Source organism: Pseudonaja textilis, chromosome 3 (assembly GCF_049901715.1).
Source record: "Pseudonaja textilis isolate UNSWEBS1 chromosome 3, rPseTex1.2, whole genome shotgun sequence".
NCBI classification, from domain to species: domain Eukaryota; kingdom Metazoa; phylum Chordata; class Lepidosauria; order Squamata; family Elapidae; genus Pseudonaja; species Pseudonaja textilis.
In genome coordinates this window covers 95,126,397-95,347,354 of record NC_141992.1, presented here as the reverse complement: position 1 = coordinate 95,347,354, position 220,958 = coordinate 95,126,397, and the positions used below count along the sequence as shown (strand labels likewise).

The 220,958-nt window shown below is 37.3% G+C and overlaps 5 protein-coding genes and 1 long non-coding RNA gene across 10 annotated transcripts; 2 read left to right on the top strand and 4 right to left on the bottom strand.

Annotated features, from left to right (window-relative positions):
• Positions 1-5,871: 5,871 nt before the first annotated feature.
• Positions 5,872-41,252, bottom strand: EDEM3 (ER degradation enhancing alpha-mannosidase like protein 3). Of its 2 annotated transcripts, XM_087930431.1 has the most exons (21): positions 40,967-41,252; positions 38,443-38,488; positions 33,831-33,931; positions 33,052-33,091; positions 31,989-32,101; positions 31,399-31,552; positions 30,729-30,863; positions 28,069-28,174; positions 27,720-27,817; positions 26,420-26,545; positions 25,521-25,604; positions 24,314-24,397; positions 23,354-23,478; positions 22,605-22,770; positions 21,992-22,146; positions 20,721-20,874; positions 20,002-20,196; positions 17,340-17,505; positions 15,816-16,001; positions 11,014-11,061; positions 5,872-9,648 (listed from the first exon to the last, which is right to left on the bottom strand). In XM_087930431.1, exons 1-21 carry the CDS (start codon positions 41,128-41,130, stop codon positions 9,272-9,274), a joined length of 2,823 nt encoding a protein of 940 aa, XP_087786557.1. In that variant the 5' UTR covers positions 41,131-41,252; the 3' UTR covers positions 5,872-9,271. The 2 variants fall into 2 exon arrangements, with proteins under 2 accessions (XP_087786557.1, XP_026559043.1); XM_026703258.2 differs by lacking the exon at positions 11,014-11,061.
• Positions 41,253-48,949: 7,697 nt separating this feature from the next.
• NIBAN1 (niban apoptosis regulator 1) lies at positions 48,950-128,145 on the bottom strand. Of its 2 annotated transcripts, none has more exons than XM_087930428.1 (14): positions 128,050-128,145; positions 87,020-87,150; positions 84,648-84,779; positions 81,563-81,677; positions 80,752-80,919; positions 66,680-66,795; positions 66,387-66,491; positions 65,278-65,440; positions 62,482-62,669; positions 61,631-61,792; positions 60,952-61,062; positions 53,744-53,851; positions 52,543-52,654; positions 48,950-52,150 (listed from the first exon to the last, which is right to left on the bottom strand). In XM_087930428.1, the coding sequence occupies exons 1-14, from the start codon at positions 128,099-128,101 to the stop codon at positions 50,928-50,930; spliced, it is 2,886 nt and encodes a 961-aa protein (XP_087786554.1). In that variant the 5' UTR covers positions 128,102-128,145; the 3' UTR covers positions 48,950-50,927. The 2 variants fall into 2 exon arrangements, with proteins under 2 accessions (XP_087786554.1, XP_026559042.1); XM_026703257.2 differs by lacking the exon at positions 128,050-128,145 and adding an exon at positions 113,404-113,654.
• A 2,325-nt stretch (positions 128,146-130,470) lies between these two features.
• On the bottom strand, positions 130,471-132,317 carry LOC148126219 (uncharacterized). Its single transcript, XR_015742997.1, has 3 exons — positions 132,196-132,317; positions 130,934-131,011; positions 130,471-130,577 (listed from the first exon to the last, which is right to left on the bottom strand). It is a non-coding gene; the product is annotated as an uncharacterized LOC148126219 (long non-coding RNA).
• Positions 132,318-134,243: 1,926 nt separating this feature from the next.
• Positions 134,244-154,182, top strand: RNF2 (ring finger protein 2). The gene is made up of 7 exons (XM_087930430.1): positions 134,244-134,470; positions 142,457-142,545; positions 142,768-142,928; positions 144,260-144,475; positions 148,124-148,396; positions 148,618-148,789; positions 152,299-154,182. Exons 2-7 carry the CDS (start codon positions 142,459-142,461, stop codon positions 152,398-152,400), a joined length of 1,011 nt encoding a protein of 336 aa, XP_087786556.1. The 5' UTR covers positions 134,244-134,470; positions 142,457-142,458; the 3' UTR covers positions 152,401-154,182.
• A 3,442-nt stretch (positions 154,183-157,624) lies between these two features.
• On the bottom strand, positions 157,625-181,534 carry TRMT1L (tRNA methyltransferase 1L). 2 transcript variants are annotated; one of them, XM_026703255.2, is made up of 16 exons: positions 181,132-181,534; positions 174,516-174,668; positions 172,812-172,922; positions 171,432-171,545; positions 169,377-169,441; positions 167,918-168,047; positions 166,588-166,705; positions 165,624-165,703; positions 164,835-165,081; positions 163,717-163,929; positions 162,810-163,000; positions 161,833-161,911; positions 160,190-160,356; positions 158,986-159,045; positions 158,364-158,490; positions 157,625-158,179 (listed from the first exon to the last, which is right to left on the bottom strand). In XM_026703255.2, the coding sequence occupies exons 1-16, from the start codon at positions 181,247-181,249 to the stop codon at positions 157,954-157,956; spliced, it is 2,199 nt and encodes a 732-aa protein (XP_026559040.1). In that variant the 5' UTR covers positions 181,250-181,534; the 3' UTR covers positions 157,625-157,953. The 2 variants fall into 2 exon arrangements, with proteins under 2 accessions (XP_026559040.1, XP_087786555.1); XM_087930429.1 differs by lacking the exon at positions 174,516-174,668 and having other exon boundaries at positions 181,132-181,388.
• A 16-nt stretch (positions 181,535-181,550) lies between these two features.
• Positions 181,551-214,223, top strand: SWT1 (SWT1 RNA endoribonuclease homolog). Of its 2 annotated transcripts, XR_015742996.1 has the most exons (19): positions 181,668-181,919; positions 184,481-184,553; positions 187,034-187,089; positions 187,929-188,682; positions 189,239-189,298; positions 190,304-190,433; positions 190,554-190,652; positions 192,357-192,545; positions 194,072-194,165; positions 195,001-195,143; positions 196,164-196,306; positions 198,500-198,638; positions 200,881-201,026; positions 203,055-203,263; positions 204,591-204,722; positions 206,623-206,689; positions 207,805-207,869; positions 211,230-211,304; positions 213,078-213,345. XR_015742996.1 is itself a non-coding variant. In XM_026703253.2 (18 exons), the coding sequence occupies exons 2-18, from the start codon at positions 184,497-184,499 to the stop codon at positions 213,181-213,183; spliced, it is 2,589 nt and encodes an 862-aa protein (XP_026559038.1). In that variant the 5' UTR covers positions 181,551-181,919; positions 184,481-184,496; the 3' UTR covers positions 213,184-214,223. The 2 variants fall into 2 exon arrangements, 1 of the variants encoding a protein (XP_026559038.1); XM_026703253.2 differs by lacking the exon at positions 211,230-211,304 and having other exon boundaries at positions 181,551-181,919; positions 213,078-214,223.
• Positions 214,224-220,958: the final 6,735 nt, after the last annotated feature.

Below are 220,958 nucleotides of genomic sequence, written 5' to 3'. Positions count from 1 at the left end.
GTGGGCAAAAATATCAGCAGACATAGAATCAGTTCTATGTCTGCTGCTCTTCAGAGCTACCGGTTCTACAGAGGTGGACAGAACCAGTAGGTACCCACCCCTGAATACAGTGTAATAAAACAACAGAAGGCTGGCAAGAAAAAGCATTACAAGGTCAATTTCTACAGAAGATTGAGGGGGAAGTGGTTAAAGATAAAACCTAACAATGGTTTACAACTAGAACATTTTAAAAAAGGAAACTGAAAGCATGATTTGGGCTGCTCAAGAAAAGACTATTTGAACTAATGCAATCCAGACCAGAACGGAAAAAATCTTCAAATGCTGATTGTACAAAAGGCGGAAATAGTAGATCATATCAGCTTGTGAAAGAAGATCACAGAAATTGATTGCGCAATTGAAGACAAAAAATTGGAGATCACAAACAACTGAAAACAGAAGTTGACATAAACCGGTTGTGATGGTGCTACAGCGGTTACCAGCACACTGAGTGTCATACCAAAGAATCTTGGATGCCACTTAGAAAATTTGTATATTGATAAAATTGCCGTCTTTCAATTACAAAAGGCCACAATGCTTTGATCTGCACATTTACTATGCCTATACATTATGATATCCAAGGTTCTTGGGAAGAACTTGATGCATATGAAGGCCAACAACAACTAAAGAACTTGCAGTTGTGATTTCATATTGTTGAGTACATAATGACCACTAATCTGGCAGATCGTGACCAACCATAATTGTAAAATCTGTATTGTTACTAAACAACATCTGCCTATTCCAAGTCCAGGGGAAGAGTGGACAAAAGAGTCAGTCCCGTTTAAATATCTGGCTGACAGTGTGACCAATCATAATAGATTACATTTATATGCTTCCCAACTCTCAATAATGTTGGGCTGCTTGCAACAATAAAAGAAAAAGCACAGATGACCACTGAAATTATCAGTTGCAAATAAGCATCAAGCTGTCCTATCTTTGCATGTTGGTTCTAAAAATCCAAAGTTTATAAAAATTTGAATGTCATCTGAGTTGTCAGTAATTGAGCAGGAAAAGGGAGACATAATATGAAGCAGCGTGCATTTGTTTGCTTTAAAAAAAAACTGGCAAAAATAAAACTGCCAATATACAAATGCCATCCTATAAATCTATGACAGAACCCCACTTAGAATGCCAGGCTGCTTCGAAAAGTATATTTCAGATCTAAAGAAGGTGTGGAAAGAGGGCAGTGAAAATGAAAAGCAATTACTGCTGCTTCCTTACAGGGAACAATTGCAATAGTGGAAGATCGGTATATATAAATTCACACATGATAGAGGTATGTAAAATTAGGCATAGTAAACAGAATGAGGATATAACAACTTTTCTTACCACATTAGAAATCTAGAAATTAGGGCGAATGAAAGGAATTTATTTTTTAAAAAATGTTTGGCTAAACTGCAGTTTGCTGCCATTACTGCAATTATCATCAGATTAGAAAGTTTTCAAAGAAGACTAGACATATCAATGGAAGAATGAAGGAATAGCAGGAGGTAAGATATTGTTCCCTAAATCACAGCTGGTTTCTGCTTCAAATAAGGGCACTTTGGTCCATGAGTTTCCTGGTGCAAATGGTTTGGCTATCACAAGGTTCTGGAATAAATAGGTCCTTGGCTTGATCAAGCAAGGGTTCCCCATCTTCCAGTTTTTAAGAGGCCTTTGTAGTTGTTATTGTGCTATATTCTTACAAGAGTTTTATTCACTTGGTAGGCCATAATATTTCAACCTTAAAAATGCTGGAATTAGTTTAATTTTCCTTCATTCTTAGTTTGGGCATCTTGATTCCCATTCATATTTTCTTTTGTTTTTGTTCCATAACTCCCTGCTTGTCCCGTGTATCTCAGATTGCAGGTTGCAGATTCCTTTTTGTTGGATAATGATAGACAAGGTACATGACTACAGCTTTCTTTCTGTGAAAAGCATTAACTATCCTCTCTGAAGGCTAGCCTTCACCTTCTGTAACACTTCTCCTTTCAAATTTGGAGACTTGAATATATGGTGTGAAATAATAATACGTTAACAATAATAAACTGGTGTACTAGTGATGTATTTACTCTATTTGTAGGATTAAAAATTAGCAGTAAATGTCTAGAAATGCTACTTGTGCTGCACAAATTGACATGCAGGTCAAGTTATCATTCTTTCCTATCTCTCATTTGAGAGTTTTTAAAGAGAGTAAAGCAAGGTTCATAAGTCTGGGCTGTATAGATGTTAGTCCCAAACTCTATAAACAGAGGAATTCTGGGAGTAGCACTCCAACAACATCTGGAGCAGAGGTGGTATTCAACCGGTTTGCACCTACTCGGGCGAACCAGTAGCGGTTATTTGGCGTGGGTCGCCAAACCGGTGGTGATCCCTGGTTGGCCATGCCCCCAACCCGGTCGCCCAGTCGCTCACTTGCGATTGTTCTCCTAGCTTTCCGTTCCCCACGTCCTCTTTCTCCCTGGGGGAAAGGAAGAAAGGCACGGACACTGTAAGTATTGCTTTCCCCATGTGAGTTAAAGGGTCTGTAGTGAGAAGGAGTGTGGTCTGACAGAGGGGGTGGGGGAATCCACTCCAGCCTTGGAGAAATTTAAAGGAGCTGCCAAATCAGAGCCAAATGCCTCATAAAGCAAAGCCAGGAGCAGTCCCCATATCCTAATCTGATCCTTGCAAAGGCATATATAATCTATACACTAAAGTGAAAAAAGTTTTCTAAACTTGGATTTTCTACATGAAAAAAGAGGGCTTCTTTTGTCTCCTGTCTGTGGGCTTCTTAGATGCATCTGGAAGGCCACTGTGTGATGACTGTTTACCAGATGTGCCTAGACTTGACACAGCCAGGCTGTTCCCATATTCTACCAACCCAAAGCAACTCCTTTTTGCCTGAAGTGTTCACTTCTAGAATGCAACGAAGGTTTCAGTGATTTCCTGGAGCCCAAATAGAAAGGAGAAACCATTTGAGATTTCTCCCCGTTTTTCTAATACCCTGCAATGCATTCTTCTACATGGACAAGGAATAGAATATGGGTGTTTCATTGATCTACCGATAAAATATCTCCTCTTGAAGTTCATCAATTGTAAATATGTTTTATGTTACTCCTTTGAAGCTTCAATATTTCTGCATAAATATAATCTAAAATGTGATCTGTTCCACACAAGTTCCAAATCCAGATAAAGAAAGCAAAATTCAAAAAATTGCACTTGTTCATTTATTCTTTGAGGAAAATGATCCAAAGCTAAAATATTTTTAATTTCATAAAAGGAAAAAACTTGTCCAAGGTCCAAACAAGTTTTACTTTGATGATTAATGCAAGCAATTATGTAATAGCCACCTCCTGATCTTACAGGAAATAACCTATAATTCTGAAACTCCCCATATATTCAACATAATTTAGCCTCCGTAGCACGAATCTGAGGATAACTGATCAAAGAATACTTCAAAATCATAAATGTACTGAAGAGAAGAGGAACTAATACCCTGTTTACTACCTTTTCATGAACTTCCATAAATAATTAGATGGAAATGAAATTCTAGACTAGGGGAATTTGGGTCTTATCCAAGTCTAAATATAAATCAGATTCCTGTTTTTGGTCTTAATCTTTAGTGCCATCTATCGCTCCAGTGTGGAAACTTCATCAACCAGAAAAATAATTGGTTAAAATGCATTGCTTACCTAACTCACAGCTGCTGCGGTAGTTTTTTAAAATGTACCTGATCTTCAGCTTATTAAAACGAATTCCAAAAGCCAAGAAATACATTGAATGGCTCAAAAAAGGCTGCATAATTTTTTGCCCCCATGATTTACTGTCTAGTTAAAGGCCAGACAGTTTTATTGGGACTGTTTTTATAATACAGACTAATTTACAGTCTAGACCAGGGGTGTCAAACTCATGGTCTGGGGGCCACGTGCATCATGTGCTGGCCATGCCAACCCCTGGTTTAGCAAAGGTGGAGGGGGGGGGGAATTGCAATACTTCACATGACCACAACATGTTATTGTGAGTTTGACACCCCTGGTCTAGACCATGGATGGTGGAGACTTAAGACTCCTATTCACAGGAATCTTTTTCCTGTAGAATTTGTATTTTTCTTTGAAATAGTAGTGTTTACTATAACTGCATTCCACCTCAATTTTGCAAATTCCTTAAGTACTTTTCCTGGGAAAAATGATGATGATTTAAAAGATAATTATGGATATAGAGGAGGTATCAGAAGGTATTCAGGTTCAACTACCCAACAAAATGTACTATTACCAAGGTAGCAAACTATACATAGCACAATAAAATTACAAAAACCAGATGACTGTTATTTTTGAATGAAGGCATGAAGCTGAATTTGCTGTATGTTTTCCAGTTGCCAGACTTCATTGGCTCTTGCTAAGTTTTATGACATAGATTCATAGTACTTTTAGGGGGAAATATCAAATGTGTTGTATAGGTTGATGGATTGGATTATGCCTTTCAAGGAGTGTGTGTGTGGGGGGTCCTCTTCATTAGGGGGTCCTCCCTCACCCAACTAAAGAAGCTTGAGCTGCTGCAGGACTTCATTTGTTCACTGATACCTTCTTCATTCTTCTACTCCACCAGGATGTCAAAAGCCAGGCCAAAGGAAGATGGCTTGCTCTTTCTGCTGATAGAAAGAACACCATTAGGTTCAGTGTTTGGTAATCAGTCTGAGCAGCCCTAACTTTCGGAAGCATGTTACCAGAAATTAGATCCCCAAACATCTACTGCATCTTTAAAGAAGAACAAAGTGCTTTTTAGCTCAAGTAAAGCAAAGATTCAAAGCAGGAAATGATAGCAAAGAAATGCTGGATTGGATCACAAGAGGTTGATGGGTCCTCTGAGAGAATTAGCTTTGAAGGGAGCCTTGAGCACATGCAAAAATAAAATATTGTCTTTATTTCATCCTAGATTCTAATTTGAATACCTGATGCTTATGTTGCCTCAATATAGGGAGCCCATATAGTTATGCATAGTTGGGACATACTTGCATTGGAGGATGTATGACTTTTAATTCCTTCAGGAGGAGGCCTCTACAGGCCCTTAGAGCATTGCATGGCTGCTAAGAATCCTTCCAAAGTATTGTGAATCAGGTCTTAGTATATTGCTTTTCACTCCTCTCAGAGACATGTCTTTTAAAAGAAACATGTACATGTATAATTTGGATTAATGCGTGTTCTGACCCAAGCCTCAGTTCCCAGCAAACAAAAACCAACTAGAGAGATAAAAGCAAAACTTTTTAATGCTTCTCTGTGAATTCCATTCATTCACAGTAAAAACGTTATTAAAACTAATTGTCCCAGATAAGAACAAGCCTTGCCAAGGTTGTGCAAGGCTGCCAAAACCACTAGATTAAATTGCAAGGAAATATTCAAAACCAAGTCTCCAAACACAAACCACGATAGCCTGAACTTCCACAAGACTTGAAGTGCAAGAACTTCTTTGCTTCCGCCAAAAAATCCCACCTCTGAGAGCTGGTTTTTATCCCTTGAGGGAGGGGCCATCACTTTGCAGCCTTACTCCCAAGTCGCCTGTGCTGCTGCAGTTGCGCTTTCCTTCGAGCAGCCCTGCGCACATGCACACTGGGCACAGGCTCCTCGGGGTCCTCTTCATCACTGCTGCCAGCTTCCTTAAACTCCGAAGGCAGCACTCCACTCTTTGACAATCCTGGCCCAATCCCTGCATCACACGCAGGCCCCTCATCCAAGTCCTCGCTTTCCGAGACCTCAGCCATCGGCACCTGCTGCCAGCGAACCACAACAACCTGTACACATTTGATGGAATATGCACTTATGGAGAGCAGAGATTATTCTGAGGAGCGTCAACTTGGTTTAAATCATTAAGTCTCAATGCTTAACAATTCATTCCAGCACTTTGACCAGAATATTTACATGTTTTATTAAATCTTTACAATCAGCAATTATAATCAAGTAGACAATTTTATATACAAAGATTATGTACACTTTAAGCTCAGACTTCTATATCACAGTACACATTTGCCCTTAGGGATATTGTATATGCTTAAAATCGCCAGACTGAAAAATCCAACAGTAGTGTTAACAAGCACCCCTTTAGACTTTTTCATAAATTACATCATAAGAAAATATATGGCTGTAAATTGGGCTGGTAAAAAGTCTTACAAAAATGTGGATGTATGGTATGCATTCATAGAATGTTCTCTTCTTTATTGTACTGACTGTTGGGTATAATATCATCCCTCCGATCTCTTTGTTACCTGCACTAAGTAACCACACAGGAAAAAAGATGGAGACAAAACAAGCAGGTTAAGGAAGAGCCCATGAGAGATAAACTAGTATTATGCCAACTTCTGCACGACTTCCCTTTAGGTTAGACTCATGCAAGTGGCTGACTTTCGTGCTTCTCATAAAACGTGCCAGAATAGTAGTCTGAAAAGGCTGATATGAAGATCTTAAATTAGGTAACTTCTCTCCAAAAAGCTGTTAATGTAGTTGAAATGTAAACCCTTTTTTACTGTGGAGCAGGCTTATGGCTATGATGAACTAGCTATATAAAAAGGACAAGCTGTATCTGAGGTAGACTACCACCTTTCAGATGTTCCTTTCTCATGGCAAGCAAGTATCTCAATAATCCCTGAATCAATGAGGAAAACTCAAAGCATTTGCAGATATTTAATGGCAGGCGTAACCTAACATTCATGGTATGAACTACGTATAGGGAACAGCAGGTGGGCAAACTCTTAATAAAGAGCTACATTAATTGTTAATTAAGAGGTGGTGAAAATGCAGTTGCTGTTGTGCAGAAAGATATGAATCTGTCCAAAATGCTTTGTGAAGACACTACTAGTAAATGATCTTATCAGAAATAAAATGAGCAAGTTCTGCTTACAAGATTAAAGAAAACAGCAGCTTGGTAAATTATTCTAAAACAGAAGAAAGATTTTTAAAGCCTTTACTAAGGGTAAAGTTCCTATTCTGGACATGCAGTACATTCCAGGTGTTTTTAATGTATTTTACAAGCTCCAAACTCATTCTCTACCATAGGGCGCTAAACTATCAAAGGGCACCTTAAGGAATCCAGTGCTGATGTTCACTGAAGGAATATCCTAGTGCATAAAAACCAAGCTTCACATCTAAACACAATTTGGGGTTCATTATTGTATCACAATTTGGGATGCAAATAAAATCTTTTAAAAAGTTAAAGGACACTTGTTTTATTAATTCACTAAAACTCACGACCATTTGCATCCAATTCCTGCAAAAGTCTGACCTAGGTATCAAATTCCTAAAAACATTCTGATCTATACATTTAAAAGGCTGCTTTACACACTGTTATTTTTTTTTTTTTTGAAGGACTTTTCAGCAGTTTGCTCTACCTACCTACTGTACATACATAACTGCAAGTGATTTTTTTAAAATCGTTTACTGTGTATCAATCTTTTGTGACCAAGAAACAACTCCGACATACAAGAGCAAAAGAATAATTAGTTCCATCTTCAGTTCCTGGCTCAATTGGAATATAAAGGAGAGGTGGTTTAACTCTCATGCCATAGAAGTTGACCTTTTCCTGATACAGAACCCACTCCTATCACTCAGTTCTATGGGGAAATAAAATGCTGTGTTAGAAGGAAGCCACTCCCTAAATCTGCTATCCAGTGCAATATTGGATAGTCTGATTTCAGTAATAAGGAGCCTGCAGGGAGATGCAATGTAAGCGTACTTACAGTATGACAGGCCTTCCTATACTACATATTGCATTTGATCATATGATCTTTGCCAATTTTTGAAACAAATCAGCTATACATGAAAAGGCAAGTATAGGGCGGAGTGCAATACGGCTGTGTCAAATTATTTGACTTTTTGCTTTCTAAATGTAAAAAGAAATATGAAAAAAAAAATGAAATTCTGTTAGGCAGTCTTATTTGCTTTGTTTGCTACACTAAGTTTTTTTTTTTTAAAGGAAACTAAATTTAAACTTAAGACATCTGTGAAACATGATTGCTGTGAAATATTTCTGCTACACTTGAAAAAGAATCTATACTAGCAACATGCAAAATGTTCTGAATTCAAAACATGCTGAGTTCAAAGTGCTCTGTACCAAGTTTGAACAGGATTTTTCCAGAGTGCTCGAAGTGCAAAGCGCCAAATATCTGCTATGGACCTGGATCAGGAAGGCATTTCAATAAGCGCAGATCCACCCATTTTGAAGTTGAAAGGTTTCAAATTCAACATGTTTCGCATACCCCTCAACTATACATGATACTAGTTTTTGCTTGCCTTTCTATTATGCTAAGGATGCATTATTTCTTGTTGAGATACTGACCACTTTTTACAGAAGGAAAACGCACAAATGTTAAGATACGCACAGAATAGGGTGATTTTGATGTAAGGCCTACTTAATTATAAAAAAAATACAGATCAAAATAAATTAAATCCTAATACAAGATGATTTCGTACCTTTCCCAGAGACTGGCAAGGATACTGAGTTTGGCTCATTTTGAACTTGCCATTTAATGCACAACATTCAAAACCAAAGTGATGGGAGTGCAGAGAGCTTTTGTCCCATTATCCATAAACAAGTTTAAGAATTATCCAGTTTTTCTTCTTCGTTTTTTGTTAACAGAACACATTGCCTTTGGTTTATAAACTATCTTGTCTTGAATTAAGAACAAAGAATAACATCCAAGTGAATTGGTTCATTCTTCAAAGTGATAAAATGGAAGAAGTGATAAGGAGATACAGCACATTAAGTGGCACAAAACAATCACAGCTGCCCACTGCTTCACCTTCATCATAAAGGCACAACAAACTATTTTCCACCAAGTCTCCAAAAAGACTTTGAGATACAATATTGACTCTCAAAAACAGTACTGTCACACCTGCCATTCGTGGCCTTTATGGACCAAGATGTAACGCTACAGCTGGCCATTCAGGCTCACTGGTGCATTAATCCCACTGCAGTCATTTCTTTGCCTCCCGAACACTATGCTAAGCTAACCCACAACAACCTGGAACACAGGAAGAATTCATGTCATTCCCTGAATGAACCTTCTGTATTACAGAACCATGCAAAGGAACTCTGCAAATGGGTTGATTGCACATTCCCATTTTTAAAAACAAGATAAAAAAAAACCCCAACAGTTCAAATTATAACACATGCTGGCTTTTGCCAATAAAAACCTGGCTGCTTGTCACAATACTGAACAATTCTTCTTGAATTTTAGATATCAGGGCCATTATCTCCTTGGTAAAGTTCACAAGCACGGTATTTGAAGTTATAGTTCATCTTTTTCCATCATTTCAAATGCTTCTATGTCTTCATTCCAATCAGCTAATATTGATTCCATAGATTGGTCTTTATTACTCCAGTTATTATTGGGACTGGAATCTGTCTCAATGTTTGACTGTTCCTGAGGATGATTATCCTGTTCTGCTGCTTGACTGCTACTGCTAGTTTCCTGGAATTCAGGGGTACAAGAATCTTGGTTTGTTTGAGAAAAATCATTGCTGTTTGACTGTGCAAATGAGCTCATATCAACTTCTCCTTCAGATTCTTGAGAGACCAAGTTCAAATCTGCTGAAATCTCTTCTATTTTCTGATTATGAGAATCATTATCAGATGACATCTGATCCACGGTTTCCATTTCCAAATCTTAAAAGGAAAAAAAATACACAATTCTTTAAAACATTTCTAGTTTACTTCCAGCTAGAAGTACCATATGACCATAAGCAATATCAATTGACTTTTTCTTAACTATGATTAATAGTGCCAAAGTTAAACTCCCAAATGCACACCTTTGGAATTCTTCAGATTTAAATCTGTTAGATAAGTATTGTAAATAAATCAGTATAAATTACTTACTTGATTGCTAAAACAAGGATAATTTTCTCCTCAGGAAACTGATCAACCTAAGTGTCAGCCTTCAAGATTTTCTCCCCTTGCTTTGCATCTTTCGGCTGTCATAAGTAACAAGGGGAGGAGTGGGGAATGGTTATGGGATGTGAGCTTGAGATGTTACAAATCAGAACTGTGTAAGCTGGGGGGCGGGATAGATTCTTGCTTAGGTTTCTATCCTATGCTATGCGCAGCTGCAACTCTATCAAAATATGTCAAGGTCAACGGACAGAGGCCTCATCACCACCTGGAGATGCCCACATGAAGATGTACACAACTTTTAACTGGATGAGCCAATTGAACTATTGGGGGTGGGAATGTTGCCATTGCTTTGTATAGGTGATTTATGCGCCCATTTTCTCAGATTCAGAATTCTTTTGTTGCTTCCACTTGATTTCCAGTAAAAGATATTTTTTCTCTGATTAAAGGAATCTAAGTATTTCTTTCTTGGATTTTGAATGGAGCACCAGCTGACACTAAGTTTCCATGGGACCAAATTTTTCCCCTTGTCCCAAGCAGCTGTTTCTGATTATATAAGCATTAAAATAAACAGCCTAGTAGAATTTGTCCAAAACCCATTTACCTATTTTGAGTCTAAATTTCCAAAGCATTCTAATATTAGGATGCACTTTGAATCCTAATCTTCAGCATTACTTGAAAATAAATCTTTGATCACTAGATTCCTGAAGCTGGAATTAAGAAACTAGTCATTATCTCCCATAACTTATTTGCATGTAAAATATTAATCCAATTTTTGAGCTAATGATGATTTTTTGACAAAGCAGTGATGATACTGAAGAAAATACCTCAAATGCTCTCTCGGTCATCATAGTTTTCTTAATGAGAGCACCCAACCTAGGCATATTTCTACTACTTTTCTTGTTGGATCAACATGTCAGCAGCATCCCAATAACTTTTAAGCTATCAAACTATCCATAAATTAAGGCCTAGATCTTGCTGACTATTTTACGCTTCACTTAGTTGTAGCATCAGGAAACATCTCAAAGTATCTATATCTATCTATCTATCTATCTATCTATCTATCTATCTATCTATCTATCTATCTATCTATCTATCTATGTCTCTCTTGGTAAAATATGTACAGATATTTTTAATACTTACTGCTATCAATAATGTAGTTTGGAATCGTTTTATCTTTAAATATAGTTGCTGACATTCCAACGGTAGCACAAGGAGAAGGGAAAAAATACATGTGCATAAATCCACAAACCCACTAAGTTTCAATTAAGTTCATTTATTTACTTAGCAGCTACTTTAAAAAAAAACTCTTTAAATAAGATCTCAAACAACAACTATTTATATGTCTATATTTAGTTGTTATCTAGATTTATAAAGCCATCCAACTCAAATAGTGTGACTCTGGGCAGCATACAGCATGAAAACAACAACCCCTCCCACCATAGAACATGAAAACATGTACAGAATATAAATATAAAATACAAAATATAGAAATGGCAATGAACCATAATAGAAGAGGGGGAAAGAGGATTCCACTCAACTGGCCATTAGTGGCAGGGGGAGGTGGGGGAGCCTGTTCTAACGGCTTTCCTAAAAACAAGAGTTGGGCCTGTTGCATATACGTGGGGTATGGTGTGGTGTGGAATGATGATGTTCCAAAGAGGTGCAACCACAGAAAAGGCATGTTTCTGACAACCTTCTGACAAGATTTAAAAGTAAAGACTTGGGTGTATCCTCCCTGTGGGAGCATGTGGGGTGGGAAGACATTCTTTGGATATGGTAGTCCCTCAGATAAGCCAAGTCTATGCCATACTGGGTTTTTAAGCTGACAACTATCATTCTGAATCGCATCCAGAAGCCTACTGAAAGTAGTAGTGTTACATAGCATAATGAGATGCCCTCATAACTACCAACATCGCTGCATTCTGGACTAACTGGAGCTTCTGCATGGTCTTCAAGCTTCTAGGTGGTCTCTACACACTCTAACTGAAGTTCCTGGACGGCTTCCATATTGCAGAAGTCCATTTGGAAGGTGACTAAGGAGTGATTGATCATGAGCAGGGCATCTCAGTACAGGTATAGGTGCAACTAGCACACAAGCTGCAATTGTGTAAACTAAGGCCTCATTCGCCAGAGCTGCCGCTTGTTTTCTGAGTAGGACCTATGAGTTCAGGATAAGTTCCAGATTGTGTGCTTAGTATGAATAGGGTAGTGCCACCCTATTCAAAATTATGGAAACCTTCCAACTCTGAATGAGTGGATCCCCAAACCATAACTATTCAATTTTGGCAGAATTGAGGGCAACTTGTTCTTCCATATGCAGGCCCTCACAAACACCATACATGGGAAAGAACCTCAACAACTTCACTTGGACAGCCAGGGACAGAGCTGCATCACTGGATATCATCCGCATATTGATGATACCTCACTCCATGTCACAAATGACCTTCCCCAGTTGTTTCATGTAGACATAAACAAGGAGGATGGAGAGTACAGAGTATTGAGGCACGCCACAAGTAGCAGACTAGGGCTCAACCATTCCCTTCCACCAACACTGAGTGGAACTGGCCGTGGAGCAAGGAAAACCACTCCAAAACAGTGCCACACACTTCTTATACTCTAATCCTGAATTGGAGATGACAAGGCTTTAATTGGATAGCAAACATATTCCCCATAGAATACAGCAGGAGAAAGTTAGGATCTATTGAACATTTACATAACAGAGAGAGAATTCAGAATAACTGAATTTAGTTTGTCAAAATTTATTTTATCCTTAATGATTAAATCTAATATTTCCTACTGCATTAGCTTAAATAGGAGTGAGGGTGAAGTTTATCGCGAGTCTTCTTTAAAGTAGTGTTTTATTGTTACTTCTGATTAAATGCCTGTTATATACCTACACAATCAAACTCATAGCTCCAACTGTCAGAATTTTTCATTGCTCTTGTGACTTTGTGATAACCAATCTTCAATGTGATCAATTCTCAGAACCTTAAAGATTGCAAAATTTCTAGTGAATTATACGTAGCCCCTGATACTTTTTTCATATTATTTTTTTTTTCCTATGCATTTTTTCCTATATTCATTACATTTGCTATATTTTTCTTTTATGACTTAAAGGTTGTAAATAAATACAAAGTATCATTTATTCTTTTCTAATTCCTCTGGGAGGGTACCAGATTTTAATATAATCAATATTCTTACATTATGGAAACTTACTTTAATATAATTATTGAAATATATTTAAATAATAAAATATTTATTTCTTATTTAAATATATTTTAATAATTAAAATATATTTTATAATGTAAAACACTGATTATATTTATTTTACATTTATTTTCTTATTATGAAGAAATGTGATATATATAAGCTACAAATTGCCTACAGTTTAAAGATAAACACTTTATTTACAATATATGAAATAATTCCAATTTGCCCCATATGTCTCCATTATCAACAGAGCATGAATTAATTGGTTTTCATCTTTTCTGTTATCACTATTCTCGTGATATCAGTTCAGTGTTCTGCCTTTCGGAGGTATCCAAATTAGTTTAGTAACAAGAAAATAAAATTTTCTGAAGTATTATATCAATAGGTACCATCCCAAGCTGGTGGGATGCAAGTAATAGTATGTTAGCTGGCCATATAGTTTCTATCTTAAAATAATTTCTGATTAGTTAAAGGAGATACATCCTAGCTCTTTCTCAATATTAAACTTTTCTTTAAATTTGAGCAAACAAAAGTATACTTTGAACCGTTTTCTTACTTTAACAGAAAGGAAAACAAAAGTTACCACAGATAAGAGCTAGCATCAGAGAACCTTGATGTATGTACAGAAGCTACAGACATAAATTTGTATTGTTTTTAATTTCAGGTAATGAAATAATTAATTTAAAATATCTGCAATTCAATATACCAATGGGATAATATGGGCAAAGGAATACACTAATACTCTTTTAAATGCCTTGGCCTGATGGTATGAAGTGAAGATTCAATCATCCAAGCCAAAAGTATCTAAAAATGTTAAATCATGGCAACTGGACCAAAGTTTATTAAACTGAGATGTTTTGTTACTCGTCCTAGTAATTTTTTCAGACAAAAAGAAAGCTTTTTGACTGAAGAAATTACTTGGGTAATTCTGAGACACAACGTCTCAGTTTAATAAATTTTAAAAAAACTTTTGATGGAAGAAGTAACTTCGATGAGCAATGAAATGTCTCAGTTTAATAAACTTCAGTCCAGTTGCCATGATTTAACCTTTTGAGATACTTGATCTGACAGAAATTATAATTTGAAATAGCAGTCATTTCCAGGCAAAAGTATGAATGCCTAATAGAGACAATTCTTGATAGTTTATAAAAACAAAACATATAGTAAAATTTGGAATTTGATGTATAGCTTGCTATAATCTCCAAAACCCATTTTCTATTTCAGAATTTCCTTTAGCATTTTTTTAGAATCTGGAAATATTCAGTAGACTTTGTAAAACCAAAGTCTTTCAATGGAAATTGCTGTGTTAAACATGTATTTTATGTTCTCCCAAATTCCCAAATGAACATTCCCAATGTTCTCCAGACTTAGGGGGGAAAAAACAGTGAAATTATGCTGTTTCTCTACTTCTACACTATCCCAAAAGTTCAGCATTGCAATACTTTGCATGAAATATTCTTTAAAAAATTAACATAACAAAAAACAATCTTCGTGAAGTTGCAGTTTGTTAATTCAGAATTTGCAGTTTGTTAAATGAGAATTTTTTACAAGAAAGACTATGTGGTCCTCTGGCACTGAAAGTTTCTTAGTCTGTTACATGATGTTGGGAAAGGTACATCAGCAGCAAGAAAGCTTGTTTGTATTGCAAGTTATGATCATCTGATCTTTCTAGTATGCTTAAAAGGTGTACTGATTTATTTTGCTGTGTAGGACAGAAGCCCACTAAGTAAATTCATTTTTAATATTTAACACTTTTTAAAATGCTATTTTCAAGATTGTGGAATGAACATTCACTGATAACCTTTACCAGGTTCACATTCATATCAAGATGCAGCAATACATTTTTCTTCTCTAAACCTATATTATGTACATCTGTGAGTTTGAGCTGGAAAGCAGAAAAGTTGATTGCTGTGCAAGTGTTATCATGGAGGGCCATAAAATCAGAAAACAGTTCATTGTATCCTTACATACACAGCTTGGGAGCTAGTGTTTTAATATCCCTGGAGTTGCAAAGGTAAAACTACAACAGGCATTTCCCTACACTTCCTCAATGAATTACCATGGGTAAGGCACTGGGCCTTACACATTTTTTTTCTAAAATGTTTTGTTCAAAATATACTTTTATTTTGTGATGCAGAGTAAGGATTCACTTATACAAATTCAGTCAGAGTATTTAATAAATAATGCTTTTTCAGAAAATCTTGGATAGATTCCCATTTATTAGCTTCAAAAGCTTCACTTTCAATCTGATTAAATTTTCCTTCTCACTCTCTCTTCCTATGTTCTCCACAACAGAAATGTAAGACTAGAGGTAATCTTCAATTAATGGTGGGGACTGGAATTGCCATCGCTAAGCGATGTAGACATAAATTGTGTCACATGACTATGTTGTTTAGTGATGGCAATTCCAGCAGTCCCGACTGCTGACATTGTGAGGTCTGCACACATCGTTAAGCAAAGATCTCCCGTGACTGCAACTCACTTCCTGACAGTTTTCCCATTGACTTTGCTTGTGAGAAGCCAGCAGGGGGGAACATATGTCCATGGGGACACTGCAAAACCGGGAACTACAAGGCCCGGCTGTAACTACCACTCATTCAGTGTTGTTGTAAATATGAACAGTCACTGGTGATTAAATAAGTACCATTGTATTTTTGGGACTGCTTATAATCTTAACAAAAATGTTCTCTTACCGCCTTTTCTTTATCAGAAAGCAGCAATTTTGTCCTTACCTCTGTCTTTTGCTTTATCTGAAAGTAGCACTTCTACACCTTCATACGACTGAATGGCATCAAGAATAATATTTCCTTCCTTGTTGAAAAGAAACAGCATGGGGATAGTGATATCGTCTGTATTCTTGCCATCACCCGCCATTTGAAAAAGGGGAGCTGTATCACTGCTACTTCCTTCATTATCATCTAGGTAGAAACATAATTTTTCCATTAAAATTTCCAGTGGAAATTTCCATAATTTCTACCAAACCGACATTTTTATTGAGAATTTTATTGAGCAACCAAGTAATAGACCTAGATGATGTATTTTTTTTCATGGCAGCAATAACCTTTGGAAAATTATTTTAACAGAAATAGGGACAGCACATCTTGTGTAATCTATGAAGTACAAATACCCATAAGGTTTTTAAAGGCATTTTAGGTGTATCTTTATGGACAGGTGCTGATTTTATACAATGGGCAATATTAACTGCTTAATACTGCAAGCTGTCATGAAGAGAATCCAAATCCTGGATGCACTAAAATTACAGTGAGCAATAAAGAACTTCTACTGATATACTTTGAACACGCATATATGTATATCTGCATACATCTCTAAGCAACAAGACCTAAAACAATGTGTTTTACCTCAGTTTCTCCTACAGCTTCTGTGCCACTACCCAAATGGTTAATACATGTTTAGAAAGGGAATACAATGAAGTACAATATGAAACATCACACTCTGAAAAGGAAAGGCCAAGATTCACTAAGCTAGCACAAGACCCCACAAAGAACCTAGGCAACTGTTTGGACTTCCCTTCTTATATCTACTTATTGCATCCGTGCCACTTGTCATTTGGCTTTCTTTGCCAATGGAAAGTACATGTGTAAGTAAAGTAAACTTGTGGCAGGCCAATCTATTTCTCCACTCTGCTTGGAGTACATTTCAGATATCAATACAGGAAGTCCTCAACTTCCAGCAGTTCATTTAATGACCTTTCAAAGTTACAACGGCATCAAAATAAGTGACTTATGACCATTTTTCACAATTGCAACGTTTGTAAGCATGCCCATGATCATGTAATCAAAATTCAGAAGTTTGGCAACTGGTTCATAGTTATGACCCTTGCTTGTCCCAAGGTCATGTGATCACCCGTTACAACCTTTTGACAAGCAAAATCAATGTGGAAGCCAGAGTCACTGAACAGCTGTGTGATTCAGTGTGATTCAACTTAACAACTGCAGTGATTCACTAAACAGTGGCAAGAAAAGTCGTAAATGGGGCAAAATTCATTTAACAAATGTCTCACTTAAGAAACTGAAATTTCGGGCTTCATTGTCATCACAAGTCGAAGACTATCTGTAAGTCTTAAGACAGCTAGTGCTGAAGTTGTTCAAGGAATCCTATCTGTTTTGATGTTAAACAGGGGTCATTATATAACCCATTCAGATAATATCCTAGAGTGCAAGTTTCATACTTGCCTGTGACAATTCAGAAAATATACATTGAGTTATAATATCTTTGCATAACTTTGAATAATTTACCAATAACGATGCCGCCTATGGCCCCAGCTTTTTGGATGTTCCGTGCCTTTTCAGCAAACATGCACTGCCCTCTTTGCATCAGAGCAATTTTTTCCTTCAGTGCTTCCGGATTGATAATCTCAGAGCATCCATTATATGGTTTGCTGACTGCAACAAATCCTCTTGTCTATGGAAGAGATTAAAAGCTTTAGTATACAATATTCAAGCCTGTTGAATATTTGCATTCCACCAGCAAAACATAAGAACGGCTTCCAAGCAAATATATCTATCAAGTCTTAACACAAAATTCAGTATGTATAAATCCACTGAAATCAATTAACTTAAACCGCACTGGAACATAGCCAGTAATTTTAAAACTCAGACATTTAATACAAAATGTTTTTCTTTATTTAGATTTGTTATGCTAAATAATAATAAGATTCTTAGGCTAAACAAGAATAATTATATCAACCTTAGGAACATTTTGAAGCTGCTTTATTAATTTATCATATAACAAAATGGGGTATAAAATATTTTAAATTGAGCATATAATATGGGGTTACATAACACAGCGCTGGTCCAAATTGGTACATTTGTTATATTTTTGAGTTCCTACATGAATTTTAAATAACCAACAAAAATCTGCTTCTCATGATAGATTAACAATTAGCTAGCTCATTATGGAACTGAGATAATCATATTCAACATAAGAGTAGAAGAAATGGAAGGCACAGTTATAATCATTTGCTGACTATCGCCATTATGTTCAGTATAAAATATGGACAGACTGTAGCCCCCATATGTTGGACTTTCAGCCAATATGGGCAGTGGTGGAAGATATTGGGATTTGTAGCTCAACAGCAAGGTGACCATCTCTGCTAAATACAGTTGAACATAATATTCTTCTGGAAAAGAACACTCCTGCATTGAAATAGCTTCCAACCTATTTTGCATATTAGCTAACTGAGAAAGTACAACAACATAAATGCAATGTACATCTTTATATAAAAATATACACAGCCAAAAGGCAAGGAGCATATTGATCAAATTTGGTCCGAAGTGTTTTGTAGCATCTGGTACTTTAGAATGCAAAGGTTTGAATCAAATGACACCAAAATTAACCCCTAATTTTAGCTTTCACAATTAATATGAAAGCATATAAGACAAGCCCAGAGTCAAACTAATCCAACCAAAAAAGTTGCACGCTAGGTTTTAAATTGTATGTGCATTCAAGTTGTATATCTTGCAGCAGTTAATCATTGAACTACTTACTGAAGTTGAAAGCATTTTTTTAGTTTTTATATTGTAAATCGGATTGAATTTTCTATGTGCATCAGTGCTACAATGGTCCAATCTGATCTCTGGAGTTGCAAAGCCAAACATAAAACAGAATTGTTGCCAAGCAGTTATTCAACTGGGACTCGTAACTTATTCTATTCCCCTGATTCTGTACTAAAAAAATCACACTAAGATTCAAAGGTTCCCTCTAAGTTATAATCAAATCAAAAAGGCAAACAGCAGATATTTGGAACATTTATTATATTGCACATCAACCAAAAGTGCATGATTAACAACAGAACTGCGTAAATTGTTTCAAGCTCAAAACATTATGTCTTCACAGGAGGTGTTCCAAACTGAAAACAAAAGCATTTCAATATTCCATTGCAAAATTGAAGCATTTTGCACACTTTAACAACAGCAAATGAGATTCCAAATAGTATCTCTAAGAATTTGCCAGTGGAGAAGAGGGAGAACAATGCCAAAAAGAAAAAGGAAAAAGAAAATGTACTTGCGTTTAATAGAGGAAAGGATTTCAAGTAACTTGGACAAATCTTCTTTGTGATACTATTTTCCAGACTGTTGAATTCCTTATAGATGCACCGTATTTTGTTTATACTAATTGAAATCATTTTGTTTAATACTTGTATAATATGAAAAGAAGTGGGGGGGGGCTTCCATTATCTCACTAATTTGGGTAGTGGGCATATCATGTTACAAGCATGTGTGATCGCTTCATGAGCTGTACTAGTTGCACTTTGCTTCCGGTTACAATTCAGGGTGCTGGTTAGGACTTTTAATATTAATGGGGCCCAGTTATTTAAGAGACTGTCTTTCTTCAATAGTTTTTGTCAGCCCAGTAAGATTAGGCAGAGTGGTCATTAATTAAAGAATGTGATCTATTGAGACCTGGGTAGTGTGCCTCTTCTATCATAGTTCTTACCCCTGGAACAGCATATCTTTGCAGTTTCATATGACTCCCATCTTAAAACGGCTTCTAACTTGTCAAAAATCCACATGAGGTTTGAATAGATGCCAAGCCTTTGTTAATTTTTAAATTGGTTTCAGGCATATTTGGTCATTCGACTTCCCTGGTGGTACTTTTTATTGTTTAGGGTTTTTTTGTGTGAATTGTAAGCTTCTCAGAGCCTTTTTGAAATCAGGTGATCTCCAAATCAAATAAATAAATAAAATGCCCCTTTTACATTAACTGATTATTCGCTAGCTACTAAAAAATGGAAATATCTTATGGGCTCCTTTTATGCAAGTTAATAAGTTTCTCTTTTAAATAAAACACTTCGTAGCAAATTCTAAGATATTCTGAATACATGTCAATAATTTCAGATTCTGCATTTACACATACCACAAAATATAAGATGTAAGTTAAGTAAAAGACAACACATACCCCAGATTGGTGCTTAGACAAATCCATTCCAAACTGTGCAGGTCCTGCTGTCAAAACTACCCGGCCGAAGAATGGATGAGAAATAATTTGAACTGCACGTGGAGGTAGCTGCTGCTCTTTTTGTTGTTGGCTGGATAACTCAATCATTTCTTGCATGAACCGTAAGCCATCTTCAGCATCTAATGAACTTGCTGCCTAATATTAGTAAAAAAAAAGTTAATATTTTAATTAGCATTTTCCAGAGCCTTCTACTAAATCCAAAATAACCAAGAGATATTTGGAGAGAGATCTTTATAACTGAGTGAGCTGGCCTAATAGTTGGTTGAAAGAGTTTTAGAACAATTATTCTTTATGAAGGAATTACGAAGTCATTGCTGCCATCATAAAGATGATTCAGGTACTAGTCTCAAATATATACATATACATATATTACATACATACATACATACATACATACATACACATACATGCATACATACATACATATAATTAACTTTAATTTTCCTACGATTTCAACTTGTCTCTCATGAAACTATCAGCACCATGATACCCAAGCATGAATAAGTAGATTATAATATATCTATTATCTGTAGGATAAACAGCATGAAGAAATATGTATTGCCCAAATAGTTCACAGAAGTTAGAGCAAGCATTTCAAAAAGTATTTTATAAGAATTATGATACATAAATGAAAAGATTAAGGCAAAGTGAGATCTTACTTGGATAGCATGCTGCACCAATTGTACTCGTCCATCTTTGAGATGAATCAAGCTGACTCCCATCTTTTTCAGTATCTCTAAATGTTCAGGATTACTGGCCATGAAATCCCTGGCTCTCAGCGGAGGCTTTGGTCCAGTGCCTAAACCCTCGTCCCTGAAAAAAAGGCAAGCAAAGCAAGCGCTAATCAACATTTTAAGATACGGACAGATTGGGTCCCAAAATAAAGCAGGCATGCATGCCTTGAAAGTATCATGGTTTTCCATTAATGAGTGTCTGAGTAGTAAGCTAATTAAAAGTTTCCTGAGTGGGTGATTTTGGGTCAGTCATGTCTCCAACTAGAAAGAAGGCAAGAAAATAACTACCAAAAATGTTTACAAGACTGTGTCAATCTTAACTTAAAAGCACCCAATTTCCCCCCCCCCCAAAAAAAAACCAAAAACACCACCGCTTTGCAGAAGCTGATAGGTTAAAAAAGTACGTGAGAAATTGTCAGCGTCTTCCAGGCAGCTGTAAAATCTCATTTTCTCTCATTACTGACTTTTATGCTATTATATAAACAAGCTTTTAAATACTCTTTTTTTCGCCTGTTTTGTCCCACCATTCCTTGTTATGGTGATTGCTCCTTCCCTAAAGGCATGGAAGGGAAGCTTTTCCTAATCCTGAAGGGGGAGTGACGTGCCTACTAATGTCCATATGCATGGGCTCTAAAATTCTATCCTTAAGCCACTGCAAATACATTGGAAAAGACATGCCAAGGAAGACCAGAGCACACTTGCTAATCACATGGCAAATGGCCAGCAAACTATCGGAAGCCCAACTGCACAGGAGATGTACGAAGTCATTTTCTTGTCTACTTTCCTAAGATAACAGCAGCATCAGCAGGCAGGGAAGGAGAACCAACATGCACAACCATTGTAAATTGTTCCAAGATTGTTTCTTTTTTGCCCTTTTTATTTTCTGGTTTCTTCCCACTTCTTACTCTGTTGAGTAATTAATTTGTGCATATATTTCAAAGGGTTATGTACTGAAAAAAAAATTATAGGGATTTGGCAATAAAAATTCTGCTTGTGAAAATTAGATCTTAGGGAAGCAACCTCTACAAGATAATTATATTTATATAATTGCATTTATACAATTTGTTAGCCTAGCAAAAATTAGTAATTAAACATTAATAGGACTTAATTTAGCAAAACAAACATGTGGATTAACACAATCATTTTTCTATTTATCTTCCTTTAAAACCCCAATGGAAAATTAAAACAACTCTTACATTCTTGATATACTCCTAGGGCAGCTCTTGTCCACCACATTTTTCAGGGGTTCCCTTATACTCTGAGCATACATTGGATCATTGGGAAACAGGATTTGGGTGTTGGGACAAGTCCAATCAAAATTACTATCATCCAGCTCCATGTATTCTGTAGTCTGTAGGAAAAAAGGCATACACACTCCGCTAAATTTAGAGCTACTTTTTAATGCCTATAAACCTGAGGTGGTATTCAGCAGGTTCTGACCAATTCTGGAGAACCAGTTGTGGAAATTTTGAGTAGTTCAGAGAACTGGAAAATACCACCTCTGACTGGAGGTTTAGCAGTATCCTTCCCCTGTCATGCCCACCAAGCCACACTCACAAAACTGGTAGTAACATTTTTTGAATCCCACCACTGCTATAAACTATCATATTATTTTAGGAAATAGACCGTACAAATGCATAAAAATGATATGTGGACAGAGGCAGACTCTTCTTCCAACGGATCAAGATTTTATGTCCAAATTTCATAATCATATTCTGCATATTCTCTGCACATTGTAAGAACAGAACGAATACTGAACAGGAAATGCTTAATTTCATTAGACCGAAAGATTTACAATGCAGAACTCACAATATTTTTTACCAGGGCTGTTTGGTTTGCAGTAGATAGCCAAAGAGGCAGCAAATGAGCCTCTGTAGTAAAAACATAGTCTTCAATATCAAAAGTTAGGTCTTCTTTATCAGCGAACAGCAGGTATAAATATTTGAACATTTCAGCTAGGAAGAAAGAATCCATCCTACAAAAAGAAAAAAGAGAACATGCATTTGCATATATATTACTTCTTTTTGATGTTTTTATTTTCCTACAGTTCTAACAGTTCTAAATCTTTCTTTAATGAACTAGCTAAAGAACAATTACTAATCCCAACTTTCAACTAGACTGTGTTAGCCACAATTTCAAAATTGTACATACGAATATATTTAATTGAGCAATGGAATATTTAAACAAAGTATGTAGTGCAAAAAAAAAAAAGTCCACTCTGCAAAAATGTTTACAGAACTGCACATGCATCTCCTCTCTTGGTGTTATACACTCTAGCTATGCAGTTATTTTTCCAGTTTCTATTATAAAGTCTTAATTATGTTTATTTTAAAATTTTCATTAGCTATCTTGGAGGTTTCTCTATATTTTCCTAAGATAATAATTGAATATTATTTTACAGAAGCTTAAATAATAAAATAGTAACCTTAAAATGAAAAAAATCCTACTAGCATCAAATCCTATTTTTCCCAATGTTTTTCGACAGGCAAATGAGCATCAACATTTTTAAATTGAATTTTACACACTTTTGTTTCAAGATGTTTGAAAAATTCAGTTACCTGTCTTCATGGCTTCCAGTGCGAACATCCTTCATAGCAGCAAATCCACAAGGTACTCGTGCATATTTATTTAAATTTTCGATTAGAGTTTTCCCTACTTCTAGATAATAGGGATCTCCAGTAGCCTATTTTCAGGGAAATAATTTGGAATAATATATTGCATTGATTAAAACCCAAACTATATTACTCTGATATTTGGTCTCTGATGCATTTTAAGATTTTGATCTGAAGTCATAAATGTCTAAAACATATTAGGACTTTTAAGCCTGTTAAAGATCATAGTTAGAGGCTGCTTCTGTAACTTTTAAAAAAATTCTCAAGTATTTTTCTTGTGGAAATATCACAATATCTCAATAGAAGCGCATGCTAATTGTCTTAATTCCAGTTTGCTTTAAAATATAGTTTTAGTCTTACAAGAAAAACTCAAAATACACCCCAGAATTATTTTATTGAGTCAGTCAAATCAAATCTATTTAAACTTTATTTTAATAGCAGGCTGGTCACAAATGTCCCAACTTTCTCAGACTCAAATCATGTGCCACTTTATGTAGGCTAAAATTAAAGATTCCAAAAATCCAGAACTTCCACCAAAAAGTCACCCCCAGTGCCTAAGTTATGCTGAAATAAAGATAACCACTCCTCCTGCTGTCCTAGCATGTTAAAATTGAGAAAGGTTTTCTTTTCCAGTGCAGCAGTTACATTTAGCTTACACACCTCATAATCATCAAGCTGTTTTTCCCCTCTGAACCATCTAGCTATTGCCATCTCTCAGCATAACAAATTTCACAGAAATATTTTTCATCAGTCAGACTTGAACAACAAAGCATATCTAGCTCTCCTAGATAACAGGAGGCAAAATGAGTTTTGCAAAGAGAAGATATTCCATATATTTCATTTCAATTTTAATGCGTTTCTTGCTATTTTCTAGAATGTAACGTAGCTTGAATTTGAAGAACTTACTTTATACAAGAAATATGTGCTTTCTGCAAATTCTGGCCGTAAAGGATGCTGAGCCCAATGAACCCGGAAGTCTGTTGTGAATGCCTGAACACGACAAGAGGAAAGGTAAAAATATTGAATTATTCTTTCTTGAGGAATAACTTACAGTATAGCATACTGGGATTCCTGGAGAAATTTAATTAAAAGATTAAAATGGTCCAAATTTCCATATTGTCCTGCAAAGAAACAGAAATCTTCTCAAACTTAGCTTATCTTTTAAAACTCTGACCGCTAAATATCTTTTTAAAAATTGACCAACAGATGTCATCAAGTCATGCATATGCTACAATGATGATATGATCCCTGTCTTAACTCTGCTTCTACTGGACCAACCCACAAATGAATGAAACAGAATGCAGAGACATTTTTGACACAACACATTAAAAGAGGCTTAAAACACATTTGCAGCATAAACAGCAAATTCAGAATAGACAATTTTATTTATGAAAAGAGTAACAAGCTCACATTTTCATTTTCATTCAAAAACCTCTTCCAATTTAAATGTAATAAACACACAGCAATCCACAAACAGTAAGAATAACACTGATTTTGATCATTGAATGAGCTTACTGTTTTCATACTTTTATCATGTATACTGACAGCATTTGCACCAAGACAAATTCCTTGTGTGTCCAATCACACTTGGCCAATAAAGAATTCTAATTCTAAAAATTCTAATTCATGATTATTACATTACTTGAATGGGTCTTTTTATGGGAGGCCATCCAAATATTTTATTATCCACTTCAAAATAAGGCAAAGTGGTAAAAATGAAAAGAATAAATTTATAGAAATAAACAAAGCAACCAAAATACCAAAATACCATGTTAAATATTATATATGTATAAATATAATTTATTTTCACATACATTCATGCGTATTTTAAGGGTTTAGTTATGTAGTCAAAATTAGAAGTTTCTTTTCATTTAGAACAGTCAGTATATAATTGGCCCTTTGAGAAAGGATAATGTTATTAATGCAAAATCTCAAAAAGTAAAAGCTGACTAAAAGTACTAGGTGAATAAAGTTAAATATTCCTAATTCTCATGGACTTACTATTAAGCTAAATTCACCAAGTCTGAAAATATTTCCCCCCCAAACCTGAAATGTATACTTCATATTTACACTGCCTAAATATTGAATTCATAAGACATAGTCATTACTTTACCTCAGGAAGGAAATTATGCTTTTTTATGACCTGATATAGCATTTCATGAGTTTCTATAGCAGGTCGAATATCACCTTTCAGTACCTAGAATTCAAGCAAAAAAGGTACATCACATTATATTTAAATAAAAGAGTATTCTTTTGCAATGCATAGCACAGGGCATTACAGTAAGACTGCAAGTTAGTGATAATCTAATAGAAACAATTTTACATTTATTTTTAAAATGTAAGTTGTTCATTAAAATCAATGGACTTGACAACATTATTTAGGTCCTCGAACTAAAAACATACATTTGCTTTGAGAATGTAGTGGTTAGTGATACACAGAAAGTATCAAATTTGAACCATTTAAAATTCAGATTAGTCTGTAGCAAGTTTGAAATATTGTTCTGGGTTTGCCAGAGTTTTCTTGTATTTAATATAGGCTGTTTTGAACATTTTGGAAGTTCAGATTTGAAAAAGTCAAAATGGAACATTTCGAATTTGCACATCCTTTGTGGCAATCAAAGTACAAAATACCCTGCCTATAAAATTATTGTTTATAATAAATACATATTATTAAAGGATGCTGAAGTGCATCAGTTGAAATTGCTTAAGAAATACAGTGTTAACAAATACAAGATAAATGTGGAGCATCTAATAATTTTGCACACATTCTTAATGACTAACAAAATTTAAATTTAAGGAGAAAGATGACCCTGCGCATAAAGAACCTTGTGAAAATTAATTATATTGAGGACTAATATTAATTGAGGGAGATGTGGTTAGAAACTATGTTGTCTCTTGAATGTTGGTTGTTTTTAAATATTGTTGCAATTCTACCATCTAGAGATGCTTTGAAATCAAGTAGCTTAGAAATTCAGTATCATTGGATGACAATGTTTTGCACGTGCAACTTACTTGCAAACCAGGAAAAAATGCTAGTAGCGAGTCCATCCACGTGCGAGCATTGAGCATTGGCTTGTGTATGTGCACATCAAGCAAGAGAGGTGGCTGGCTGATGTATCTCATTATGGCATCATAATGCTAGAAAATATCAAAGTTTGATGTATTTATTCATTTGGAATACTGAACCTGTTTGCCAAAGTTGACCTAAAGCAGATAAGCACACTAAAAAATTATGCTTAGGTTTAGAGGCTGTAAGCCAAATATCAGCCATCTACAGCTTTTATTTAAAAATGAAATCAGCCACACTCAACTATTTTACTTAAAACATAAATAATAGTTAGAAATACGATTTACATAATTTTTATTGTCCTGATTAAAAGGAAGTATTCAATTAATCTATGTTCCATACACAAGCAGAAAATGCAATTAAAGGACTACCTTCTGTTCCCAGGATCAGCTTTTCTTTCCCATATTCACAGGTAGTCTTCGACTTATAACCACTCATTTAGCAACCATTTCAATTTATAATGGCACTAAAAAAATGACCTACAACCAGTCACAGCAATTCCATGGTCGCGTAATCAAGATTTGGTGCTTGGCAACTGGCATCTATTTATCACAGTTGCAGCATCCCAGGGTCAGGTGATCATCATTTGTGACCTTCCCAGACAGCTTCCAAGAAGTGAAGTTGGTCGGGGAAACAAGATTAATAATTGTGTGGTTGTAAAATCTGGCATGGTTCGCTTAACAACCATCTTACTTAGCAATGGAAAATGTGCTTGTAGGTCAAGGACTATCTGTATTTTCCTCAACTGTACTTTAAATCTCAATAAAGCTCTAGCCTTGGATACATAGCATTGGAATAAACTTGCTTCGGGATACAATATGCTACATTCAAGATGAGTTGTACTGAACAGTTTAGCTGTCCATTTTTTTGTCAACACGACAGAAAGACCTCTAAATCCAACAACATATAAACATTAGCAAATATTTTGATCCACTTATTTATTGCCCATTTTATTTCCAACACCTAAGAATTCTAAACATGGGTGATGCCTCACTAATAGGCAACTTTAAAATGAGTTGTATATTTATTACAGCTATACCAATATTTGGAAGTACATGAATTTTATGCTAAATAGAACAGTGGAATAAAACAACTTGTGCTGAAGTGGAAGAACCGTAATTATTTCTGACAGTATAATACACTAATTTTAGAAGAACAGATCCACAATATCTAACGTACAGTAATACATCACAAACATAGTACAGAGTTCTATAGTTCAAGGAGAGAAATTCCATCTGTACCTACCGTATTAAATCTTTCTAAAAAACTGTCATCTCCAAGCAAGACATAGGCCTTTAATAAATACTCATAATACGAATCTATTCCTGCTCCAACTCCACTATCTAGAATAAGATAAAAATGTTAATACAATTAATTTCATTACTAGTTTTCAGTTCCATAAAGTTTCCTATTACTATAATATAATTAAGTGCAACCAAGAAACAGATAAAAAGGACCATGGGATGAAAGTAAGCATAATGCAATATATTTTTTTAGTCCAAAGTAAGACACTGACATACAGTTTAAGTCATAAAACACCTCTAACTTCTAATATCATTCTTATCTGTAATTAAGAGGGAACATAGCTACATACCTTTACGGACCCAGTCGCCCGTATGAATGTTAATAGTAACTCCTACTAAATTGCTGCTACGTTGCCTTTTCTCCCAAAGGAAATCAAGTGCCTTCCGGGCATATTCCTATAAAAAAATAAAATTAACATTTTATAATTAAATACAGCTTTACATGTAATGAAGTAGTCAGAAAATTGATGCAAGCAATAAAGTTGGTACAACAATAAATTCTGTTTTGTATGTACTGGATATCTCAGAGAAGGCTTTAAAAAGGTTGGATGCAAATGCAGTGTTCCCAAAGATGCATCAGAAAAATTGAAAATAAGTCATATAGTTTGGACTTGTCATTTTATTGCTGCAGTTTGGATACAGAGGGATCGTTAATATAACTTTAGATTGATTAGAGTTGCTAAGAATGCAAATTACCTGTTTGGCTGTAAGCCCCAGCCGTTTAAAATGTAAGATCAATAATTATACATGGGGAATATTCCTTAAGAATTGTCATACAATATTGGAAGGATAACTCTACGTAGGACTCATACCACAGATGGCAAATGTGAACTTCTGAATTAAGACAATAGGCAACAAGGATGACTTTTGAATAAGCTTGTCAAATTTGGGGAGCTGTTTTGAAGATGAGATATATTCCCATATATATCTTTTGGGGAGAGAAGTAGAATTAATACCATTTTGTAGTAAACCTCCACTTAATGAACTAAAAAAAAAGAAAGAAATTTCTATTAAAGCTAGATGCCTATTAAATAACAAATGGTATTCTTCAGACCCCCAAAGATAGCAATAGCACTTATATACCGCTTTATAGTGCTTTACAGCCCTCTCTAAGCGGTTTACAGAGTCAGCATATTGCCCCCAACAATCTGGGTCCTCATTATATATTGACACACCAATATCAAAAAACTTTCCTCACTAATAATACCTATTTTGAGGAGACGCAACAAATACTGTTCAGACTGAGTCAGACTTGAACCAGCATTTGGGGCAAAGCCTCATTGCCTGACATTCAAACAAAAGAATTCAGATCCAATAAACATTGTATATTAAATCCAAGTCCACAGTCTGTCAAAATAAATCCCTCAAATCAAACATTTGTCATCATTTTCTTTTTTTTTCTTTTTATTAGACACAATAAAATAAGTCAGGAAACAATATTATGTACCAATACCTTTACCAATCCATTAATCTGCATTATTATTCAAAGTAGTTTTTAGAAACTTTACAGTTAGAAGTGGAGCCAGCAGTTAATCTTTAATTACAAAGTTACAGAAGCTGTGTCCTTTTGAAACTTGCCATGCTATTTGAGGCTGTTGGAAATTGAGTTCTAGAAGAATAATGTGATAACAATAAAATTATTATTTTTAATAAACAAAAATAGCCCATTCATTTAAAAACCCCACCCTATTCTTTGCTTCAAGTCATAGATGTTTGGTAATTTAGGACAACATATACAAAAATTCAATTTCCAACAGCCTCAAATAGCATGGCAAGTTTCAAAAGGACACAGCTTCTGTAACTTTGTAATTAAAGATTAACTGCTGGCTCCACTTCTATCTGTAAAAAGTTTCTAAAAACTACTTTGAATAATAATGCAGATTAATGGATTGGTAAAGGGAAATGTTACCCATTAAAACTGAAACTGCAGGTTTATGTATTCAATAATTGTGATATAACTTCAAGAAAAGATGACAACTAAAATGTAGATACTGTAAAAATCGAAGTATCTGGAATTATAGGAAGAATTGGACTGAGAACATGGAATGATGCAGAAACTAATTTAACAGAGTTTTAAGAAAATAAATTATTTGTTTACTGACAATCCCAAATATAAATGCAGACTTCATTCTAGATGTCACTAAAAATGCAGCTTCAAAATCAAATTGACTGTTATACAAAATTGAATTTGAGATGCTGTCTGGTCAGCCAAAATCTTTCTGTGTAGATTGTGTAACAGACCATAAATTATTGATGTCAAATAAGCAAGTCTTTCAGCATAATTAAAGCAAGTACTTGTCCCAAAAAGATTTGTGTTAAAGGACATACAATCCAGAAATTGTATAACATATAAAGACAAAATCAGCATGCTTTCCTTGTACATAAGATATTCTAAGGAGTTCTAGAATAGGCATGGCCAATACTGTAGTTATAATAGTGTCCAATTGGTAAGGCACCAGACACAAATAAAATTCCTAATGAACTACTTAATTTATTGAGGGAATATCATATGTATGTTCATGTTGTTCTAACTTACTCTTTTAAATTTTGTGGTATTTTATGTTCACATATTGTAATGATTTTTATTTATTAAACCATTATACTGCCCATTTCTCAACATCTCTGAGTGACTCACAACAATCAAAGAAAATACAATAAACTCAATTTTAAAAATAAAGATAAAAGATTGCAGCATTATGACATAAAGGGTCTCTCTCTCTCTCTCTCCCAAACACAGCACAGACTTCAGTCCCTGGGACAGAACGCTGATGGCTATTTTAAGCAGTACCTCATAATATAAATAGAAACACAATCTCTGGTATGAGAGATACAGTGACCAGTTCAGCAACAGAACATAGCTGAAATTTATACTATCAATTAATGATACAATTAAAAAAATCAAAAGTTAGCAGTTGCAGAAAAATAATTCATCACTTATCATTAAGCAAACCTCAAATATTGATGCCCCAGTGAAACGACTCAGAGCAGCAAATTCTAAAATGAGTGTTCCTGCACAGGCTGTACAAGTTTCCGTCTCTGTTCCTGTCCGGGCTTCTGGACTTCTTAAACCAAATTTTAAATTAATCTAGAAGAAAAAGAAATGCTAAATTCTCTTATTGTGATAATGCTATTTCTTAAAAAATTATAAAAATAAAATAGATTTGTTTTTTCAAACAAGACACAGTAAGCATTAAGTTTGTACTATACCGCAGAAAAACTGGAATAATTAAGTAAACTGCTGCAGAGTTAGAAGCAGAAATAGTGCTCAGCAACATTTGAGTGTGGCAAACTATACAAACTAACTTAGTATATGGGTTTAGATGTCAATACTAAAGTCTCTGGTATCTGAGTATATCACCTGCTATAGAGAGAACAGTCCTCATTTTCATAATCAAATCATATGGCTTAAGTCCATTGCATTTCAAAATGTAGTAAATATAAACATATATCTTCATAAACCATGCTATTAGCTGAAGAGTTAAGATTCTAAGAGTTATAAAAACCAGATGTTTTCATCAATATCACTAATAACTCTCTCTCTGACTCAACATATAATTCTATTATACTAGAAGAACAAATAATATGTAGCATACATTAGTCTTAGCTCACAGATTACTTACTCTTGGATATGGGAGACCACTTGTGGTATTAAAAGCTGGCAACAGTTTGTAGCCTAACTGTTTTGCCATGTGCAGAAGTTCTTCATTGTACCACTGCATGACTTCACCTTTCTCTTTCAGCATGATTGCTACTGAGTGCCCACCTAAAAGACCTCTAGATAAAATGAAAGGGAGAAATCAGGAAGTTTATTAACTTCATGTATATGCTGATCTAGAAGAGAACCAAAGACTGGAAAAGCAGAGGAGAAGAGGATGTCATTCTCCAAACTGCTTCCAATCTCTAAGGTTTAATCATTACTGTTATACTAGCCTTAAGCATCGGATAAATGTTGAAAAACTGAAAATAGTTTGTAGAACGTTTAAATACTACTTATTTCTAAAAAGTGTATACAAATGAAGATGTGTAAACCCTTTTGACAGTAATGCAGAAAATGCACTTTACAAACAAGAATAGGTTTGCAAACTATGAATTCTATTACGCTTAAAAATTTAAGAAATAAGTACTTAATTTCAGATCACAACATGTATAAAGGTTATCATTGGCAAATTTACAAATCTGATCCCCTTTTTTCCCCCAGTATAAAACTTACCCAAGCACTCTTATGTTTGTTTCAAACACTGATACCACTATGTCGTTGTCTAAATTAACATCTCTAATTACTTTTTTAACAGCATCTTCAAACTCTTTGGTTTTATTTAACACCTGCAAAACAAGAGTAAACGGGCTGATTATCTCTCAAGAAGCTTTGTTAAGGAGAAACTTGAAGTTTCATTTTAAATAAAAAATAAAGAATATCAGATTCTGTCATCTTTGGTCAGAACAAGCTAAAAATCCTATTACAAAGGCAAACTCTGAATGTAGGTTGTCAGGTTTGCTTAATTTATCCTGTCTTGCGCTAGCCCTCCCAAGCCAGTGCATTAAGGGTGTGGAGGTCTCCTCAGACACACTGCGCTGTCAGCCCTCTTACTTGAAGGAGATTTTCCCTCAGCCGATCTGTCCCCGTCGCTCCGGGCCAAAGCCCCGAACGATCGCTCTTTTGACAGCCACTCACTTGGTAGACCAGGAGCCGGGTGTCACTTCAATATCATTCAGAATTGGATTTGTCTAATTTTAACCTATTTAAAGTCAAATTTGAAGAGCACTGAGAAACACGTTGTCCTAGCTGCTTGACTGAGCCAATTTCTGGGGACCCTGGGTAACAGGGGAATGTCCTCACAGATCTGACAGATTCAGTCCAATCAGCTAGCAGCAACTGACAACCCAATCCTGGATGCTATCTCCACCACACTGGAGAAAGGTATAGTTGAGCAATACATACTGAAGAAATCTGAAAACTTATTACATTCTCAATCCATTTAGGATATAAGTGCTGGTCTAGGAGCAGGGAGATCCAGATGTTAGTTCACTCTCAAAAGCTGATGGATGACTTTGGATTAATCTCGATCTCTCTATGCACTCCACTGGGTAGTTGCTCTGAGAAAAATGGGAGGGGGAGCACTGTGCATGCCACCTTATATCACTAATCCATCTTCTAAAGGTAGATAATAATTTAAATAAATGAAGTATTTGGTTAAGGACAATTATTACAATCCGCTTAATATTGTAAAATGAGAATTTAGATTTAATACATGGTAGAAAAAAATCAAACCTACCACAAGAGTGTCCAAAGTATCTATTAATGTCAGTGAAAACCTAGGTGAGAAAGGAGGAGAGATGAAAAATAGGATTTAATCAAATGCAATAATTTATTATTAAATGTTCATATAAGAACTTGTAACAGGCTGCCTATTACTAAAAATGATGGACAGTGTTCTCCTTCCTCAAGTTGATGAACTGTTGAAGACACACAATGTTTTCATGAACTACTGAAACTTCTTAAAACAGACTATATTAAAAATATGCAGCTTCAGCTATTCATAAAAAACATGAATGACTTCAGCAGTTTGTCAGCTGGAGAAAGTTCAACACCATCTGCCACGACAACCAACACCTGTTTGCAATGGTAATAGCAAAGTCAACGGAAGAAGTGAAATTCGCTATTCAAGTGCAGCAAAAAAGACCGCAAAAATGGACATGAATCATTTAACAACTGTATGGGAAGTTCCGGTCCCAATTGTGGTAATATTTCAAATTAATATTTATTTTACTTACTTTAATTGTTTTATGTTATTAAAACACTGTAACCTGCTACAACATTCTCCAGATAATGCACAAAATAAAAATACTTTAAAGAAATTAATAATATTCATCTATGATGTGATTAGTCAGATATGATTTTTGTTTCTCTTCATTTTGGTAAATATTCCTGTTCTTTTTATGGCTATTTATTCAGAATTTAGATTTAGTTTTATTGGATTTGTAATAATGGATCCACAGAATTTCAGTTAAAACTAAATAGTGAATCTTCAAATAATTATTCAAAAATACTAACTTTCCCAAGGCATCATCCACATCTCCACGACTTGGTTCTTGACCCCGAATTCTTCCACGGCAAGTTAAAGGCATGAGCTCATCAGCTGGGTAAGCATGTTCCTGTTGGAAAAAAAAGGAAATGAAAAACAAAACAGAATAATAACCTAGTGAAGTTGAAATGCTTAGTACAATAGCAGTTAGATCAAGTTTCACTGTTTACTCTTACAAATGCAGAAAATAAAAAGGAACGCTATTTCTATATTCATGGGAGTATGCTTTTACAAAATTAAACAATGCAGAAAGCTCCAAATGGAACACACATCTCTTACACTGGACTCAATATTTTTCATGAACTGCAATACAGGTAGTCCTCAACTTACTACTACAATGAGCCCAGAATTGCAGCTGTATGTCATGTGATCATACGCTGAGTCACCATCTGACTGGATTCAATTTTTTTAATGGTAATTTTTATAACAGTCATAAAGGGAGTCACCATGGTTGTTAAGCAAATCCAGCATATCCAATGGGTGGTTTCTCCTGGAAAATGCCCCAAAAGTGGCAAACATGATTATGTGACCATGCAATGCTGCAACTGGTCATAAATGCAAGCCAGTTGCCAAGTGCTCAAACTATAACATCACTGCAGAGGGGAGGGGTGGACTGTAGAAAGTATTTTTTGTTTACTTTATGGTTCCGGGCTGGATCCTTATTTGCTCACTATACAGTCTGGAAAAATATTTCTTGGCTCAGAAATTATTTCTCATAATAAGATGCATCACAAACATAAGCAGCTCTTTACCCTCAAGTTGGCTTTTCACAGAAATTTTTATTAAACCCTGAAAAATGTACCATCCCAAGCCCTTATTTGCTTACGCCAAATTGGCTGAAACAATAGTCTAGAGGCCTAATGTCCTGAAAAATCTCCTCAAAAAACTTTCAACACTATAAATTTCTTTTTTCAACTTTCAAGATACAAAAAGTAAATGGTTACATATTTGGAGCAAAAATTTTTGTACTTGCAAGATTTGCCTTGAAAAGTTTCTTATTCAGCACATCTCAAGTTGCTAAACTAAGGGTTCATTACACCATTAATGCACATGAATAAGAATTTTTTTGTCAGCAGCTTGTTTTAAAGAGATAATTAATGAAATTCAGGAATATAAATAAAATATTCACAATGGTTTTGCCATCTGGAACTAGTTACACCTGAAAGTCTCTTCTTATGTTGTTTTCATTTAAAGAAAATTGGGAAGACATCCTTGCAATTTGAACACTGCCCCTTCTGCCTCCATCCTTAGGAAAGATAGAATCTAACTTAATACTTAAATAAGATTGAATAATCCCTTTGGAATAAGGAAGCTATTTACATTCAAAGTAATGTATTTAAGAAAATCATTACATTGACAAGTAGTGGTCAGCGGTTTTTTCAAGCCAAGGTCCTTAACATCAGGGGTCCCCAACCACCGGGCCGCGGACCGGTACCAGTCCATGGAACATTTCCTACTGGGCCGCCGGTTTGCTGGGCGCCGCCACCTTGTTTGACGAGAAAGTGCTTCTGGGTGAGCTTTTCCGGTTGGAAAGTGGCGTTTGGGTCCTGAAGGAATCCTCACGCCTTAGTTTCATCGAAGGGGGGGGGGCTTCGAACAAAACTAAGGGCCGAGGCTTCTTTCAGCACCCAAGGCAAGGTGAGCCGAGCGACCGTCCCGAAGCCATCCCGAAGCAAAGCCCATCGACAAAGGTACAAAGGAGGAGTTGAAGGTGGCGGGGAGAAGCGGGGGACAGCTGGCTGGCCGGTCGCTCAGCTCGCCTTGCCTTGTCATGCGTGCTGATGCCGGTACCGGGCCGCGGATCATTTTGTGATGCCAGTACCGGGCTGTGGCACAAAAAAGGTTGGGGGCCACTGCTTAATATGGTGTGTTACATTCTCACAAATGTCCCTAAAAGGGGTTAGGGTTAGGGAAAGTATCTAATTCAGTTTGTTTCAGAATATTTTGATACATACCACTAGTTCTTAATAAAAATATACACCATAATAAGATAGCAGAAATTCATTTCCAAACCAAAATTCAAACTTTGCCTTCAGAGAAAGTGCTAGCAGATAGATTTTCATCTTTGGGTATATGTATATGTACAAACCATTTTTGTACCATTTTTGCTGTATGTATGTCCATATATAAATAAAATCAAATGACTTATTCCTTTAGCTATTCCAAAATACTGAAAAAGCATTCTGCAAGTTACCTTTTAATGTCACCATTTGCTTTGTTGAATGGTAAATTTAGCAATAACCTTTTTAAAAAACACATTTAATCTTATGTGGCATATTGGATGACCACATTCTCGCATTTATAAAGATGATGATTCTGCTCTTTTACTAGCTCTAAAGATAATCCTTATATTTCTTTGACCTTGATTTGCTTATTATTTGCAATGCTGATGGAAAAGACATAAATGACAATAACGTAAGGATTCTATATTTCTTTGAAATGTCAGTAGCCTCAAGATAAGAAGTTGCACTAGATGTCCCTTAAAAGGATTTTACAAAATATGCAGGATTTCAGATTCGTCAACAAGTTATCTGGTATAGAAGTGTCACACTAGATTTTTATGGGTATAGGCAAGAGGGTTTAGGGCAAGTCATGAGCTGGATTGTATTTTTAAATCAATCTAAACATCCTTCTCTCCTTATCACTAAGTGAACAATATCAAAACTGAAGGAATAGAATTTGTAACAATGAGCATTATGTAATTCTTTACAAAGTCAGTGGAAAAAAATGGAATTTTCAGTTGAAATGTGTGATACATAAAGCAAGACCTAATGAATGTTCCCTTTTTAAAAGTAGAAAACCACTTCTTCAAGTAACTTTATATAGTAATAAAGTCTATTTCTAGCACAGAATTTTGCTACATTATTGTCAAAAAAAAACAACAACAACTAAAAAAAGTCTTACAAGATTGGAAAACGAGGAAATAACTGATCCATAGAATCAAGACAAGCATCACTGTAAAAAAAAAAAGTTTAAATCCTTGATCTTGTTTGCCAAATTCAATACACTCACAAATTCTATTTGCTTAAGGCCCATACTAAATAAATATCCTTTTGACATATAAGCTTACAGGATGTGCCAAGTCATATACTTCCTTAAGTGTAATACAAATAATTCATGCTACACCGCATATAAATCCTTTGCCACCTCACCAAGGATAAAAAGGCCTTTTAACAACAGAGTGCAAACGAATCACAGCTTGCCCTAGGTTTTCTCCAACACAATGTATGTGTGTGTGTGTGTATACACACACACACACAATTTTATGTATATTTTATTTGCAGTTGAATGTACCATAAATACAGTAGGGGATAAATATGCCAACTCTGTCCTATGAAATAGATAAAACAGGTTGAAAACCAAGAAAACAGTGAGTCCCACTTGAATATTTTAGCAGTCAAAAATCAGTATCATATTCAGAGTTTCAATGTTATTCTCTGCAGGAAATTAATGTTACCTGTAATCACTAAAACTCTTGATAAAAATGTTTACCATGAAATTATGCAACAATAGTTCATTTTAGCTAATTATGATCGGCTAAAGCTTTTACCAAGCAACTTGTAGATCTGTGATTAGTGGGATTTTAATAAAACACTTCTTGGTTTCCATCTTGGATCTTAACATGAAAGCTTCACCTAAATTGTATTATAGTTTAAGCATTTTTATTAGACTGGTAAGTATTTTTATCTGAATTGTTTTAAGGAAACAATTATAGAATTTCTAGCATAACAAAGATTCTACCATTTATTTGAGTGTAGGCTTTATTTCATTTTATAATTTAAAAAAGAGTTTTAAAATGTGCAAGTAATTCTGAACAGCCCTAGCTGATCTAAGTAGAATTGTTTCACTGGATTGTAGTCTCTGATCCTGGAATGTTTTTGTCATGCTCATAATCTGCAACTCCCATATTATAGATTATGCTTTTTAATTCAACAAATTAAAGGACTGAAAAAAAGGACTCATACCTAGGACAAAAAAGCCAGTTTTAAATATACTAAATCTCAAGATGTAAACAGCCTAACAATTAAACAAGTAAGAACTGCAGTGTAATTCAATGTAAATAATACATCAGGCCAAACCATCCATTAACACAATCCACTTTGAACCAGTTTGTCAGTTGATGATAGCAAGATTCAGCATATTATACCAAACAATAATTATGACCCTTAATTGTATATTAGTACAAGAATGAGCATCCAATAGCCTACCAATCATCTGTGGACCCCAAATTCCTTTTTGGAAACTTGCCACTGAATTTTGTTAAACTATCAGATAATGGAAGTATGATCTCTCCCCATTGTTTGCAGGGAAAAAGAATATTAGGATGTATGAGGTTTCTTTTAGGCTTAATACACTAAGGAAAGAAACAAAAACCAGATTCCAAAAATCTTATTATTATGTATCAATATGAAAGCAAAGCACTGCTTATTTACTGCTATCTTCAGGTGATGGGCTAGCCAACCTTGGATTAAATGGTTAATTAAAAATACATTAAAAAGAGTTCATCACATATAGTTTATGAAAAAACAGCTTTAAAAAGACTGTTATTTAACATTAAAATAATGTAAACATTGCACTTACCATGTAATTACTATAGGCATGATCAAACATTTCCTGTACTTGATTTCTGAAAAAGAGATAAAACCAGATTAAATCTGCAGATTTTGCAAACATTTTGAAGAATTGTTGGGAATTTTGCAAAAAGATGCAACAAACAGTACAACTGAGCACTTATATAAAGCCAAAATCTACACACCATTTCAATTTTATAAACATTTATTTTAACAATCCTAAGTTATGTAGCCATTTGTTATCATAAGAGAGCAATGATTCCTTGTGAAATTATTTTTAAAAACAAATGCCTTTTTTAACTTAAGAATTCAAATGATTATATGAATGTAGATGTTCCAAACCCAGATATTATCTGTTGGGCTTTCCAAGCAGATAAGATTCAATGCTAATGTGATTTTTTTTAAATGCTCAGTTAGGTGATAGTACTTAATTCACTTTAGCTGCCCTAAAAAAAGCAAAAAATCTGATTAGCATTTAGAAGAACGATTATAGTAAAAGAAGATTTCAGGATAGTATGATACAGAATTCAAAAATATCTTGGAAGGGAGCAATTAATTCTGTATGGCTGCCAATAAAATTACATGGTCATTTTCATGAAATCATGAGTTCAGATTCAAACGTGCATTGCTAACTCTGCTTAAGTTTAAAAAATGTGCCAATGGAATATAGTTGTCACTGAGTTTGTCATAACACTCCCTGACCCTATATGGATATATAGGGTATAACAATACATCAATCAATTTATATTCTATGGGTAACACATGATTATTCAAGAAAACATCAGAGTGTAATCTTATACATACTTACATAGGTATCTCAATAAAAAAAAAAATCTGCTTTTAAGTAAATAGGTACAAAATTATATATGATTAAATAGTCCCTAGAAAAAGAAGTAGCATTAAATAAAATAAGTTTATTTAAATTTTATGAAATCAGATGCATTTTCGAATCATTTAAAATCTTATAATGAACACACGTTTACCAAATATTGATTTTATTAGAATACTGCAGTTAATACTCAAGCAACCATGAACTATGAAATTATTTAGATCCCCAGAATTAATCAGAGTTCTAGTTTTCATAAAGGTCAGAGGACTCCAGAAAATCATATGTTCTCCTACTGCTCTCAAACATGAAATTGTTTTCTGCCATAAGATAAATTAATATTACAACAGTTTAAAAAAGTGAAATGTGCAAATATTATAAATGCATGTGTAGATGTATCCTTGATTATTAGTAGACACAGACACTGAAAATATTGCTATAGTCAGGTTTTTCAGATGTACATTTCTGTGAAACAAGTCCACTTTTTGGTTTTATTCTATGAAACATCAACATCTGATTTGCCTTATAAGTAAGCTAACTATTTGCCATCATTTTAAAGCATCTGATCTTTCAAAACAAAACACTGTTTGCGCAGCTAACAAGATTATCCCTTAACAGCGAACCTTTACAAGTCAATTATATTATTCACATAGCATTACAGTTTTCAGGGCGTTCAAATGTCCTCAAAGGAGGTCAACAGTGAAGAAATAAATGTATTTCTCTGAGAAGTCCCAACATTACTTTCAACAGTGGGATTCAGTCCTCTTTGCCAATATTTGCTACATCACTTATTATGTATAAAATTCTATATTAAGTACACTTGTGCCTTCTTATTGAAATATTAGAACCACCATCATACTGCATATATAATAAACACTGAATCACACTGCATTACTAAATCAATGAAGAGTTAATCAGCAAAACTCACAATACCAAAATGAACAAAAAAAAGTGTTCCAACCCACGCATAAAAAGCAACAGAGAGATAAGATGAAAAGTTCAGTGAAATTACATAACTGAGCTTTACCTTGTACAAACATCATTTTCTAGAATGACATCCATGCATTTACGATCCTGATAGCATGTTTTAAATTTGGGGAACTATGTCCTTCAGCTAAAACAAAAAACAAAAGCTCCCCATCTTTCTGTTCTCCCTCAATGACAGCATTTGTCCTGAACTGTTATTACTCACTTTTGACTAACTTGTCTCACTTTGACTAACCGAAATTCTTACATCACTGCCTTGACTGTCATCATTTCTAGACAGTGAAGTTTCACACACACACACACACACACACGGTGGGTGAGATTTTGAAAACTACCCAGTAATATATTTATTCTCCAGCTTTATATTTAAAAACTGAAAGAAACAATGAGCTGGGGTATCCTTCTCAGTCTGCCTCGGTGACAAGCTTGAAATCAGCCTGTGTCAGTCAGTTTAAAGACGACTTCAATGTAATTTGCTGGGTCTCCTCAGGCAGCCAAATGCAACCTACAAAGAAGAAAAGTGCCGGAAGGGACCTTAGAGGTCTTCTAGTCCAACCATCACTCCTTCCTCGGGCTACGGCACAATATGTTCCACCCTCGGCTTCACAAAACCACGGTTCGCAACCGGGCCAAGGGCATCCTCGCCAACAGCGAGGTTGGGTGAAGCCAACCGAGGTAAAGGCTCGGCTGCGGCACAGTGGGGGGGGGGGAGCGCTCTTACCCAAGATGACGCTTCTCCTCCCGGCTCATCGCCTGCACAGCCGGCGCTGCTGCCAACACCGAAGAAGCGGAGAGGAGGCCCCAAACCAGCAGTTTCCAGCCGGACCAACGGCCTGCCAGGTGGTTGCCGCTCCTTCCCTCGCCCCCAGCTGCTGCTCCGCTCATAGCGGCAGCTGCCTCGCTAGGCCCGGTTCTGTCCCATCCCTTCAAACAGCGCGGCGGCTGCCACAAGACGAGGGACCAGCCCTTCGTTCGCCTCCTCTCGCTCTCTCCCCCTCCCTTTCACTGGCGTAGCCAAGGAAACCGGAATCTTGCCGCTAGGTTGCTTCCGGGTTCCCTTCCGGTAGCGGGACACGCCGCTACCCGCGGCCCAATGAGAACCAAGGTTTGTATCACCTGACCGGGCGTTACTCCTCCCCCTCCCTCCCGGATGCAGTGATACGTGGAACAAGCGGGCGGGCTGCTTCCTAACCTGGACGTGGCTGTCGCACTTTCAAAAAGATAAGACTTTGCTCTAGCGACCGCTCTCTCGCTCTCGCTCTCTCGCCGTCGAAATACGTCATTTCCGGCTTCATCTCGGACCAATCCAAGTTTGAAAAATTGCGCCCAGGGTTGAATTTAGAAAGCGCCTCCCACCCACCAGTACGTTGAATGTCATACGGAATCCTCCTGCCCCGAGACGTCGGGCATTTTTGTTATATCAGACGTGTTCGTAAATGTCCCGATCAGGCAGGGAAAGAAGGGAGACTTGAGAAGGTCGGAATCGCGGCGATTTCACACTGATGCTCGGAGCAACGACGGCTCGATGGAGGCTACTCGGCCTCGGAAAAGCGAATGCGATCGTAGAGAACCGGCGCGGCTCGGAGCTGGGCTTTTAGAAGCTTCCCCGAGAGGACGTTCTAGGGCTCCCCGACGTCACAATACCAGGGCTGGGATCTTAAGAACGGTCCGTCTCAAGGATCGTACGGTAGCACTGAAGTTGTCGCCAAGACGTAGTGACACACCTCCAATTTTTTTTTTAAAAAAGTAGTTTTTAAAAAACCAAACTCCTGCGTCAAACCGAATTGTTCGCTTTCTGCATTTTCTTTGGCCCATCAGATTGTTTCTTTGTTTTTCCCCTGATCCCCTCTGACGCTTTGCCAATAGGGTAAAGAGACATCTAAATCAGTGGTGGGATTCCATTTTTTTTAAAACTACCGGTTCTGTGGGCGTGGCTTGGCTTGGTGGGCGTGGCATGGAAAGGATACTGTAAAATCCCCATTCCCTCCCAACCCCACTAACCTGCTTTCCAGCTCCCTTCTCCTGTGCAGGGCAACAAAAAAGACTCAGGAGGCAGAGAATAGATGGGGGTGGGGCCAGTCAGGTAGTATTCTGAACTACTTAAAATTTCTGCTACCGTTTCTCCAGAACTGGTCAGAACCTGCTGAATACCACCTCTGATCTAAATGCTGAGATGGTGGTATGGAACATATCCTAAGAATCTTCATTATATTTGTTGCAAACCAACGGGCATGACTTCCACCAGAAATCAGTGGGAAAATGGGTGTTTCCTGTTCTCATGCAAATCTTTAATATTGCTTTTAATTTTTGAGAAAGTTAAGAGTTTTAGTTTCTACCCGGTCCCTCAGTTCACATATTTATTTGTACCCCATCTTTATTATTTTTACAAATAAGGCAGGGAACATATCCAACACAATTTTCTCTTCCTATTTTCCCCAGAACCACAACCTTGAGAGGCTGAGTGACCGGCTCAAAGCCACCCAGCTGTCTTTCATAGCTAAGGCAATGGACTCATGGTCTCTCATTTTCTAGTGCCTTAACCACTAGACCAAACTGGCTCATATTGGAAGCTGCGGAATTACAATTAGAATGGATAGAAGAAAGAGTTGATAGGAGTTTACAGACATTTCTGTCAACCCCATTGTTTTAAATGACTACGAATTCCTGGGATTGGAGAGCAAAATACTTTATACTTAGTCACAACATACACACACACACAAAATCCAATTGACATTCCCCTGTTGCAGTGCTTATAAAGGACTGTTGGGAATTGTAGTTTCTGTAGCCTGAATTATACAAACTTAACCGTTGTGTTGGCAACATGATAGTTCAAATATATCTCTCTCTCCCTCCCTCCAGCCCATTTCAATTCTTTTTCTCCATGATATTGTATGCTTTTGTTTGTTCTCTCATCCATGTGCAGGTCTTTCTATCTTGTCTTGTAATGCTGAGCATGTATCTTTCCATGTATCTATGACCAAGGCAATCATAAAATGGATCCCACTTGATAAAAAGCGTCCACAAAAGAGACCTAAACAAGATGGATGGATGACAGCAGCAAGTATTGTGGGTCCAATTGGAAAAAAAAAAAAGCTCAGGACTGTAATGGTTGGAAACGTGGAACAGCCTTCATCCTGCAGTGATTACACAATGGCTAAAATGATGATGATATGACATATATCTAGTAAAAAGGAATCATGTTCCAAATTTTTAAATATATACCCATAGAGATTACTGTCATAGAAATAAACTGTTTTTATACACAAAGTTTAATCACACTAAATAATTATAATTCGAGTTCTCTCAGTCTTCTGCAAGCAGAAGGAAATACGTTTTGTGTTTCTGAGTTTGCCAGAATTCTAGTATAAACAACAACTTTTAGACAAAAGCATGTTGTAAGAGTTTTCAGTTTGAGCATGAAGAGTATACCAGTATCACAGTAGCAATTTCTGTTGTAAAACAGGACCATGGGAACTTGGGAATCAACCATTTAAGCAGTCTTTGAAAAACCTCCCGAAATTTTCTTATCATTTTCATTGTGGTTTTTAAAAACCCAAATATATGATGGAATACTCTTGTTAAGTTTTAATTAAATGGAAATGAAATCTAATTTAGATTTTTATCTCTGCTATCTATGTGTCCTGTTTCTTATGGTGTTTTGAACAGAACAGACCTGTCCTGGAACCAAGCACTGTTTCTAATTTTGAGGTTTAACTCTGAAAAACCAGCAAACTATTTGCATCATGTATCTAATCAAGGTCTCAGTCCTTCAGGCATGCTAGTTAAAGGCAAAGTTACCATCTTTGCCATCACAGCTACATGCAAATGCAACAAAGCAACCAAAGGAAAATTGACTTTGACTGGGGGCTTTAACGCCATGGTGGCACAGTGGCTAGAATGTAATATTGGAAGCTAATTCTGCCGACTGCCAGCAATTCGATGGCTCAAGATTGACTCAACCTTCCATCCTTCCAAGGTCGGTAAAATGAGAATTCAGATTGTTGGGGGCAACTTACTGACTCTGAAAACTGCTTTGTAGCACTATGAAGTAGTATATAAATCTTAGTGCTATTGCTAGTTTGAGTGGGGGTCGAGGCAAGGGAATGGGGAAAAAACCCTGAAAGTAATAGTCATTTTCTCAGATTTATCTCCAAGATCATCTGGACTTAATTTTCCTTAGGCTTATCCAGGCTTTGGAGAGACAAAGGAACTATTGGCAAAACAAGCAGCTGTAGTCAGAAATTTCTTTTTTAGATTAAAAAAAAATCAACATCACTTGAAAAGTTAGAAAAATTGTTTTCATTTGCATACAGATGTTATTGGAGCCCAGGTACAATAAAAGGAATTAAACCCAGGTACTCTGATCAAAATTGGAAAGGTGGTAATTCTGCTTAAAAGCCAGGTGCTGCCTCTGACACACCAATGTAGTGTTTGATGTGAGGAATAAAGCTTATATTTAACCTAATTATCAGTTTATTACAGCAGCCATAAGCATGCTTTTGCAATAACATGCTGTAGAAAGTGTGAAAAGTGGCTGATTCATATATTGCTTCATCTGTTCATTCCCACATAGGTCATAAGAATTGGTTAGATGTGTGAATTGTAAATCCTAAAAAGTCTATCTATTTTTTTGAGTAAAGCACACTATTTGATAAAGTATGGGAGGACCAATTCAAGTATTAGATTGTCAAAAGATTTACAAAGCAACACAATCCCCCTCACTACACATTTCTTGGCATGGCACAATGAAGCAAATCATTTTTCTTTTGCTTTGTTCCCATGTTGTTTCTTTACCTTAGCAATTCAGAAAGGAGGCAACCTTTAGCCACCCTTATATAAAGTATAAAGTCCATTCCCCCCCACCACCAATATGCTAATATAGAAAGCCCGCCCACCCCTAGAGAATGAAATATTTTGGGGAATATTAAAAGAGGCAGAATATTATATTTTGCCAAAGGAGAATGGAGAAAAATCTTAACAAAGGCAGAAAGCGACCCCAACAGATGAATATTTTGTGCCTATTAAGATGGACCAATCTATTCACAAACAAAACACCTTCAGTTTCAGTTGATGGGATTAAGGACAGGCATGACTTTTAGAACATAATAGGATTAACCCATCACCATTGGAATAGCAAAAGACACAAATTTCACTACATTGCACAACTCCCTGGAGCATTTCAAACACAAAACCCCAAAGAATGTATAAAGGCCCACCTGTCCCAATCCCATTTTGTCAGCATTCCCAGAACTACATACTATTGGTTTCTCTCATCAATAAACAGAATCCTTTCCAATCAGCCTCCATTTTATTTCCAGTGACTTTCTCCCAGATTGGAACCGGACCGGATTTTTCTTCCAACACTAACAACATCCAGGACAGAGTCAAGATACAAGTTCTCTTATGCTTTTATCATGAAGCTAGCCATTACGAAGCTAAATCAGATAACCACACCAGAAAGGTGTGTTGTTTTAATGTTAGAAAGCATGGGTGTACTCCCTCCTCTCATGCTACTAGCCAGCATCCATTCTAGTTATCATTTTTAAACAACCTAAAGAGATTGTTGAATAAATAGGAATCCCTCAACTTTTCTCCAGTTTCAAAGCTAACAGACTAAATTTGTATGTAAGATACATTTCCTAAATTGATATTTTCCCCTTTTGTCTTCCAAATATTTCTACCATTTACTTTCATAGCTTCAGTCCTGCACTGTATTCATTATCTCAAAATTAGTTGTATTTATAATCTGTATATTTGTTCTTATTATGCAATGGGTTGCCATTGTAATAGGTAAATATGACATTCTCTGGGATTTTGTAAATACCTAGCGACCCCCCTCCAATAAGTACCAAACCTCTTTTGAAGAAATGCACAATGTAAGAGATTAATATTTTATTTGTAAACATGCAGTTGAGAAAAGTTAACCATATTACACTGTGGTTTACTCATTACTCAAGTTAATTATTCAAATGAAATATGTACACATAAAGTTAAATGATACCTGGAATATTCTATGCATAGGAAAGAAATCATCTACATATGAAATTAGAGTATATTAGATTTTTAAAAGTCTCGAGAGAAGAAACTCTGAAAGATTACTTCCTATTAAATACTCAAATTTTCAAAATATATTTTTGAAGAAAAAGAATTCACTTATTTTAAGACTACAATCCTAAATATATTCTCTTAAGGCTCAACTGCAAGCAATTGGAGCTATTACAAAATAAAAATAATTCAGATTTAATTGTAAGTAAATATTTAGAACCTTGTTTGAGGAAACAAGTATGTATTATCAATCATAAGCATGATAGTTAATTTTTGAATGAAAATAGTAGACTTGCATTCATTTTATCTCTCTTTTATGAAATCTAATAGAGCTGGGTATGCTTTGAAAATAACAAAGCAAAGATATTTTGGTAGATAGAGGAGCATAAGCATAGCATTGCTCTAGAACAGCTAAATTATTTTTCAGTCTCCTATAGAAACCTGAAAAACAGTTTGCTGCTTGAAAGAGATGTCACTTGTACCAAGTCATTTTTAAAAAAAATATAAAGATCTAACACATCTTTCTTAAGATCTCATCTTATATTCAATAAACAAACACCTTCTTCTACATCAAATACTACAGATAGAAGATTAGGAAACATATGAAAGCATATTGTAAGAATAGGAGCACAACATGGATTATTATTTTCAGTATCAATGCCAAGTTTCTTAGAACATCATAAAGATGCTCTACTTCTGAAATGATATTCATCACTGCTTTAAGAGTCATGAATTGAGTCAAATGAATTGACTCATTAAAGCAGCTGCATCTTTTTTAGGCTTACCTATAAACTTGAAAAAATGAACAGTGGCATAATTAATAGTAGTGGAAGAGCCTTTTCTGAAATCTAAAATTGGTTTATCATGTACAGGCTATGGCTATGCAAACTTTTCAGAAGGAATGTTCATAGTACCGCTACTATTAATTACTGCCACCATTCCCTTTTTCAAGCTCATAGGTGAGCCTTTAAAAAGATGCAGCTGCTTTAATGAGTCAGCTTACATGACTCTTAAAGCAATGGTGTCTTTTTCAGACTTTCAGAAATCTGAAAGTTTTAAGCTGAAACAGAAAGGAATTGTATTTTTACTCACACAAGTCTGAAGTATTTCTTCCAAGCTGTTCTGGCATGCATGATTAATATCGATACAGAATCTATACCTACATAGAATCTTCACATGTTGTAGGCAGTGCTCTTCAAACATTTAGGACAATAACTCCTATAACTTCTGATTAGTCATGGTAATTGTTGTCCAAAATGTTGGCATTTACTTGGGTAACTCTAACTCTAATGCTGTGGTTAAATGGTTACTTCCAACATAGGAATATATTCTGCCTAAGCATCTGTCAGAGTTCCAAGTAATATGCCCATAGCCAGCACGTTGCTAGCATCCTTTTTAAAAACAAACAATTGAAAAAGAGTTGAATATTTAGATGTGAAGATATACAGTATTCCTATTCAAGCACAAATACTAAAACACTGTAATAAATATCATTTATTCTATATATTTTATTGCAAATAGACAGGAGATAGTTTCGTGTATAGATAACAATTCAGCTAGAATATTTTGCTGCATTAGTATCTTTTAATTTTTTTTAACTTATATTGCAAGAATTAAAACGGCAATACCTAAAAATGGCAAGTACAACCAGCCAATGAAAATCTTGCCCTGTTTTCATATGTGTTGCATGCACTGCACACAGGTAGAAAAGGGCAGGGTTTTGATTGCCTAGTTCAGGGGTGTCAAACTGGTGGCCCTCAGGCCGGATGCATCATGCGCAGGCCACGCCCAGCCCAGCTTGTAAATGGGGGAAACGTTGCAAAATATGATGTGACGGTAATGCGATGCAGTGAGTTTGACACCCTTGGCCTAGTTGTACCTCTTCCCCATTTTCAAGCAGTAGCTGTTACTATGAATGTTCCTGATGCTTGACAGACATTTCATTTCAATAATAGCAGGAATTAAATATTTAAAATCTCAAATTAATTCACATTGTAATAGAACTATGACAAAGACTAGCAACTAGAATTAAATCTGCCCTCTTTGCCTTTTCCCAGTTGTCAAATAATGAGAAATCAGTTGACAGTGGGAGATGCTGCCTGTGACAATTATAGAACTAATTGGTAACTAATTGTTTCTATGGTATTATTTTGCTAATCTGCCATCATTCAGTTCCCCCCCCTGCATGCACAATGAAGCTCTATTGTTGTACAGATCAAATCCTAAGTGTATTTTTTTCTGTTGCATGACTAATAGCAAGGGGACATATTTTACTGTTCTGGATCCATAGGAAATAGAGAAATGTAGTCATAAATACTCTTTTCAGTTTATAACACCTCTGGGATGAAGGATGCTAAACACATAATTGACACAGCATGCTATCATTTATTCCAACATGTTAAAAAAAGAGATATGTAATTATGCAAATTTATTTAATGTCTTTTTTTATTTCATGCACTGAACTGAAATAGTAGAACGATGGCTTATTATCAAAATAATCTGATGCCCTATACAATTAAAAAGTATTTGTGCAGTACAGAGTTCAAAGAATTATAATCTAAAAGTATTTTGGTTCTCAGGGTTGTGAAGAGCAGTTAGAAAACGGGATGATGAAATATGAGCAATGAGCTAGTAAATTTAAATAGTAATTTTGTGGGAACATTTTCAAGCAGCCAAAAGCATAGTCGTCATTCTCTGCTCTAGCGGGAGAGTTCTCTTCCTGCCCAAAATGAATGCCAAATTTCTTGCTTTGTGGTTAATACTATCTGCAGCTGCTCTGGAATCTGCTAATGCAACTAATTATAAACTTTAAAAATTGTTTTACAATATATGATCAGTTATTCAGATTGACTACATCTCTGGCCCTTGTTTTAATAAATGAATTAACTTATCTGCTCTTGCTATCAATTTTAAAATACTGTACTTCAGGGATGTCAAACTAGCGGCCTGTGGGTTGGATGCTTTACATGCTGGCCACACCTACCCTTGGTTTAGCGAAGGGGGGAAGTTGCGATACACGTGACAATGCTATGTTGTCATGAGTTTGACATTCCTGCTGTACTTTGTGGCCATCTGCTAACAGTTCAACCAATCTTGCTGCAATAGAATTTCCCTTTCTCCTATTCAAGGACAGGAGTCAGAAAAAAATCATTCTAGTCAGGGAAACAAAAGGTAGCCTTAGACCTTAGAATTCTCCTTTTCAAGTTGAGAGTCAGAAGAGTGGAGTTATAAATGTCCTGTCCTACTCTGGAAGAGTCACTGAATATCTGAAGCCCTCTTCTTTGTAGAGATAAAAGAGAAAATAGGCAGGCATTATTCAACTGCACTGCACATGAACAAATACAGACATTCTGGTTTCCAGTCTTCTAACCAAATTAGTTCAAGGGCTTTAGACTGATCCAGTGGCCTTCTACTACTTCTTGTCTCCTTAATTAGCACATTCAGAATAAATGGTGTCAAATAAATAACAGAGAAATTATTTGTCTTACATTTGCAGAACACGTGCAGGAATAGAATTCAATATTAGGAAAATGGACTGCCACGATACTGAGCTCTGGATTATTAATAAATGGCTGGCTTGCTTCTGTTTCATTTTTGTGTGTGGCACAAGTTACAGTAAAAATTTGTCATTCCCTTTGAAAAAAGCAGGTATAAAGTGCTCCACAGAAGGTATAGAAAAATAGAATAGAAAAAGCTGTGACTGTTTTCTGGTATGATTTGATTGCTTATTGTATTGTACCCTTATGACTATTACTGTATTAAGTGTTGTACCTTATGATTCTTGACGAATGTATCTTTTCTTTTATGTACACTGAGAACATTTGTACCAAGACAAATTCCTTGTGTATCCAATCACACTTGGCCAATAAAGAATTCTATTCTATTCTATTCTATTCTATTCTATTCTATTCTATTCTATTCTATTCTATTCTATTCTATTCTATTCTATTCTTCTGGTAAATTTTAAATATAGCAATAATAACAATGATAAAAGAAGAGGAATTAGCTCTCAACATTCTCAAAATATATGCACAAAGCTTTTAAGTCCAAAAACAACAATCTACCTATGAAAATTCCAAACACAATTGTGTACAAATGTGTTCTATAATATTCCAGTAAGGAAATTTTACGATTACTTCTGTTAAAGATTTGCCTTCTTTTTTTATTATTATTATATATTGTGCAATATTTTTCCCCCTTGCAATACTTCCTTCTAATTCTACTGAGAGTCACTGACATCTCATCCACAAATAGATTGTTCATTGTTACAGGACAATCAATATTCCCAATGAATTTTTCAAAAAATAGGAAAGGCTAAACATCCTGTTATGTTATAACTTACAGTTTGCAACATTCTTTACCACTTGAGTGATGATTCTTTCATTGTTTACTTCTGGATAAGTGACAAGAAGTAGCAAATGGCAGAAGAGTATTATTCAAACAATGCAAATTTTCAGAAAACCACAGGTTCAAATTAAAAGATGGCTCTCAAGTAGGTTATGAATTTGAATAAATCTCTCCATTTCCTCTTGTTTAGGGAAAGTAATCATAACTCGGGCTCAGGCTTTAAATTTTCAAAGTTCTATTTTGCTAGTGGTGAATCAGAACAGTCGCCCTCAGTATTTTTTCAACTTTCATCACTTAATTATATCTGCATCATCCGTCTTCAGCAAGGACTCACCTGCTTGTTCAGAATCACCCCCTTGATCAAAAGTGACATTTTCTGAGTCCATGCTTACCACATCGCTAGCCTCAGTTTCTTTTACTTCTAAGGAAACCAGCAGAGGGGGTGACTCAATGTTTAAAGATTCTGTATGCAACATGCTTTCTTGAGTTTCAACAGAACAGCTCAAGAAGGGTGATATCTCTGTTTCCCTCAGGGCAGATTGCAGAAGTGACAATTCTGCTTCCTGAGAATCTGCTTTAATACATTGTCCCATTTGGGAATGATCTTCCTTTGGAAAAGAATGGTTAGAGGAAAATCCTTCTCTTATCTGGTTAGGTTGTTCACCTTCAGCAGGCTCTCTTTGTGACTTTTGTTCTTCAGACACAACATTATGAGATGAAGGGCCCATTTTACTCTGGTCAGATTGTCCGCTTTCAGTAGATGGCTCTGTCTGAGACTGGTCGTAGGTACTATCATTCTTTTCATCTGGATGCGCAATGTTTGACTCTGTGTTCAGCTCTTCCCTTGAGATATCACTGGGACTCTGTTCTTCAGACTTCTCAGAAGCATCCTGATGAATTATGCTGCTTATTTCCCCAGAGCTACTTACAATATTTGTATCATCTGCTTTCACAATGGGAGAATCACCTGCTTGATAATCCTCTTTGCTCTTTTCTTCTGCTTCTTCCTTTGAGTTTGACATTCCACACTCCTGTAAATCATGTTCTTTGTTCACAGACTGTTCATATTCTTTCAATTCAATAGACAAGGTCAACAAATTTCTAATTTCATTCACATCATCATGAACGGGATGCTCTTCTTCTGCTGTTTCTTTATTTTGTTCTATTGTGATTTCACTGACATTTGTGATTGGAAGGGCTCCCTCTACAACAGTAACTATTTTTGGACAAGATTCACTGCCACCAAAATCTGAAATTATTATCCCCTCTTCTTTTGTCTCCCTAGCTTCATCACCTTCTTCTTCTTGATGGAGTTTTTCTGTTAAGAAAACTTCATTACTTCCAAGGCCAGCATCTGATTCGTCCATTAAATTGGGGGCTGGCACTCTAGCTGGGCTAGCCTGTGCTGATTCTACAGGAGTTTTTAGATCACTCAAACTGGAGACGCTTTCAGAAGGCAGGTTTATTTCCTCATAAAGGTTATGTTTCTTCAGATGGACTGCTTCTTTTATCACTAAGCAGGAGATGGACACAAACAAACAGAGAAAAGATATTCAGCCATATAATAAGAGCACCGAAACATGCTGAGAACAAGGCAATATTAGCTTGGAAGAACTAAATGGAGGGAAGTCTCTTTTCTCAAATCATCCATAAAATTAATAAAGCACCTTCTTCAATCTGGTACCCCCAGATGTATTAGTCTTCAACTCTGACAGTGCCCAGTGAAGGTATAGATAATACATTTTGATTGTTCAACCCTGTTTTAAACTTATTGGTTTATTGGTACAATCCCAAAACTGCTGAATGAAAAAGGTCAAGGTAAAACTTAAAACTGCTTGAAATAATCAGTTCATTTTTATACTTGCCAAGACAGATTGATATGAATCTCATAAGAAGCAAAGTTACCTTTTAGGGATTCATCAAGCAGTGTCTGAAACAGAATCTCTTCATAGACATTTTCAACTTGTATCACACTGTTATATTCAGCAAAGATGTACTGCTCATACTCCTGAAGCATCTGCAGAACAAGATATTATTTAAAGTAATAATGGCTAATTAGAAAACAACACATTTACAGAAAAAATAATAAAGTCTAATAAAAGTGAGGTTTATTAGAATATCTTAGAGTGAAGGTGTCTTAATCTATTTCTGCAATGAGATAAATTTCACTGGGAACTGCCAGAAGTGGGCTCTTCAGACACTGGAAAGAGGATGTGTTTGGCAAAAGTATGAGTACAGATTATCTGCACATTCTTCATTTATTAGGAAAATAGATAGATTTCTTAATTCTTTTGCTGATCACTCTTTGATGCACCAGGAATGTGGCTATCAGTTTTCTAAACTGGTAAAAAATTATCTACATTGATTTAAAAAACATGCAGCCTTTTGCAAACTGCTCTCCTCTTTCTCAAGCTCTGAGAGAAGATGCCACAAATACTATGTACATGTTTATGTCTTTCCAGATATTTTTAAAATATCTCACTCTTATGTATATCTCTTTCATTAACAGAATGTCCATAGGAAGAACTGCATGAATTAATTTTTCAAGTAAACATAACACATGCTTTATACACAGGATCATATAAGTTCTAACTCATTTTTATAGGTATAATATGCAAGGGGTTCTTTGCAACATCTTATCATTTTGCCCAAAATAACTTTAATTATCTTTTACTTTTGCAGAAAAATACAGATTCTCCCCAAGGTCATCTTCAATCCTTATATTTTATTATTTGTTCTAACATGAGGAACTATCCATATTCTGCCCCCAATATATTCCTTAGGCTTTCTAAAAAAAGAAAAGACTAGCTTTTTTACAACAACTTTGGAGTTTTAGGAAGATAGATAGGTTTAAGAAAAACTTGTCATATGTAATCTAAACCACTGAAAATCGGCAGGATTTAAGTTAACCATAAATCCTACATATTTCAATGGCTTGACCCTAAGAATAACTAAGGCTGATTCCAACTCTCTGTTGCTATCTTGTCTCTATAATTTCATTTCCAGTCTTTAAAACTAAAGAACCATTGTCTGCTGACATTATTAGCATTTTAGTTTTGATTTGCAAACCCTATTTTGAGTCATCTATGTCAGTATATTAACCTACCGGTTTATATGTTGAAGCCAATGTCCGCTGCAGTGTGGGCAGAGTGATCTGGACCAAGATATCCTGAAATATTTTCTTCCGGATAGTACTACTGTCATAATCATATTGCTGCCAATTTTGTGGAAAAAGAAGAATCCAGTATGAGATTTTGGAGAGCCAAACACCTACTTCCCAACTTTCTCCCCTGCTAACGTACACTAAAATCAAGGCATAAAGCCAATAACTATCACTATTCCTTCATATTTATCTGTAGGATCACAGCCAAACTCGATGTTACTTTTTTATATAAATATATCACTTTTTACTAAGGAAGTTTTCAATAGAATAAAAACAGTATTGCAATTTGAAAATAACAAGACTAAAGAAAAATAAGTAAAGAAGTAATGAGAGAAAATGAAAAGAAAGATAAGGAAAAAAAGGAAAAGCTTACAAAGATCTTAAGAAGATAAGCAAATTTATTTATTTGTTAATTTATTCATTCATTTATTCTCAATATTAGATCCAACTAGGTATATGGCATTGTATCAACAATAAAACACAGACATGCCTTTTATGTCATCTTTCTAAAATATGCCTCTATGGGTGTCTGGGTTACAGTTCCAGAATCCCAAGCACATCTAAATACATCAGGTTGGGGAACTGTCAGCCCTACAAGGTAGAACTGGAGCAGGCAATAACTCAGTGGAAGATTCACTTTTACTCAGATTGGCTATAGTAACATAACACTGAAAGTCTGATTATGCTCCCTCTATTGTTTATTTTATAACTATATGATTTAGGGAAGTCTCTGAAATGTTTGCACACTGTTGGGTATAACATTGATACACCAACTAAGTTTGGGTGAATAAATATATAAACCAAGGTTTGGGTGTTTGTAACTTGTAGCTTTAAGCACCAAACTGCTTGTAATTAACTAATTAAGGGTGCGGTTACAAACGGCAATAAAAGGCAGTAAGAGAAACGTAACCTCTCTCTGCTTGTTTTTCTGCTTGCTACTGTTTGTTTGCTACTGTTTGCTACAACTGTTTGAATACCTGAACGAAAGGACTATTTCATTGATGTGCTGATATCCTGTGAATACTCAGCGTTGTCTTCAAAAGGAAAGGTATCAGAGGAGAAGATATCTTTACAAGCAGATAAGGATATAGAACTGACTAGTAAATGGACTAAGTTACTGAATGGATATATTTGTGAATGACATATGGACTGATTGACAATGTTTAAACTCTAATTGGATTAAACAACTATTTAAACTACAAAACAGTGTTTGTCATCAGTGTGTGTAAACTCTAGGGCCCTTCCTCTCTCATTTGGCTGCCTGGCTTGACTGCTGCTGCACATTCTGTTTGGGGGTTTGCCCCCAATCACTAACATTGGTTATGGGCCCAGAGCGCACAGTCTAACTAACGAGGATATAGCAGTGAGAGTTGGTGTGAGTTGCACATTACTGTAAAAACAAACTGTTTTTTTTCAGTAGTTTTTTAAATAGTTACATATCTGAAGAGCAATGGCACAAGTAAATTTGCCAAATCTGTCCATGATATCCAGACTAGATGGAACAAACTATGTTTCATGGTCAATGAAATGTAGTTTACTTCTACGAAGAGAAGGTTTGTGGGACATAATAACAAACCCACCAGATGTGACTAACTTAGATCCTAATGTTGAAGAGGATGACAAAAAGATACAAGACTATAAACGAAAGAATGAGCAGGCTTTATGCATCATAGGACTGACTCTCTCTGACCAGCAACTTATCCATATCCGTGGAGAGGAAAATGCTGCAAACTGCTGGGAGAACCTCAGGAAGATATATGTTCGGGACAGTGTAGGAGCTCATATATATCTTACACGCAAACTATTTTGAACACATCTTCAGAAGAATGGAGACATGTTAACTCATTTAAATTGTATGAAGAGCATTTTTCAGGAATTACAAGAAAAAGAGCTTATATTTAATGAGTTGCAACAAGTATACATCATACTGTCTTCATTAGATCAAAGCTATGATGATTATGTGACTGCTTTAGAAGTATTGCCAAAAGATAGTTTATCATTAACCGAGATTACCGGCAGGCTATTAGAAGAAGCCAGAAGAAGATGTGAACGTGACCAGCTCAGAGAGGATAAACCTAATAAAGAAGAGAAATTATCTTCAAAGCTTGAAAGAAACCAACTAAGTAAATTAAAGCACCCGGAAGAAGAGAATTTATCTTCGATGGCATACACAATTAAAAAGTGTTTTAATTGTGGAGGCAGAGGACATTTGGCAAGATTCTGCAGAAAAGAAAAAAGCCAGAATGTAAAAAAGCCAAAGAAATCTTTTGAACTAGCCACGTTTAGCAACTGTGATGTGAAGAATGATTTATGGGTGGTGGACAGTGGTGCATCCCACTGCATCACGAGAGATAAGACAAAATTTATAAAACAAGCTCTCAACATATATCACTTGCTAATGGCTGGAACCTCAAGGCCAAGGGAGAAGGTATTGCATACTGTCCATGCTTAAACCAGGATATAAAAATGTTGTATGTACCACAGTTAAAGGTGAACTTGCTTTCTGTAAGGGTATTAGACAAACTAGGTTATGTAATTACATTTAAGGATAATAATTGCATAATTGAGAAAGATAACAAAAAGGTAACTGCAGCTTTAAATGGAACATTGTATGTATTACATGATAGTAAGAAAGGGGAGGCACAGACTGTATTTAACAATATAAAGCCTCATAATGAATGTATCCATTTATTGCATAGGTGTTTGGGGCATGTAAATTTTAAAATGCTAAAATGTACAGTAGAGTTATCTAATGGAATAAGGTTAAAACCTTGTGATAAATATTTGCGTTGTAATGTCTGCTGTGAAGATAAGAGTAAAATATTGCCTGCAAATAGGCTAAATGGTTTCAAAACTAAAGAACCTTTAGAAGTAGTATTTGCAGACATTATAGGTCCAAAGAAACCCAGTATGGGGGTGCTCAATATATACTGAGCATTATGGACCATTATTCTAGATATGGGTTTTGCTATCTAATGAAAAGCAAAACTGAAACATATCAACATTTCTTCAACTGGTTAAAATTTGCAGAAAGAAAGTCTAAACGGCAACTGATAACCCTGGTGACAGATAATGGTACGAATTTGTTAACAGCAAATTCCAGAATAGATTAAAGGTAGCTGGAATAGAGTACAAGAAATCTGCACCATACAGACCACAACACAACGCATTTATTGAGAGAAGAGGCCAAACACTACAGGCAATGGTTAGAACAATGTTAACTGATTCTGGATTACCTGATTCTTTGTGCGGGGAGGCCACAATGTGTGCTAATAACATATTGAACAACGTTGTTAACACAACTACTGGTGAAATACAATTCACCATGTGGCATGGCAGGAAGCCTGATCTGAGTTACCTGCACACATTTGGTGCACCAGCATGGGTGCATATCCCTACACAACTCAGGCGTAAAGGGCAACACAGAGCTAAACAATTATTCTTCGTTGGTTACCAAGCAAACCATAGGGCGTATAGATTTTGGGAGAAAGGCACATCTAAGGTGTTATGTAGTGCCAATGCCCAATTTCTAGAGCACGTAGGATGGGATAAGTTAGAACAGGATAACAATAAAGAAGTAATTATTGAATCCTATAGAAATCCCATTAATTATCCCTGTAACTTTAAGAATAAAGTAAAGAGACAAATACAGGCAGAGATAGAGCCCATAAAGGAAGAAATAGTACCAATAGCTGAGCAAGCTGAGGAACATGAACAGGTAGTAATTCAAAAAAGTCCTCAAACAAGCCCTGCAATTCCCAGAAGAACTACACGAATATCTAGACCGCCTGATAGATACCAGGCTAACACAGCGTGCCAGATTAATAAAGTTCCATATACTGTAGATGAAATAAACATGTATCCTACTAAAGATAAGGAAAGTTGGTATGCAGCAATGAATAAGGAATTAAAATCCTTAAAGGATATGAAAGTATATGAAAATGCGAGATTACCTGTTGATATAAAACCCATTGGCTGCAAATGGATTTTTAAGATAAAAACTGAAAAAGATGGTAATATAATCCATAAGGCACGATTAGTAGCCCAAGGTTTTAGACAAAATGCCAATGACTATGATGAGGTATTTGCACCTAACCTTAAAGCAGCAACATTAAGGGCAGCTTTAGTGTGGGCAGCAAGTAAGAAATATATAGTCAACCATCTAGATGTAGAAACTGCTTACTTGCACGCTCCACTAAGACATACTGTATACATGAAAAAACCTATCGGATTTAAAGGTGAAAATAATAATGATTATTGGTTGTTAAAAAAGAGCCTCTATGGTCTTAAACAATCAGGCTATGAATGGAACCAGTATATTGTAAAGGAACTAAACAATATAGGGTTTAAAGCCGGTTTAGCCGATCCATGTCTATTTAAAAGGGAGACAAATGGGAAAATATCATTATTACTATTATTCACAGATGATATTGCTTTGATTACAGAAACTAATGATGAAGCCAATAAAATAATAGCATCATTAGCTAAGAAAATAAAAATCAAGCAATTAGGGGAGATAAAGAAATATCTAGGTTTGAATATACTGAAAACACAGAAAGGTTTTAAGATATCTCAGGAGGATAAGATATCTAAATTGCTAATAGATTATAAGATGGAACTTTGTAAGACTACAAAGACTCCAATGAGTCAGGATATTTGCAAAATGGATACTCAAAGTCCCAAGTTTGATAAGGTAATATATCAATCTTTGATTGGTAGCTTATCATACATTAGCAATTGGTCAAGGCCAGATATAGCTTATGGTGTTAATCAACTGGCACGACATAATAATGATCCACTTCAATGTCATTGGAAAGCATTAAAGAGAATTTTAAGGTATCTTAAAGGAACATTACACCATGCACTGTATCTAGAACCAAAAGGTGATCTAATACTGAGTGCTTATGCAGATGCTAGTTTTGCATCAGAAAGAGACACAAGAAAGTCGACTTCAGGAACAGCCATAATGCTGGGTAAGACATTAATAGGTTGGAAGTCAATAAGACAACAGCATATAAGTTTGTCTACCATGGAAGCAGAATTCTCCTGTTTGTCGTTATTATGTACTGAATTAATCATGTATAAGCAGATGATGAATGACATGGGATTAACTGTAAATTATCCTATAATTGTACATGAAGATAATCAGGCAGCAATTCAAATGGCCACAAATATTGCAGTAAAAACTAGGAGCAAACATACAGATTTAAGGTACTTAAACGTTAGACAATCTGTAAAGAGTAAAATGATACAGCTGGAGTACTGCATGTCGGAAGACAATATAGCTGATAACTTTACTAAAGCCCAAGGTGCCATTAAGCACCAAGAGAGTTGTGTAAAGTATGGTTTTAGATTGTAAGGGTATTATATATTTATATCACCCAAAAGGGGAGAATGTTGGGTATAACATTGATACACCAACTAAGTTTGGGTGAATAAATATATAAACCAAGGTTTGGGTGTTTGTAACTTGTAGCTTTAAGCACCAAACTGCTTGTAATTAACTAATTAAGGGTGCGGTTACAAACGGCAATAAAAGGCAGTAAGAGAAACGTAACCTCTCTCTGCTTGTTTTTCTGCTTGCTACTGTTTGTTTGCTACTGTTTGCTACAACTGTTTGAATACCTGAACGAAAGGACTATTTCATTGATGTGCTGATATCCTGTGAATACTCAGCGTTGTCTTCAAAAGGAAAGGTATCAGAGGAGAAGATATCTTTACAAGCAGATAAGGATATAGAACTGACTAGTAAATGGACTAAGTTACTGAATGGATATATTTGTGAATGACATATGGACTGATTGACAATGTTTAAACTCTAATTGGATTAAACAACTATTTAAACTACAAAACAGTGTTTGTCATCAGTGTGTGTAAACTCTAGGGCCCTTCCTCTCTCATTTGGCTGCCTGGCTTGACTGCTGCTGCACATTCTGTTTGGGGGTTTGCCCCCAATCACTAACACACACTTTCTACAAATCCCAAAGATTCTACAAATCTTTGTTGTCTTACTTTCTGTCTTTTGTACCGTAACATTTCCCCCATTTCTTCTTCAAATCCATCCTCTTTATCTACACATCAGTTCAAATTTGACTGATCATGAAAAGCTTAGCAAAGATGGAAATGGCTAAGTACTTCAGTGGAAAGCCATTAACAAATATCAGAATTATAGATTGGGAAGTTTTTTAAAAATGCAAAAAAGCAATGGGAAACTATTTTGGTATTATTGCCAAGAACATTACATGGACCTGTCCATTAAGCCTCCAAGAATCAAGTTTGATTCCAACAAGACTTTACCCTTTTATTTTATACAATGGCTTTCTAAAAAGCTGATTTCTATTTAGTGACTTTGATTTGCTCTGAAACTCATATCCAAAGTTCTGTATCTCATCCAATCTCTATCAGGACACTCTGGAGTGTATTTAATCTTATCAAAAGATATGAAGGGGAATTGGAAAATAGTCATCTGACCTTGCATAGTGTAGCATAGGATGCAAATTCAAAGACATACATATATACATTTTGCTGCTCACTTTATTGTCAATTCTCTTTTTTTTTTTGCAAAAGTCACCTTAGACCCATGTTGCACATATATATATATGATAGTATATGTCCATTCAGAATTGAATTAGAAGTCAGACTTCTAATTATGCAGAAGGCCAACTTCAGATATATTACCTAATGCAACTCAGGCTCCATATAGAAATACATTTAAATAGGATGTAATGCATATTTTGCTACCATGAACAAACCCAAGTTTTCCTTTCCTTCAGTAAGTCCTTAATGATTTCAAAATGTTAGCTGTTTTACTTATTATCTCTCTCAATTTCCAAATTTCAATTTTCAACTTCTTCTCCTTTAGGTGTACCATTAAATTTATTTTCCCATAAAAGCAGCTCTGCTCAAACACACCTTTACTGTGTTTTCAATATATTATCATGATCACCATTGTCTCTTATCAACACAATACAGATTAAAGACATACTATTAAAATATGTAGTATTTTTCATCTAGACAATTCAAATAATTATCTGTACTTTTCATTAACAGAAATATAAATAAAATACCTTATTTGGCATTTGGATTTTATAATGAACATTATAACCCAACATTCCTACTTTGAGAACAAGCAAAAGAAATAAATACTTCACCTTAAGAACACGAAGTTTGACTTTTTCAATGGCTGTTGCCATTTTAGTTATGTCTTTGGAGTGATTTAAACCCAGTAGTTGCTCAAATGTGTATACTGCATTTTCCAGAATCTAAAAACAGATAAAAAAAATAGTTGCCTTATTTATTTTCTTGCAGATGTCCATCTGCCACTCACATCTGTCTCTTTGTCAACATCTAACTACTTTATTTGTAGATAGAAATATTTATTTACAAGGCATGTTGGCAATGTTTTTTCTTCTTATTGCAAATACCTTTGTCTTCATGAATTATTCCATGAATTGGTTTGTACATAAAGTCATCATGCAGGTTTTTTGTTTATTGTTAGTACATTATATGAACCCATGTATTAGAGCTTTTAAATCATGCTCAATAAACTGTGGCTCAGCGTAATCCACAAACCATTTATGTTTATATCATCAGAACCTTGCCAGATGGGAGTGAATCTACCTTCATGACTATGTGATTCAGAGATTTGATTTAAGTGGCCTTGGTTACATCTCTAAAAGGAATTCTAACTTGCATTTGGGATCCCAAATCATTAGAAATCATAAAAGGGGTGACCAACTATTGGTTGGCAAGTAATCCAAAGCTATATTAAACTCAGAAAATTGGCCTGCATATTGCTGATGGTCAAAGTATATATGAATCATATCATACCTCCTGCATTACATTATGTGTCCTCTGGATAACCAAGTCAATGTTGTGGAATTTGAAGCGAGTCTTGAGGTCCTGGTGTTGCTCTTGAAGAAAATTGACTTTTAGATAGCAAGGCTCCATTTTGACAGAGTTGTTTGGCAGGTTCATCAGGTGATTCACATTCTGTCAGAAACACAGATTGGGAAGGAAGTAGATTTTCCAGTAATGGTACATTTACTATCCATTAAAAATTAGAAGGTTGTGTAACCCGGTAGTTATACCATTGCAGCAGCCCTTGGTATCATATGGTAAGGGAGAAAGATTTCTGGAGTTTTGCTGGCCTTCCTCAGTAAAAAGGAATGATTAAGCTATCATGGAAGGAAAGGGAAAGGAAAGAAGGCAATTCCTGAATTGTATCCTCATGTTACATCGTTGACTTGTGTCTTCTGCTCTGCTGCAGTTTATCTATAGTATCTAAATCTATATTATCCATATCTAAAGATTATATTTTTGTAGGATGTATTGTACAATTTTTTCCCTTTCAAACATGTTGTTTCTGAGATTTTCAGGGGAATGATTGTCTAACAATAAACAAAAACATGACAAGTCCAGGTTATGGAAAGTAGTTTACCAACGTTTATAATCCTGTTCTATACATTTCATGTGAGACAGGTTCTTCTTATTTTTCATGTACAGATAGAAACTAAGAGATAGTTATTTGCCAAAGGCAAGGGTATGGGATCTCAGTCAGACTTGGAAACATCTGACCAAGATAAATCTATCATGCCACAGAGAAGAAACTGAAGGCTAATGACCCTAAGTGACTTCCATTCATGCAGAAGGCAAATAATTTATCATCACGGTTTGCTTACCTCATTTAGTGTTGCAACATCATTTGTTGCTTGAAAGGTTTGGCTGATTGCGTTGACTTCCTTTTCAAACACCAGACAGACTTCGGTGAATCCAGAGCTCACTGGCCCCATGAGTTCCTCTAGTACAGAAGCTAAAAAGGGCTGAATACTTTCACTGCAACAGATCTGGATAGGTTCAGCTATGCTCCCTGAAGATTTAAGATAAACCTGAATTGAACTCTAAGAAGGAAGAAGACTTTAAACAAAAATTGCCATCTACACATAGTCCTCCCTGTCTACGCATTCAGCAAACATTTGAATTTGCAACAGCACTCAAAAAATAGATTCAGAACCAGTCTCAGCAACTAGCATGCATTTATAATGGTCGCTGTGTCCCATGGTCATGTGATCATCAATTCTGACTTCACTGCCGGTTTTCAACATTAGAGTAATATAGTACAGTAATATGTAAAACTCTGAAAAGCCTGTTAGCAAATATGTGATTACTTAGCAATAATGGTAACAGGTACATTAAAAAACACCTTCCAGAGCTTCACAGAGCAAGCAAAGAGGTGGGAGAGAGTCAGATGGTTTCTAAATCAAATAAATAAAACTCATTAATTTCTTTTCACTGGGCATGAAACTCAAAAAATTGATTTCTAGATTGCTCCTATTATCTGCTATTGGGTCAATTCAATTTTTATAAGCTTTGCAAGGTTTAAAAGCCTAAATCAATCCCCTAAAACACACACGTCAAACTTGTTATGAAAGCAAAGGATATTCTGGGCCATGTGGTGAATTACAGTTCAAAGGTAGCTTAATAGTTTCCATATTGCCCAAAAAGGAAACAGGTAAGGGAACTATAAGAATGAGGTCACACATAATTTTTATTATCAAAAAGAACAGAACCAACATCTATCACCAGTTGGATTGTAGGACTGGGACTACTTATGCATGCATGTAGACATCATATTGTAGAAATGCAAAATGTATAAGTTGGTGCATTTTACATACCAGCATACCACTTAATTGAAAAACATAATAATGGGCCTTTTTCACTGTAAGTGAATACAAGTACAGTATAAAACCACCAGCATAGTATGCAATGATGCTGCCCTATGATGCAATTACATTTCAGAATTAAGAAAATACAAGATATTTTCTCTTGAAAGCTGAATGCATCTGGTCACTTCAATAGATTCCTGATGCAGAATAATTTGCACCAGGATGAGCCCTGTCTGCATGTCATATTAGAATACAGTATTGGAAAAATGTGGTAGTATCAGAATCTAACCAGTTCTATCATTAAGCAAGCTTTATTTACTTGAATTAGAAATAATTAATTTTTGATTAATTAATTGATTTGATTATGTGTCATTGTTTTCAACTCCCAGTGACCACATAGAGAGTTTTTCTCCATGATGATCTATCCTTAACCTGTTCTTTCAGGTTTCCCAACAGTGTACTCTTTACCACTGTATCCATCTACAGCTAATATTCTTCTATTTCCTTCTACCTTTCCCAGGATTAGAGATTTTTTCCAGAATCTGGGTCTTTGCATAATGTCTCCGAAATATAATAATTAAAGCCTGGTTATTTTTGCTCAAATGGACAAATTGAGTTAATTTGTTCAGTGATCCTTTGGTTTGTTTTCTTGATTGTCCACAGTATTCTCAGGAGTCTTTTCCAATACAAAAGTTCAAAAGCATGTATACTCTTCTATCCTTCTTCTTTAAAGTCGAACTTCCATTTCCATAGAGCAGGGATACCCAACCCCTGGTCCATGGACTGGCAACATATGAGCAATTGGGTCACACAAACAAGCAAAGCCCCAGCCATGGGATGCAATCAGCATACAAAACCACATCCTCTCTGGTCCACGGAAAAATCTCTCTCCCTGGAACCATTCTCTGGTGCCCAAAATATTAGCGCTGCTGCCATAGAGTATCACAGGGAGTATCACAGATTCTGATTTTTACAGTATAGACAAGTTTTTCTCAACCTTGGAAGCTCTCAGATGCATGGACTCAAACTCCCAGAATTTCCCAAGTAGCCTGAGGGTTGGAATTCACCCAAATAAGAACTACAAGGTTGAAAACACTGGTATAGACACATCACAGTATTTGACATTTTTTCCATGACTGCTCCACCAAGTGTTAGTCTGTGGTATATTTCTTGACCATATTGTAATACCAATATCATTAAAACAGCTATAAATGTTGGGTTTCAGTCATCGTGGAGATACTCCATAGCAGGCAACTAAATACTTTTAATAATATTACAATATGATAATTAATTATTTCTAACTCAAGTTAATAAAGTTTCCTCAGTGATGGAACTGATTTGCAGATTCTGTTACTATGAGATTTTCCAATATTCTGACAAGATATGCAACCCAATTTATGCTTTTTAAAGAAAAAAAAGCTGTAATTGCTCAATAAATGTGCACCGAACTGCAGGCCAAAACTGGAAGTGCTATTGATCATCTTCATTTGTACTATACTGTTTATTTTATTTTATTTTATTTGCTTTTTAACAAAATAGAATTACATCATATACACTATTAAGCATGCATTTGCTGCATCCACTTAAACAGGGATTTCCATCTCAAAAGAAATAACATGCAGTATGAACATATTATAAAATATTTGGGCCCATGCCATATAAATGTAGATATCCTCAAAAGAGGCAAACATTAAAAAAGTCTGAATTAATTTTCTTTTAGATATATGCAAATTAGAATTGTCAACTGATACTGTGATTAATAGATGTAAAAAGGAAAAACACAAAAGGCTGATTGTGTGACATTCAACTTACCTTTTATTTTTGTAGCCAGAAAGTCTTTCGAAGTGACAATCTGGTCTATATTTGAACGAATAGTTCCCTCTAGTCCTAGAGTGACCTTTTTGCATTCTTCTTTTAGAGCACGTAAACCATCTGATACCTGATCATGGACCAAATGGTATGTTTCTTCTAGAATCTATAACAAAAAGCATGGAATGAAATTATTTGCTATCCATGCAAACCAGCTCCAAACCAGCTTCATGAATTAACCACGAAGTTAATGAATACTCTTGTAATTAAAATATAACTTTTATATAAGTAGAGTCACATATGTTATTAATACATGTAGGCTTTGACTTCAGACTATAATTGAGCCCAACATTTCTGTTGCATTTGTTAACTGAATTTTGCCCATTTTACAATCTTTTGTACCACAGATATTAAGTGAATAATTGCAGTGGTTAAGTTAGTCACACAGTTATGAATGAATCTGGCTTTCCATTGACTCTGCTTGTCAGATGGTCACAAAAGATAATCACATGACCCCAGGACACTGCAACCATCATAAATATGAGCCAATTGCCAAGCATCTGAATTTTGATCATGTGACCATGGGGATGCTGCAACAGTTGTAAGTCATAAGAGTCATAAGTCAATTTTTTTCAGTGCTGTAATAACATTGAATGGTCACTAAATGAACTATTGTAAGTTGAGGACTACCTGTAACCTTTGCCTCTCAGTGGCTATTTCTAGCTGCAACATCTCTTGAAAGATACTAAGTTCCAGATTAACGAAAGAACAAATGGTTTTGAAATATTTAGTGAAAAGAAGTCTGAGTTTTGCCATTTGCTAGCAAGGAACATTCTAGAGGAGTGATGGTTTGAATGCTAGTTACACTTATAAACAACCTGCTTCTTATTTGAAACATACTATTTTTTTAAAAAAAAAAGGTAACATACATCTCTGAAATATTCTACTTTTCAAAAGCATGAAAATAGTCTACTTTTATTTCAGTTTAAGACTTATTGACTTCATATACACATTCAGGAGATTTTCTTGAACAGAAGTGGTTATCAACTTATGGTTTTGTTTTTTGTTTTTAAAAAGAACTTCCTGATCAGGCAATATAATATAATACTTACACAAAACCATGCCCGCTTTCGGTCGTTTCTTTTTCCTTTCATTTTAGGGAGCACCATGCTCTGAAGGCTAGGTAGGAGCTCCTCCATCACAAGGTTGCTAAGAATCTGGAAAGAGATAAAATTTAATAATTTTGTCTTTTGGTTTGAGGAGAAAAGAAATTGGTTAGACCTGAGAATGGTTGAGATGAACATGCTTTTCAGAAAAATCTTTCCATAAAGAATGGAATTCTGTCAAAAAGAATGGAAGACTTTTCATAAAAGTTTTCTATTCCCATGCTTCCTGATGTAATTACCTGATTTTCATTTCCTATAATCATTTCCGACAGCCCATAATGGCCTTTCTCCTGACGGAAAAACTGGACAGCTTCTAAAAATGCTTGACTTTCAAAGGAAGGCTGCTTGAAAGGATCTGAAAGATACAAGAAACAACTGATTTGAATAAATAAATGTGAAGTTGGTTTTCTTTGACATAGTGTTTTAAGGAAAATAAAACCTTGACTGCTTGTTTAGCTATTCATTCTTGATAGCATTAGCACTTAGATTTATATACCACTTCATAGTGTTTTACAGTCCTGTCTAAGTGGTTTACATATTACATACCCCAACAATTGAGTCCTCATTTTACCGACTTGGGAAGAATGTAAGACTGAATCAACCTTGAGCTGGTCAGGATCAAAGTCCAGGGCAGAGTCAACTGCATTCTAACCACTGCACCACCAGGTCTCTGATACCTGAAGGTTTTTTTTGCAATTACTTGTTTTTTCAGTTGCTAGGTACGAAATAATTTTGATAGGCAAAGCCTATTATGAAACCAACCAGGCAAGTAATGCACCATGCTACATGAAAGCTCAGCCATAACATCTTGTCTTTTGTATGTGAAAGAGCATCCCTCTAGCATCTTCCCTAAGACATTTTTTGTTCTAGGAAAGCCTTATGAGCAAAAGCCTCATAGCAGCCCAGACCAAAAGGATCCTGATATTAATATATAATTTGATCAACTTTCATTATATTTGAAATTTATTATTTTAATTGTACAAAGACAAATTGTCCTGATAAAGTATATGAGGCTTGAGACAACCAGACAGATAAAAATGCCTTTCTGACTACCTAGACTAGAAATCAACATAGATATCTTTAATTTGATCACTATATAGCTGTTAACCTCCAAAAAGTCCTCACCAAAATAATGGAATAATTCTAATAATATAAGAAGAATGCATTCTAGGCAGCAAGTATATTTCAGTGTAAACAAGTGTAAATTGATGCAAGTCGGCAAAGAAATCCAAAATTTCATATATAAGCTGGCACTAAGTGACTAGGAGCTTTTCCACATTGTTTGAATCCTACACATGAACTGGTTGCAAATGAAGTCAAATGAATAAAATCCCTTTCTGGATTTCAACTCCTTCCTCTATTTTGGTCATATTCTTGTGAGGGCTTGCTACTGTCCAGTTTGTGCTTCAGCCAGGAAGTTTCTAATTCTTCCTGGAACTTAGGCTGCTATAGAAGGGGACACTTGATAGAACTCTGGTCAATTTCACCCAGTGCTTTTTTTAAAAAGAAATCATCCTTTCTCTGCTGACCTTTAAAAAAATAATAAATGTGATTTAACTGATCTGCTATTAAACCTATAAAAGGAAAGGAGAGGGGGGAATTCTGCCTTTAAGAACAAATAGTCCAGTACAAATGGCCATCAAATACAGAGAATGGGTTCTGGAAAGCATGCCTGTCAGAATACGCATTGGCCAATTTGAAAGGAGGCCTTTGTTGAGGATGGAATGAGGTTGAGCAGGTGGACTGGACTGTCCCGTTTGAATCATAGAGGAGGAGAAGCATTACTTTTGTTGTAGAACCAGAAAATTCAGATGAGTATCACCTTCCCAGAAGATTAGGGGAAGGCAGAAGATGACATCATCCATCCCTTTGCTCCCCAAACAGTAATGGAGCTCATGATGAGGCAAGTAGGAAATAGAGATCAGCCTCTAGAAAGAGATCTTAGGGTCAAAGTGGACAATTCAATCATTTCATGCTTGGAAGCCTTAAGAAAAGGAGTGAAAATATAATTGCTAATACTGTAAAAATCTATGATAAGAACATGTTTCAGAGTGTTGTGTAGCTGCACTTAAAGCATACATTATAATATATATCAGCATGCATACATGAAAATGATTAAGGAGTTTCAGCTCTCTGCGAAGAAAGATTATTTCACTTAGCATGAAGGAAGATAAGGGAAGATCTGATAAAGGCATATAATGACATAGAAGAGAAAAAAAATGTGGCCAAAGAACATTGGTTATTCTCTGACAGTGTTAGAACTCCGGTTCATGCATTGAAACTTATAGCAGGAACATTTAGAACTAGCACTTTTTTCCTAAAGTGCACAGTTAAACTGAGAATTTGATACTGACAGTTGTGATAATAGAAATTTGGATCATTTAAAAAGGCCCTGGACACAATTGTGAAAAATGAGGCTATAGTAATTACTAATTCTGATACTGGTTATTCATTGGCTCTTCTATCATAGGTAGTGTGCCATGAATACTATAAAAAGAAAGTAGGAAAAGACTATCATATCTGTTGTTGCATCCTGTGAGGCAGAATCACATAGGTTTCCGAAAAGGGCAAAATACAGAAGCTTGACAGACAGCTGGCTTTAGAAATTCTCAGATTAACTCAGTACATGTAGCATAAATAATCTCAAATTTCTTTGTCACATTTCTCTTCTTCCTGGGTTGAGATGTCTTTTTTGCAATGATGCAGTTTCCACCCCCAATTAGCTATGGGATGTCCCACATGGCTCCCACTATATTGCCAGTGGAACTGCTAAGCAAATATGAGATTTAAATTTTATTTCCGGACTCTGCATTTCAACAAACATATAGTAAACACTTGGTGTTTGATGCTGATGAGGAGAATGAAATGGAATGGATACACACACACGCACATATGTACATATAGATAGTCCTTGTTTTACGACCCCAACTAAGCCCAAAATTTCTGTTGTTGAGACTGTTAAATGATTTTTATCCCATTTTATGACTTTTCTTTCCACAGCTGTTAAGTGAATCATTGCAATTGATGTTAGTAACCCAGTTGTTAAGTGAATCTGACTTCCCCCTTGACTTTGCTTGTCAGAAGGTCACAAACGATGATCACATGACTCCGGGATACTGCAACTGTCATAAATACTAGTCACTTGCCAAGCATCTGAATTTAGATCATGTGCCCATGGGGATGCTGCAAAGGTTGTAACTATAGAAAATGATCATAAGTCACATAAATTTACTAAGAGAACTGTTGAAGGTCAAAGACTACCTGCATAAGGTTTGGGGGGAGGGGGGGGAATGGCTGGAAGCTTCCACCAAAAGCAGAAAAGAAGTCAGATGAAGACCCAGAAACTTTCATCATTGTAGTGGTAGGACTAAGTCCCATATTTTCAAATTTAATTGTGATGCTCATTTCTAACCAGGACCATTTGTGGAGTGCTGGTATCTGAATGCAGAGAAGATACAACATGCTCATCCCTTCTGCCTTAGTCACTGTCATTGGTAATGGGTCTTCTCACACATCCACATGCTTTCAGAGATAGGAGTAGCACCCTTCCTGAATCCTAAAATGACAGTGGGCCCGGGTTAAAGAAAAATAGCTTAGTTAGAGGGTATAGTTTTTCACTCGCTGGGTATTACAGCAGATTCTCAAACACTAGAAGAGCCAAAGACTCTTTTTACTTCATAAAAGTTCCAAAGAAAACAGACTGATTTGAAATGTTATAAGGCGCATAGTCTTAAAGGCCAAAAATATCAATTTTAGTCTTAAAGGCCAATAGAATAATCAATTACTAGATTCACTTGATAGTGTAAGTTTGGGTAATCAGAATGAATAAAGGTATTCAAAATGCCTATTATTATATCACTAAAATGAGGGGGGGGGTTGTTTCAGTTTTTCTTTAAAAACAGACTAGCAGGCATTTGGCAATATAGTATTTTTGGAATAATTTTTACCAATTGGGAATTCATTCTGTTACCACTGAATTTAATCCAAACAATCTTCTGTAACATTATGCTATACCTCTTCTGAAAATTGGAATAAGATCCTAAACCTAATCTTTGGAATAACAAAACACGATTATTTATTATTTCTTTAGTTGATTCTAATAACCAGGGAACTACTAAAATTTATTAGATAGCTTTGCCTGCTGTATAGCACAACATGACATCATCATTCCACAGGGATGAGACAATTATTCTTTTTCTTGTTTGGGGAACAAACAAACAATTAGCTTGATACAGTAGAATGCTAGCAAACATGAAACTATTTTCTGGATTGTGTCATCTGAACCAGAACTAAGTGCTCTGCACAGAATACTTTTCTGTTCTAAATAGGAAGTTAATGAAATATAAATATAGATTCTCAAGAACTTATTTTTGTAAACACTTTGTTAATTACTTTTACTCACCTATTCAATTTAAATCTGGGATGGAGGAATAAGAATGGCAATTATTAATGAAAAAATTAGCTGCTGAAGAAAAAAAAAGGATCCTGGTATCAGAGTTTGTTTCAATTTATGGCTTAAGAGATACCAAGATCCTAAACTGTCACTTCAAAGTTTGTTCACCCATGATTTAGTGTGACTCTTTATCTTGCTATAATTAAGTGATAATCCTGTTGCATATTTGAAAGTCTCTACTGAAAAGCAAGAACTTTTAGATAACTTAAAAGGTTCCCAAGGGGATTTTCCTAGGATGGCTCATCAAGCACAGGTAATCAACTGATGCATTAATGAGATTTCTCTCAGAGGTACAGAACTACTTCTATTTGTTTCTGGGAGTAGAATAGTATTTTTCCTGTACAAAATCCCTATGGGTAAGCAAGGGATCTTTATTTATAATGAAAGTTAAGAATTCATGAAGTTTTATTTGGAAGGGGTTTGCCTCCATTTCTATAATTGTTGTTGCTCTACTTTCCAGTCTAGTCTACAACCCTAGCATTTTTTGTTGATATCTCAAGTATTAAGCAGACCCTGCTTGACATATTTTTAATATCAGCCAAAGTATCTAGAGGCTGCTACCTGCTGCAACGAGTGAAGATGCTGTTGAATCAAGGTTAACGTTGGTAACTGCATTTATGAACTTTTCTTGCCAGCTTTGTGGAAGTAATTGCCACTGGATTCTTGGGGACATTTTTAACTTTCCAGCCTTAGCCCACAGCTCTGGAATTTCTGGGCAACTGAATGCCTACATTCAAACATGCATGAATAAATCCCAGGTACCCAAAATAAATCTAATTCTCTCACAGATATGTGAGAAGCAATTATTGTAATATATAAGATGTCGATCATTATGAACAATGCTTTTGTGTTGCAAAATCTTTCTTGGAGACCATTTTCCCAATGTAAATAAACAGATGAGCAGGAGAATCATGAGGTCTTATCTTCAGCATGCAGCCAAGCACTCAAGAAATAATAGATAAATAATGCAAAGTTAAGAAATTTGGTTTCATTCTGCTTTTGGTTCTTTCCAGCTAGGAAAGACAGTAGATTTGAAGATGAAAGTAAAAATCTGAAACTTAAATTCTCATCCTTAAATCCTTAAAGCTACTTATTGTAGCTTTCATGGTAGTTACCTAAGTCACCTTCAGAATTACTCACTCACACATATCAGGGAGGTTTTTTGAAGTAACTATGTTACCATCCTTTTCAGAGGGAGACCAAGATTTCAAAACAATCACCTGTACAGATGACTGCAGAATCTTCAAAAATTATTTTTAAAAAAACCTTTCAGATTTATCAATCTATTGGAAGGGACCACCTTAATATCCTGCATTTCAATAAAGTTTCTAAATTTCAGCAGATCCAAGCCACGCCAGTTACAGATCCTATCTATACCCAAATCTTTGCTCTACCATTTAGTATAAAAACCATACTTAGCATGCACACCGCTGAATGAGTAGAATCAGATAGCAAATAGGAGAATACATTGCATATAAATTTAATTCTCTCCAACGCAAGAAGCCAGGAGAATCCCTTCACTATGCCTAAGATCACTCTGGTTAGTTCAGGAAAGGAAGTATTTGTTTGTGAAGAAGAACAACGATTCTGTCTTTGGGTTCACTTGCTGAATATAAAGACAGATAGAATAACTCTACACATTCTTCCATACAAAGTTTCTTTTATTGGATTATATTAGATATCCTTAAGGTAACTCACAGTTATGTCAAGATGCATCTAATGTCCAATTCTTTGCATAACTGTGAGTTACCTTAAGGATACCTGATATAATCCAATAAAAGAAACTTTGTATGTAACTAGTTTGGGTAAAATAATATATATAAGCTAGGATTGTTAGTTTAAGTGTGTGTCACTTTAAATGCAAAGCATGTAATTTTGGGTGTGGTGTGAAACCACCATAAGAGGGAGCAAGACAACCTGATTGATTGCTGACGATTCCCTGACGGTTTGCTGGCAATTACTGACAATTACTGGATTGGATTACGTTGATGGTTTGTTAGCTGCGTCCTTCCCCTACTGAAGAGTTGCTGAGGGAAGAGAGGAGTTTTTGAGTTCTACATATCTCTCTACTGCGAGGAGATATATCACCGGACTGACATTTGTAAGTTTACTGACCTCTCTTTTTCGACACTGGAATTTGCAACTGAATAATCCCTGGACGGACTGAACTAAGTGAATGATATATGGACTGTTTTGACTATGCTTTAACTCTTGCTGGAATAAAACTATTTAATTAGCACTGTGCCTCTGTTTACTGAGTGTAAGCTACAAAAAAAACGATATCTCACATATTCTGCCTGCCTGCCTGCCTGCCCTGCAGATCTTGCTAGGGTGTATCCCTAACACTTTGTATGGAAGAATTTGTAGTTATTCTATCTGTCTTTATATTCAGCAAGTGAACCAAAAGACAGAATAGTAAATGATAGTAATCTTTCTATCCCATATTTCATCCCATAGTCGTAGAATCAGGGGGTAGAGCTGCTACCATGAGGCTGTGTTGGCAAGAGTGAAGAAATCTCCCCCAACCCACCAAGGGTCAATTCAGTGATCAATCAGGATTACAGATGTGACCACATGACATGTACTACAATTCCCAGGATACCTTAACTACGTTTACCATGATGCATTCCCTTAAGGGGACAGCCTCTCAATTCCTAACTAACTATCCCAAATGCCATTAACTCTAAACTGTCTGGACAGCACAACAACAAAGATTAGGGGACTGGAGACTAATGGTGATATGAAGAGTGATTTCAAGAAGTGGGTAGGTCTAGTTTAATGAAAGTGGGTATGTCTACTTTAATGAAAAGAAGGACTAGAGATGACATGATAGCAGTGGTGTTCTAATATCTAAGGGGCTTGCCACAAAGAAAAGGGAGCCAACATATTCTCCAAAGCACCTGAATGCAGGACAAGAAGCAATGGATGGAAACTAATCAAGAAGAGAACAAACCTAGAACTAAGGAGAAATTCCCTGACCATTAGAACAATTAAACAGTGGAATGACTTGTCTTCAGAAGTTGTGGGTGCTCCAACACTGGAGGATTTTAAGAACATCTGCTTGTCTGAAATGGTATAGGGTTTCCTGTTTGAGCAGGGGATTGGACTAGGAGACTTTCAAGGTCCCTTCCAATTCTGTTATTCTGTTTTTCTGTTAAGTCCCGTATACTCCCCATTTTACCTTGAACAGAGACTGATCATGGAACCCAAGCAAGATCACCTATTGCAATATCAGTTCCCCTTCAAAATCCTGCTCTTTCTCTCTTCTGATCTACAAATCATTCAAAAACTAGATCTTCCTTTTGGTCTTTGTTTCATCTTAGCTCAGTATGATATAGTCAAGTTTACTTTCTTATGTCTTTTTGGTAAACTAATTAATCTTTCAGAGGCTGGGTTTCATTTTTAAGCACTTGATCAGCCAACACTAAAAGCATTAACCTTAAAAATAAATGTCAAAACAGTCATGCAATGCTTTCCAGCTTTACAAATGTCAAAACACAATACAAACATCACAGAGGAAGCAGTGGTGCAACCTGTTGGGCAACTTGCAAGTAAGAAGGAAAACTTTAATCCATGTCTGTGTAACATAAATCCATATGCTTACACATAGAAAACACTGGGCTTTCTGTCTAGGTCTCTCTTCCAAAATGAACCATTGTGTGAAATAATAAGTCTGGGCTTAAAAAAAATAAGCCTTGCTCTGCTCTGCTGTTTATTTATCACGTGGAAATCTGGATGACAGTCTGTGGGTATGCAGATCCATTTTTCCTGCTCTTCAACCTCTCATTTTCCAAAATGCTACAAGAGGAGAAAGCACTGGGTTATCCAATAGATGGGAGTGTCCAATTACCACACTCCTGCAGTAGTGAGAACATTATTTCCTCCATTGTATATAGAAAGACCATTGCAACACTCAGAGTTTCCTGAAACAGAAGAGACAATGTTTTTGGGTTCATGAAACTACTCCCATAATTCTGGAGGAATAAGAGCTATGAGCTGGCATTTAAACAGACAACTGTCTATTAGTCTTCCAATGTTGCAAAGATTTACCGAAAAGCAGTCTTTATTCCTGTTCTTCTCTCTACCCTTCCCTTTTTATTACTAGTTCCCTCTGAATAAGAATTAGGATGTCCAACAAAAAATATGTCAACTTTCCATACTTTTGACCCCAGGAAATCTAGAGAAATAAGATAGTTAACTAGTTATCACTTTTAATATAATAGTCTAAGGGGTCATAGCAATAATTGGAGATAATCTATTTATGTTGGAGCAGATTTGGAAATTTTCAGATGGTAGGAGTGATGATAAAATGGCTTCTGTGTGAATCTTATCAAGTGATGAAATTGCTACTCCAGCCAATTACAGAAAACAAGTCAGCTTCTTATCTCCAGTTCAGAGGCTGGTGCTTTGCTTCCCAGCATCCAATTTAATTTTATGATTAAAGACCATTGAAAAAAAGGTAGTCAGGGACATAGATTCTGACTGGCACCAACAAGCCACATGGACACACGTTGTCTGTTTAGGATAAAGATGACTTTATCAGGCCACTTTCATATTGGGCAACACAAACTGTGCTTTAATTATTCCCCCTCTAATTGCTCTGAAATCAAGGGAAGAAGTGACAAAAGACAAATAAACTCAGTTAAAAGAGACAGAGATGATGAATTGCCAAACTTACGTACTACAGTGTTTTCAGATTACACAGCCCATCTTTGGAGAAACAGTATCAATCGGATTATGATCTATCGATGTACCTTACATAACAAAAAGGAAATGGTGCCCCAACTATACAATAGAACAACAATTTCTTTCTCCCTTAATCAATGTGGCTTGCAGGAGTATCGATGCCCCCCAAATATTAAACAATTTATTATCTTTTAAATACTTTTATAAAGTCCAATGCATTTCCCGTGAACTATCTGGTGATATTTGCAAAAGACACTTAAAATATCTGTTATGATTTCCATACAGTAGATAAAAAGTGGATACAGATTTAGCTGCTTCACAGCACTTAGTAAGTTAAGAGCACAGGCAAAATTTGGATTTCTAATTTGGAGCTTAGTCTCCATGCTATACTTGCTCCTTAAACAGCCCCCCCCCCTTTTTTTATTCAAACTTTAGTAGTCAGCTCATGTTTGTGCTTAAATCATGTAGACTAGAACCATAAGCTATAAAAGAGGAAACAAGAAGACTAATTGTATTTCATAGCTCTGGCCAAGTGGCCTTGTTGCTTACATGTATGATGCCATGAACTTTTCTTGTGCTTCTTAGAGTTCAAGCTATAGGACGGAATCTTTGTAGATAAATTTTGTAAGTTAAAGATGTCATCTAGGTTTCCAAAGAAAAAAAATCAGAAGCCTAATTTGTCCTGTGCAATTAGATTGGGAAGAGAGCACAGTGGCTCCTGTGGTTAGGATGTTGGGTTGGAAATTAGCAGGCCCACATTTGAGACTTGAGTCCTGCTGCGTGGTGGGGTGGACTCCCATCATTCGCTCCAGCTCCTTGCGTTGACATGAAAGGAGCCCCGACAGGTGTTTCTAGGGCAATGGTGATGTCATTGGCTAATCTTTTAACTCGCAAGCACCTTGAACAGTTCCTCTGACATGAATAGGATGGGTGATTAGGAAGAATTATTCAAAATTTCATAATTTTTGTACTTAAAGAGTCCTGTTAGGAAAACTGGGAATCAAGAATACTGTGTTTAAAAAAAAAAATCAATGTTTTACTTTTGTAGAGAGAAGTTTGAAAAAAATAGTAGGAGAAATTATGGAATATTCAGCAAAGGATGCAAGCTCCAGTTATGTACAATCTCATATGTTTACAAAAGATTATTGTAGTTGAGGATCCAGCTGCATTATAGGAAGTCTTGGCTGCAATCATTTCCCCTGCTTTTTACTTTTTTTAATGCAGGAGAATTCTACAGTGTTCTGAGGTTGAATTTTGAATAGCAGCTTTGTGGTTCAGCATTTGACTACAGTTTGTTAACCTGGAAGACTTGAGAGCTTGACTTTTCTTTTTAAAGACGCTTCACTGAGTATCATCTCTTGTTAAGAAGAGCTGACTTGCTTGAGAATGCAAAGAGCCAAGACTCAGAGGTTTCCTTAGCCACATCATGTGATAGAAAAGCTGCTAACCACCAACAGAAATTAGATGAGGTCACTTCCAAACAGGATACAGGCCTGTATCCATATGCTGTATTTATAGCCGTTGAAAAATTGCATAATTCATATGCAGAGTTACACATTATTGAATACAAATGTTGCAGGTTTTGATATTTGTATGAATACTTCCTAATAATTTGCAATAAGTGCTGTGTAATTTCTATCCTGGAATTTTCTGAAACCTGGTGCCCAAAGCAGAAGGACTAGAATGAGGTAATAAATATAAATGTATTTTAGGAATTTAAATCTTTTAGTTCCACAATTTCAAGGACCCAAGGATGATAACAACCAAATGTACCATAGAAATGTTTCCAATAATAAATCTCAAAGTGAAGATTTCAGTGTTTCTTCTTCAGATAAAGCATCTAAAGAATTTTAGACTATCATAGTTTAGACCATAACTATGATAAATATGAATCAGTTGCCAAATGTCTGAATCCTGATCATATGACCATGAGAATGCTGCAACCGTCATGTGAAAAACAATCATAAACTATCACTTTTTTCAATACCATTCATTGTAACTTTGAATGGTCGCTAAATGAACTGTTGCAGATTGAGGACTACCTGTATTTTTTTTTTTTGCAGATAAGAAGTACCAGCATGCCTGAAGAATGATAGCCATGGGTGCTGGAAATTTAAATCGACATTAACCATTCTTCTTTATTATTCAATTTGTATGCTGCCCATTAAGTTCACTCTTGCACATAATATAAGGATTTATAGCCCAACCTGATCTATTGTGAATATGCTACTGCACATGATCTGTTTATTCTTACTTTGTTCCTTCATTCATGCAAGTGGGCAAAATTAATCAAAAATGGAGACCTTTCTCCCACAGCCTTAACAAATTCTGACCTCGTTCTTATCAAATTGCATCAAATTTAATTTTCTTAGACTAATCAGACTGGCATATAAAACTACAATACCTCTCAAGAGAACGCAAGCTATAACAGGAGGGCTGGGGGTATTAGTTGCAGTGTGTCTCTACTTGCTATCGATAACTGTTTAGCTTTTAAATAGACTTAAGATTCTATTGGCGCTAGTTATTTTCATGAGATAGCATATCAGCCTTACTAGGTTCACCAGACAGGAAACACAACTAGATGAGCTAATTCTACTTAATGTTAAGTTACATTAGCAGAATCTTGCAAACCTGAAATACAATTCTCTATCCCACATTCCTGCTGCAGGATCCCTGGCTGCATCTCTTTGTCTTGTCTCCCAAGGTCCACCTCATCACATAAGCATCTGAGGTAATTGATGCCAGATAAGGAAATCAGTCAAGCCACTGCCATCTTGTTGCTAGATCCCATACTAACCTTCAGTTAAAAACATATTGCAATGAACTTCCTTCCTCAAAACAAGATCACATGATTAGGAATGCTGAAATGTCAGTTTGTGCAACAAGTATATCATAAAAAGCAAAACAAAAGGCACCAAAAGCATCTAGCCCAGAAAATCTTTAATTCAATGTATCCAAATGTTTAATAAGTGGAAGAACTTTCTAGAGTATTGTAGTTCTACCCTCCTGACAAGAAGAAGTAAGAGGAGGAAGAGAAGGGGCAAACATTTCAGGAAAAAAAAATCCAAAACTGTTCAAAAATCGAAAACACTACTTTCGTCATTTTGCAAATACCCTATCGTCCTCCAAAGTGATGGTTTGAAATTCAATTTAAAACAGAAACTACCAAGAGGATTGCACGTCTGGAAACAGTTCGGCCTTTTGAGCAAACTAAAGCATTACTGAAGATCTAGAGTCACAGAAGATTCACAGCGTGCCAGGAAAAACTGAGCTCTTCTATTACTTTCCCAGGACAAAACAAAAGGTATAAGACTCCACACAGATGACTTTATTACTGAGGTTTTAAGAAATGAATAAGAAGGGAATTATAAGCCATGAAATGGAAAACTTTCCCTTTAAGAATGCTTTACAGGAAATTGACTTCAGCTGACTGCTTACCAAACATGTTCCCTGAAGCTTACAGATTCAATGGTTTGCAAAATACCAGATCATGTGTTCCTCCTGTGGGATTTGAAGCACCATATGTAGGCTTGGACTTAATCTTCCTTAAACTTTCGGTGCCAAATACACTCTATATTTCACAGTTCTGTTACAGAACTATAGCTTGGAAGGAATGGGCCTCATTCATGAAGAAGGAAGATAAAAATGGTACAGGATATGATAACCACTCCTGAATTTCCAGCTTCGGGGGTTTTTAAAGCGTATTTTGGCCTGCCATGGCCGTTTACATCCTGACACTGACCATGGAGTGAGGGTTACTCCTTACATCACCAGTTTCTTCCACCAATTCTACTAGAATTGTGATGTTTTGAAAATCAGTCAATACTTGATAGGCATTTCAAAATACATATGAAATCATATACTGAGTATGAAATTATCTCAACGCTAAAACTTGAGTCTGTTACATTTTTGCCATATATTGATGATAAAACACACTTTGACTGAGATCATCCCAGTTTTATGTTCCAGTCTGGGTTTCTCACTTGGTTTTTAAAAGGGCTCAGAAAGAACAGTGTTTACCTATTTGCCACCACTTATTCCCCATTTGCCTACACAAACTAACAGAGGCTTCCATAAGCCAAAAAGAAAAAAGTTGAAACAGCTAAATACACATTTCCCCTTTGCTTAGATAAAGGTAACTTTAGCCATTCCAACTTTCTCCCTTTTTCCCTATACTGGCAAAATGGAAGAAATTTAATCAAATGGCTTAATGCATACTGATTATTCTGAAATCTTCCTGATTGAAAAAAGATGGAAAAAACTTTCTTAAGAGCAGAATGGTCAGGGAGCAAATCAATTCAGGAGTTTTGGAGAGATATGGCTAATTACTCTGCATGAGAAAAACAGGGGTCACATATTATCTGTTTCAACAAGTGCAGCAGGCTTTTCCTGGGAAGTCTTAAAATATTGTTATGCAAATTTCAAATGCATATGAAATTGTTAAAGCATAATAGTTGGAATTTTTCCCCTTTCTGCTCTTTTGTGATATTTAGTATATATGTATGTAATTTAGGAAGTTAAAAGCATATCAGGCTTTCTGAATAAGAGTATTCTACATTTCAACATTATGTTCAGAAGCAGCCACAGCATTTGGAGGTCTGATCAGTATGGCAAACCATTGTGAGGTCACAGTGCAAACTCTACCTGCTTCTCTGGTATCACCTCTTTCTGGCAAATCTTATGCTCTGAAGAGCCAATAAGTAAGAAATGAGAAAGTATTTTCTCTAATGGACAAAGATTGGACAAAGTTTGAAGCTACAAACTACATTGTTGGTAGTAACTCTACAACTTTCTTTCCTTGCCAGGGTAAGGAAATAAATAATAGGATTCCCAACCCAGTGTTTGCCTTCGTCATGTTTGACTGAATTACCAGACAAGTTCTCCCCACAATATATAGGATGATTTTGCTACTGTCAACACAGTTGGTTTCTCCATCTGCCACCCACTAGCCAATGCTTAAAGAGTTAAGAGCGTATATACCATGAAACCATATCACTCTCTTTTAAAAGTTGTTGAGTCAACTTTAAGCATGTAATTACTTATCATGGTAATGAAGAGAATAATATATTTTAATTTTGCTACATGGATTGGTTAGCAGCCAATGATCAAACTGATCTTTTCCTGAAAGGCAAAACAATATCAAAATTATCAGATTATGTCTGCTAGACTCACCATGGTTTAAGTGCCTGATGCAATCGTTCAACATGGTGCTGAATTGCTTCTGGGCTTCTGAATCCGGAAAACAGTAATAACTATGTCTAAGGAAAGGCTGCCATAGGTAGACTGGAAATTCCTTTGGAGGGACAACAAAGGCCTGGGTATTCTCCTTTTCACTGGAACCTTAAAAATATGCAAACATTTATGTTTTTAGTCATTCCATCAGGTTTACATATAATTATAGACAAATTCCCAGTAGACAGGTAAACTTGCCTTAACATTTGTGCCACCAATGCTTAGTTTTCACTGTAACTCTGTGTGTTCTAGATACCACCTAAGTTGTAGCATCAGCCTATCTGAGCATTCAGTGAGCAGATTCCTTAGTCTGAATGCACAATTATCCAGATTCAGAGTGTATAAGTTATGTGCATCAGATGAGCAGTTATATAAATTTAATATATGCATACACACATACCATCCCTAATCTGAGTAGTTTGTCTCTGGCATCAGGATTGTGCATCTGTGCCTGTTTTCTTGAATATTAGTGTTTACTTGACTTTGATTATGACTCTGTCCCTTACTTTCTTTGCTTCTATTCAGCTTCTATTATTGCTCTGGATTTTGAGCTTGATATGACTCAAACTATATGTACACTTCAGGACAATCACAGGACAACATTTTATAGTGTAAGATAGAGAAGTTTATTAAATGTATGCCTTTAAAATATGTATATAACTCTTTATAAAGACAATGTAACACTAGAAAGAGAACATCAATTAATACACAAAGTAGTAGAAAATATAAAGAGGAATGGGCTATACCTTACCATTAGGTTCTGGAAAATGCTTATCAGATAGCAAGTTATATTCTTCCCCTGTAATTAGCACTTTGCCTCCAACAGGGAGAACACAAGTTTTTGAACTTACTCCTTTCTGGAATGCCTAGAATTAAGAAAAATTAATAAAGTTTTTCTTTAAAACCAAAAAAATCCAAAAAGGCAACCTCAACTTATAAAGTGGATGCTAAAAATGAATGAGACAATATAAACAACACTTAAATTTCAAAATCCAGAATAGGAGGTAAATAAATTTTTCAAAGAACCAGAAAGCAAGATACAAAATAATGGATGGAAACTAAGCCAGGAGAAAAGTAACCTGGAATTAAGGAGAAACTTCCAAACATGAGAACAATTAACCAATGGAATGGCCTCTCTGATATTATATTGTAAGATCTTCTCCTGATAGTTAATTTAAAAGCTAGATAATGAAGCATCCAGAATGCAACTCTGTTTGATGCTTTGAACAGTGGAAATAGGGTTCATCGAGTTGTGCAAGCATTTCACATGTATAAACATATTTTTGTTTAGCATCATTATCAGCTGGAAAAAGACACTGTCAGTAAATAAGGCAGATTGTCTCTTTAGCCTCTCTAGGGAAAGTGAATCATTAATTGTATCTTTCCAGTCTCACTAAATGAAGTTTCTATTGTTCTTTCCCCCTCCTCCCCTTTAGCCCACAAACCAATCTCAGATTGGTGTCCTAACTGGGCTTCTGCAACATGCTGTACATGGAGCAGCCCTTGAAGAGTGTTCAGAAGCTTCAGTTGGTGCAAAACGCAGTGGTACAGGTGGTCATGGGTGTCTGTCATATAGCACATGTGCCATCTCTGCTCTGCAAGGTGCATTGGTGGCCAGTATGCTTCCAGATTCAATGCAAAGTACTGGTCTTCATGGCTTGGGACTAGGTTATTTATAGGACTTTCTCTCCCTGGTTATATCATCCTGTCTTGTAGATCTGACAGGAGATGAATGCTCCTGGTCCCATCAGGGAAAGAGAGTCTTTTCTGTTGTGTCCCCTCTAGAACATCATTCTCATGGAGATCAAACATACCCTAACCCTACTGACTTTTTGTAAAGTTTGGAAGACTTGGTTTTATCAATGAACCTAGGTCCCTGATGATGCAAGTGAAGCCATTTCTTGGTTGTATTTACTGTTAGGAATTGATTGCCCCCACCCCCTCCGCGCTGCTATTTATATTCTTATATTGTTTTTATTCTGTTTTTAAATATCATTAGCTGCCCAGATTCATGTAGGCTTGAGGTGAAGCCCATGTGCATTAGTATCTTATTTTCAAGATGAAAATCTGGAAAGTAGCCGTTCTGAAATTAAAATATTGTATTCATCATCACTTTAATTATAGAAACAAATAATCAACTCAAGTTTTTTAAATATCTAGGCATTTAATTAGAAGCTTCCACCACAGAAATATCAAATTTATGATCTCTCAGGATGGCACAACAGTCTGCTAATCACCAATGATGACTCTGTGACTTTCAGTAATCTTGCTTACCCTTCAGTTGTCTGACTCTGAAAACATCTACCTCTAATACCATACTGAGAATACATCAAGCTGCAAAGTGGAAAAGAATGCATACAAATCGGATAGTTTTTTGGAAAAGACTGATGTTTTTTGGATATGTTGATTTCTCAAAGGTACAAAGGAAATCCGAGACACAAAAAGGATTGGAAAATGGCAATACTCATATACAGTATATGTTTTTGGGCCAGAATAGTTTGAGGTCTGGATAAAAAGACAACCACTTTAGAATACCAATATCTTCTTAAAACTTTTTTTTTAATGGAAAATAACATATAAACTGGCATCTTGTTTTATCTTCTTTATGTTTAAGGTTGTCTATAAATGTTCTTGAAGAACAGAAATCATGGGTGGCTATAGCCCAAGGCTTTTGAGGGAAGCATGTCCAACTTCCTGGGGAGGGGACATGAATGTGGGTTGATACGGTGGACTTCAGGAATGAGTTGGCAAAGCACCTCAATTCCGATTTTGTCAATGTGTAAATTAGTATTTCATTTTACACATCTGCCTATAATATGCTCTAAGGCAGGGGTCACCAACCTTTTGGGCCTCAGGGACCACCACCAAACTCATAATTTTAAATCCTAGGGACCACTAACTGGTTCTGTGGGCATGGCCTAATTTGTGGGTGTGGCTTGGTGGTCATGTGACTGGCTGGGCATGGTTTGTATGTAAATATTATAAATATTTATATAAATATTGAATTTTTTATAAAAAAAGAGCAACTTTTACCCAAAATCAGGCAAAGCAGGCAGGCAGATTGAGATGCTCAGAATCACAGATTCGTTCAGAAATCTATTTGCCATTGGCTAGCTCAGCCTGTCACATAAAATTTGCTTGCAAGCAAACTCACAAAATCAACTCACAACACATCATGTGTGTAAATGTTGAATTTTTTATTAAAAAAGAGCAACTTTTACCCAAAATCAGGCAAAGCAGGCAGGCAGTTGCTCACAGAATCATTCACTGATGTATCTATCTGCCATTGGCTAGTTCAGCCTCTCAAATTTACCTGCCATGAGTCTGCACTGAATAATAGAACCTTCAGTCCTAAGGGAGGTTTGGCTGTGCTTAAAAGCAGAGCTGAAGATCTAAAGACTAGTTAGAAAGCAAGAAATCCAACCATTTCCTGCTTCCTAGCTAATCTAAATCTCCAGGCACAGCAGAACAGATGATGGTTGGAAAAAGGAAGAATAGCAATTTAGCAGGCAGGTTTGCTGGATAAGGAGTGAGTGGGCGGGGAGGGTTCCTGCATGCCACGTGGGCAGCGCAGCCTTGTGTTTCTGCACAGCCTGGATTAATTGCTTTGGGGAGGTGCTCTGGGGGTGAGATTTCTCTGCAGCCCACCAAAAGTTTCTCACAGCCCACCAGTAGGCCACGGCCCAGCGGTTGGCAACCACTGCTCTAAGGGTTACAAATGTGCCCAATGGCTCAGAAAGTATAGTCATTCATTTTTGCATTTCAGAATAGAACCCAACAGATCAGCAGTGCTAAACCTCATGCTTGCCTCAGCACTTAATAAATCAACTGTTTACCTCTTTGCTTTCAAAGCTTTCCACAGCATAATTATTTTTAATTACTATGTATCTCTCTTTCCATTTCTTCAGGTCTTCAGCAAAATGTGACACTTCTCCTTCATAAAGGACCATGCTGGATGATCCAGGTGGCTGTAGAAAAATGACATCACAAAACAGAATGAGTTTCTTGTAAGCGTTATGTTCCTTTTCTTTTGTAAAATGGGGAAAAGGATCTAGCATCTTGGAAAGATTGGTGTAGAACTTCAAAGTACTGATATGAACGGATGACATTTTCATGCTACTACAAGAGGATTACAGTATACTATGACTGAGGCCTGTATCCTCAAATTCAGCTTTCTAATGAACCCCGAATATTTTGCTTTCAATATTCACTTGAGAGGAAAAGGTCTTGGAAACAAAACCAATTTACAGTATTTGTTTACTTGGCTAGTTAGTTAATTCATTAAATTTATTAGCTGTCTAATTCCAATGAACTCTTGGATTGTTTCACAATGAAGCCTATTTTTAAATGTTTTCATTTTCTCTACCCTACCCATGCTGATAATTTTTGCTTAGGAATTTTCATCATTTGTGGTTCAACAGAGTTCTTGGGAAGACATGTGTCTCAATTTGTGTGTGGAGTAGAACAAAAATAGTACTTTAGGCTCTTGTGAAATAGCTGCAATTCAAAGAGGTTAACTGTGCTATATTGAACCATGGTTTCCTCAATACTGGTTGATTAAACAAACCAAAACTAGATAAATTGGCATCTTGACTAAGGCATAAATCATTCACACATCAAAATCATTTTTGCATAATGCACCAAATGAAATCATATTCTGGCTTAGCTTGATGTGTGATAAAGATAAATGTAAAGGTGGTGTGGTCCGCCAGTGGCCTGCGGAGCTGGCAGCAGAGTCGGACAGTGTGGGGGAACATGGGAATTTTGGGGAGGATTCAGACGAAGGATCTGTGTCTGAAACAGAGATAGGGCCAGGGCCATCTGAGAGTTATGTGCCAACTCAGGAGCCTCCAGAATCTGACATCAGCGAGGCAAAGGAAAAGGGGTAGCCTGTTCCCAGTGTGCGCTTGCACAGAGCTGCCAGAAGGCAAGAAGAAGGCAAGTTAAGACAAAAGGGGCAACTCAGGAGTAAGACTTGGAGATGATTGGGCCCTGCCATAAGACATAAAGGAGGAGCAAAGGGACATAAGCCTTTACAGGAAGCAACTTTGTTCGTTCTGGTCAATTTAAAATCTGAAGCTCCGTGTTGACTTTGTGCTCCATTTGGCCTTGTACAGCTAATTGGCAATTTACTTGTTGGCAGCATTTCAAGGGAGATAAAGGTGGGTGCTTATCAGCTTTATCCCAAAAGACTGGGGCAGATTTCTGTGGGACTATTCATAAACTGTTTGGGACTCATTACGGGCTATGAATGCATATAATTCATAGCCATATAAATAAAAACAAGGATTTTGGGAACAGCATGTGATTGTTACTGTCTCAGGAAGCCTTGGTCACAACAAAAGGTTCCCCTCGCACATACATGCTAGTTGTTTCCAGCTCTAGAGGGTGGTGCTCATCTTTGTTACAAAGCCGAAGAGCCAGAGCTGTCCGAAGACATCTCCATGGTCATGTGGCCGGCATGACTAAATGCCAAAGGCGCACGGAACACTGTTACCTTCCCACCAAAGTGGTCCCTATTTTTCTACTTGCATTTTTACATGTTTTTGAACTGTTAGGTTGGCAGAAGCTGGGACAAGTAATGGGAGCTCATTCCGTTACATGGTGTTAGGGATTTGAACCGCTGAAATGCCGACCTTTCTGACTGACGAACTCAGCATCTTAATCACCGAGCCATTGCACCCCATTTGATGTGTGAACTAGAGCACAAATGAGGGCATGATCAATCAGTAACCCTCATAGTCAACTAGAACCTTCAAACACTATTTGTCAGATTGTGATATAACAACAACTACAAAGAGTCTGGATTACTGAGGGTAGGAAGGATCTAGTGCAGCTGAACTCAGAGAAATAATGGGAACATGCACAACAAAGATATGGCCAATGGTAATGGTATGTGGGGATGATCTTGGGAGATTGAGCAAAGAAATGAAGCCAAGTAAATGGTCAGATAAAAGCTTAGCCTGCAGCAGCAATGTAGCTGGGGCAAATAGTTCAGAAGGGGCTCTCCTGATTTTAATGGGCTGTAAAGAGGGATAAGGAAAGAAGTTTATTTTGACACTTATGAGACTTTGTTTATGTAACTTTACAATAGAGTAGAATTAACTTATCTGACTGTGTTTCTACTAGTCCACCTTGCAAGACTGATACTAGCTGCCTAAAACATGGGATGGAAACATAAAAATATAATAATAATATTTCTTGTTACCTTTATTTTTAAGAATTGAGACTGCAGATCTCTATTTTGTTCCAGTTCATTCTGGATGTGCTTGCAAAAGGATACAGCATATTGGCGCTTATAGTGTGGGCTGAAGTTTTTGATCACTGCTTCAGTCTTTCCTGAAAAGGCATGTTAAATATATCACTTTCAGGCTGCATTTTGCTTATGCTTCACAAGGGCATGAGTCCTATTCCCAAACTACTTTAGAAAACATTTTTTGCAAAAGGACAATAGAACTACATACAGTGGTACTTCAGTACTCATCATTAATCGGTTCTGAGAGGTTCAATGAATAGAAGAATAGAATAGAATACTTTATTGGCCAAGTGTGGTTGGACACACAAGGAATTTGTCTGGGTGTAAATACTCTCAGTATACATAAAAGAAAAGATACATTTGTCAGGAGTCGAGAATCATAAGATATGACACTTAATGATAGTCATAGCGTACAATAAGCAATCAATCATATTAGGAAACAGTCAATATAAATTGTAAGTATACAAGCAATAAAGTTACCGTCATACAGTCACAAGTGGGAGGGGATGATAAGGAGTGACAACAAGATTAACAGTAATAGTAGTGCAGACTTTGTAATAGTTGAACAGGGTTGAGGGAATTATTTGTTTAGCAGAGTGATGGCGTTCTTGTGTCTAGTTGTTCTGGTGCGCAATGCTCTATAGCGTCGTTTTGAGGGAAGGAGTTGAAACAGTTTGTGTCCAGGATGTGAGGATGTGAATACCAAAAACGATAGGTACCAAACTATTTTTTCCCATGAGGAATTAGGTAGTGAGTCACAAAGTAGCCGGCACTGACAAGTTTTAGCTTGTGCGTTGAGTATAAAACAATGAGTACTAGGAGAAAAGTTTTAAGTCAAAATGTGTTGAGTACCAAATTGAATGAGTTTCAGAGCAGATGAGTACCACTTTACATGTATCTATACTGAGAAGCAATGTAAGATTCTATTATGAATGATAATATTCCCTGACCAAATAGCTTTTTGTTTTATCTGACCTAATCTTGGTTCTGGCCTTAAAAACATAATGAGACAAGATATCTTAAAGAAATCTCCTTGTTCTTGTATAATTAGCTCCATAACAATCCTCAAGTATAACACTTTTACTTATCTGATTCCAGGCGACATGCAGAGTTACAAATCTATTTCCCCCCTGCTTCTAAAAAGAGAAAGATTATCGCTATTGAGAATCTGTGTGGTATAGCACTTAATTAGGGACTCAAGTAGGGGAAACCCTGGTTAAAGAAGCTCCATGGGAAACTTTGACCTGTCATGTTCTATGTCCAGTTTTGCTCACAGAAGGATTACTGATTTATTTCAAGCATGTATATAGTTGCTCCATTCAAACAATGCAACTCTAAATAGCATGCAGTAAATTGGTAAACAAAAATACCCTGAACAAATTATCACAAACTAAAAATAAATATAACAATTAATTAATAATCAGGTATTCAAATTTATCATACTGTTCCATGTAAGAATTCTATGCATCTTGACCCAAAGGAAACAGCCTAATTTTCATTGTTTTTCTAAAGGTTTGTGCCATATGTATAATCTGAGATTAAAGTAGTAGGAAATCAGATTTAAAATATCATATACCTAACTCTATATATCTCTCTATAAAAACTGAGTCTTCTTGTTAGGAAATGGAAGTTTGTACAGTGGATGGAGACATCCATATGACTGACCTTCCCTGTTGCAGTTGAAATATTTCCTATTACTGTCATCACTCAGATTTGATTTCCTACTACTATAATCTCTCATATTTTTAATAACATAAAGACACAAAGAAAACATTATTAATACTTCCATGTCTTGAAAATAGGTGCATTTCTATGCATGGACTGACTACTTGTTCTTCACAAATACAGCAGGACACAATAGCCAATTAAGGGCTTGTTACACCAGAATGACATCTCATGCAAAAATGTCTGAGAAGCAAACTTCTAATAAAAACAACTGATAGAAGTAATCTTTTTAACTCCATATATATTTCAAAAGATTGGAGAAATGAACTCTCCCCACCCAACAACCCCAACCCCCTGTGCCCCCTTACTAGCACATTTCCAAATTTGGTCTTGAATCTCCGCCATGCATATTGCAGTTGTTTAAGGTGAACTGCAGCCAAGTTTTTCAATTAATGTGCTTGACTTCTCTCCTTGTCCCCAGCTGGGGAGGGGAAAGGGAAGCCAAGAACTAAAGGAGGCAGAGATCTCCTTGGAAATCTTGGGAGGGGCACGACCAGGTTCCCAAAGACAGGGTCCAGATTGTCATCTCCAGATGCAATTGAATTACACAAGCCATGGTTTTTAATCTCTCAAGCAAGAACCTTCCCAAATGGTAGTGCAATTATTCTTTTACAAAGCACATGCCTATGGAAATATCAAGAGGGTAAGGTTTAAAATGCAGACAGAATTTTATGCTTTTGGTCAAGGGTCAGCTTGCCTCCCCACTTCTGCACATAAGAGCAGTAGTGCTGGTTTTGCAAAAAAACAAAAAAAAAAACAAAAAAACCCCCCCCACACCCCCACACAAAAACCAAAAACCCCCCCCCCCCCCCCCTAAACCCCCCCCCCCCCCCCCCCCCCCCCCCCCCCCCCCCCCCCCCCCCCCCCCCCCCCCCCCCCCCCCCCCCCCCCCCCCCCCCACCCCCCCCCCCCCCCCCCCCCCCCCCCCCCCCCCCCCCCCCCCCCCCCCCCCCCCGTTTGGCTGCAACCCAGTGAGCTGAGCATTCAATATCAATGTGGCCAGCAAAAGGTAGCCAGAAAGTTTCCAAACTTAGAGGAGTGAATTGTAACGGATTATTGCACTGGGTTCATGATACAGGTAGTCCTTGACTTACAACAGTTTATTCAGTAACCATTCAAAGTTACAATGGCAATGAAAAAATGACCGTTTTTCACATGTATGACCATGGCAGCATCCCCACAGTCATATGATCAAAATGTTGTCATTTGACAACTGACTATTTATGACAGTTGCAGTGTCCTAGTTATGCGATCGCAACTTTCGGACAAGCAAAGTCAACGGGGTAGCCAGATTCAATTAACAACTGTGTTACTAAATAACAACTGCTGTGATTTCTTGCCACATCATAAAATGGGGCAAAATTCACTTAACAAATGTTTTGCTTAGCAGCAGAAATTTTGGGCTCAACTGTGGTCGTAAATCAAGGACTATCTGCAGTCTATACATCATGATCCAAATACAGTAACCTTTGATCATTTTCTGAACCAGAGAAAAGTTATCAAGTCCAACTGTAACTGATGCAAATCTTCAGTAAGAGTTCATTAAGATATAAAAGCCTATATATAGTAGTCATACACATACACAAAGTGTCTACTAAATATCTGGTCATTGTGAGGCCCTTCCCAGGATTTACATTTGAACATTTCCATTCCTTTGAAATATCCTAAAGCTAATCCAACTGTTTCCTGCTATTTTTTTCCCTTAATCTTAAAACAATGTATATAAAGTGAGGTACTTTTCTGGCACTGAATGAAATCAATCTGCTCCCCTGGAATAAAACACCCTGCTCATTCAAAGCTATTTTCCTACCTCTTTAAAAAATAGTTATTCGAATGTAAAGGCACACTGTAGCTGCATTTGTACTGTGTGTTAAGCCCTAAACCAGGGACCTGCAACCTTAAACACTCAAAGAGTCATTTGGACTCGTTTCCCACAGAAAAGAAAACACTGGGAGCCTCAAAACCTGGGTGGGCATGGCCAACTCAATGTCACTCCCACCCAGTCACATGACACACACACACACACACACACACACACACACACACACACGGCCATGCCTATCCAGGTTTTGTGGCTCCCAGTGTTTTCTTTTCTGTGGGAAACGAGTCCAAATGACTCTTTGAGTGTTTAAGGTAGTAGTGGGAAATGAGTCTCCCTCCCTCCCTCTCATTTCTGTTTTTTGTGTTTTACCTTCTCAGGTCAGGCGAGGAGTAACTGGGAGAGGAGGGCGAGGGGTGGGGCCAGCCAGTGGCGGGATCACCCAACAGGGAGCCACAGCAGAGGGCCCAAAGAGCCGAATGCGGCTCCAGAGCCGTGGGTTGCTGACACCTGCCCTAAACTAAGCTTTGTTTGCTTTTTGTGAAACAAGTTATAGAATAAACTGTAGCCATTGGAGTTTATTCAGTGAATCGTGGTTAAACAAGCGAGAACTTAGTAGGTGAGTCATTTAAAACAAGAAGTTGCAGTTGCTTGCTAAGTTCAGAACTTCATACTGCACCGAAATTCTAAGCTGATTTCCCATTCCCCACTGACTCATTAGGATATGCATGAAACACACATCTGGGCTCTGGTTTCTATTAAACTCACCACCCTTTCCTTTTTGTCATGCACACTAGACTGGAAATTTAGCAATATCTCACAAGGGTAGAAAATCTTGCTTTTCTGAGCAGATGAAAAAGCAAATTTTGCAGCCATGAGTTCAAATGAAAACAATAACATCTAGATTTCCTCCCATTTTTTCAAATCTTTAAACAGCAAACCCCAAAATTATACTCTTCAGAAACACCTACAGACTATTCCAATAATATTGGAGGATGAAGGAGTTCTTTGAATAATTAAAGCTGTAGTACTCAAGCCTATTTCTGCAGTTTTGAATGTTAGAGTTGTACTAAATTTTTAGGGAACCTTTGGGCAAACCAAATAATTTTATTTGCCAGAGAGAAAGCCTGGGCCCTTGAACTTAAACATTTACATGACAATTATTTACTCTACTTCTAAACTTAAGTCTTTGCAACATTAACAATGTTTTTATTGCTGCACTAACCATTCACCCATAGCGTTATGTGCACATGGCATAACAATACCTGCATTAATTCACCAAAACACATATAATGGCCATTATATGAAAATCGCTTTCAAACAACTCCGTATGATGGCTGTCACCAATACATAGAAACCACAGGGGTATATGGAAGCCATAGATGGTAGCCAGAGATGCCCTATTTTTTTAAAAAATGGTCAAACTCTTGCATAATTCTTAACGTGAGAGGGTTCTGCTTTTAATTTTAATTAAAATTTAATTTTTGATCTTTAAAAATTGAAAACTTCATTTTTTTTTATTTTCTTTCATACAATTACATTTTTCTGCTCTGGCCTTTGCTCTCTGCTGCACTTTTTCAAGAATTGCACAAAGCAGGAACTAATTTTGACAGTGTTCCTACTTTGTTTTTCAAAGTTTACTACTGGCAGTTATCCTAACAGAATCATTAATTTTATGCATGGGATGGACATATCAACACTCCATTTATCATTTTATATGTCATATAAGTTAGAGAACAGTACAAAAACCACAGTAATAATAAATCTAAACAGAACTATGTAACTGGAATGGACATTGTGCAAACAGCTGGAGAGATAAGCTTAATTTGTTTCTTACTAGATCAGTTGCAATTATTTGCATTTGTAAAGACATCTGTTTTCTGTTTATACATAAGTGTTTATAGTTCTGCATTTCCACATTTTCTAATAATACTTTGCACCTTTTCAACCAAAACCTAAATTTCAAAAATCTTACATTTTCCCAGTCCTTTGTAAAAATGGAGAAACCACTTGAAAGAAAATGAAGTTCTATGTCAGGCAATTGTGAATCAATGCTGTGATTAAAATGGGATCTTGGTCTTCAGCAATACAAACAAAGATAAGGGAAGAAATTACATGTTGCCTGTTTAGTTCATGTTAACTACTATTGTCTTTTTTATTTTTTACCATGTTTCTCACAAAATAAGGCTGGGCCTTATTTTTTTTTTGAGCCCCGAAAAAACGACTAGGCCGTCTTTTCGGGGGTGACTTAATTCCTCCCCGGGCAGTCTCGCCACCAGCCACTCCTAACGGGTGATCATGGCGAAGCACAGAGAGCTCCCTATTCCCACCAAACACCTTTGCTGCAGACCCAAGACCTTTGGCACCCGCCGCTGTTGCTTTCCCTTCTGCCCATTCCACCTCCACGTTTGGAGCTGCCGCTTCCGTGTTTGGAGTGCCGCTGCCATTTGGAGTGCCGCTGCCATTTGGAGCACTGCCGCCACATTTGGAGCTGCCGCTTCCGTGTTTGGAATGCCGCTGCCATTTGGAGCACCGCCGCCACGTTTGGAGCTGCTGCTTCCGTGTTTGGAGTGCCGCTGCCCTTTGGAGTGCCGCTGCCATTTGGAGCACCGCCATCATGTTTGGAGCTGCCACTTCTGCATTTGGAACTGCCACCATGTTTGGAGTGGGGGCGGCGCTCCAAATGGCGGTGGTGCTCCAAACAGCGGCAGTGCTCCAAACGCGGAAGCGGCAGCTCCAAATGCGGACATGGCAACTCCAAACAGCGGCAGTGCTCCAAACAGCAGCAGTGCTCCAAACAGCGGCAGCAGCAGCTCCAAACGCGGCAGCAGCTCCAAACGCGGTGGCAGCTCCAAATGCGGACATGGCAACTCCAAACAGCGGCAGTGCTCCAAACAGCAGCAGTGCTCCAAACAGCGGCAGCAGCAGCTCCAAACGCGGCAGCAGCTCCAAAGCTGCGGCAGCAGCTCCAAATGCGGACATGGAACTCCAAACAGCGGCAGCACTCCAAATGCAGTGGCAACTCCAAATGCAGAAGCGGCAGCTCCAAACGGCAAGTCCCCCCGCCCTTCCCCCTTATTTTGCATGTTTTAAAATAGGCCTAAATTTGGGGGGAGGGGCTTAATTTGATTTTATGCCAATAAAACATGCTGGGCCTTCCTATTGGTGGAGGCCGTATTGTTGGAGAAACACGGTAGAATTTTAGTTCTCTCTTCACCCTTTGTAATAGTTGAGCAGCCATTGATGGATATTTAATTTTGAACATTATTGTATAAAAATTGTACTGTAAATTTCTCAATTTGGTTTGCCCTATTAGAGAAAGTTCATATGGTTGGCTGCAGAAGGTAAACATTAACTTTGATGATTTAATTCTGATAAGCAGTACTGAGGTAGCATGCGTAGTTTGGTGACTAACAACATGAGGACTGCCCATCCCTAGTTTACTTAGTGTAATACATAAACTGGGTTCCCTAGTATGCTTATTTTACTTATTTTTTCAATTTCTGTGGATGCCCATCTCAGTCTATGACTCTTGTTCTTCTGGCACTTGGAATGTTAGCTCCTTTGTTCTCAGCTTGCTACTCTTGATATGTTTGAACTTGAGGGATATATTTGGAGTTATTAAGTAACATTTAGTTTTATATTGGCTAGGTATGATTAGAGTCACAAGGATTCCGAGTGAAGCTTGTTTTAGCGTTGCCCACATAAGTGTGCGTACCTAAGCTGTGAAGGGGTTGAGGGATTAGCATAAGTTGCAGATGGCTGCAAATGGGCTGGCATATATGCCTCCCAAATGTAGGTTGTGCAGAAGAATGCATCTTGCATGCTGATTGGTTGATCCCTTTCTGATTGCTGATTTCTTTCTGTTTGAGTATCCCCTAGCCAGAATGTTACATTTGCAGAAATATGAATGGAACAACTATGCAATTGTCCCCGAATGACAGACCTATGTTCCCTGATGTGCACTACCAGGGAATTCTGCTTGATCCTTTACTGTCACATATTCCAAAAGTGACTGGTTGAGCTGAAAAAGCAGCAGCAACAAGCAAAGCTAAAAATCTATCACACGAAAGCTAAAAATAGGGCTTCATAAATCTTACTATATAAATTATGTCTCATAGTACCACTGGAGAAAATTTGTGGCAGCCTGTTTTCTTAGGCTGTTATTTCCAACATTCTGGATATTTCACGTTAACAAAATGTACTAAGGAAAAAAATTCTAAGAACCATAATGATAGAGCTTTAGACTTTTTGCATTCCGCTGTTATTGTAACAGGAAAACAGCCTTAGCCACAACAGCTGGAAAAGTCATTGGGTTTGGGGGGGGGGGTGTTGTTTTGTTTTGAGGGAAAATCAGCCCCGCTTGCATATTTCCATTCTCCTATAGTAAATTAAAATAGTGATTGCAGATAGAGTTCTAACCTAATTCTAAAAACATGTCAAGCAAAGCATTTGAGGAAGTTGAAATTAGATCTGTTGATATATCAATTAAAGAGTAGTTTACTCTTGTTTTCATGTTTACAACCGAAATTGAAAACTACCCATTCACTAGTCCATCTGAAATTTAAATAATATTGTGTCAGGAAAATGAAGGCCAATATACAATGTGTACATTCCATTAGCTTTTTTATGTCCTCTGAAATTTCTTTTAACAATTACAATCTGATTTTATCTTCATGGTCATGGTCATGATGTGCACTGAAGATGGTGTTTGATTTCGTTGTACAAGGTGCAATGACAATAAAGTAAACTAACTAACTTATGAGAATGAGCTTAATTTAAGGGTTTTCCAAAACATATTGTGGATTACAGTAAAATGTAAACTCAACCACTTTGACTTATTTACTGAATGGTTGCTAAGCATGAAGTGTTAATCCAGCCTTTCAGTTCCCAATTTTGTGGACTTTGAATGCAACGTATCAATTTTCTGTTGTCATCCACCTAAAATAAAGGACAAAATCTGTTCCTCCTTAATTAGAGAGAGACAGAAAACTATCCTAGTAGCAATTCAGTGTGTCATTTTTGGGTTATCACAATTTTCTAAAAGAGTATAATGTGGGGGAATTTAAAGCATAGCACTACCAGATTGAAGGACCTGCTAAACTGTTCTGTCAGGTTCCTCCAGTCATTCTTTCTTTCAGGAGCACCTCCACTTGCTTTGACACAAATACTTCCAGTGGTTCCAAAGGCTTATTCTAATTATCACACTGACCAATACTCCTGCTTTTCAAAATTCCATATTAAATCAAAGAATGCATTTCACATCATAACTAGTTTAGCTCTTCTTGTTGTTGTTCAGTTGTTAAGTCATATCCAACTCCATGGACCATAGCATGCCAGGTTCCCCTATCAGCCACTGTTTCTTAGCTCTGGTACTGCTATACAACAAGCCTCCAAAACTTTAGTGGCCCAGCCACACTAGGCATGTATGTTTTGGATCTATACTAAGAATATGTGCGTACACATTCCTTTCATTTTGCAAATATAGGATTGGTGCTTCCTACATTTTTTAGAATAAGCAATCTAGATTGATTCTCGTATCGATGACATAGTTAGAGTGGATGACTTTCATTTGGGTACTCCATAATAAATTTCAATGCAGGAAAAGGGATTCAAAAGTTCTTTTGAATCTAAAAATACTATAATTAATGCTATTTCCCAGGGCATAGCCTTTGTTAAGCAGTTGGATGCTTTTCTATCAATGCAACTAACACCTGCTAATGTTGAATCTTACAGGAAAAACAGAACATTTCAATTGACCACATTTCCTGTTACTAAAATACAAGGCATGCAAAGAGGAAAGCAAGACTTTAATCCTTTTTAGGCCACAAGACCTTAGTCAAGTTACTGAATAACAATTTTAACTCATAAGAGTGTATTTTAGTTTGTTTACATTTGGAAACCAACTTGTATCCAAGCACCGTTTTTGAAATGAATCATGGTCGACATGGTTAGGACATATATGAAAATGCATCATATTTCCCTTTATACAGCTAGGCAACCAAAAGAAACAGGAAAAAACAACAGTATAAAAGAAATATGTATCTAGAGAACAAATTCAGGACCTCTACACTTTCTGAAGCCATTCTGGTAGATGTGGAATGGAAGCAGCATGGTACCCAGGACACTCCTAAACAATGCCCACTAAGATTTCAGGATAAATAAAAATAAATTAAAAATTAAAAAGCTAAACTCTTAAGAAGGTGATAAATCACCTAAGCTTTTATCATGTTTGCATGCCAATTCACATTAGAATGCCACTTTGTAAAATAAAGTCCCAAAACGAAAGTGGCTCAAAACCCAAAGACACTCAATCTTGCCAGGGTTCAATCGAAGCCTGTGGTTCCCCATCCAGATGCTCACAGCTTTCAGATACCAGTATGGGATGTCTACAGAGTCACTTAATTCATCAGGTGTGCAGATGTACACATGAATATCATACTGGTGGTGCCTCACCCCATGGCAATGGATGAGCTCACCCAGCCTCTAATGTAGATGTTAAATAGGACAGGGAAGAACACTAACCCCTGTGGACCACACATAGTAGGACAGAGGGAAGGAACTCTCTTTCCCAATCACCACTGACTAGAACCGACCCTATAGAAAAGAGGTGAACAAGCACAATACTCTGTTAGCTACCTCCAATCCTCTGAATCAGTCCAGGATACTTTGCTATTGAAACCAAATAAGTTAAATAAAGGAAAAATGGATACCACTATCCCAGAGTCACTCTCTTGTTCATGCCATAGATCATCCAAAAGCATGACCAATGCCATTTCATATCATATTCAGTCTACATCCTAACTGGAAAAAAAAATCTAGATAATATGCTTGATACAAGGCTATCTGAAACAGCTGCACAACTATCTTCTCAATCACCTTCTCTCAAAAGAGGAGGTCAGATACTGAATGAAAGATGTCCAGAATCATGGGATCAGAAATTCCTTTTTGAAGAACGGATGAGCCAAAATCTCCTTAAGCAATGAAGAAACAACCCCTCACTTAGAGAAGCAATCACTGATGCTAGAACTTATCATCAGGAAACTCCCTGTCTGCCTTCACAAGCAAAGAGGATCATGGATCAAGAGCCCCAGCGAATTTGGATGTTTAAGGCTGCATGTTTCCTACTTACATTTGTATGAGTAGGAACAGCATGTAGAACTGCTCTATTAAAATCAATTGTCTATTCCCTAGTGTTTGCTGTAGAAAATATTCATGCACAACAACAAACATAAGTGCTATGTAAGGGGTGTGCCCTCTAGAGTTTCCAAAGGCCAGGGGAAAGAGTACTGGGTCTCAGATGACTTCCATGCAATATGGCAACATGCAGATCTTCAGGCTTTCAGTATCTGCACAATGGGGAGCTCTTAAGAAGTGCTCCCTAAATTCTATCAGCATGTTAAGTGTGCTACTTAGAGGAGCAAAAATATTGGACAAAGTATATACCAACATCAAACATGGCTATAAGGTTATACAATTACCACATATGGGACAATCAGACCATATGTCACTGCTTTTAGCACCAGCATACATCCCTCTTAAGAGGCTGGCTCTGTCTATAATAAAGACAGTGAAATCTTGGCCAGAAGATGCTTCCCAACAACTTCAGGATTGTTTTGAGAACACAAATTGGGACATCTTTTACCACCCTGACCTAGAGGTACACACTGCAACTGTTCTGTGCTATATCAAACACTGTACAGATACTATCACTGTGGATAAACGTATTAGGATCGATCCCAATCAGAAAACCTGGATGACCAAGGAAATCTAGCACCTCTTGCGTGACAGGAGCAAGGCCTTTAGGTCCGGCGATGGGGCAAGATACAGTGCTGCCAGTGCTAATCTGAAGAAAGGTATTCGGAAGGCCAAGACTGATTATAAGAGGAAGATTGAGGATAATTTTTACAGCAATAACATGAGGCAGGTGTGGCGAGGGATTCAACAAATTACAAACCATCAACCGACCAATGTCATCCCTGCTGAGGGGGATGCTTCATTGGCAGAGGAACTGAATCATTTCTTTGCTCGCTTTGAAGTGGAGACATCAGAGACAAATAAAACACAACTACCAGCCAACTGTAGCCCCCACCTCATTGTGGAGGAACAGGAGGTGAGGAGCCTTCTGAGGGCTGTGGACCCTAGAAAGGCTGCTGGGCCTGACGGTATCTCTGGCCGAGTGCTTAAAGACTGTGCTGATCAGTTGGCTGGAGTCTTTACCAGGATCTTCAATCAGTCTTTATCCCAGTCCACTATTCCATGTTGTTTGAAGGCTTCCACCTTTGTTCTGCTGCCAAAGAAGTTTCCTATCAATAACCTCAACAATTACAGACCAGTGGCACTCACTCCTATCATCATGAAATGCTTTGAGAAATTGGTCTGCTGGCACATCATTTCCGGTCTTCCGCATACATTTGATAAACATCAGTTTGCATACAGAAAAAACAGATCTACCCATCACTCTTCATACTGCTCTGACTCATCTAGAACAGTGTTGTAATGACAAGGCAGTCGAGTTGTTTGATCATGAATAACTGAATCATGATGATCTTTATTGGAGCCTAGTCTTGCATTTATACACATTTTTAGTTATCCTCCATCAATGGTTAACTTTGGTTACTGTGCTTTAGCACAGTAATTAATACAATTAATTATCTCTAGTTAAAGTCTAACATATGTTTACTTCCTCTCTCTAATCCTCCTTTAGATTAGTGACTTTGTTTACCTGAGTTGTATTTGCTTGGAAGCATTCTTTATCTGAGGTTTGCCATCCGAGATTGGAACATTCCTGCAACTACAACTCTACAGAACAGCAGGGGGGCTATGTGAGGATGCTTTTTGTGGATTTTAGTTCTGCGTTTAACACAATTCTTCCACATAGACTGGTGTCTAAACTTCTGGAACTTGGGCTTTCTAATTCAATCTGCTTTTGGATTATGGATTTCCTGTCTGGCCGCTCACAGCGGGTCAAATTAGGTAATCATACCTCTTCAGCCCTTTTTCTTAACACTGGTACACCACAGGGTTGCGTGTTGAGTCCCTATACTCTTTATGTGCATGACTGCATTCCCACTCACACTAGTAATCCTACTGCTAAATTTGCAGATGATACAACAGTGATGGGACTTATCTCTGCGGGGGATGAATCTGCCTACCGAGATGAGGTGGACCGGCTGCTTTCATGGTGTGAAGACAATAACTTGGTCCTCAACACCAATAAGACCAAGGAGCTTATAGTGGATTATAGAAGGAACAGACCAGACATCCAGTCCTTGCTTATCAATGGAGACTGAGTGGAGCAAGTGGCCAGTTTTAAGTTTCTGGATGTTACCCTAAAAGACGACCTGACCTGGGGTGCCCACATTGCAGCCCTGGTCAAAAGGGCCCAGCAGAGATTATACAACCTGAGACTTCTCCGAAAACAACAACTGAATGAAAAACTGCTGGTGACCTTCTACCTCTGCACCATAGAGAGCATTTTAACATACTGCATCTCTGTATAGTTTGCCAATTGCACAGTGGCAGATAGGAAAGCACTCCAGAGGGTTAATGTCATTGCCCAGAAGATCATTGGTTGCCCTCTCCCCTTTATAACTTTATAACTCCTGTTGCCTTAAAAAAGTTCAAAACATTATCAAAGATCCATCTCATCCTGGGAACCCTTTTTTTGAACAATTACCATCTGGCAGATGGTACAGAATAATAAAAACAAGGACAAATAAGCTGAAAAACAGCTTCTATCCCAGGGCAGTAGCTCTTTTGAATTCTGCTGTATAGTGCAGTGTTGGTGTGGTGTCGGGGGTTTCCAGTTCAATGTGTGAAGGGTGAGGGATGTGTGTTTGTGTTTATTTTCATGGTCATGGTCATGATGTGCACTGAAGATGGTGTTTTATTTCGTTGTATGAGGTGCAATGACAATAAAGTAAACTAACTAACTTATGAGAATGAGTTTAATTTAAGGGTTTTCCAAAACATATTGTGGCTTACAGTAAAATGTAAACTCCAGTACTTTGACTTATTTACTGAATGGTTGCTTAGCATGAAGTGTTAATCCAACTTTCAGTTCCCAATTTTGTGGACTTTGAATGCAACGTATCAATCTTCTGTTGTCATCCACCTAAAATAAAGGACAAAATCTGTTCCTCCTCAAACAGTTTAATATGATAGTTAAGTTTACCATAATTTTACAGATGTTATTTTTACATTCCCCAGCAATCTATGTGCCCTGTAAAACATCATCATTTAATTACAGTAGACATCATTAAAGGAGCTGATTAAAATCAGGCTATCATAACTTTGCGTTGCATTCAACCACAATTCTCAAAATGTTTATCGTATCAATTCAAATGTTTACAGTTTTCACCAGATATTTATTCACAAGTTGTACTGTATGTAAGAGATTCCAATGAAATCAGTAGGGTGAATTTCATCTAATTTGATTTCTAGTGGATAGGCATGCCTAGTCAATAATTATGTTATATGAATTTCTGTGACTTTCTGGAATTGTTCCGGTAATATTATCACATTGAATGATGACAGACGAATACAATTCACCATGTTAGTGTGTATTTATTTGTTAGAGATCCCATCGGACTCAAGGAAGTTTATACTGTGGTTTCCCTTTTTTTCAGTCCTCACAAAAAAAAAATCCTATAAAATAGGTTGTGATGAGAGTGACTGGCCCCAGTAAGTTTCTGTGACTGAACACAATCTTAAAGTTGGGTCTACCTATTTTTAATCAAAATTCTCAATCATTATTCCTTACGTTCTTTGATTTATTAAGACATTAATAAAAAGACTGCATATCCTATTCTTTTAAAGCAAATAATTTGGTATATGCAAATGTAAGCAAGCATAATACTATCTTCTCCATCCTAATGCAGTGTATCTACTAAAGGCCTTAAACTCACTCCACATCAGTAGACTAAGTAGGTAGACCGTGGCTTCTATAATTAGTCCTGCACACTATTTTGCAAATCTGGATATAATTGTAGAGAACAATATTGTGTGTGGCTTTTAAAAAATGACATATTCTACATGGGAGATGGGAAACTTCTGACCTATAAGGCAATTTTCTCACCTTCTGATCACATACTTAATTTGATTAAGGCAAGATATCTACTAGGCTGAGAGGGAAGAAAACAATCTATAGGAGACAGGTAGATTTCATGTGTAAACAGGCTTACATCTTGTTTTCTGTTTTGCAGCTAATATCCTGGCCATAACCATTAATACTTTGCAGAGAATTCTGAAGGTACTAGCTGCAACTATGAGGAGTATGAGGGACTTCACAATATCAACTTCAAATGCCAAGTCTGAGACCCATTTGAGTGAATGAATTAACATGTTGCACCTTAGAACCAACCCATTTCAAAAGAACCAACCCATCTCAAGCCAGCTATTCCTCTATGTTTGCACAAGCTGGGTTTCTCCATACTGTTATTATTTTGCAAACAACCACAACTGGATTCATCTCATATAGTGGGAAAGCAAAACACAAGAAATGAAAACACTGCTGCAGAAACAGACCCTCTTGGGGTTATCCTTGCCTGCTTTGGGGGCAGAACTAGTAGATGCAAAGCTATAACTGAACCTTTGTTTGGGTTAGGGTGACATGCTAACTAGTTAAAGTAACCAGACCTAAAACCACCAACACACCTCCATTTTACCACTCCTTCCTCAGGTGCTCCTCCTTAAGCTTCAGTTGATCCATGGCCAGAGTGCGGACTTTACAGTAAACAAACTATATAAAATTATTTACTTTGGGATGCAGATAAACAACAAGTCAGTTATTCCTGAACCTCTCTGTTTGGGATTGTTAATAGTCTGTCCTCAATGTGACTATCATTTAAGGGTTATTCTACTATTTGTAGTTTAATCAATCAGAATAGAGCAGGAACGGACCTTGGAGGTCTTCTAGTCCAGCCCCCTGCTCAAGCAGGAAACCCTAGACCAGGGGTCGCCAACCTTTTGGGCCTCAGGGACCACCAAACTCATAATTTTAGATCCCAGGGACCACTAACTGGTTCTATGGATGTGGCCTAATTTGTGGGTGTGGCTTGGTGGTCATGTGACTGGCTGGGCATGGCTTGTATGTAAATATTATACAAATTTATATAAATATTGAATTTTTTATTAAAAAAAGAGCAACTTTTACCCAAAATCAGGCAAAGCAGGCAGATTGAGTTGTTCACAGAATCATTCAGTGATCTCTCTATCTGCCATCGGTTAGCTCAGTCTCTCAAATTTGCTTGCTGTGAGTCTGCACTGAATTTGCTTGTAAGCAAACCTTCAGTCCTAAGGGAGGTTCGGATGTGCTGAGCCGAAGATCTAAAGACTAGCTAGAAAGCAAGAAATCCAACCGTTTCCTGCTTTCTAACTAATCTAAATCTCCCGGCACAGCAGAACAGATGATAGTCCGGAAAAGGAAGAATAGCAATTTAGCAGGCAAGTTTACCGGGTAAGGAGTGAGTGGGCGAGGAGGGTTCCAGCGGGCCATGTGGGCAGCGCAGTCTTGTATTTCTGCGTAGCCTGAATTAATTGCTTTGAGGTGGGGTGATCGGGGGTGAGATTTCTCTGTGGCCCACCAAAATTTTCTCACGGCCCACCAGTGGGTCATGGCCCACTGGTTGGTGACCGCTGCCCTAGACCATTTCAGACAAGTGACTATCCGGCCTTTTCTTAAAAACTTCCAAGCACCCACAACTTCTGAAGGAAAGCTGTTCCACTGGTTAACTGACCACACTGTTAGGAAGTTTCTCCTTAATTCCAGGTTGCTTCTCTCCTTGATTAGTTTCCATCCATTTTTTTCTTCTCCTGCTCTCTGGTTCTTTGGAAAATAAACTGACCATGTCCTCCTCGTGGCAGCCTCTCAAATACTAGAATACTGTTATAACGTCCTCCCTAATCCTTCTTTTCTCCAGTCTAGCCAAACTCAAATCCCGCAACTGTTTTTCATATGTTTTACTCTACAGGCCTTTAATCATCTTAGTTGCTCTTCTTTGCACTTTTTCCAAAATCTCAACAACTTTTTTGTAACATGATGACCCAAAACTGGATGCAATATTCCAGGTGTGGTCTTATTAGGCTTTATAAAGCAATAGTAATATTTTACATGATTTTGATTCTACGCCTCTGTTTATACAAGGATTGTATTAGCTTTTTTGGCTGCTGCCACACACTGCTGACTTATGTTTAAGTGATCGTCCCATAGAACTCCAAGGTCCCTCTCACAGTTACTGTTTTTGAGCCAAGTTTCACCTAATCTGTACTTTTACCCTTACTTTTTTCCACATTAAATTTCATTTTGTTGGATAGGGTCCACTGTTCAAGTATGTCAAGAACTTTTTGGATCCTTATTGTCATCCACAAATTTGATGAGTTCCCCTTTTATTCCCTCATCTAAGTCATTTATGAAGATATTGAAGAGTACTGGGCCTAAGACAGAACCTTGTGTTACACCACTGCTTACTTCTCTCCATGTAGATGTAATACCATTAAGGTATTGAATATGGTTTGTCAGTCAGTTACAAATCCATCTGGTGGTGATGCTGTCTATCCCACATTTTTCTAGCTTATTAAGAAGTAGGTTGTGGTCTACTTTGTCAAATGCCTTGCTGAAGTCTAAATATTTTATGTCCACAGCATTTCACTGGTCTACTAATTTAGTCACTTTGTCAAACAATGAAATAAGATAGTTTAAGTTTATAGCTTCAGCCCAATTCCAGTAGAGGCTGAATTTTCAGCAGCAATGATTCTGATCATAATTCACAGAGTTACCTAAGTTGAACAGCCTTAACATGAGAATAGACAATTTCTAAATACGTATATATTTAGTGATGGGCTTGTGAGGCTGCATAATTCAGATCTCTCAATATCTCAATCCAAAATACCCTGCACAAATTAACATTAAGTATTCTTGTAAATCCAATCATTTTTCTACTTCTACCAATGATTTCGTAAAACTTTAATATATAATATGTTTTAATCTGCTAAAATGTTATCCTATTCTATTTGTAAGTCTATTTGCTAACATTGTTTTTTTCTGATAGTCTTTTTTTGGTTCATTGTACTGAACATGTGAATTCAGTTATATCGCAGTTTCCTAACACTAATTTACATAAATATGTTTGGATATTATGGATGATATAGTTCTGGTTTTCTCAAGAAAATTGCAATTGTTGCATTAAAATTTCAGATCCAATCAATCCCACATCAGTTATATTTCTACTTTGAATTTCTTACTCCAATTTCTTTAAGTTAATTATTATTTATTTACTTGTTTGTGATTAGACAATTTCAATAAGCAATTGATAATCAGGAGGAGAGCTTAAAAGCATGATTTCTAAAATAAATGATGCTGTAAGTTTAAATTCCTCACATGAAGAAAAACTTTGGTTTACAGGGTTTCTCTTCATCCCAGATGCATCCTATAATCCTTAATTTTCAAACTGCATTAAAAAATATCTTCCCTTTGCAAATCTTATTTAACAATCCCCCCCAAAGTTTACTTTTTTCTATGAAACACTGTAGAGTTAAAAGAGAAGTTGAAAATCTTTGCTTCTACTTCTTATCCAATATTTATCCAGAAAAGGAACTTTCTGCTTAAATTTGGCAGCAGAAGACCAAGCAGAATAAAGACAATCCATTTCACTAGATTTATGTAATTTCTTTTGAGAATTTTCTACAGATACAACATTCAGGAGACATGCATCTTAAGAGTGGAAAACTGTTTCTCCCTACCCTAGCATTTTATCTGCTGTTATAATTTAAGGATTATGGTTTCCTGCAAAGTCTAAATTACAAGACAGTTACAGTTTGCCCCAGAAAGTTTTCTGACAATACATGAATAAGATCAGATACACTGCTTTTTTTCTGTCAGCAAACAAACTTCTCCTTTCTATAATATAAAATGCTTAGTGTAATTTTTTAAAAAAAATAGAATACTCATCATTGTGACGTGGCAATCTGCTTGGAGACCAAGACAGCCTTTGTGTTTCACAGATACACATTACTGTGCAATCAGAAATCCTAGTCAGAGCAGAGACAGATAGATAAGGTACAATCCTGGAACAGGATTGATTTTTCTATTCAGGAGAGGAAGACATCAAATATTTTAAAAACAAAACTGTTAAATACAGTATGTTTTGATTTCTCTAAATTCCCTGTTGAATCCCTGTGATTAAATGAAAACCAATCACTTCTGCAATGCAAGTCTGAAACTCATTGCTGTCCAGAGAAATTCCTAGTGCTCTCAGCCATGATGTGATCTGTGCAGTTTTGGCTTAAGATTTTGTGCAAATCAGGCAATGTTGTCTGTAAAACAATCCAGCTTAAGATCCTGAGTGAAGCTTTCAGTTATAGGTTAATAAATGATGGTTAAGCAATGGCTTTGATCCATGCATGAACCCAACATAACAGGATTTCAGGCATGCTGCTCAGACATGCCTTTTGACACTGTTCATGGAAGTATCCTTCACTTTCCAGTAAATAGAAGCAGCACCTGGTAAGGAAGGTTGACTAAAGAAGAAATGAGCTTAAAGGTACCAATAGAGTAAAGCTGAACTGGGAGGGGGGAAGTGGGGAGAGACTTGAAAGGTACCTAAAGGTACATCAGTTTTGTATTAGACAGACATGGAGTAAAAACTGTATTTCCACCAGCATGTGATAATGGGATATGTCTACCATTGTTTTTATTTTTCTGGTTTTGCAAATATTTGAGGACTTAACACTATACATTATTCTACATTATCATATATACTGATTTCTGAAATTCAGAATACCAAGACAAACTCAGCTCTCAATCAAAGCTGAAAAGGCACAATGTGTTACACGGCAGAAAAATGTGATCAAAACGTTTTCCACTGCAGAGTTTTGCTTCCTAAAAGCTAGATTGAATTTAGGCAATATATTGAAAATGTTTTCTTTTCCACAGCAGTGCTCTGCATGGATTTTCACCATAGGAATCATACAACAAAGCTGGATTAAGAGATAATATATCAAACCTGATGTCCTAGGGAAATATTTCTTACATGAATATAAATGGATTTACTGAGAATGAAGGGTGCTAGTTTCAGATCCTATTCTAAGCACCCATTTAAAAGCAAGCACAAATTGTGTGTGGATTGATTTCTGTGCATACAGTAGATTATAAAGATTGGCACCTTCTCCATATTTCAGATGAGCCTCTTTACCATCTTGAGTCAACAGACAATAGAACTTTGCTTTTGATGGCCAAAATATTTGACAATCTGGTCACAATTTAGTAGTCCTGGAGGTCAGAATATATTTCAAGTGGCCTCCTTTTATTTTCTTAATCACAACATATGAAGTTTAGATATGTAAAGTAAAAAATATATTTAAGAGTACTTTGCATTTTGGGGTATGGATCTATGCAAGGCATGAATACCTCCAAAATGCCTTCACTAGTATTTTGTACTCTTCAACGACTATTGACTGAATTGATATGCCTTGATCACAAATTGTTGGGAAACACCCAGTAACTTACAAGGGGGGCTCGAATGGGGAATTAGCCTTGAAGCACTGAGCAGCCACAAGAGATCCAGGACAATGAAATAGTCAGTTTGAACTGTGGATCTGGTTCCTTGCTCCTGACACAAATCTATCCCTATACTACAGAGTCTATTTGGAACAGTTACATAGAAGGAAAAAACAAATTCAAATTCAAATTTACTTACTACAGCCCTGAGGCCAGATAGAAACAAGGTACTGAATAGAACAGGGGTGTCAAACTCATGGCCCAGGGGCCATATCCAGCCCACAGGGTGCTTAGATCTAGCCCATAGGACTGCCCTGGAAATAGTCAAAGACCAGCCTACAGTGCCTCTGCCAGAGAAAATGGAGCTGGGGGGGGGGGGCTGCAGAGGGTTACTGGCAGAGGGTTGCGGGAAGCTGTTGCAGCTGAAAATGGAACTCAGGAGCTCGTTTTTGTTGACAGAACTCTTGTCCCACCAATCACCTCTGACATGAGTGACGTTGTGCTGGCCATGCCCCCTGTCCCCCCAAGGTCAAATACAACCCTGATGCATCCCTGTGTATAAATGTGTGTGTGTGTGAATAAAGAGAAAAAACTATTTGCACTATGACTTCATTTAATCTCTTATGAACTGACTGAGGTTCAGCTACATCTGCCAATTAGTAGCTGAAAACATCTATTTTCCTACACTGTAGGAAAAAGTCAGTCAGAGTACAAGTATCATTGTCCATTAACTTAATAAGGGCTAGCAAGTAGAAAGACACAATTTAGAAAAGTTAAGCAGTTTGGGGCAGGGAGAAACACGAGAATAATACTATTTAAATCCAATGAATATAAAAATATTGCTGCGGAATGGAAGTTAATTCAATGGGGCCTAAACTTAAGAGATTTAAATAGTTGTAAAATTATCCCTAAGATGGACTGGTTATCACATTTAATCTATTAATGTGATCTGTGCAAGAGTTTATCTTTCCCCTGTCCTGATCTCTGTGCCTACACATTTGTTTCATTACCTTACCAACATTGGAACAGGAACAGAATGATACAATAAAATACTAAAAGGAAGACTTCAGGTTGGTTCCTAAAAATTCTATTCGCCAGCCTAAAACAGTAGCAATCCAAAGTCTTTATCTAGGACAAAAATATTGAATGTAAAATGTAGGTTTAGGAGAAACATTTCTTTTTTTTTTTTTGTACAAATCAAGCTTTGACACTCCATAATTATAAAATAATGCTTACAAATAAGATTTCCGAATCCTGAAACATTATTAACTATTGTCAAATAATATTACATTGTGCTGAATAGATACACGCCCCTGTAAGGACTCCTCCAAAGCTAACCATAACCATATCTGTGCAAAATAAAAAACTATTCAAATCTCCCCTTTTTACATAATTGATATAAGTGGCATAATTGATATAATAAAGGTATGTGAGAAAAGTTGAGAAATCCTATTGTACTCAACTGTCTTCCAGAGTCTTCAGCAAGGTATTTCTAATTGTGGTGAATACAAAAGCTCAGGGTTGAGTTATTGAGTTCTTGGAGTTTCCAAACTTGGTTCTGTTCTTGCAGACATTACATGACTAGGCTATGGAAAGTCTTTAGCACCAGAATGTTCCTACCCTGGTCATAAAACATCTGCAAAAAAAGCAAACTCAGATAACACCAAGAACCCAATAGATCAGAATCTATGTAACATTCTAATAAATAAAGGAGAAATTTCCTGACAGAACAATTAATCAGCAGAACAACTTGACCCCAGAAATTGTGGGTGCTCCAACACGGAAGGTTTTTAAGAAGAGATTGGACAACCATTTGTTTGAAATGGTTTAGGATTTCTTGCTTGAGCAATGGGTTGGTCTAGATTGATCTCCAAGGTCACTTCCAACTCTGTCATTCTGATATTCTTACACAATTTCCCTTCACAGCTTCTCCAAACAGATGATAGAGTTATCTCTAAATATGGAGCATTTCCAGAGCTAATGTGGATAATTACTGGTGATACAAATATTGCCAGTAGTTATATCTGATTCTTTTCTAAATCCATCAAAATTAAATACTATATCACCACATCTTTTGGAAGGTACATGGCTTTTGGTTATATAAAGAAGAAAAAAGACATCTTGAATCATCTGCTGCTCAATTTAACTGGGTGGCCTCCAATCATGATTATGGAAGGGTTAAAAACTTCTCTACCTTCACCATCACTTCTTATAATTCTCTTTGTGTCCTTTCTTCCTTCCCCGAACTAAGAAGCCTGAAAAACAAATTATTTGCTTTGTTTTTTATGGAGAAAACTGATTATTTTAATGGTTTTTTTCCAATTGCAGGACACTCTTCATCTTGGAACAATCAGAGATGTTGTACACAACGTTCCAAATAGAAGCAACAACTTAAATTGTATATTTCAGTTTCTACTGTTTTTAACCCATTCTTCACACTTTTTTTTTGCATGAAATTCATTTTATCAAAGATATTTTGATTTTTTTTAAATCTCACTGCAAATCCTTTGACAGCTTTAAACGAAGATCACTATCACTATCATTCACAAGCCTGAACACACACCTATTTATCCACAATAGTTAATTATGAAAAACAAAATAACATAACATTTTATTTTGTCTGCTCCCCTATGTGTTTTCAGTGCAGTCCCTGGCTAATCACCCCCAAACCACATGCAATAGCCATGATATGGATCCTTTCGGGGCTCTTAAGAAGACTTATCTTACCTCCAGACTGGTCAAGTTTAAAGAACTGTTGTAAATAGGTTTTTCAAATGATGTGTGCATTTAAATTATAGTACAGGTAGTCCTCAAATTACAACAGCTCATTTAATGACCATTCAAAATTCCAATGACACTGAAAAAAGTGACTTATGACCCTTTTTCACACTTATGATCTTTGTAGCATCCTCATGGCCATGTGATAAAAATTCAGTTGCTTGGCAACTGACTTACATTTATGACAGTTGCAGTTTCCGGGATAATGCGACCACTTTTTGTGATCTTCTGACAAAGTCAATGAGGAAGCCAGATTCACTTAACAACCATGTTACTAACTTAACAACTGCAGTGACTCATGTAACAACTGTAGAAAGAAAGGTCATAAAATAAAGCAAAAGTCACTTAACTGTTTCATTTAGTCACAGAAATTTTGGGCTACCTGCAATTCTAAAATGTAAGAATAAAAGGAGTGTTATATTTCACACATGGATGTCCATACATACAAAGATCTCTTTCAGCAACTAGGCAGGGAACCAACATAAACTTCTGTCTGTTGTTTGGTAACAGCTATTTCATGAAAGGCCTTGCCGAAGGTCTTCCAGATTCAGTCAATAATCTTAGAAAGTTAGTTCGTGAATCTCTATCTAGAATTAATTGTGCAAGAATAGTTTCAAGTGCTATTTTAAAATTTAGCATGCTCTGCTGAAATTGTAGCAGAATTTGCTTTATGGAGGTTATACCTCTAAATATTTTATGGGCCTGACATAATTTATGAGAATGTCAGTTCTTTAAAATAATCTGAGTTTCAGCAAATCAATCTCTCAGTTGGATTCATTCAGTTCACCTGTCTTTTAGTAACAGAAGCTCTAACTCTGACACTATTATGTCACAAAATAATTTATAGTAGTATGCACCATCCTTATTTGAACTCCTGGACTAGTGGTATAAAGCTATATCTTATCTTATTAGATTCATCTAACTGAATAATCATAGAAGTTCCATATTTCTACTCTGTAGATTTACACAAGCTGAGTGCATTGTATAGGGATGGTGTAAAAAGCACAGTGACCTATAAATTCAATTGTTTAAAGCACAGTGACTACAAGTTCAATTTCTAATAGAACAACTTGAACCACATACAATCTAGTACTAAGTATAGTGGCTGCATGTACCGGTACTTGCTCCCCTCAATAAAGTCAGGGGATACAAATCAAGAAGAAATTGTGTTTCTGCCACTCCTGATTCCCCCTCGGCCCCAAACTTATTAGTTTGCTTGAACTCTTTGACTAATTAGGAGCATATTTGAGGGCTTTGGTGATATTCCTGCATCCAGAGCCACTTAAGATCTTTATTTTCCCCCCTTTTGCTTCTCCCAATGTGTTTATGTGTAAGAGCAGAGTTGCTATCTGGCTGTTTTTCCAGCCAAATTTGAGAAATCTGGCCGTATAGAAATCTGTTTGGCCGTGAAAAAAATCATGTCTCCGGCCAAATATATTTGGCTGGAAATTTGGCCGTATGAAAGTTGCTTGGCTGTGAAATCGAAATTTTGGCCGAATACCGGTTTTCAATACAATATATTCACATGAAAATGACTGTCAGATCGTCTGAAAACCTCTGAAAAACGACGCGATACACAGGCCGGAGCCTTCTGACTGTGAACAGTGCTGCGTAATATAAGCAGATGATAACCCGGAAGTAAACATCTTAGTATTGGATTTTCTCGCCAGCCAGCGCGCAGCGTCATGGAAAATCCTGGATGTGCGCCCGAGAGAATATGCCTGTGGTACATGTAAGCTAGCTAAACGCATTGTGTACTCTGCATGTATGGTAAGGCAGCTATGTGTAATGTGTATGTGAACACCGCATGTATATTAGCAAGCGGAAGCCTTACCTTTTTCTTTCTTCACATTGCTACATTAGAAGTACTCTTTGTTTTCATGTAATTATTGGGATAATTCCTCTCTTTTTGAAAACATGGTTATTGAGCATTCAGTTTTCATAAGGATTCTATATATAATTGCTACTTTTGTGTTTTTATTTGTTTAGTGATTATATTTTTTCAATCGGGGGGAATCCCCCTAAAAACCCTCATGCCCTAGCTCCCCCCTCCTCAGGATCGCTGCATTTGGCCCTGAGCTTTCCAAATAGTAGTAGCGGTTATTTGAAGTGAGCTGCCTAGCCTGGATATGAGTAAAGAAATGCAGAAATTCCCATGACGTCACATCACGTTGTCGAATAAAGACTATTTTTTATGATTTGATTATTTAAAAACAGTTAAGAAAAACAAAAAAAACAATATATCCTCATGTTATATTGCATAAAAAAATTTGGCAAGAAAATTTGGCCGTGAGAGAAAATAATTTGGCTGAATTTGGCCATATTTTGACTTGAGTTTGGCCGCAGAGCCAAGCTGCGACCTGGCAACCCTGTTTAAGAGCCTGTGGGATACTTTTACAAATGTTATCAACCTAAGGAGCAGATTCATCTACCTTAATAATCAGCAAGAGTCCTGTAGATTTGGAATCCAGGCAAAAGTTTCTAAAACCACCTTTGAAAAGTTCAGGAACTTTATTATATGACTGACTGACAGCCCCTTCTTCTCTCAGGAAATCACAAGCAAACTGTTCATCCCCAAAGGTGCTTTTTTTTCCCCAAGAGGCAACTGGACTTTCTGTTGAAGAAGCTTCTTGGATGAGAAGAGGCAAGTCTTCAAAGAAAAACTAGAAAGTCCAGTTGCCTCTTGCAAAGAAAAAGCACCTTTGGGACAACCATGACCTGGATGACTGAAAATCTCCATAAACATTAAGCAATTTCTTCCTCCGTGGGAAGAACAAGCCAGGGCTACATTCCTGGTAGACTATCTAGCACAATTCCCATTCTCCTGTTTTTTCCCAGCTGTTACAGGCCCTAAATATTTTTCCCACTTTAGCAGCTGCCTGTAAAAACAGCAGCCCTCTTCCCAGTTAAGCAGCTCTGCTTTCTATTGTTCGGTCCGAGGAAATCCTTAAAATACAACGTGTGACCCATTCATTGCTGCCAGTCCAGGACGCCCCAAGGCTTTAGCAGTGCATAGGACTCCGCTACACGTGGCTTGCCTCCGTTGGGCAGTAGGCGCTCAGCCCTTCAGTCACATGTCCGGGGTGACTTGAAGCAAACCCCATCAAGTTCAAAGAGAATGACCCGAAAGTTTACGCGCCTCAACCGCCACGTATGCTGTTAGTAACGGATTTCACTCAAGCAGCTGTTTGGCTGAATGGCAAGTGATGTGTGACAACTTCATCCCGCGGCGACCGACCATCGGGGCTGGGCGGGAAAGCCCCGCGTTCTTCTCGGCTCGCAGCACTTGAAAGCGCTTCGCAAGCTTGCAGGCACCGGCCCGGTTCTCAAGCACGGAGCGACAGCTTTACAAACTTTTCCCGCGCGTCACCCCTTGCTAGCCCAAACAAGCCCACCACGCGCGCGCTCGCCCCTTTCCCCGACCGCTTGGCCAAGCTCCTTCTCTTTCTCCCTCAACTTTTGGCATCGGACTCGCCCGCGCAAACGCGCGCCGAGTGAAGGCTGTGGGCGCCGTACCTCGGATGTAAGTGCACTTGCTCTCGTCCAGCAAACTGGAGCTCGATCCGCCCATCCTGCCGGCGCTGGGGGCAGCTGAAGGGAAAGGAACTGCCGCGCGGCTGGGTGAAGGGACCTGGACGCAGGATGGGTTCGAATCCAACCTTTCCGCGCTCCGTTCTCGCCCTCACCCTGAGGCGCTCCTCTCGGTCTCCCCACTCGGCAGCCCAAGTGCAAAACTTCCTCCAGCCCCAGGCACCGCCCGATCAAGCACCTCCTTCCCCGCTCCTCCTGGCAGAGGGTCAGGGCCGCCGAAAGCGCCTCGGTTCCGCGAGACAGATCCTCGCTCGGAGCGGACGAAGAGCAGAAACTAAGCTTTCTTCTGGATTCCTAAGTCCAACTCCCTCTTCCTCTGCCTTTTCACGCAAATTGCTGAACTAAATTCAGGACTCTCTAGATGTCGAAGGGGCGGGCAAAGGTCTTGTGTCAGCCAGCGCGAGATAAATTTAAAAAAGTCCGATTGGTGATGGAGCATCAGGGAATCACCTGAGCTCTCCTCAGGAAGATTTAACTCGCTGCTTCAGCGAGTTTGGACCATATTCTACTAAGCATGGAGATAGTTGGGGTGGGGTGGGGTGAGGTCTGAAAGGTCCCAGCACTGTTATTTTGTTTGGTTAAAGAAAGAAAATAACCAAACTCAGAGAGCACCAAGAATCCCTGATTAGCAATCTAGAATTTTACTTCCATAAATTTGAAGGAGCTCCTGAGACTATCTGTTCTAGCTTAACCCCTCCTCCCTGCCAGAACCCCAGTTTTTCTGATTGATGGATGCTCAATCTTTGCATTAGGACAATCTGCGAAGGGAAGAGTGAACTCTCACTTACTGGCTCAGCTCTAAAACCACTCCTCTTTTTGGGATGTGTTTCCTCTTGTTCAGCCAGAATCTGTCCTGTAACTGAATTCATTTTTCCATGTTCGATACTCTGGAATAAGAGCGAGCATATCCTAAATTTAAGATCTGGGTAACATCTTTCAGTTATTGAAAGAGTGCTGCATCCTGCCCTGTTCCAACTAAGATGGGGTCACCAACCTTTTGAACCTCAGGGACCACCAAACTCATAATTTTAAATCCTATGGACCAGAGACCCTGGGAAAATCCCCCCAAAAAGTCTGCAGGAAAATTCCCCACCCTGTTTTCGTAAAGTTCATTTTTTATTTGGGATCGCAGAATACCGTCTCCAGCTCCATTCTCAGGAGGAGAGAGGGAGAGGGAGACCTTTGGCTTCATGCAAGGAAAACAGCAGAAGCAGTAGAAGTCTTTCTTTCTCTCCCCAAAATTCCACCAGAAATGAGTCTTGATGAGACTTGGTGCGCAGGCGCAGCCTCTTGGTGCAGGGTGCCTTGTAGATTGTCGGAATGCTTGTGATATAACTTAATTTAATCAAAGTATTAAAAAAAACTTCAAATGATGTATAATTAAGTGGGAAAAATTTTAAAACTATTAAAATAATTTTTAATGTTCCTCAAAGAACTAGGGACAGATTGATAATTGTTCATCTAGTCTTCAATATATATTCATTAATATAAGCAGATAAAGTGGATAAACCATGATTTTGTGATGGATAATTTATATCAACTCTTAGATATCTCTTTTAAAAACCCCAACTTCCAGAAAAATATTTATCATTTCTCAATAGTGGTGCATAAATAAAGTTCAGTAGAAAAATATCTGATATCTATGGAGATTCTTATTCATCTAGGTCATGGTTATCCCAAAGGTGCTTTTGCAAAAGGCAACTAGATTTCCTTGTTTGTTTGTTTTACTTGAAGACATTTTGCTTCTCATCCAAGATGCTTCTTCAATGGAACTAAGCTTGTGGATGACAAGCGAAACAGAAAGAAAGAAAAAAGAAAATCCAGTTGTCTTTTGAAAAATAACCCTTGGGACAAAAATATTCTATGTTTAGCAATTTGGATTTCATAAACTACGGCAGGGATAGAGAACAAGAGCAAAAGTGAGAGTAGCAGGTCAGGAGACAGCAAAGTGCAACAAGAAAGGTGGAAGAGAAGCTGCAATAGGAAATGAGTTTAAAAGGTAAAAAAATAGCCATTTTGTGGAGCAGCATGCAGCCCAAGGGTATTTTCCTCCCTACTTCACTCTCCAAAAAGAAGGCCCCCCTCCTTTGTTTACCCACTCACTTTTGTCAAAATTGAAGCTCCTCCTTTCACTGCTCTCTGCCCAACATTTACAAAACGTCTCCACTAGGACAGTTCCAAGGCCTCTTACCACAGAACACTTTCCTGCCAGAACACTGCCTCACCCTTCCCACAGGGGACACTATTCTACACCATTAGACAAATGTTTCAAGCCCACCAAGACACTCTCTGTTGCCACCAGACCCAAGGCCACTGCTGCTCCACAGCCCCAGAGACAATTCTGGTCCAGTGTACTTTTGACTTCAGCCAACCCATTTCTGGACACGGTCAGGCAGATATACAGGACAAGAAGGGCTGCCCTGGAAATTTTCAGATGAACACTTCATGATGACAATTCAAATAGCTCTATCATCATAGGAGATTTTTTTCTTAACTCTCGTAAAACTTCTAAAGCTAGCTACCCCACTAAAACCCTTTCTCTTAAAACTGTAGCATGGACCTTGATCTTTCTGGGGCTTATTGACTGCTCCAAAGTGCTTTGTGTTAGTTTTTGACTCAGATTGGATAGGTGGGTTTAGGCTAGTACAGCATTAGGCTACTACAGGTGTCATATGCAATCTTGGTTTATCTTTTGTTTGTCCTTGGTCTATTAGTCTAGGACTAACTCTTTTCATACACTACATAAATGACCTCTGTGATCATATCAAGAGCAACTGCGTTCTCTTTGCTGATGATGTAAAGCTATTCAACACCACAGACAATACTGCTACCCTTCAAAAAGACCTCAACTATGTATCAGAATGGTTAAACAAATGGCAACTTCAAATCTCAACAAATAAATGTTCTGTCCTACATATTGGCAAAAAAAATATCAAAATAAAATACAGGCTGAATAGTCAAGACTTGCTGATGATCCAAACTCTGTCAAGGACCTTGGAGTACTCATCTCAAATGATCTAAGTGCTAGAGCCCACTGTAACTACATAGCCAAAAAGGTGTTAAGAGTTGTTAACCTAATCTTACGTAGCTTTTTCTCTGGTAATGTTACACTAATAACTACAGCACACAAAACATTTGCTAGACCAATACTTGAATACAGCTCATCAGTCTGGAACCCACATTACGTATCTGATATTAACACAGTTGAGAAAATCCAGAAATATTTCACAAGAAGAGTTCCCCACTCCTCTACTTGTTGCAGAATACCTTATGCCACCAGACTCGAAATTCTAGACCTAGAAAACCTAGAACTACGCCGCCTCTGGTCCGATCTAAGTATAGTATATAAAATCATACATTGCAATGTCCTGTCAATGAATAATACTTCAGCTTCAACCATAACAATACAAGAGCAAATAATAGATACAAACTCAAGGTTAACCGCACCAAACTTGATTGCAGGAAATATGACTTCAGCAACAGAGTGGTCAATGTCTGGAATACTTTATCTGACTGTAGTTTTTTTCCCCAAACCCCAAAAACTTTAACCTTAGACTGTCTACTATTGACCTCACCCCTTTCCTAAGAGGTATGTAGGGGGCGTGCATAAGCGCACCAACGTGCCTACCGTCCCTGTCCTATTGTTTCTTATATATATTTTATATATTTTATATTTTTCTGATATGTATCCAATAAAATATAATATACCTATTATATTGTAAGCAATTGACAAATAAATAAATCCACAATCCACAATCTATTGTCTATTCATTCTTGGCATTTTGGCAGAAAACATGCTTATTGTTGATTTTTCTTCCCCTCTCTCCATCCTGCATCCATCCCTTCATTCCTTCCGTTCCTCACTCCTTCCCAACTTGATACTCTTAACCTTAGAAGCAGCAGAAATGAGAGACACATCTACACCAAGGCATTCCTGGAGAAATTGTATCCATCTTTGACTTTAGACCAAGAATTCAAATGAAATTAATATTATAGTTGTTGAAAAAAATGAAACAACATCAACAATTTATCACATAGGAAACACTGCAAAATCCAATTTCTTCATTTTAATATGTGATCCAATAGAAGGGAATTTCTGTAACTCAGGGTTGAAATGTAGAGTCTTTAGTGCTCTCTGAGTTTGGTTCTTTGCTTAGAGACATTTCATTACCTGACATCATTGATCATTAACACTATCAATGCCAGTGTGCAGGGTTTTGATCCTTATTTATGGATAGTAACAGTACAAGTAGTCCTCCATGTACAACCATTTCTTTAGTGATCTTTAGTGGCCATTTCCTAGTTTCACCCCTTTTAGAGTAGTTGCTGGCCAAGAATTTAACCCAATGCCAGAGCTACCTGTACAGAATCCCACAATTCCCTCCCTTAAGGAATGAATAGGAAATTGCTCAGAGAAAAGTGATTTACAACCGGTACACTCACAACCATTGTAGCCTCCCCACAGTCATGTAATCAAAATTTTGGTGCTTGGCAATTGGCAAGTAATTATGATGGTTGCATTGTCTTCAGGTCATACGATCAACACTTGTAACTTTTGCTACCAGCTTCTGACAAACAAAGTTGGGGAAGCCACTTTGTTGTAAAATTGTAAAGTTGTAAAATTGGGCTTGACTCACTTACCAACTGCCTTGCTTAACAATGGAAAGTGTGGTCTCAATTCATAAGTTGAGGATTACCAGTAATTTGCCCTGCCAATATTGGGCATATGATTTTCTCCCAGTTCTTTGGTGAGGGTATTATTTTCTGTTTCATTGTTTGATGTTAATTCCTGCTTATTTGGATGTAGGCTGCTGGAGAGGTAAGTAAAAGTTAACCATGGTTTTAAGATTCATATTAGGCAATCAATTGTATGTGTATTGTGGAAGTACAAAAGATTAGCTGATAAAATGCCATTTTGGTTATCACCTCATGGAGCACTACATAGAACAGAGATGATGATATTTGAAAAAGAGGGATTCAAGATAAAGACAAGAAACAATTAGTAAATGAAGGATTTGGTTGTGATTAGTTTAATTATTATAGAATTTTTGAAATATTTAAATTTGATAAAAAGAAAGTTCTTTTCACAGGAACTAAATCTGCACTAGACATTAATTTATATTCTGGAGATGACCACTTTATTATTAAAGCATATAAAATATTACTCAAGATGAATCTGGAAGGTGAATATGTTAAAGTATATATGGTAAAATGGGCAAAAAAATGATGTAATATAATGCTAGATAAATGGGAGAATGTATGGACAAATTAAAATTTATTACAGTTTGAAAGAAATAATGTATCATTGGTACTTTACCCCAGATGGATTAGTGAAAATGTATAAAGGGATTTCTAATGTGCTGGAAATGTAGTCAAAATCCAGGTTCATTTTGTCATATGTGGTGGTCTTGAAAACATGTGAAAACATATTGACAAATACAACAATGACAATACAGAAAATATTTAAGATGCAAATATTAATGAAACCTGAAGCTTTTCTTTTAGGCATTAGGGACAAGTCAATTGAAAAACAATTTGGGGTGCTATTATGTCAAATGGTGACAATTGTGAGAATTGTACTTGCCAAACACTGGTAAGAAAAAGGATGCTGGCTGTTAAAGAATGAATTTTGAAGTTGACTGAATTAGCAAAGATGGCAAAATTAACTGCTTGATCAGTTAATGGACTAGACAGCTTTATAAGAGAATGGAAACCATTTGTGGACTTTCTATGTGCTAAAATACATTAACAAATTGTATTTGGATCACATTTTTTCTTTTTTTTAACACCAATTTTATATTTTTGTTGTTGTTAGCACTAGATTATGTTTTTGTTTTGTTTGGTTGGTTTTCTGTTTTGTATTTTATCTGTTATGATAAAACAAAATAAATTTACTTAAAACATCTTCTACCAAAATGGATACCCAGGCAGGTTTATAAGAAAGTCCCAGGCAACCAAACTGACTAGAGTAAAACCAAAATAAGCTACAGAAAGGTTCGCACAACCGCACATGAAAAACATATCTGAAACAATCAATATACTACTGCAACCGAGAGATTTCTGGTGATATGGCCAATGATTGACACGCCCAGAGAATCTTCTTTCTCTGGACTGTCATTTTTCCAACTGAAAGGAACAGGCTTTCCTTTCATCTATCTTGTGTAAGGGAGAGTCCTAGAATAACCCCACAAGATCCTCAATACAGCAACAGTCTGCAGTTTGGAGCAGCTAGTGAGCTGGTAGCTGGGTTAATAGGGGGGCTGCAGTCACTTTACTTTTAGACCAAACAGCCATTTTGGAATTATTTTTGAAGCGGACAATAAGATGTGCCTTTCATTTCTTAATCAATTTATGTTATCTTTATTAGCTAAAAGAGGCTTTCTTTAATCACAGCCAATTACTCCTTTCTGGAGCTCTGTGCCATTTTGAAATTATTTTATTGTTAAAATGACAAGGAAGAGGGTTGCTGGAGGCAAGCTACAATAAGGAAGTGTGAAATATCTTTTCTTTTTAATTTTGATGGAGAAACATACGAATAAAATGTTGTGGATTTATTTTACTATTTTTTTTTACTATTTTTAAAGTAATCTGTAGCCTTGGATTGCTTTGTTGTGGTGATTGAAATTATCCAATTTCCATGAAATCTGATTGGCCAGAAAAATAAATAAATTAATTAAAATCCATTTTTTGACCATAAGAGGGAGCTAAGAAAATGCTTTAACCTGAGCTCAAGTCTGTCATTAGGGAAGTCTCTGAAAACTCTTTACAGAGAATTACCCATATTATAAATCAAGTGGATACTAAAGATACAGATGATATATAAAAAAAGAGCAAGAGATGCAATTAGGTGTAGTAAACTATCAACCCATTGAGATACTTCCAATCACGTAATGGAAATAATTTAACTGTAACCTTGGAATACAAACCTGATACCAGCTTGTATGATGATAATGGTTTGAATATAACTCTCAGAGCAATTGAAACAAGAGTTTCAAATAAACTAACAACTTTTAAGAGGTCATGTTTGGGACTTTTTCTTCATGGATACTAACAAGTTTGAGAAGCCTTTGAGAAAAAAGATTGGATGGACATCTCAGAGAAGATTTTATGCCACAAGGAAGTGCTCCAAGCTAATCTACAACTTTTAAATAGAACAACTGTGGGACTTTTAAAAAATATATATTAACAAGATTGAGTTTCTTGAAGGAAAAAGACTTGATAGACATTCAGGAGAAGAAAAAGATTTTATTCTATGGAGACAAGCTGGAGGGAGTGACTTAAATTTAATGAGTTAATTAGAGTTAGGATGGATTTTTATAACTCTGATATATGTATTGAAATAAACTTTTAATGTACTTCTGTATTTATAAAATGAGTTTGTAAATGTTTACTTTCTGTCCATCTACGTAATGTTTGGCTAATTCCAAAAGTCTGTAAAATATTATTGATCAAATTTGAAAATATGAAAGGTTGGGCAAATCTCTAAAGGGAAGAAAATGATTTTATTCCATGAGGATAAATTGGAGGGAGAGATTTAAATCCAATGAGCTAATTGGATTTTTATTGGTGTGTTATATATAATTGAAAGAAAGCTTTAATCTAGTTTTGTGTTTATGAAGTGGCTTTGAAAATAAACATTTTTCCTTGATATATGATGCTTGAATATTTTTTAAAGTCTGTAAAATATCATTGAAAGTGAACTTTAAAGTATGTATATTAAGAGGGAGTTTAAAAAGTAAAGTAATTGTAAAATAAATGACTAAATGGTTTAATGATAAGAAACTAATCTAAAGAAACAGACAAAATTTACATAATTCAGCATTATGCAGCCAGAAGACAACTGCGAAGAGATGTTATGATCTAATTTATAAGAAAAATTTATTCAATTCAGAAACGTTATCATCAGAAATTTAACATTTCTGGAAAAGAGGTGTAAATATTCAGAGAAATTCCTACATGTTAAATTTAATTGATCACTTTTATCTCCTTTTTGGTACAGTTTTGTTGTTGCTAGGGTTGAATGTATGCTTTGTTTTATTTTTGTTTTGTTTTGTCTTTTATTTTCTATATAATAATAATGATGATGTAAAAAAGATGTGTTAGAACCTACTGATTTAAGAAATGCTTTTAAAGAAAACTTCACTGTTTTAAATTTTTTTAAAAAGTATTTTCTCCCTTTAGGGCAGTGGTCGGGGGAACAGGGGTAAATTACCCCAAATGGGGTAAAAGTGAAAATCTGGGGGTAATGAGGAGGTTGCGCTGGCCAATGGCGGAACTATCGGCATAGCAGCAGTTATTACGGTCCATTATAGCACGGACGGCCAGTGTCAGTGTGTGTCAGTGTCACCGCATCCTCCTTCTCTGCTCTGCTCCCCCCGCTCTCTCAGTGGACTGCTCCAGCGTTTACGTGTATGGCGCAAGCGCTGTAGAGAGAGCGGGTACTGGGGGTCATCTGGCTACTGACTACTCTAACCAGACGGAGCGCGCGTGCCGGAGAGGGAAGGGTGGGGGCAGGGGGCGAAGGCGGTCGGTCTGAAGCTTTCCGGGACAAGCCTAACTTGAAGGCGAGGGTGGCGGAGCGCGCACATGCCAGCGCAGCTGTGGGCGAGGGCGCTGGAAGGCCGCCCGCTGCCGTTAACCCAAACGACTGCTGCGCGCCGGCTCTCTTATGGGAGCATCTCAGTTTACACGCCGCTTTTAAAGAGCCGAAGTCTCAAACCGCGCGCCCGACTGACATAGCCCCAGCGCTGCCTGCCGCGAGCTCGCAGCTCCTGCCGCTGCACGCCGGAGGTCGCGCTTGCTTCAGCCAGCCAAAACTCGCGAGCTGGACTGAAACCGGGAGGGCGCGGGGGGAGGACAGGGGAGGGCTTTGGCGCTGTCGCGGTTCGTGTCTCTGGAGCCCGCGAAAACAAGTCGGGGGCGCTGAGAGGCCGAGCGAGCAGGTTCCCTCCCTCCCTCTTCCCTCCCTGGCGGCTTTTGTGCCAAACGGGAAAAGGTCAGTTTGGCTGGCAGCAGCTCAAGTGTCCGAGGCGATGGCCATTTGCGCAATTAAGGCGGCTGAGATAAAGGTTGTTTTCTTCCCGCCCCCACCCATCTCTGGAGCCACCTGGAGTAGTTTGCCTTACTCGGATTGCCAATTTTCCGCGCCTCTCCGCAGACGCGTCTATAAAAGTTGGAAGGTGGCGCGGTCAGCAGGTGCAGCCACAGAGAGTGCAGTACAGAAGAAGCCTGCTCTGTCATCCAAAGAGATTCGCATTACAGAAGCCCTCGAGCTGCACGTTAGGAGACGATTCCTAATGCTAAGTTTCCTCCCTGAACGATCAATTAGCCAGAGAAGCGGTGGGATCCCCTTTACTGGCTGGGTTCAAGCACAGGCTGGAGGCAGTCACTTGCATTCCTTTGCATTCCTGACAGAACATAAAAGTTGACTTCTGTGGCCTAAATCGCTTTTTTTTTTTTTTTTACTGTCAATATTTTTATGAAACTTTCTGAATTGCTGAGCTGAAGTGTTTTGACATGGAAGTTTGTTGTGCCTATTGCCAATTTGAAGACAGTCTCTACTGCCTTTGTTTTGAATAGAAATTGGCAATAGCCACAACAAATTTATTTATTTGATTTGTCAATTGCTTACAAGATAATAGGTATAAGTATAAACATAATTATGAATACATGAAATGGATACATATAAGAAAATAAAAGGAAACAATAGGACAGGGAAGGTAGGCGTTGGTGCACTTATGCACACCCCCTACAGACTTCTTAGGAAAGGGGTGAGGGACTGGTGTATTTGAATTCAAAATGTTATTGGATGTATGATTTCCTTACTTTCAAATCAAGGGGGTAACGTCATGCGTTTATAAATTTTTTGGGGGGTAAGAGGTAAAAAAGTTCCCTGACCCCTGCTTTAGGGTTAAAAAAATCTGAAATAATATAGGGAATTCTTTTAATATAAACCATGACAATTTATAAAGATTAATGAGTAAACAGAAGCATATACTATTCCCTACAGAAATGAAAAGCAGAGATGGTTAAATTGATTCCTTCATCTAAACAAGAGAATATATTTAATTTTGTTTCTATTTGAAAATTGCTTCCGAATTTCTGCTTGCAACAAAAAAAAAAAATTTGATTTTGTTTTTGCTGATTAGATAGTTTGTTGCTGAAGAAATGGCTAGTATATACTATTATTGTATGAAACTAAAAAGTTGTACAACCCTCTATTGTACTAAGAGTTGGAAGTCAATATCTTTTTCTTTCTTTTTCCCTCTCTGCTGCATATATTCTTTTCACCCTCGCCCAAGTTTTTTATTTTTTATTTCTCTTTGTATTTTATATTTTTGATAAACCAATAAAATATTTTTAAAAACCTACTACTACAATCACTTATTATTACTATAGTATACAAACAGCACATTCAAAGTACAAGTAGACCATAACAACGGTTCAAAAATAATAACAGCCTCAGAAAGGGTACTTTATGGCCATAAAGCACTTCTAATCATTGCCAAAAGTTGCATAAAAATATAGATACTCCTTTTCTTTTTTTATTATTATATCTATAGAGTGTTTCCAGGATAGATTTGGGAGGATTATACGAAATTGTTATAAAATAAACTAAGTAAATTATAGTTACCTCGCAAAGTATGAATGAACAAAATTATAGTCAAATGATTGATTAATAATGATACTGGGATATTCAGTTTTTGATTGATATTATGAGTTATTATGCAATGTAACTATAATTGAGACTACGAAATGGATGCACAAAAAAATTTGTAAACCAACCGACACACTGCTTGTACATTTATGGAAGAAAGCTGGATGTTTTTATGTTTTGTTTGTTTTTATTTGTCTTTAAAAACCAATAAAATTTACAAATAGATAGATAGATAGATAGATAGATAGATAGATAGATACTCCTTGACTTAATGGAGCCTGACCATTGTAGTAGAAAATTGTGACAGCTTTAAGAGAGACAATCACGTGATCACCTTGATTAACATGCCCCAAGCCTGCATTTTAGGATACGGCTGATAAACAAGCATGGGGGTTGTTACATAGAACACGGAGGGCCTCAGAGATGTAGGAAGCCAGTCGGTGGCTCCGGCCTATCTGCCCTGGCCTCATTCCATTATTGGTAATGCAAAACATAAATACAACATAAGGACTGTCACAGCCACTATTTAAGATAGGAGAGGCTTTTTTAGCACTCTTTAATGAGCCACATACAGTCTTGGGCATTGTGTTAAGTGCTAACAAACGTCAAGGAAAAAGTTTGTTTCTACACATTTTAGAAACAAGGAAACAGGAGTAGGCAGAATCAAAGGCAAAAGGTGCAACAAATCATTGCAATTAAGAGCTGGGTGAAGGCAAATTCCAGGTCAAGCAGTCTAAACTATTGCTTGGATCCTTCAGGATATCCTATCTGAACATTTACTATTGATTTATCTAGCCATTCTCCCAGATTGTTTCTGGCTTCTTCAGGGATTCTCATTTGAGTTTTTTGAGACATGTGTGTTGCTTGCACATGTGTTCTGCATGCACTAGAACAGGCTTCCCAACCCCAGTGCATGCACTGATACAGAGCCGCAGCTTGTTAAGAACCAGGCTATATAGCTGGAGGTGAGCTGAATGCGTATCTTCCACCTCCAGGCATGTGGTGAGTTGGCAGGGATAGGGGATGGGATGGGAAAGCCTCTTCAGGAACCACAAACAGTCTTGGGCATATCTATACCTATCTATCCATCCATCCACCCATCCATCCAAGCCAAATACCACTCATTCATCACAAAATCTCCAAAACTGTAAAGCCTACAAACTTGAAATTTGGCATGTATGTTCCTCTTGGCTTCTAGGAGCTTGCTAAGGAAGGATTTTTTGAAATGACCATCGGATCATTAGTATTTCTTATATAGTAATTAACACGCTCTGATGCTAAGGAGTTAGACATTCTACCCCTCCCCTCCCCACCTGAAAAGAACTCTGTTCAAACTGCCAGTTGCCTCACATTCTGTTACCTCAGTTCCACTCTTTAACTCAGGAACGGTTTGAGGCTCCTTACAGTACTAAACGTTGCTACCTTACAAAAATGTCCACGCCTTCCTCCTATGGAACTGCTTCCGAACTCAAGGCAGCGGGAGAGATATTCCCTTATGAGTTTCAATCACTGACCACCACTGAGCCAACAGATTGTGAACCAAATTCCTCCTGTATAGTGACCCAGCACCAAATTACTTCTTACATTGACCTTCTCAGTACAGACAAATCTGTTCCTACTGGTGTTACTCTATACTATAACATTGGTTAAAGGGAAAAAAAGGGGAAAATTCAGGAAAAGATTTACAGATGTGATTAGGAAAACACAAGTAAGGGAAGCTGCAAATAAGATATAGTCAAAGTCATCCTGAAGTCAATAGAGAGGCTGTAAAAAAGTATGCATCTAATAACCCCTACGTTAATCAGGCAGCTACAGCTAAATACAATGAAAAAATATTAAGAAGCAGATTGATGCCTTGGACTAATAAGTATTTGTCTGGTTTTAAATATGAATCTTAGATTGATTTCTCCAGGGAAAAGGTTATTGATTTTGGACCTTGGTTACTCTGTGCCTGGTGCCGTACCCTGAAGTGGCAGGATGAGACTCCCAGGATGTGCTGCAGTGGCAGTAAAGTCCCGGTCCCTCCCCTTGAGCCCTACCCTGAACCCTTACACAGCCTTCTCACCCACCAGCATCCAATGGCAGAACAGTTTATTTCTGCTGCCCGGAAGTACAACGTATGCTTCTAAATGACAATCTTTTGGAGCCAGGGAGGTGAAGGAGGGAAATTAGTAGTGAAGCACAGGTATCCAGCTAGTATTATATATAAATATTGTACAGTATCTACAGTAGACATTACATGGTGGGCCAAGTTAAAAAGTTACATGTTTTTAATGATTGTTCATGAAACTCTTAGTGATCTATTTTAGAATCCCGTCTGAATAAAGCTGCTCTAAATTATCTGCTGTAGAGTTACCTTTTTGAATTTCCTGCCTAGAGAGGTTCACAATGTCCTTCACAGGGCCTATTTCCTGAGGGATGATGCTTCATGGTAGGCAAATGATACCACCTGAAGGTATCAGTGATGATGTTTCCATCACTCCTGCAGCCCAGGAAAAATAATCAAGTCCTGATTGAGCTCTTGTGTTGAGGGTTCCAAAGAGAAAGCTGCTGCATTTAACCCTGAGTCCTCTGGCGAGACTCTTCTTCCTCCTTTTGAATATTCTCTGTACCAAAGATAAGGCACATGTAGCCTTCCCTATGTTTTTAGTTCAACTCCTAATAGCCCCAAACAGCCAAGGCAAAGGATACTTGGACCATCATTAAGAACAAAGGATAAGCTCTATATTCCTAGTCTGTAAAGGTAACGGTTCCCCTCGTACATATGTGCTAGTCATTTCCAGCTCTAGGAGGCGGTGCTTATCTCCGTTACAAAGCCAAAGAGCCAGAGCTGTCCGAAGATGTCTCCGTGGTCATGTGGCCTACATGACTAAACGCCGAAGGTGCACGGAGTACTGTTACCTTCCCACCAGGGTGGTCCCTATTTTTCTACTGGCATTTTTACATGTTTTCGAACTGCTAGGTTGGCAGAAGCTGGGACAAGTAATGGTAGCTTACTCCATTACGTGGTGCTAGGGGTTCAAACCACTGAACTGCTGACCTTTCTGATCAACAAGCTCAACACCTTAGCCACTGAGCCACTGGTGTTGAATGTTTCACCAAGGGATTTTTTTCCAAGCGATGTGATATTCAGAATTCCTATTGGACTCTTGGTAACAAATCAGGAAGCAGTCTGGTAGCACCTTTTCTGATTAACATTTTGTGTGAAAAGGCATAAGCTTTTATGAGCTACAGCTCACTTCATAAAAAACCTTTTATCCTCACAAACTTCTTCTTTTTGCATTCCAACTCTCCTTCCTCCTTTGGTTTGAGTTTCAGCCATTTCCTCTTTGGCTAATGTTTTTCCATTTTTATTTTAACTAAATTCTGTTTATGATTAAATTAAAAAGGGACTCAGTGCCTCAGTGAGAAGGCGAACTATAGCTGGGCAGTTTGACAGTGAGGGCCGTGAGACAGAGTGAGCTGCCATCACCTGTCCCAGCTCTTGCCAATCTAGCAATTAGAAAGCAGGTAAGTGCAGGTATATGAATAAGGTACAGAATCATGTGGAAGGTTACACCTTTCTGTGTTCCACCATACGTTCTTTGCTGCACATGACCACGGACACATGGCCATGGAAACACCTCCAGAAAACACTGGCTCTTTGGCTTAACAAACGGAGATGACCAATGCCCCTTAAAGTCGGCCACAACTAGTGGGGGAAAATCTGCAGGGACAGCTTTCTTCTCTGAAATTCATTGCATGCAATCATTTGCTATGCCCTCTTCCTATCCAGTTCTCCCTTGAAGAAAACTTGCTACGCAAAAGTAGAAACAATTCTCTTTTTGGTTCAATATAAAAGAAATAGAAAGAGAAAAAAGCAGGAGTATTTAGTCCACCCTGAATATAATTATTTATGTTAGCTATTCACATACCTGTTTTCTGTGAGAAGGAATTCCTTTGGAAACTTATAATTTTGTCCTCCATATTTCAGGATCTTTTCTTCTTATCATCTGTTGAAGTATTTTCTCCTGAAGGCCTTGTCCAGATTATTCCAGTCTCTCGCCAAGTTTAGATGGGATGTTTCAAGCCCTTCCTCATAGAGGTGACATAAGGTAACTCTAAGCCACTTACTCACATGTTGCTTGGATCCTTCAGGACATCCCATTTGAACATTTTCTATTGATTGCTAGAACCATTTCTCCAGATTGTTTCTGGCATTTTCAGGAATCTTTGTCTAAAATTTTTTGAGACATGTATGTTGCCATGTGTTCTAAATGGAGTAGAACAGACTCCACCCCAAGTGCATGGACCGGTCCTGGTCCCTGGCCGGTTAGGAAACAGGCTGCACAGCTTGAGGTGAGCTGAAGGCACATCTTCCACCTCCAGGCATGTGGTGAGTCTACAGGGCTGGGGTGAGAAAGCAGCAGGGCAAGAGCCATATTGTCCAGGGCAAAGGTTCCCCGCCAGCTGCACTTGCAACTGGCTTGCTACTACTGGGCTCTATATCCTTCTCCTCTTCCTCACCCTGCTCTTTCTGTTACCTCTTCTTCCTCTTCTTCTTCCTCCTCCTCAGGAACCACAGTCTTGGGCACATACAGTCTTTAGGAAAAGGCTTGCTTCTGCAGCTTTTGGCAAAAAGGCAAAAGGAATTGGTAGAGTCAAAAGCAAAAACCATGGCACAACAAAGGACTTAACTGGGTGAAGGCAAATTCCAGGTCAAGCAGCCCAAAATCAAGCTGCAGATTTACAATCCCAGATCAATGGAGGGATTAGGTATTGGTGAATGAGTCCTGGTCATAAATAACTGGATTACAAACCAAAGGCATGGCATGAGAGGCCACATGCTTAAATTGCTTTTAGCAACCTAAGGCTGTTTTTGTGAGACTTAAATCTCCTCCCTGGCCAGCGTGTACAACTGTCCCTTAAGCTTGAGTGGTTTGTTCAGCATCTTGATGTTTCCTCATGAGCCACTGACTTCTAGCAGGATGCAAACATCCTTGGAGAAGTTGCTGCTGAGTTTAGGTAAGTGAAGTAGCTGGTGTCGTCGCTGAGTCTGACTTTGAGGGCTGACATCGAGGAATCCACAGACTGAAATCACTCTAAAGCCAACAAAAGCTTTTTCATCCTCATACTACAAAGTTACTAAGGTCTGAGATCCTGCTTACTTGCTGCATTGTACATTCTAAAATATACTTAGAGAAAATGACCACTGCCAGAAGGATGACTCTTGAAACTCTGTTTAGCCACTGTTAAGTATCTAGTTGAGATGCTGCAGGTCTTTCAAGGTTCTTTATAGATATTTCAAGTCGCTATTGACATCTTGTTTAGATGCCACAAGATCTTCCACACACAGGTTTTTGAAGGATTGCTGAAGCCCCTTTTCATGAATTGAGGTTCTTCAGAAAGCGAGAGGTTTTCTAAAGATCCTAGATTCAAATATATTCTCCACCCATCCTTCAGAATCTTGATTTCTCTAATGATTTTTGAAGCCATCTCTTCCTTAGAGTACTTTCAGATTTTGCTTCAGACTTTAGTAGATTTTGAATGGCTTGAATAGATGCTTTAAGCCATTCCTGTGGAGTCAAATAACATGTTGCTGGGCCTGCAACAGAAATGTGATTTAGGGATATCTTCACCCAATCATCCACATCCCCCTCAAATGTTTCAAGATGTTCCTTTTGAAACTTCATCCTGGCACCTGGGAGCCATACTCCCAGAGACTCTCTTACTGGCTTATAAAAATCTGCTTTCACACTTTTTAGACATTTATGAAGCCATCCCAATGCATTTTGCCTGGATTCTTTAAAGTTTTTGGTTTGAAGATTGTCTAAAGTCACTTTAAGCCATTCCTTCTTTATGTCATATCCCAGTCCACAATACTTCTTTTTTTAAGAGGTTCTAGCTGGTTTTGTGGTGTTGTATTAGCTACACTTGTTTGCCAGGGACTCACAAAGTCTATTTTGAACTCTCTACTGCTAGATGATACAACCTAGGCCATATACATCAATGGGCAACAGCTGTTATTGCTCAGTTGTTTCTCTCTAGAAAAATCAGAAGGTTAGATATGAGAAGGAAGAGACAAAAGCAATTTTGGGCCTATATGGAGGATCTCTCCGATCATATAAAGAATTGACCCACAATTTTGCAGTCTGCAGATCCACTGGGAATTGTGCCTGATTCCCCAACCAGATATTTGTGGCAGGATTACTAGGAGTGAAGGAGAAGCATAATTTATTTCCTTATATTTCCAATGAATTTATTTAGATTAATTTCTCCTTGTCAATTATAATTTGCCTAAGATGTTGAAAAGAGTCAACTCTTACTTTTCCCCAATCTTGTTCCAGGCAATGTAATTTAACCCAAAACATTGACAGAAAGCAAAGTGGTGACAACATTAGACTTATCCAACTTGTCGCTGTTCTTTTCTTGCTTCCAAGGCAGGAAGTTTTAGATGTTCTTCCTGCAATATGGACAAAATATACTATGTTAAAAAGATAAATTTACTGACTATGATTAAAGACACTATTTTTTCTCTAACAAGAGGCTTGGGGTGGATTTTAACTGTTATTTCTTCATCTTTAAATTTTAGTACCAATTGATGACACTTTTTTGTGGCATTTTAATCATCTCAATAAAATTAATATTTATCTTCTTTCTCAATGAATTGAATGATTGCCTGTCAGTCTTCTGTCTGTCTGTCTCTCTCCATCCCTCTCCCTCCCTTCACCCATCCCTGTTTCTATTTCAGATGTCTATATGGCCCATCACACAATAACAATAACATTTAATGTGAACCGTGAACCAGTATTCTCCTACCCTTTTTCAGTGACACACAGAGTTTGGAATCTCTATTGTCTTCTTCTATTGCAGAGGAGGAAGCTTACCAAACTTTTCCTGAAATATTAACAAAATACTCTATTTTTAAAAAACTAATTTACTGACAGCCATTAAAGACCCTATGTTTTCTAAAAACAACTTTATCTGGTTTGGGGTGATGATAGAGAATGATTCTCCATCCTTAAATCTTAAGTGCTAACTGATATCATACTGGAATAAATAAAATATTAAATAAAATATTAAAAGGAGTACAGGCTGAGTAAGTAGGAATGGGACAGACAGAAAGTCCTGGTACTATAGCCTCAAAAAGCAGAAATATGAATGAGTCCTTGAACTATTCTAATTGTACTCCTCCTCTATGTATACACTGGTGTGCCTGTTTTAACGCATTACATACATTCATTTTTCTTTCCCTTCCTCATTTATGCTAGCTTAATGAGAGTTGGATGATAATGGGTACACTAAAGGAAGAAGAACTATTGTGCCCTTTCATTTTAAGTGGAAAGTGCGGAAAAGATGAACTTGCTAAAAATGATGTAAAATCTCCATTAGTAACATAGCCTATTAAACCAATATTTACAATGACCTATGCTAAATCTTCAAATTCATTGAGCCATTCAACTTATATGGCTGCCCAACATGCAATAGAGACTTCAGGTCTCTTTGCTTTCCTTCCATTTGTTTGTGTTTAATTCTCAGGAACTGGCTGGACAGATTCTTGCAGTTTTCTTGGCAAGGTTTTTCAAAAGTGGTTTGTCATTGCCAACTTCCTAGGGCTGAGAGAATGTGACTAGCCCAAGGTCACCTAACTGGCTTGTGCTTGAAGTGGGATAAGAATTCCTGGTTACCAAGTTTCTAGCCACATGGACTAACCATGATACCAAACTGGCTTTCTTGGGTAGCTAACATAAGCTAAAAACATATTTCAAAAATACAGCACAGAATAAAAACCTATAAACCTAGAGTCGTTGCCTCTTGAAAAAGTATCTTTGGGACAACTATGACCTAGATAACTGAGAATCTCCATAGACATAAAACACAATGAATGATTTGTCTATATGTCCGTCCATCCATCTATCCATCCATCCATCCATCCATCCTCTGTATCTAGTTAAAATTTCTACAGGGCCCATCATACATTTGTGATTATAGCATTTAACGTGGCCCATAAATAAGTGTTTCCTCCTACCTCTTCTTGTTCCAGAGGGCCGCAAGCCCAGCAAAAAGTAAGTTTTTCTTACCTTTTTAAAGGTCAATAGAGCTGGGATCAACTGTGTCTTCGGATGGGCGATTGGGGAGAACTGCTGACTGCCAAATTTTAAACGATGGAGATGAATGTGTATGCAAAATCAGAGATGAAGCTTGAGACTGCAGGAAGAAGAAGAAAAAACAAAGGAAGTCATTCATGCTTTCTATTTTTTAATGAAAACAAAGAAGAGGTAAAATATATATATATATTTCAGTTATGGCACTTATAAAATGCAGGTTTCAGCCATCCCTAATCTTATTTCCTCTATATCATTTCATTATTATGTTTCACTTTTCTCAACTTTCTAAAGCACATCATTTATGGTTTGGCTATAGTAGAGGCTCATCCTTCTGGCTTGACTTTGAATGATTATTGATTTCTGCATTCTGCAACTGAATTTTGAATCTGTTATTTTTTGTCTACTTCTCTTATCTATGGAAATCAATCTGATCGTATTTTCCAGGTATGAATTATCCCATTCAGTCTTGTATCATCTGCATCTTTGACTGTCTTTATTTTCAAAGCCATTAATAAAAGCCTGAACAGAACTGACAGAATTTTGTGACATTCTGCTTAAATCACCTTTCAGTTCATAAAGCACTGATGAGCATTTTCTGAGTAGTTTTTGAAAACTCACCTGACTGTCATACCATCCAGTCCACACCTAAATGGCTTGCCAATCAGAATGTCATGAGATTCTTTCTAAAATTATTTACTGAAATCAAAATGCTTTAGTTCATGTTTTTTTAACAGAATAGACTTCAAGAACTTACTGAATACTGCATAGGAGTATTAGAGAATAGTATCAGTTCAACAATTTGCATCGCATGCTATAAAGAAGAAAGGTAGAGAAGCATAGGATGAAGGTACTCTGACTTACCATGATTCAGAGATATAGTGAATAAGGGTGGAGAAAGAGAACTATGTCAGATGCAGAGATTTGGAATAGGGAAATTGTATCAAAAGACAAAATCAGTATTATAAATTTTAAAAAGTTATTAGAATGGGTAGATAAAGGGGGGATTTTATAGGGTTAAAGAATCAGATTAGAAACTGGGAGACTTGTGAGTTCTAGTCTCTGTCAGCCCTGGAAAGGAGGTAAGGACAAAAGACTTCCAAAATCTTGGCAAAAAACTGCAGGGACTAGTTCAGGCAGTTGCCAGGAGTCCAGACTGACTTGAGGGTACCAAATATAATATGTATATATGTATTTATATGTGCACAGAGAGAGATGGGGGGAAACAAAGCAAAATTTAAAGGATTCAGAAATATCAGGTATGTAGGATCCAGCCAAGTGAGAAATTATAGCAAGTGCTAGGTAGTAGACCGACTTGAATGCACCAAATGTATCTATATATCTATATCTATATTTATTTACTTATTTATGTATTTATTTGATTTATATTGCTGCCTATTCACCCATGGCAACTCAAGGCGGGCTTGCACAATGTAAAATCATATTTAAAACAAAAAATAAAAACAAAAATAATAAGAACTAACAAAAAGAATCAAATAAATTAGTAAACTACAATAGAACAAAATTTGGGGAGGGGGGGGAACAACACAAAACCAAAAACCAACTCCCCCACCCCCACCCCGACGACAGCAAGTCACACTAGCATATTTATATATGTATGTATGTATGTTCAGACAGAGAGAAGGACTGGGGAGAGAGGTGGGGGACAATAAAATTTAAAGGATTTAGAAATATCAGCTGTGGTAGGATTCAGCCAAGGGAGAAGTTATAGCAAGTGGTGGGTAAGGGGAATCAAAGCTGAGGGAGCTGTAAGAGAAGTAGGAACTGATTTTGCAGCAATAGGAGACCTTGAGAACTGAACGATACAGCAGGAAGGCAAAGGGTCGTTGAAGTGCCTCGAACACAAGACAACCCGCCACCAGCCCCGAACAGAAGCTGAACACAAGAAATCCGAGAGGGGCGTGGCCAACGGGAGGAGCTTCAGCGAAACCTCGCCGCCCACTCCGCTTCTGACGTGTCCTGTATAAAAAGTGTAACCTCTGCCCGTTTGTTTTTTCCCAGAGTCCTTTGCGGCTTCTGTTTGCCGCTGCTCGCCATATTGGGTTGCTTAGCGAGGAAGGGGGGGCTGGGGCGAACGGCCGTCGACGCGCCTCAGCCCTGGCTGCCGGGGGGGGAGTAGGGGGCGGGGGCGCCGACGGCGGGGGCGGTGTCGGCGACCACGACGGGCAGGAGAACCAGGCGCGCGGGCGGGAGCGGGCTGGCCTCCGAGACCTCGCCAGCAACGGGGCCGGTGAGTTAAAAGGGGACGGGGCGGCGGGGCTCTGGCTGGGCTGGCTCAACTGACGCGGAACGCCGCTCGAAAGGGAGGCTTCACCGACTACAAAAGCCTCCGCCTAGTCCCCCTTTCGCCCCCACCCCTCGCGGAGAAGTCGTTATTGGGGCGCTAAATGGGACGCGCCTCCCCTTTCTACCGCCCCCCCTCCTTTTCAGACATTCCCCCCCCCCACTTTCAGGCTAAAGAAAGACTCTTCAAGGGGGCAGTCAAGATGTCAGCCGTGGTGGGTAACCTGTCTCCGCTGCTCCGTCTGCCTTCACCTACCTACGCGTAACCTAAGGCGGTCGGAATCGCTCCGGCCTCTCGGATGGCCCCGGCCAGGGCTAGCGGGTAGAAATGGCGATTGTTTTCCCCGCGGGACCCTTGCCTGTGTGCTTGCGCTCAGCTGCTTTTTCTTGCCAAAGCTTTGGGTCTCGAACCTTTCACGGAAAGGTTTTGCGTTGTGTGGTTCGCGAGCGGGACAAGCCTTTTTGGGGCCCAGGAGCGCTCTTTTTCCTCATATAGAAGAAGCGCAAGTGGGGTACTTGTTGCCACCCGTCCCTTTTTTTAGGGAATCAAAGGATGTTTTCAGTCGGTGGAAAGTGAAAGTTAGATAAGATCAGCTTTATTGTCATTTTTTTTCCGGCGGGACTCTGGCACACATTAAAAAGGGACATTCTGTTGCCTGCTCTCCACATACACAAAACACATATAGATATGCTATAACAGATTGACAAAGTTGGAAGGGACCTTGTAGGCCATTTAGTCCAAAACCCACCCCCAACCACACCCTGCCAAAACAGGAGACCCTGTCTACACCATTTCTGACAAGACGGTAGTCCAATCTCTTCCTGAAAGTCTCAAGTAATGGTGCTCCCACAACTTCCAAAGGCAACTTCTGTTCTATTGGTTGATTGTTCTCACTGTCAGAAAGTTTCTCCTTATTTCCAGGTTGAATCTCTCCTTGTTCAGCTTCCATCCATTATTCCTTGTCTGGTCTTCAGGTGCCTTGGAAAATAGCTTGACCCCCTTCCACTCTGTGGCAGCCATTCAAATTTTGGAAGACTGCTATGGTCCTTCTCTTCACTAAACTAGCCATGCCCAGTTCCTGAAACCGTTCATTGTATGTTTTAGCCTAATCATCTTGGTAACTCTTCTCAGCACTCTTTCTAGAGTGCATAGTAAACATGCATATATGTGTGTTTGTGTGTATATACACACACACACAAAAATACAAGTCTTTCTTAACTTAATATTTATATGTTAGTTTGTAGGTGTGTGTGTGTGTGTGTATACAAGATTAAAAAGAACCCAATACACAAGCCTGAGGATGGCAGATGAGATTCTGCCAAAATGTCGCTATAATAAAAGCACAAATATTAAGCCATGGGAAAATACCCGAAGGAACCTAAATACCATACATATAAATACCCGTGAAAACATAAGAAAACACACACACACACACACATATATATGGATCTTTGGTTATTCGGGTTTTCTCCCGCGTAAAATTGGAAGTATCTTGGCGACGTTGTGATGAAATCTCATTCATCATCTTCAGGCTTGTGTCTTCAGCTCTTCCAATTTTACATGGGAGAAAACCCGAATAACCAAAGATCCATATACAAATACCCGCGAAAACCTCAGAAAACATATATATTTATATGTTAGTTATATGGACTAACTATATTTATATGTACACACACAGACACATGCACTAACATATAAATATTAAGAAAGATTTGTATTTTGACGGATGATATGTGTAACAATATGTATAAGTTTAGTCCCTTTGTAAGAGCTTTGGTTGCTAGGTGTTGCTTTACGGGCAGTCCTCAGCTGATGACCACAATTGAGCCCAACATTTCTGTTGCTAAGCGAAACATTTGTTAAATGAGTTTTGTTTCCATTTCATGACTTCCTGCCACATTTGTTAAGCGAATCACTGCATTTGGCAAATTAGTAACATGGTTGTTAAGTGCAACTGATTTCCCCATTAACTTTGCTTCTCAGAAGGTTGAAAAAAGGGGTCACATCATCCCTGGACACAACTACCATCATAAATATGAGTCAGTTACTGAGCATCTGAATTTTGATCATGTGACAATAGGGATGCTGCAATTGTCGTAAGTGTGAAAAACAGTCATAAGTCACTTTTTTCAGTGACATTGTAACTTTGAACAGTCACTAAATGAACTGATGTAAGGTGAGGACTACTTGTATTTTTAAAATTGTCTGGGCTTTCAAAACTCTCTGAGCTTCCAAAAATTGTCAGGATTGACCAGAGATGTTGCTTTTTGTAGGTATAACAAGAGGCTGGTTGGGTATTTCTAGGCTTTTCAAAAGAGTGCAATCATCACTTGTTGCACTATTTTGAACAAATCAAAAAAGTCAAGTTCTGCCTTTAAAAAGAGATGTATCACACTACTTTCTCACCAAAACTATACCTATTTATTTACTTGTATTTGCATGCTTTTGAAGTGCTAGGTTGATAAGAGCTGGGGTGAGGATGGGAGCTCACCCAGTCACGTGGCACTACGGTCTTGAACCCAGGCTACTGGCTTTCCAGCTGACAAGTCTAGTGTTTTAACTGTTACGCAGCACAACCATGCCATTCCAGCAGTATTCCAACATTTAAAATTGTAAAATTTAAAGTGCGGTTAAATGATGAGATTTAAAGATGCTTATGTTTACAATAGTATTAGTTTCACTGAATATTTGTTGACTTTGTCATAGGTTAATCTATGGTCAAATGATAACATTTAGAAAATATTTGATTGATAATTGGTCAGCATGCTTTAATAGTTAAAAGCAATATTGCCGAAAAAAAGATTTCATCAATTTTATTTAGATAGAATTTAATGTGGGTGGAGGTATATTCTCCTAGCTTGTGGGTTGGTTTCCAAATGTTTCCTTATCAGGCTAGGAGAACGAACCTCCACCCTTATCCTCTACCTGAGCTACAGATATTTGCCACCATCGCAAGAATTTAATGTATTAATAGTGCAAAAACATAGCAGGATTATCTGTGTTCCACAGAGCCTGCATATTACCTATATATGAATCACAATTTTATGTATTCTTATTTCAGTCAGAGTCTACACATAGATAAGGGATATTTGCAGCGGGTAGACTTTTCAGAAAGTTGATAATTCCCTCTAAAATTCAAGGTTAGAGATACAGAAGGTGGCCTTGAGTCTTAATTTGGAATCAAGACATAGAATGTTCTTAATATTTGTTACACAATTTGATTTGCTTCCAAAGAAAATTATCTGCTGCAAAATTACTTATCCAAAAAAAGTGTTTTAAATAAAAAATAGAAAATAGTTCATTTAGCTTATTTTATATTAGGCAAAGAAACAGTCAAAGAAATTATGTGCTCTAATAGAAGTCGAAGAGCCGGCTTGATGTAGTATTTAAGACAATAGGTTAGAAAGTGGGAGATCATGAGTTCTAGTCCCATCTTGTCCATGAAGCAGCTGGATGACCTTTAGCCAGTCATTTTCTCTCAGCCTTAGGAAGCGACAATGGCAAGCCACTTCTGAAAAACCTTTCAAAAAAGCTATAGGGACTTGTCTATGCAGTCTGTGAGAATTGGACATCATTGAATGAAAGGGCAAAAAAAAGTTGACATTGAAGTTGAAATGATGAATGATCATCTCTTTTGAACGAATTAAGAGAAGTCAAATATTTTTATAATATAAGTGATTTTGATTAAAATGTTTATTGAAAAGTCTATTATATGCAAAATAAATGCTTAAAAAGGATAAAAATTTATACATGTAAGTTCTTGTCTATAGAAGTATGTATATATTGACTGTATGTGCATAAAAATGTAAATTATTGTATTAATAGTGTATATGTTGATAGCAGCAAGAATACTTTTTGCCCAAAAATGGAAGGATACTTTGATTCCCCAAATGGACAAATGGCTGCAAAAGTTGATGGAGTTAGCAGAAATGGCTAAAAATTGATTGTTTGATTAAAGAGAATGCAATTAATTTTGCTTTTACTTGGAAACTGTTTTCAACTTTATGTTTGAGGTGAAAAAAAATGAAACTTTGGTTTTGGATTTTACTGATTGTTTGTTACATAAATGGCTAGTATATATTATCATATAAAAGTAAGGTTTAGCCATCTCTGCTAACTTCATCAACTTTTGCAGCCATTCTTCCATTGTGGAAATCAAAGTATCCTTCCAAGGGTAGACAATCATTTTTGACCTCTAGCATTTTATGTTGCTATCTTACCTCAGGACTACAAAAATTATGGTGATGTAATGATATCGGTGGAGAAAGCAGAGTTGGAATTTTTTGTTCTAATTTGGGATTATAGAGATTTAAAATGTCTCTGTGGTCACGACATAAGCCTAAGATTGAAAACCAGGCTTGTCAGATGTACATCTTTTGTCTCCTGCTCTACAGAGTAGAGAGTTGGTGTCAGCTTTGGAAGCCATATTAGTGCCAGAAGCTTCCATGCTGCCACATTCTTGAGCATGGGAAGATGGGAGGGGGAATTTCATGGAGTGTATGTGGTTAGATATAATAGCATTCTTCTTTAAATCAAGGTCATGTTATTCCTGCACCTGGCTGAGGAGGAGTAGAGGGGAAGTTGGAACAGACGGTGAGGGGCATGTGATGATGGAATGATGGGTGCAGGGGGTGGATTTGTAATTTTTTACTTATTGGAGGAAAACCTGGAACTTTCAGATTCGGGTTTTCCCAGATGTGCCAGTATGCCTACTCTAATAAACTTTGAGAAAATGTCTGTCTCTGAGTTTTTAATGGAGTTGGGGTTTTCTGGAACCATGACATTTGGTCTCTGACAGAAAGTCACCTGAAAAGACTAGAAACATTTGAGATATGGATTTACCAGTGGCTGTTATGTATAGGCTGGGTTGACAAAATGAGAAATGAGGTGATAAGCTGCCTGGGAAAGCCAAAGGAAATCATCAAAACCATTAAAAAGCAAAAGTTAGAATATTTCGGACATGTGATACGACACCCGGAAAAATAGGGCATACTTCACTTAATCCTCCAAGGAAAGATTGAAGGCAAACAAGATCCAGGCAGAAGAAGAACATCATGGCTTCAAAATTGAAGGGACTGGTTTAGACAAAACTCAGCAGCACTTTTTTGTGTGACTGTTGATAAATATAGGATCGCCAACATGATCGCCACTGTCCAATGATGGATTTGGCACAAGAAGAAAGAAGAGATTTAATGCACCCATTTTGCTGCTTAAGTACCTGAAATGTGGAAAATCAGTATGATTTCAATTTTTATAGTTTTTAGAAAAACTAAATATAAATCTAAAATATTGTCCCTCCTACTTCATGAGGTTTATAATAACATTCTTGTGCCTTACAGTAACATATTTAAAATAATAGTTTGTGACAAAACAATAAAATAGTCTCCAACCTCAATTTCATCCTTACTTGTGAGGGTTTCACTCAAAATTCTCAACGGTAGCTATGCTGATGGGGAATTCTGGTAGTTGAAGATGTCACATCTGGAAAGCATCATATTTAAAAACCAAAAATATCTGCTTCTAAAAATAAAAGGACAGTGGAAAAATGTGTTAGAGTCACGTATTAATTATACCTCTGGTATGGCAGGATTGGCTAGCTTAAGCTTAGTATTGTATTAACCAGTCTCTGTATTTTAGTAAATATATTATTTAAGATTGGAGTGACCATGAAATGGAAAATGGGTTTTTTCCAAACTTGAAACAAAACATTCATTCTGAAAGTTCCATCCGCCTGGTGCAATAGAACAAAACTGAAGCTAGCTTGGATGTTTTATGTTTTGTGAAAATTCAGAAACAGTCTCAAGTGTTTCAACTATAAAAATCAGTGGGAACTCAGAATAAGCTTCTTAGCATGAAGAAGTCAAGAAGGCCATGTGACAGCAAAGTGAAGATTCTGTATTTCTTGTCATCTAGATTGGTGGTCCCCAACCTTTTTGGCACCAGGGACCAGTTTCATGGACCACAGTTTTTCCATGTATCAGGGATAGAGGATAATTTTGTGTGCTATCTAAATTCCTCACATGCATAGATGATGCTTTGCTCTCTTGCATAGCCCGGTTCCAAATAGCCAGGGACAGATACCAGTCTGGAGTTGGGGATCCCTGATTTAGAAGGCACCCAGATTTTTGCAACCCATCTATGGAAGCCTTTAGTCCCAGTCTTCCTTGAACTTTGAATACAACAATAGTTTGTCCTGTATAAGTATTCTTAATAGAAAGAATTGTGAAGGGAATCAGGCAGGTCAGAATGGGGAGGGGAGTCCTGGCTGCCTTTTGGGGATGGGGGCTCTCCGCCTTTCTTGTTTGTTGGGGCTCTCATGGGTAGGGCAGGAAGCTTGTCCCACATGTTGTGTGGCAGAGAAGGAGAAGATTTGGATGGGGGGGTCAAGCCCCATAGTGGTACAGCAGCAGGCGGAGGCATAGACTCAGGGGGTGGCATTCACAAGGGGAGCCATGCAGTCACCTGCCCCATCCTTAATGCAGCAAACAAAAACAATGGGATAGAGGCAGAGGTGCAGGGGGAGTCATGAGATTCAGCTTGCCATGCAGCTGCCTGCCTCATCCCAGCTGTGGCAGCTGTGGACAAGCAAAAACAAACTGGGATGGAGTGAGTGGTGGCTGCCTGGAGTCTAGCAGGCCAGATCACATGCCTTCGCCCCCCCCCCCTGTTTCTGCCTGCTGTTTGGAGGGCCGGGCCAGGCCAGTGGACGCAGTGCTTGGACTCAACTGTACCAGCTGCGGAACCCCTGTGTGTTTGCTGGAGCGGTGGCGGCTGCTTCCTCGCCATCTCTAGGACAGCTCCACAGGCCAAATCTGGGCCCATCATGGGCTGGATCTGGCTCACAGGCCTTGTGTTCGGCATGTCTGAAGTATATAGTATAGAAGAAGTAGACATTTTTCACATTGTCTGAAAACCTTAGGATATGTAGTCATCCAAGGAAACTAATTGAACCAATGGAAACTTGAAAGGAGTTTTGGAAGGGACCAAGAAAAATATAGTACTTCACACTGTGTATAATTAACCTAATAATTGAATTGATTACCACAAAACATGGTGATGGCCACTAACTTGAATGCCTTTGAAAGTGGTTGGCTAGATTCATGGAAAACAAGTTAAAAACTAGTAAGCTTTAAGACACACTGTTATCTCTGTGTGAAGCCAGTTTGATACCAGTTTTAGGTGAACAGTGGTGGTAATTCTCTGTGTCCTACTTGAGAGCACCCTAAAGATATTTCATCAATCACTATAAGAAACAAAATGTTGCACTAAAATGGTTCTTATCCTGCTCTAGCAGAACTATTCTTATGCTTATATTCAATCTACATGGCTTATTAAAATTATGAAAACTGCCTGGTGATTTTGGGCTGGTATTTCTCTCTCAGCCCAACTCACCTCACAAGGTAATTGTGGGGAAAATATGTAGCAACGTTTCGGCAGAAGCCTATACAGAAGCTTGATGATGGCAGATGAGATTCTGTCGAAACGTTGCTACAACGTTAAGCACAAACAATGACGGGAAAATACCCAACAAAGCTGAATGCCATACATGGCCAAAAACTTAAGAAACATATATATATGTATGTACGAATATATATATATATATATATATATATATTATATATTTATATATTTATATATTGTTTTCTGAGGTTCTGCAAAGCTGAATGCCATATGAGATCATGGTTGGTTTTCCGTAGATGCACCTCCTCCTTTAACCCACCCCCACTGGCAGTTAAAAGGAGGAAGCAGCTGCACTCACATTACCGAGAAACAGAGCCGAGACAGAAGCTATATATGAACTATCGAAGCCGTATATCTAATCTTACGCGGAGAAAACCCAACAACCAAAGATCCATATATATATATATATATATATATATATATATATATATATATATATGATGATGATGATTGTGATTCTATTTTTTTTAGCCATGTCTCAAGCTGTACAAACAAATGGCACACAACCATTGAGCAAAACATGGGAACTCAGCTTATATGAACTTCAAAGAACACCTCAGGTACTATAGTTACTTTCTTCTCATCTTTGTATAGTGATATGTAGCTTGTATCGTATTGTATTGAATGTGAACTTCCAAACCACAAACAGTTTGTACCAGAAGAAATTAGTTGTAAGAAAAGTAATTCAATTATAAGAGTAATAAAAATGTATATCATTTGTAAATATTAATTTCAATGGAGCAAAGAAATAATTTCTTGAAAAATGCTATTTTGATTGTTAGGAAGCTATAACAGATGGCCTGGAGATAGTGGTGTCACCCCGAAGTCTTCACAGTGAGCTAATGTGTCCCATTTGTTTGGATATGCTGAAAAATACCATGACTACTAAGGAATGTCTACATCGATTTTGTGCTGATTGCATTATCACAGCCCTTCGAAGTGGGTAAGTTGGTTGAGCAAAAACAAAAAACCCACCACTGTTAAAGTGCTGAATTATACCTTGGAATTCTGTTTATAGTGTAAACCAGTGATTCAAAAGGCTTTTTGGAATTCAAACTGCATGGGATACAGCTATGATGCATGACTGTTTCAGATATGGATAAGGCCACTGTTTTTTTGCCCCATGCTGGAGTATGTGATTTGGGGTGGAAATTTTAAGAGTAATTATTAAAAAAACTAGGTGCTTCTTATTTCAACAAGAAAGCTGGATGGATAGAAAAGGCTAAAAAAGGCAGATTGCTGCCAACATTTAATGAAATAGCAATAGCATTTAGGTTAATATATTTCTTCATAGTGCTTTACAGCCTTCTCTAAGCAGTTTACAAAGTCAGCATATTGCCCCCCAAAATCTGGATCCTCATTTTACTGACCTCAGAAGGATGACTCTAGTCTGCTTGTTGCTGTCACAGCTCTACCACAAAGCAACATAAACATACTTTAGCCTTTTTTCTCTTCTGACGTTGTCGCCTGTCACCTATTGTATGGCTGGCTGCATTCAAGACCCAAGAATTTGCAATCAGGATGGGATGAGTATTTTTTGCTATCCTACTTAACCTTGGTGCTCTCTGAGTTTGATTGTATTCATTTCATCACCCAAACTAGTTAACATAATCAGCACTGATGATGTTATCTAGCTTGGGTAATGAAACATCTTCAAGAAAACAACCAAGCTCAGGGAGCACCAAGGACCACTCATTTCAACTCTGAGCCCCAAATATTTTCTTTTATTGGCTTGTGAGATAGGTTTGCTGGAGCGATAACTGATCCAAGGTCATCCAGGGAATCTTATATCCAAGCTGGGACTTCAATTTGGAGTTCAAATCAAGATTTGTATCCAGTTTAATACACTGACTCCAAGTAATGATTTATTTTTTTCATCCTTCAAAAAGTGGATAAAGAATACGAGGTTCCTTGTATTGTTAAAGTTGTCATTAAATAATGTACAGGACTAAGAGCAATGAGGGTCAGTGAGCATTGATCAAATCATTCTATAGAAGTCCATATTGCATCATGCTTTTTTCCTACTATGTCTTTGTCAATTATGTGCAAACCTTATAATGTCAGTATGGAGTATAACAAATTAGTTAATCTTCAAGGATTTGGATTCTGAGATATGCAAAATTAACAAATGGCTGTTGCCAGTCTGACTAACAGCTAAATATTTCAAAAGAAATTGCAAAGATTGCAAAAATGTGCCAAAAATTCGATAAATATAAACAGTCTTTTTGAATTAGGTAAGAACATATTTTTGGAATTCTTTTTATTTATTCTCAGAAACAAAGAATGCCCTACTTGTCGTAAAAAGCTTGTTTCCAAAAGATCTTTGAGACCAGATCCAAATTTTGATGCCCTTATCAGTAAAATTTACCCAAGTCGTGATGAATATGAAGCTCACCAGGAGAGAGTTTTAGCAAGGATCAGCAAGCACAATAATCAGCAAGCTTTGAGCCACAGCATTGAGGAGGGCCTGAAAATCCAAGCCTTGAACAGGTAAAAACTTATATATAGTGAAAAGATGGCTATTCAGAGTTCTCCAGTTGGGTGATTGTCTGCATGCTTATTTGTATAAAGATCAATCTCTGTCTTCAGATCTCAGCATAAAAAGATTAGAAAAAAAATGTTGCCTACCAGAAGGCTAGATAATTGTTTTTATTTGAAATACACATTACTGGATTGAATAGACCATTACTCTGAATCTATATTGAGTATTTTCAAATGTATATTTATTTGAAATAATTGAAAAGCTTACATTTTTAAATAAATTCCTTCTTTTTTTCTTTAATTTAAAAACTGCGGATCATGCAAAATTGACCCCAACAGCCTAAATTCCAATGCTTCATTGTATCCAGCAACATTATAGCTAACCATATCCTAATTTTTGTTCAAAATCTATATTTCAAATGACATGTTTACTAAATGCTATAAATATTAAATATATTTGTAATATGTGAATTATTTTGCAAAATGAATTTCCTCATGGCAGAAGAATATAATGCATTGGTATTCAGCATTAATACTCTACTGTTTTAAAATTACAGCTATATAATTTATTTGCCTGCTACTTACATTCAGTATAATCTTGAAGTTAAACCGCTATTTCATGAAACTATTGTATTTTTCCTACCACTTATAACCTTGGGAGATCTATTTGATGTTTATTTTACAAAGCTCTCTCCCAAATTCGAAAAATTATTTTATCTCTATATACTTTACAGTTAATCATTAATCCACATTTTCAATTTTCTTTCTATTGAATTGAAAAACACCATCCTTTATAGGGAAAATACTTACCGTATTTATCGGCGTATAACACGCACTTTTCCCCCCTGAAAATAGGGGGCAAATGATGTATCGTGTTATACGCCGATGTCAAGAGGCGGAATCCTCTTTAAGGGATCCCGTTCCCAATAGTGCCTAAGCGGCGGCGCAGCGTAAATGACGTGATGTCAGTTCTGAGCTACCCTTATTTTTTCCTGAAATTTCCCTCTTAAAATGAAGATGCGTGTTATACGCCTGTGCGTGTTATACGCCGATAATATAATAATTTAAGGTAATATGCTTTGAATCTTAGCCAACTAGCCTTTAAGTGTAGCATATTCTAAAGGCTGTTGTAGCCCTAATATCTATATCCTTTTAATATGCCTGCACAAATAAAATGAAAAAACAGGGTTGATTGTATATGCTATCTTGGCAATTAGCTTCCACACTTGTTCTTTTCTATGTTATGAGCTGACTTACTACCCCCCCTCCCAAAGTATTTTATAATTTAGAGAATCAGCTTTGGTATAGTTTTAATTCAGCTGGAAGTTGTTGATTCTTAACAGAGAATTTCCCAACTATGCATCTATAATAGGACAAATTATTACATTTCAGAACTGAATTCAAAATAGCAGTAGAACTAGAATACTGAATATTATGTACAGATGATGGACAGTTTTTTATATTATGTAGCATAGTATCTATCTAATCTATCTAATCTAATCTAATCTTATCTATCTATCTATCTATCTATCTATAGCGTATGTATGTATATATGTATGTATATATATGCAGGTCTTGGTATATTTGGGTCTTTTCCCGTGTAAGATTGAGAGCATCTTGGCAACGTTTCGATGAGGTCCCACTCGCCATCTTCAATCTGGTGCATTCGGCTTTGTGCTTGTGTGAGCAAAGCGTGATCAGAGCTGCTGTCTCCCTATATATACTGGTGGGGAGGTTGGCTGTGTTGTCATTTCTTGATTGGTTGATGGAGTTGATGTTTGCAGATTGGCTGGCTTTTTCATAAGAACATGTGTGGCTGAGGTATTGGTTGTGTGTCTATCAGCCTCCTGTGTTGTAAAGACCTGGGTAATGGGCTTTGTGATGACCTTCTGAGTTCTATTGTTTTGACATCCTGGGTCTTGTGTTGTAATCTCGGGGTTGTAATGACCTGGGTCATGGGCTGTGTGATGACATTCTGAGTTCTATTGTTGTGACATCCTGGGTCTTGTGCTGTAATCTCCTGGGTCATTGGCTGTGTTGCAACATCCTGAGGTTTTGTGGTGTAACCATCTGAGTTCTGTGATGTGATATCCTGAGTGGGTGGCTGTGATGTGACGTTCCGGGTTTTGGTTTGGCTCTGAGTTTGAGGCCTGGATATGTGTTCATGGCATGTGTCCGTTTGCTTGGTTTGGGGGTCAGGGTGTGTGGCAGCTGGTGATGCAGCTGTGGTCTGGTTACCTGACGGTGGTTGTCTTTCGTCTATGGCAGGGGTGTCCAACCTTTCACCTTGCGTGGGCCACATTAGAAGATGAAAATTTGGTTTGGGCCGCACATAAAATAAAATAACAGTAACAATACCTGATCATCCAAAAGAACCATAGAAAACATAGTTAACATATTAAATTTATTTGGAAATGAAGTTAGTGAGATGTTTTTATTATTTATTATTAATTATTTATTAAAAATTATTTATTTTTATCACGGTTTATTTTCCAGCCAAATTTTGCGGGGGAGGAAGCTCGCCTGCCTCGCGCCTACCTCTTCTCCTGCAAATGGCGCAGCTGGATGCGGCAGGACTGGAAGGCAGAAGCAGCGGGGGCAGAAGCAGCGCGGCGGGGCAGAAGCAGCAGCAGGGCGGGGCAGAAGCGGGCGATGGTGGCGGGGGAGCAGTGGGGCAGAAGCGGGGGCGGGCAGGGGGCAGAAGTGGCAGCGGGGGCAGAAGCGGGGCGGGGTAGAAGCGGCAGCGATGGCAGGGGCAGAAGTGGCGGCGGGGCAGAAGCGGCGGCGGGGGCAACAGCAGGAGGTGGCGCTCTGACGGCGCCCACCTTTTCTGTTGCTGCTTGGCCTGGCGCTCGCATTGCCCCGCCTCGCGCCTGCCTCTCCTCCTTCTCGCTGGCTCTGGCACGAAGGTTGGGGTGGGCACTGGGCCGCATTACGAGGCGACCTGGACCGCATGCGGCCCACGGGCCGCGGGTTGGACAAGCCTGGTCTATGGGATGGGTGTGGGTTTGAGTCTGATGAGGGAGAATGGTGGTGGTGTGATGTGTTGTTTTGAGTCCGGTGTTGGTTTTCGTGGCTGGGACTCGTTTGTTGATAAGGGCTAGTTTCCAGATGTCTGATAGGCAGGAGGCATCGTCCTGTTTATTCATGTTATGGGGGTGTTTCTCTATTTCGATGGCAATATATATATATATATATATATTTCAACAATATATAATGTACTATTACACACACACACACACACACACACAAAAAATACTATGTTGACTATCTGAATAGTATATATGCCTCGGTGGCGCAGTGGTTAGAGTGCAGTACTGCAAGCTACTCCCATTGCAATTTGGCAGATCGAATCCCACCAGGCTCAAGGTTGACTCAGCCTTCCATCCTTCCGAGGTGGGTAAAATGAGGACCCAATTTTGAGGAGCAATATGCTGATTCTGTAAACCGCTTTGAGAGGACTGTAAAGCACTATAAAGCGGTATATAAGTCTAAGTGTTATTGCTAAGTGCTATTATATAGACTAAATAATAGGTGATGGGTTGTATATTGGATATGTGTATTTAATGAAAAAATAATCATAGAATGGATGGGATAAAATTTGCTAGTTGACACAAAGACTCTGAAAATGAAGAACTTGTTTCTTGATTGTACTAGGTTACAAAGAGGAAAGAAGCAACAAATAGAGAATGGCAGCGGAGCAGAAGACAATGGTGATAGTTCGCATTGTAGTAATGCTTCAACACACAGTAATCAGGAGGCTGGACCAAGTAACAAAAGGACCAAAACCTCTGATGATTCTGGGCTTGAACTGGACAATAACAATACAACAGTTGCCATAGACCCAGTATTGGATGGTGCAAGTGAAATAGAATTAGTTTTCAGACCCCATCCTACGCTTATGGAAAATGATGACAGTGCACAGACAAGGTAAGCAGTGGTTTATTTTTATTTTAGAAGGAATACTGAATATGGTAGTAGATGAATCTTGTTGAATATTATAGTCTCTGTATGACCTCATGTAGAATAAACAATAGAAAATATTGGATTGCTTTTATATATTTGTGGGATTGTTTTCTTTGCAAGCCTTTTCATATCTGTCAGTCTTCTTGTAATCTATAGGTACATAAACCATCTTTGCTTTTGTACAGGTACATTAAGACTTCAGGCAATGCCACTGTTGATCACTTGTCCAAGTACCTAGCTGTGAGGCTAGCCTTAGAAGAACTTCGGAGCAAAGGAGAATCTAATCAGATGAATCTTGAAACAGCCAGTGAGAAGCAATACACAATTTATATTGCTACAGCTAATGGCCAATTCACCGTGAGTAAAATGTTTGAGCAAAAATGCAGTTGGGAAAAGGCATTGTTTCAAAATAAATTTGAATTCTATTTAGAATGTCATTATGCCCAGGGCTAAACATACAGAGGCAGAGCAAATAAGTTATGCTGTCAGGATGTGTGGTGTTGACCATTTGTCTAAAAGGTATGATCTATATACCTAGGTTTAACCCTCTATGTGGAAAATTTCTGAAAGTGATTTTTTTTCTGTTTAATTTCACTTGTGGTAACACAGCTATTTATGCACGTATTACAATGTGAACTAAGAGGGGAAAAAAGCAAATGTGTGCATATATTGCTAAAAAGAGGTGAGGAAAATCTAGTTTTAGATCATTGTTCATTTGTTTCTGAGCCTTTTCACTTTCTTATACAATTCTAGCAGAATTATTTATCCCCTATCATGAAAGATAAACATGTAGAAAGGAATATTTCCAAAAACATAATGCAAACAACCAAGGGCTTTGTTGTTCATTAAAGCCTCACCATTTATTATCTCATAAGTCCTGTTTTCATAGAAGAAGGGAGTATAGTCCTGACAAAAAGGCAAAATATATAGTCTTGTCAGGTAGGGGAAGAAAGGAGATGAAGAATGGTGACATATGTTGACCATTAATAAAGCAGAAACATTTGGGAGGTTTTTTTTTTAAAGAGGGGAGGCATGTAAATTCACTGGTACATTAACACTAAAAATGGCAATGGGATTATTTCAGACTCTGAAAATACTCTTGTACTCTGCCTAAGGTGGTTATTCTTGAATAGAACAATTTTAAAGACACATTTTATCCTGTACCAGTTGAACCAAAATATTTAATACCAATACACTCAGAATAAACTGAGATTTCTTATAATATAAGTATACACTAGTTTATCAGTGCAAGATTGTGTCTCATTTAGCTACTGCTTTGTTAATAGTCATTCTCTTGCCTCTCCATTCTCTTCTCATTATTCCTTCTTCTCCTTCCACCCTACAACAGCTGTTTATTGTCTAGACACCACGCATTTGATGAAGTGGACTATACATAAGTTTATGTGATTATTATAATAAATTGATTAGTCTTTAAGATGCCATAAAATTCTTACTAACGTGGCTAACCTATGGAAATGCATATAAACATGCTAAGTGAACACACTAGTAAACTTCTATTTGTCTATCTGGGATTTTGATCTCTTATATGATGTATAAGAATGATAAAAGGTCTTTTTATTTTGGATATGATTTAAATATATAGTGTGCTATATATCCAACATCTCGGAAATCAGTGGGAACTTACTGGTGTTTTTACAATGCCTAAAAAAGAGTCTGCATACTTTATTGGCTGCAGCTCCCTACTGACTGACCTACTACATGTTTATTTTTTCAGAATTAGTGTTCAATTAGTGAAGCTCACAAATTGTGGGAGCATATAATAAAAAGGATATTGTAGGGAATCTAGCTGTCTTATATATTTATTTGTTACTGAACTGTGTACTTAAAATAAATTACAGTGACCCTTAAAAAGAACCAAATCAGACCTAGCCTTCCATTGTATCAATGTTAAAGGATTTGAGGCTTCTAGTGTAAATTTAAATGTATATGGTCTAAATTAAATTTAACCATCTGGTCTTGATCTAGTAAAGTTGAAAAAGGCTATTTGATACTCTGAATAAACTTGTGCATTGTTAGTGTCAAGTAATTTTGGGAGTAGGCCTGCAGTTAGAGTTCTGTCTGTTTAGATGTTTGAATAAACAGGGTGTTATTAAATCTGTCCTAGATGCAATAATATATGCATAATTATGTCCTGCCCACTTGTAATTATAATTACCATAAGTGGATGGGACATAATGGCAGCCACATTTGGATCACTGCCATACATCCTGGGGATACATGGTCTGCCTTCCACATGAGATCTGGAGAGTATGGTGCATGATGGGTGTGTGGGAGCAGGCCCAAGTGCTGCAGGGTTCTGGTGGGGTTGGAGTGGGGGGAGACGGAGTGCTGCCATGTAAGGGTGAATGACCACAGGGACATTGCCCCATCATAACTTTGAATGTAGTTTCTGGAGAAGGGGTTTCTTGTAACTTCAAATATGTGTTAAATGCCCTGTATACCTCGATAACCATCTGTACCTGAGCTCATGATACTGATATTAATTGCGGTTGTCATGTTCTACTTACTGACTCCTACAGCAGGCAGTTGTGTTACTGTGATTTCATTCCACGCTTTTAACAAGAAATAAGGATTATGTCCCCTGGTATTGCTAACGTATTTGATGGGGAAATGTAAATATTTTCTCACTGTGATTGACAAAGTGTTCTTGAAGAAGGTATCAACATGAAAGATATTGGACAAAAATGCAGACATCTAAAAGCTTTTGTTTGTTATTACTTTAAACCCCAATATTTAAATTTTGATAGCTTTTTTCAAAATGTTAAATGGTTGAAGATCTAAAGATGTTCATTCTTATATCATATTCAGTATTCAAAGCAAAGGTGGGCTTTTGTCGGTTTGGACCGGTAGTTAAGATTAGATGGTTTGGTGAACCGGCAAATCCCACCACTGGCTAGCCTCGCCCCTGCCTGTTATTTGGCATGGTTTGGGGGCTGTTTCCAGACCGTTTATGGGCCGTTTCCAGGCTGTATTTGGGGTTCTTTTCAGCTATTTTGGGGGCCAAAAATGCCCCGAAAATGGCCTGTTTTAGGACTGTTTTTCATGTGGTTTTTCAGACCCAAAATGGCCTGAAAACAGGCCAAAAATACCTCTTCCTTTGAGGCAAGTGGATGGGAGGCAGGGCTGAGTGTGATCACCCACCCAGTCACATGACCAACCAGCCACGCTTACCCGGCCAGAGAACTGGTTCTTAAAAAATTTGCACCCACCATTGGTTCAAAGCCCAGAATTGGTATAATATTTCTTAATTTCAGTTTGCAAAGCTGGAGTGGCTTTTGACATTGCTGTACTTTGAACAAAGTAGCTTTATTACCTTGATGGTAGAATGCAGAAATTTCAAGCGTACATATTTGCTTACTAAAGTACCAGGGTTCTATTTTGCAATGGGAAAGACATATTTAGAAAGACCTATAGCCGGTACAATTCACCATCGTTTTCTGACAGTACAAAAACAAATCTTGGCTATATTCATACATTCCAAATGTTTATCCATTTCAATAGGTTCCCAACTTATTTTCTTTTTATAGATATATTGGTATTTTAATATTTTAATTTCAATAAAAGCTTTTCAAAATTAAAAAAATTAAAAGACCTATAGCCTTTTTAATGGAAATATACTACAGTATAACACCTGATTTGCTCTGCAGCTGCTTTTCCCTTGGAACTGAAATATTTGATTTATATTAGGCTATTCATAGACAGGAGTGAGTGTTGTTTTTACCAGCTGTGATTTGTCAGTGTTTGGTAATGTTCTAGTTATTGGTGTTTCTTTTATTATTCATTTTCAAATGGCAATAACACTTTTCTATTTTTAACTTTGGCCCTATTTTTGACTCTCACTCTAGGTATTAAACGGTTCTTTTTCCTTGGAGTTGGTCAGTGAAAAGTACTGGAAAGTGAATAAGCCGATGGAGCTCTACTATGCACCAACTAAGGAACACAAATAAGCCTTATAACAAGGCTTTGAGTTGGAACAATAATTGCTTTTATATCTTTGCTTTAAGTTGAAGTACCATCCTTTGCATCATGGACAACTACACATAGACTTGGATTCCCCAATGAGTATCTTTAGACAGCATTTTGTGTGATATTTAACTTATATTTTTCTTTCTAGAGAACTGAATGATCAGAACATTCCATTGTTACTGTCATATGTGTTCTTTTGATTTGGTGGCTCTTGGTTCGTGTGCATGAAGTTAGTGGCAGCAAAATTTCTTTGGAACGTGGAATGTTGGAAGGCTTTGGATGGGCAAACTCACTAGTACATTGATGTAGAGGGACAGAGGGACAAGAGATGCGATAATTCTGTTAATTATATATGATTAAGAATAGGTCTGCTAATAAATAACTAATTCAGATCCTAAAGAAATAACTGGAGCTGGAAGAAAAGATAGATTGTTCACAGCAGTACCTGAATTCTTATGCAATGCCCTATAATGTCATTCTGCTTTCTAAATAAAAAAGCCACCCCATATACAACACTGTCTTCATTCCCAGTGTCCATGGGAATGCAAGCTACTCCTTTTCCTGTTGTCATCATATTAAAGGTAAATTATTCTTTCCAACTTCACATTACAGCTGTGAAAGCATTAACTGTAATAATGTTGCATTGCTTAATTACAGTTTAAAGAGTGACATAGAACTAGCTTTGGGAAAAGACTTTACAGAATGAGCATACATTTCTGAAACAAGTTCTGAATTTTATTTATCGCAGTTCCTGAAGAGCTGATGATAGTACAATCATATTAACATTCCCAGAAAAAAGGGAAAAAATGTACTGATTTGTACTGATACTACTTAAAAATAGTAATCAATGATGCAAATGTTGACAAATTTCTTTGAAGATATTCTTAAACTTTCCCATGTCAACTATACTTGGCACTTGTGGGTATAAGTAAATGCATTGTGGATTGTAATGATCTTTAATGTTGATAGGATCAAAACTATAGTTACATATCGTAGCATCAAAATTTCTGTAAATTGAGTTATCATCCATGACATCCTTCAGTATGCCTGATGATGTAAAAAAAAAAAACACCTTTCTTTTCACTGAAATGTTCCCCAGTTGAGAGTTTTGAATATGCTAAGAAAAGATATGTTACAGAAAAATGTGGACTTGTAAGGGATTAACGTCAATATTTACCAACTTCTTCCGGTTGTTCGTCTAAAAAATTATGATCTAGTGTAAAAGTCAAAAAATCAATTACTGCAATTTGAAACTGAGCATATGCCTACTAATTCAAAAGATCTGATGATCATACAGAAAGAAAAAAAACTTTACTCTGTTCAATGTTAGAAGTTCCTGAATCTTTTTACCAGTTTGTGCCATGACAGTTAATAAGTCCAAGCTGGGGTAGGGGTGGGAGTAGGGTGGGGAAGATGTATCATGCTTATTCTGTTTTGTTCAGTATTTTTGGTGTAATGTACAAACTATATAGCTTGCTAGTGTATGTCCACTAAATATAATCACATTTCTTTTTATGTGAAAAAATGGTTTTGTATAAGCAAACATCAGGTGCAAAAAAAGCTTGCTTTATGACCTATCCAAGAAATAGTTTAGCCCTAGATGCAGATCAAATATAGCATTCTGAAAAGATTTATCTGTCTAGGGGCAGAAGGTACATTGTTTCCAAGTTGGTGGGAAAGAATGTGAATTTTTAACTTCTGTTATGGTGAATTCTATAAGTATTTATATTTACTTAAATATATAAAGTAGCTGTTTTAATCAATGAATCGCACTGTGACTTTTTAATGGATCAACTCTTGGAAGCTTTGAGACATTGCCTTACTGCTACATTTTCACAAGGAAGCTATTTTGGAAAAGTGACAGTCCTGTCTTTAAATGTTGCATCTCTCATTCCTGAAGTTTAGAGATCATTCATGGGTATATACAGTATAAGAAATCCCAAAGAGGAGGAATATACATCCTCTGTGACTAGATCTGATGTGATGTGTACTATGAGCTCTGAAGGAGGTGAGAATAATTCTGAAGAAGCAACTTGTCCATTTATTGCCTCTCAACTTTCTGCCCAGACCTAACAGATCTCACTGTTTTCTCTATAATAGCTTTTCTTTACTGTAGTATATGGTGAAACAAGTTCTACAGAAGACTATTGTCTTTTGAGATTCCCTATCTGAGCAATAGTAGAAGTAGTAAAGGGAGATATCTTGGATCATTGGAATCATTCAACATTCTACATACTGACCAAAGCAGCTGATTCTTTTTCCTGTGAAGATGTAGGATTTGGAGGAACACAGATTCCTCATTACAGTATAAACTAACTGTCCTTAGCATATTGAGTATCTGTATGAATATGAGTGCAAGCGTAAGTGATTGCTTTTAACCCTCTGGTAATTAGCTATCCAACAACAATCCTCTTGATACTGGCAATGCAAACAATTCTGATGTGTGCTCTTTGCCTATTTAAAAATAGGCAAAATAGTTTCCAAGTAGTTTCCCTACTTGAGAACTTTCTGAACTGCTTAAAAATAATTAGGAATAATTTTGGAGATGTGTTTGTAGTTTTAGCCAAATGGGCTAACTTTACTGCAGATATGTCTCTGCACTAAATGAACAAAATTTGGATTTTTCCTTCTCCCATCTTGCAATATATTCCTATTTTTTAAAGTCTTTAGTGCTTTCTTTAAAATAAGATGACTTATGGCAGGGATCATAGTGTAATCCAGAGAGGTTGCTTCAGATTTTCTTAACATAATTTTTTAAACAGTTCATCAATTTAAGAAATCCTGTTTAATAGCCAGCATGCTTATACAGGTGAAACTCAAAAAATTAGAATATTGTGCAAAAGTTCATTTATTTCAGCAATGCAATTTAAATGGTGAAACTAATATGCAAAGCAAGATAGTTCAAGCCATGATTTGTCATAATTGTGATGATTATAGCTTACAGCTCATGAAAACCCCAAATCCACAATCTCAGAAAATTAGAATATTACATGCAATCAATAAAACAAGGATTGTACATAGAACAATATTGGACCTCTGAAAAGTATAAGCATGCATATGTACTCAGCACTTGGTTTGGGCCCCTTTTGCAGCAATTACTGCCTCAGTGCGGCATGGCATGAAAGCTATCAGCCTGTGACACTGCTGAGTGTTACGGAAGACCAGGATGCTTCAATAGCAGCCTTCAGCTCTTCTGTTCGGTCTCATGTCACTCATCTTTCCCTTGGCAATGCCCCATAGATTCTCTATGGGGTTCAGGTCAGGCGAGTTTGCTGGCCAATCAAGCATAGTAATTCCACGGTCATTGAATCAGGTTTTGGTGCTTTTGGCAGTGTGGGCAGGTGCCAAGTCCTGCTGGAAAATGAAGTCAGCATCCCCATAAAGCTCGTCTGCGGAAGGAAGCATGAAGTGCTCCAAAATCTCCTAGTAGACGGCTGCATTGACCCTGGACTTAATGAAGCACAGTGGATCAACACCAGCAGATGACATGGCTCCCCAAATCAACACAGACTGTGGAAACTTCACACTGGACTTCAAGCATCTTGCAATGTGTGCCTCTCCATTCTTCCTCCAGACTCTGGGTCTTTGGTTTCCAAATGAGATGCAAAAGTTGCTCTCATCAGAAAAGAGGACTTTGGACCACTGAGCAACAGACCAGGTCTGTTTTTCTTCAGCCTAGATAAGACACTTCTGACATTGTTTGTTGTTCAGGAGTGGCTTGACAAGAGGAATACGACATTTGAAGCTCATGTCCAGGATCCATCTGTGAGTGGTGGCTCTTGATGCACTGACTCCTGCTTCAGTCCACTCCTTGTGAAAGTTCCCAACACCTTTGAATGGCCTTTTCCTGACAATCCTCTCCAGGCTGCAGTCATCCCTGCTGCTTGTGCACCTTTTTCTTCCACACTTTTCCCTTCCACATAACTTTCTATTAATATGCTTTGATACAGCACTTTGGGAACATCCAACTTCTTTTGCAATTACCTTTTGAGGCCTTTCCTCCTTATGGAGGGTGTCAATGATGGTTTTCTGCACAACTGTCAGGTCAGCAGTCTTTCCCATGATTGTGATTCCTACTGAACCAGACAGACCATTTAAATGCTCAGGAACCCTTTGCAGGTGTTATGGCTTAATTAGCTGATTAGAGTGGGACACTTTGAGCCTAGAATATTGAATCTTTTTACAATATTCTAATTTTCTGAGATTGTGGATTTGGGATTTTCATGAGCTGTAAACCATAATCTCAATTATGACAAATCACAGCTTGAACTATCCTGCTTTGCATGTAATGAGTCTATCTCATATATTAGGTTCACCTTTTAAGTTGCATTACTGAAATAAATGAACTTTTGCACAATATTCTAATTTTTCGAGTTTCACCTACATATAGTGGCTACCAACCTATTAGGGTAGGTTACAGTTCTGATCAGCAATCCATTTCAACGCTAGGTAGATATATTTATTGTTGGGAGGAAATGATAATTCTCTCTTCCCATAAAGGCCTTAAACTTTTTAGTAATCTCTCCTTTTGGGATTTTAAGTCAAGTAATGTATCTTCTTTTATCTTTCCCTAAAAGTTTAAGCTTGGGATTTTTAAGCCAAGTTTCCCAGGTTTTTTTTCTTTTAAAAAATGTAATTATGACAGGAGAACACACATAGCAGTAGAAGTTTAGTTTTCCCTCTTTGTTTAGCTCCGTCCTATGGCCCTCTAGCTAATCAATTCATTGTGAACACTGGAAAAACAAACCTTACTATGATTCCTTCTGATTTTGTTTCATTATACAACTATCCAAGGAAGATAACTGAATTCCAGGAAGATATATAGGGTTTTAAGGGTACACTTTTATATTAAAAATACTAATACAGACTGTCAGAATATTTGACCCTGAATTACATCTAACGTCAAGGACCATATTTTAGTCATGGAGTACAAGCTTCAGAAGCAAATATGTGTACATTGGGGAGGGGAAGAAATTAAGAATCCATTTTGAATTTTATCCAAATTGTTTAGAAACGACAGTATATGAGTAATGGGTATTTTACAAGCAATAAAAATATTAAAATTCAGAATTCCGATATTTTTAACTACAGAAAGTAATTGGTAGCAGGACCTAGATTCTTAATATAATCCCTAGGTCAGGCTCGCCAACCTCCCTCTTATCCCTCCAAATCATATTTGAAAGCCACTAATGACTTGACACTGAAAACAAATGAAAACACTTTATTGGTAGGTACTAGCTGTGCTTACACACATTTTTAACGTCTTTCAATTCCACATCTTAAAAATATACACCCGAACAAAGAATTGCAAGTCAGAAAAAACAATGTTTATCAAGCTTAAACACAAGCATTACATGAAAGTTTCCTGCTGAGCTGGGAAATTAACTGTACATTTGTGATTCCTCATCACTTTTTCTTGAAAAAAATGGAAATGTTAAAATAGTCAAACAGTCACAAAAATTGAGATATAGGGCTCAGTAGGTGCTCTCAACATAAATCTTCAATAAAAGATAGCAGGTCCCAGAAGAACCCTTTCAAATGCTCTCTTCTGCGAAGTCACCTTCGGTTCCTGCTTGGACATCCTCAATTGCCTGCAAAGAGCCATCTGCTTGTCCTCCTGTATATGTTGGAAGGCTGTACTTTACAAGGATGGATTTAAACTGCAGCAAGGGGGCACTGGTGCGGACACCCATGGGGTCAAAATGAGTTCGGCTTACACGATATCCAGCTTCAAACAGAGACTGCAAGAATTTATTTAACCTGGGGAAAAAAGTATAGGCATAAGGCCTTTAACGCTTGTTCTTCCTATTTTTCCCACAATTCCAACCCTGACAGGTAGCAGAGAATATGACTGGCTCCAAGATACCCAATGAGAGAGTCTAGGACCCGAGTTTCCGTATTCATTAACATTTACACCACTGAGATGTTTTAAAATTGCACTTACTTTGGCATGTTCATTCCTTTAATGCTGTGCCTGTGGACATTATAATAAAAAGCAGGATGCTCAGCATTACTTTCTAACTTCTGGCGCTTTGCTCCATTTTGGTTGACGTCAACACTTTTCCTTTTCTCTGCAACAGAGGTCAGGCATCAGAACTTTTTAATATCTTGATCAATATTTGCTTAGCAAGAGAAATGGTGTATGAAATATGGAATGTGCAAAGCATTAAGTGCGTGCTTCAGCCAGTAATTACTGGTCCATGTGCATGCTGAAGCATATGTTGGTCCAGACATAGATTTTCTGACAGAACTGTTCTGGATGGGAGTAGCACGGAAAAGACAAAGACCTAGGAAAATGGAGGAGAGGGTTGGATGGGCTGGAGAGGTATGCAGCAACATTGCATGAACTGCCTGGATTGATCTAATGAGCTGAAAAGTCACTATGTTTGCTTCATACAGAGGTGGTTTCATGGATGTCTTGTGCAAACAAAATTAAGGATGCTATCCAAAATGTTTAGTGTTATTGTTCAGTGAAAGCTTTTCTTGTTTCACTGACTTTCTAAATTAGAATATCCTATATAAGTATTCCTGTTTCCGGGTATTATTTTAGATTGATAACTACCTACCATGCACGATGTAGTAATCAGCTGCAGCATCTGATGTCTTAATAAATACACCACATTCTTCTAAAATGTAAGGAAAACAATGATTTGGTCATAAAGAAGAAGAATATATTTGATAAGATGAAAAGGCTGAGTTAGAAAAAACATTGTCCATGGGGTCGCAATGGGTCGGACACGACTTCATGACTAACAACAAGAAGTAAAAGGACTGGCTTAGAACAGTATGCACTAATTTAAATAGCTCATACTGAGTATTTGGGGGCTGATGTTGAGTGTATTTTCACATAATTTATTGCATTTTCATTTGGATACAGTATGTACTAAATTAGACTTTGCTAATGCTATGTATCACTGTTCTGATAAGGCCACCATAGCCATTTAAAATTGCTCTTTGTAAAGGAAACTGCAGTTGAAAGTACACAGAATCTCTGTAATATTAAAGAAACAATGAGGGAAATCCATTTTTTAATTCTGGAACTATATAATAAAAAGTAAGACTTCTGACGGGCAAGTTATCCTCTGCTATATGCCAAAACCTAGTACTGTTAACTATCATTAGAAGTTGCTGCTATTTTAAAGAGGTGCATGGAAGTGCTAGTTCTCATGCAGTTCAAAGCACTTTTAAGAAATCAAATCCCTAGCCTACACATCTTACTACTCAATAAGAAGGAGGGCTGAAGAAATATCTACAGACCCCTCACATCTTGGACATAAGCTGTTTCAATTCCTCCCCTCGAGACACTGCTACAGGGCATTGCATGCCAAAACAATCAGATAATGGAGACCGTTTTTTCCGTTGTGCCATCACTCTGCTGAAGTACTGTCTTCTGTATATTTATCCATGCAGTATGGCTGTATTACTTCTCATCTTTTCTACTACCTTCTATTATTGGTATAATTAATATAATTATTATTTTGCATGTACATTGAAAGCTTATGCATGAGAATCAAATTTCTTGTGTGTCTAATCACACTTGGCCAAATAAGTTTTTAAAATTTTTTATTTCTATTCCTACTCAATAATCTACCACTTTACAGGCGTTTTACCTTTTTGCAAAAATTAACATCACAAATTTATTTTTCTTCTTCACAGAAGTCAACAACAAGCAGAACACAAAGCTTGATTTACAGCCCCTTGTTGGGTTTATGTATTAAATTGGACTTTTTAAAAATTACTAAACATTTTTTTAACATCATGCCTTCTCACCTTGTTTACTCTGACTGCTAGGAGCATGAATTGAAAACTGTTTCAGTGTTGTGCATTCTGCCTCACAGATCAGCGTTTTCAGAAGTGCCTGGATGTCTTCTAGGCCATACTGAACTGCTTCAAACAGCATTCTTCTAAGAAATCCTGTATTGAAGAGGGATCCTGACCTACAATACAACAACACTATAGAATGTAATGGAGAAATTTATTTTAAAATGGCAAGTATTTATTTTAGAAAAAACATGTCATGGGGTGATATTGCTAAGTGTTTATTTCCTAGATTTTAAAGGGATTTAAAGAATCTGAAATATATTTAGATTTCTCTTGCAAACAACCATATTTGGATATTTCCCAAACAAAATTTTGTTGTCGTCCCCCCTCCCCCCAAAAATAATTGAATTAAAAAAAGTGTACTCAGCCTATTTCTCCTAGTAAATCTTAAAAAAGGATGGAACCTATTAAGAAAACTATATTCTAATTATGCATATTCAAAATTATGTAGGAAATATATGCCCCCCCTTTTTTTTTCAAAAATCCAAACTTTGTAACCAGAAATTTACCTTAATGATCAAGCAAATGTTTTTATTTATTTTCTCTCATTTCTAATAACCACACAGAACTTTTTCAAAGCACAAATCTCTTCTGGAGTGCAATGGGTTACATTTCAGGTAAAAATAAATCTGCCTGATTTCAGATTGATTCGGATATAGCAGTAAATTAGAATATTATAATAACAGACAGCCAAGCAGAAATATTCCTTGAGATTCATGAAACCTCAGTGTTAATGCCTTTTTGGGCTATGAGAAAACCATGGAGGAGAAAAAGAGGCACATGGGTGAAAATCTGGATTAACAACACAAAAGAAACCAAGACACATTCAGATGCATACAAGTAGTCCTTGATTTACGACCACAATTGACCCCAGAATTTATGCTGTTAAGTAAGAAATTTGTTAAATGGGTTTCATACCATTTTACCACCCTTCTTGCCACATTTGTTAACTGAACCACTGCATCTGTGAAATTAGTAACACGGTTAACTGAATCTGGCTTCCCCATTGACTTTGCTTGTCAGAAGATCACAAAAGGTAATCACATGAACCCGGGATGCTGCCACCATCATAAACATGAACCAGTTGTTGAGCATCCAAATGTAAATCATGTGACCACAGAGATGCTGCAACAATTGTAAGTGTGAAAAATGGTCATAAGTCACTTTTTCCAGGGTTGCAACTGAACAGTCACTAAATGAACTGTTGTACGTCAAGGATCACTTGTAACTGAAATTGGACACATTACAGATATTTAGAATGCACTGCAGTCTTCAGTTAAAGCCAATGAAAAAATAGTCCCCTAAAGGACTATTTTTGCAACTGGACACTATAAATATTTAATTGCACAATGAAAAATACAATATCCAACAAAGAGAAGGTATATGTGAGATTATTTCAGTTTTTTTTTGCATAGCCTTGGTTAAAAGACCTTGCATCTAATTAAGAGAGACTTCCAAGTAAGTAAAAAAGGGACTGCACTTTAGATGCTAGGTATGGAAAAGAGTATTTTATTGATTTTATTGACACATCCTTTTCAATCTAATTTTCATTCTTATTATGAAGTGAAAAGGGACTCAAAAAGAATACTTACCACAAAGGTCCCAGTTCAACTGCTGTCTTCCCAGTCATTTGGTTATGGCAGTTGCATGGAAGTTGCCAGTATGGGTTGTCTATGAAAAAGAAACAGTAAAACATAATTTTTCTAGACCAATATCTGAGTGATATATAATTTATGAGTGTTATGGAAATTGAAATGCTAATGAATTAAAAGCCATTATAATTACAAAAGTAATTTGTTCTGGCTCTTTAACTAAACACTATAATTTCAGAAATGGGTGAATTAATCCCTGTAGGCATGCATAAAACATGAGCTTATATTCCAGCTTTCTGCCTCTGATTATACTTCCTACACTTGATAGAGAGCTGAAGCTCAAGTGTAATAATAGCATTAACACTTGAACAATGAGATTGAAGTTTGAGTCAAAAGCTTAGGTTTTGATTTTGATCCAATCATTGTAACTTTGATTTAGCCTGCCTCATGGCATTATGAGATACTAGTTTATTTCAGTAAATTTAAGGCAGATGCTTTTCCTTAAGAAGCACTCCATAGAACAAGCAAATTCAAGTCCTGGGGAATCATTCAACTCTACATGTCCAATTAGTACGTTTTACAAATATCAACTGAAGTTAAGCCCCAGTAATTGTGTACATGATTACAGCCTTCTTGTGTTTAATAAATGGTTCTCATTTCTTATGAAAACAATTCCAACATTGTTTTCAATTATTAGCTCATTAATTTTATTCTTCTTTATGCTGTTGCTTTTTCTCATTGTTAAAGAGTTTTCTGTTGCAAAAAGAGGAAGGGTACAAATAAAATTTATACATGACTATAATCTAGATTCTAAGTAGGCACTATATCAAAATACCGCACAGAAGTTAATTTGAGAATAGATTACTGTTGAACAAACAAGCGACACAAAGTACAGGTGCTGTGGTGATTTTATGGTGAATTCAGTTTCATTAACTGAAGTACCCTGAGGACTAGCTGAAATTACAAAATAGGATTACCTTCTATCATGTTACCCTCTCTTTTGAATATCCTCTCTTCACACCATTGACAGTGAATTAGGTATCGGATTTTTTTGACAGTATCATCTGCAGAAGAAGGACCTCTCAACACTCTCACTTGTACTAGCACAAAATGTTCAAGAGCCACAGCAAACAAAACTTCAATGCCTTTGTTGCATCTAGCAGCAGCTCTGTAGAAAGAGAGATTATTAAGAATAGAATCCAGCAAAGGCTAAGTCTTCCCAAATGTTCTACTCCTAGCTTCATGTAGAAGCTTGTCTTCAATGGACAATTTTTCAGATTTCTGAATGCATCCAAGACAATGTAAGAAACTCAATCCACTGATTCCTTCAGTAATGTATTTATATACTGCCCAACTCCTAGTTACTTTGGGGAGGGAGAGCAGGTATTATGTTTAAAAAATGATGTAAAGCAAGAAAACAAAAAAGAACAAAGATGGTGAAGATAGTTAGCCCAGATAAAATCAAAGAAAAAGAAGAAAACTTCAAGCACACTTGGCAAAGGGCTGGGCAAAGAGTCAGTTATTCAGGGCTGCCATCAGTAGACTGGAGTCTGATTGAATCTCAGGGAGACCTCATCAAACCATCAGCCCTATAATATTTACTAGAAATTCACTTTCTGTCTATTTTTGTTCACATTTGTAAAAAGGATGCAGAGGCTCAAAAATACAACATTCAGCTTCGTGGATCAAACTTTTTGTACGCAGGCTCTGAAGTTTTCTGTTTACACATTCATAACTCTTGATCTAATTGCTGAAGGTTACTGAGAAACAGGATGTAAAAATCAATTTTGCTTAGTCCCTTGTATAAGAGTAAGCAACAAGGTAAAAACTGCAGCCTCCTACTCTTAGAACATTGAAAGAACTATTTGGGAAATGCAACTGCACCTTGCCACAGCAGCAAGTACCATTCTTGCAGCCAGCTCCTTATAGTATTCTGTCCTGATAATGTTACAACCATAATGACGTTGGGCCACATGTTGCGCCTTTGAATAGAGAGAACTTGTATCTGTTGATGTCACTGAAACGATCCCAAGATTTCTTATATTTCTGAAAGCTGCATCTAAGTAATTTACTGATGATCCAAATGGGTCCAGGTGGCTGTATGATAATGTAGAAGACAGAACATAGGACAGTAAAAATTATACAGATAAGAAAATGTATGCACAACCTTTATCTTGCCTACTAAAATGCCATATACTTCAACAGGAATTCCTTTCCAAAAAGTACTGTCTGCCTAAGGTTGTCATTTTATGTATTATATCGTAACATTTTTTAAAAAAATCTGGTGCATATTTTATGTAAAGTAAAATAAAATGTTGAATATATTGACATTTTATAACAATTATTCCCAGATGTTTACAATATAAGCCAATTGTCACAGCTATATAGATAGAAAAGTATGCAGTGAGCCCAATTAACTATCTGAACTATCTATTCAATTTTTTTTTACTACCGGTTCTATGGGCATGGCTTGGTGGGCGTGGCAGGGGAAGGATACTGTAAAATCTCCAGTCAGAGATTGGTATATGCCGGTTTTCTGAACTACTCAAAATTTCCGCTACTGGTTCTCCAGAACTGTTCAGAACCTGCTGAATACCACCTCTGATCTGAACCCAGATGAAGATGCAAGCAGTTTTCGAAAACTTGGGATTTAACAGACATTGTAGGCAGAAGAAAGCCGCATGAAACCAAAGTGCAACAATGATTCTTAAGAGATATTTTTAAGCAATCCTAATTTTTACAAATCAAAGATTCCAGAACATAATTAACATTCCTTCAGCAAGCACTGATGTCCTTTAATCAATCAGTTTGTGGCCTAGTTCACAGAATACTAAACCGTAACAGAATATCCCATGAACTAGATATTTTAGTTACCGTAAAGAGGTAAACCTTGAAGCTGCATATCAATCTCCTGTTTGTGTTCTAAATCTAGATTATTCTCCATCTAGATATTGGAAAGCACAACTGGGGAAAGTGTGATTGAAGTAAGACAAGACACTTACATGAAATCAAATGCTCTCAAATGCATGATGACATTGGCATCCATTTTTGTCACTTCAATGGTAGGCAAGTTTTCTTCCCCTTCTTCCATTACTTCATCACAGTCATCTTCCTCAAAATTCATCACAACTTTCATCTTATTTAAATGGCAATTTTCTCGTATCATGGTCACTGAATTTTCATTATAATCATTAATTGTGACTTTTACTGAATTTCCAAGATGCTTTGCCCACTGTAATCCCATTATACCTGGAAGGCAGATGATACATACATAATGAATTCAGCAAAAGGCATGCCTACAGACTTGTGACCTCACTATGCCGAATACAATATTAGGTTTGAATTATTTAGGAAATGTACATATACAGATAGTCCTTGTTTAATGACTAATTAGAATCAAAACTTGATTAAGCAAAATGGTCAGTAAGTGCTTCTGATCTTACTACAGTTTTCCTTTGCTGTACAGACCTGAGGTCATAAGTGCATGGATTGGTAGAAAAGTTACTTTTCATCATTCTCATTACTGAATTGCCGCTACATAGGGCAGTCATTAAATAGCAGTTCATTTAATAAAAACCATGAAATCAGTAAAACTTTTCCTCCAATTCTGTTACAAATATATATGCACTCATAAAATTTAATGGCAGGGCAAATTTTTAAAAAAGGTGCATTCCTAAGCATCTTTATTCAAAAAAATAAATTCTATTAATAAGGCTTATTCCCCCAGATTGCAACTAGATATACAAATTCTCTTTAGAAATTATAAATCAAAATGCATAACAGCAGACTACCAGTGGCTCCAAACGCATCCAGACATTCCAATGGTTTTCGTTCCTCAGTTAGAACAGTTAAAGCACAGACTATAAGTTGTCTAAAAGAAAAAGAGAAAAAGTATACTGAACAAAGTATACCATGCATTTATTATTATTATATCTTGTTTAAAGGACAATGTGTGAAAAAATAAACTATAAATAACATAATGCAGTTGTAATTATTCTTATTGTTTGTCCAATCTAAAGTACTGAGATTTTTGGCAGGATTTCAATTGTATTAGGCAAAGAATAGTCCACTTCATGCACAATGCTAAGACATAATGCAATTAATATGATCAAAATTCAGGTGCTTGGCAACCAGTATCTATTTGTGATGGTTGCAGGATCCTGGGATTATGGGATTGCCATTTACCAAACTTTCCCAGTTGGCTTCTGAGAAGCAAAGTCAATGGGGGAAGCCCGATTCATGTGATTCGCTTAATAACCAGGGCAAAAAAGGTTGTAAAATTGGGTGCAACTCAGTTAACAACTCCCTTGCTTAGCAGAGGAAATTCTGGTCCCAATTATTAGTCGAGGATTAATTGTAGTCCTGGTTTAATGATGTTATTATTTAAGTTCAAACCTCACTTGAATTCTTGGTTGACTGACTGAGTTTCTAATAATTTATTAGGTTCTCTTTAACCCTTTATAACCCACAATACAGCAAAAATGTCAGTGGTGGGATTCACATTTTTTTACTACCGGTTCTGTGGGCATAGCTTGGTGGGTGTGGCAGGGGAAGGATACTGTAAAATCTCCAGTCAGAGGTAGTATTTGCCGGTTCTCCAAACTACTCAAAATTTCTGCTACCAGTTCTCCAGAACTGGTCAGAACCTGCTGAATACCACCTCTGAAAAATGAATACAATTACTGGCTTCTGTTAATAAGAAAATTCACAATATTTATTTATAATTCTTCCCCAAACAATTTTATCATTTCTTACCTGTTAAGTTTCATTTTGGGGTTAAAATAGGAATCGGTTTTCTGAGGTGTTGAATAGTTAGGAAGGACTTGTACATCTGTGTCCGCTTCCTTCAGTACTTCATATTTAGGAGCAAGAGCTAAGGATTATTTTCAGATTATTTTCAGTGTTGCAGCCCATTTCAGGTGATCATTCAAAGTTCCACAAATCACAGACCATAATCTATCCTATTCTCCCAACTTGCTAAATGATACTGACCAGAGTTTTCACATTGGGACTGTATAAAAGCTAGAAAGTGAGTTCCAAAATGTGCACATGAATAGAGAGATGGTTCTGGAAACAACTATCTGGCTAAGATTATTGTTCCTGACTCCTTTAACCTTGGTTAATAAAGACATGAGTGAATGAAAGGGCCCTACTGATGATATCTGTATGGTGTATAAAGTTTAAAACTACCTTGCTAATTATATTCAAACTGAAATATGTGGGGCATTCAAAGAAGTAAAACAGGATTCTGATAACACTTAAAACTATTTTATGGTGAAATGCCACCACTATGCCATCATATTAAGGAGAATTTAAGCTGTGCTTGGATTTGATCACAATCCTTAAAAGAGATCCTTTTTGGGGGAGAAAGGATCTAATCATGTGGTAAATATATGACAGTTTTTATAGAAAACCTAGAGCAGAAGAGAGGAAACCTCTTGGTCAGGGAATTTTTCTAATGGCATCTCCTACAACTGTTTTACATTAACTATGTCAGCTAGAAATGATAGGAACACATAGTTAACACTGTAGTTAAGAACACATGAAAACCAACAGAGATATATATCACTATTTTATTTGTTTCCCAACATTAATTCTCAGCAGCTTCAGCAATGGTGGCATTGTAGTTCAGAAACTTTTGGGAAACCCAAGTTCACTACTTATGTCTTAGATATATTTCATAATAAACATTTTAAAATTGTACAAATAAAAAAGAACAATGACTACTTAAGGACATATGCTTTTCTAGAGGAAGGAAACAAACTACCAAATACCATACTTGAGTAAGTTATTTCCCCAGACAACTAAATCCAAAGATACAATAATAAAACACTTCACTATGTAACATTGTTAACAACTCAGCTTGCCCTCTTTAAATAAATAAGGTCAAATAAAGATACATAAAAATTGTACCTAGAAATTACAGAAACCTTGTCCTTTTAAGATGTTCTGAGTTCCTAGACAGAAATATAAAATCATAAAGTTTCACTATTCTAAATTTATCATTTATTCAGTCTATGACACTCAATGTTCAAAATAATGAGACCTTTGTGAAGAAAAAAACAGAGATATATTAACTACTTACTTGAAGTAAACCTTGATTCAGTTTCTCCTTTATTTACATGTCGTTTAATATGTCCTACCATGTCACTTCTTCGACTGATCGTTGCTGAACAGATAATACAGTGATAATGTGATCCCATTTTTATGGATATCTATAACACAAACCACATACAAATTTAAAGTTCAATAAATGCTTTTATTAAAGTTATACTGTGCCTGTGTCTTATATTTAAAAAAGAGCCATACATATATTATATTTTAAACCTTAATTCACAAAGAAAATTTAATTAAAATTGAGGTATTAGCACTAAAATTTTAATTTATTAAACTCATAAAACAGTACAGTTTAGATCGTCATTTTTTTTAACGAAAAGTGATACTGCTTGGTGGAATTGTGATAGTGCACAAAAAATATGGGACAAGGTATTTAGAGAAATTAATGCACTTTTGAATGTAAATTTAGATATGTCACTGAGAATTGCATTACTGTTACTGGTGGAATAACAGGATATAAATGAAACAAAAAAGGAATTGATTGTAAATTTGATAGTGGCTGTTAAATTAGTGATGGCTAAATTGTGGGGAACGAAACTAGGATATTCAAAGAAATGAGTGTTACAATGAAATTTGGAGTATGGCAACAAATGATAAATTAACTACAGAAATCAAATTTTAAAAAGGGATGATTAAAGCAAACTATTTTAATGAAATATGTGAGGATTTTATAAAATCAGTGTTGCTGAAAGGCAAAGGGAATAAACCTACTTAAGAATATATGTTGTTTTGGAAGGGATAAGGGCACAATTAGAATATATAGTAAATCTTTTAATTATTATAGAAGAAGAATTATAAGAAAAAATGGTCTCCGAGTGTGGGGTGCTGTGTAATGTTTGTATTTTTCTTTTTTTTACTTATATTTTTTCCTTTTTTCCATAATACATATATATGTATTATGTTTGTATTATTTGTATTTAAAATAAAAATATTTTTTTAAAAAATAGTGATAGTGCTAGAATACTGCAATGCATTCTATATATATGGTAAGATGCTTTTCAAAGTAGTTTAAATGGAAATTTCAGTATCCAATGAATTACTAATGAGTAAAGCAAGAATACATTATCTGTTGAAAAAACTGCATTCATTCTCAAGTTGTTACTGGATGCAATCTAATTATTTGCTACTTAAAGACAAAAAAGATACGAGAAACTTAATAATGTACTTCCTCTTTTCCTACATGTCACCATTACCTAATGAAGGGATATAAAACTGAGGTACAAAGTTTATATTATAAAGTGGACATTCTTTATAGTGAACATTGGATGGAATATATATAGGTGAGAAATATGTTTGAAAGGAAAGCTTATCCCCCTGCCCCTGGGTTTACTAGAGAACTCAAGTTCAAAATTGAGAAGAATGTAATCCATAAATAACTAAAATGGAACCGATTAAAGCAATAATTCACATAACTGAATAGCTGTTACCTGGTCTCCTACAACATTTGGTTTCACAGGCCGGCATGGCAAGTCACAGATGCACATTCTGTAACCTGAAATTCAAAAAAGACATTGGACACCTCTAAATGATTACTCAGTTTTCAACACTGAATTCATTCATATTCAGAAGTTCTATCTTGTCAAACTATTTAATTTTTTTTGAAAACTGTGGAGGGCAACCGGGTAAGGGGACTGACCTGCCCCCGGCCCCAGCTGGGCTTCTGCTCAGGGTGGTGCCTCAAGGCCCGGTTTCAGCGTGGGCAACCCCCGCCCAGCCAATCTGAGAAATGAGCTCCTCATAGTGCCTTGTCTCCGCGTGAAGCCAGCTGTGCTTGACAACCCCCCCCCCCGAGCGTTGGTGGCCAAGATTGGGTCAGAGATGCCATCGGCCAAGATCAATAGGCCAGACTGTGAGCCGGACATGCCATGGACACACCGCTGCCACCTGGGAGTGCATCAGAGCCCAAACACTGAGCCTCGCCAGACTTGGAAGCCAAGGATCCTTCAGGCATCCCGGCTACATAAATGCTGCCCAAATTTCCAGACTATTCGCAACTCAAGCTTGCAGGAGCGGCAGCACTGCTGTGAGCTTTGTCATACTGGTGCAGCCTCTTGGAGCAGGACCCTGCAAAGCTTGTTGTGGTGTTGCACTCATGAATGGCAGAGCCACCGTGGCTTTATCACACTGGTGCAGCTGGCGTCCTGCCACAAGCGGCTGCGTTGGTATGTCAAACCTCACAGCAGTGCTGCCACTCGCACACACAACACTACAACAAGCCTTGCAAGATCCTGGGATAGGCTGAAGGCTCAGAATGGAGCCTTTTTGATGAACAGCAGAAAAACGGGGATGGGGATTTTCCTGCCTGTCATCCTTTCCTCAAGCTCCGCACAGACAAACATCCCAAAAAGGCTTTATCCTGAGCCTTCAGCATTGCAATTCTGGGATGTGCATCCTTTTCTCAAGTGACATCTGATTGCTTGAAAGGAACAGCTGCGCCAGGAGAGAAGGAACGAGAGGCAGCTCCCGGCCCTTTATGGCTCAAGCTGATCCACGGGCCCGATTAAGGGGCCAAGAAGCTATGAGATAATTGGGAAAGGGAAGAGCTGCCTCCTATGCTGGCCACGCCCACTCCTTCACTAGGCCTTATTTTGGGGGTAGGGCATATTTTCAGGGAAACACAGTACTATATATATCCTAGGGGAAAAAAAAACTTGCCCTGAACTTATGTTGAATTTTATCTCTTCCATTATTGAACTACATTCCATATATAGAAGTAATTTTTCTTGGTTTTTTTGCAGATTATATTTATGTATTTAAAAGAGTTGTATGGCCATCTTTTGGTCCACAAATAACAACAATACACACATACGCACAAAACAATACAATAAAAATATTTTAAAATCAGGCAACATCAACTCTTCTCAAAATCCATCTTCGACATCCATTCATCTATATCAGGGGTGTCAAACTCAATTTCATGAGGGCCACATCAGGTTGTGTTTGCCCTTGGGGGCACGGGGTGTGGCCAGCTCAACTTCACTCGTATCAGGGGTGCCTTTGGCCAGTGAAAACAGGCTCCCAAGCTCAGTTTTCGGCTGTGACAGCCTCCCGCAAACGTGTGCCAGCAAAACAGAGCTCAGGTGGGTTCCATGTGGCCTTGCCAAGCTCCATTTTTGGCTGTGCTGGCTTCCTGCAACCCTCTGCCAGTGAAAATGGTGCTCGGGGTGGCTGTATGTGGCCCTCCTGAGCTCCGTTTTCACTGGCAGAGGCACTGCGGGCCAGTCCTTTGCTGTTTTCAGGGCAGCACCGCGGGCCAGATTTAAGCACCCCGTGGGCCAGGTACAGCCCCTGGGCCTTGATCTATATTATCTCTTGGTCTCCAACCTTATTGTCCTAAACCTTTCTCTTGAACCTTTAATTTATAATAAATTAAAGTATGCCCCTGTAATCATGTTTGAGTTACAACATTAATTACAGGAAAAAAACTAACAGTTGTCATCTAACTGCATTAGCATTAATAATAGTGTTTTAGCTATGTTTACCTTCAAATTCAACAGATACTTTCCAATGAAGATTCTGAAGATGGCGACGGAGCTTGTGACTACTGCAAGCTTTGAACCTCTCTTCAGGACATAATGGGCAGGACCTCTTGTCAGCTGATATTTTAAATTAAACCAAAATAAGAGACAAATGTGTAATAACCAAATCTTTCAGCACTGAAGTTTTTTTGTCAATATACATTAAGTAGTATTTGCATCTCAACTCAACAACTTGCAATCAAATCATTAATAACTGATATATCTAAGAAAAATATTTGTTTTAAATTTCCAAAAAAGCTAAATATATAACAATACATATACTAACTGCGGCCAGATTAGCCTTTGCACAATACTGGAAACAACATCAAATTCCACCAGATGAAGTGATTATTGATAAAATTTCAAAATGCGCAGAAATGGACAAACTGACTCTGGCACTAAAAAACAAAGATACTTCACAATATTATGATAGTTGGAATTGTTGGTATAATTGGATTAATCATAGATAAATTATATATCATAAGGCATAAGAGAAAAGTTTTAACTGATAATAATGAGATAGTGATATATGTATAGAATAGGTGTATATATGACATAAATCAAAGGCTATTAAAAAAAAAGGATCTTGCAAACTGTAAAATAAATATGAATGTTTTTAATTTTCCTTCTTTCTTTTTCTTTATTTTTCCTTTCTTTTCAATCTTTTATTTTCTTTCTTTTCTTCTTTCTTCTTTCTTTTTTTCTTTCATTTATTTGTATATGTATTGTTGATTGTTTTTTAACTTTAAAATTAATAAATTGTATTATTAAAAAAAAAGAAAAATATTTGTTTTAAAAGCCATGGTTTAAGGTTTAGTTGAACTAGTGTGAAAATATCTACAATCCAAGACAGAAGTAGAAATCTTTGGGGTTTTTTCATACAATAAAGATAATAATCTAAGGTTATTAGAAAAAGTAGTACATCATTGCCTCCTGAACAGATATGCTTTTCTTTTTTCCTTTCCATGCTTTCCATCCATTAGGGATGGCTTTGCTCCCAAGCCTCTGTGAAATTAATTCTACTGCATCTTCTTACTTGGACCTGACAACAAGGATAAAACTGCAAATATAGCCCTAAATAAGTAAAAGAATACTTCTGGGGTTTTTTTCTTCAAAATATTTTATTTACTACTACTTTTGGTAATTCTTTACACATATGGCCAAGACTCATAACCATCACTGATACAAGATTTCTTCTTTGGTTCCTATTTTAAGATCAGTAATATAGTTTCCTCAGATTATCTGTTTTCCATAGCTATCAAGCAAAGTTCTTGTCTAAGAACTGAATGCCACAAGCATTGCATTTCCATCATTTGTTGTTTCTTCTATAAATATTTTAAATACCTGCCAGTTGTTGGTCTTCATTCTTGGAATCAGAGGAAATTAGACAGCCTTTCTGAAAATCAGCCAGTTTTTCTAAATCATCAAGGGTCCGCTGAATTGAAAAGTGTTTCTCTAAAATGAACAATTCAAATTACTTTTCAAATGCTATATATGTGTGCTTGTGCATGTGTGCGTATGTGCACTATATATAAGCAAATACTACTTAACTTCAATCTTTCAAAAGCTTTACAAAAGTTTGGAGTCTTTGTGCACTGCGTCTCTCAAGCAATCCTCTGTTTTTATAATGGCCCACACTCATCTTGCCTACGGTATTAGGTATCATAGCTATGCAATGGTACTGTTGTACTCTTTCTCCAAACAAATCCAAAAGATTTTAAAAAATCATTAAAAACTTCCTACTAAATTTCCACAACAGCTCATACATTGACAAATATTTATAACATTAAAATAGTGCATAGGCTTGTAACTGGAATATCTTTGGATCTCATCAGCTACATTGGAGGATTATTTGACCAACAGTTTGGTCTGCGAGTTTGAATGGTCACTCAATGAGTGGTTGTTAAATGAGGACCATTTGTAGTATCAAAAACTTTTCATGCCATTTGTTAATTCTTACATGTCCATAGGTTGCATTGAAAGCAAAGAATTTCCTGCATGGAATTAAAGCATTAAACTCTGATTTCTAGCTAAAAAAAGATTAACTATTTCCTATATTTCTGCCTCAGTTGTCAGTGACACGGAATACCGTGTTTCTCATAAAATAACGCCGGGTCTTACATTTTTTTGAGCCCCGAAAAAACGGCTAGGCCATCTTTTCAGGAGTGACTTAATTCCCCGCCTTGCATCCTCATCTAGAGCGCCCCATGGGCAGCCTCACCACCAGCCGCTCCTAACGGGTGATCATGGCAGAACGCAGAGAGTTCCCTGCTCCCGCCAAATACCTTTGCCACAGACCTGAGACCTTCGGCGCCCACCGCTGTTGTTTTCCCTTCTGCCCATGCCACCGCTGCATTTGGAGCTGCCGCTTCCGCGTTTGGAGCTGCCTCTGCGTTTGGAGCGCTGCCGTCTGGAGCAGTGGCAGTGCTAGAAACACGGTAAATAGTGTATTTTGCTTTTATGTATCTTCGGGCATGATTTGGAATGCCTGATATTGAATATTTACTTTAGTGTATATTTAATTGGGACAAAACCCGTGTATTCAATGGGCTTCCTCATTACTAACTGTATTGGGAATAGATATCAAGTTTCACTGACTGGGTGGTGGCATAGATTCCTTTCTAGAAATTTGGAGTAATTTTATAATGCATAGAAGAATTCTATGCTGCTGAATGTTGGCAGTGGCTCTAGAGGATTGCATATATATTTTAATAAACTTAAACTGGGTTTAGGAACCAATAGGTGTAGGTAATACATGCCTGGCTAACATTATAAGGTTTTTTGACAACGCTATTTCAAAAGTGATAAGCAGTGATAAGTGAGATTTGATTTATAAATATTGGGAGAAATAAATATGAACATATCAAGAATTCACATATTTCTCTGAAGATGTTATATCGTTCAAAATAACAAATTAGAGGATGTATCTCATCTTATACTCTTTAACTGTATGTCTTTACTAATTTTAGAAAGATAGATGGGCAGAATATTTCATGTCCTGTAAATCATCCCAAATAAACCAAAGTTTTCTGTATTATCCTAGCAAACCTTGTGGAGTTTTAGATGATGCATCTAGTAGATTACTGTTAAGATCTTCAATGGAACTTTGCTCTGATTTTTTCATTTTTGCATTTGTATCTTCATTAATGATTTCTGTATCTTGCCCAGGGCTATCAGGTTTTGGGGGGGCATCCATCCCATCTGCAGAAATTAAAAATATATATATAAGGCAAAACAATACACATTAACTACAGTATTTTCTGTATAAATCTACTACAGTATTTTAATTAGTATATTTACAATGCAAAAAAAGTGAGATAAAAGATAAATTAGGCCCATTAAAATCAATGGGATTTCAGTATGTCACCACAAACAAGTCCCACAGAATTTAGTTGCTTTTTTTCCAAATAATTTATTTATTTAGCATATGGCCTCTATGAAAGGATTTGGTGGGGGCAATGTTATCTTTACCCGCGGGATGCCTGAATGCCTGTAGGAATCAAACCGCCGAGCTGCTGACCTCAGTGGTGCATAGGCCCAGTGTCTTATAGTCTTACAGAGCCACGGTCCCCTCCAAACAATAATTGAGCTTGTATCTAACAATTTGAAAAGGAATGTATGTCTAGCGCCGGATTTACTAAAAACAATACTTGTGCAATATTGAAGACCAAAGGGAATAGGACTCAGCAATTAATTTTCCCCAGAAATTGGGACTGTTGTGGAGGGCTGCTGCCCTGCCATCATTACCTCCCCTTCCCTGCTGCAGGCCAGATAGGGATGGTCAAAGGGCTGGACGTGCTATAAAATACCGTCTGTTAAAAAAAAAAAAAGGCAGAGAGATGTAGCCCTTGACTTACAACAGTTCATTTAGTGACTGTTCAAAGTTACAACAGCATTGATAAAAATGACATGACCACTTTTCACACTATGACCGCTGCAGCATCCCTATGGTCACGATTTACATTTGGATGCTTGACAACTGACTCATGTTTATGACGGTTGCAGTGTCCCAGAGTCATGTGATCCCCTTTTGTGACCTTCAAAAGCAAAGTCAATAGGGAAACCAGATTCACTTAACAACTGTGTTATTAATTTAAGAAATGCAGTGATTCACTTAACAAATGTGGCAAGAAAAGTCGTAAAATGAGGCAAAACTCATTTAACAAATTTCTCACCTAACAACATAAATTTTGGGTTCAATTGTAGTCATAAGTTGAGGGCTACCTATAATGTATTCTAGTGTAGATAAAAGCATTCAAAGTGAGTATGACCTAAAATGTTAGGATTAGGATTGTAGTGCACCAAAAAGGGCATAGATGTTAAGTGAGTGGAGGGAGTTGAAGCACCTCTATAATTGTGAGGAAAAGGCCATTTTTTTAATGTGACCACAGGAGTGCTGAGATGGTAGTAACTTTGAGGACAGTTCATAAGCCATATTTTCAGCACTGTTGTAATTTTGAAAGGTCATTGAATAGTTGTAGGAAAAGGACTATCTATAAAATCAGATCCCACACTTACTTGCACTGATATTATGTAGTTGGGTAAAAAAAATGTCAGCAAGCAAACCACCAAACTCGGAGAGCACCAAGTTCTCCATAGTTCAACCCTGAGCTACATATATTCTTATCGATTTGAAGCATAGTCTTTTCATGCATTGTGCCAATTAACAAGTTTCAGTTCAGCAAAAGTATGCTTACCAATTCTGCTAAAATGTGAATATGCAATCATTTTTACATATATGTTTTATTTCTCTTGAAAAACCTTAAAGCAGTAATGAAATCTATTTCACTTTTATCCTGCTCATGACTTATTGACACTTACGGTTCTGGCTAAAAGACCGACTAGTGCAGGATTTGTGAGGAATTCTGGTATTGTTTTGTTTAACTTTATAAGGCAATGTCTTGAATGAAAGACTGGGCAAGATTATATATTAGACATTCTTTATATATACAGTATTGACATACAACGTACTTTAAAATAGAATATTTCCTGAATCCTTAATTCCATTTGTATCAGAGCTAAAAAACCTGTGGCCCTCAAGGTATTCCTAAATTACAATTGCCAGCATTCACGATATCCCAAGCCAATTCAACAGTATCAAAGACCACCAGATTATCTTTCTTGATCTAGTTGAAGGCTTAAGAATATTTGTTCAGCCTTCTTTTGGGTTTTCCTCATTCACCTACAGTTGTTGTTCATGCCACCCTGCTTCTTCAAGAGAATGAAATAAAAGATGTGATCTATTTACTTTATTATTATACCTAAGTGTAGAGTTGTAATTGCAGGAATGTGCCAATCTCGGATGGCAAACCTCAGATAAAGAATGTTTCCAAGCAAATACAACTCAGGCAAACAATCACTAATCTATGGATAAAGGAGGATTAGACAGGGGAAGTAAACATATGTTAGACTTTAACTAGAAATAATTAATGGATTACTGCAGTGAACAGTAACAAAAGTTAAGCAGTAACAAAAGTTAAGCAGTAACCAAAGTTAACCAATGATGGGGGATAACTAAAAATGTATATAAATGCAAGACTATACTCCAATAAAGATCATCATGATTCAGTTGTTCATGATCAAACAACTCGACTGCCTCGTCATTACAATATCTAAGATTCCCAGGGTAACAACTGGAAATTCTGATCTCAGATATTAGGACCCTGAAATAATTTGCCTTTTGTATGCCTTTCAGTATCCTAAGCTGGTGCTGGAAAAAGGGAATGTATGCTTCTTAAAATCTTCGGATGGCAAAAATTAACTACACTGCTCAAAAAAATAAAGGGAACACTTAAACAACACAATGTAACTCCAAGTCAATCACACTTCTGTGAAATCAAACTGTTCACTTAGGTAGCAACACTGATTGACAATCAATTTCACATGCTGTTGTGCAAATGGAATAGACAACAGGTGGAAAGCATAGGCAGTTAGCAAGACATCCCCAATAAAGGAGTGGTTCTGCAGGTGGTGACCACAGACCACTTCTCAGTTCCTATGTTTTCTGGCTGATGGTTTGGTCACTTCTGAATGCTGGCGGTGTTTTCACTCTAGTGGTAGCATGAGATGGAATCTACAACCCACACAAGTGGCTCAGGTAGTGCAGCGCATCCAGGATGGCACATCAATGCGAGCTGTGGCAAGAACGTGTGCTGTGTCTGTCAGCGTAGTGCCCAGAGCATGGAGGCGCTACCAGGAGACAGGCCAGTACGTCAGGAGACGTGGAGGAGGCCATAGGAGAGAAACAACCCAGCATCAGGACCGCTACCTCCGCTTTTGTGCAAGGAGGGATAGGAGGAGCACTGCCAGAGCCCTGCAAAATGACCTCCAGCAGGCCACAAATGTGCATGTGGCTGCTCAAATGCTCAGAAACAGACTCCATGAAGGTGATATGAGGGCCCAACGTCCACAGGTGGGGGTTGTGCTTACAGCCCAACACCATGCAGGACGTTTGGCATTTTCCAGAGAACACCAAGATTGGCAAATTCGCCACTGGCGCCCTGTGCTCTTCACAGATGAAAGCAGGTTCACACTGAGCACATGTGATAGACATGACAGGGTCTGGAGACGCCATGGAGAACGTTCTGCTGCCTGCAACATCCTCCAGCATGACCGGTTTGGCAGTGGGTCAGTAATGGTGTGGGTTGGCATTTCTTTAGGGGGCCGCACAGCCCTCCATGTGCTCACCAGAGGTAGCCAGACTGCCATTAGATACCGAGATGAGATCCTCAGACCCCTTGTGAGACCACGGTTGGCCCTGGGTTCCTCCTAATGCATGTCAATGCTAGACCTCATGTGGCTGGAGTGTGTCAGCAGTTCCTGCAAGACGAAGGCATTGATGCTATGGACTGGCCTACCCATTCCCCAGACCTGAATCCAATTGAGTACATCTGGGACATCATGTCTCGCTCCACATTGTACCACAGACTGTCCAGGAGTTGGGGGATGCTTTAGTCTAGGTGTGGGAGGAGATCCCTCAGGAGACCATCCGCCACCTCATCAGAAGCATGCCCGGGTGTTGTAGGGAGGTCATACAGGCACGTGGAGGCCACACACACTACTGAGCCTCATTTTGACTTGTTTGAAGGACATTACATCCAAGTTGGATCAACCTGTAGCGTTTTTTCCACTTTAATTTTGAGTGTAACTCCAAATCCAGAACTCCATGGGTTGCTAAATTTGATTTCCATTGATATTTTTTGTGTGATTTTGTTGTCAGCACATTCAACTATGTAATGAAGAAAGTATTTAATAAGAATATTTCATTCATTCAGATCTAGGATGTCTTATTTTTGTGTTCCTTTTATTTTTTTGAGCAGTGTATATTTCTCATACTACCCAAATGGCATTCAAGCAGTCATAAAATAATCCGATTAAAAACCTCAGGGTTTTTGCCAGGAAATCTTAGATACTGTAATAAAACAAAATGGACATAAATACATGTTCTAAAGCTATGTTATAGGGCTATACAGATAGTCCTTGACTTACAACCATCCATTTAGTGACCAAAGTAACCACCACACTGAAAAAAATGACACAACCATTTTGCACACACTAGTTGCAGAATCCTTATGGTCACATAATTAAAATTTGATTTCTCAGCAACTGGCTCATATTTATGGGGTTATATGATCTGATCACCTTTTGCGACCTTCTGCCAAACAAAGTCAATGGGAAAGCCAGATTCACTTTACAACCATGCTACTAAATTAACTGCAGTGATTCATTTAACAACTATGGCAAGAAAGGTTGTTAAATGGGACAAAATTCTCTTAACTGTCTTGTTTAAAAATGGAAATGTTGGGCTCAATTGTGGGCCATAAGTTGAGGACTACCTGTATTCATACATGTATTCAAATTTTGCTTGCAAAAAAACCCCATTTACTTTAATTAAAATAATCAGATATACTTGTCTAGGCATTTAGCAGGACAACATAAATTTAGATGTGTAGATATAGGCTGCAATTGATTTTTATGAACTACAGGTGCACAAATGCAGTAAAGTATGATAACTTGCTAACAGAAATACTACTTACCTAGATGAATGAAATAAGAAAATCCAAAGGATAAAAGAATGTAATGAACATATTACCATATATATCCAGAAAAAAAAGCAATTCTTTAAAAATGTTTTTGCTTGGATAAGGAATTTTTCCATTTCCTTGGGCTTTGATTACCCTTAGCAAGTTGGAATTTAGCTTGAAAAGAATATATTTGTGATTTCCCCCTTTTGACTACAACACGAGTGTCAAACTCAATCACATCACGTGACATATCATGATGTTTTTGCCTTTGTGGGGTGGGCGTGGCCTGCACATGAAGCATCTGGTCCACAGGCCACCAGTTTGATACCCCTGGACTACAGTATATGAAATGTGAAGTCCTTGATTCTCTCTGAGCTTAGTTTTTTTTGCTTGCAGACATTTCAACAAACAATTCAGACAAATGTTCAACTTTAGAAATATGATGAAAGGAGGACGAAAAGGTAAGGCTTAACAAAGCTTTGTTTCCATGGATCCAGATTTAGCTTCCATGTGCTACATATCTCTCCAGAGTCAATTGGCAAGTGACTGAAAAACAGCTGACAGTGAATAAGAAGATTTCAATCTGGTACTGCTTGAACAATGAAGTACTAAGCTTCCCAAAGGAATTATTAATACAGGATTTGTTTGTTTGGCAGCAATATCTGTTTAAACAATAAAATCATGAACACCAAAGCTGTCCAGAAAGAAAGCATCAGACTAGAACCACGATGTTCCTAGACTTGATGACTGCAATTGAGGAACATAAATGCAGGCAGTTGATGTTTGATGGGCTTTTCCTAGGAGCCTTCACTGCTAATCAAGCCTGATATCAGCCCTTGGATCTGATAAATAGCATTTGCCACTATCTGAGAACCATACATCAAGGAATACACCATACAATTCTACTAATTAGTTGCAATTTACCTATTTATCCTCAACCGGCAGACCACAAAAATGGGGCGGGACGCAAAGGCTTGAAGAAATATTACGATTTAAATCTTGAATTAAGTCTTAGGGGTCTGTGGGCACAAAAGGTATATAAAGGGGATCTGTGGTGAAGATAAAGTTGAGAACCACTGCTTTACTGTACTGGGGAATAAAGAGATATCTGTCTCCTGACAATGCTATCTTCCAACCTGAAGATAAATAACTTCTCTGACAGAAAAATGGGGAAGCCACCTATTTCCTCTCTTCCCGCCTGAAAAAGACATCCTGAACACACTAAAGCACATTTAATGAAAGAAAAATATATATTTTTTGCAACTAGTCCCCTCTAGGAGGAACAATTGAGGGCCCGCAGCCAGCCTGCCTCTCTCTCTCCCCCCTTAAAGGACGCTAACAGTTGCATCCCTGCAAACAACGACAACGCCCCCCCGTCCTAAATCAGTTCCCGCTGATGCCCAGGTGGTCCAAGAAAAGAAAGGCACCGCCTGGAAGTCAGGAAACCTCTGACCGACGTGCCTAACATATGAAGGTGACTTCAAACGGGTCTGAAAAGCTTTCTCTCAAGCGGCGTAGGCAAGGAAAAGAAAGGCCGGCGGGGAAAACAAAAAACAAAAACAGTTTTCCCCCTCCTTCTCCACATGGCAAAAAAACCCTCAGCCTGCAAAGCGGTTCCTGTCCCTTCCCCTTATACTCACTCAGCTCTTCCGCGGCCTCCTTATCTTCTTTATCCTCCCTGCTTTCCCTAAGTCTCTCTTCGTTGGGGGGCGAGGGCGGTACTTGTAACAACGGCAGCGGGGAGTCCTGGGCCGCCATTTTTTTTCCCCCACAGAGCGAAGTTGAAGAGGCGAGGATTGCTTTACCCTCCTCCTACTCCTCAGTCTGCTGTCCCTCGCTGGCCAAGCCGTTGGTGTAGTTCGGGAGGGCAAGTGCGAAGCAACGCTTTCGTGACATTTTGAACCTACCCCCACTACAGCACCCGAAATCCAACGCGGCTCGAGAACTACAATTCCCAAAATGCCACCACCCTGAAGGCAACAAGGCCTTTTTTTTTTTTTTTTTGCCACTGTACAGCTCCGCTGGCAGTTGGTGAACTACTATACCCAGCGTGCAACTCGACAGAGTTTTTATGCTCTTCTAATAGGAGACAGAAAATCGACCGGTTACAGTAGAACGTAAAAGAGGACGCAATTGGCTGCCGGAGGGGGCCCTTTTTTTTTTTTAAATTGCAAGAGGGCGGAGAAGCTGTGGGTGCCTCAGACGTCAGAGGAAAACAAGCCAAGACGAATGGCCAATACTTTTTGGCCCGGAGGTGTCCTTTAGTTACCGAGAAAGAGTCGTACAAACGTGAGGGGGGCAAAAAAAAAAAAGAAAAAACCTTTTTAAGGAACTCAAAATGATCCCTCTGAAAAGGTTGTGGAGCTACTGGGAATCTTGATTCGGGTGTGCGTGTGTAAGTCGTGCCCACTTCCTCAAAAGCTACAAGGTAAGGTTGGTTTCATTTAGGTTTTGACGTGGTACTTGAATTCAGTTTTGCGGTTTCTTTAATGAACTCCGGTCAAACCGAGACTGGTTGAACAACCGAATTGGACTCATTTACTTACAGAGTGTGTGTGTTTAAGTGGACAAGCGCACGAGAAGAGAAAAGTCTTTTAAAATGGATATAGTAGAACTTAGAAACCCTCCCCTGTGCTGTGGTAATCGGTTTGGCTGACTGTGATATTCGTTGCGGTGATCTTTTATTGACACCACTTTCCAGTACTTCTTTATCCATTTTAACAAAGACTGCGGGTGTATTTGCTCTTTTATTTTTAATAGCTATTTTTTTTAAAAAAAAGAGTAAACGTCCACAGTCATGATAAGAAAACATTAATGTCCACTATTTCCCCCTCTTAGTGTAACTTTAACATCACACATAGAAACATAAACAGCAGGTCATGCCTAAAGTAGTTTTTAAAAAGACTTACATGTTGGTTTCCTTTTAAATTTCAACGTGATCATGTTTTCATTATTAATTAGCCTTTTAATAAAGGTGGTATTAGCATTTCAGCATGGCATCACCCATGCCTCCTTTTGAAATTCAGTAAACCATGTTTTTTAGCCAAAGCCATTTCTTTCATTTAATGTACAAAATCTAATCTACTGGTGAAGTAAACAACACTTATTCAGAAAATGGTTGAATACACTTGCAAGTTTTAAGGAAGATAAAAACACAGCTGGGAAAAGGAATAATGTAACCCATACATTTGCCACTTGTGGAATGTTATCTAAAACCAGTGTTTTCAGTTGTTCAGTTTTCAAACTTAACTCTGTCCTTTGATGTTCGATCACTTGCTCTATTTTTTGCATATTTTTTATTAAAGTTTTATAAAAAGCTTAAAAATTAACGCCAATAAAGAACATATAAAAAAGAGGAAAACAAAAGTTAAAAAGATCCAAAACAAAAATAGAACTGTTAGATTTCCTTTGCAGCAAATATAATCACAAAATTATACTTTATACATTTTACATTATACTGTTCCTTTCTAATCATCAAAACCACAATCATAAGTATATTTTTTGCTGTTTCAATCAAAAAGTGTAAGGGATTTCCAATTGACAGTAAATGTAGATATTGCTTTTTCTCTAATGAAAGCAGTTAATGTAGTCATTTCTGCAAGTTCCATCATCTTGACCAACCATTCCTCTGCATAAGTAGCATCAAGCCTTTTTTCACTTTGGGGCATATAGTAATGTTGCTGCAGTTGTCATATATGAAAACAAAATCCTGTGTCTTTTTTCTAATTGTTTTTTCATTAATCCCCCCCAAAAGTCTCTGGTTCCAGTTGTACTTTAACCTTTAAAATCTTCTGAATTAAAAGTATATATTTGCATCCACGATGTTTGGGGGGTTTTTTTTACGTGTCCACCAAACATGATAAAATGTCTCTTCATGTTGTTCACACATTTCCAGCAAAGATTTGAAATACATTCTAGACAATTTCTCTAGTGACAAATACCTGTGACACATCATTTTCTAAAAATTATCTTAAATCTAGAAGATAAGGTGAATTTCAGTCCCTTCAACCACATATTTTCCATTGGTCTATTTGTATATTATAGCCAAAAAAATTAGCCCAGTTTATCATGAATTCTTTCACTTGCTCTTCTTCTGTCTCATATGTCAATAAAAGTTTATATATATTAATAACAGTACATAATTTAGTAATCAGTGGATAATTCTATTTCAGTTTCAGTCTCCAAGCAAAACCATAAAATCTTTTATGCTCTATAAACCTTTCTCTTAATAGTGTGGACACAGTCTCCATATGTCCATCACCTAAAAATAAGTTCATCTAGATTTATAATTTCTACATTTTCATGACTTTGGGTATTACAAGAATGCTGACTCACCTTTTTAACCTTCACATATTTATAATGCACAAGTAAAGTGTTTTAAAAAGGGAAGATTTAAGGGACATGGGCAACACTATCTTTTTTATTAAAACTAACACAATTTTACAAAAGCATTATAGCAGCAAACTATGATCTATTATTTAACAAATATGTTGTCTTTTGAAATGATTCCTGATAAATCTAACATATTGACTGTAATCCATTTGCTAAGTAATAATATATATCATGTAACTAACACACGAGCATACAAAAGATTATATCCTTGTTTTCTCTCCTTCACCACCACCTTTCCTTATAATCTGTCATTGATTCATTTGTATTACATTAAATTTCAGATTAAACCTATGGTAAAAGTCAGAGATATTCCACTATAGTATTCACTGCTTAAATTAGGAATAGCCAACCTATTTGGAGCTTTTGCACTTTACATAACTCCTTGGAAAAATATCTAAACACTTGGTCCCCAAAGTGGTTTTTCAAGAGAAAACTGGACATCGTGGATGAGAAGCAAAACATCTTCAAAGAAAAACCAGAAAGTCCAGTTGCCTCTTGAAAAAGCACCTTTTAAACCACCATGACCTGGATAACTGAGAATCTCCATAGACATCTAAGCATACTAGTAATTAAGACTGTAGTACTTTTTTTTTCCAGATTTTAAGACCTAGACATGTCAAAAAAACACAAAAAGAAATCCAGTCAAAAGGATGACACCTTGGATAAAAAGGTAAGAAAATATAGCTATTACTTTTATATTAGCTGAGGAACTGTCTCAATTTCAGTGGGATTGGCCCACCCCACTTGTGCTGGCAGAAGGGGCATGCTGTGGATCCTGTCAACCAAGGAATTTGATTTCAGGAGAAGAGCCTTTTCGGCAATGGAAGCCACGATCAGCAACTTCATTCCCCTCAAAGTGAGATCTGCTCTCACTCTCTTTACCCTTTGTAAAGTCTTAAACCTGGTTCTAGCAATAGGCCTGTGGCCCAGAGAGGAGTGTGTTAGCCTGGAGGTGATTACTGGATTAATAGAAGGTCTGACCTTTATTGTATATTCCCTGCTGCCTTACTATTTCTTGTTAATATATTTATTGTTTGCTGTTTCAGTCTTTGATACTATGATTTTATTGGATTGTAAATTATCCAGATTTGTGTGACAGCAAGATGGGCAGCAAATAACAACAATAATGATTACAGTTTTCATTTCATAAAAATAATTAAAATGCTAAGATGGCACCATGAATTGTACGTAATCAATGATTAGTGATATGGTCAATGATCAGTGATAATATTCAGTCTTAATACCATGTTTGCAGTATTAAAAATATACGGACAATCTGCTTTTCTTCTATGTATTTTGGATGTAATTTAAGTCAATATAACATTTTATTACCTAACAAAATTAAACATAAACCATCTAAAATATTATGCTTTGTGCTTTTTCCGCACATCAGTTACTTCTTAATGCTTTAAGGCCGAACAGGAATGGGGCAAGAAGCTTTATTCTCTAGGAATTAAGAGAATGTGTAAGAGTGGCTAGCTTATATACACACAAAACTGCAAACTAGAAAGCTGCTGAAGACATGATGTGGTCCAGTGTTTCGGTAACAGTTGTAGAAGAATAAATGACTTTTCCTAGAATATTTTTATTTTCAAATATTTATTTTAGTTCCAAACCAGGCTTTTCAGATGCAGAACAAAATTTAGATTGCATATTGACAATGTTATTTTTTTAGTATGATTGAATAAAAATACAAGAAAAATATATTAAGTTCTCAGATTGTGCCAAGGACAGAGAGTTTATAAAGTCAAATAGGTAAAAAATATTGAAGCATAAACATGTAATTTTTCTATTTCCCATGGTGGATTCATGGTGTAAATAGGTGTATAGAATAGGGCAAGTGTGGAAAGTAAGAATTGAACATTATTTTTTTAGTGCTGATGAGCTTTTGTTCATAACAAATGCAAAATTTGCAAAGCAGCAATTTGTAGTAGCAGTGGAGAATCCATTGTAATTTCAAGCAGTTTACTGATACAAATTTGATTTCTCCCTCATATTAAGAAAAGTCTATAATTTTACAGCTTTTCTGAGCAAGCAATGTTGTTTGTTTTTACGGTTGTTGCTGAATAAAGGAGAAAGCGGGGGAGCTTCACCTACGGTAGCTTCAAAGATTTTCTGTCTATGAAAGATTCTTGCTTTCAATCCCAGAGTCAAAACTTGGTCAGGAGACTGCATGCCATTCAGTCAAGGTCAGGTTTTGCAGTCTCCTGACCAAGTTTTGATAAAAACCTTGGGATTGTTGTTGTTTATTGGGAGCTTCTGCACAGAACTTTGCATTGGCTACTGTGAAAATTTGCCACCCCTTAGTTATTTCTGCAATATTATTAAGAAGCTCCTGGCAGCTTGTAAGAGATCTGAAAGTCATCTTACTTGGTATGTATGGTTTTTATGTTATACTTTTAAATCTGTTTGCTTGAGTTGATAATAAAACTTAAAATCCCTTTATTCATTGGTATTCATTGGTATTCTTATTGTCTCTGGATCAAAAAACAAAAAACCCAAACCTAAATACTTGGGAATCTTTTCACTGCCCTGATGGGCAAAACAAAGACAACAGAAGTAGTATATTTATACATATTATATGAGGACCATGAAACATTTGATCTAACACTCTAGATGGACAAAGAGTATCAAACTTAGAGAAACTTAGGGTTTTGATGTTGAATTGTAACAGTGAGACATACTAGTTAAGCTTTTGCAGAAACTCAAGGACAGCAAGATTAGAAGGCTCTTGTCAATGTTTAGGCTACAAAATAGTAGTTATTTCTGCCAAACACTGAACGTCTACAGGAATTAACATCACAAATGCAGATTGTGCAAAGAAAAAGTTACCAAAACGTATCTAGAATAATATAAACAACAAAGATCAAGAAATAGTTATTGTTGAATCTTAATGAAATTTGTATGAAGTGGTATGTGCAAGCCCATGGAGATTAATGAATATTACTGTTAATATGGTACAGTAAAAACAAAGTGAAAGAGAAGAGTATAGTATGACTCAGAGATCATATCCTGTATCAGACTTTGAAGAAAGAATGATGCATATAATATAGTGAAATTCCATGCAGTTTTGCTCTCCTTATTGTGAAATAATATTTATTTAATATAAGAAAACACACATGCTTATAAAGAAATTTCTTATTTGTTCAGAAACCAGAATCAGCAGAAATTGGAAATAGACATGCAAAAGAACATCTGGACCAACGGTAGTATTTTTCTTTCATAGGAAGAATAAAACTTGATATTTTGGAGGTTGAAAAATCTAAATGGGCTATAGTACAAAGAACAACATTGTTTAAAATCTCTTGATTAATTTGGAATCTTTAATTGGATCATTTTAGTTGCCTGACTTAATTAAATTATGGAAAAATGATACTCTTGTAATAATCCCAAATACACCAATTTTATAGTTTGTTTGTTTTTACTCTTTCTTTTATTACTTTCCCTAACTGAACTTTACTTGTAGTATTGTTCCATTTTTGGGGAAAATTACCTACTGTTTTTAGTTTCATTTATAACCTTATTATATTTGTATATTATTTGTAACTTCTTTATATATGTGTTGCTATATTGCCATAAGCAAAGAAAATAACCTATGGGATGTTCTTTCTAGGTACCATGTCTAATAGAAATAGGCATCCATTGCATATCCTCAGCTACATGGTAATACTTGTGTCATTTGTAATTTACAAATGAGAATTTTTATTCCTAATGTAGCAACATGATATTCTTTGGATGTTTTCAATCTCAGTTCTTATAAAATCAAATTGTCATATGGGAATATAGTTTAAAATAACTGGAGGATGCTTCTAATTTAGAATTAATTTTTAGAATTAGATTAAGTATTTCATTTTGAGGGGACTAATAATTGTATAACAAGCTACCTGTCATATTTTCTGTATATCAATAATCTACTGATAAATTCAGATTTTTCTCGTAAAGTTTTCCTAATTAAATAAAAGATTGGATTATAAATTTAAAAATCCACAGTTTACTCCCACAGTCTTAATTGTCTTTAAAGTGGTTTTTAACTATGTTTTCGCAGAATGAGTGGTGCTGGATATGTGAAAGCAAAAATGGGTTTGGATCTCAAAAATTCTAGTACAGTACTTGAAGCAAAGATACCAAAAGACTCACAACCCATTAATAGTGCTTTAATACCTCTTGAAGAGCGTGAAAAGATCACCATGCAATTTAAAGCTACAGCTAATCTTGGTGAGAAAAGAAGCATTATGGAGTCTATAGACGTCTTCTCTCATAAAGAACAGTCTGGCATGAGTGGCAGAGATCCTGATGACAAAAAAAGGAAGAAATTGTCACATGATTTGGGGATCATAAACATCAGAGAGAAGGATAAAAAAAAAGATAAACTGGAGAGCACCAAGTTTAAAAAAGTAATTTTAAAACATATAATGGAGGAATTCAAGGAAACTGTGAAACCTGCAGAAAGTTCATTCCTTCACAAGAAAAAAACACTAAGATTGAGTGAATTCACCCAGAAGATGAACTGTACCAAAACCCAGCATGTTCCAGGTTTACCTTTTACTTTTGCAGATTCTAAAGTGCATACGCAGGCTTGCAAAAAAGATAATCTTGAAAAAGAGAAGCATCTTTCTTTAGAACTTTCCAGCAAAAATGGTAAAGAAGTTAAATGCACGCTTTCATATCACCTGACAAAGCTGCCCAAATGTTGGAAGTATAAAAATGAAGAACCAACACCTACTGATTCAGAGAAGAATATTTGTAATTCAAGGATTCAAGGAAATAAATTTGAACCTGTCACATTTCATTCAAGTTGGGTAAAGTAAAAAAAAAATTATCATGAGATATGAAGTGGTAGTTTTGCTTTAGTTGATATCTCTTATGGATTTCTAAATAATTTCCCTGGGCTGGTAATGTAGCAATATAGGGAACTGCTCCTTTAAATAGTTAAAGAATTTTTGCTTAGACAATGTATCAATGAAAGTGGTGTATTCTTTCATTTCATAAACAATGAGGAAGATCCTAACTTCTAAACCACTGAAATTCAGATTCACCAAATATAACAAAGACTCATTGAGCAGAGAATGTACACTGTAGTAAATATTGGAAAGCAGATTATGTTTAAGCCTAGGACTAGATAAAGACAAATTTTGAAGGAGAAATGCAAGCAGACTAGTGTGGGTTAAATATGAACAAAAATTAATAATACTTAAATCAATATAATATGAAAAACCAAAAACATTTTCTAAAAGTGTAATAAAGTTTACCTAGTTCCTCTGGCATCATTTTTATTCTTTTCAAAATTGTTTCCAATTCCAAATAAAATTCTAACTGTAAAATCAACAGCTAAATACCTATGTATCTTTCTTACAGAGCTCCAAACCCTCATGTTCTTCCTTTGAAAATATCGAAAATACAGATGTGGACCAAGAGGTTAGAGATTATTTTATCATCATTCCCTAAATGCAGTTTTTAGTTCATACTAGCCAAAGTTTGTATTGTTGTTGTTTCTCATATTGATTCAGTTTGTTCTCATCCATCCTAATATATGCTAATAACATATACTTAAAGACTGGATTTTTAGTATTTAACCTTTGGGTGCTTGCAGCTACTTTACAATCACAAAGTTTTAAAATGGAAACAGTATATAAAATATAAAGCATGTAAACAACAAAAACAATAGTAGCAGAAACAAATTAAAATTTCCACTGTGGAAGAAGTCCATGGAAATTCTGTACCTCTCATGAGATCATTTCAGAGGTTCATAGAAACCTATGTACCTTGGGGTGGGAATAGGGAATGGATAACTGGGAGGAATCCAAAAGTGCTGAAACCTAATGAGGACTGAACATATGCATTGGTCAAGGTATCTAAAAGTAATGAAGAATGAACATACTTGTTCTGAACTCAATTCCAAAACTAGATAGAAAATGGATGAAAAGTCCCAGCATAACATTTTGAACTTGATAGTGAAATCTGTATGAGTTCTTGCCACCATGTTTATTTAAACAATATAAATAATACAAAGTTAAGAGAAATTGTAATAGTTTGATTCCAGTCAAATAGAATCAGGATTTGTATTGGCTAATTCCCTTCTTAAATGTGTGCAAACTAGAATTCTTGAGAGAGAGAAATGAAAATTAAAGAAAAGAAAGTATCTTATCTCGATATATCAAGATATATAGACGGGTTACACATTACATGCAGACTTGTTAGACTTTTTTGAGAAATCTTTTCACCAAGAACAATTTTTATTCATTGTCATTAGGTAGAAAGAGTAAGACAAGGAGTAATATCTACCTTCCTTCTCTCTTTCCCACCCACACACTTGGAGCAATGGATAGACAGTAATAGAGAAGGAAAAGCAGCAAGAACTGGAAATGCTTCCTTAGCTCCTGCTTAAGATATCAATTTATGATTTTACAATTATTTTTATAGATGCAGATTGTAGAAGACTTGCATGCAGCTCGTATTGAGAAGAAAATGGATCTGCCTGTTGTGCAGGCTTGTGGAGAGCTAACTTGCATGGAAATAGATCTTGCAGATGAGGAATCACATATATCATCTAGTAAGCTTATCTGTGTCAGGTGTTTTCTGTTGCCTCTCCATTGACGGGGGAGATAGGAAGAAGAAAATAAAAGAAAGATAAAGCCAATTATTGAATTATATTTTTCTTCTTTTCTAATAGATATTTTCTCTGGGTTGAATACTTTGATTGTGATTGATACTAATATAATGATCAGCCATTTGACATTCATCAAATATTTGAAGGATGCAAATATTCCAGGTATGTGTGGATTTATCTCTGTAACAAACCTTGATCAAGTGCATATTACTTAAAAGATGTTGCTTCTCTATTACCTGCCACATCTTGTTTCAATCTGAAACTAAAGTTCAGCCCCAAATCTTATAGTAGATAGCTGCTTTTCACAAACAACTTGAAACTTTTTTCTTTTAAATTACCTTTAATAAAACAATATAACATGATACAATGTAAGCAGGTGTTAATTTTATTATTTTGCTTATTGACCACTCGAGACAAAATGTACTGATGTAGCAGACATCGCACAAAGTTAAAAGATGGTGGATCAGTTTGATTTCAAACAAAAAGAGCTAGCATTTTTATTGACTTACTTTCTTTCATAATAGTGTGCTTACTAAGTGTCTCATATACTTGGAGAATGTCTATTGTATATTATAATTCAACAAACGATTGTAAACAGTTGTTTAAAACAAGATTCATAAAGGTTGTTAAGATCAGCCCTCTTCAAGTGCTGCTCAGAATTTTCTCTGATAATTTGCAGATCCATGCACTGCCTGTTGTGTGCCAGCAAAGTAAAGCATGAAATATTTAACTTGCACAAATAATATTGCAAAGTTCATTCTATAAACGCTCTGCAATCTTGCAGTCAAGAAGTATTTTATTTCAACTTTCATCTTCTCATAACCATTATCATGTCAGCTTAGCAATGGGAATTATATGCCAATACAGGTAGTCCTCGACCTACAACCACAATTGAACCCAAAATTTCTGTTGCTAAGTGAGACATATCTTAAGTTAGTTTTGCCTCATTTTACAACCTTTCTTGCCACAGTTGTTAAGTGAATCACTGCAGTTGATAATTTACTAACCCAATTATCAAGTGAATCTGGCTACCCCGTTGACATTTCTTGTCTGAAGGTCTCAAAAAGTGATCATATAACCCTGGGACATTGCAATGGTCATAAATATGAACCAGTTGCCAAGCATCTGAATGTTGATCACATGATCAGGGGGAAGGTCGTAACTCTGAAAAATGGTCATAAATCACTTTTTAAAATGCCATTGTAACTTTGAACAGTCACTAAATGAATTGTAGACCTGAAAGACGCTGAGTTGTGGAAAACACGTAGTTTCTGGTCATAACACTATCCTTTCTAAATTGAAAATAGCCAGTTGTAAATGCATTTATTTAACATGAAAATTGCTTTTTCTTTTTTATATTTTTGGAAAAATTAAAGAGAATAGATTACTGAACTAGTTAAAGATCTAATTTAGCAAAATCTTATTTATAATAGTCTGAATTTTGAAAAATAAAGGAAATTTAGCAGTAGACAAAATTGAGAATGATGTGATGCCTGACCAAATTATTCTAAATTATATATTCATATTCATAATTTTTTCATCTATTTGGTTTTGTATCTGAGGAAGATTGTTTTAAGTGTAGTGATTACCTGTTAAGTTTGTTTTCATTTTGTTCCCAGACTTTCAAAAAAACATAAAGCATCTGGCAATTATCAAACAAAAATCCAAATACACACAGATAAAATAGTTTTGAACTAAACAGTTTTTTTTTCTCTCTAGAAATTATAATTGTGATAACAAGACAGGGATTTGTAAATTAGAGAATAAAAAGGATTAAAGGAGTATTTTGTTTAGGAATATTTCATAAATGCATTTTTTAAGAACTTTGATAATATTTAACAAAAGTGCTATTTTTCTCCTAATTAGGCATAGGCAGATTTTTGCTATTAATTCCCTGGGTAGTTCTACAAGAACTGGACAACTTAAAGCGAGGGAAGATATTGGCAAACGTTAGCCAAAAAGCAATCCCTGCAGTTCACTTCATCTATACTTGCCTGAAAAATCAAGATCCAAGGTTGTGGGGTCAATCCATGCAGCTTGCTTCTCAAAAAACACGTAAGTCATTGTGGAAATAGTCACAATTTTATTCTTAGATCTCTAAACCTTCAGTAAGTGTACCTACTTGGTAATAAACCCCATCCAATAGAAATTATTCTATCAGAAATGAAAATATTGATGATGAATTTTTTATGCCTTTTTATTTCTTTTATCTAAAATAATGGTGTTGTCTGCTTGCTAAGTCAGTGATGCAATTCCCAAGGCCATCCCTTGCCCATCCGCCTTCTCAGTTGTGATGTATGGAAGTATCTACAAAATGATTAATTTTCCCCATCGACCAGCAAGTGCAAAGAAAGACTCAAAATAAAGGATTAGTTTTCTGGACCTACTATAATTTCCTGCTAAGAATGTTTGTGGGTCCCAAAGACCTAAGAAACAGTGAAACACAAATAGCAGGTGTCTTGGAGTTTACTGCTCATTATTAAGTGCTCCCTGCTAAAATGCTAAATAAAATAAATCATAAGTATAAATTGGTTCAGGAGAAGCAATTTATTTTAAAAAGAGATAATTTAAAAGATAGGTAAAATACATAAGACAGTAAGAATATTGTTATTCAAAAAATAAACCATGTGGAAGAGATGTATCTTAATGCTTTTTAAAAAGAGACATAGAAACTGTGGACTAGTTCTACAGTAAATACACGCTGTCACATCAAGAGAAGGCTGAAAGTAGTACAGCTTTCTACATCTGTAATATCAGTCTTTCCAATAGCTTGGCCCTAAGTTGTTTAATGCTTTAAACAATACCTTAAATTAAGCCTGGTAAGAAGCGGTACCATCTTTCTGTATAGGCATAACAGGCTCATGATACCATGCAATGGAGTTGTTGCTGCATTTTTGCACCATTTGAAGCTTCTGGGTGCTTTACAGCATGGGTGTCAAACTCATGTCATCATGTGACGTATCGTGACTTTTTCCCTCTTCGCTAAGCCATGAGTGGGCTTAACCAGCACATGATGCATCCCGCCTGTGGGCCGCAAGTTTGACACCCCCTGCTTTAGAACAATGTGTCTTTGAAATAATCAACATATGACAAAAGGCTTATCCTCTGAAATTTGGAAGGCCGCAATCTTGTTAGCCTTCCAGAAGGCCTTGTAGATCTGACTTTACCCCAGACATTGAACCAGGATAGAATTGAGTGAATGTGAATTTGCAGTAGGAGTGTTACGCCGCCTGGGTTTTGTGTAATGGTTTTAATTTTGTCTGTTATTGTGAATCATGGCTTATTTGTTAAAATGAGCTGCGGTCTATTTCAAATACAATATAACAATAATAATCACCAGCTATAATTGGTGGAATTAATTGAGAAGGTAACCTCCATTCTCGTCAAGTTTGTGTTCTCTTTTGAGTAATGTTTCCTTCTGAGTATAGGCGCTTCACTATTGCACTGCATAGGATAATTGTAAATGAAGAATGCCACAAATATAAAATATTTTTCTTGCCTCTTGATGTGCTACTGCTGTTTGTTCATCAGCCATTTCTTTTAGAACATGATACTATAATCTCTTGTTTCTAAATTTTCAGAAAGTTTCAATACTGACAACAATGATGATCGTGTGTTACAATGCTGCCTTCAGTATCAGAATCTCTATCCTCAAGCTGAAGTAATCTTGCTGACGTACGTTTTCGGTGTAGCTTTCCAATGGAGGATCCAAATTTCATTGACAGGGCAATAAGTGCACAATAATTTTAAATACATTTTTCAAAAAAAGTAATGCAGTTACTGATTTTTCTCAGCAGTATTTCTTTTTAAAAACACGCTGGGAGATAGTCCTCAATTGATAGCCATTCATTTAGCAACCATTCAAAGTTATAATGGCACTGAAAAAAAGTGACTTATGATTGGTCCTCACACTTATTATAATCATGGTAGCATCTTCATGATCTCATGATCAAAATTCGGCTGCTTGGAGATCAGCATGTATTTATGACATTTACAGTATCCCAGAGTCATGTGATTGTTGCTGTTGCTGCTGTTAGCAGATTGTTGTTAGAAATCATATCTGTTTTTAGAACTGTTGTCTTTCATTTCACCGAAGAGCAAATACTATATTGCCGTTTCAAACAATCGAACATACAGATACGTATATGCTTATGTAGGAATTTGGAGGATTCTAAGTAAAGGGGGAGGTGTTTTTTTTCTTCCAATTAAGAGTCTCCAGAATTCTAACTCTTTGAAAACAGAATTTTGCAAGTTCAACTCCTACAATTGCTTCTGGGAAGTTTATTTTAAAATGGCTTCATCCAGGTATTGAGAGATTCAGCAGCTTATGTAACACAGAGATGAGATATTTTTAGTCATAGTTCATTGAATATATGTATTTAATGTTCACCCATCATCTAAGCCAAAATCATACCCATTACATCATAGCTCAGCATTATGGATACATTCAATTGTCTTCCTTTTCCCAGGAAAGCAAAACTAGTTGTGTTTGTTTGTATTTCTTTAATAGGGATGATAAAAATTTGTGCAACAAAGCCCTAGTGAGTGAAATAAAGGCATATAGTAAAGCAGATTTGGTTGCTGCCTTCCAGAAAATGACTCCAAAGGGCACAATTATTAGTGAAGATACTTCCAATAACAAGTGGGGAAAAGGTTGGTTTTTCTTTATATATTTGCAATGACACTATTGCCTTACAAGACATTTATTGAGTAAGTGCCTCTGAATTTTTTGTGGTTTATTTTCAGGTACTGTAAATGTAAGATTTTGCAATCTAAAACTGAAAAATAGGCTTTAAAAAGTCATAAAATAACTATTTCCAAATAATTATCACTGATGAAATGCCCACATTACCCTAAAGAATATACCACATGAAAATCTACCTCCAGATGGATGAAAATTCTTAACTTAATTGGTTTAATGTTTTTGTGCCTCTAAATCGGGCGTCCCCAACCCCCTGGGCTGCAGCCCATTCAGAATCAAGCTGTGGAAATGGCGGGTGCATGGCGGAACCATCCCTTCAACACCTGCCCCCCCATCTCTGCTGCCAGTCTGCAAAGCTGGAAAGGTTGGGGACCACTGTTTTAAATGACTATTAGGCACTAAAGAAATGGTATTTGTTAAGTATAAGGGAAAAAAAACTATTGAAAAGTTTTATCAGACTAGTTGCAATGAATTGGTTGGAGAAATAATTTATATTTTGGTGTCAGTAGAGTTCCTCAGTTAAGTTGAGGAACTACTGAAGAGTTTTGATATGCAAACAGGGAGAGTATCGGAAATCATTTGAATATAGTAGTTTTCTATTATGATCTATCACTATTGTTGTATGTTCACTGAGAGCTTATGCACCGGAGACAAATTCCTTGTGTGTCTAATCACACTTGGCCAATAAAGAATTCTAATTCTGATTCTAATTTCAATCTGGAAGAGCTTGGCTAGTATGATTACCAGGGTATCATCCAACAGGACTGGGAAACATTTCAATTTTCAAAGCAAAAAGTTGCCTTGGCATACTAAACAATTTGAACAGAGCACCAGCCGGCACCTCCTTTCACCACATGAATATTTTCTCAGGATCATGTACAAATGATGCTTATGGCCTCATTATGTTTATACCTAATGCATTGGAACTGTAATTTAATGGAGACATTAAACTTGGTTTTGCTCACAAACAGATAAATACCCCAAGAAGACTGAGAAGAGTTCTACTAATCGTCTTTCAGAAATTATTTTTGATATGGAAAAAAGCTTGGGAGATGTTTTATCTTCTATTTTAGAAACAGAATTGAAGATTGCTTTTGGAGATCTATGGCTTGAGGTGAATATTTTCCAATATTCAAAAGAAATACAGGTCTTCCAATTAGGGAAGCCATGTGTAATGCATCAGTGCTTTTTACATATATTTACGTACTTATATACCTTCTGACTCCAATTTTAGTTACAGCCTATTATATATTATTAGGAATTCTTGTTGCATTTTGGGTCAGGTAGGCATCCTGTTCCTTCTATAAGAAGAAATGGCAAGGATCATTTGATAGGTCTGTTTCTGCTAGCCACAAGATTGATAGGTTCCTTCTGCACCCCCCTTTTTGTGTTGACAATTTCACAACATTATTTTCACTTTATGGCACACAGCAAATTGTTTAATATTTTTAGATTGTATATTTTATATTTAAACACCGTTTCCCTCTAGTAGATCTTTTAGTATCAAACTTTAAAAGGCATCTTGTTGACATATTTGGCACATAAGGCTCTGGTACAGTATCTTCAAGTCACTTTAAGAGCTCCGTCTGAAAGTACCTTTAGATTAAAGCTTCCATTTTGCAGCAGAATTTTCTGCACATAAAAACTATTGTTGCTATACAGCTTGGGGTTGTTAATTCAGAATCCACTTCTCAAAGTGGGTGCAGAATGACAATAATTATCATCCACAGCCTGATTCATTTATGCCAGCTCTGTCCACCAGTAGAAGAAACTTTAACCATATTCTTGTTATAGCTGTCATTGCTTGTTTCTGTCCAGTATGCAATTCCCTAAATTAGGTGTGAGTCTGGAGTGGAATAAGGAGCATGGTCAGGCTGATAGTTCCTTTCTGACCTGTTCCTTCTGTTTTTCTAAATAAATTCCACTTTTCATAGGACACCAAGACATGCCCCAAGCCCTGTCATCCATCTTTGATTCAAGTTGGATGCATGTGCATAATTTCCAGATTTACATACATTAAAGAGCATCCTATCAGATGTTATTATTTTTTTTGAATCTCGCCTCCTGGGTGTAGGGTAGAGAGGGGGAAGGTTTGGGGGACAGAAAAAGCCAGAACAAGACAATACCAGAAACTCTGTCAAGGGGAGCAAATGTGCTTGGTAGTGACCGTGGTTGTTGCAAAGAATTAGGAAAAACAGAAAACCAAGAAATAATGCTAGAGTGTGTCACTGGAAGTCTGGAGTTTCACATGATTCTGGGACAGTATAACTGTCATAAATACATGCCAGTTACCAAATGCCCGGCTTTTGATCACATGACCATGGGGATGCTGCAAAGGTCATATGCCTTTAAAAAAATGTGTTTAAAAATAATTAAAATGCTAAGGTCCAACAGCTGTGCAGAAGTAACACCTTTTGAAACCATCAAAAATCTGTCTTCATGCTTAGTGAATTTTGGTTTTTAGATAATCTGAAACTTATCAAATTAGGGTGCCAAAAAAACCCTTAATCCCTTGTCTTATGTAAGCAAGATAAGCAAATCGCTTAACATCTATTACATATTTGCATTCTAAATGCTGGATTTGCTTGTAGTTTAATGCTCTTCAGATTTCCTGATTCTCCATGACTGGCAAAATTCTGCCAGCTTCTTTTAGTCATCTGTGACAGCTGATTTAGGTCAGTATTTTTTGTAAATGACACCTTCATAACTTAAATGAAATCTGAAAATCTCAGGAAGATGAATTTTATCCTTCCACATTTTTCCCTTTTGTATTACATCAAGGATCTTCAAACTAGGCAAGTTTAAGACTTGTGGACTTCAACTCCCAGAATTCCTGAGATAACATGACTGAAGGAAGAATTCTGGGAGTTGAAGCTGTCACGTTTGAAGACCCCTGTATTATTACATGGTGTGATAGCATACAAATAATCTTATCTTAACATACTTGTATCTTGTCTTTGATAATAATACATGTTTTGTAAATCCTTGTCATGTTGTGGACCCTTCATAGCTTCCCAATAGTGATATAATGAGGGGTTACAAGCTTTTGTAAAATACTTTCAGGATGAAATTAAGTCCCTCTGACATCATTTGTCTTTAAAGAAGAAAATAGTCTCTCAGAAGAGACTATATTAGGTGGTATTATTAACCCTATTCCAAAATCAGATTCTATCATTTATTTTATATGTCTATCTGTTTGTCAGAATAGGGAGGATTTGATATAATTACTAGTATCCTAGCTGATGTAAGTGACATGTTTCTAGAAAAGATACTGAAACCTGACTAGTAAATTATTTTTCTTTCTTAGGTAGTATATCACAAACCACCTTGGACATTAGCAAATGTGTTGGAGTGTTACAAAAAACACTGGATGGCAGTTTTTGGACAATTTATATCAAGAAGCCTTATTTCAAGTATTGAATATCTCTATGCACATCTTTGTAAAGGTAGGAGTGTTTATATTAATTTTCAAAATTACTTAGATCAAAAGAGCACAGTTGTCAGTACTAAAAATATAAAGCTTGTTTTATTTTTATTATTATTGATTATGGTTGGTTGCACAGTCTGCCAGATGTCTAGTCTGGATTTTGTATTTTTGTGTGCCTATTGAATCCCTCCCAAGAACTTGGTGGATGTTATAATTTAACAATATCAAAGATACTGCTACAGGATATAAGCTGTTCCAAGTAAAGTTGCCTTTTATACTTCACTGATGATGGTATTCAAGTAGTGTTCCATATGTTTTGGGATTGCATCTAAGGTGCCTATCACTATTGGTGCTGCCTTTGCTTCCTTTTGCCATGGTTGTTCTACTTGTATTTTCAGATCTTTGTGTTTTATCATTTTCCCCAAGGTATTTGTCTTCTCTTTTTTGTCTCCAGGTATTGCAATGACCACAATCCAGACTGTTTTGTCTATATTATTGACAGTTATTCAGTCTGAGGTGTTATGTGACATTATGCTTCTCTATTTGAAAACTAATGTTCCAGAGTACTTTAGCTTCATTACTTTCTATTACTTTGTTTATTTTGTGGTCTTGACATTTAATATACTGGCCATGTAATACTTTGCTTTCGTATATCTTTTCTATTCTTCATTTGGTCTTTTTTAGGCCAGTTGGGACTCTTCTCTACTCAGCAAACCTTCATGGTATAATAGCTTCAATAAATATTCTCTGCTGCCCTTCAGATATTTTTTCCAATGCTCTTTTTTCTTCTTCAACTATCTGGTGTGCTTGCAACATTCCACACCCATAAATAAATAAATAAATAATTCCACACCCATCTATGTTTCTTGGTAAGAAGGGTCTGTCAAGTTTGCTGCCTGAAAGAAGGGCATGATTCATCGACATTATTTTTCTGGTCTTCCTATCTAGAGCTTCTCCTTCAGCTTGAGTCCAATCTATTATTCCAGTTGTATATCTAATAACTGGAACTGTCCAGGTGTTAATTGGTGGTATTTCCATCAGAGTGTTTGAACTTTTCTTCATCTGTCTGATAATTCATACTAACATACTTTTTCTTGATTTCAGTATGCTTGATATTGTTAGCCTGAAGGGTGCCACCTATTTTTATTTATTTCTTAAATTTAATTGGAGTCCATCTTTTCACAAGGCAATTCTGGGTCCCCAATCCCTGGGCCTTGGCTCACTACTGGGCTGTGGAGTATTTGGAACCGGGCAGGGGACAGGCAAGCGTGGGCACGCAGCTCTCCTTGCAGGAGCAGTGAGCTGACGCACACGCACATGCATGCACAGCTCAACTTGCACAAGTGCAAGTTGAGCTGCATGTGCATGTACCAGCTAGCCACTTGCGTGGCCAAATTTCTCTCTCCTCCCCCCATCTGGGCCGCCAAGCCACAAAGATTGAGAACCACTGACCTATAACATCAAAAATGGCAAAACCATAACAACAAGAATACAAAACTATGATTAAAATAATACAAAATTATAATGAAGACATTACAAGGAAGGAGCAAATGCACAGGGAGGTGGGATTTACTGTTAGTTCATCAACCACCTCCAGCATGGTAGTCCCCCTTGAGGCCCTGGTCAACTGGCAGAGCCACGTCTTCAGGCTCTTGCGGAAGGTCGGAACCAATCTCACCTCAAGAGATACCAAAAGGCCATGTTGACAGCAGAAAAGGCTCTTCTCCTAGACACTGTCAGCAGGAATTCATTGACAGATATGCCTTCTGTACTTGTATGGGTGGGACAGGCCTGTCCCATACAGGTGAAACAATTCTTCAGGTAACCTGGATCCATGGCATGCAAGGCTTGAATTGGACCCAGAAGCAGACTGGCAGCCAGTGCAGTAACATGAGCCATTGGGGGTGGGGGGCAAGGCTCCCCGCTCTACCACACTCTGCACTAGTTGATGCTTACAAATGCTCTTCAAGAATAGCCCACTGTACAGTACATTGCAGTAGTCCAAGTGTGTGATGACCAGGGCTTGAATGACTGAGTGCAATGACTCCTGATCCAGAAAATTTCTACTTATCTTTATTGAGACTATCATTTCCATCTTGATTCCTTCAGTTTTCATCGTTTCGTCCCCTGCAGGTGGTAAGAGGGCCAATATGAATATATTGAATAACCATATCATTTTAGTGTGTGTTTTTCATAGGGATTTAATAATAAATCAGCCAGGATTTTGGATCTCAGCATTTTTTTTCTACTTCCTGTCTCAGATAAAATAATAGGATATTCAACACTGAGGAATGTCCTCTGGGAGTCCAAAATGTTATTGGAAATGTTCAGTTCAAGATCCACCTATGATGGTTTTCTTTCACGGGCTTTAGCTCAAATGAATAAATTACTCAAGACTGTTGAAGAGGTAAGCCAGGCTAAGTTTTGACAAGCATAGTTCCTTTTGAAGTGCATGTATCTGGTTACAAGATTGATGGCATTCACATTTATTATCATTAAAAAAGGTTAGTTGTGACTGAATTGTTTCCTTTTAAATGGAAATTAGTATTGCATTTTCAGTGGATAAAACAAGAAACAAACTTCACTGCTGAATAAAAAGGATTGGCTTCTCTAGCAGCAGTGATGTACAAACTGTGAAGATATGAGAGGAGGCCATCTTGAAAACTCCAGGCATAGAAATCAATAGAAGTTCTGACTCCTGTTGCTTCATGCCTCGTGGGTTCCCAACAGAAGACAGAGTTGAAGAAGGCATGAAGGAGGGAGGGAAGAGACACAGATGCTTCTATACCTCTTTCCCTCTGCTTCCATTCCTAAGTCAGGTATTACCGTATTTTTCAGAATATAAGATGTTCCAAAGAATAAGACTCACCTAGCTTTTGGGGAGGAAAACAAGAAAAAAAAAAATCATCCTCTGCCTCTCAGCAATTTGCCTCCTTGCAGCAAACAGCAAACAGTCTGGTCAACTTCAGCACAGCCTGATTTAGCACAAGCAGCCAACAATCAGCTGTTTCAGGCTGCAGGGATCGCCATCGCCTATTGCTGCATCCGCAAGCCCCATTTTTTGCTTCCACATCCGGTTTTCTGCCTCCGCATGTCCCATTTTCATCCTCCACACACTCCACTTTCAGCCCGTTCCAGATGGTGGGGATTGGAATGGACCGAAAATGGGGCGTGCAGAGGCTGAAAATGGGGTGCACGGAGGCAGAAAACAGGATGCAGAGGCTGAAAATGTAGCACGCAGAGGTGGCAATAGGTGATGGTGATCCCTGCAGCCTGAAACAGCTGATCATCAGGAGGCAGATCCAACTGACAATCAGCTGCTTGTGCTAATCAGGCTGTGCTGAAGCTGACCAGGCTGTTTGCTGTTTGCTGCAAGGAGGCAAATTGCTGGAGGCAGAAGCCGAAGGGTGGGGGCTGGCGGGTAGGTGGGGTTTTGGCAACATTTGCTGTATAGGATGCACAGACATTTCCGGCCATTTCTGGGCGGCGGGGGAAGTGTGTCTTATACATTGAAAAATACGGTACTTATTGCAGCTCAACCTCCCTCCCCCATCAATCTTTTTTTTCCCCTTTCTTCAGCTAAATAGCCTACTGGCTTCTCTTGCAGTCATTCTCTAGTGCCTTCTTTCTCTTCTTGTCTTTTTCTTTGTCCTGGTTGTAGAAAAGTAAGAAAAAGGAGAAAAGCAGCCAAATTTAGAGTTGTTCTGATGGAAAGTATCTTGTATCTACAAGTACATTCTGAATGGGGGCAAGAGAAGAGACTCCCTCTAAATTTAAGAGTTGAGCAGAGGAAGAAAGGGATATCTTGTATTGTCTAAGAAGAGAGAGAGGAAAATATTTTTCTAGGTTTGGATCTACTACTGCAATAAGACAAGTGGCTCCCTCTCAAACATAGTTGCTTCAGCACGCACCTAAATTACCTTTCCTCCAAGTCACTATCAAGATAGGTATGGTAAAAGAGTTCCTTATTTAGAAATATTTTCAGGAAATATTTTCAAATATCTCCGGGAGGGCTCTATTTATGTCCCTGGAAATAAAGCAGGTGGAAATGCTTGCATAGAGAGCCAGGGCCTGGCTAGAAAAATATTCAGTCTTAGAAAATCACTATTGTAAGTTTATAAAATTATTTTATCTTTAGGATTTAAAAATATTTGCTATAACTATTTTTTCTCTGTTAAATTTTATTATTTTTAGATTGTAGATTGCATTGTGAACTATCGATGTATAATTTATAAAATTATATATAAACACTTCAAATAACCAGTGAAGAAACTGAATTACATCTTTTGTTTGTGAAGGCAGAGAGAAACAACACTTACCTTGAGTTTTGTTATTAACATGATTATTATGTGGCATTCCTCAAATATTTGTAAATGACAGCTGCACATTTACTATGGGCAGTACTCTTACTGCTTCTTTATTTTGTTTTCCTAAGATGGAGTCATGTAAAGGAGAAAATTCTAAAGATATCCTGAAATCTAATTTGGGAAATGATACATGTGAAAAAATGGAAGATGTGATTTTGTCAGAACACACTCAGACAGAAGATAAGTCTCCATTAAGAGAGCCTTCAGCACAAGAAAATAGGCATATGGAAATCTGGTCTGTCCTTGAAAGTGTATGGAACAGAATCAATGTGTTCAGGTACTATTTTCTAAAACTATGTTTGCTAAAACAATATTCAACCCCAAGAATTAAAAAAGTTCATGTGTGTCATGTCTTTTGCAAACATGCTCCACTGCTGAGCATGAACTGTAATTTTTTTGTGGGTGGGACCTGCTTAATATTTTCTTGTGTAATTTAGTAAAGTGCCAGGTACAGGAATGGCACTGTATCAATAATATTTCTGCATATAGTGTTGCTACCACCAATAGGCTACATATTGATTCATGTAATATTAACTAGTTTTAGAAACCAACTTGAAAGTAGCTGCTTCCTTGTGAGTAAGTCTCTGCACCAGCATATGAGTGTTTGCAGACTCAGGGCCTACTAAGCATAAAGGCTGTTCTGAAAAAAGGGCAAGTTGTGGGAGGGGGGATATTGGAGAAGATGGTTGAAGGATATGACAGAGAATGATAAAAATAACCTTACAGGAAAAGCAGTTGCTAGATTACCCTTATTAGGGCCCTGTATACCAACTACCTCATTCTTCTGAATTTACTAGGATTCAGCTCATTACCTAGACAGAGAAGGGAGCTGATTAGTCATGCTGGAAAGCCTTCTTAGAAAGGGGCTGGTGACTTATCAACTAAGAAGTTGCTTATATGTCATAGTTGAATTACTTCCTTGGTTAGATATTTTGAGTTTTTCTTTGAATTTTGGATATGGACTACTGAAACTCTAAATTGTTTCTTTTTTTAAAAAAAACCTGTCCCTAACTACACAGGGGGACCGGGAAGAAAAGGTCCTTTACATAGTTCAGTATTTACTTTCAGTTACTGTCCACCTCACTGTGTTTGTATTTCTGTCATTCTGTGTTTATGCTCTAACTCGCTGCCTACAAGGCTCTCTGCCACAAAATTGCTATTTAATTATTGGAAAGAATGGTTTGCTTTCTATCATTTTGCAAGTGAATTCACACATAATGAACTGGTCATTCCAAGAATGATTTTTCCCCCTTTTTAATCAGCCATTGGGGGCTTTCCCCCACTTATCTCTACTATAGCAGAAACATGCCCTGGCAAAATGCCACCATTAAAAATATTTCTCTTTCCCTAGACACTTTGTTTTGACTGGAATCTTAAAGGGTATGGTATCTTTTAGGGCTTATCACTTAATACTTTGGAGGAAAGTATCTTGACTGCTGTGGTTTAGACAGAGACAATAGTGTTGGGTTAGGATCTTCAGTTAGGAACAAATCTCATGTCTGTATATGGTAGTATTTGGCAAATTTGGTGGGATTGGATTGCAATGGGGGGAAATGAGTCCATGTTAATTTGTAATTAATTTTTTAACGTTACTCTTTTTTTAGTTTTGAAATTTTCCAAAAAGTGGACCTTAGTGCAATACCCCCAACTTCGAATATGTCTTCATTTCAAGAAGCTTTTATGGATCTGCAGAAATTAATGAGCACAGTGAATGAAATTCTTGCTGGAATTCAGCAGTGAGTATCCACGAACTGAGTAGTGTGTGTGGTGCTGATATAATCTAGTGTTTTCTCAGCCATTTGAAAAACAGGAATAGCCATAAGAGAGCAGTAACTGATCACATAATGAATGTGAAGCAATGGTAAGGATTTTTAGGATTCTCTAGATTCTAGAGAAAATAGCCAATGACCTTAGGTTGTTCCTTTTTGATACAGTGATACTAACATCTCATAAGGCAAGATGTTATATGACAGGGCCATTAAACATAAGTTTTGCATATCAACAAGTATATTGAGTAGCATGTGATGTATCCTGTACCTGTTCTCTTGACTCTACTTGTTTTCCATACCTACTGCCCTGCAAACGTGCTACATAATTGTGGGATTTGTATTACAGGCTCCAGGAATGTGTTCTTAAGATGGGCAATCCTTGGAAACTTAGAAACTTAGCTCACTGCTATTAAATATCACAGGAATACATTCACTTCAGTTAGTGTCACATAGTTACCCAAATAACAATTATCCCCATCAGAAAGCTGATCAGACATAGACAATGAGTGATGTTCCTGTAAATCTTGCCAAGCTGCACATGTGGCCTGAAATCAGTCAGGTGAGACAGGTCTCAGTCTCTTCTAGAATGTTCATGATATCCTTCTCAGCTATCTTAGTAGTTCAGGCTCAGATATCTGGTACAGTGGTCCCCAACCTTTACAGCTTGGTGGCCTGGCTGTGGGGGGAGGGCCACGTGAGTCAACTTGTCAATTTGCACAAGGCCTACTACTTGAGCAAGTCAAGCTGCATTGTTCACGTGACCCAGTTCTGAATAAGCCATGGCCTGGTAGTGGCCTGAAGGTTGGGAATCCCTGATCTAATATATGTGTAGCTTTCTCCTTCCCTTGTCCTAATTTTGGGAGGAGACATCTTGGAGTTGTCTATTACTTTCCACAATTGTTTACAACTCTTAGACACTTCTGAGGAGTTTCCATAATGCCAGTCTGGTTACTTGGGCTTCATCTCCCAGTCCAGCCATTTTTGCAATCCAACATGCCTTACTTTAGCATCCTGATCCACATCCCTCTCTTATTTGTAACAATTTTGGGGGATCATTGCTCTGTCTTTTGCAGAAGGAGGTGGTTTGAATTCATCTTTCCCCACTTGCCTTCTATTACCCTGTCAAGTTAACTTGGCATTTAGCTTCCTTATCTCACGCGCACAACTTAAATTCAAACAGCTTCCAATTCCTGCAAGCCCAGCCTACCAGGCATCACTTATGTTACATACATGCATACCGTCTAATCTGGCCAAATATTGAAAATTGTTTATAGGTAGACCTACCACTACAACTGAGCCCAAAATTTCTGTTGCTAAGCAAGTTACTTGTTAAGTGAGTTTTGCCTCATTTTACAACTTTTCTTGCCAAAGTTCTTAAGTGAATCACTGCTGTTCTTAAGCTAGAAACACAGCGGTTAAATGAATCTGGCTCCCATCAACTTTGCTTGTCAGAAGCCAGCAGTGAAGGTAGCCAATGGTGATCATGTGCCTGCAGAATGCTGCTGCTCTCATAATTGCAAGCTGGTTGCCAAGCACCCAAATCATGATTACATGATTACAACAGCTGGCATTATGAGGAATGGTCTTGTCCCCCCGCTCATTCAGCGCTCTCATAACTTTGAATAGACACTGAATGAATAGTCATTCAACAAGGACTATCTGTATAAAGTACTTCATAGGTCCTTCAGTCTGACTCTTGACCAACTGTGGAAGATGTCAAGCCCGAAATTGACATATGTGTAGCCATTTTAGTTAGGCTTAGTATATATTATTTTTCTTACTTTCCCTTTGGTGGTTATGAGCAGGGGTAAGATTTAACCAGTGTTACTACCGGTTCGGTGACTATGTTTTGTTTATTTTTTTCCAGAGTCTTAGTGCCAAATAGTAGCTTTCAAGATGTTTGGGCCTTGTATAGATTCCTAACTAATAATGAGGTGAGTTATTTAACTTTCAAGTATTTGGTATGTTTGCTGTTGTTAAATTGTATATAATAGAAAAGACAGACATTTTGGATAAAGATTTCATAGCAGTCTGATTCACATTTTTAAAAAAATAATGTACTTTGAAAAGGCCTGCACAATTATTTAAATGCACTTCACTCTTTTTATGTATTCTGAATTTGTTGAATTCATAATACAAAGAGATGTATTGTGCCTGTTGAATTTTAGTCTAATGAAAGTGCCATTTAGGTTGTCAAGTCATAAATGGGTCAGGGTTGGTGACTCATTGGGTGTACAAGTACCTTCAAATTTGACAAGACAAAATAATTAACCATTTGGGCAGGGTTAAGCATAAAAATAAGTACTTTAAATATCCAAAACTTAGGGCACCCATTTTGCTCTGAATGATTAAATTCCCTCTTACGACTTCATAACGTGGCAGGCTACATCCAAATAATGTCCCTTGGTACAAAAGAGTTGATTTGGTTCAAACCGAGCAAAAAAAATATGGGGAGGAAGTATGACATAGTACCTAATAAAATGCATGTCTGGTTTAGCAATGATTTACCAGTCAAAGCTGTAGGAGTAAAGTAGGCAAAGTTAAACTCATCATCAATTTAGAGTCACAAACGATCCAAGTCATGCCCCTCTTGAATTCCGTTGACTCTTATCTAGCGCCAATTTAGTTCTGAATGTTACTAGACTAGATTCTTGTGTATAGGCTTGAATAAATCTGTGCTACAACTTAACATATGGTCCTGATCCTTCACACCTGACAAAAGCTTATATAAGATCCTCCCACACTTGATTAAGCCATTCTTTTCCCACTGCAAACAACATCTGCACATGCATTAAGATCATCAGAAAGGGGAAGTTTTCTCAAACTCCCAGTGTTCGCTAAAATTGTCTTCCATCAAATTCTTTTGCTGCAGATGTTGCTTTCTATAGTGTTAATATAAGATCTGTGGGCCAATTCATAAGAATTGATTTTTTAACAAATCTGAAGCTTTTATTTGCTTTTATTACAACAATTTCAAGTATATAACATTAGTATTTGATAATTAATGCATTTTCCTACATTAGTGAGTTGATGTCTTTTTAATTCATAGGTAAATAATAGTACAAAATTTACTGCTGAAGAACTTTATGACTGTATTTCCCAAGAAATATACAGGTAAGCTTTTTTTTTTTAAAAAAAGAACAAAAATAAAGTAATGACTTCATAACATGGCAGGCTACATCCAAATGCTGTCCCTTGGTACAAAAGAGTTGCTTTGATTCAAACCAAGCAAAAATATATGGGGAGGAAGTGTGACATAGTACCTAATAAAATGCATGTCTGGTTTAGCAATGATTTACTAGTCAAAGCTGTAGGAGAAAAGTAGGCAAAGTTAAACTTGTCACCAATTTAGAGTCACAAACGATGTTTTTCATGAACTTGCCATGCAGCAGTCAATGCAAAATCTGTCTTTGTTAATCCTATTACTTAGAGGTCAAGTAATATTTTAACAAACATTTAAAAGGCTATAATTAAATATTAATATTACATACTCCTATGAGTACATATTGCATATTTATTTATTTATTTGTTAAATTAATATAAATTTCCCAAGGCTGTTTCAGAGAAGTAATCAGTTTGTTATGCTTATCAAATAAACTGATTCCTTTTTAAATTCATGATGGTGTATTGGCCTAAATTAGCAAACAATTAGATTTTTTTTTCTGTGCAGCTGCTTTGGAGCACTACCAGTAGCCTCAACATATGACTGTAATGGAGCCTGCTTCACAGTCATTAAGCAAATGCTGTAGGCAATAAGCAAACATCTTGGGCGTTAAGTGAATATGCGTATTAAGCAAACACCCTGGATGTTAAATGAACCAATGGTTCACTATGGGTCTAGTTTTGCCAAAAAAACAACAACCCAGAAATAACTGCTGGTTTTTAGCAAAAGAGTTGCAATATGCTGTCACGTGACTGCAGGGTGATGCAAATGGCCATAAATGTGGCTATGATGCTGGTTGCCCAAAGTTTGGTCACATGATAGAGGAGAGAGCCCGACTATCCAAACTATGAATCCGGGTTGTAATTTTTTTGATGGATCATAACTTTGAACAGTAGCTAAGCAACCAGTCATAAGGTGAGGACTACCTGTATAACTTTTTAATATTAAATCACTAAGAGAAAAAGAGTATCAGTGTAGCTTGAAGAAAGTAAAGAAATTAGGGAGAATATGTTTCTTTTTAAATTATTTATTAGACTTCATCAGATCAAATGCAATAAAACAAGCCATAATTAAAACATAGCAAAATAGGGAAGCTTTCCAAAACATAAAAGCAGAGAATGAAATCAAAACAGCAAAGAATGTTTCAGACCATGAGCCTTTACATGACACCCCATGTTAGCAATTGTCAGACAGTACCTTTTTAAATAAAAAAAAGGCTCTTAAAAGGTATTGTTGCGATATTAGCAACCCCAAAGGTAAAAGGGATATGTGTACACAATGCATATGTCACTTTTTCGGGTTTCGTGGTGCCTTGAGTTATATTTGGGAAGGCTGATTTTTTGCTAATGCTGTTTTCTAAAGTACCTGGCATGATTTCTTGATATAATTAAGGCTGATGCATATCTTGGGTAACCCAAGGTAATTAATTTCATCCTAAAAATGTAATTATTTTCTTAATCATGTCTGAAATCAACTTTCAGGATTCTGGGCACAAATCAAGTATGCTTAAATAATTCTTGAATGAATTTCCCCCTCCCATATTTTCATCAGATGTTTGGCTATAACATACATGTGAAACTCGAAAAATTAAAATATCGTGCAAAAGTTCATTTATTTCAGTAATGCAACTTAAGAGGTGAAACTAGACTCATTACATGCAAAGCAAGCGTGATTTGTCATAATTGAGATGATTATGGCTTACAGCTCATGAAAATCCCAAATCCACAATCTCAGAAAATTAGAATATTATGAAAAGGTTGAATATTATAGGCTCAAAGTGTCCCACTCTAATCAGCTAATTAAGCCATAACTCCTGCAAAGGGTTCCCAAGCCTTTAAATAGTCTCTCAGTCTGGTTCAGAAGGAATCACAATCATGGAAAAGACTGCTGACCTGACCGTTGTGCAGAAAGCCATCATTGACACCTTCCATAAGGAGGGAAAGCCTCAAAAGGTAATTGCAAAAGAAGTTGGATGTTCCCAAAGTGCTGTATCAAAGCACATTAATAGAAAGTTATGTGAAAGGGAAAAGTGTGGAAGAAAAAGGTGCACAAGCAGCAGGGATGACTGCAGCCTGGAGAGGATTGTCAGGAAAAGGCCATTCAAAAGTGTTGGGAACTTTCACAAGGAGTGGACTGAGGCTGGAGTCAGTGCATCAAGAGCCACCACACACAGATGGATCCTGGACATGAGCTTCAAATGTCATATTCCTCTTGTCAAGCCACTCCTGAACAACAAACAATGTCAGAAGCGTCTTACCTGGGCTGAAGAAAAACAGACCAAAGTCCTCTTTTCTGATGAGAGGAACTTTTGCATCTCATTTGGAAACCAAGGACCCAGAGTCTGGAGAAAGAATGGAGAGACACACACTGCAAGATGCTTAAAGTCCAGTGTAAAGTTTCCACAGTCTGTGTTGATTACGGGAGCCATGTCATCTGATGGTGTTGGTCCACTGTGCTTCATTAAGTCCAGGGTCAACGCAGCCATCTACCAGGAGATTTTGGAGCACTTCATGCTTCCTTCCGCAGACGAGCTTTATGGGGATGCTGACTTCATTTTCCAGCAGGACTTGGCACCTGCCCACACTGCCAAAAGCACCAAAACCTGGTTCAATGACCATGGGATTACTGTGCTTGATTGGCCAGCAAACTTGCCTGACCTGAACCCCATAGAGAATCTATGGGGCATTGCCAAAGGAAAGATGAGAGACATGAGACCGAACAGAAGAGCTGAAGGCCACTATTGAAGCATTCTGGTCTTCCGTAACACTCAGCAGTGTCACAGGCTGATAGCTTCTATGCCATGCCGCATAGAGGCAGTAATTGCTGCAAAAGGGGCCCAAACCAAGTACTGAGTACATATGCATGCTTATACTTTTCAGAGGTCCAATATTGTTCTATGTACAATCCTTGTTTTATTGATTGCATGTAATATTCTAATTTTCTGAGATTGTGGATTTGGGGTTTTCATGAGCTGTAAGCCATAATCATCACAATTATGACAAATCACGGCTTGAACTATCTTGCTTTGCATGTAATGAATCTATCTCATATATTAGTTTCACCTTTTAAGTTGCATTACTGAAATAAATGAACTTTTGCACGATATTCTAATTTTTTGAGTTTCACCTGTATATAATTATCTAGCTTAATTTAATGGCATATCTTTAGGGCTGAATCTTGTTCCTTACTGAGATGAAGTTCCTGGAAAATAACTGTCTTGTCCAGGACAGAATTATTCAACAGTAACTTCCAGATTCTGGGATAATTTTAAATCTCTCATGAGTTTATAATTTTGTTCTAATAATCACTAGAATGTAGCAGAGACTATACCCTATGTCTTATATGACAGTGACTTCTATACTGATCACATGAATGAATATGTTAAGGTAAGTAGTATTTGTGAAGTTGGTCATTCACTTGATATAAAAAGATTGGTTTTCCGCTGATGGAAAAAGTGACCTCTTGAAGGGAAGTGGGGATATATCAAATGAAAGAACTAGAAGCTTAATTCATTTTCTAGATGAGAAGACCTTTAAAATTGATTGATAGTTCTTTTTTAATATTATTAAATCATGTTGTATGCATGCATTTATTTAAGGAACAGTAGTATCACATCTAAAATACTATGAATTCCTGTTCTAGAAGGATCACTTCTGAAAAAATAGCAGTCTAATCTAGGAGATCCAAACTGATGCATTCTGAGAGAAAAAAAATAGTTTTCTATATAACTAATTCTAACATTACATTAACAATTCTAAAAATACTGGGGATGTGGAGTATGTAGAAATAATGGCTCATTAGTGAGATCTGCATTTTTATATGCCCAGATGTACATTTCTACATCTTTCTAAGCTTGAGATGGAATGCTAAATGGATGTCAACGGAATTTAAAAAGGAAAGGTACTATGAGACCCATATAATAGTTTGTCTAATATATCTTGTCACTATTGCTTTCTTTACAAATACCTTTAAATTGCTTTAAGCAAGAAATTCCAATTCCAAAGCATACTGGATCTACTTGATGCAGTTTCTAATAAAAGTGTGTTAAGCATGATTTCTTTATTCCAAGTTTCAATATTCATTTATCTATATACATAAAAGCGAAATACCACTCACGCATTGTCACAAAAACTCCAGAACCGTAAAGCCTACAAACTTGAAATTTGCCACTTATGTTCCTCTTGGTTTCTAGGAAAGGATTTTTTGAAATAACCATCAGAGCATTACTATTTCAGATATTTTTATTAACAGACTGTGATGCGAAGGTGTTCTATTCCCCCTCCCCACCTGAAAAGAAATATGTTCCAAATGCAAAACACAAGAAGAGAAGTTTCAGTTTCAGTTTCAGTTCACAGCAACAACCAGCTTTCGTACAGAGCACTTGAGCTAAGCCATGCCCAGGCTCCTTGCTGTCTCATTCTTGCTCACACAGAAAATACTGTTTCAGTTTTCAAACAGCCCTCAACTCTCTCACACACTGGCAGGACACTAGCCAGATGAATACCGATGGATGCTGGTAAGCAGAGGCAGATTTCCCCCCCCCTTATTTTCCTCCCCCAAAATTAAGCCCAATCACATAGTTTCGTAGCGAAGCATGGGTATCCAGCTAGTGTGATAATAAATTCCAAAGAATCTTAACAAAAAGTCGTCATAAAGGTTAGCCTCTCCCCAAACACATACATTGTGGTAACAAATAGCCACCGATAAAGACCAATACATTATACAAAATAGGAAGACAGCCTAGATTGAAATTTATCTCCCCAGCAAGTTTGGAAGCTTGCTGAAAGTAAAATGGTGACTGCTGCTTGGCAAGCGGCTGACAGTTTATCTGTGGGTCCTTTTTTAGGAGGGAGTGCAAACCCCTGAGTACTGCACTGTAAATCCTTTACCTATATCTTAACGCATTGCAGAAGTTGGCAAGATCTATAGAACAAGGTTTCTTGAAAGATATGGATAGCTTCATATTGAAAGTGACATTCCTCCAGGTGTAACATGCTGCTTAGAGCTTTAAAGGCTATAAAGAGTACTTTAAATCAATACTCACAATGGAAGCTAGTTCAACACTTAGAAGAAAAGAATCTTGTACATTTTGAAAAGCTGCTGGAGAAAGCAGATTGCATTTTTTTTCTCATTCCTTCATTCTCTCATTTCCTCCCCAGAACACGGTTATCAGTTGGATGTGGCCAACTAATTCAACTGGAACATACTGTTAGACAGTGCTATGAATCGGTTCTTTTGGACATTAAGAACAGAGGATGGTTCTAAGTCCTTCCATTAACAGAAACATTTGAAAGACTGATTTTCTTCTCACCTTGCAAAACAAACCTATGACCCAGCTACCTAAAAGCTTGAACCTCTGTAATTTATTGGTCTTTTTTGCTGTTTTTAGCAACTTTGATGATCACATTTAAAGAAACATTAATCCATGGTTTGGCCTTATTTGTATATATGTGTGTATGTTTCCACTTCCTGGAAGAAGACAGAGTTAGAACTGGGACCATGGTGAAGGGATTTTTAAATCTCCCTGACAATATTAGCTTTTACTCCTCATGTAAACCACTTCTTTAGAGGTGATATTACCCTTTCCCAGAGAAATATTCTAATGACAATGATATAGCTCTATCCCTCTCCTTCCCCAGCATATCATAATTTCAAGTTGAGTTGTGCAGACTTTTTGATCATGAAGCTTGCAGATGCAGGCATTAGCCCATTCCCTGCAAACAGTCTCAGTGCATAATGCCCATCTGCCTGCTTTTCTTGACCTACTGAATTTGTAGCTGTCATAACTACAGTTTCTTGAAATCCTCTCTTTCTTCCAGCTTAATCACCAAAGAGCTCACTGAAAAAGTGCGGAAGTTAGACATCAAATGCTATGGCTGTGGGAACTATGCAACCATACAGCAGCAAATAATTGTTGTGCATTTGTGTGGAAAGATGTCCACATGCCCAGGAATCCTGAGTGAATGCGCAAAAGGTTCTGTTCCATTACCCAGAATAAACTAGGATTACATAATTGCAATAATTTTTGCTACTTTTACAAGAGTAAAGTTCCTCCCTGACTGGAACCAACTTTGTATGCTAACAATGGGGAGAAAGTTTCAAAGTTGTAGCCCGGGTGGTGGTGGGTGGGTGGTATTTGCGCATGTCTCTTTTTACAGTAAAAATGTCTTAAATCTGTTTGCTATTTTTTGATTCTGTTGTTACTTTTTCACTGGTATCATTTTAATGCGAAAAGATTCCATGGTATTATAGATTCATTTCAAACATTTTAATTTCAAATTTAGATTAAAAAATGTTGCATCCTGTCTGTTAGCCTGACATCTTCTGTGCATGAGGACATTGCAAGGAAGACATACATTTGATTGTTTCTCGTGAGAGTCCATTTATGGCTATGTGCTCAGAATGTGTTTTATAAAGTCCTAAGTATGCAAATAAGTTACAACTGCCCCCTTAATTTCTGTAGAACTAAGCATTGTCATTCTAGAAATGTTTAATTACAGTTGGATTCTGGTGTTGATATTTCAGAGCATCCACTGCATATAGCTTGGATTAGAAATCAATAGTGTTTCATTGGAGAACCAACCATTGGTAGATGGAAGTAAATAAAGATTGAGGCTTATTTACAATAATTTAATATAGTTTATAATATCTGAAATTAGGTCAGAAGAATTAGGAGGAACAGGAACTGGGGAACCAATTCCATTTGGTGAAGAAATCCTAAATATTGTTTTTGAAAGCAAGTCCCAATTATCTAAATGCACCAAGCTATATAGATTGAAAAAATATCCTAGACATATTAAAAATAACTATTGTAAACATGTAAGGATCTAATTCCTTTCACTGTAATTCCCATTGGCCCAACCAGCACAGCCCATAGTTAAAACTATTGGGGTTGTAGCTAAAGTCTTAGAAAGGCAGTATCTTGGGCAGCAACAGTTATCAAAAACATGCATTATTGAGTAACACAATATGAAGGGCCATATAAAACCTCCATTTTCCATTCATTCCTTTCACCTGGATTGATCTTACCACTAGATATGACCATGTTGGAATTACAACATATATAATCTTTATAAAAGATTTAATTAATCTATTTTTATAACCATAGAAAGGTATAACAGCAGTAGTGGTATTCAGCCGGTTCGCACCAGATCAGTAGAACTGGTAATGATAATTTGGCATGGGTTGCTGAACCAGTAGTGACTTCTGGCTGGCCACACCCCCAAACCACTCACCCAGTCGCAGCTTGCTCATTTGCCCCGTGACTCCACACTGGGTCCTCGTGGCTTAACCTGCGTTCCCACATGGTGCCTGGCCCTGTGCCCCAACTGAGCAGCTCCGATCTTCCTGCTGAAAGGTAAACCTGCAAGTCGTGCTAGCCATCCCTAGCGTCCTTGGAGCTTGCCTCCACCTCCTCCACCGTCCCCTGAGCTTGCCAAGGCCTCTTCCCCATCGTTCCCAGGCTCGCTTGGCTTGCTTCATTACTGGCGCAGCCCCATTCCAGGTGAGAGCACTGGCTGACCCATCCCCTGGCTCATCTGGTGGGACTGGGAGGGTGGATGTCCCGGGCTGCACCTGTGCACAATTTGCTGTGGCCGCACCTTTCTTCCTTTCCTCCAGGGACAAGGAGGATGTGGGCAATGGAGGCCAGAGCAGCAGAACTGCTTTTCTTCCTTCTCCCAGGGGACGCGCCGCATCCAGCCTGGCTTGGCCAGCAAGTGGGTGGGCAGGTGGGCCTTGAGGGGCATCTCTCAAGCTGAGAGGGGTGGTGGAGGTGCCCATGTGCAGCAGCCCCGGGACTTCTGCCCGTCCCGCCTTCCCGGAATACCACCACTATGGACGGTCACTTTCTTTCTTTTGTCCCCCAGGACCGCCGCCACCCGCGTCCTTCTGGGAGGGAGGAAAGAAAGGCACAGCCGCAACATGCTCGGGCCTCCCTTGCCTGCATTCTCCTTCTCTCCGGGGAAAGGAAAAAAGGCATGGTCACAGCATGCTCTGGCCTCCACCACCCCCCATGCCGCCCCCACTGCCTGCTTTCTGCCTTCTCATGCCACCTGCTGCTTTGGAGCTCACCAGATCATTTTGTCCCAGTCAGGTGTGTGTGTGTGTGTGTGTGAGAGAGAGAGAGAGGGGGAGAGAGACCAAGCCTTGGGGACGGTGAGGGAAGACTGGCCACTGAACAAAGTGCCGAACATGACTTGTGTCTCCGTAGCGGTGCAAAGCGATCGTCCTTGAGCAAATGGTAGTGTGTTCCCCTGCTTGCTTTCCTGGGCTTTCTCACATCTCCTTTCCTCCTTTCCCCACTCTGCATCTTTGGCACTTGTCCTGGAGGTGGAAAGAGCCAGGGCACCAAGTAAGTCATCTAGAGACTATCTTTCCTGTCCACCCAGCCCCGTTTCTATCTTGCCATTGAGGGCCGGACCCAATGCAAAACGCGCATAGCCTCAGTGCCTCAAGTCTGGATTGCTGGACACTGTCTGGGAGTGTTTGTGCAGCCCTTGTGGCATCTGCTGTGATGGGCATGCATGAGGTTTTAGCTCCTTGGGCGTTACCGGCTTTCCCGGCTTCTTGTGCCGGATCGAATGCCCCATTCTATTCTTTTGATTCAGGATACATATTTTGAGGATTTCCTACTACAACTTGGCAGAAAATCTTGCCATAAGTTGGATTGATGGATAGATGCAGGGGAGAGAAAGATATACTTGGCACAACCAATCAGCTGGCATTGCTTCAGGAACATCTGCACAGAATAGGAGATCAGAGGTTTTGAAACTCACCAGACCCTGCCTGCCCTCTTTCTTACTAATGTATAATCTTCTAGGTTGGAAGCCTCCATACTTTGTGTGGAGCTTCCAGCTCTTCACATTGGCACTTTCTATGTCCTTTGGTCAACTCACTATACCAGCAGGGTATCTGATGACTGATAGGACATACATGTTGATGGTGTAGAACTTCTTGTTCCCATTGAGGTGGCTTTGCAGGACTATGTTCCTTGCTTCCTTATCATTGTTTCCATGTGACTGTGGGATACCAAGGTATTTGTAACTAGTCTGTATGTCTGGCATATGGCCCACAATGTAGTTCTACTCCACCAGTCTTAACTACCTTCTCTTTACTACCCACCTGGCCACACTTCTCTACTCCAAATGACATCCCAGTGGTCCTCACTGTAAATCTGTGTCAGGTGGATTAGCAAATTAATGTGTCATTCACTCTTAGCATACAGCTTGATGTCATCATCTATGTAGAGAAGGTGGTTGATAGTTGTTCCACTTTTGAACTTTTATCCCTAAGCAATCCTTGGATTACCTGGCTGAGGGATTTCAAACCAATGAAGAATAGCAGAAGGCAATACATCCTGTTGGCATTCACATTGGTATCAATAACATTAGTTATTTGATGTATATTTATTGCAATGTATTGCATTTGTATTGTTTTCACTTATTTTATTTTCTTGTGATTTATATGCATGTGTATTTGTGTCTATTTGAGAGGGGAATCTTTAAATGTCATATGATAACTTCAGTTATTTGGTATATATGTATGCCAAGGTATTTGTGTGTGTGTGTGCGTGTGTGTGTGTGTGTGTGTAATGTGTGTGTGTGTAATGTATGTATGTATGTATGTATGATTTTTAGAGAAAGGTATTGAAACTAAAATTGCCAATATGCCTTTTATGAACTTTTTTTGTTAAAAATATTACATATTTTACATAAATATGGAGCTGAAAGGTGACCAATAACAGATTAAATTGTAAATAAAAATAATCAAAGACCTGAAGAGCAAATTATTTTGTGAACAGCTTATGGATCCTCAGTATCTTAGCAGACAACTGGAGTGTTTCAGTATTCTGTTTCATTTTCTCAGTAATTTAGTAGTGCAATTTTTACAAGTATTTTACTAGTGCTTAAGGCACCAGGCTATAAAGCGAGAAATGAGTTCAAGTGCCTCCTTAGTCATTAAGGCCATCTGGGTCACTCTTTCTCTCTCTACTCAATCCACGTTACAGGGTTGTTGTTGTAGGGAAAACAGGAAAGATATTGTGTGTGTTCGCTGCCTTGAGTTATTCATAAATATAATAAAGGCAGAATATAAATAGTGTACCCGCTAAGCATTTTTAGTCCAGTAGTTCTATTTGAATAGCAGCATATGCAGTCTTCATTTTATATTCATGTGGAAATAAATTATATTGAAATTATATCTTTTAATTTGTAAATCTAACCCACCCACCCTCACCCCTGTAAATTGCATTTAGTTCCCTGTAGGGCAGCCTCCTTTTCTTACCCATGTTTTGATAATAATCATTGTCATTGGAGTAAAATGTTTCCTCCTAGCAATTAAAAAGTTGAACATTTACAGTCTGAACAATATAATCTACCATATCCACACCTGCAAACACCTGTTTTTGCAAGTTCAGACCTAGAAACCTCTTTTCAAGGGACTGGGAAATAGTCTAGGGATTTGTCACAGATGGGTGAATGTGACTACCTTTAATTGACCCTTTATCTTCCAGGCTTCTATATTTGGACTTTTATGTATAATGCTAAAGTAATGCCAAACTATATTATGGGTTGTTTCCAAAACAAACAATCACTTGTTCTCCCAGAACAAAGAACAATTTGAACATAATTTGCTATTAATTTATAGTATTGGGCTTGTTTATTGCATCTAATCTCTAAATATATGGTGTATCTTTTTCTGTGTCAGTGGGCCACAGAATATCTGAGCAAGAGACACAGGGGACAATACTCTCTAGCCAAGAAAAGTAAGATTAACCCTGAAAGAGTTCTCCCCATTATGCCCCATTTTTCTCCCTGGCTGCCATCTAATAAACTTGATAAGGAAGTGAACACAAAGCAAAGCTCCTAGAGGGTGGCCAAGATTTAATTTTCCAGCTAGGATCACTAAAAAAAAATGGTTTGGGGTTGCACATGTCTCAAGAAATACTTTTTAGGGATTTTAGCTGACCTGGAGCTGCAGAATCATGCATTCACAAGAAAATAATTCCTTCCCTTCCTATTCTAAATTTTACTTTTTCCTTTGCTATAAGTTTTCTTTAAGTGAAGTAATTAGCTAACTTTAGAGGTTTTATTATTACTGGGGAAGGGAGCAGGTGATGAAGGGGATTGAGAATGGGGCTTGAATAAAAACTGGCCATCAAGATATCTATGAAATGATGCTACATATGCAGCTTTAGCTAACCCAATACCATCTGAGAATGCAAAGACTGGGATGATGAGAAAAGAGAAAAAGGCAAACAATAATTTGGTTACTGGTCTCATTCAGGAAGCAAATAGATGCCTTGAAATAACATTGAACAGGAATAGAAAAAAAGTTTTGAACCCCGCACCCCCTGCAGCATCATTTACTGGACACGCTGGCTGCAACTGTCTCAGGCTGCAACTTGGGAACATCCAAAGGGCCCTAAACACCATACAACATAGCAAATGTTCAGATAAAGCTGTTTAAAATATTAGAATGTTTAGGTGGATATGGTCATTTAATGTCTCTGTTTGCTGTCAAACATTCTGGGCAGGAGGTAACAAGTGTGGTTCACTAGGTTCTCAGTTCAGGATGATTGCTTTTATAGTAGAGTTCTCAGAAATACTAGTTGTTCCTTTGCACAGGTTCAGCTAAACAGGCACAGCTCAGTTTATATAAAGGAAATTCAAGCTTTATCAAACAAGGAAGGGAAAGCATGCAAAATATGGCTTCTTGAATTCTTTCCAATCCCTTAAAAATAACTTTGCTTTGGTCTTGTGAAGAAAAGTGGGTTTAGAACAAAACAAGCCACTGCCCAGTGCCCCTCCTTAGTTATAGCAATAGCACTTAGGCTTATCCCAAAGATGCTTCTTCCTTCAAAGGCAACTTTTCTTTCAAAGAGAAAGCTTGAAGACATTTTGCTTCTAGGTAAAGAAGTCTTCAGTTCTGATTGAATGATGGAGAAAGAAAGGATTTCCCATTCAGTCAGAACTGAAGAAGTTTCTTAGACGAGAAACGAAATGTCTTCCAAGCAAAACAAGAAAACTCAGTTGCCTTTTAAAAGAAAGCACCTTTGGGACAATCATGTCCTGGATGACTGAGAATCTCCACAGAAACTGAAGACTTAGATACTGCTTCATAGTGCTTTAGAGCCTTCTCTAGGTAGTTTACAGAGTCAGCATATTGTCCCCATCATCAGAGTCCTCATTTTACTGATTTCAGGATTGGAAGGCTGAATCAACCTTGAGCCTGTCACAATCTAACTGCTAGCTACAATACTGCATTCCAACCAATGTACCAATAGGCTTTGGAGGTGTTTTTTCTGTCTACATAGCCTCTGATCAAAACAAATCTGTTTTTATATTTCTTTTGCCAGTTTTTCACCACATCCAGTTTGATCCCGTTTCATCCTTTTCAAAAGTTGAAATCCTGCAAATTGATAGATCTCCCAGGCTATTTGTTTTTTTTTTTTTTGCAAATTTCATTGGCTTGGAAATATAATAATGACAGAACAAATTTTAAACTGATTCAGTTTAAATTTAAATTTTGAACTGATTCACATCCAGTTCAGTAAAGTGTAGATAAATCAATAAAAGTATAGCAGATAGAAACAATGTCAGGAGTGGATTAATAGATAATCGCATCAGGAAATAGAAGCCATATGTGAAACACTAAACTCATGTTGACATTGAATATAATCTTACAAGGGAAGGTTATATTGAAGGAATCGTTCTTTATATCAAGAATGTAAAATGTACAATAGACTACATTGAAAGATGAATTATTGTGGGTGGCAATATCTGGTCACAAATGTAAATAGAGTCCTGATCAAAATACTGAGGATGAGGCCGAGATAGTAAAATACATCAGAAATGCATACAAAAAGGAACATGTTTTAAGTGAATCATGCTCTGCTTACGATTTTCTTGATACAACTATGGTACGCCTTAGAATGTTTGGTCCTAAAAGCAACTAGAGTGGAGGCAACCTTGGAGTTCAGTGATAGCGCAAAATGCAAGCATTGTGGAATCAATTTGAAACAGAAAACATCACATTTA

Excerpts from the sequence above, each read along its gene's own strand:
- NIBAN1 (XM_026703257.2), bottom strand. The coding sequence starts at position 113,458 with ATGGGCGGATCGAGCTCCAGTTTGCTGGACGAGAGCAAGTGCACTTAC. Across the intron at positions 80,920-81,562 it reads GCATTTTCCAGAACCTAATG|GTTCCAGTGAAAAGGAGAAT; the intron begins GTAAGGTATAGC and ends CATATTTTTAAG. Across the intron at positions 53,852-60,951 it reads TCAAACTTCGTGTTCTTAAG|CAATATGATTATGACAGTAG; the intron begins GTGAAGTATTTA and ends CAAAATTGGCAG.
- SWT1 (XM_026703253.2), top strand. The coding sequence starts at position 184,497 with ATGTCAAAAAAACACAAAAAGAAATCCAGTCAAAAGGATGACACCTTG. Across the intron at positions 184,554-187,033 it reads ATGACACCTTGGATAAAAAG|AAACCAGAATCAGCAGAAAT; the intron begins GTAAGAAAATAT and ends TTATTTGTTCAG. Across the intron at positions 204,723-206,622 it reads ATTCTTGCTGGAATTCAGCA|AGTCTTAGTGCCAAATAGTA; the intron begins GTGAGTATCCAC and ends ATTTTTTTCCAG.
- TRMT1L (XM_026703255.2), bottom strand. The coding sequence starts at position 181,249 with ATGGCGGCCCAGGACTCCCCGCTGCCGTTGTTACAAGTACCGCCCTCG. Across the intron at positions 165,704-166,587 it reads CCCAAAATGAAACTTAACAG|ACAACTTATAGTCTGTGCTT; the intron begins GTAAGAAATGAT and ends TTTTTCTTTTAG. Across the intron at positions 163,001-163,716 it reads GTACTTGCTGCTGTGGCAAG|AGCTGCTGCTAGATGCAACA; the intron begins GTGCAGTTGCAT and ends CTCTTTCTACAG.
- EDEM3 (XM_087930431.1), bottom strand. The coding sequence starts at position 41,130 with ATGAGCGGAGCAGCAGCTGGGGGCGAGGGAAGGAGCGGCAACCACCTG. Across the intron at positions 27,818-28,068 it reads GGGCGACTGGGTCCGTAAAG|ATAGTGGAGTTGGAGCAGGA; the intron begins GTATGTAGCTAT and ends ATCTTATTCTAG. Across the intron at positions 26,546-27,719 it reads TTTTAGAAAGATTTAATACG|CATTATGATGCCATAATGAG; the intron begins GTAGGTACAGAT and ends GATATTTTCTAG.
- RNF2 (XM_087930430.1), top strand. The coding sequence starts at position 142,459 with ATGTCTCAAGCTGTACAAACAAATGGCACACAACCATTGAGCAAAACA. Across the intron at positions 142,546-142,767 it reads AACTTCAAAGAACACCTCAG|GAAGCTATAACAGATGGCCT; the intron begins GTACTATAGTTA and ends TTTGATTGTTAG. Across the intron at positions 148,397-148,617 it reads GATGACAGTGCACAGACAAG|GTACATTAAGACTTCAGGCA; the intron begins GTAAGCAGTGGT and ends GCTTTTGTACAG.